This window comes from Chiloscyllium plagiosum, unplaced genomic scaffold, assembly GCF_037043375.1.
Source record: "Chiloscyllium plagiosum isolate Xiang-an unplaced genomic scaffold, Cpla_swu_hap1 HiC_scaffold_4, whole genome shotgun sequence".
In the NCBI taxonomy this organism is placed as follows: Eukaryota; Metazoa; Chordata; class Chondrichthyes; order Orectolobiformes; family Hemiscylliidae; genus Chiloscyllium; species Chiloscyllium plagiosum.
Window position 1 is genome coordinate 140919943 of NW_028270142.1, and position 288358 is coordinate 141208300.

At 41.9% G+C, this 288358-nt stretch overlaps 3 protein-coding genes across 4 annotated transcripts; 2 read left to right on the forward strand and 1 right to left on the reverse strand.

The window, feature by feature from the left end:
• The first annotated feature begins 4339 nt into the window (after positions 1–4339).
• On the forward strand, positions 4340–152672 carry trappc8 (trafficking protein particle complex subunit 8). 2 transcript variants are annotated; one of them, XM_043687639.2, is made up of 31 exons: positions 4340–4619; positions 9753–9947; positions 36616–36699; positions 53603–53692; positions 59299–59473; positions 61558–61711; positions 62580–62676; positions 70597–70850; positions 80071–80186; positions 80875–81025; positions 89976–90076; positions 93285–93390; positions 99943–100074; positions 102773–102997; positions 106483–106591; positions 108455–108649; positions 109365–109525; positions 110820–110885; positions 115963–116092; positions 117467–117595; positions 118412–118566; positions 121092–121534; positions 124825–124975; positions 127891–127987; positions 129808–129876; positions 129993–130051; positions 133275–133451; positions 138026–138127; positions 140649–140794; positions 143459–143548; positions 151682–152672. In XM_043687639.2, the coding sequence occupies exons 1-31, from the start codon at positions 4463–4465 to the stop codon at positions 151914–151916; spliced, it is 4551 nt and encodes a 1516-aa protein (XP_043543574.1). In that variant the 5' UTR covers positions 4340–4462; the 3' UTR covers positions 151917–152672. The 2 variants fall into 2 exon arrangements, with proteins under 2 accessions (XP_043543574.1, XP_043543575.1); XM_043687640.2 differs by lacking the exon at positions 36616–36699.
• Positions 152673–192981: 40309 nt separating this feature from the next.
• b4galt6 (beta-1,4-galactosyltransferase 6) lies at positions 192982–259751 on the forward strand. The gene is made up of 9 exons (XM_043687638.2): positions 192982–193619; positions 237759–237878; positions 241412–241525; positions 242710–242834; positions 243999–244115; positions 246672–246859; positions 248895–249017; positions 253838–253939; positions 259146–259751. Exons 1-9 carry the CDS (start codon positions 193511–193513, stop codon positions 259291–259293), a joined length of 1146 nt encoding a protein of 381 aa, XP_043543573.1. The 5' UTR covers positions 192982–193510; the 3' UTR covers positions 259294–259751.
• Positions 259752–267100: 7349 nt separating this feature from the next.
• Positions 267101–279998, reverse strand: ttr (transthyretin (prealbumin, amyloidosis type I)). The gene is made up of 4 exons (XM_043689380.2): positions 279877–279998; positions 276264–276400; positions 273683–273818; positions 267101–267439 (listed from the first exon to the last, which is right to left on the reverse strand). Exons 1-4 carry the CDS (start codon positions 279934–279936, stop codon positions 267335–267337), a joined length of 438 nt encoding a protein of 145 aa, XP_043545315.1. The 5' UTR covers positions 279937–279998; the 3' UTR covers positions 267101–267334.
• Positions 279999–288358: the final 8360 nt, after the last annotated feature.

The following is a 288358-nucleotide window of genomic DNA, read 5'->3' on the forward strand; positions in this document are numbered from 1 at the left end:
AATCAAATACACTAAAAAGTTGTATAAGTCACGATATCACAGCGCCTAAAATAATGTTAGAAGTAATAAATAAGGAAAAACAGAAATAAAATTTCATCACAGTTCAATTTACAACTCTTGGGTTCAGAGTATACTGGAAAACTGGGCCAAAACTGCAATGCAGTGCAAAGCCGAGATTGAACCGCCACATGAGACTAATCCTCCATGCCGGACCAGACCTCCACGCCGGGACTAGTCCTCCACGCTGGGACTAGAATTCCATGCTGGGACTAGACCTCCATGCCGGGACTGGACCTCCATGCCGGGACTGGACCATTAGAAGATCCAGAAGTTGCCTCCTAAGCCAGGATGAGAGCACCAAGACAAGACGAGACCTCTGTATTGGGATTTGACCTTCATGCCGGGCTACTGAAATACCTGGAAGCCGCCGAAGACCTATACGATGGGACAAGACTGGACAAGAAAGCCATTCCAGGCTGAAATCACTGCTCTTGCCCTGGACAGGACACACGGGGAGACCACCCAGCCAGGCACCTAGCCTATACCACTATTCCAAGCCATTGGAAGCCACCTCGTTGCTGGGCCTGGCTGGAAGAAGATGCCTTCCGCTGTGCTCACCAAGTGATAACAGCACCCTCTAAGGCAATTAAGAACATTTGCCTTAGCATCAGTGAATCGGTGCAAACAGGATACCTAGTGATAACATTCACAGTTGTTCCCTTGTGAAATTAATCAGTGTTTGATTCTGTCCCTGAAACGAAACTCGGTACTATCAAAAGCCTTGAAGTTGATGGTCAGGTCCTGTCAATTATAATGGATTCTTAAAACCCTTGCAAGCTGGGCAGACGCTGTTACAAGACCCTGACTTGAGAGTTCAAAAGGACATTAGAGAGAGAGAGAGAAACCATTACAGTACTGAGGCTGCTGAAGCCAGCAGAAAGTTAACTCTTAGTGCTTACCTGCTATGGATTGAACTTAATTGCATTTTTGAGACTTTATGATGATGTTGAGAAGCCATTACCAGTTATTAAACACAAACTCCTCAAGAGGTGATATTGATGAAGTTTTAACTTACTTTCCGTTCTTGCAGACCACTCTGCAGACCTTACAGACTGCCCCACTGTCAATTCTAACTAATCAGAGCTTATGTCTTATTTGAATTTGAATCACAACCCTGAAAAGAAAGCATGTTTAATTCAAAGACTAATTAATCAGTTTAAATGCAACCTTACGGTAATATCTCAGCCTTAGAATCAGAATGATTCAGTGCTTATAAAGCAAGAGACTGCTCCTAGCTTAGAAATTATTCTAGGCCGAACATTAAAGAGATTCTGACCATTTTATGGTCAAATGTTTGCCCTCCTTGCTAAGAAGTCATTTTGTAAAACAGTTGTATTTAACATGTGAGCTGTGCAAGGTTACCTTATGAACTCTCCAATTAGCTCAGACTGGTACCTCTTTATGGTAGGAGTTTATCTTGCTAGCAAGCACCTACTTGGCTTGGTATGTTTTTCCCACCTGATGAATGGCTTAGGGCCTGTAGGAGTGATTAGTCAAGCTTACACAGACCTGTGTAAGCTTGACTAATCACTCCTTACGAATTGTTGTCTTTCATTGTAATCTGTCTAATTAAGAACATACAATGTTTTTGTGAACTGGTACCCTACTCTCCTAGGCTATTAGAACCTAGTTAGTTTGGTTTATAGGTATCAGTGTTATGTTGTAACAGTGATGCTATTGGTAAATAAAGGAGGTGACTAAAATTAAACTAATCTGTCTGTAAGAGGTTTTTCATTTCAGACTTCCAAAGAGTATGATCTCGGGGACAAACCAAAAGAGGCTTACGGGTCCGAGTCCAGAAGAGATTCCCTGGGCCGTCTCAAATCTGTAGTTTAACACCTTGCAGATGAGGACAACTCTCTCCCACTCTCAGGGTGAATCTGCAAGTGGCTGCATAGACCAATGCGGCTATTGCAGGCTCTATTACACTTGGGCCAGGTGGTGGTCATGGGAAGGGGTGGGTGGGGGATGAGTGTGACAGTGCACTACATTTGCTGTTTTCGCCTGGTTTCCAGTTTTTCCTGACTGCAAGAATCCAGGTGCTAAATGACTTCATGGATGCTTTTCTTCCACCTTGGACAGTCTTGGGCCAGTGATTCCCAGGTGTCTGTGGGAATGTCTCACTTCGCCAGTAAGGCCTTGAGGGTATCCCTGAAGTGTTTCCTCTGCCCACCTGAGGCTCGCCTGCCATTTCAAAGCTAGAAGTAGAGTGCCTGCTTGGGGAGTCTTGTGTCAGTCATATGGACAACGTGGCCAGCCCATTGCAGGTAGGTGGGGGGGGGGGGGGGGGGGGTGTCAGTGCCTTGATGCTGGGGATGTTAGCCTGGTCGAGGATGGTGGTATTGGTGCCTGAAACATCGATTTTCGTGCTCCTTGGATGCTGCCTGACCTGCTGTGCTTTTCCAGCACCACTCTAATCTAGACTCTGCTCTCTAGCATCTGCAGTCCTCACTATTGCCTAGCTGTATTGGTGTATCTTCCCAGCAGATTTACAGGATCTTGCGCAGGTAGATTTGGTGGTACTGCTCCAGTGCCCTTAGGGATTTGCTTTAGACGTCTCATGGCTATGTAGGAGAGCCAAAATCACCACAGCTCTGTAAAGCATGACCTTGGTGTCAGGTATGATGTTGTTGTTCTCAAACACCCTTTTCCTTAAGTGGCTGAAGTCTGCGCTAGCACACTGGAGGTGATGCTGGATCTCTTCATTAATAACTGCTTTGGCTGATAGGACAACTTCTGAGGCATTGGAAGTGGTTAATGTTCTCTAGGGCCTCCATGTGGACCTTGAAGATTAGGGGTTTGTGCCACAATGCAGGCCAGTTTGGTGGATGACCTTCATCTTGCGGATGTTCAGGGTGAGAACCATGCTCTCATATACCTCTGTGAAGATACTGGCAATGATCTGGAGCATGTCCTCTGAGATTGCACACACAAGTGTCATCTGCGTACTGCAGCTTGATGACACTGGTTGGGGTGACTCTGGTTTAGGCTTGAAGTCAGCGCAGGTTGAATAATTTCCCACAGGTTCTGTAAGTTAGCTCCACTCCAACTGGGAGCTTGTCGGCAGTGAGGTGAACCATTGCGAAGTAGATTGAGAACAGTGTTGGAGTAATGACACAGCCCTGCTTGACACGGGTCCAAATAGGAAATGGGTCAGTGATGGAGCCATTTATCTTTATCATGACTTCCATGTCAACACGGAGCAGGTGAAGGATGTTGTCAAACTTCATGATATAACCAAAATGACAGGGATGCTCCATAATGCTTCCCAATCAATGGTGTCAAAGGCATTTGTAAGGTCAAAGGTGGCCATGTTCAGGGGATGGCTCTACATTTCTTCTGCAACTGCTGCATGTCCTTTGTGCCCCTTCATGGCCAGAGGCCACACTGTGACTCCAGGAGGAGTCCACAGGAGATGGTTGAGGAGGACCTTGGTGGAAAAAAAAGTAAAGTGGATGCACTAGACAAACTCCTGTCTCGTGGGCTAAGTAGCCTATATGTTGTCCTGCTACTCAGCCACCATCGTGAATGAAGCAGTTTTTGGAAATATTTTAATCGTTATCTGTTTTTTAAGACCATAAGACATAGGAGCTGAAATTAGGCCATTCAGCCCATCAAGTCTGCTCTGTCATTCAATCATTACTAAGTTTCTTATACCCATTCTCCCGCTTTCTCCCTGTAACACTTAGAGTCATAGAGATGTACTTGATCCTTTTACTTGTTAATATATTGAATCGTCAATTGGATCACCCCTCAACCTTCTAAATTCTAGAGAAACCAGGTGAATTAGGATAACAACTCCTCTTACAATCTGACAGACACTCAATACAACAGCTGGGAATCCTGGAAGCAGTGCGCAGACGCAGGCGAAGGGGCTGGACCAAGGGTGGACCCTTGGCGATGATTGACATTCGGGTCGATTGGTCGAAGTGCGCAGACGCGTCAACACAGGAGTGAAGAGACGTGTCGCCACGTGAGGGCGGGTCCTGGAACGTGATTGACAAGACAGCGGCTGCAAGAGTACGCATGCGCTTTCCTGTGGCGGCTGGGAAGGCGGTGCATCGCATGAGGGCGACCCCCGGAAAGTGATTGACAGGACGGCGATGACCAGTGTACGCAGGCGCGTTCCCGAACGAGGCGGGAAGACGTGACGCTGCGTGAGGGCGAGCCCTAGAAAGTGATTGACAGGATGGCGTACTGGGCGGAGTGGGCAAGCTCTCAGCCCGTCGTGAGGGGGTGGGGCAGAGGGCAGCTGTCACGTGACGCGGCGTCGGGAAGGCAGGGAGACTGTGTCCAACATGGCGGCGCTTGGCCTGTCCTCCTTCCCCTGAAGGGAATCGGTTGTCGTCTCGCCGATATAGAGCAAGGGGAGGGGAGCGCCCGGTCCCTGAGGGTTCCGGGGATGGCTCAGTGCGTGCAGAGCGTCCAGGAGTTCATCCAGGACACCTTCGTGCCCATGGTGGCCGTGCTGTGCAGTGAGGCCGCCGAGAGCTCGACGCGGAAAAACAACCTGAGTTTCGCCGAGCTGGTCAGGCCTTTCTGCCGCCTCACCTCTGAAGGTGGGTTTACCGGGCGGGTTGGATGGAGCCAGTGACAGTGAGTTAGGAAGAGGCCTTTTCCCAGGGCTTGTAGGTATCTAGTTATTCCCTTCCCCTGTTGTCAGATCCCCGGGCTCTGCCTCCCTCACTCTCCGTTACCATCAACTGTCTCTGGGCTTCATTCAGCACCTTTCACCCCACACTCCCCAACTTCCACTCAGTCGCTGAAGGTTTATTTACCTTTCCGTGACTGTCACCGACCGGCCACACTAAATAAACGTTTCCGTTCTCCGCGTTTCCCTGCAATGCCTGCTGCTGAAAGTCCTGGGAATGCTCAACAGGTCTGGCATCAGAGAGGGAGGAAGCGTTAATATGTTTCACTGCGATGGCATTTCACCAGAGCAGGGGGAAAAAAAGTTATCCATGTCATGGATTTGTAGCAGGGGACATAGGCTGCGCTGTACTTTCACTCTTTAGGTTAGAAAGCTTTGGAAGCCTGCTGAGTAAACAACCGATCAGCTTTTCAGCTGACTCGAGTAAATTTTGTTCTGTACGGAGGTCCAATGGCGACTCTTGCATTATACTTCAAATTCAAACACTCCTCTAATAAACTCGGGACTGAAGCTGACCAGGCCATCTTGTTGCTTGTATCGTGTACGCTTTAGTCCTATGTATTGTAGTTGAATCGATTTATACTTGAAAAGAGTGCATTGTGGTGCAGTTGTATGTAGAGTGGAAGCTTCTGTTTTGCAGGTATCATTGTTGCTGAGAGAAACAAAATTGGGGAGGATATATAATGTTTTGTTATAGTGTATTGGTACTTGATATAAAATAATCATGAGTTTCAAACTTCTCCCAATGAGGAAGTGGCTGCTGTGTGCATAAATAACAGTTCATGTTTTTGCTTTTGTTAATAGGGATGTGTTTGTCAGAAATACTTCATTTGGGGTGATAACTGGAGTGGGGCAAGAACAGAATCCTTAATTTTAATTTAGTAAATAATACTCGTCGTGCATTGAGTTCAATAGGTTTACAAATTCACCAGTCATATGTTGAACAGATTGGTGTATGAAACTGTCTTTGTTGCCATACTGAGTTTCATGTCACAGTTTTGATGTAGGTGATTATCTTGATGCCTAAGTGTAACATGTAGCAGATGTGTGTCCTGGCGTTGATGTTTGTGTTAATGAATTCACTGGGAAGAAGTAATGTGCATCAGTTGCATTATACTGATATTTACAAGTGCTTGGAAACACCCTGCGTCCAGTGTCCATCTTGACATGGGGATTTATAATTTCAGGAGGAGGCAGTCTACTCTGCTTTTCAGTAAGATCATTGTTAATCTGATTTCAAATCCTCTTTGCTCCCTGCCTCCCATAACCCATTGACTCCCTTGTCCAAAAAGGATTTGTCTAAGTAAGCCTGGACTTAATTCACTGACCATACTTGTTTATTAATTCACTGACCATACTTGTTTATTAATTCACTGACCATACTTGTTTATTAATTCACTGACCATACTTGTTTATTAATTCACTGACCATACTTGTTTATTAATTCACTGACCATACCTGTTTATTAATTCACTGACCATACCTGTTTATTAATTCACTGACCATACTTGTTTATTAATTCACAAGATGTGGGTGTTGCTGGCTAATCCTGCAGTTTATTATCCATCCCAGATAGTCTTTGAGAATGTGGCGATGAGCTGCATTTTTAACCTTTGCAGTCCATTTGGTGGTGGTGCACCTGTAGCTCTGTTAGGAAGTTCTAGGGTTTTGACCCAGCAAAAGTAAATATATTCCCATTTCTTTGTAAGTTGGGTTGATTGGCTTGGAGAGGTACTTGGTGTTGTTTGTGTTCCCATGTACCTGCTGCCCTAGTCCATAATGGTCTTGGATTTGGAAGATACTGTTTAAGGAACTATGATTTGCTGCAGTGCATTGTGTAGATGCTACATACTGCTTTTGAAGGAAATGAATGTTCGAGATGGTGGATGATGTACCAATCAAACAGGACTGCATTATCCTGGATGGTGTCTACCTTTGAGTGTTGGATCTTCATTTATGCAGCAACTAGAAAACATTCTGTTGTACTCCTGCCCTATATTTGTAGATGGTGGGTAGGCTTTAGAGAATTAGCTGAGTTACTTGATGCAAAATTTCCAGCCTCTGGCCTGCTGTTGTAGCCAGAATATTTGTTTCTGGTCAATAACCTCTAGGCCGTTTTCTGAGCAAGTGATTATTGCAGACTATAAACCGATTTGAGAGAAAAGAATTTTCCTGTTTCCTTCTTTAAAGTCCTCATTCTAAATTGTTTCCCCTAGTTCTAGTCTCCCTGACGAGTGAACCTCCTTCTGATATCCACCCTGTCAAGTCCCATCAGGATCTTGTTTGCTTCAATAATATAACCACCAGTTTCTTATTGGTTAATGAGATTTTATTGATTGCTTATCTGTCGTTCAGGCGAAGGTGGTGGTACATTGTCTGTTAACTGAGTGGCTGGCTGGGCAATTTTAGAATACAGTTGAAAGTCAGCCACATTGTTTGAGACATATCTAAGCTAGAATAGGTCAAGACAGCAGGTTTTCTTAGTTGAATAACAGTAATGAAGCAGATCTATTTTTATAATCTGCAAGCTTCATGTACATGATAACTGAAACTAACTTTTTATTCCAGATTAAGTAAATTTAAGTTTAAATTCTATCAGCCAATGTGGTATTTAAATCTGTCTTTGAATCATTAATCTTGACCTCTGGACTACTAGTCCAGTGACATTATTGCAATGCTACTATCCCCCATCATCATGCTTTCATCATTGCTGAGTCAATCTTGAAGACTCCCTTCATAACAGCACTTAATGTATGTACACTGTGTTCTTCAGGACTTCCTGAAGGCAGGTCACCATCACTTTCTAAAGCATTATGTGCTGACCACGCTTGCAATGTCCCATTAATAAATGAAAAAAATGGCAGGCAATGCTCAGTCTTATGAATTATAAATAGATCTAATGAACAAATGCATAAATTTTGCAGAATTTTCCACTTTCATTAATTTATTCTTGCATTTAGTTCTCAAGTTTCAGGATCCTAATGGCCTAATATGCAACTATAAATTTTGAAACCTATCATAAGGCGCAAGCTATTTGATTTGAATATTGTCAGCTGTGCAATCTTTGTATATGTTAGGTACACGTTTCTGTAATGTATGTTTTTGTTTGCCTTGAAGAATCTACTATTATATTTAGAAAAACACGAACTTAAATGCTTTCTTAACTCATTTTGCTTACCAGTCCAGATTGCCCAGGAATTGTGCACAACTGTGCCCTTTTTGCATCCCCTTTAAAATTGTGCCATGTGTTTGCTCTCCAAGTTCTTCTTCCTAAAACAACATAACCGTGTCTTAAATGTAGAAAGTTAAATGGATGATCTGGAACTATAGATATGCACTTGGACTTTCCACAATGCGTTGACCATGTTTCCCACAGTTACGTGTTTTTTGCTTAAAATCCTGGACTTTTTTCAACTTTTGAAGGCTACTTGTACAGCTGTCCATTCCATCTCTGGGTGGTGTGAGGGGAAAAAAAACTAGATAGTCTAAACAGTTGTGAAAATTAAATTTTTTTCACATTTAGAATTTCTCTAATTCTTACAAGCATCGATCATGACAGTTACATTCCATGCTTGACTTTCTTTGACACTTAATCTTCCTTGATGCATGATTCATTCAGTTTTTTTTTGTTAGACTGACTCTTGTTCTCCTGTTCATTCTTATCTATGTTAATAGTCATGATATCATTTCTAGCTGCACATAGTAGAAATTGCTTGGTTTAATTTATACAATGCAGGAATACAACATGCTACTGTCTGGAGTTTGTGCATTCTCCCGGTGTCTGTGTGGGTTTCCTCTGGGTGCTCTGGTTTCCTCCCATAGTCCAAAGATGTGCAGGTTAGGTGGATTGCTAAATTGCCCATAGTATCCAGGGATGTGCAAGCTAGGTGAAGTAGCCAGGGGAAATGCAGGTAATAGGTTTAAGGTGGCAGGGAGGGACTGGGTGGGATGATCTTCAGTCGATTGATGTGACTCAATCAGCCAAATGATTTGTTTCCATACTCTGGGGATTCCATAATTCTACAATACTGATGCATATTATTAACTTTACAGCAAACATACACCATTTTTTTTTAACTTTAGGCCCAATGCTGCTTATACATCAGTGGTTGGATGCCAACGTTCTCTGTAGTCTTGGAAAGAGGTGTCCTCCACATTGTCCAGTATCCAGCACTAAACCAATATAATAGAAACTGATTGGTTATTGTCACTATCGCTATTTATAGGAGCTTATGGTGCTTTGGCAAGTTGATTATTCTTTTACCTGCATTGCAACAATGCCTGCGCTTTTAAGATTGTTTAATTGGCTGTCAGATTGTCTTGTACAACTGTCCTGAAGAATGCAATTATAAATATCTTTGAAAGGCAGAAGCTTTATAAATTAAATGGCACAATGTTTGAAGGGGATACATGTGCAGAGACTTGGGTGTTCCCACACAAATCTTTGAAGATGGTAAGACATGTTGAGAAAACTATTTTGAAAAGCATGAGGAGTCCTAGGCTTCTCCATGTACAGGCATGGAGCACCAGATGCAGGAAGCTGTCCTAGCTTGTTGTAAATCCTTAGTGTGTACTGACTTATGAGAATCGTGGGTACTAATAGGTTCATCACCTTTGAGTGGGGATGATTATACTGAGATTTAATCTTCAAAATGAAAAGTTTAAGTACAGAAGGCGCACCTATTTTCAATGATTGAAAGGTCAGGCACTTCAGTTTTTATATGGAATGCACTGCTTGAAAGGTGGCAAAGGCAGGTTTAATTGTAATGTTCAGAAAGGAATTGGAGAAATACTTGGAAAGATTGTGTAAAGTGGAGTGAGCTTGTACCATTATTCTCTCAAAGAATAATTAGCTGAACGTCCTTTAGTAATGATGGGGTCTCACGTGTCCATCTGCTTTGTGTATGAGACTTTTATTTCTGTGTACTCCAGGTAGGTATATAATCAGCATGTAATTGGAACATGCAATGTCAGGCTACAGTGAGCAGAATGTTGCTTTCATCTGTTTAGTGAATTTTTGCTGTTTTTCCTTTCTGCCTAGTTCATATGCGAGATCCTAACAACCAGAGCCATGTTATTAAAAACCTGAGGATCAATGTTACCGGAATTGTTACCCAGCCGCCACAACAGACTGCCATTCGGAAATTGTTAAGTGAGGTGGTTTCTGCCAGTCAACCTGCAGAAGGATTGGTTGCTAATGTGATTACAGCAGGAGATTATGATCTCAATATCAGTGGTAAGCCCTCTGTTTCATGTTTACTAATTACTTTTGCCTGTGAAAGACACCAAGTTGTGGAAGGTAATTAAAGTTTAGATTTAGTTCTTAAGAGTTGGAAATTCAAACAAACTTGATTAGCTGAGTTTTCCTTATGTTTTTCAGTGTCTGTATTTATGAATTTGAGTTGCAATTAGAGTGTAAGTTTGCAATCACTAAGATAGTTTGGGTCCTGAAATTGGGTGGGCATTCTCTGTAGTAGTACTCAGCAACTGTAAAGGGATTTGTAATAAATGTACTTTGTATAAATGCTTCTGCTAAGTTTTGTCATTGATCAGACTAAAATGCAAAGTGGATGATTCATTAAGCTTGTCCTATCCATCCTGTTTAAGGTTGATTGAAATAGCCATGAAATTATTTTAGTGTTTGCTTCAGGTAAAAAAATTGAGGAGCAAGCTAACCCGTGAGAGAAGATTCAGATAGTAGTGACTTCTATTGGTTGGAAAAGGGGCAGGCCTTCACTGACCACTCCTCACCATACCTCTGGAGTGCCTTATTTTGGGTCACCTGGGACAGAGGTGGTGGTGAGTGAATCAGTGGGCCGCCTTGTTCACTTGATTCCAGGCCCACCCAAGGTGGTTGTCTGAAGGCCCAGGTTGGCCCTTTTTTTTAGATGAGAATCCATTTGAACATTGGGGCACAGACAGCCTCGCACCTTCAATGCATTATCTAAGCTGACATGTACCTATTGTTAAAGTTCACTTGAGAATGTAACTTTAAGGAAGTTTTGGCATTTACATATGGAAGAACTGAAGCCAGCATGGTCATTTTAAAAGATGAGACACTTAACAAACAATCCAGGTCTTTTTAAATATATAATTTCAGTTACATCACTCTGTAAACTTTTGTTCTAAATTCTGTGTCCTATGATCTTATACTCCACAGCCACCAGATGAAGGAGCAGCGCTCAAAAAGCTAGTGCTTCCAAATAAACTTGGACTATAACCTGGTGTTGTGATTTTTAACTTTGTCCACCCCAGTCCAACACCAGGACCTCCAAATCCTGGTTGGAAGTGGTTCTTTGGAGATGATCACTGTGGCTTGGCTCTGGATAAGGAGCATGTAGGTCCTGTTGTAAATCTCGAGGCTGTACCCAATTGGTTAGACTAACTCAAACCTTTGGATGATCAGGACAATATGAATGAGTGCGATGCTTCCTTTTGTTCTGTTTCTGGTTTGCTTGACTATGTCACTACATTGATCTGGTGTAGCTTTATTATGGACACCATAGAAGTCAGGAATAGAGAAATCCAAAAAGACTGCTATCCAGGAAGAGTTGTGAAGAACAAGATCTGTGTGAGGCAAGAGTTTCTTTACCAGAGCACCATGGCACATTAGAATTTGTTTGGGGTTTAACACAGTGCATTGCACAGAGATATTATAATCAACTTTTTCAGTCATAAAATACCTGTCCAATATGTAGGGATTAGGACTGTGCATCGTTGTATAGTACCAGTGATTTGATAAATTCATTCTTGTACTGGATATTTTATTTTTCCTAGTATGTTACAGAACATAACCGTTATAAGAGTATGCCCGAAAGTAGGTTAGCAGTCGGCATCAGAAAGTTTGCCGACTGTACGTTTCCTCCTGAAGGAATGACGTCCCATTTCAAGCAACTTCATTCTTGCCTCCAATCTCTTGTCTCTGTGCTTTTTAAAAACATCGTCGTCCTACAGAGTTGCTCTGAAAATGATTAAACTTACCAAGGACTAAAATCCTAAAAGCTGGGAGAGATTCTGGAAAGATGTTGCCACAGAGATCAACCTCTTTATTGAATGAATTGAGCAGTTATAGCGCTAAGGGAAAAATGGTATGACTGGTTTATACTTGTCTAATTACTGTATTTTGTTTCCTGGCCATATAACTGAATAGAAGAATTATTTTAAATTGTTATGAATCAATATAGCACCCTGTCACAAAATCTTATTTTTATAATTGATGTGTCTTGCTCAGGATAGTTCCTACAGTGTCAAGTCAAAATGTATGATGTCTGACCTACAGACAATATTAGCATACTGTATATCCACAACGATGCTAGTGATCTTGCAGGTGGATCTTCTCATTCTGGTAGTTTTGTCTTTATAAGGTTGTGGATCTTTGTGACCGGAATACAGAACGTTTATGTTTATGTTTGTGTTTGGAATAGGATCCAAGGTGGTGCTGCTAGTTGGTCTTGATCCTTTTTTGATTAGTTAATATGACCATATGTATGTTGATCAAAATTTGTGTTTATTGGCCACAAACCTTTCGGTTGTCACAATTTGTTGGTTTTTGCCATTGTAAATTTGTGTCTGATTTTCAAGTTTAATTTTATGAAGAAATAAAACAGCCCAGTATGAAATAACCCATTGTTTGTTTGGGAGAGAATGTCTGTAAACTTCCCTGAACTGAAAATTCCTAACCTTTGGAAATGTCATTTTCATAAAAATTGCAAGATTATTTTGCAACTGTGGAATTTTTTTTTTTGATTTCAAATACAATACTTAAAATTAAATGAAGGTAACTGTTCTGTTTGATGGCCCAGACTTAGTTGTCAGTGGTAAAGCAGTAGTGCTCCCCATTGATTTTAAAACAGGTCTGAAGATCTGATCACTGTGATGCAGACTTTCATTTTCACAGCAGTAGTTTAAACCGGCCAAATAAAGATGTAGAGCAGCAGAGATGGCAGGGTGAGCAGACCAGGAAGCGCCAAATCCCTTCATTATTTAAATTTTGAAATGTTAAAATTATCTTGATTTTAATTATAATCAATTAAAATAAAGTTTTAAAATTTCACATGTTTCTTTAATCACAATGGAAAAACTTAACATTCCACAAGTAGAAAATTAGCTTTTTGGGGTTATTGAACATGTTTAGTAATTAATTATGAAGTGTTTATGCAGTTTAAAAATACAGTTGCATTTTCTTTCAACATAATGTACTATTTTCAGGAGTTGTAAAAGCAAGACTAGCCACAGAAGAGTTGACTTTCTCACCAGTTGAGTGGGTTATAGTCTGTGGATGCCACAAAATTGTACCCATGTGAGAACGGCAAAATCACTGATAGCAATATTTGGACCTCCACATTACTCTACATGTGTGCACTTCCAAAGGTGCTGTCAGATCCAATGAAGTGTGCTGAAGGTTCATAAAGAATTTTGCTTGTAAGTTTTAGAAGTGCAGAAATTCTGTAGTATTCAATTGGATTTGCATTTCTATATTGTGCTGAGATAATTTTTACATTTTTGAGTTCTAAGTCGTGGCAACGTGTCTGGAAATGGTGTTTTGAGCACTAAGGCCCACTGGCGCTCCGTGTTGAGGGCTTGAGGCACTGTTTTATTTGTGTGGCATGTGACTGGAGGAGTGGCAGGGGTGGTGTCTTGTGTGCATGACTGTAATGTAAAACCTGGTATAAAGGCAGGACCGTTCCCTTGTTCAGAGAGCCTCCTTTGACGCTCCGCAGGCATCTTGAAGAGTATTAAGTGATCCTCCAAAAGCTTGTACTTGCTAAAATAAATCGTAGTTGTTCACAGAAATTGGCATATTGCAGTTGCATCAAGTGTGTAAGAATCTCAAGAAGGGAACCTCAGATTTGGCGACGAGAGTGGGATTCCAACATGTATGGAGATCCTAGGCAGACTAAGTGATTACCTGCATGACAATAATTTGAGATGGATGGGCCCACTCGGTGAGATTTATCTTGATCTCTCTTACGAACCTATCGTCGACCCCTCTGGACTCTGTAATGATGGAATCTCATTGAGGTAACTTGCGCACTTGTACGCCAATGAGTTTGTCGCATGGAGGTTAGAGTCCCCCTGGAATTTGGAGGTTAGAGTCCTCGAATAACAAGGTTTGAGCCCTGGTACATAAGATAAAGCATAACAGCTATGTCTGTCTTAATCACCCTGCCTTAGACCAGTTGTTAAGAGGGGAAATCCGCCACGCGCGGGTCAGGACCCTAAAGTGGGTGTGGAGACTGAGGACACTGAACTAGGATATAGTGATAAGTTAGAAAATTGAGACTTAAAAAATGGGGCAGAAGTGGAATAAGTCGGGTGTCAGAACCCGTTTGCATCAGTTATACCAGGGTGACTCCCAAAATGAGAAATGGTTCAGGTGCCCGTCAGGATGTTTTAAGTTTAAAAAAATTGGGCAATGAAATTTGGCTTAGGGGAAACTTAGGACATAAAAGTTTAAAAGCAGAGGAGACAATTTGGAAATGTAATGCAGAGGCTAAAGTGAAGGCTTTAATGTCTGCGTGGAGAAAGACTGCTGTGGAAAGGATGAATAAATGTAAACAGGCCAGCTGGGAGAATAATGCACGCCAAAGAGGGATTAGAGTGTGTGATTGTGAAGGAAACCCAAAGTCTTTGGAGGTGCAGAAGAATCTGTGTCAGGCTTGATATAAGTAGAGATGAAAACAGGAAAAATTGAGCAAGGAGAGGCAAAATAAGAAATCAGGTATGAAATACCAAGCCAGACAATTAAGTGGGAATAAAATGGAGGTACCTCCTGACATATCTGGTCTGCCAATAATGTTTCAAAATAATGACTAGCAATGGTCACAATACAGATTTCTGACCTCCTCAGGGACACCTATTCACTATATGTCCTAAATCTCCTCAAAGCCATCCTCCTCCAGAAGCAATTGTGCCATAATCAAATGTGCTGCCCATGTAATGGATGGTATGGACATCAGCAATGGCAATTCCAGAGCTGATTGAGCTACCAAAGACGCGGCAACAGCTCGCAATTCTGTTGTCCTCTGTGAACTGGTTGGTGCTAAATCGATCACCTGCCTCCAACAACGAGCATACCAAGCATTGTTACTGTGCAGCATTTACAAAGGGGCCCCTCTGACCCAGAAAAACGGATGTGGAAGATGCGTGGGTGTTCAAGTTCTGCGTCAAAAGGCCTCTAGATCACTCCAGTTTGCCAAGTGTGTATGCCTGATGCTTTGCTATGTTACCAGTGCTTATTGACTATCTTCATACTGATACCCACCTTGGCAAGGAGGGAAAGAGAGAGGAAATGCAAAGATACTTTCAGCAGGTAACATCGTCTCTAAAGTTTCTCCATTCACAGATAAAGCATTCCTTTGGCCTACTGCCTGCACCTCCACAACCTGGTCCAAGTCCCACTCCACTTACCCAGCTCCCTGGAAATGTTATCCATTGTGCACTCAGTGCCAAGTCACATTCCTGGGAACCTTGCTCACTGCCTCTGATAGACAATTGATCCCAGAACGTATCGCTTTGTTGCATTTGACAGCAAAATCGGAGCAGAAGCAGCAAAGAATGCATTAAATGGCATTTAATTTGAACTCAAAAATCCTTGTGCACTCCAGTTGGAATTTGTAAATGCGAATGAAGATAGCCAAAAGCAAACTGATGGCTACACCTAACCCCACAAACATGCGCCCTGCCTTGGGAGCACACTTCATTACACAAGACCCCTATGACCTTGCAGAAACAGCACTGATCTCTGCATCTCCAGAGGCCTGGGCTCCCTATCCACTGTACCCAAAAGCACTGACCCCTGCCATTCCACCTACTGTGTTCACCTACTGTGCTGCTGCACTTCATGCTTTGATACGCTGGTATCCTCCATCTGAGGCATCTCCAAGGATGCAAGTCTTGTCAGTTTAAAGTATTTAACTGCCCTTATCCAAGAATTCAGATTTCTCCATGGAGTGATACGCAGGACAGACTGGATTTTGTTTTCCGGTTGGACTTTACTGAAGGAGATTTTGAATAACTGGCTTGTTTCCACTCAATTTGGAGGGGGTATAGTGGTCATTAAGGACTAGATTTAAAAACTTTACTGGTGAACACTTTTTTTTCCACGTGGGAGTATCCTGGGGATTCTATTTACGGTGTGGACTAGTAATACTTGTTATCATCGTATGTTGTGTGTCAATAACTTGCTTATATACTGGCTGTCAGATTCTTATGAATAAGCTGGTAGCACCTTTTTCAGCCCCATTTAGTTGGTTATCAAGGAATGATAAAAGAAAGGAATGAGATGTTAAAGGGTTAATTTGTTCTGCTGACTTGTAAGAGATTGGATGTCCCAGGGAGTGTTTTTCTGTCTTGATCACCTTATGTTGTTTTTTGTGTGGCATGTGACGATAGAACATAGAACATAGAAGAATACAGCGCAGTACAGGCCCTTCGGCCCTCGATGTTGCGCCGATCCAAGCCCACCTAACCTACACTAGCCCACTATCCTCCATATGCCTATCCAATGCCCGCTTAAATGCCCATAATGAGGGAGAGTCCACCACTGCTACTGGCAGTGCATTCCATGAACTCATGACTCGCTGAGTAAAGAACCTACCCCTAACATCTGTCCTATACCTACCCCCCCCCCCCCCCCCCCCCCCTTAATTTAAAGCTATGCCCCCTTTTAATAGCTGACTCCATACGTGGAAAAAGATTCTCACTGTCGACCCTATCTAAACCCCTAATCATCTTGTACACCTCTATCAAGTCACCCCTAAACCTTCTTTTCTCCAATGAAAACAACCCCAAGTGCCTCAGCCTTTCCTCATACGATCTTTCTACCATACCAGGCAACATCCTGGTAAACCTCCTCTGCACCCGTTCCAGTACCTCCACATCCTTCCTATAGTATGGCGACCAAAACTGCACACAATACTCCAGATGCAGCCGCACCAGAGTCTTATACAACTGCAACATGACCTCAGTACTTCGGAACTCAATTCCTCTACCAATAAAAGCCAGTACGCCATATGCCTTCTTCACCGCACTATTTACCTGGGTGGCAACTTTCAAAGATCTGTGTACATGGACACCAAGATCCCTCTGCTCATCCACACTACCAAGTATCCGACCGTTAGCCCAGTACCCCATCTTTTTATTACTCTTACCAAAGTGAATCACCTCACACTTAGCTACATTGAACTCCATTTGCCACCTTTCTGCCCAGTTCTGCAGCTTATCTATATCCTGCTGTAACCTGCCACATCCTTCCTCAGTGTCTACAACTCCTCCGACTTTCGTATCATCCGCAAACTTGCTCACCCAACCTTCTAACCCCTCCTCCAGGTCATTTATAAAAATGACAAACAGCAATGGTCCCAAAACAGATCCTTGCGGAACACCGCTAGTGTCGGCACTCCAAGATGAACCTTTGCCATCAACTACTACCCTCTGTCTTCTTCCAGCCAGCCAACTCCTAATCCAAACCTCCAACTCACCCCCGTATTTTTTGCAGTAGTTCTACCATGGGGAACCTTATCAAACGCCTTACTAAAATCCATATACACCACATCTACTGCTTTCCCCTCGTCCACCTCCTTAGTCACCTTCTCAAAGAATTCAATAAGGTTTGTGAGGCACGACCTGCCCTTCACAAAACCATGCTGACTATCCTTGATTACATTATTCCTATCCAGATGTTCATAAATCCTATCCCTTACAATTCTCTCTAAGATTTTGCCCACAACAGAAGTGAGACTCACCGGCCTATAGTTACTCGGGTTATCCCTACTCCCCTTCTTGAACAAGGGAACCACATTTGCTAGCCTCCGATTTTCTGGCACTACTCCTGTAGACAACGAGGACATAAAAATCAAGGCCAATGGCTCTGCCATCTCCTCCCTTGCTTCCTAGAGAATCCTAGGATAAATGCCATCAGGCCCAGGGGACTTATCTATTTTCACCCTTTCCAGAATTTCCAACACCTCTTCTCTACATACCTCAAAGCCATCCATTCTACTTAATTGTGACTCAGTACTCCCATTGACAACAATGTCCTGTTCCTGATTGAATACTGACGAAAAGTATTCATTCAGTGTCTCCCCAATCTCTTCAGCCTCCACACGCAACTTCCCACTACTATCCTTGACTGGACCTATTCCTACCCTAGTCATTCTTTTATTCCTGACATACCTATAGAAAGCCTTAGGGTTTTCCCTAATCCTACCAACTAAGGACCTTTCATGTCCCCTCCTTGCTGCTCTTAGCTCTCTCTTCAGGTCCTTCCTGGCTACCTTATAACTCTCAATCGCCCCAATTGAACCTTCACGCCTCATCTTTACATAGGCCACCCTCTTCCATTTAACAAGGGATTCCAATTCCTTATTAAACCACGGCTCCCTCACACGACCCTTTCCTCCCTGCCTGACGGGCACATACTTATCAAGGACACTCAATAGTTGCTCCTTGAACAAGCTCCACATATCAATTACACCCTTGCCTTGAAGCTTACTTTTCCAGGCCACACATCCTAAGTCATGCCTCACAGCATCATAATTTCCCTGCCCCCATCTATAACTCTTGCCCTGTTGTGCACACTTATCCCTCTCCATCACTAGAGTAAAGGTCACCGAATTGTGGTCACTGTCCCCAAAGTGCTCACCTACCTCTAATTCTAACACCTGGCCTGGTTCATTACCCAGAACCAAATCCAGTATGGCCTCACCTCTTGTTGGCCTATCTACATATTGTGTCAGGAAACCCTCCTGCACACATTGGACAAATACTGACCCATCTAATGAACTTGAGCTATAGCTTTCCCAATTAATATCAGGAAAGTTAAAGTCCCCCATAACAACCACCCTATTACTTTCACTCTTCTCTTGAATCATCCTCGCAATCCTTTCTTCTACGTTTCTAGGACTATTAGGAGGCCTGTAAAAAAACTCCTAACAGGGTGAGCTCACCTTTCCTATTCCTAACCTCAGCCCAAACTACCTCAGATGGCGAGTATTCATCCATCGTCCTTTCCACAGCTGTAATACTATCTTTGACAAGCAATGCCACACCTCCCCCTCTTTTACCCCCACCTCTGACCCTACTAAAACATTTAAACCCTGGAACCTGCAACAGCCAATCCTGTCCCTGTTCTACCCATGTCTCCGTAATAGCCACAACATCGAAGTCCCAGGTACCAACCCACGCTGCAAGTTCACCTACCTTATTTCGTATACTTCTTGCATTGAAGTATACACACTTCAAACCACTTTCCTGTTTACAGGCACCCTCCTTTGAAATTGATGCCATGTTCCTAACCTCCCTACACTCCAGGTCCTGCACCCTAAAGCTACAGTTTGGGTTCCCATGCCCCTGCAGAGTTAGTTTAAACCCCCCCCAAGAGCACTAGCAAACCTCCCACCAAGGATACTGGTGCCCCTCAGGTTCAGGTGTAGACCATCCTGTTTATAGAGGAGTGCAAGGGGGTGGTGTCTTGCGTGCATGACTGACTGTGATGTAAAACCCTGTATAAAGGGAGGACGGCTCCCTTGTTCAGAGAGTCTTACTTGACACGCTCTGTAAGCAACAGTTATGATCCTCCAAAAGCTTGTACTTGCTGAAACAAATCCTGGCTGCTTACAGAAATTGTCATATAGCAGTTGCATCAAGTGTGTAAGAATCTCAAGAAGGGAACCTCACAGATGGGATAGGAGGTAATGTACAAGCAGGGATTAATGGTCGGTTAACAAAAAAGTAGGGCTAACTGGGTCATTCTCACATTGGCTTGTGGGGGTACTGCAAGGATCTGTATTTGGGGCCCAACCTGTTCACAATCGATGTCCATGATTTGAACGTGGGGACAAAATGTGATATTTTCAAATTTTGATACAAAGCTGTGTTGGAATAAATGTTGAGATGTTTTGGGAGGATTTTGAGTGAGATGGCAAGAACATGGCAGTTGAGAATATAATGTGGAAAAATGTGAAGTCATCTACTTGGAGAAACTGATGTGCAGTGTGTTTCAATGGTAAGAGGTTGGAAAGTGTAGCTGTATCAAGAGGCTGAAGTGTCTTTGTGATCAGTGAAGTCTAAGATACAGGTGCGGCAAGCTTTTGGGAAAGCTAATGGAATGTTGTGTTATTGCAAGAGGATTGGAGTACATATATAGTGAAATCTTTCATTTTATATGAACTTAGTCTGCACCTGAAATACTTTGAACAGTTTGGTCACCTTATCTCATGAAAGGTTTTTATTGCCAGAGAGGGAGTGCAGCAAAGCCTTTCCAGACCCTGGATTAGTGGCAATATGCTTATTTGGTGTCTATTCTGAGGAGGTTTGAAGGTCTCATTGAAACTTAAAGGGATACACAAGTCAGATGCAGCTGAGAGGCTTCCTTGTTTGGGGAATAGTACATTGGCAGGCACTTGTTTACTGTGGTGTCACCAATTCTATTCACAAGTAGCAAAGAAAATACATTTTTGTTTTGATGACCATGAATGCTGACTGTTCACCATTTATTGTATTGCAAAATTTTAGTTATGCTTGTGAATCTGGAAATGTAGAACCCTGGTCTGGTGGTCCAGAGAGCAGTTCAAATCCCACCATACCAGCTGGGAAATTTAAATCCCGTAATTGCTTACTCTGGAATCAACTATCACTTATAATATTGGAGACAGTGAAACTTCTGGATTGTCGGGGGAATAAAAGCATCTAGTTCTTTAATATCTTTTGGAAGGTAAACTTGCAGCACTTGTCGAGCCTATGTGTACCGCCAGATCTGCAGTTACATGGTCGATTCGTAACTCCTGTGAAGCCATTCAGTTCTCTAATGGTCAGTCGGTGTTGTGCTCTGAAATAAAACAAGACATCCAATGCAAGTAAATGCAGATATAAAAAGCTTTCAAGTCAGTCTGAACAAGTAGTGCAATCAGCATAAATTCTGAGAGCACTTTGGTCATGGAAAAACAGAGTTGAGGATTCAGATTTTTGTTAGAACTGGATGTTTTTAAAGACTTCACTCATGCTTACCTTCCACTGGTCCATCATTAGATTAGATTACTTACAATGTGGAAACAGGCCCTTCGGCCCAACAAGTCCACACCGACCCGCCGAAGCGCAACCCACCCATACCCCTACATATACCCCTTTTTACCTAACACTACGGACAATTTAATACGGCCAATTCACCTGACCTGCACATCTTTGGACTGTGGGAGGAAACCGGAGCACCCGGAGGAAACCCACGCAGACACGGGGAGAACGTGCAAACTCCACACAGTCAGTCGCTTGAGTCGGGAATTGAACCCGGGTCTCTGGCGCTGTGAGGCAGCAGTGCTAACCACTGTGCCACCGTGCCGCCCTGACTTCCTTTTTCTTCCTTGACTCTGCTTTTGACTCTTGGGGTGTGAGGCTTGTTAACCATCCAACCTCTCTTTGTTCTGCTCAAAAGCCAGTAACCAAAATGATTAGCTACATTCATCTCTCGACAAATGCCGTGAGACTTAATTTCCAATGAGTAGTCTATTTTCAAACATGAGATCTGTTTTAAAAATATAGAATTTTAGTGGGGCATGTTGAAATCTCAGCAGAGACTGAGCTATTTCAAGCTGTTATTTATGATACACCAATTGACAGTGATTCTGTTAACTGTATTCATAATTAATGTGTTTTATTCATCTGTGGGATTTGGGCACCTCTACACCACTTATTAATAAACCTGAATTGCTGAGCGGGCAGTTAAGAGTCAACCACATGACTGTGGATTTAGAGTCAAGTGTTTGCATGACCAGATAGGGAAGAAAATCTGCCATCCTTAAGGACATAGGCGGCATGGTGGCTCAGTGCTTAGCACTGCTGCCTCAAAGCACCAGGGATCCAGGTTTGATTCCAGCCTCTGGTGCCTGTGTGGAGTTTGCACATTCCCCCGTGTCTGCGTGGGTTTCCTCCCACAGTCCAAAGATGTGCAGGTCAGGTGAATTGGCCATGCTAAATTGCCCATAGTGTTAGGTGCATTCGTCAGAGGGAAATGTGTCTTGGTGGATTACTCTTCGGAGGGTCGATGTAAACTTGTTGAGCCGAAGGGCCTGTTTCCACACTGTAGGGAATCTAATCTTAAAAAAAACATTTTAGGAACTAGACTCATTTTTAATGACAATTGCAGTGATTGAAGTTGCTGTGCGAGCTTTGTATATTTCAGTTTTTCTAAAATTGTATAGAAATTTCACTTATGGTGGAATTCCATTAAAATTTGAATAATATTATTAAAAAAGTTAATTTTAATTTGGTGCAATCGTGATAGTGCCTCAATCGTTTGCTCTTTTCTGACTGTACTTGAATTAGGAAATTGTTAAACCTCTGTTTTACTAGACTGTGGAGACAGCTGATGTTGCAGGAGCTTGTCATTTGGAAGTAGCCAGAGAGCGGTTTATCAAAAATGCAGATTTGGTGACCGTTTCTTTGGTTGGAAACTGAACAATCGATGTAAGTCCACTGAATATTTTGTGCGCAGCATTGGAGTGTTTAGTACTAAACCTGATGTGGTTTGTGGTTAAGTATATTCACTCAAGTTTGCAGTTTGTTTGAACAGTACATATGACAACAAACGTAAAGCCTATTGATTTTCTATGGGCTATGTTAGTCAGAAGTTTGCCAAGCTCCATTTCTGAAGAGTCATTTGAGGATCAAAAATTAAATGGTTCAGTCATTACAAACATAGTGAGTAACAGAACAGGAATTTAGTATCAAAAGCTAGCTTTCTGTTTTGCAGTTCTGTTTTTGTGAAACTGCATTATTGGGCTGTTTTTCGGTTGTTTCATTTTCAGTCAAGGAAGTTTTTGAAATTGGTTTTTAGTTGTCAATTTTTGACTGTCTAATTTCTCTTTAAAAATTATAATTTCAATGATCATGTGGAAGGAAGTGCCACATTCTGACCATTCCATATGCAAATAAGTTTCTAATCTCTCCTTTGATTTTTTTTTTAGATTTGTTTTAAAATTGATTGACTTAAATTTATGCCCTCCCGGTCATGTAGCCTTACAAGATGGAATCAATATTTATGTCATCAGTTCTATCAGTTGTCTCAGCTCCATCTTCTCGCAGGGGAAGGGGATATCCTAATGCTATTATTGCTAGATTATTAATCCAGAAACTCCGCAAAGGGCTTTGAATCCCACCACAGCAGATAGTCATACAGCATGGAAACCAGACCCTTTGGTCCAATTCATCTGCACTGACACTTCGTATTTATCCAGATGCCTTTTAAATGCTGTAATTGTACCAGCCTCCACCACTTCCTCTGGCAGCTCATTCCATACACGCACCACCCTTTGTTTGAAGTTGTCCCTTAGCTCCCTTTTTAAATCTTTCCCCTCTCACCTTAAACCTATGCCCTCTAGTTTTGGACTCTCCTATCCTGGGGGGAAAAAACCTTGACTATTCACTAATAAACTTCTTCAAGGCCACCCTGTGACGCTCCAGGGAAAAAAGCCCCAATCTATTAAGCCTGTCCCTATAACTCGAACCTCCAATCCCGACAATATCCTTGTAAATCTTTTCTGTATCTCAAGTTTAACAAAAAACCTCCTACAGCAGGCTGATCAGAATTGTAGCTGAAAATGTGTTGCTGGAAAAGCGCAGCAGGTCAGGCAGCATCCAAGGAGCAGGAGAATTGACGTTTCGGGCATGAGCCCTACTTCAGGAATGAGGAAAGTGTGCCAAGCAGGCTAAGATAAAAGGTAGGGAGGAGGGACTTGGGGGAGGGGCGTTGGAAATGCGATAGGTGGAAGGAGGTTAAGGTGAGGGTGATAGACTGGAGTGGGGGTGGGGGCAGAGAGGTCAGGAAGAAGATTGCAGGTTAGGAAGGTGGTGCTGTGTTCGAGGGTTGGGACTGAGACAAGGGGGGAGGGGAAATGGGGAAACTGGAGAAATCTGAGTTCATCCCTTGTGGTTGGAGGGTTCCTAGTCCCCAAGTCCCCCCTCCTACCTTTTATCTTCGCCTGCTTGGCACACTTTCCTCATTCCTGAAGAAGGGCTCATGCCCGAAACGTCGATTCTCCTGCTCCTTGGATGCTGCCTGACCTGCTGCTCTTTACCAGCAACACATTTTCAGCTCTGATCTCCAGCATTTGTAGTCCTCATTTTTTCCTGATCAGAATTGTAAACAGTATCCCAAAGGTGGCCTCACCAATGTCCAATACTAAATGTTCTTGGATTTAAATTAAATGGAAAAAAAGTTTGGAATTGAGAATCTGCTGATGACCATGGGACCATTATCAGAAAAACTCATCTGGTTCCCTAATATTCTTCAGGGAAAGACATCTGACATCCTCAGCTTGTCTGGCCTACATGTGACTCCAGAAGCTCAACAATGTGGTTGAATCTCAATTACCCTCTGAAATGGTAATAACAAAGCATTAAGGTGTACCAACTGCAACAAAGCAATGGAACTGGGAGGATAACATGGCCTCGACCTAGGCAACTGAAAAGACAACTGCAGAAACAGCCCTGTCGATCCTGCAAAGCACTCTTTACTAATGTTTGGGGGCTTGTGCCAAAATTTGGAGAGCTGACACACTTACTAGTCAAGCAAAAGCCTGAAGTTGTACAGAAGGTATGGTTCCACAGGTATGCCCGTCTCAGGCACCACCACCATCTCTGGATATGTCCTGTCACACTGACAGGATACACCCAGCAGGTCCCCTAGCCTTTACAGTGGTATACAGTCAGGAAGGCGTTTCCTTGGGAGTCCTCAACTTGATTCTAGACTCCATGAAGTCTCATAGCTTCAGGTTAAACATAGTCAAGAAAATGTCTTGCTGATTATCACTTACTGCTCTCCCTCAGCTGATAAATCAGCTCCTCTTCATTGAATGACATTTCGAGAAGCACTGAGGGTTGCAGGGGCACCAAATGTACTCTGGGTGGAAGATTTCAATGTCTTTCACTAAGTGGCTCAGCAGCAGTACTATTCATCGAGCTGGTTGGGCCCTTAAGGGCATAGCTGCTAGACTGGGTCTGTGGCTGGTGAGGGAATGACATATTTGATCATCTTACCAACTGCCAATTGCAGAAGCATCTGTCCATGACATTATCAATAAGAGTCAACACTGCTTGTGAAGATGAAGTCCTACCTTCACGTTGTACCACACAATAAAATGGCAGGTGTTCTCAATCATTTCTAAATGGCTCAGACGAAAACTAATCCAGCAACTCAATCCTGGGCATCCATGAGGTGCGGGGGGCCGTCAACAGCAGCAGAATTGTACTCCAGCACAAACTGCAACCTCATGGCTCAGCATATCTTCCACTCGACCACTGCCTTCAAGCCAGGGAATCCACCCTGGCTCAATGGAGAGTGCAGGAGGACAGGCCAGGGCGAGCACCAAGCATACCTGAAAATGAGGTGTCAACCTGGTGAACCTAACAATCCAGACTATGTATGTGCCAAACAGCATATGCAGCAAGTGATCGATCTCACAAACAGCAGATCATATCTAAGCTCTGCAGCCCTGCTACATCCAGTGTGAATGATGGTGTACAATTAAACAATTCATTGGATGATCCATCTCTGACTCTTCCATTGGTGCCCAGCATTACAAATGGCAGTCTTCAGCCAATCTGATTTGCTCCACATGATATCAAGGAACAGAGGGAGGCACTGGATACTGTAAAGGCTAGGGGATCTGACAACATTCCAGCTATAGTGATAACGACTTGTGCTCCAGGGCGGCACGGTGGCACAGTGGTTAGCACTGCTGCCTCACGGCGCCAGAGACCCGGGTTCAATTCCCACCTCAGGCGACTGAATGTGTGGAGTTTGCACGTTCTTCCCGTGTCTGTGTGGGTTTCCTCCGGGTGCTCCGGTTTCCTCCCACCATCCAAAAGATGTGCAGGGTCAGGTGAATTGGCCATACTAAATTGCCCGTAGTGTTAGGTAAGGGGTAAATGTAGGGGTATGGGTGGGTTTCGCTTCGGCGGGTCGGTGTGGACTTGTTGGGCCGAAGAGCCTGTTTCCACACTGTAATAAAAATTTTTTGGGCGGCACAGTGGTTAGCACTGCTGCCTCATGGCGCCAGAGACCTGGGTTCAATTCCCGCCTCAGGCGACTGACTGACCTGTGTGGAGTTTGCACGTTCTCCCCGTGTCTGTGTGGGTTTCCTCCGGGTGCTCCGGCTTCCTCCCACAGTCCAAAGATGTGCAGGTCAGGTGAATTGGCCATGCTAAATTGCCCGTAGTGTTAGGTAAGGAGTAAAGGTAGGGGTATGGGTGGGTTGCGCTTCGGCGGGTCGGTGTGGACTTGTTGGGCCGAAGGGCCTGTTTCCACACTGTAAATAATCTAATCTAATCTAATATGCCACTCCCCTAATGATATCTACCTGACAATGAGAAAAATTGCCTAGGTATGTCCTGTACGTAAAATCCAACCCAGCCAATTACTGCTACATCAGTGGACTCTTGGTCATTAGTAAAGCGATGGAAATGGTCATTTGTAGTGCTACCAAGCAACAGTTGCTCAGCAATATCCTGTTTAGTGACAGTCAGTTTGCCTTTCATTCTCCTGATCTCATTACAGCCTTAACTGTTCAAACATTGACAAAAAAGTTGAATTCCAGAGATGAACTAAAATGACAGCTCTTGACGTTAAGCCTGCACTTGACTGTGTGGGGCACCAAGGAGCCGTAGCAAAACTGGAATCACTAGATATCAGGGAACAAACTGTTTGGAGTCATACCTGGCACATAAGTTGGTCATGGTTGTTCATCTCTGCTCCATGGTATCTCTGCATGGCTTCCTTAAGGTAGTGAACCAGCCCCAACAATCTTCAGCTGCTTCATCTGATCTTATGATGGAGGGATGGTAATTGATGTTTGATTCACTGGACAATGTTCAGATATGGACAGCATCATGACCCATCAGTTACTGATGCTGTCCATATTTAAATGCAGCATGATCTGGATAATATCCAGGTTTGGGTTGACAAGTGGTGAATGACATTTGATTCACAAATGCCAGGCTATGATCATTACCAATAAGAGGCCATCTAACTGTCACTTCTTGCCATTCAGTGGTGCTACTATCACTGTGTCCCCCACTATCAGCATTCTTGAGGTTGTCTTTGACCAACTCAACTGGACCTGCCATGTAAACACAGTGGCTACAAGAGCAGGTCAGAGGCTTAAATATTGCAGCAAGTAAGTCACCATCTGACTACCCAAAGCCTGTCCACCAACTACAAGGCACAAGTCTAGCCTATGATGGAATACTCCCCATTTGCCTGGATGGGTCGAGCTGCAACAGTACTGAAGAAGCTTGACATCATCCGGGGGAAAAAGTGGCTTGACTGGCTCTGCATCCAGAAACATCCACTCTGTCCACCACTGACGTTTAGTGGCAACAGTGTCGAAACGATGCACTGCAGAAATTTATTCAAGATTCTCAGACAGCATTATGCAAGTTTCATCTAGAAGGACAAGGGCAGCAGTTATATGAGAACACCACCACTTGCAAGTTCTCCTCAAAGACACTCACCATCCTGACTTGGAAAATATTGCTATTCTTTCATTGTCACTGGATCAAAATCCTGAAATTCTGTCCCATTAGAGCATTGTAGGCCAGCCCACAGCAGGTGGGCTGCAGCAGTTCCTGAGCGCAGCTCACCACCACCACCATAAGGGCAACCAGGTGTGAAGTATTGTGTTGTAGGTATCTTTACTAACTAGTTTACCAGCTCTCATGGTATTACTGAATATAGCGAACTGGTGAGTGAGTTAGGAAAAATATCTCTAGCACATGATAACTCTCATAGGGGTGGGCAGTTAATGCTCACTAGCCAGTGATATCCAGATGTCGCAAATGAGTTTTTAGATAAAAGCCCTGAATTTTATCCAAGCTGATGCCCTGATCATTTATTATTTTTGTGCAAATGGCCTTTTTATCAGCCTTGACTATTGAGTTTCTCCCTTGGGTGTGGCAGTGAACACATTTCAGGAGGCCCTTATTTTCTGTTGAGTTTGAGGAAATCCTGATGTTGGGAAAAATGCTATATCAGTAAACTTGTTTTTACACTTGGGTAGGGGAAATTCTAATTTTAAGTTCTGCACATTTGTAACAGTTATAAGTTGTAGAGTAAGTGTAAGAAAAGATATTTTTATAACCTTTGCAGCAAAGTGTCAGTATGAACCTACAAATTAGGAGTAGGTCACTCCATTTGATCCAGCTCTACCTTCATAAAGTGAATGGTAATCTGATTACTCCACATTCCTGCCTACTAACTTTTCACCCGGTGTTCAGGATGTATCTGCCAACTTCGTCTTTTAAACATTCAAGGAGATTGTTAACGCAGACAAAAATGCTGCTCATCCCTTTCTTAAATAGGTGACTCCTCTTTAAAAAGTGATTCCCATTCCACAATCTCTGACAGGGCAAATTTTTTGCAAGCATCTTTCAGGATTCCTCTGGGCTGTGTTTTTCAACCAAGTCACCTCTCAACCTCTGCAGGTGCAAGTAGAGAGTGTGGTGCTTGAAAAGCACAGCAGGTCAGGCAATATCCAAGGAGCAGGAGAATCGATGTTTCGGGCATAAGCCATTCATTAGCCCTTCCTGATGAAGGGGTCTTGCCCAAAATATTGGTTCTCCTGCTCCTAGGATGCTGCCTTTTCCAGCATCACACTCTCTACTCTGATCTCCAGCATCTGCAGTCCTCACTTTTTCCAAAGGTACAAGTCTAGACTGTACAAATCTTCCTTAAGAAAAGTTACCCCTTCAAAGGATTAGAGCTGAAAATGTGTTGCTGGAAAAGTGCAGCAGGCCAGGCAGCATCCAAGGAGCAGGAGAATTGCGTTTCGGGCATGAGTCCTTCAGGAATCCTGAAGAAGGGCTCATGCCCGAAACGCGATTCTCCTGTTCCTTGGATGCTGCCTGACCTGCTGCGCTTTTCCAGAACACATTTTCAGCTCTGATCTCCAGCATCTGCAGACCTCACTTTCTCCTTCAAAGGATTAATCTGGTATACCTTCTTTCAATTTCCAGTACAGTTGCATCCTTCTGTTTTAAGCAAGGAGACCAATACTGTACTCTAGATGTTGTTTCACCAATGCATTGTATAACTAAAATGGAACCTTCCTACTTTTGTATTTGATTGCCCTCAATGATTACATTCAATTAGCAGTCCTAAATACTCGCTGTATCTGAGGGCTGATCTTGTGCAGTTCATGCACTAGGGCACCCTGATCCCTGTGCATCTAAGCTGTGTTGTGTCTCACCATTTAGAAGATCTTGGACCATAAGATGTCTGAGCAGATGTAGGTCATTCATAGAATCTGTTCTACCATTCAATGATATCCTAGCTGATTTGATGATTTTCAACTCTACTTTCCTGCCTCCCCATAACCCTTGATTCCCCTTGCTGATTAAAAATCTATTGCAGCCTTGTATATATGTAACAGAGTCTACAGCCCTCTGGTAAAGAATTACACCAATTTATTACCCTCAGGAAATTCCTGCTTATCTTTCTTAAATTGTGGTCATATCATCTGAGCTTTTGTCTTCTGACTCTAAACTTTCCCGTAGGAGTAAACAACTTATTGACATCTATTCTCAAAGGAGAAAGTGAGGACTGCAGATGCTGGAGATCAGAGCTGAAAATGTTGCTGGAAAAGCGCAGCAGGTCAGGCAGCATCCAAGGAGCAGGAGAATCCTTCAGGAATCCTGAAGAAGGGCTCATGCCCGAAACGTCGATTCTCCTGCTCCCTGGATGCTGTCTGACCTGCTGTGCTTTTCCAGCAACACATTTTCAGATCTATTCTCAAATCCTCTAACAATGTGAGGTGTTTCAATAAAGTTTACTGTATTTTTAACTCCAACAGCACAAGGCCAACCAGCTCAACCTCTTCCCCCTTGAACAAAAATCCCTTATACCTCTCCAAAAGGAGAAAAGAAAACCCATTTGGAATTGTTGTTGAACAGAGTTTTACAGAACTCTGACAATGTAGGTATGGACTAGCACCAACACCAATGTACCTTGGATAAGGAGACCAAAGTTGTTAATTGCATTCCAGGTGTGGTCTGACCTGGATCTTGTGTAATTTTAATAAGACCTCCCTATTTCTATACTGTTAATTTTCAGAAGAACAGTCATTTGCCTTCCCTATGAGCTGCTAAACTCGACCTGCCTATATGCCTCTCTTGATTGTCATTCTCATGACTTGCCTTCACACCTATTTGTGTCACTTGTAAACTTTGTCGTCGTGTATTTACGTTCATCAGTATGTATTGTAAATGATTGTGACTCTTACACTGATCCCTGTGGTGTTCCACAGGTTGCAAGTTGCCATCCTGAAATGCCCCCTTATCCCAGTTCTGTCTTTTATTAGGTAATCAATGTTAATATATTACCTCCAATACTAAGTAGCCTTTTGTCATCAAACATCTTTTGGATTTCCAATACATTATAACTGCTAGTTTGGCTTTATCCTGCTTGTTACATTTTCTCTGAATAATAACTGTTAACTAATAATCAAAATGTGATCTCCCCTTCATGAAGTCATGTTGACTCTGCTCAGTTTATATTTTGTATTTCTAAGTGCTTTACTATTACATCCTTCATAATGTAGCCAAGCCTTTTTCCCTTGATTGATGTTAAGCTTACAGGCCTAAGCTAGCTGTTTCCTTTTCAGAATAAATGTCACATTATCAACTTTTTAATCCATTGCGACTTTTCAAGAAGATTTCTACCATTAAATCCATTATCTCTGTAGGTATCATTTTTAAAGACTGCTAATGCATTGCTAGTTCAGGCATCTTTTAGTCTGGTTATTCTTCTGGTTTACCTCTAATCTTTATCACATGTCTTTCTGTAAATTTAATGCTATCCTTACCATCCCTGGCTAACCATAGTTGACTATCCCCTTTTTAGAATCCACCTTCCTCATGGAAATGTATCTTTGCTGTGAGCCATGAACTTTTTTTTCAAATGTCTCTTATTGTTCCTCAACTGTTCTTTTTCTGCTAAACTCCTTTCCTAGCCCAACCAGCCAACTCTACCTTCATTCCTTTTTAATTACTTTTATTTAAGTTCAGTGCAGTTGTTTCTGACCCAAATTTCTCAGTATCAAACTGCAAAATTCTACCATGTTACGGTGGCTATTCCCTGCGAGATCTTTTTACTTTGACATTTTTAAACCTGCCTCATTACATATCACCAGGTCCCAAACAGTGAGATCCCTGGCTGGATCTGCATCACGTTGATCTAGAAAAATGTCCTGACTACACTTGAGTTCTTATGACATCTGCCAATCTTTCTATCCCAAAATGCATGAAAATAAATCAGCCCTAACTAATGTATTGCTTTAGTTACATAATTCAGACAGAAAACAACGTAGATTGTTCTGAGGCAAGAGACCTCTGCTCCCACCCGTAGTAATCTCTCAGGTTGATTAGAAAGGATTATCTCGACTGGAGAGGAATATTTGTATTCTGGAGGTGTTAGCACAATGCATTTTCTCATGTATGTTCATCAGCTGATCTTGTATGTTAATTCTTCATTGGTAAGGGGATGAAGGGTTGCAGGATGAAGGCAGGAGAATGGGATTGAGAAATATCAGCCATCGCTGAATGGCTAATTCTACTCCTATGTCTTATGCTGTATAGCGACTAAGCTGTGTGGTGAGCAGGATTGATGGTGTGTGGAGAGGTAATGCCATGTTTGTATAAATTTATTTTACTTTAAAAATGTTTAATTTAGTATTGTGAAGTTTTTCAAATTACTTTCTATAATGTTTCAATTTCTAAGCTACTTCTGATATAGCATTTACAATAGGTTAATGTAATTCACTTAAAGTTTTACAAATTCAGTTTTCAGGAGCAGAGCTATAACTCTAGATGGAAATTTAGTGTTACTTCTCGGCTAATTTTCTGTAGTGCTGTTTTAAAATGTTTTTAGGTAAATATGTGGGAGCCAGACCAGATCATCATTCATATCATTGAACACAATGCTTTAAAGCAATTGTGGACATAGCTCTCCTAGTTTGCTTTTCTGTTTGTCCACGCCTTCAAATTCCTCCCTCAAATTACTGTTTGTAAGTGAAAACACTTGTTATGCCTTTGTCATCTGAGATCATCACCTAAGAGTAGAGTAATGCTTAGGTTTATTTATCTGTACAAGTTAGTACAGAATGTCATGTGACTGTTACTGAGTTACTTGAGATGGGATGAGGGATGTTGTGGTATCGAATGTTGGAAGATTTGAAGTTGTTGTTTGGTCATGAGGCAAAGCTCATGCTTTGAGATTTTGACAGCTGGGACTTGTGGAAAATCTAATGCTTCAGGTTCCTTGCCTGTTGAAGTGACTTTGAAAATGAAATGAGGAAGCGAAATACCATACATTGCATAATGCCAAAGGAGAAGTTTCCAGGCATTAATTTTTCAGTAACTTGCAGTTGTGAACGAAGAAATCCAAGGCGGTACAGATAGGTTCAGGCAATTCAGCCCATTGAGGTCTGCCTTTTTTACTTGATCTGTACCTCAACTCTGTTTACGTGGCATTTTAAGAATTCCTTGAAGTTCTTGCTGATCAAAAGTACTTCTCGTCATCTGTCATACAAATTTTCAGTTGATGCAGAATTCACAGCTATTTTAAGAGAAGTGGGAAGAGTCTACATTTTAGCAAAAAATGGAAATTGCTTGGGGACTGGCTGTGCGCCCTGGTTAGAGACAATGGATTTTGGCTAGAGGTTCTGGAAAATGGAACTGATGCACTGGATATTCTGAAATCATTCAGTGGGTACGGGGCAGGAATGCAAAAAAGGGCAGGACTTGAAGTGCGGGAGTGATACCTCAGATCATAGATTATACAATCCCTACAGTGTGGAAGCAGGCCACGCAGCCCATCGAGTAACACTGACCCTCTGAAGCGCATCATATCCAGTTTTACTCTATACCTGTAATCTTGTATTTCCCATGGCTAATTTTTCTAACCTGCACTTCCCTGGACACTATGGGCAATTTCCCATGGCTAATCCATCTAATATATACACCTTTTGGAGGAAACTCATGCAGATATGTGGTAAATGTGCAAACACCACACAGATGGTCGCTCAAAGGTGGAATCAAACTCAGGTCCCTGGTGCTGTGAACTGTCCTGCTTTGGAGTTAAGTCGAGGACAAGGGTTTTAAATTTGGCTAGCGCTTCACTGAAGGTAGGACTGGCGGTGGTGCAGTGTGGACTAGTCTTGGTTTTGGATAGTTTGGGAATAACTTAGACTTTGAGATTGGAATGGGATTGGTGCAGGCGGTAGAGATGAGCAACCTTGATTGAGCTGAGATTTATAGCTGAGCTGTGTCATTTATTTACACATTCAAGTTTGAGTTCCTTTCTCAGGGCTGACTCAATGGCCAAATCAATTGTGTTGGGTTAGTACCTTTGGGCAACTCACTCACTTGTCAGTGAGGTACAGAAAATTTGCAGATTCTTCAAGGCTGCTTGAGCAACCCTGATGCTGTTTCAAACAATTTACTAAGGGATATAGCAAGCCTTTAGCATTGATGCCACAAACTAATGGGCTACCAATGAAAGACCATGCTTAAGAGAAGTGAAGCAAAGAAGACAGTGCATTCCATTTGGGGAATGAAGTCTGCACAGGTTTCACCACCTGGCTCTGTTCCATATTTGCATCATCCAAGGAAAGGACTATTGCTTGAGAATTGGATTCTGAATGAGTAACTCCATGTTGTCACATGGGGAATTGAATACCAGTTCAGTAATTACAGGATAATTTTAAGATGTAGCTCCAACAAAAAGTTAAAACTGTTCATTGTCTGCCTTTTGCTAAGGAAATTGCTGGGACTCTTTGACCTAAATAATGTCTAATTGTCATTTGGGCACTCGATGCAAAACTTCATTAGTGGCTACAGTTTATTAAAATTCCATAATTTGGAACAAAGACAATTCTGGAAATTCTGAAATGAAAAATCAAAAGCTGGCGACACATTGTTATGAAACAGGGTAACCCCTCCTACCCCCCCCAGCTAATTTAAACCTGCGACATATGATTTAACCTGTGATGTAATCCATTAAAATTAGAGACCAAGAACTAACCCACAGGTCACTATTTAAAGTAAAAATTAACAACATTATTTTCTCAACTTTTTAAAAAAAAGTCTAAAGAATTTACAACTCCTTTATCTAACCTTTCTTTTATTTTCACTTCTATAATACTGGTTCGATAAAACCCTGATTAAGATTTACCAAAAAATTCAAATTTCAAAACCAGCCAACTGTCGAATCTTCTTTGTATCTTCCTCTGTCTTTTCTTCTTCTCCAAGGTTTTTGTTTCACAGATTGTTGATGGATAAATGTACCTTTTTAAGAGAGCTATTCCAAAAGTAGTCTGGATACGTTGGTGGCTTGGCAGTTCTCCCCCACCTGTTCAGTTTTTCCTGGTCTTGTACCCCAAAGCATCGGATCGTTTTATTGTTTTTAATAGTGTTAAAATATTAAATTCAAACTTGATTGGAATTTGGTATCTTGGGGCATAATTTTAAACTGGCCGAATTTGAATTTGCTTTTGTCTCGAAGCAATCTAGGCACTGCTGGCTGCTGATCCAAATGCTACATTGTAAATTTTTCAGTACTGTGCTTCTCTAAGTCCCTGCTAACTTTCAACTCTCAAGGGCTGAGGGGCTCATTCCTGATGAAGAGCTTATGTTCGAAACATCAATTCTCCCGCTCCTCAGATGCTGCCTGACCGGCTGTACTACTTCAGCACCATACTGTTCGACTTAGATACTTTATGGTCTAATCTGAACAATCCTTAAGAGAATTGTACGCAGAAAATATTCCAACCTTTGTTCTACGATCAGGAAAATCTCAGGAAAAAGTGTCAGTTCATGTGCTGATTTTCTTTTCTCTTGGTTCAATTTTAAAAGAAATTAGTTCAGATTTACATGTTATAAAAGATTAATGTTTGAGGATTCCCTGTTATCATTTACCAAAAAAAAACTAGAGATGGTCATTTGAAATTGCCACTTATCTATGACACTGCTTCCCATAACCTGGTTGCTGTGCAGGAGACCAGTCGTGTCTGCACCTGCACTTCACCCAGTGCTATTCTTCCTGTCCACTGGCCCCTGCCCCAAAGTCTGTCATCTTCCTTTCTTTAATAATTTAACTCTGTGCAGGTAACACGTGTAGATCTAAATTATTTGCTGCAATAAAAAAACATGTTTCCTTTGCTTTTTCCAAAATGTAAAATTTCTGGCCCCTCAGTCTTGAGCGTTCCACTGATAGAGAAAAAAAAATTGTCGGTCTGGTTTCTGTCTCGGTCAGTCGGTAGGTCTGTAATTGTAAGAGGCGTTGTTGAGGCCCTGGAATATTATGCAGTTTTGGTCATGTTTCCTGAGAAAGGATGCTCTTGCTATAGAGGGAGTGCAGCAAAGACTTAGCAGATTAGTTCTGCCATTCCAGGAATCAATATATGAGAAGAGGTTGAGTCTGTTAGGATTATATTCACTTCATTTTAGGAGAATGAAGGAAGGGGCGATCTCATACGAACCTATGAGTCTAACTGGTTAACTTCAGGAAGGAAGACCCTGAAGGTGGGGGTGTCCAGATCAGTAATTGTAGCTTGAGGATAAGAGATAAGCCTCTTTAGGACTCTAATAAGTGAGCCTATGGAAATCACTACCACAAAATCTGAGGTCAAAGTGTTGTTTTCAAGGAGGAGGTATTTATGGATCTTGTGACAGAAGTGATCAAAGGATATAAAGGAGTTTGGGGTTCAGGCATTGAGCTCCATGATCAGTCATGATTGAATTGTGGAGCAGGCTCGAGAGATTGAGTGGTCTACTCCTGCTCCTACCTATGTCATAGCCATTCCTTAACTCTAGAATGATTGTGAAACTTTTCTGCACTCTTTCTAGTCCATTCAAATGCTAAAGTGTTGTGCTCAGAACTGACTGCAGTACTCCAATTGAGGTTTAACTAATGTTTTATACAGGTTCCACGTGACCCCCTTGCTCTTGTACTCTATGCTGCTATTAATAAAACCAAATGTACAGTCTGCTTTGTTTACCAGCCTGACTCTGTCCCGCTGCTTTCAGTGACTTGTGTACATTGTGGCTTTATCCAAAGTAGATGTGGTAAAATCATAAGGACATTATCAGCTGGTACATTTATGTGAGCATGATATTCTTGACCATGACAATCAGAATGATATGCTCAAGTTAGTCCCAGTTTGCTACATTGGGACCTAACAGTGAAATCTCCTCCTTTTAGAAGCACTATAGTGACTTGTGTTGTCTCAGCCCTGGCTCACTTGTAGAGTACAATTTGTTTGCTGTGTTTCCTACATTTCAATATTGAATAAAAATACTTCACAGTTCCCTGTGGACATATAAGACTTGCATTTATATAGTGCCTTTCAGACCTGTCCTATGCAAACATTTGCAAATCCCACTGATGCTAAGTGTGAGGTTAAATTAAACTTTCATGCTGAAGACAGACTGGACAAATGCCTTTTACCACCAGATGTTGAGACATTAAACTGTAATGCTGTCAAGTATGAAACCACTGTTGTTATTCAGTCAGTACCTCTAATTTTCATGAGTGAGATTGAAAAGCATGCTTTGACTTCATTCACTTCAAATATCAGCATTTGATGAGCTATTCAAAATAGTCTTACTGACATAATTTAAGTGACACCTTTGTAATTGCCTGTGGCAAATCAGCGCCCTGTGGGATTAGTTGAGTTTGTATACTGTGATTTATCTTGTGAATCAGTATACATAAAAAAAAATGCGAGTCTTTATCCTTTTTTTTTAAAAGCTACATTGTTTTAGGACTCCTTTTTAGTATTAGACATTCTATACTTAGATGAGAAGATCTTTAACTCAGTAATAAGTCATTAATACCATGTTCTGTTTTCCATCAGATCGCTCAGTTAAAGCTAGTGTTCCATGGTACAGTAATTGGAAAGACACTTTGACGCATCTCAGTTCGTCCAAGTTCCATGCAGGTATTTCATCAGTTGGTGTGGGGTTAACAGTTCGCACTTTTCTCCACTTTCCATCTCTTAGTTTTTAAACACTTCCTCTGTAAAGCTGTCTGACTTTTCCAATTCACTTCTGTTTTTGATCTATTCCACTTTCTGTATTGATTTCAGAGGCCGTATAGGTTTGTGGTGAAAGGGGAAAGTGAGATGTTATTTTATATTTGGATTTTAAGAAGGCATTTGCTAAGTTACCATACATTAGCAATGCATTTGCTAAGCTACCAAACATTAGGCTCCTTAAGAGTCCATCGTGTTGAAGGTAGTACATTAGCAGAGATAGAGAATTGGCTTCCTAACAATATAGTTAGAATAAGATGGGACTATTTTCAGGATGGTGACCTTTGTGATTAGTGATGTGCCACAGGACTCAGTGCTGTTTATTTACAAATAATTTTACAATATCTATTAATGCTATGATTAAGGAAATTGAGTGTTCTGTAGTCAGGTTTGCAGATGACACCAAAAATATGTGGGAAGGCAACAATGGTCTGTAGAGGGATATAGACTTGTCAAGTGAGTGGGCAAAAACCTGATAGATGGATTATAATGTGGAGAAATGGTTATGCACTTGGCCAGGAAGAATAGAGCAGTTGAGTGTTATTTAAATGGAGAAAGAGACTGCAGAATGGTACTGAATGGAGGGATTTGAGAGTCTTAATCTATTAATCACCAAAGCTAGTATTCACGTTCAGTGGGTAATAGGAAAGACAAATGAAATGTTGGCCTTTCACTCAAAAGGGATGAAGTATAAAAAGACTGATTTGATAAAACTATACAAGAAACAAGTCAGACCGCAGCTGCAATACTGTGAATAGTTTGGAGAGCTAATATAAACAAAGTTCGCTCAGCTGATATCCGGTATGGAAGGACTGTCTTATGAGAAGTTAGTAGATTAAGTGTGACCTCGTTGTAATATAGATGAATGAGAGGCAACTTTGAAACATACAAGATTCCTGGTGGAATTGACAGGCTCTTTGCAGAAAAGTTGTTTTCCCTGTGGGTGGGCCTCTAGGGACAGAAGGTGTAATCTCAGAACAAGGCTTGCACGTGAGAGGAGGAGGAATTTCTTGAGGGTAGTAAATCTATAGAATTCTTTATCACAGAAGCTTGTTGCAACTAGATTATTTAAATATATTCGAGGTTGAAACACAAATTTTTAATCTGCACTGCAATCTAAGGTTGTAAGGAACAGGCAAAACAAGAGTTGAGGATTATCCGCTCAGTCGTAATCTCATTTGAATGTTGGCACAGACTCTTAGAGACAAGCTAATGAGATTTAAGTGAAATGTTTGTGGAGAAATAACAATTTGATATTTTGGCTTGTCAGTTTGCATCTGGTTCAGCTATTTATTTTTAAGGCTGGAGTAATTTTAGTTTGGACATAATTAAATCACACCTCCCTTATGTCACGAGCAGAGTAACCCTGAACCCCAGTTTAATGTTCTGGTGATACAGATTTGAATCCCACCAGTGGAGATGGTCGTGTTAATTCAATAAAATGGTAGCCTATTGGCAATCATCGACAATTGTTGTTAAAAACCTATCTGGTTCACAGTTGTCTTTTAGGGAAGGAAATCGGTCATTCTTGCCTGGTCTGACCTCCATGTGACTCCAGGCCCACAGCAATATGACTGGTTCTTAATTGCCCTCCGGGCAGTTACTTGTGTGAAACATGTTGGCCAAGCCAGTGATGCCCACATCCTATGATCAATTTTAACAAGTGTCTGAGAGAATCTAAATTTTAATGACATTGAAATCAGCAATGGGTTCTGTCAGATGCTCCATTTTAAAAAAAAATGATATTTTTCTGTTCCTTGCTTTAGTTCTTTTGCTGCAACCTTCTAATAGTTTTAAGCTGCTAAGTACACTCTACGTTGACTTGAATGTTTTGTGCTGACAATGTCCAGAGTATCTGTATAATAGCTCATTTTAAAATAAGTGTCCGGCTTGTTTATTCTAAAATGTTGAATCTTCTCTGGAGATAAGCTTTTAATGCAAAATCGAATTGTAGGAAAAAAATTGACAAGACAAACCAGTTAAAAACTTGAAACAAATGACAATGTTTGGTGCAATGCGAATTATCTTGGAGATGATTAATTTGCCACATTTATTAATGGTCACTGGATCAGTTGGTTCAAGAATGTATTATTTAGGAGCATGAGTAACCCATTTCAGACCTCTGAGACTGCTTCCCTATTGAATAAGGTTATGGCTGCTCTGTTAACACTGCATTCCAGCCTACTTCTGACAACCTTGCATCCATCTGCTTACGAAGAATCCATCTACCACTATCTTAAAAAAAATTCAAGTACTATGCTTTCACTGCCTTTTGAGGAATAGAGTTCCAAAGTCTCATGATCCTCAAAAAATTGTCCTTATTTTTTAAAAAAAAAAACCTTGATCTAGTGAAAACGGAACTGCAGATGCTAGTGATCTCCTAGCTCTAGGTCATAAGAGAAAGCATCCTCTCCCCACCCACTCTGTGAAGACTGTTCAGGGTATTTCATGTTTCAATCAAGATGCCTGTTAATCTTCTAAATTCAAACTGGTGGAAGCCTAGCGTGTCCAACCCTTCCTCATGAGGGAACCCAAACATTCCAGATATTAATCTAATAATTTTTTTCCAAACTGCATCGAATGCATTTTATTCCCTAAATAAGACCAACATTGCATGCAGTGCTCTGTTTTTTGTCTTCAATGGCCTATGTAACCTCCTTGCTTTGATAATTAAACTGGATGTGGATGCTGGAGACTTGAAATAAAAACAAACTACTGGAAAAACTGAGCAGGGCTGGCAGTATCTGTGGAGAAAGGGGAAAAACACGTCAACGGTTCAAGTCTGATATGACTCTTTTTAAGAACATTGGCTTTTTTTTTTGTAAAGGTAAAATTGCCTAGTAGCCTCATTCCTTCTTTGTAACTTATTTTTTACTCCATTTTTTCATGAGCAAATTTATCAACCGTACCTTTAGCCTCTTCATCAAAGTAATTGATATAATCGTTATAAATTTACAAAAAACGTTCAGACTCCAGCACTGATCTGTGTAACAAGCATCTTGCCAATCAGAAGTCAAGCTATTTATGCCTACTCTAGCTAGTTAACTGGGTACAGGCCATACCATTAATTTTATTGTAGCAATGAAAACCAGTTTAGCTTCTCATCTAAAAGGTTACATCTGTCAGTACAACTGTCCTCCACTCGGTACTTGAACTATCCAACTAGATGATGTGCATTGTGATGTTTGCGCTAACGTATGTTCAATGAATCAATTTTTCTGATCAGTGATATGGCTGAATAAGATGTTTCTTATGCTAAAGCTTTTGCTTTTACAAATGTAAAGCAACTAGGTTCAATGTAGCAAGTTGTTTTCCTTTGTTAAGCAAACAGCACATTGATAAATGTTCCCCGATCACAAAGTGTTATTGGGAGTAACTTACAGAAGTGCATTGACCATTGTACTGTTTTGACACTGCATTTATGTGCTAGAGAGCCACTGAAGCAGAATTTTGAAATCAATGTCTTTGTACTTCGTACTTTTGATCTCGAGCTCTGTGTGATACTATACCATAGCTTCTGAATTATCACTGTGTGGTTTCTTGGGATTTCTTTCCTGAAGGTTTGGATTTTTCTTTTGCGTGTGCGTTATGTACAGTTCTTGGTGTCAAGATGAAAAACACAAACTTGTATCAAGGCTTTTGGTCACAATCCACTGTTGGAAGTTGCTATTTCTTGCACGCTGAATAGTTGTTTGGGGTATGAGTGATAAAGAATCAGAAGTCCTTGTATTAGACATGGGAGAACACCAGCTCCTCTGATTAATCTTTAAATTCACACTGATTAGTCTTATATTAAACAGAACAGAACTTGACATTTTATTAATTGTATGATTTTTGGCTTAGAATGTTTCCATAGATTAGTCACAGTCTTAGAGCTGATAACCTAATACAGTTGGTTGAGGAATGTCACATTTTGGAGATCCAAAAGCGTAACGTCCTTATGAACTTTGGTCTTAAAGTTTATTTGGTGTGCATCTGGATCTTAACTCTGTTTTCAGTAAGTCTGGTAACATTTGGTCTTGCTGTTTTCATCTTCAGTTGCAGTGATTATTTTTGAATTCTAGCCATATGGTTCCAGCAGTACTGTCTTGTTTGCAATCTGTTCCACAGTTATTATCTAACCTGCAGTGTTCTTGTCTATCTGTCTCATTCTTCATTGTATCATTTGTGTGCAAATGCTACTAATTTTTTTTAAAAAGAAAGAAAGATAGTTTAGCTTCATTGTTTTGTTGAAAACAGTTGAAATTGGGTCATGTTGGGTAGTATGTTGTTGACTGATCTTCCAATCTGAATAAAACACTGATTTAGGCCACAGTTACAATATTGTATGCACTTCTGGAGTCCACATCTATAGGAGGAATGTGGGAGCACTGGAGAGGGTGCAGAGGAGATTTACCAAGATGTAGTTTTATATATCAACATGCTATAGTTTGCATTTTACATAAGTTGATTTTCCTGATGGTATGATACCTGGGTTTACATGCTTGTGTACAGTTTTACTTTTCATCTGTACTGTACAAGTTTGTTGAACCTAGAGTGCCTTTGAGAGTTCACTTTTTTGTACCTTTTTTTCATGAAGTTGAAAGCAACCGTAGTAAAGTAAGCTGTCAAGTTGTAACATTCAATCTCTATGCAGTGTCTGCACACTTCAGAAACTGATTAAAGGTTCAAGGAGCAGATTCATTTGCAAGTAACATGTTGATTTTTAAAAGCTACCTTTATTCTATCCTAGCCTATTAAAATGTGGTGGGAGAGGGAAATATCTGTCTATAAAGACAGCTTGAGAACTTGAACCTGGGAGCAAAAAACAAGGTTAATGCCCGTTTCATAATGCAGGGCCATTTGAAAAACACTTCTTTGCATTCAGGATTTTGCCTCTGATGGAAACCGTTCCTTTTTGAAATATTTTTATCTAGTTGCGCAATAGCTATAAAGAGGAAGCATAAGGTAAAGACATAAGTATGGTCTCCTGGCTTTTCGCGTATTAAATGGTTTTCACTTTCTGCTTGGATGATCCAGTAGTCAAACTAATTTTTTAACATAAAGTTTACTGTACTAGATTATGTAAGTTTTAACTTTGTGTTCAGTAACACCTAGAAGAGACTTTAAGATGAATAGTGTATGTACTTAGTAGTTCCTGTAGTAAACTAGCTCTCCTCTTGAGGATTATGAAAAGGATACCATAAAGGTGTTGTGCAATATTTCAGTTATGTTTACAACATGTCACAGATACACTTTAAAAATAGTGCTGGCAGCATCTGTGGAGACAGAGTTAACCTTTCAGGTTCGATATAACTCTTCAGATCTGAAGAGGTTAGAAAAATGGTGTGTTTATGTTTTAGACAGGAGGACAAAGAGCAAGTGAAACAGATTTGTTAATTCGTTAAAGAATTCTCATAAATTTGTCAGTCACAATGTCGTTCATGACGTCATGCTGATTTTGTTTGACCAGAGTGCTACAGGAGTTTGAGCTGTGCCACCTGGCCGGCCAGCATTGATAGCCCATCCATATTTGCCCTTGAGAAGCTGGTGGTGAGCTATGTTTTTGAATTGCTGCAGTCCACTTGCTGTGGTTTGACCCACAATGCCGATAGGAAGGGAAATTCCTGATGAAGGGCTTTTGCCCGAAATGTCCATTTTCCTCCTCTGATGCTGCCTGACCTGCTGTGCTTTTCCAGCACGCTCTCAACTCTGATCTCCAGCATCTGCAGTCCTCACTTTAGCTTCGGGAATTTCAGGATTTGACCCAACGACTAGGAAGAAATGGTGGTATATTTCCAAGTCAGGGTGGGGAGTGGCTTGGAGGGGAACTTCTAGGTGGTGGTGTTGCCCAAGTACCTGCTGCCCTTATCCTTCTAGATGGAAGTAGTTGTGGGTTTGGAAGATGCTGTCGAAACATCTTTGAATTTCTGCAGTGCATCTTGTAGTTACCATACACTGCTGCTACTGAGTCCCGATGGTAGAGGCAATGAATGTTTGTAGATGTGGTGTCAATCAAGCAGGTTGCTATGCCCTGGATGGTGTCAAGCTTCTTGTGTTGTTGGAGCTGCACCCATCCAGGCAAGTGGCGAGTATTCCATCACACTCCTGACCTGTGCCTTGTAAGGGTGGACAGGCATTCGGGTGTCAGGAGGGGAATTAATTGCTGTAATGTCCTGACCCTCTGACCTGCTATTGTAGCCATTGTGTTTGTGGTGAGTCCAGTTGAGTTTCTGGTTATTGGTAACCCCAAGGATGTTTACAGTGAGGGATTCCGTGACGGTAATACTGTTGAATGTCAAGGGGCGGTGGTGAGTGTGTCTCTTGTTGGTGATGGGCATTGTCTGGCACTTGTGGCACAGCTGTTACTTGCCACTTGTTGGCCCAAGCCTGTATATTGTCCAGATCTTGCATTTAATCACGGACTGCTTCAGTATCTGAGGAGTCACAAATGGTGCTGAACACTGTGCAATCATCAGCGAACATTCCCACTTCTGACCTTGAGACAGAGGGAAGGTCATTGATGAAGCAGCTGACAATTGTTGGGCCTAGGACACTACCTGAGGCACTCTTGCAGAGATGTCCTGGAGATGAGATGATTGACCCTTCACAACCACAGCCATCTTGCTTTGTGTCAGGTATGACTCTAACCAGTGGTGTGTTTGCCCCCTGACACCCATTGGTTCTAGTTTTGCCAAGGCTCCTTGATGCCATATTTGGTCAAATGTGGCCTTGGTGTCAAGGGCTGTCACACTCACCTCATTTCTGGAATGAAGTTCTTTTGTTCATGTTTGGACCAAGACTGTAATGAGGTCAGGAGCTGAGTGATCCTGGCAAAACCCAAACAGGGCGTCACTGAGCAGGTTGTTGCTGAGCAGGTGCTGCTTGATAGCACTGTTGATGACACCTTCCATCACTTTACTGATGGAGAGTAGGCTGGGTGGTAATTGGCCAGGTTGGATTTGTTCTGCTTTCTGTGTACAGGACACACCTGGGCAATTTTCCACGTGTTGTAACTACACTGGAAGAGTTTGTCTAGGGGAGTGGCAAGTTCTGGAGCACGTTTTCAGTACTATTGCTGGAATGTTATCAGGGCCCATTGAGTTTGCAGTATCTAGTGCCTCCAGCCATTTCTTGATATCTCGTGGAGTGAATTGAATTGGCTGAAGACTGATAATCTGTGATGCTGGGGACCACTGGAGAAATCTGAGATGGATCATCCACTTGGCACTTTTGATTGATGCAAATGTATCAGCCTTATCTCATGGATGCCCAGTCTTGAGCTGCTAGATCGGTTTGAAGTCTTTCCTATTTAGCATAGTGGTAGTGCCACACAACATGATGGAGGTTATTCTCAACATGAAGGCAGGACGACTTCTCCACAAGGACACTGCAGTGGTCAATTTTACCTATACTGTCATGGACAGATGCTTCTACAGCTGACAGATTGGTAAGGATGAGGTCAAGTATGTCTTATCCTCTTGGTTCTTTCACCATCTGCTGCAGACCCAGTCTAGCAGTTATGTCCTTTAGGACCCAACCAGCTCGATCAGTAATGCTGCTGTCGAGCCACTTTTGGTAGTGGACGTTGCAGTCCCCCTCCCAGAGTACATTTTGCGGCCTTGCCACCCTCGATGCTTCCTCCAAGTGTTTCTCAACATGGAGTACTGGTTCAACAGTTGAACATAGAATGCTACAGCGCAGTGCAGGCCCTTTGGCCCTTGATGGTTTCACAGGTTGGTGCAATGATCTGAAGCCCATCTAACCTACACTATTCCACTCGTATCATATCCCTATCCAATGATCATTTAAATGCCCTTAAAGTTGGCACGTCTACTACTATTGCAGGCAGTGCATTCCATGCCCCTACTACTGAGTAATGAAACTACCTCTGACATCTGTCCTATATCTATCACCCCTCAATTTAAAGCTATGTCCCCTCGTGCTAGCCATTGCCATCGGAGGAAAATGACTCTCACTGTCCAACCTATCTAACCCTCTGATTATCTTACATATCTCAATTAAGTCGCCTCTCGACCTCCTTCTCTCTCACAAAAACAGCCTCCAGTCCCTCGCCCTTTCCTAGTAAGACCTTTCCTCCATTCCAGGTGAAATCCTTGTAAATCTCCTCTGAACCCTTTCCAAAGCTTCCACATCATTCCTATAATGCAGGGACCAGAACTGTATGCAATACTCCAAATGTGGCCGCACCAGACTTTTGTACGGCTGCAGCATGACCTCATGGTTCTGAAACTCTATCCTTCTACCAATAAAAGCTAACACACTGTATGCCGCCTTAACAAACCTATCAACTTTGGTGGCAACTTTCAAGAATCTATGTACCTGGACACCGATATCTCTCTGCTCATCTACACTGCCAAGATCTTGCCTTTTAGCCCAGTACTCTGCATTCTTGTTACTCCTATCAAAGTGAATCACCTCGCACTTTGTTGTGGAAGGAAAACGGTACATGGTAACCAATAAGAGGTTTCCTTGCCTGAGTTTTAACATGAAGCCATGAGACTTCATGGGGTCTGGAGTCGATGTCAAGGACTCCCAGGGCAACTCCCTCCTGACTGTATCCCACTGTGTCGCCACCTCAGCTGGGTCTGTCCTGCTGGTGGGACAGGGTATATCTAGGGATGGTAATGGTGGCATCTGGGGTGTTATCTGTAAGGTATGATTCTGTAACAATGATTGTCAGGCTGTTGCTTGACTAGTCTGTGAGACAGCTCTCTCAATTTCGGCACTCGCCCCCAGATGTTGGTAAGAAGGACTTTGCATGGTCGACAGGACTGTTTCTGTTTTTACCGTTGTCTTTTCTGGTTCCAAGGTCGATGCCGAGTGGCCCGTCCGGTTTCATTTCTTTGTGACTTTCTAGCGATTGATACAACTGAGTGGCTTGCTCTGCCATTTCAGAGGGCAGTTGAGAGTCCACCACGTTGCTGTGGGCCTGGAGTTGCATGTAGGTCAGAGCAGGTAAGGATGGCCGGTTTCCTTCCCTGAAGGACATTAGTGAACCAGATGGGTGAAAATGTAAATATACTCTTGCCAAGTTTACAGATGACAAAAAATATGTGGAAGGGCAAATCATAGGGAAGGTACAGTCAAAAGGGGTATAGACAGTGAGAGTGGGAAAAATTAGGTTATGTGCTTTGACAGGAAGAATTGTCAAGCTCCATATTAGTTAAGTTGACCGCAGAAAGCAACAGCACAAAGGGATTTTTATGATCCTTGAATCATAAAAGGTTAGCATCCAGATTTAGTAATTGGAGGGAAAATGGACTGTTGAGCTTTTATTTGGAATTGAATGAACTACAAAATAACAAAGTCTTTTTAAATGTGAAGGATTAGTCAGGCCACACCTGGAAAATTGTGAACAATTTTGATCTTCTTCCCAAAGGAAATATGCTATTATTGAATTCAGTCCAGAGAAGATTCACTTGGTTAGTCCCAGTTATGGAGGGGCTGTCTTATGAGGAGAGGTTGGACCTGTATACCCTGGAGTTTAGAAGAATGAGAGGTGACATAATTGGAAATGGATGACTCTTGGGGCTTGACAGGGAGATATGGAGTAGTTGTTTCCTCAAAATCCAGGGCAAGAGGACATTGCCTCAGAATAAGGGCCTGTCTGTTTATGACAAGATGAGGGAGATTTCCTTCCAAGGGCCAAGAATTCTATGGATATCTTTTCTTGCAGAAGACTGCCAAGGCTTGGCCTTGAGAATGAAAATCCTGAAAAATCTCCCAATCAGAGTCTTGTAATCATTAAGCTAATGCCATCAGAGCTAGACTGTCTCTAACCTCTTTCACAAAGAATTTCAATAAAACACTGGAAGTGTAACCAGGTTGGGGATAGGCTTGGAAAGATACTGATGGACATGGTAACCAAGTAGTTAATCGAATGCTTGATTACAAAGAAAAACTTTATTTTTAGTAAAATTACTTTGATTAGAAATTGAAGAAAACTACTAAAGTAAGTTGCTAATAAGATTCTCTGTACAAATGAGAGAATTTGGTGTTCAAAAACTTTGATTTATTGTCACTTGCATTTTACATTAAATAATAGCTTAAAATTAAAGTGAACAGATAAATTGAAACAGGGTCTACCCTTGGTCTACCACCTCTGCCAAGAGACCTGAGTCAGCCCACTAGCAACACTGTGCTACAATCCCCCCTCCATCTGGCTGACGCTGCTTTCTTGAGTCCACTGTTGGCGCTGCTGTCTCTGATCGCTGCAGGAGCCTTGTCACTGCTGCCAGCCTTGAACACCAGGAAGATGACCTTGCTGCTGCTGCTGCCTCACCTTGCAGGGATGTGTCGTGTCCACCCGCCAGGAGGCAGCCGCCTCTCCGCATATCCGCCGTCACTGCCATGCTGATACTGCCAACTGACCTGCCAAGGAGCAGAAAAATGAAAGGACTAGAAACAGAGCTGAAGTTAAAAGGGAAGTAAGTGTGCAGGAGCGGGTGAGCCCCGGGCAAGGTCCTGCCACCCCATTACCATCTTGGAACCAAGGGGCAAGCTGTCCACATTGGAGCGGTGGGCTATATTTTGCAGTGGTTTTAATGGCGAAGTTATCAGTCTTCACTATTTTTCCGTTAAACTAACACAACCTTGTATTTCTGCATGTAAGAACTCCAAATTTTCTAATATACCTCTTCAGAGTTGTTATTATGCTCTTCTGGAGCAGATGCAAATTAAACATGGGTCTCCTGCAATGAATGAGAAATCTAAGTTGATGAGAGCTGTTAATCTCACTGTAAAATTTGTTAAAGTTGCACTCTTTATACCACAACTGATTTATAGTTTCATGGTCATCCTTAATGAGACTAATTTTCTATTCGCAATGTATTAAAATTTAAACTCCTCCAGCTGCTATGTTGGAATTACCCTCGGACTCTTGGTATGAGACCAGTGACATTGCTATGTTACTGTCTCACTGATGTACAAAATCCTGCAAAGTTCATAGTAATTATGAAGTATCCCCTTTGGCCAAGAAATGTTCATATTTTATTTGTTGAATGTCAAAAATAGTGGCTACAAGAGCAGGTCAGAGGATAGGAATACTGCGGTGAGTAACTCTCCTCCTGACTCCTGAACCTGTCCACCATCTATAAGGCACAAATCAGGAGTGTGATGGAATAATTCTCATTTGCCTGGATGAATGCAGCCCCAAAAACGCTCAGGAAGCTTTACCCTATCCAGGTCAAAGCAGCCTGTTTGATTGGCACTACACCCAAAAGCATCCATTCCCTCCACTGACGCTCAGTTGCAGCACTGTGTACTATCTACAAGGTGCACTGCAGAAATTCAAAGATTCTCAGACAGCACCTTCCAAACCCTCGACTATTTTCATCTAGCAGCACGGGCAGTAGATATCCCTCAGCGTTGTCAAAATCCTGGAATTCCCTCCCTCATAGACAGCAAGTGGACTGCAGCGGTTCCAGAAGGTTCCACTGCCACCTTCTCAAGGGCAACTGGGGATGGGCAATAAACACAAGTCAGTCAGCGATGCCTACATCCCACAAAATGAATAAATAAATCATAAACATTTCGATTATGATGTCTTTTGATGATTACTCTATTGGCTAAGAGTTTGGGTTCTAAAGTGGAGCTACAATGGTTTTTAGTTTTAGGTTTGTGAATTTGTTTTTAAGAATAAATGTCGAAGTCATTTTGGATGTCAGTTTAAAAAATTGTAACGTTTTCAATAAATCATTATTATTTCAGCTAAATGGATAGCATACTATCTAGGAAGAGAATCACTACAGTGTTTGTGACTTGTGTTTCCTAACCCAGAGGGAAAGGAGACTGGTAGTGAGTTCATTCAGACATAAACCGTATCTGTCAAAGAGAAGGATCCTTGATGATAGAAGGACTGTTATGACCACGCCAAGCCTTGAGGCTCTCCAGGAGAAGAATGCTGAAGTTGTTATTTAGAAATCCAGAAACAAGACTTTTTAAGTGTCTGAGTGGAAGAGCTCCTAAAAGTTTTTTGAGTTGAATTTAAAGAACATAAGTAGTACTTAAGCTGAGTTAGCTTAAGAGTTTGCAAAAGAGACATTAAAAAGCAAAAGCATTGGGGTGGTGTTCGGGGTTTGGGGGGAGGATGCAGACATATGCAGTGAAGAAGTAGGTTATAGCGATGTCGAAAGTTGAAAGCTTCATCATGGAGGGAAGATTCAGGTTTGGTAGTCTGTAATGTTGTGGCAAAAGGATTGAATCATTGTGATATTTGTAGGAAGACTGTTTCAAATAGTTTTATTGTGTCATCAACATTTACATGTTTTGTGTAATCAACATTTAAATTTTGGAAAAGTATGTTGGCATCTTGTAACTGTTCAGTGACTGATCTCCGCAGAAAACAAAAGTTTTTTGGTCTATCCAGCCAGGTCTCTCTCATCCAGTCCTATCAGCTGAGATCATAACATTACACTTAGTATAAAAATTTATATTTCTTTTGCATAATCCAATCAGCAATTTATTCCCTTGTCTGAAATCCAAAACTAGATATGATAGATCCTTGCTGTCCTTGTAACTACTTGGTTTCTTTGTGTGTACTTTGTGGTGAGTTGCTCACAACCCTGTTACTGGATGCCTGGACATCACTGACTTGGTGCCAGGTTTTTAATTTCCTGATGGACAAAGGAAAATGCAACACACATGTCTACATGTTTGTGACAACTTGCTTTTAAAGTCAGCAGCAAGCACATTTCAATGCTAATGGCAAAATCCAGACCAATGTAATTATGCTGTCAACATTCCCTTTTGACGTAATAGACTGGGAAATATTACTTCCAGAAGTTGATGGGTGTAATTCTGGAGTATTTGTACAAATCTAGTCAATCCAGGAATTTACTTGGATATGAAATTTGTTTCCTGAGGACCTTGCAAGTTTGAGAGTCTGAAGAGAATTTTTGTTTTTCTGGTGATTAGTTAGACCATGCCAAATCATGACTTCCTGTTTGAACGGCGTTCTCCAAATGAGAGTTATCCAATACAAAATAGCTAAGTACTCCATGTCAAAAACAAGTTAAAGGAGCACTGTGACTATAGCAACTGACGTGGTTCATGTACTCTGAAATATCACATTGCTTATTATTCATGCAATGTTGAGACTGAAAAATGAAGTCACTGAATGCTATTTTATGCTCTGACTCATTCAGTGGTGACAGTTATTTTTTTGATTTTGTATTGAACAACATGTATGTTATTTAAAATGTAAAATTCCCTTTCATATAAAATTGTTTCTTGCAGAGTGATGACAAGGGATGTGAATTGCAGTGTTTTGAAGTTTGTTGGTGACACCAAAATTGGTGGCACAGTAGACTGTGAAGAAGGTTTTCTAAGATTCCAAAGGGATCTTGATCAATTGGGTGAATAGGCTGAAAAATGGCAGACAGAACTCAATCTGGATAAGTGTGAGCTATTGCATTTTGGTACAACAAACCAGGTTAGGGCTTCATACAGTTAATGATAGGGCCTTGGGTAGTGGTCGAACAGAGGGACCTCTGGGTGCAGGTACATAATTCTTTAAAGTTTGCATCACGTATAGACAAGGTAGTTAAAAAGGCGTTTGACACACTTGCCTTCATTGCTCAGTCCTTTTGAGTATAGAAGTCAGGAAGTCATGCTGAGGTTGTACAGGATGGTTGCCCAGTTATAGGAAGGATATTATGAAGCTGGAGAAGGTTCAGACAAGATTATACCAGGACGTTGCCAAGTATAGAAGGCTTAAGTCTTAAAGAAAAGCTGGGACTTTTTCATTGGAGCTTAGGAGGTTGAGACGACCTGATAGAAGTTTATAAAATAATGAGAGATTAAAGGTAGTTAAGGGTAGTTGTCTTTTCCCTGGGATGGGGGATTTTAAAGACTAGAGGACACATTTTTAAGGTGAGAGGAGAGAGATTTTAAAGATCCTTTTAACGAGGCAAATGTTTTGTTTAGAGGGTAGTTTGCGTGTGGAATGAACTTTTTTATGAGTAAGTGTTAGATTTGGGTACAATTACAACATTTTAAAAGACATTTGGGTAGGAAAATAATTAGGAAACATTTTGGAGGGATACAAGCTAGCAGCAGGCAGGAGTAGTTTAGTTTGGGATTATGTTCAGCATGGACTGCTTGGATAAAAGGACTTGTTTCTGAGCTGTATGACTTTATTTGGGTACCAAGAAAAACAAATGAACAGGTACAATAAGCTCTGTAAGATCTTGTAAACAGCAAAGAGAATGATTTAATACATTTCCTAGCAATGTCCTTCAGCATCACTTCTGTCTTCACTTTCAATGTCTTAGTCAACTGATGAGGTTGCAAGTGTTGCCCATCGAGGAATCTACAACCACCGGATGTGATTCTTGTCATCACTATCTTTCCCTGATAGACAGTTCTTTTCTCAATGAACTCCAAGAAGAAATTCAGAGCATTTTTTTGTGAGCTACTTTGATTGCTGAGTTTGCTGAACAGCACAGCTGTAGGTTTGGATCTTTTTGGTCAACTGAATCTTGTGGCCCCTCATGCAACCTTTTTTATCCAATGTTGTAAAAGTTCAATTTAGTAGCTTATCCAGTTACTTAATCTAAGTCATGTGATTTCTTTGCGATATTGTCTTTATCCATTTTTGAAATGTTTGAAACACCGAATTGAAAATCAAACACCCATCTCCCTTAGTTCCCTTAGTGGGCGGCACGGTGGCTCAGTGGTTAGCACTGCTGCCTCACAGCGCCAGAAACCCGGGTTCAATTCCTGCCTCAGGTGACTGTCTGTGTGGAGTTTGCACATTCTCCCCGTGTCTGTGTGGGTTTCCTCCGGGTGCTCCGGTTTCCTCCCACAGTCCAAAGATGTGCAGGTCAGGTGAATTGGCCACGCTAAATTGCCCGTAGTGTTAGGTAAGGGGTAGATGTAGGGGTATGGGTGGGTTGCGCTTTGGCGGAGTGGTGTGGACTTGTTGGGCCGAAGGGCCTGTTTCCACACTGTAAGTAAGTAATCTAATCTAATGTGCTATAAAGCTTTGTAAATGCATCTGAAGTGAGGGCCTGATCTGGCACTGGAGAGAAGCATTGTTTGTACACTTCAATGGAATGTAAATGGGTTGAACGCAAGAATGGATTCTTGCCCCAAGTTTACAAAGGAGTCAAAATCACTTGAAATGCTGAAAGACTAGGATTTCAATGTCTGCAACATAAATGACTGGGAGTTCACACGCAGTGAGCTCTGCTGGGCAGAAACATTCAAGCTCCTTCTAGATTAAACAGATCTGTCTGGCTCATCTCATCAGGCAGTAAGTACTACATGAACGCTGGCGTATGGTGCTAAGGGCCAACAGTAGCAAATGATAGGAATTCTCAAATTAGATAAAATGAGGAACCCAGTGTTTACAGTTTGCAGTCAGACCTTTTGTGAATTTATTTGTGCAATATTGGAACTATGTGGGTTTGTCACCTGTTGTGGGAGGTGCAATCCTATTTCTTCTAATTCCTCTTCACTGCATCTTACTCATTGGTAAAAATCTATCAATGTTATATTTAAACTAAACACAAAAAGGACCTATGATGCTCTGATTAGCTTGCCAGCACTTTGCTACTGAGACCCTTGTGTTAATTATGGATGACTTGAGGTTGCCTCATTTGTGGAACTGTACCACTATAAGCATGCTCCAAACAATATTACTATATTAGTGTCCTGATTTAGTGACATGACAACTATGATTTTTAAAAAGTCTTGTTAAAGAACCTTGTCTTGACTGTTTATGGTGCTAATTGTACTATAATCAAATTCTGTATTTCTTGCAAGATGTACAAGTCTCGGAGAAACGAGAGGACAAAATATTGGAATTATGCTATGTATTGAAATAATAGTATAATTTTTTTTGTCTTAATGGGGCCGACAGCATTGGAATACCTGTCTGAATTATTTTCACTGATTGTATAATTATTAGAAGTATACAGTATGTTGCTAAGTTCAGGTTTTATTTTCATAGGAAATCTCCCAACCTGCGTTTGCTCTAATATTTCCTGCTATTTCATGGACATCTGAGCAATCGCTTCTGAAACTGCAAATGTGTACAGAGCCTGAGTGACCATGCTGCTTAAAGGGAACATTGATCCCAATGTGTGTAGCTCTATAACCATCCCAGCATTCAGACTCTAATCAACCTTTTGCTTCTCATGCTTCCCTCATTTCATTCACCCTTTCTTTAGCCTTACCTTGGCCTCCAAGTTAAGGAATTCGCTTCCTAAACCCATTGGTCTTGTTGCTCTTTAAGAGGTTCCTTTAAAATCTAAAATCTTTGGGCTTTTGGCTACATCTTAAATTTTGTCCAAAAACATTTTGAAGCACTTTGGACAGTTTAAACATATTAAAAAGGCTTGTTGCGTTAACCAGTTTCGCCTCCATTTTCAGATACATTTAACTGATCATTTTTGGTTTGAGTGAATAATTATTTAAGCTTCACTCCTTGGGATAAAGCACTTATGTGTTTGGTTTTTTTAAATTTAAGCTTTTTTTTTCTAATCAACCAATTCAGTGTTATAGCACCCCTGGAGCAGGTAGGACTTGAAACTGGGCCTCTTGGTCCAGGGGTAGGGAACTCTACCTCTACATCACAGGAGCCCCACCTCTGTGTTTTATGGAGCACAAGATAAGTGTCTTCACCTGTGAAGAAACTATTAATACTTTTCCTATATAGGAATGAGTGATAGAACATAATACTTCAGCTTGTTGCCACAAATTGTGAAGTATATTTCCTAGTGGTTATCCTTTTTTGTCAACATGTTTAAAATGGTTAATTTTTATTCATGGATGTCTTTTCTTAATTTCTGTACTCTTCTAGCTACCACTCCCTGGTTTGAGGCCTACAGAGAATGCTTCTTTCAATCCATGTCTCCCTCCGATCACGAGTTTCTACACCACTATTTGGCATGTATCCTTTTTCTGGATTATAAATGGGTTGGATATGCATATTTCTACAAGGTAAAATACATTGTTGCTACAAATAGAGGATACTAGAGGTTTTATTGCACAAGTGACTGTGTGGAGTTTGCACATTCTCCCCGTGTCTGCGTGGGTTTTCTCCAGGTGCCCAGGTTTCCTCCCACAGTCCAAAGATGTGTAGGTCAGGTGAATTGGCCGTGCTAAATTGCCCGTAGTGTTAGGTGAAGGGGTAAATGTAGGGGTATGGGTGGGTTGCGCTTCGGCGGGTTGGAAAAATTTGTGGGTGACACAGTGGTTAGCAGCGCCTCACAGCACCAGAGACCCAGGTTCAATTCAGGCGACTGAATGTGTGGAGTTTGCACATTCTCCCCGTGTCTGTGTGGGTTTCCTCCCACAGTCCAAAGATGTGCAGGTCAGGTGAATTGGCTATACTAAATTGCCTGTAGTGTTAGGTGAAGGGGTATAGGTGGGTTGGGCTTCGGCGGGTCGGTGTGGACTTGTTGGGCCGAAGGGCCTGTTTCCACACTAAGTAATCTTAAAAAAAAAACATGAAGGGTAGATGTATCCATGTAACATTTGAGATGTATAAAATCCTGAATCAGTGGGTAGATGTGGAAAGGGTGTTTTCTCTTATGGGAGAATCTAGAACTGGCCAAAAATCAATGGTTACCCAGTTAAAACCAATTGGGCTAATTATTTCTTTTGAAGATCAGTTATCTCTGATACTCTCTTCCTGAAAAGGTGGTGGGAAGCAAAGTCTGAATATTTTTTCAGGCAGAGGGAATTTTTAAACAAAGCTTCTCAGGATAGGAGGATTTGAGGTTGCAGTCAGCTCAATCATTATTGAAGGCTTGAATAAGCTTTTCAGGCTGAATTGCCTCCCCTTCCTTCCTTCCTCGTGTATGTTGGTATCATTGAGAGTAATCAATAAAAGGGTAGCACATTTTGCACGAAGATAAATTGTTTCTATCTGCCATCTTTAACCTAGTCAGATTCCCAAAGACACTTCATAAGCATTTAACAAACTAAATTTTGCACTAAGCCACCTCAGTGTGTCAGGTGTTGTTTGGTCAAAGGTTTGATCAGAGGAAGCGGTATGATACTGGAAAAGTCAGATCCCAAAGTGAAATCTGGCTTGATGGATTTCTTTTGATTTTTAACTAATTGCTCTCTCATTAAAACAAATATGCAACATTTTACATGTGGTTCAAGCAAATGAAATGACAATAGAATAAGCCAAACTACATTAAATTTTAATAACTTTGAAGTGCACAGTAAAAATACAATTCCATAAATCCAATTCGTAGTGTTTTAGAGAAAGCTTAATGGAGCGCCTCTCCTTTTTTATAATCTCAAAGCTTAAATTTTGTCAGCTTCAAATAATCCCTGTGGAGTTTTAACCTGAACACTTCTGGTCTGGAGCTGTTACTGAACCCCTTAAGCCAAGATAATTTTTTAAAATAAATCAAACTATCAAAGTTTGAGAGAAGATTTGTAGCTCGGGTGCTCGTTGTTGTGGTTCTGTTCGCCGAGCTGGGAATTTGTGTTGCAGACGTTTCGTCCCCTGTCTGGGTGACATCCTCAGTGCTTGGGAGCCTCCTGTGAAGCGCTTCTGTGATCTTTCCTCTGGCATTTGTAGTGGTTTGAATCTGTTGCCTCCGTTTGTCAGTTCTAGCTGTCCGTTGCAATGGCCAGTATATTGGGTCCAGATCGATGGTGCTTATTGATTGAATCTGTGGATGAGTGATCCACACTCATCCACACATTCAATCAATAAGCACATCAATCTGGACCCAATATACCGGCCATTGCAACGGACAGCTAGAACTGACAAACGGAGGCAACAGATTCAAACCACTACAAATGCCAGAGGAAAGATCACAGAAGCGCTTCACAGGAGGCTCCCAAGCACTGAGGATGTCACCCAGACAGGGGACGAAACGTCTGCAACACAAATTCCCAACTCGGCGAACAGAACCACAACAAATCAAGCTATCCTCTACTTTCTCAGACACAATTGTTTAACATGTCTATCTTCAGTTGAGAACTTCGTAGAACCTTCAAACTGAAACTGAGAAATTTCTATCCCAGCTGTGAATATTTCCTCCCACTTTTCTTGAAATCTAGAATCTTCTATCAGAAAACTTAATGTACTTTGCTAGTACTTGATTTGCTTGTAAACTCTCCCAATGCGCACAGAAATCCATTAGATCTTGCTTCTCTCAAACTGTTTCAAAGTAAATTGCCATGACTGTAAAAATACAAGTCAATCATTAAACCCCTTTATATGTCACTGATTCAAAATTTCAAGATCCAAGCTTTCAAAAATAAATTTCAAAATATAGATAAATCTCTCATCCTATGTCTTACTATGTAAAGGATGAAAAAGTCAAGGAGTGATTTAGGCGGGGGTTCTGGAGCTTTGGGTCTGTTTAAGTGAAAGCTTAGCTGCTTCCGGCAGAGCACTTCAATTCTGGAACACAGTTGAAGCCAATATTGGAAGGCGCAGCAGTCTGTCAAGTTATAGAACTAAAGGAGGTGACATGCATCTGGGTGAAGTCTAACATTGAGATGTTATTGAACTGGAAGCTAATGTACATGAGGGAAGGCCTGGTGATAGATGAGTGGGTGTTACATGAGTCAGGGTAAGTAATGGAACCCAAGTTGTGGCTGAGCACAAGTTTATGACCGGTGGGAATGGCAAGCATTGGAATAATCAGGTCTACAGGTAACAATGACATGGTGAGGATCTCGAGCAGATGAGTAGGGAGGAATTGGAAGATGTTGCAGAATTGCAAGTAGACAATCTCATCAATGGCACTGATGGTTGGAAGCTCACTGCAGGATCAGAAGCTGTTTGTATGGCTAAAGAGAATGTGAATGGACCTTGCTGATAAGTCGCTGAAGGTTAGCATTCGGGTGCAGCAAGGCTGATGGAATGTTGTCCTTTGTTGCAAGCAGATTTGAAAACCGGAGTATGAGATCTTCAGTTCAGATGCTGGTTAGACTGCACCTGGAGTAGTGTGCTCTTTTGGTTTCCTTATCTCGGAAAGAGCCATTTAAGGGAGTGCAACAGAGGTTCACCAGACCTGGCCCTGGATGGTGGGACTGAACCATGTGGAGAGATTGGGCAAAACTGGTCTATATTCTCTCAAGTTCCAAAAAAATGAATCTTACTGAAACGACAAAATAAACAGGCTAAATGTAATTAAGATGTACGTTTGTTACTTTTTTAAAAAAAAAATGGTTGGCACAGTGGTTAGCACTGCTGCCTCACAGCGTCAGAGACCCGGGTTCAATTCCCACCTCAGGCGACTGTCTGTGTGAAGTTTGTACATTCTCCCAGTGTCTGCGTGGGTTTCCTCCGGGTGTTCCGGTTTCCCCCCCTCGGTCCAAAAAGGTGCAAGTTAAGTGAATTGGCCATGCTAAATTGCCCGTAGTGTTAGGTGAAGGGGTAAATTTAGGGGAATGGGTCTGGGTGGGTTGCGCTTCGGTGGGTTGGTGTGGACTTGTTGGGCCAAAGGGCCTGTTTCCACACGAAGTAATCTAATCTAATGTTACACCTAGTTAGTGAGTGTGGAATAATGAGACACCATTTCAAAATAAGGGGAATGCTACTCTGGCCTGAATTAAGGGTGACGGGGAAAGGGCAGGAAAGAGGACATGTTTAGATCAGCCATGATCGCATTGGATGATGGAACAGGCTTGATGGGCCAAATGGCCTATTCCTGTTCCTATTGATAATGTTTTAGGGTCTTGACTGCAACTCAGGTGTTTGTTCCTGCTCTGCTTAAAAGTAACACTCCCTCACTCGCTTTTTTAAAAAAAAAGTTAAATGGTTCAAACTTTTAATTTTCAACTTAGATATTCTCAATAGGTATCTACTTTTAACTCAATGTTGATTCACTTGCTGCAGTCATTAGGTCAAGGATTCAAGTATGAAATTGCCAAATTATTATTAAAACCCATCTGATGCACTTCTGGGAAGGAAATGTACTAAATCTGGCTCATGTGCTTCAGACTTGCAGCAATGTGTTTGACTCTTGGCTGTCGTTTTGAAATGTCCAGCAAGTCACTCAATTATGCAGAAGGCAGCATACCCATCACCACCCAAAGGCCATTAATGATGCCAGCATTTGTCGTGATGCTCACATCTCAATTAATAAAAGTTTTCAGGTGCACTGAATCTCTGGCATAGCTAGTTGATACTTAATGGCTTATTCAAATGACTTATGCACATTTGTCTTAAAACCTGAGCTTAATTTCTGTGATCATTCCAAATTATTGTGCGATTAAGGTAAAACGGTTGTGAAACTGTTTAAAGATGTCTGAACAGAAGTTTTACTTCAACATTTTGTTTCAGCTTATTTTAGTGCATTTTTGCAGTTCATATGGAAGGATTCTTGTTTTTGGAATGGGTCGGGGGGTGGGGAAGAAGTTAAGATCTGGCTTTAATTCATATACTTAGTCAATTTTAAGAAATAGTATTGCAAGAATTAATTTGGCATAAATGTTCAAATAATGTTTCTGTAAAATAATTTTAGCCAGACAATTTTTAGATTTGGTATTTTCTTCTGGAAAGGGATGGGCAACAAATGCTGGCCCAGCCAGTGTTACTCAAACTCTATGAATGAATTTTTAAAAAATATCTGGTATAATTGTTTAAATGAGACAAGTTGGATATTGACATGCCCAGAGGTTTAATTTGATTTAAATGTATATCGACTGGTGGTGTCATTTAGCCACTTTGATGTGCATGGAACAGTCATTGATGTACATTGAACTCAAATTACACATTGTATGTAATCACTGACATTTTGATCTAAGTCAAAGGGACAACAGCATTTACTGTATATACCATCTTCCACTAACTCCGTATCCTAAAATGTGGGATACTTATGATCAAGGACAGTAGTATATGCAACAGCCACTGTGTGCTGCAACCTCCCACAAGCAGCGTGTGATGTCCAAATTTCCTCAACTGTGATGTTGGGTGAGGATACATATTGGCCAGAATATCAAAGAGACCTCTCTGCTGTTTAAAATAATAAAGTTGTTTTCATCCTTTTTAAATGCAGTTTTAAGTGCAGCACAACTGTCAGTCTAGATTTGATGCTCAAGTCACTGGTGTGAGACTTGAACACTTAATGTTCTCAATTAATCATGAGTAGTGGATTTCAACTATTGCTGATGGCAAATCTCTTGAAGAAATCTGTCTGCTGTGATGCTCAGACTTTGGGGTGAATTCATTAGCTTCCTCCTTCATGCGAGACTTGCATGTTGGCTGAAGTAATTCCCTCTACTTGGGATGCTAAGACCTACAAAATACAGAGTGGAATAAGACCTTTCTTTCATGTGATGCAAGCTTTACTTTATTGTAAATATGGCATGACTACATTGTCACTGCAGAAAGGCTGAGGGACAAATTTCCAAGCTCAAGATACAAATCTTGTTTCAGAGAAGAATTGGTGGTCTTGAATGATCAAATATTAATTCCATGTTTTTCCCCAAGAGTTAAGTCAAGGTGGTTCATTAGTTCGTTGCATTCAGGAAATTGGGCTGAAATTGTTTGTGTTTTCCTTAATGTTCTTTAAGGCATGCTTGTAGCCTCATCAAGGGACTCTGACCCAGTGGACCAGTTTTTGAAATTATCACAAGAGCAACATCGTATTCAACACAGCAGTGACTACTCCTACCCAAAGTGGTTCATTCCAAATACGCTAAAATATTATGTTTTGTTACATGATGTTAGTGAAGGGGAGGAGCAAAGGTAAGTTTTGTTATATATGATCTTGGGTCAGCATTTAAAATATTAAAAGTTGCCTTCGAATGCTAGATTCTGGTAGTACATCTTCAAACAAAGTAGTAGTTGGAGTCAGTTTACATTTAATTGCCTTATCTGAAATGTGGTCTACATCTGGAATGGGCTATATACACTGAGAAAATTGCACCCAGTGCTCAAATGGCAGAAAAGACAATATCAGACCATTTTGATAGAACAATTCTTAGTACAATAGTTTCTTAAAGCTCTAACTGCAAAGATCATTTTCAACAGTTAAAGCACAGCCCCGTCAGTAAGGATAGTTAGAAAATATCTGTGCTCAGCCTTTCTGTATTGGTTCCCTTTCCCCATTGAAATGGTACTAATAGCAGTGGGTCAATAGTGAAAAGTGTGTATACAGATGCACAATCTTTTATCCAAAATGCTCGGGACCAGCTGGTTTTCGGAATTCAGAATTTTTCAAATTTCAGAATAAGTGACAGTTTGGTGAAATTTTTAAAAATCTTACCAAACAGTAGATACACTGAGTGTGTCCTGAGGGCCCTGAAACAGAATTGAGGCCTGCCAGTGCTGGGCCACGCCCCCCACACCTTGCATCTGAGTGACATGCATCAAGTGGGCGTGGAGCTGGATGAACTGTTTGTACGCCAAACAACCTTGTTAATGAGAAAAAAAAACTTATCAAAAAGCCTTCGGATTTCAGATAAAAGGTTGTCTACCTGCATTTGGTTTCATTGTGATGTGGTACTGGAAGATTCTTGAAAGAATGCTTGCCTGTTGGCAGTTCTTGTATTTTTAAAAAATAAATGCTTCACAGTTAGAAACACGCAGCACACTACCCTTATGTATAGTAACTCATTCTAAGAAAATAAATTTTTGCTTCTCCCACTCTTATCTGGTGTTTCACTTTTATAGGCTGGTTTGAGAGACCTTTTGGTATCGAAGAGATTTGAGACATTAGGTACTGTCTATTCTTGTGTGATGCTGGGTTACCTATCAGGGACCATTATCCTTGGTAGTTTAAATGGCTGACTTTTTTTTCTCCTCTTCCTATGCATGTTGAGCATTACTGGCACTAACCTTTAAGACACTGAGCAAAGTATTTTCTCCAATGGAAGAAAGATGTAAGGTCACAAAGTTGGCAAGTTACTAATCAAGTGCTTTAAACCAGATGTGCAAGAGCTTACATTTCAAAAATAAATGAGAAAAATATTTCTTATTTCCAATTGTAATTGATCTCCTAATTGAAGGAGCTCAGTTGGAGAGGTTCTGGAGGAAATGTCACAATTAATTATTTCTGTTGGACATCTGCATCATCAGAACCAGGCTTGAGGGATTAAATACTGAAAATGTGTCGCTGGAAAAGCGCAGCAGGCCAGGCAGCATCCAAGGAGCAGGAGAATTGACGTTTCGGGCATGAGCCCTTCTTCAGGCTCATGCCCGAAATGTCGATTCTCCTGTTCCTTGGATGCTGCCTGACCTGCTGCGCTTTTCCAGCAACACATTTTCAGCTCTGATCTCCAGCATCTGCAGTCCTCACTTTCTCCTTGAGGGATTAAATACCCTACTCCTTTTGGATAATTGTGCCTAAGGAGTGCATATCTGTTATCTCACAACACTAGGTTATAGTCCAACAGGTTTAATTGGAAGCACTAGCTTTCGGAGCGCTGATCCTTCATCAGGTTATTGCAACCACCTGATGAAGGAGCAGTGCTCCAAAAGCTTGTGCTTCCAATTAAACCTGTTGGACTATAACGTGGTGTTGTGATTTTTTAACTTCGTACACCCCAGTCCAATACCGGCATCTCCAAGTCATATGTTATTGGCGTTATAGTACCTGCCATTGTCTGTCTATTGTCAAATCTTTTCATGGTTTTTTTTCCCAATCCACTCCTAGCCACCTCTAGCCTCAACCTCCTAGTTTCCTTTGCCTGGATTTAAGACTCTAGTTTCAGAAATTGTTGCACTTAAACATGTTTAATACTTGATTTCACATTTTCATTTTTTATTTCACTATTTGCTTAATTACTTTGACTTTAACTCATTATCTTGGATTCTAATTTACCCTGCAGAGCTGAATCTGTTTATGAAGAAATGAAACAGAGGTATGGGTCACAGGGGTGCTATTTGCTGAAATTTAATTCTCGGCTACCATCAAGTGGAACAGATGAGCAGATCCCTGATCCTTGGAGTCAGTATTTGAATCGAAATAATTTGCAAAACCAGGTATGTACATTTGTAAAGACTGATTTAGGGCAGTTGAATTCACTTCATACCTGGTGAACCTTTGTTTTTGGCCAATAAAGCAGTCAGTTTTATTCCAGTGAATTCCCATGAATAACCGTGAAAGTCACCAGCTAATATGGTGAAGTGACAAATGTTGGTGAGAGCAGTTGAAGACTTCCATGCTGCTGAGGTAGAATGGAGAAATGTTTTAACATTTTATGTAAATGACAACATTTCAATACACCCTTTCTAGCAGTGAGGTTGGTTTTAAAGGGTGTACTATTGTTTTGTTTTTAATACACTAATATGCATTGACTCCTTTTAAACATTTTCCAACTTCATTGTATGCTTACCAGATCAGCTGGTTTGTGATGGAAGAAGGACGACAACAGTGTTGGTTCAATTCCTGCACTGCCTGAGGTTACCATGAAGGACTGTCCTCCTTTAACCTCTCCCCTCACCTGAGGTTTGGTGACCCTCAGATTAAACTATTATTGGTTGTCGCTTTCTAATGAGACAACAGCACTATCGTCTGGTAGGACGACCGTGACTTTTTAAAACTTTCTAAACTGGTTTATGTAGGTCCAGATGTTGGATGCGCAATGATCTACTCCAGAGTAAAATCCCACCTTGTATTGTCCTTGTGGCCCTAAGTGAAATTGCTGTTTTATTCTACTGATTCCAAACCATTTAAAGCTAAACTGAAGTAGCAATGTTTTAATCAATCGAGAGAACCTTCATCCCATCCGTTTTGAGCCAGATCCTGGCATCCCTGAGCTGCACCTTTCTAAGAATATGCCCAATTTTTAATGTCTTGGATTTTAATTTCAAATTGGAAATGTTTTGAATTTGTCTCATCACTTTGAAGGAAATCTGTGAAGATGGTTTTGTTCCGCTTGTCAACAAGAATAAAGAAAACAGCACCAATGCACTAGAGCTGGATGGATTGGACAGTTCGATCAATGGTAAACTCATTCAAAGAAATACAAGATGGGTGTCTGTTTTGTGACTCTTATACCATTGTGTTTCCTCTTTACGACAGCAAGTGAGGGTCAAAATGTACAAATTAGGAACATGATTAGGCAACTCAGCTCCTTGAGCTGGCTTTGCTCTGTCCTTATTTATAATCAGGACTGATGCTTGGAAGTTGCATTCAATGTTCATTTCAAGAAAAACTTAAGCTAGGCGGTAAAGGCAGGAAAACAGTGTGAAGTAACAGTGCTCGTGAGAGTTGGCGCAGAGGTGATGGGGCTGAATTGCCCCGCCTGCTCAATAATAATTCTGTGCTTTGAAGAACTAATTGTATTTTGTCCCACTTAGACAAAGGAGGATGAGAAAATGATTAAACCTGCTCAAAATTATCATACCACCTCATGCTATTTAATCATGGGAAATAGCAGAAGGAGGCTCATGTGAAACAAAAACAGTGCCATGGACCTGTTGGACCAAAGGACCCTGTCTGTTTCATGTGAATACTATAACAATGTAGGTGGAGAAATTATTTTCACTACTTCATATGGCAATAACAAAAGGGTTAAACTTAAGATAATCAAAAGGTGAGCACAGGAGGCTTTTTCAAGTTTTATGGACGGTTTAGAACATAGAATGCAACCTCCCCCAAAAAAAACATTGACAGGTGTATCTGTAATTAGGAAGTAGATTGGTATTAGAGGCGTGCAGGAGATAATTGAATAGGGGTTTTAATGGAGCCAGTTAAAGTACAGTGCTTTTGCAGTCAACATCATTTTAGGCGATGTACAAAAAGCAATGCACAGTCCATTAGCGTAAGTGTGTTGGTGAATGTACCACAACATTAAGTCAAGTAGCAACTTTGATATAACCACCAATACTGGGTCAATGTCCAGGAAGAATCTGATTTCAGAGTCAGCTGACAATCACAAACAACTCGTGCCGTGCTGTTATTTTAGTCCATTGATTAGATTACTGTGTTGTACTTGTGGCTATCCAGTGTCCTGCAGTCATTTGAGAAAACCTTTCTCAAAGCTTAAAAGTATAAATATAAGATGATTCAAAGACGAGGGTTGCCCAAAATGTAGTTGCAAAAAATTCCTTTTAAGTGGAAATCCTGTTACATGATGACCAGTGATTTATTTTCTCAACATAGCTACTACTGAAACAAAACTAAAAGCTGTTTATGTGCTCGAAATTAACAGAATTTGCGCATCTCAAATTCTTAATGATGTGTTAATCCAGAGCGAGCCAACATTTTTTTCTCTTCAAATAAAACCAAACCAGCAATTTTTGGCTTGTAGCTCATTGACCCTTTTGAACCATTGATGTTCTATTTTCAGAAAGAGGTTTTATAAGCACTATCATTGAACATGTTAATATTATCTTCCTATTGTCTTCCCGAGTTATTGTCTACTTCAGTAAACTAACCACTATTTACAGGATTTGGAGCTGTCGGTGTTGGACCGGGGTGTACAAAGTTAAAAATCACACATCAGGTTATAGTCCAACAGGTTTAATTGGAAGCACACTAGCTTTCAGAGTGTCGCTCCTTCATCAGGTGATAGTGAGACACTACCACCTGATGAAGGAGCGATGCTCCGAAAGCTAGTGTGCTTCCAATTAAACCTGTTGAACTATAACCTGGTGATGTGATTTTTAACTATTTACAGGTTTAAATATGCAAAATGCCTTTGGATTAAAGATCATTTGGATGGGTGACTGGAATAAAGGCCTAAAGTAATTTATAAAGGAAAAAGATTTTTTCTGTACAAAGCAACAATGCTTTGTATTTTTACAACCTATCTTGAATATACTAAAATATTTAAACATGCTTTCCTCCTCCTTCCCCACACTATTTTGAATCCATGGAATTCTCTACCCCAGAGAGCTGGAAACTCTATTGGTTACTATACTCAAGACAGAGATTATTAGATAGTTAGGATAGTATGTGAAAATGGCATTGTGATTGAATTAGATTTGTTTGATCTTAAATAATGGGCATGCTTAAAATAATACAAACTTAGAACTTTTGCAGCATGGCAAGAGGCCCATCGTTTCTGCACCGGTCATAGTTGTACAGCATGGAAACAGACCGTTTGGTCCAACCTGTCCATGCCGAACCAGATATCCTAAATTAATCTTGGTCCATTGGCCAGCATTTGGCCCATCTCTCTCTCTAAAACCCTTCCTATTCAGATGCCTTTTAAATTTTGTAATTATACCAGCCTTTATCACTTCCTCCAGCAGCTCATTGAGCGCGCAAACTAAAGAATTTGAGATGAGCAGATTCTGTTCATCTTAAGCACATATACAGTTTGAGAATAAGCTCTTAGGTTTTTGTGTTTCAGTAGTAGCTACATTGAGAAGAGCCAAATCTGGCGTTGACACTGGTCATCTCTGGAAAAAGTTGCCCCTTATGTCCCTTGTAAATCTTTACCCTCTCACCTTAAACCTAAGCCCTCTATTTTTGGAAATCCCCATGCTAGCGAAAAGATCTTGGTTGTTCACCCTATCCATGCCCTTCATGATTTTATAAACCCTGATAAGTCACCCTTCAACCTCCGCTCAAGGGAAAATGGTTCCAGCCTATTCAGCCTCAGACCCTCCAACCTTGGCAGCATTCTTGCAAATCTTTTCTGTGCCCTTTCAAGCTTCACAACATCCTTCCTATAGCAGGGAAACCAGGATTGCACACAATATTTTAAAGTGGCGTAACCAATGCCCCTGTGCAACATGACCTCCCAACTTCTCTACTCAATGCACTGACCAATAAAAGTTAAAATATCAAATGTCAACTTCACTATCCTGTGTACCTTCAATTCCACTTTCAACTGTGAACCTACCCTCCAAGGTCTCTGTATTTAGCAATGCTCCCCAAGACCTTACCATTAAGTGTATAAGTCCTGCCCTGATTTTGTTGCCAAAATGCAAAGCCACCTATTTCAATTAAACTCCATTTGCCATTTCTCAGCCCATTGACCCATCTGATCAAGGTCCCAATGTTCTGAGGTAACCTCCTTTGTTGTCCACTATGCGTCCGATTTTGGTGTCATCAGTCTATTCTAATCCCATTTACTTGGCCTCTAGGTTTGATATGGTGTTTCAAGTGCTAACCTGAATTATTATTAAATATCTGAATGCTTGCTGCCTCTGCCATCCTTTCAGGCAGTGTTCCGGATGTCCACAAATTTCCTCAAATCCCCTCTCATTTGGCTTTAAAATTGTCCTCTTGATCATTGCCCACTTGACTGACAGGAGATGTTTCTCCCTAATTACTCTTGTCTGTAGTCTTCAGTTTTCTACGCTTCAATCGATCCCCCAGATTCTCTGCTCAAAGGAAAACAATCTCCTCCTAATTAACCTCCCTTCATAGTTGAGTTGTTTCCAGGTCAAGCACTACGCTGGTGAATCTCTTCTGCACACAGTCTAGTTCAGTTAGGTCCTTTAATGTCTCCTGAGGGACTGAATGCCTTGCTGATATTCCTGTTTTCTGCAAAAGCAAAATGCTGTAGATAGAGGAAATCTGAAATAAATTTGAGAAATCCAGGTCTGGCAGCATCTGTGAAAAGAAACTGAATATTTTGAGGCCAGTATGACTGTCCTGGGCATAGTTTCTTGACATCATTTGGCCTCTAATGTTATGGGGAAAAGGCAACCATAATCCTGTTGAATGATGATACATATTTGAGGGGCCGAATAGCCGCCTCCTACTTCATTTTTTTTAAGGGTCTTAAAGTATTCCAGCAGGTGACCAGCTAACTATTATAGTTTTAGCACGACTTTCCTATTTTGTATTTCAAACTGTTGAAATAAAAGCCGACATTCCATTAGACTTCTGTTACCTCCTGAACTTGTAAGCTAGCTGCGTGATTCACGTATGAGGCCACCCCCAATCCCTTTGTGCTGCAGCTTGATGCAGTATTTCTCAATTTGCATAATATTCAGTTCCTCCACCTTCCTGCCAAAGTGCATGACTGCAATTTCCCTTCCCACGTGGTTAAAAATGCCCTCCAACGCATCTCGTCCACATCCCGCACCTCTGCCCTCAGACCCCACCCCTCCAACCGTAACAAGGACAGATACCCCTGGTGCTCACCTTCCACCCTACAAACCTCCGCATAAGCCAAATCATCTGCCGACATTTCAACCACCTCCAAAAAGACCCCACCACCAGGGATATATTTCCCTCCCCACCCCTTTCCGCCTTCCGCAAAGACCGTTTTTCCCTCCGTGACTACCTGGTCAGGTCCACCCCCCCCCCCCCCCCCACGACCCACCCTCCCATCCTGGCACTTTCCCCTGCCACCGCCGGAACTGTAAAACCTGTGCCCACACCACCTCCCTCACCTCTATCCAAGGCCCTAAAGGAGCCTTCCACATCCATCAAAGTTTTACCTGCACATCCACCAATATCATTTATTGTATCTGTTGCTCCCGATGCGGTCTCCTCTACATTGGGGAGACTGTGCGCATCCTAGCAGAGCGCTTTAGGGAACATCTCCGAGACACCCGCACCAATCAACCAAACCGCCCCGTGGCCCAACATTTCAACTCCCCCTCCCACTCTGCCGAGGACATGGAGGTCCTGGGCCTCCTTCACCGCCGCTCCCTCACCACCAGACGCCTCATCTTCCGCCTCGGAACACTTCAACCCCAGGGCATCAATGTGGACTTCAACAGCTTCCTCATTTCCCCTTCCCCCACCTCATCCTAGTTTCAAACTTCCAGCTCCGCACTGTCCCCTTGACTTGACCGACCTGCCTAGCTCCTTTTGCACCTATCCACTCCACCCTCTCCTCCCTGACCTATCACCTTCATCTCCTCCCCCACTCACCCATTGTACTCTATGCTACTCTCTCCCCACCCCCACCCTCCCCTAGCTTATCTCTCCACGCTTCAGGCTCTCTGCCTTTATTCCTGATGAAGGGCTTTTGCCCGAAACGTCGATTTCGCTGCTCGTTGGATGCTACCTGAATTGCTGTGCTCTTCCAGCACCACTGATCTAGAATCTGGTTTCCAGCATCTGCAGTTATTGTTTTTACCTCTCGTTTTCCTATATTGTATTAAATATGCCAAGGTTTTTGTTCACTCAACATGTCTGTCCTTCTGTGAGCTGTCATGCTCACCACTTACCTTTCCACTTGTGCTATCACAGACTTGGCAAGTGTATGTTTGCTTCCCTCATCATAGTCAGTAATTGTGGGCTTTGCACTGATATCTGTGATATTCCATTAATTACAGATTGCTATCCACCTTTGTCCTAAATGTCTTCTATTAGTTAGCTAATCTTCTAAGTATGCTAATGTCCTACCACACGCTCTTAAGTAGCCTAACACACCTTTATTGAAGGCCTTTTTGAAATTGTGTTCCATACTTATTGTGATAATCATAGTATGAATGATTTCCAGGGAGCAGATTGCATGAAATGTATACAAGAAGAGCTTATCAACATGTAGATGGTCCTACATGGGACAATGCAGTGTTGGACCTACTTTAGGAATAAAGCCAGATGTTGGAGGTGACAGTGGAGGAGCATTTAGTGATAGTGATCAAAACACTTTTAAATTTGTTATTGAAAGGGAGAAAGATGGCCTGCAAAACAGGTTTTGGATTGGGGTAGGTTGATTGTATTAGAATAAGGCAGGATCTGGTCAAAATAACAGTAAACAGCTACTTGAGGGTAAATCCACAGCAGAACAGTGGGAGGTGCCCAAAAACTAATGGGGTGGAGTACAGGCCTCACCCGTTCCCTTTAGGATGAAATGTAGGAGCATCAAGCTGAGAGAAGCATGGATGCCTAGTAATATTTAAGACTGGATAAAATCGAGACATACAGCCACTACAAAGGGAGTAAAACAATGGAGGCCTTAAAGCAATATAGGAAGGGGGAAATCTTAGAAAAGTAATTAGAGCAAAGGAGGGATATGAAGAAACACTGGTGGGCAAGATTAGAGTCACATGACACTGCAAGGCTATCAAGAGGAAGAGAATGAGGGAAGGAGCAGGGCCAGTTGCGGACCAAGGACTAAATGTGAGAAGTCAGAGGACATTGTTAAAGTGCTAAATGAGTACTCTGAATGGAAGGGCACTCGGAAACTGAGGGGAGAGGCTTATCCACAGATCCCTAAACATGACCGGACAAGTTATTAGGGTAGTTAAGGCATACAGGATGCTTGCCAATCATTGAGGCATAGATTAGAAGAGCAGGGTGATTGTTAGCACCTACAGAACATTGGGCTGCAGCTGGAATACTGTGTGCAGTTCTTGTTACTATAGGATGGATGTGATTGCACTGGAGGGAGTGAAAAGGAGATTCACTAGTATATTTCTTGAGATGAAGCATCTCAGCTATGAAGGGGAGCTGGATATGCTCAGGTTGTTTTCTTTGGAGCAGGGATGGTTGGGGTGGGGAGATGATAGTGAACAGAAAGCAGTTGTTCTCTTCGTTGAAGGGACAGTAAAGAGGGGGTGTAATTTCAAGGTGAAAGGTAAAGGTTTAGAGGAGATTTGAGGAAGAACTTTCTCACCCAGAGTGTTGTGGAAATCAGGAATGCACTGCTTTGGAGGGTAGTTGAGATGGTGACTTCAAGCCTTTAAACATTGAACCCTTGAGTCATAACATTAAAGGCTCAGCGCCTGGTGCTGGAAAGTGGGACTAGTGTCGATAGTATTGTAATTTTTTTAATACAGACTTGATGGGCCTAAGGACCTTTTCTGTGATTTCAGAGGTGTATTCCATCTTCTGGTTCCCTTTTATTTATCCTGCTTGATACCACCTTACATTCTGTCAGATTTGTCAGGCATGATTTCCCCTTCATGAAGACATGCTGACTCCACATTTCTGAAATTACTTAAAATTCTGAAAAAGCACTATTATACTCAATGTTTAGCATATCTGGCCTATATGCCTGTGTTTCTTTTCCTGCCTTTTTCAATAAGATTTACGTTGGCACTTTTCCAGTCCTGTAGGACCTTTCCAAATCTTGAGTTTCTGTGATTACTACCAGTGCATCCAGTACCTTTGTGGTTCTTTGCTTCAGTCTCCTGTTTGGTCCAAGGGATCTTTTGGCCTTTACCCCCATTAGTTTCCTTAGTACTGTTTCTCGTTGTTTGTTGTATTTATTTCCTTTCCTCATTTTGCCCTCTTAGTTTTTTTTTGGAATACTTTAATGTCTTTGTAAAGATTGGCTATCATCTAATCTTTCACAGTAAGAGGTTTCCCATTTAAAGTAGTGAGGAATTTCTTGAGGGTCATGAATCTGTAGATTTTAAAACTGCAGCTAGCTGTCCAGTCCACATTATCAACATGTATTGCAAACCATAGCAAGAGAGTTGGAGTACAGAGGCAGGGATGTCTTGCTGCAGTTGTGCAGGGTCTTGGTGAAGACACACCTAGAGCATTGTGTGCAGTTTTGGTCTCTTTTATCTGAGAAAGGATATTTTGTCTATGAGAGAGCAACAAAGGTTTAGCAGACTGCTTCCTGGGGTGGAAGGATTGATGTATGAGGAAAGATTGAATTGGTTAGGATTATATTCATTAGAATTTAAAAGTATAAAGGGGGGAATTTTAATAAAATGGCTGCACATTTTAAAAAAGAAATGATGTTCCTGACGACCACTGTAGAGCCGGTCTAACGACATGGTATCGTCCATTTAGGACTGAGATGAGGAGATTCGTTACCCAAAAAGTTGAGCCTGTGAAATGTCTGCCATAGAAAGTAGTTGAGGCCAATAGGAGATTGATCCCTTGAGGCCCAAGAGGTATATCTGTCTCTGGGTACAGGAGGAAAGTGGAAGCTGGGTACTGAGTTGGATGATCAGCCATGATTATATTAAATGGTAAAACAGGTTTCAAGGGCTGAGTGGCCTACTCTTTTCTATGTTTCTAACTGCTCTTCCTTTTTTTTTAACAGATGGAATTCCAAACGACTTTAAATCCCATCTATTTCAAGAAGATGGTCCTGTGAAGTTGGGGGGACTTGATGGTCCAAACCGACCAAAGTCTGTTGAGATGGTGAATGATTCAATCAAACAAAACACCTTGACTGCTCATGGACTCAGTTTAACACTCACTGATCATGATCGAATTAGACAGTTCATTCAGGAGTTCACATTTCGGGGATTGCTGCCACACATAGAAAAGACAATACGACAACTAAATGATCAGGTGTGGCTATTCTTTTATGTGTATATTTCTTTAATCATTCACTGCAACTGTTCAAATGATCAGTTACCCATGTCATGAACTGATGATTAAATATTGCAGAATCATAATCACAGTACTTCAAAAGTACTTTGTCTTCTATAAAGCACTTTAGAGTGGCCGGAGATCAAGTAAAGTGCTATATGAGTTTCTTATTGAAAATGGTAAAAACTGTTTACTTTTGTACACAAAAATGCTGATCAGTTAGGACCTGAAGAAAAGATGGGGCGAACATTTCATGTGCCTTTTTGTTTGAGATAAACAATCTCAAAAATGCTGTTGGTTTGTTTCTTCTATTTGCATAATTATCACAAAAAGGTAAAACTGAGTTGAATGTTTACAAATCACAACGATGAGCTTGTCTGCCTTGTAAATCAAATGTAGCATTCTTGAAACCAGTTTTGTGCAAAATGAGGCACATAACGCAGAGCCTATCCACATAACAGAGCTGACTATTCCTTTCAGCTTCATTGGCTTAGCTGAGAGTTTAATTTCATGAACTTTCAATACTTTGCAGAGAAATGCAGGTTTCCGTACTTGATCATTTTAATGTGTGGTGAAAAATTTTTGTTTGAAGAATGTTCAGTGCTGAAAATTGTGCATGGAAAGTCTTGTAGTAATAACTTCCTGTCACTGGGTGGTGCAAAAGTCCTGTGCTGCTCAGGATTGCTTCATGAAGTTTAGTCGGAGTCAAGCTCTGCACAATTAGAAAACCCAAAATTCAAGGAATATGTTGATTGCCAACATCATGATTAGCTGTAGGCCACTTGAAACATAGGCCTCTCTCTCTCCCCTAGAATGACAGTCATTTATACAAGCTGATGTGTACCACCTAAGTAGCAAGACAACGAAACAACAGGCTTCCATACAGTGCTAAACATTAAACAAAGCTGTTACTTTAATTTTATTTGGCACAAGCATGCTACATGGGCCATTCAACCGCTTGAGCCTACTCTGCTATTGAGTTAGATCATTGATCTGTTTCTTGCCTCTGGAGTTGTCAATGACGTGCAGACAATGAAACTAGGTTTTGTATTAAGGTAAAGAATTATTTTCAACCTCTGATTTAAATCTTATTTTCGAGGTGCAAAATTAATACAAAAGTATCCCTGGCCAGTGTTGTAGGGTCATACTTTGCAGAAATAGACGCCTCAGTCCAACTTGTTCATGTTGACCAAATTTCCCAAACTAAACTAGTCCCACTTGGTTGTGTTTGGCTCATATTCCTCAAAGCCTTTCCCATTCATGTACCTGTCCAAACGTCTCTCAAATGTTGTAACTGTAATGTCTCTATCACTTTTTTAAATAGCTGATTCCACACGCAAACTTCTGTGTGAAAAAGTTGCCCTTTAAATTTGTCTCCTCTCACCTTTAAAATTATGCTCCCTAATTTTGAATTTGCCTACCATCGGGGGAGGCTGCCATGATTTGATATGCATTTGTATATACACAACAAAATATTTGTAAGCTTCAGTTTTTAATGCTGATCATTTCTGACCTGTTGTGTTAAGTGAAGCTGCTACTTTAATATAAAAAAGCTTTGAATTCACTCATGAGTAATAAGCTTTATTCCAGATTCAAAGTTTGGGTGAAGATTTGTAGCTCGGGTGCTTGTTGTTGTGGTTCTGTTCGCCGAGCTGGAAATTTTTGTTGCAAACGTTTCGTCCACTGTCTAGGTGACATCCTCAGTGCTTGGGAGCCTCCTGTGAAGCGCTTCTGTGGTGTTTCCTCCGGCATTTATAGTGGCCTGTCCCTGCCGCTTCCGGTTGTCAGTTTCAGCTGTCCGCTGTAGTGGCCGGTATATTGGGTCCAGGTCGTTGTGTTTGTTGATGGAGTTTGTGGATGAGTGCCATGCTTCTAGGAATTCCCTGGCTGTTTTTTGTTTGGCTTGCCCTATAATGGTAGTGTTGTCCCAGTCGAATTCATGTTGCTTGTCGTCTGCGTGTTTGGCTACTAAGGATAGCTGGTTGTGGCGTTTCGTGGCTAGTTGATGTTCATGGATGCGGATCGTTAGCTGTCTTCCTGTTTGTCCTATATAGTGTTTTGTGCAGTCCTTGCATGGGATTTTGTACACTACATTAGTTTTGCTCATGCTGGGTATCGGGTCCTTCGTTCTGGTGAGTTGTCTGAGGGTGGCTGTTGGTTTGTGTGCTGTTATGAGTCCTAGTGGTCGCAGTAGTCTGGCTGTCAGTTATGAAATGCTCCTGATGTATGGTAGTGTGGCTAGTCCTTTGGGTTGCGGCATGTCCTTGTTCCGTTGTCTTTCTCTTAGGCATCTGTTGATGAAATTGCGAGGATATCCGTTTTTGGCGAATACCTTGTACAGGTGTTCCTCTTCCGCTTTTTGCAGTTCTGGTGTACTGCAGTGTGTTGTGGCCCTTTTGAATAGTGTCTTGATGCAACTTCGTTTGTGTGTGTTGGGTTGGTTGCTTTCGTAGTTCAGGACTTGGTCTGTGTGTGTGGCTTTCCTGTATACCTTTGTGGTGAATTCTCCGTTAGGTGTTCTCTGTACCATCATGTCTAGGAATGGGAGTTGGTTATCCTTTTCTTCTCTCGTGAATCGGATTCCTGTGATGATCCGGTGTGTTTTCTCTATTGTGTTTTTAATGATTACAAAGGTGTCATCAACATATCTGACCCAGAGTTTGGGTTGAATTTGTGGTAAGACTGTTTGTTCTTACCTTTGCATTACTGCTTCTGCTATGAGTCCAGAGATCAGTGAGCCCATGGGTGTTCCGTTGATTTGTTCGTATATCTGGTTGTTGAATGTGAAGTGTGTTGTGAGGCACAAGTCCAGTAGTTTAAGTATGCCGTCTTTGTTGATGGCTTCAACGTCCTGTTGTCTGTTCAGCAGGTTAGCTATTGTTTCTCTGGCTAGGGCTTTGTCAATAGAGGTGAACAGTGCCGTTACATCGAATGAGACCAATAGTTTCTTCCTTGTCTATGTGTATATTTCTGATGTCCAAGAATTCCTGTGTTGATTGTGTAGATTGTCTGGATCCGCTGATCAGGTGTTTCAGTTTCTGCTGTAGTTCTTTAGCCAGTTTGTGTGATGGTGTCCCTGGTAGTGATACTATGGGTCTGAGTGGGATGTCTGGTTTGTGCACTTTAGGTAGTCCATAGAACCTGGGGGTGTTGTTGCTTTCAGGTTTCATTCTTTGTAGGTCCGACCTAGTTATCTGTCCATTTTTTTTTTGTAGATTCCTCAGTGTGTTATTTATCCTATTGGTGAGCTGTGGGGTGGGGTCCAACTCCCTCTTTTGGTAGGTGTTGGTATCTGCAAGTAGTTGTTGTGCTTTTTGGGTGTATTCTGCTTTGTCCAGGATGACCGTCATTCTGCCTTTGTCTGTTGGTAGTATGATTATGTTCTTATCGTTTCTTAGTGATTTTAGTGCTTCCCTCTCCTTGGTGTTGAGGTTATGTGTTTGTCTTTTCCTTGTTATCAGAGGTATGATACTTTGCCTCACTTTTTGTTGTGTCTCTTCTGTCAGTCCATTGTTCCTGAGTGTGCATTCTAGTGCTGCTAGGAAGTCTGCTGTCTTGGCGTCCCTGTGGTTGTAGTTGAGTCCCTTGGCCAGTATTGTTCTTTCCGTGTCTGTGAGCTGTCTGTGGGAGAGGTTTTTAACCCAGGTGTGTGTTGTGTCCTCTTTGTTGTGTGTTAGTTTGGCCATTTTTTCTTTTAGTGCCGTTTTTTTGCGGTGTGTAGTCCTGTTCTGTTCTATGGTGACGGCCTGTTCTATGGTCTGGGTCCATTCCTGATTAGTGGTTTTCGAAATTAACGACTTTTGGCGCGCAATTTCTTGTGTGTATTTGTGAAGTCTGTTGTGAGCGTCTGTAATCATTACCTGGATCATCCTGAGTCCGTTCTGTCTGGCTGTGTCCCTGTGGGTTGTTGACTGGTGGTCTGTATCTGACACTTGGTGGAAGGATTCGATTCTTTCGGCATTCATGCAGGAACCGGAGTTGTTCGTATGTGGCGCTTAGGCGGTTAGCGCAGGATTCCCATTTCCTGGCTTGTCTTAGTGTCTCTCGCCCGTAAGTTTGGGTGAAGATTTGGAGCTCGGGTGCTCGTTGTTATGGTTTTGTTCGCCGAGCTAGAAATTTTTGTTGCAAACGTTTCGTCCCCTGTCTAGGTGACATTCCAGATTGCTAGGCGAGTGAAATTGGAGCAGGGTTCAAGCCTGAGCAACTTAGCCATCACTGCAGGTTTTCAAACTGGCAGCTGAATCTGTTCTTTCGTGCATAATTCATGCATCATCAGAATAGTGAGTTCTAAGTACACTACCTTCCTTTTAGGACCAGTATAAAGCAGCTGCCCTTTATGGGACTAATGCTTAGTTAGACATTCTGGTTAATACGATCTTTGTTTGCTCTAGTACAAATGCGGATTACTCTCAGCAATGATTCGCCACTGCTCTCGCTCACTCCCACAGCTAAAGTAACCTGGGGCTTTTCTTTCTGGTCTGTCCCAATCAGCCACTGGAAAGTGGGAGTAGGCAGTTTTGTTGACTGAGAATGTGCCAAATGGCTTCATTCAGTGTTGTAAATTTTGTTTCCGTGTAAGTTACCTGCGGATGGGTAGGGACTAGTTCTGAAGTTGCTGTAATGAAATGTCATCTTTTTGTCTTAGTTTCTACCTGACACAATTTTTTAGTTTTGTCCAAAATATAAGTATATAATAAATAGCACTGTAGCTTCATAATTCTGTACCATTTCTGTAACTGTATCTACTCTCGGACAAAGTATAATTTGGCACTTATTCACATAATATAATTTGTGCTGCTGCTGTTTTGCGCGCGCACAGCTAAAACTGCAAGAATTGGGTTTTTGAGTCTTGAGTTGGAGTCTGTTGTAAGGTAAAAGGTTCAACTCCTTTGGGGTCTTAAGTAGATTATCTAGATATTTCTTTCAGTGCTACAGTGACTATCAAATGCGTTGTATGTTGGATAAACATTAATCCAAGTGCCTGTCTGCATTCTCAGGTAAATAGGAAAGTTCTTAAGACACTTGTTATTTTGAAGAGCAGAGAAGTTTTCCTCCATGATGTCCCCATTAATATTTATACTCAACTAACTGCAAGAAGCCTCAACGGTCTGGCAGCATCTACATAGAATATAGAACCTTACAGCGCAGTACAGTTCTTTTGGCCTTTAATGTTGCACTGACCTGTGAAATTAATCTGATGCCCATCTAACCAACACTGTTCCCTTATTATCCATATGTATGTCCAATGCCCTTAACGTCAACGAGTTGCAGTCAGGTCATTCCACGCTTCTCCTAGAGTAAAGAAACTACTCCTGATGTCTGTCCTCAATCTATCACCCTTCAATTTAAAGCAATGTCACCTCATGTCAGCCTTCAGCATCTGAGGAAAAAGTCTTTCATTGTCCACCCTATCGAGCCTTCTGATTATCTTCTACATCTTGATTAAGTCACCATTCCATCTTCTGTCCAATGAAAACCGCCTCCGTTCCCTCAGCCTTTCCTCAAAGACTTTACTTCCATACCAGGCAATATCCTAGTAGATCTCTTCTGAACCATTTCCAAAGCTTCCACATCCTTCCTATAATGCAGTGACCAATACTCCAGGTGCAGCCATACCAATGTCTTGTACAGCTGAAGCATGACCTCGTGGCTGTGAAACTCAATTCCCCTACCAATAAATGCCAGCACACCATATGCCTCCTTAACAAGCCTATCAACCTGGGTGGCAACTTTCAATGATTTATGCACCTGGATACAGAGATCTCTGTTCATCTACACCGCAAAAACTTTATTAGCCCAGTACTCTGCATACACATTATTTCTTCCAAAATGAACTATCTCACGTTTTTTCGCATTAAACTCCATTTGCCACTTCTCAGCCCAGCTCTGCATCTTATCTGTAACCCACAACATCCTTCAGCACTATCCCCAATTCTGCCAACCTTAGTGTTATCCGCAAATTTACTAACCCATCCTTTGACGCCCACCTCCAGATCATTTATAAAAATGACAGACAGACAGCAGTGGCTCCAGAACAGATCCTGCGGCACACCATTAGAAACTGAGCTCCAGGATGAACATTTCCCATCAACCACAACCCTCTATCATCTTTCAGCTCACCAATTTCTGATCCAAACCCCTAAATCACCTTCAATCCCGAAACTCCATATTTTGTGCAATAACTCACTGTGTGGAACCTTATCAAACCCCTTACTGAAGTCCATATACACCACATCAACCACTTTACCTTCATCCACCAGTTTTGTCACCTATTCAATGATTAGTTAGGCATGACCTACCCTTCACAAAACTGTGTTGACTATCCCTAATCAAATTATTCTTTTCCAGATGATAAATCCTATCTCGTAACCTTTTCCAACACGTTACCCACTGGCCTATAATTACCAGAGTTGACCTGACTCCCCTCCTTAAACAAGGGAACAACATTTGCTATCCTCCAGTCTTCTAGCAGTACTCCTGTTGACAACGATGACCAAGATCAAAGGCTCTACAATCTCCTCCTTGGCTTCCCAGAGAATCCCATCCGGCCCAGGGGTCTTACTAATTTTCAGATCTTCCAAAATTGCTAAAACCTCCTCTTTGTCAACTGCAATCCCATCTAATCTGTATTCTCCAATGTGAATACTGACTAAAAATATTCACTAATTGCTTCTCCTATGTCCTCAGATTCCATACGCAACTTCCCATTGCTGTCTTTGGCCTTAATCTTACTCTCGTCATTCTTTTATTCCTGATCTATCTATAGAATGCCTTATAGTTTTCCTTGATCCTATCTGCCAGCAACTTCTCATGTCCCCTCCTGGCTCTTAGCTGTCTCTTTAGATCTTTTCAGGCTAACTTATAACACTCAAGCCCTCTGAGCCATCACACCTCATCCTCACAAGCCTTCATTTTTCTCTTGACGAGAGCTTCAACTTCTTTAGTAAACCATGGTTCCCTTGACAACTACCTTCCTGGCTGATAAGTATATACTTATCAAGCACCTGCAATGTTGGTTCCTTGAATAAGCTCCACATTTCAGGTTCATCCATCCCCTGTAGTTTCCTTCCCCATCCTATGCATCCTAAATTTTGCCTAATCGTATCATAATTGCCTTTCCTCCGGTTATACCTCTCCCTGTGGTTTATGCCTATCCCTGCCCATTGCTATTGTAAACATAACCGAATTGTGGTCACTATCACCAAAGTGCTCACCGGATTCATTCCTCAGTACCAAATCTAATATGGCATCTCCCCTTGTTGGCCTGTCTACGTACTGTCAGAAAACCGTCCTGTCAGAAAACCGTCCTGCGCATATTGAACAAAAGCTGACCTTACTCCCAGTCAAGATTGGGGCAGTTAATGCCCCCATAACAACTACCCTGTTACATGTTCTTATCAAAAACAATCTTTGCTATCATGTCCTCTACATCCCTGGAACAATTTGTGGAGGCCTTTTGAAAACTCCCAACAGGGTGACCACTCCTTTTCCTGTTTCTAACCTTAGCCCAAACTACCTCAGTGAATGAGTCCTCAAATGTTACCTCAGCTGCTGTAATGTTATCCTTGGTGCATTCCCACCTCCGCCTCTTTTACCATCTTCTCTGCTCTTACCGAAACATCTAAATCACAGAATCTGCAACAACAATTCCTATCCCCCCTCTAGCCATGTCTCTGAAATGGCCACAAAATCGTAATTCCAGGGACCAACCCATGCTATGAGTTCACCCTCCTTATTCTGGATGCTCCTAGCGTTGAAGTCACACACTTCAAATCAATATCCTGGATGCTGGTGACCTCTCGCGACTTTGTAAACCTATCCCTGACCTCACTACCCTCAACCTCCTGTACACTGGAACTACAATTCAGGTTACCCCCCGCTGCATTAGTTTAACCCCCCCAATGCCGCTTGCCGAAGAGCATTCGCAAACCTCCCGCCCAGAATATTGGTGCCCCTCTGGTTCAGGTGAAGACCATCCTGTTTATAGAGATCCTACCTTCCCCAGAAAGAGCTCCAATTATCCAAGAATCCAAAACCCCCTCTCCTGCGCCATCCCTGCAGCAATGTGTTCACTCCACTCTTTCCCTGTTCCTAGCACGTGGCACGGGCAACAAACCCTCGATGATAACTGTTTCTTCCAGCTCTAAGCTTCTATCCTAGCTCCCTGAATTTCTGCCTTAGATCCCCACCTTTCTGCCTATCTATGTTGTTGCTGCCTATGTGGACCACGACTTGGGGCTGCTCCCCCTCCCCCTCAAGGATCCTGAAAACACTATCTGAGACATCACAAACCCTGGCACCTGGGAGGCAACACACCAATCATAAGTCTCTCTCATTGCCACAAAACCACCTAACTATGGAGTCCCCAAAGACTAAAGCTCTGCTCCTCTTCCCCTTCCCTTCTGAGCAACAGGGACAGATTCTGCACCAGAAACTTGTGCCCCACTGGTTGCCATTGGTGAGTCGTTCACCCCCCCCCCCCCCCCCAACAGTATCCAAAATGGTATACTTGCTGAGGGGAACCACCACAGGAGATCCCTGCACTGCCTGCCGATTCCCTTTCCTACCACTGACGGTAACCCATCTACCTTCGTACAGCTGTGGAGTAACTACCTCCCTGTAACTCCTCTCAATCACCCCCTCCGCCTCCCGAATGATCTGCAGTTCATCCAGCTCCAACAGTCGAGACATTGATGCCTCCATTTATTTTGAGACCCATTTATTTTAATTTGTTTGTGTTATGACATAGTGTCCTAAAAGGGTCGCTTATGGGCTGTCTGAATGATACCTTCTCAACTGCATGGCCACGTGCAGATTTGAGGATTCATTGATTAAAGGACTGATTTGGACAGGGGTGTACAAAGTTAAAAATCACACAGCACCAGGTTATAGTCCAACAGGTTTAATTGGAAGCACACTAGCTTTCAGAGCGATGTACCTGATGAAGGAGCGTCGCTCTGAAAGCTAGTGTGCTTCCAATTAAACCTGTTGGACTATAACCTGGTGTTGTGATTTTTAACTTTGATTAAAGGACACATTTTTAGCTTTGTCACATCATCCTACAATGATTTGTTTATAAAACTTTTGCCTTTTCAATTGTAGAGGCCTAGACTGATGCCTTACTCATGTTGTGAATTGTTCAAACAGTCCATCTTTTCGAAATCTTCTGATGTGCAAATCTTCTGATTTGTTTCTGCAGCTTGTATCCAGAAAAGGTCTCAGCCGCTCTTTATTCACTGCTACAAAGAAATGGTTCAGTGGGAGTAAGGTGCCAGAGAAAACCTTGAATGAACTTAAAAATGCCAGCAGTATATTGTAAGTATTTTGGGCTGAAATTCTTGGTTGGAATTTAAAAAAAAGACTACAGACTAATTAATTTCCTAAATTCAAAACTTTATAATGAAAGGAAGTGTTTACCATTGGCCTTGTATGGCTTTGTTTTGAGGTACTGTTGTAGAAAATATTTTGATAAAGATTAGCAATGAGGAGTTAAAATGTGAAGGAAACCAAAGAGAGGCTGGAGACCTACGTTAGTCCAAGAAATTGAAAGTTCACAGCCTTGAATTGAGGTTGAGGGGAGGAAATGAAAATGAAAAGTCTGAGATTGGAAGGACTTTTCCATCTTGAGAAAAAAGTACAACCAGATTTGCAAAGATTGGTTTAATTTGTGAGTTGAACCTTTCCACTGATGATTTGTTCAAAATTAGATAAATTGTGCGCCAAGGCGATAAATAATAAATATTATAGGCTTAAGTTCATTCTATTTGTGGAAGAGTTCTTAAGTGCTAACCATATAATCTGTTTTTTGGGTGTGTTTGAGTATATTGGTTTGGTTCTGAATCAAAAGTGAGTCACATGCTTGGGTGATGAGTCCATGAAGAAATGCTTCAAACTGGTGTACCTGTGGAGCACTGAAATTGCCAGGTCTGAATTTGGCACTTGCAACAGTCTAGGGTACAGGGATTTAGTTGCTGACTTTGCATTCTGCTTTGATGATCTTCAGGTATCCACCAGAAGCTCCAGAGCTGCAGATAAGAAAAATGGCCGATCTGTGTTTCTTGGTCCAACACTATGACCTGGCTTACAGCTGCTACCATACAGCAAAGAAGGACTTTCTCAACGATCAAGCAATGTTATATGCTGCAGGGGCATTGGTTAGTTCTTAATTACCCTCATTATCGAGCCAATAGGTTGGGCGATTACACCAAAAATGCAGGGTAACTGAATGTTTGAGAACATGTACAGTGTTTTGAAAATTACATTGGTACCTCCATTCTAATACTCCTATTGATTTTAAGGAGTGCGTCTGTATCTGTGCCCCTCTCGCCTTTGCCACAGTTTCTCCTCTTCCTTACCTCGGCCCAGCTCCCAACCCCCAAAAGGGAAAAATAAGTCCCTGTGTAGCAAATACTTTCAGTAAACTCTTCTATTTCCCTCTTTTAAACGAAAGTTACAGCTAAAGCTGCTCAGTGGGTTTAAACAACAGTGTCATGTTAATTATTCTGTGGAGGTGCTGCTGTTGGACTGGGGTGGACAAAGTTTAAAAATCTCTCAATACCAGGTTATAGTCCAACAGGTTTATTTGCAAGTACTAGCTTTCGGAGCACTCTCCTTCAGGCAGCTGTGGTGTAGGGTCATAAGACTACAAATTTGGAGCAGCTCTCCGAAAGCTAGTACTTCCAAATAAACCTGTTGGACTATAACCTGGTGTTGTGTGATTTTTAACTATGTTAATTATTGGCAGATTTCTCTGTGGGATTGAGCAGATGTATTTTTCATGTTTACAACTGAAATTTCCTCTAGCTTGAAGCCATAAGCAACAAATCAATGTATGTTGTCGACTGTGTGATGCTGGAAAAGCACAGCAGGTCAGGCAGCATCCAAGGAATTCCTGATGAAGGGCTTATGCCCGAAACGTCGATTCTCCTCTTTGGGTGCTGCCTGACCTTATCTTTTCTAGCACCACACTCTCGATTTTGATCTCCAGCATCTGCAGTCCTCACTTTCTTCAAATCAGTGAATGTACAAAAACCAAATCCCAGCCATGACTATAAATTGCTTAATTTTCCACAAGGAGAGCTGAACCATCTGAGTTATGGCAATCTACTGCTTAGATAAAGGCCCATTGTGTCCACACTGATCAAAAGTAACGACCTAACTATTCTAGGCATATTTTCCAGTGCTTGACCATCAACTTTGTGTATGCCTTGATGTTGTAAGTGCACATTTAAATACTGCTTAAGATGTTATGAGGGTCCCCACCTCCCTTACAGGGAGCTCCTGATTCCCACCACCCTGAGTGAAAAGGTTTCTCATCCCATCTCCTTTAAACCTTCTTGATGTTCAGTGGCATTATTTGTAGTACACCAGTTAACATGGACTGGACCAGGTATATAAATAGTCTGGGAATTCTGCAATGGTAGTTTGCTTCCTGCTTCCCAGTGCCTGTGCTCCAGCTAAAAGGTGCAAGTTAGAAGTATGAAAGAAAATTGTTATCTAGCCTAGAAGAGTGCAGCTGAAATCTCAAGAAGCTGTACACCATCCAGTATTAAACCCATATCCACAAATATTCACACCCTTCACCACTGACGCACAGTAGCAGCAGTGTGAACCGCAGTAACTCATCGCCAGCACCTCTCAAATCCGTGACCCCTAGCATCTGGAATGAAAAGGGCAACTGATGCATGGGAACATGACCTGAAAGTTTCCTTCCAAACCCCACGCTGTCTTGACTTGAAAATATGTTACCGTTCCTTCAATATTGCTGGGTCAAAATCCTGAAACTTTGTTCTGGATGGCATTATTCGTGCACCCCAGAAACTGCAGGGATTCAACTCCTCCTCATCTCAAGCAAATGAGAATGGGTGTTAATACTGGCCTGACTAACACTGCACATGTCTCACAAAAGTGTTTTAAAAAGTGCATAGTGAGACACATTTGCCTGTTTGATGTCACTTTGAAAGAATTTCACTATAACATGTAAAGAATTATGGAATCGGAGAGAGCACAGCTTTTTTTGAAAATGCATTGAAGTAGTGTCATATCTCTGTAATCCTTCAGATATTTTTCAGGTTATCTTTAGAAAGTTACTGTTGAATTGATTGCCATGTATTGGACCTTCCATATCTTTACTGTGATTCTAGAAATAGCAAAGATGCACCCACTCCTGTTTTTAGGTCAAACCTCACCTGAATGAACACTTAATCAATAGTAAAAATGTTTTACTACCTTAAGACAAAAGTTGCTTAAGGTTCTTGTATTTCTACAATACCTTTCGTTCTGAAATGAGGTACTTATTCTGCAGTCTTGTGCTCAAAAGAAAATTTCTGAATTCAAATTCTCTATCTCTGTTGAATTTATAATCTATTAATTCTCTTTGATTATCCTCCCTTCAAAAAGATGAAAACTGAGTAGAAGCTGTTTCCTCATTAATTCGCTTAATTTGGTAATCCTCATTCAGTAATCAACCTTGGACAATTTCTAGATGCCAATACTTTTATTCTATTCAAGGTTTGTGTGAAGATTTGTAGCTCAGGTGCCAGTTGCTGTGATTGTGGGTATGTTCACCAAACTGAGAAGTTGATTTGCAGACATTTCGTCCCTTGCCTAGATGACAAGAGACAGTACCACTGCGTTTCACAGGAGGCCCCAAAGCACTGAACATGTCATGTAGACAGGGGACGAAATTTCTGCAAATTATCTTCCCAGCTTAGCGAACATACCCACATCTTTTATCTTCTAGTCTGGAGCTTAATCTGGAGTCACTAGTTCAATTGTGACTTTACTTGGCTGAGTTACCCTTCTGATTATGTTGAGGCTGTGGCTATGCAAACAGTGAAGTGCAGTTTTAACAAAGCCCTTGGTTTATTTTGCTGTTGTCTTGAACACACCGTTCATTATCTACATACATGGTTCCTTTTTCCACATGTACAGAGGAACCTCGATTATCCGAATACCAGTTGTCTGAATTTCAGAATATCTGAAGATGATCTCAAGGTCCTGATTTAAAGACATTACATCAACGAGGTGTTACCAACAATGATCGCGTCTTTTGTTTAGTGATTAAAAGTGAAATGCTGCCGAGAACATTCCTGTACATTTGATGGGAGCCCAGGCACTGTCTCCAAATGACTGACCACCTGCCCTCCCCCTCTCTCTCCACACTTTCCCTGGAGTTCTACACAGGGGTGTACCCTAATCCCCCCTTCCCTAGATAATTTCTCCAGCATTGTTGTGCACAGGGCAGAGTGGGAACTTGTCAAAAGGTTGGGTGTGTGTGTGTGCACGCGTGCGGCTGCATATGTGTGTGCTATTTTGAGACTCACCCCCTCCCAAAGGTAGCAGCAATCTTGCTGTAGGTGTCCAGTCCGGCTGCTTTCTCCATTACTTCATTTTGTTCTGGAGTCCCATTGGGGAAAAGAGATGAGGCATCTGGCCACTTCACTCAATCTGCTGTCTGGAAACATGCGAGGTGTGCTGCTGTCTCGGCTCCTGAAAGGGGAGCAGACATAGCAAGTGCTCCCCCCTCTCAATCCCATTGAAGTGAAGCAGTGGCAGGGAGAGGCTTCAGCAATGCTGCAAGTCCCTTACATACAAGTGAGTCTGCTCAGAAACAAACGCTGAGACAGAGAGGGAGCAAGGCAGGCCGAGGAAGGAAAAAGGAAACTTCAGAAAACTGAGTCCTAGAGAAGAGGCATGGAATCAGTTATCCGAATAATCAATTATCCGAATGAAGTGCTGCCTACCCATCTCGCTCGGATAATCGAGGTTCCTCTGTATAACATTTTTATCAGTGGTTTAAACTGTTGGCATTATTTAGCATTAATGACTTATTTTTGAACTACTTCAGTATTTTGCTCTCCTTTTCATCTATTTACATTACTTTGATTTTCTTAACTCATCTCCCTGAGCCCATCTGAATTGGCTAACTGCAGTCCTTATCTCAAACTCCTTTTTATCTTTGATGTACTGCTCACTGAGATTTCAGGAGTATTTATAAAAACAGAAAAAGTCAATTCAGAAATAAAAATACCAAAACCAATCTCAGTGGAGGGCATGACTTTAGCAAAATCAGGAACAATTTATTTAGTGGTGGTACAATTATGCAGTTACTCAAAGATTTCAACAACTTGCGTTTGTGTTTTAGGATGCCAGAGACGAATAGAAACAAATGGAGTTAAAAGAATAACTAACAACTTAAATGTTTAAAGGAAAAAGTGGAGTGAGGTTAGATCAGCTCAAGAGGAAGTTGGGGAGTAAGAGACTGTAAGATATGGCATTAAAAGCAAAATTATTAAAGCAAGTGAAATATAGAGGAAAGCCAGAAAATAGTCAGGTTTTCAAAATAGTTGCATTGATTTGGCTCCAGTGAAGGACTTTTTATTTGTTCACGAGATGTGGCTTCAGTGGCTGTCAACATTTATTGCCTATCCCTAATTACTCAGGTAGTTGAGAGTCAACCATGTTGCCATGGGTCTGGAATCACATGTAGGTCAGACGAGGTAAGGATTGCAGGGCAGTAGTGAACCAAATGGGTTTTTCCAGCAATCAACATGGATTCATTGCCATCATTAGACCGTTAATTCCAGATTTTTATTGAATTCGCATTCTTCTATCTACCATTGCAGGATTTGAATTGTGTCCCCAGAAAATTGCCTGGGTCTCTGGATTAATAGTCCAGCAATAATACAACTAGGCTATCACCTCCAAGTCTGATGTCTCCTCAAATCTTTGAGATCTGTGTTTAACTGAAGTTGTCCTTTAGCTCTTATTCAGCCAGATGTCTTGAGGTTGCATTGGGCAATCTTGTAAATGTTTGTGTATCGTGAAAACTTGTAATTTGAGGAAAACCCTCCAGAGGGTGGTAGTTCTCCAATTATTTCAGTTCTTTCGTTTTATAAAACTAATCTGTGGAGGTCAAACCAAGAGCTTCTAAAGCGGTAGAGTAAACTCTATTGTCTAGTCATCGTCAATATGCTGCCTCTTTTTCTGCAGATAGTTATCCAGTTCCCTGTGACAAACCATAATTGAATCTTCCTCCACCACAACCTCCGGTTGTGCAGTCTAGATCTTAACCATTCGTTGTTTTTAGGAAACTTTCCTCCTTTTCAATATTAATTCTCCAGTCAGTCACCTTTTGGTTTGAGACTTTTGGTTCTCAACCCTTCACTAAAGGGTGCAGTTTCTCTTTATTTAGAGCCCTCACAATTTTGGTGACTTATTAATTTTCTCTGCTTAAATAAGAGTAACCTCCAGCTTTTCCAAGAAACCATGCTGGTATGTTGTTTCTGCTCCCTCTATAGTACTTCTGTACAGTCTAGTCTGCAGTCACATTTACCTTCTGCCAACTCACCACTTCCCATAAAATGAAACAAAAGCACATCACAATGGAATTTGCCTCTTTTGAAAAGATAATTCTCAATGAAGCCTGTTGTCTTTGGTTGTAAAACCTAAGAAACATGTAAATAGTGTTTTAGTACTGTACTGTTATATAGGAGAGAGCTTGAACAGTGTATGAGAATAAACACAAGTGCATCTTCTGGGTTTTATTCTATGTTGGGTTCATTGCACAGAACTTCAAATTATAGAATCCCTCCAGTGTGGAAGCAAGCCATTCGGCCCTGTTTATCTGAAGACCATCCTACCCAGATCTTGCCACCCCCTCCACTCTATCTCTAGATCTACTATGACTAATCCATCTAACCTGCATCTCTGGTTTGTGGGAGGAAACTGAAGCAGACACTGGGATAATGTGGGGTTTGCACAGCCAGCTGGGAGTGAAATTGACGTTTCCTGTTGCTGTGAGGCAGTGGTATAAATAACCTGCCAATTTGTAATTATAACTCTGGATAAAACCACTTAAAGGTGTTTGCAATAAAAAAAACTTAGTGAACTCAAAACACCTTTCAACAATTAAGAAAATTATACAATAAAAGCAGACCAGCAAAGCCGTAACTTTGTCTCGTCTGCCCGCTTATCTGTTCAGTCATTGCAGTTAGCTTGGAAGTACAACTATGCAGTCTGATATTCCCATTCAACTCTGAAGTCATTTAGACTCAACATGAGCTTACTGTCTGTCCATGAATGCTGTGATCTCCAGCACTTGTTTTCAGTATAGATTCCAGCATCTGCAGTAATTTTCTCCCCTCATTTGTGATTGGTATGGAAACAGGATTCTGCTGGTTTGAGTACTCCCCAATCTCTGTCTGGGTCAGTAGCCAGATGACTGTATAACTCTGTTCCACAGGTTCTTTTATATTTTTTTTCTATTCAACCCAAGCCTCCCAACTTCTCACAAGTTGACTGACCAGGTTAGTTTTGCAACTCTGTCCTGTCTCCATGTGCCTTGACGTGTGAGCTCTCACCTTCTGAAACTCTGATGTTTGCCTCGTCCCTTACTTTCCACTTGATACGTCTGCTCCTCCCTCCAATTCATCCTTGCTACACAATATGTGGGACATTCCAACTAGCTGCATCACTGCATTTTAGATGGAACGTGGGGACTTGTAATCTGAGGAGTGGAAGCAGTAAAATGTGAGACGCAGGCAGTCACCTGAGGGTGGAACCAGGTACCTGGCATTGAGGCAGCAGTGCTAACCACAGCCACAGTGCCATCCGTACCTCTCTGCAAATGACTCTTGTGGAGAATAGCAATCTAGTTGTAACTAGCTGGCTGTCTGAAGCTAATTTGGATGAGAGCATCTCAGAGGAAATCATTTCTGTTATATCTACCTGTGCTAGCTTTTATTTTTGATTACCTTTTCCTGCACCTCGTGGTTTGCATCACCTTTTGTGCTGAAGTCACTGAGCATGTTTAGCTTGTCTAACTTTGATACTGCAGCCCTCAACGAATACACTTTTCCCTTTGCTTCATAAGTTAATAGTGCCCATGCAAGTAGTAGGTCTTCTGGTGTACATAAAGTATATTGTCCATTGTCGTGCAGGGAGAGTTTAAGGATCATCAACCAAGAAGTAACGCTTGTGGGATGGCAGGTAACTTACTGATACAAGTATTCCAAATAGCAAAGCCTGCACCAGCTTTATACTCTCCAAAGAACATGTAGCTGACCTTGATTTTCCTTGAGGTCATTCTCATTGCATCTTAGAATCACTGCAGTATGGAAGCAGACCAATTGTCCCATTGAGTCCACACCGATACTCTGAAGAGCATCCCACCCAGACCTACTCCCCCTACCCTATCCCTGTAATTCTGTATTTGCAATGGCTAACCCCCACAGCCTGCCCATCCCTGCATACCAGTGGCAATTTAGCATGGCCAGTCCACTTAACCTCCACATCTTTGGACTGTGGGAGGAAACTGGGGTACCTGGAAGAAACCCATGCAGACACTGGGAGAATGTGTTTAACTCCATGCAGACAGTCACCTGAGGGTGGAATTGAACCCGGGTCTCTGGCACCATGAGGCAGCAATGTTAACCACAGCCACTGTGCAACCCATACTACTTGGTTAGATGATTCTTGCTGAGGGTGATAATCTAGATGTTGTTACTAGCTGGCTGTCTAATGCTAAGGATATCAGATCTGCCGACTGTGGTATGCTCTAGGAGGACATACAGAATCCATGTGCCAGTGGTGACAAATGTCACCCTTGCTTTGATTTTTGAGATTGACTTGTGTCTGTGCTCTTGTGATCCTTACCAGGAAGATGAAAGAAACCATTTCTCGCTCTTAGTCACTTGTGGGTGCTGCCTAGTTCCACATCCTCCAATAAAAATGTTTGTGTGGCTTGATGGGCTAGGCACAGGTTCCTGGCTATAGCTCCCAATGAAACCACGCCGCCTGCTATGTTGCTTGCCCATTACCACTGGGCATGTGATAAATAGATAATTGATAATACTGTAGAAAAGTGATCAACTTGTGTGTGAATTAGATTAGAGTGAAGGCACGTTGCATATAGTTAGTCTCACTTGCTGACCTATTTTGGTCTTGCAGTAAGGCTAATTGAGATTGCTGGTTACCCACTATATCCAGATCCAACACCAATGTGTCAGTCAAGCTGTGTGTTTCGTAACGTCAATGCTGACCCATCTTCAAAACCATTGGCTGTTAAATTGCTGTCATCTGACCGCACGTGATGGGGGTGAATGACCTCTTTCCTGGATAGATCATTCTGACAAAGTTAGTATATGCACTTCAGTGAATTGAATCTGTCTTGCGTGGATGCCTTTTTTGAATATCCACTTTAATCTTGTAACCACGAGCAATTTACCATTTGAAGTTCTGGCATTTTGTCATTAATTATAGTTTTGCCCTTCCTTAGAGAACTCTGAATAGAAAGACGAACAATTTAGTGGTCATAAATTATTCAAGGCAGTACATTTTAACATGGTCATTATTTTGAATATTGCTGAAAAATATTTTTGATTTGCACTCAGAACATTTGCAAAGGAGAATAACATTTTGTTGTATAAAATGAGTGGTAATTCATTGGCAAGGTAGAATTGTTGTCTTGGAGAATGCTCCGGTTAGATGACTGTTAACGACTACACTCTTATGGTTGTATGATACTCTCTCTTTATGCCACATGATCTATCTGTGCTTGGGCTGTATCAAACAGTATAACCTTTTGACTGTTTGTGACAGGCAAAATACTGACTGTATCCAACTATCCTAAGCTTACAAGCCAGACCAGTGTGCAATATTATGATTCCGAGAAGGGGTGGGATTGTCAAGTAATTGTGTGCTCAGAATCATTGTGTTAACTCATTCACAATAATTGGGCTCATGCTGTGATACGCTTGTGTATACAGGAAGCTCCACATTAGTAAACACAATTGTATTCTTTGCAGAAATGAAAAACACGTATACGTTGTGCCAGGTTTCTGGTGAACCTTCCTGATGATTGTAAATGAAAATCTTGAACTGTCTTTCTCAACATTACAACCAAACAACTGTAATTTTCATCCTCTTTCCTAAATAATATTGATATTTCATGAGATTTTTATTGCATATGTTTGCTCCATTTCAATGTATATAGGATACTACTTCAAGACTAAATAAACTATATATTATAAAGTTGCACTGTCAAAATGCTGTATGTTATACTTGAATAATGCTTCCTTTTTTGTAAAAATTTTATCAAAGGAAATGGCAGCAGCATCCGTTTTTCTTCAGCCAGGAGCACAGAGGCAGTATCCCAGCCATTACATGGAAACAGCTATTCAGACGTACAAGGATCTCTGCAAGTATGTGCCATTTTCATCATTTGGGAATTAACACAAGTTGAGAAGGGACTAGAATTTCTAACACTGTTGTTGTTTGAGGCTGTTTTGAGGTTAGGAGCCAGTTTTGAGTTTGGTGTGAAGCCCTTGATTTGGGAGAGTGGGAGGAGGAGTTGGTAGCTTAATCGAGCAAGTGTCAAAGTGGACTGATCATGTAGAATGGGACTTAATTCATAACGCAACAATTACTCAACTCTGTGCAAAATGATGACCGTAAAGCAGATGATTTTAAGGTTTAAGGATTCTTTTGAGGTTTGACTTGTCATGTATTGAGAAAATGATGTAATTATAGACGGTTTTGTTTTCTCATGCTTGAAATATTGTGAAGTTCAAGGGGCAATGAATTTTTCAGATAGTTGTGAATGGTTATTGATATAACCCAAGGATATTCGTGCACACAAGTGCTGAAAAGATAATAATGGAGCCCATGTAGTTAAGATCTGAGGTTATATAGGTTCAGTGCCAATGGAAGGATATTGAATCTATGAAGGATGTAGAACAGATACATGCTAGCTTCCTCCTTATGGAAAGCAACATAAAAATTGTTCATTCTGTTTTTTTCTTGACTTTGAATCAGTACTAAGTTTCCTGACTTTTATTTGTGCACAGCCCAATGTGAAACTGAGAGGCTTCAATCAGAAAGATTCCATCTTTAATTCCAAGTCTTTGGTTAGGTTAGTTGTTTAACTGTATGATGTTGTAGTGACCTCCATGTTCCTGGACTAATGAAAAACCAGTTGGGGTTGCTGCTCTTGAACTCTCCATTGACCCTTTGTCTGAACTAGGTGTCAATGTTGGATTATTTTGGGATTTGTTGATGTCAGTGTGTACCCCACTCCTTATTAAATGCCCTGTTTGCAGAGGGTCTTGTTTGACATTAATTGATTGGAATGAAGATTGGAAAAAAATCAGTAAGGTCATTTGAATTTTACCATGCATCAATCATTTGGACTGATAGAAAATGTTAGCATTTTTTAAAAAACGTTGCATTTATTCATTAGAGAAGGGGTAAGACTTTAGTTTCCAATTTTAGAAAACCATACAGGATATTGCTACATACATGTGAACCCAAATTCAATCACTTATTTGGGTATAAAATGTTCAAAATCAATGCATGGAAAGTCTTTGTAGCTAGCAGATTAACTAATATATTTAAATTCACGTGAACTTTTAGTAGACTGGATACAGCTAGAATTAAGGCAAGTAAGGTTGTGCTTGGAGTGCCAGTATTGTATTTTTAACCGAATGAACTGCAGATGCAGGTAACCATAAAGATAGAAATTGCTGAAAAAGTTCAGCATGTCTGGCAGCATCTGTGGAGAGAAATCAGAGTTAACGTTTGGGTAGAGTGACCCTTCATCAGAACTTCTGAGCAATGTGCTGACCTTTACCAGCAATTTGTTTTTTGGTTTTCAATTCTTAACAGTTGACTGCATTTGAATTTTTACAGTAGTTTCCACTAGCTTTAAGCACTTAGCCCTATCCACTGTTCCCATCTTTCTTTTGTCCTACCTAATGTGTATTTCAAGCTTCCCCTTTGAAGCTAGGTAGCAATGACACTGAGTCAACAGGCTCATCAGCTCTTCCTATGCCTGCCTTCTGAACTCCTCTGCAAGTGCAAACAGTTTCTCTGCATCCAACTCTCTTTGTAATTTTAAAAAAATGTTCTGTTGGTCTCCCTTTTTCCTCCAAATAAAGAAACTCATCCGGGTCAATCTTTTTGTCATGTCATGTTCTTGTAAATCTTCCCTGTATTTTCCCAGTGCTTTGATACTATTTGCAGGATGTGTGATACAACAAGTGTGATCTAACCAAGATTCTATTTCAGTTTAAAAGTGTCATCTTTTATATTCTGTAACTTCAGTCATTTTGTGATACAAACAAAGATGGGCTAATTCTTCTTGGAGCTGAGAAGGTTAAGAGGTGATCTTACTGAGGTGTTCAAAATTATGAACAATTTTGACAGGGTAAAGAAGGATTACCTGTTTTCAGTGGCTGGTGTGCAAGTAACTAGGGGTCGCAATTTCAAGTTTGTCAGACAAAGAACGAGGCTTGATGAGAAATGTTACTGACTTGTTAGGATTTGGAATGATGTGCCTGGAAGAATGTTGGAAGCAGATTCTGTGCGTTTCAAAAGAGTTAGACATACATTTGAAAGTTTATCAATTTGAAAATAGAGGATTATGGAGATAGAACTGGACTAGCTGGGACAGACACAAGGAGCCAAATGGTCTCCTGTATGTTGACTTCTCTGAATCTGTGCATTTATTATCAACTTGTCTTGCTAATTTTAACAATATGTAATTATTTTGTCTTCCAAGGAATATGTAACCATTATTCTTCCTGCCAAACTGACTCGGCAGCACACCACTTGCAAATTTCTGCTAAACCTGAGATCACGCTTGATTCCTACCCCCTATGCAGTAATCATTTTTCTAATTCATTCTGTTTCCTGCCCTTTTTCTTCCCATTTTTCCTTTGTCCTGAATTTTTGCTTAAATATTTGAAGGCAATTTGAGAGGGCTTTGTCGAAGCATTGAGATACACCAGAAGAAATGAATTACAGCAAAATGTGAGCTGAGTCTAAGCAAAATGTGAATTTTTACAGAGGGCCATTGCATCCAGCCTTGTCCTTCCCCCAAATATCAAATCTTATGATAATGCTAAGAGGGTACAGAGCAGATTCTTGGTTTATTTTTGAGAATATATTTTAACACTTGATGTTGAAAATTTAATGTCAATCAAGTTCATGTTGGTGTTGCGTTTAACACTGAGGATGAGTACAGTGTGGGATACAGCTTGTCTGTAAAGATTCATTTTTCAACACCAGTAAATGTTAGTTTAGTATCTGGTATGGTGCAGCTGGATGCAGATTCAATCTGAGTTGCTGAAATTAATTTGGCAGATGATTTTGGTAGAACGACCGTGCTTTGACTATGCTGGCTCAACAGCTTTACTTTGGTTCTGTCGCAAGTGTCATACGTAAGACATTATCAGTGGACAATTGGGCTGAGATCCTCTGTCTTGTTCATCTGATTAGAGTTGCTTATCAACCTTGTTACCACTTGGTGAAATCCAGCAGTTGCTGTAAGCCACAAGAAATTTAATATTTTGTTTTGGTTAATTAAATGTTACTTGGAATTTATTTTTTTTGAAATTTATTCCATCTTAGGAACTTGGTACTTGCTGAAAGGTGTACTTTGCTAAGTGCAGAAATTTTAAAAAGTCAAGCCAAATATTCAGAAGCTGCAACACTCCTTATCCGGATGACAAGTGAGGTAGGAGAAGTTCGAAAATTCCTTGAATTTGGAGTTTGATCATTTGGCTTTGCACTTAAGTTTTGTATAATCTGAAAATGGAATTTTTCACAATTTCATAAATGGAGTGAAAATGTTTTATAAAATTTATTTCCTCTAATTTATATATCATTTATTATTAATGAGTCATTGCCTATATAGTTGATGCAATAGTATGTGGGAAAATAAGGCAAGTGACCTGTTGGTAACATGGTGTATGAATTTTCCACATATGCCATTTTTGTGCATTACTGCAGCATAAATCAAGTGTAAGATTTTGGATTATAATTTAAAGAACATTGAATCATTCAGTACCATTTAAGGTTTTCATTCAGCTTCAGTGTGCTTTGGTCTCAATCCATTGGGGGCATAATGCTTTTGGTTGTTTTTCTCAGGTTATCTGAAGTCTCATGTCAACTTGTGTAAAAGTTTCTTGCCTTGGGAGTTTGAGTACTTTTCATAGTCTACTACTGATACTTTGGTTATTTTGGCTGATATTTGCCACTCGGGCTTTCATCAGTGGAATGAGGTTTGAAAGCTGAGTCTGAGTACCCTTCCCAATGAATTCAATGAATAGCATAACCAGAAGGTGGCTGTTCAATTCTTTGAAGAGCAATTTAGTTTGTTCCACTCACCCACTGATTGAGCTTTGTTTTTTTTTCATTGTGTCTCATCACTGCATGGTTATTGTTTGAACAAAAGGCAAACTGAATATGATTTGACTCCCTGGAAAATTAAGCTGACCTTATCATTTCGGAGTTGTGTGTTACTGGAAAAGCGCAGCAGGTCAGGCAGCATCTGAGAAGCAGCAGAATTGACGTTTCGGGCCAGAGCCCTCCTTCAGGCCCTTCCTGAAGGAGGGCTCCAGTTTCAGTTCTTAGTTTGTGTTAATGAATCAACATTTTGGATTCTGATTTTGAAATGTTTCTGTACTCCCAGAAAGCCTTAGTGTTTAATTTTCATAATTAAGTTTGAAAGTACAGTACATTGGATTGGCTCAGGCTTGGAGGGCCGAAGAGAATGTTCCTGGGCTGTAAATTTTCTTCCTTTGAAAGAATGCCGATACCTGGTTTGTTTTATTTTTGAAGAAGTGAATAAAAGGACAATGTATTTATTTTAATACATTTCTTGGTACCTATCTAAACATAATTGCTTGCTGACTGAAGATCCTTTCCCTGGGTTTATATCCCAGGCTGTTAGTAGTTTCTGCTTTGGAGATTTTGGCATTCTCAGTGACCACTCTGTTGCTCCCTGCTCAGTTCTCCTCTTTCTTAAAAGAAGCCCTCTTGTTGTGAATCCAGCATAAACCCGATTGTGCTCTTGAAGAGGGACTGGAAGCCTGCTCAATGCTGTTGGCTGAACAAGATGAGTACAGAGATTCCAGAGGGGAAGAATTTGAGCTTGGTGATGCCTACCCCATACATGGCAGACCACCAACCAATATTGAACTCCACTTGGAAGTTCGGAGGATGGAAAGGGCACAGAATTTACGCTAAGTGGAGACTTTGTAGCATCACTGCCAATCAAGCTAGACAAGTGACATAGCTGCTAGACAAGTGACATAGCTGCTAGACTGGATCAGTAGAAGGTTCTGAGCAAACAGAAGTGGAAACTACATGATCTTATCCTCACCGATCTGCCTTTTGTAAATATCCATGGCCATTATTGGTGGGAGTGACCACTGTGCAGTCGTTGTGAAGACAAGGTCCTGTCTTTGCTTTGAGAATCTTTTGTGCAGTGTTGCGTGGTACTATCACTGTGCTAAATGGGTCAGACTTTGTACAGATCTCCCAACTCAAAGATGGGCATACATTCAGCACTATGGGCATTTGCAGCTGAATTGTCTTCAATTAAAATCTTATCTCTTGCCAAACGCCAGCTCGCAGATACCTCCTCCTACTGCCCCCTTGACCATGACGCCACCCCCCACCACCAAACCATCATCTCCCAGACCGTCCATAACCTCATCACCTCGGGGGATCTCCCATCCACCGCCTCCAACCTCTTGGTCCCACAACCCCGCACCGCCCACTTCTACCTCCTGCCCAAAATCCACAAACCTGACTGCCCTGGCCGACCCATTGTCTCCGCCTGCTCCTGCCCCACCGAACTCATCTCCGCATTCCTTGACACCGTCCTGTCCCCCTTAGTCCAAGAACTCCCCACCTACGTTCGGGACACCACCCATGCCCTCCACCTCCTCCATGATTTTCGCTTCCCCGGTCCCCAACACCTTATTTTCACCATGGACATCTAGTCCCTGTACACCTCCATCCCCTATCACGAAGGACTCAAAGCCCTCCGCTTCTTTCTTTCCCGCCGTACCGACCAGTACCCTTCCACTGACACCCTCCTTCGACTGACTGAACTGGTCCTCACCCTGAACAACTTCTCTTTCCAATCCTCCCACTTCCTCCAAACGAAAGGAGTAGCCATGGGCACCCACATGGGCCCCAGCTATGTCTGCCTCTTGGTAGGATATGTGGAACAATCCATCTTCCGCAACTACACTGGCCCCACCCCCCACCTTTTCCTCCGCTACATCGATGACTGTATCGGCGCCGCCTCGTGCTCCCACGAGGAGGTTGAACAGTTCATCCACTTCACCATCACCTTCCACCCCACCTCAAATTCACCTGGACAGTCTCAGATTCCTCTCTCCCCTTCCTCAAACTTTCTATTTCTATCTCAGGCGACCGAATCAACACTGACATCTACTACAAACCGACCGACTCCCACAGCTACCTGGACTACACCTCCTCCCATCCTGCCCCCTGTAAAAACGCCATCCCATTCTCCCAATTCCTTCGACTCCACCGCATCTGCTCCCAGGAGGACCAATTCCAAAAACGCACAACCCAGATGGCCTCCTTCTTCAAGGACCGCAATTTCCCCCCCGACGTGGTCGACGATGCCCTCCACCGCATCTCTTCCACTTCCCGCTCCTCCGCCCTTGAACCCCGCCCCTCCAACCGCCACCAGGACAGAACCCCACTGGTCCTCACCTACCACCCCACCAATCTCCATGTACAGCGCATCATCCGCCGTAATTTCCGCCACCTCCAAACGGACCCCACCACCAAGGATATATTTCCCTCCCCTCCCCTATCAGCATTCCGTAAAGACCACTCCCTCCATGACTCCCTCGTCAGATCCACACCCCCCACCAACCCAACCTCCACTCCCGGCACCTTCCCCTGCAACCGCAGGAGGTGCAAGACTTGCGCCCACACCTCCCCCCTCACCTCCCTCCAAGGCCCCAAAGGAAACTTCCATATCCGCCACAGATTCACCTGCACCTCCACACACATTATCTATTGCATCCTCTGCACCCGATGTGGCCTCCTCTATATTGGGGAGACAGGCCGGCTACTTGCGGAGCGTTTCAGAGAACACCTCTGGGACACCCGGACCAACCAACCCAACCACCCTGTGGCTCAACATTTCAATTCCTCCTCCCACTCCACGAAGGATATGCAGGTCTTTGGACTCCTCCATCGTCAGACCACAACAAAACGACGGTTGGAGGAAGAACGCCTCATCTTCCGCCTAGGAACCCTCCAACCCCAAGGGATGAACTCGGATTTCACCAGTTTCCTCATTTTCCATCCCCCCACCCTGTCTCAGTCAAATCCATCGAATTCAGCACCGCCTTCCTAACCTGCAATCTTCTTCCCGACCTCTCCGCCCCCACCCCAGTCTGGCCTATCACCCTCACCTTGACCTCTTTCCACCTATCACATTTCCGACGCCCCTCCCCCAAGTCCCTCCTCCCTACCTTTTATCTTAGCCTGCTGGACAAACTTTCCTCATTCCTGAAGAAAGGCTTATTCCCGAAACGTCGATTCTCCTGTTCCCTGGATGCTGCCTGGCCTGCTGCGCTTTTCCAGCAACACATTTTCAGCTCTTGCATATCTCAACTCTACCATTACCATCAAGCCAGCCGATCAGTGCTACTCAGTGACAGGTGCTGGAGGACATATCAGGCGTAACCAGGCGTTATTAAAAATGACTGGTTGAAATTGCAATATAGGGCTGTTTCTTGCTAGAGAATGGGCATAGCAGTAGATAGGGCTAAGTAATCATTCAGCCAGTAGATTAGAACTAAGCTCTGCTGTCCTGTCAGATCTGGTTATGAATGGTGGTGGCAACAGGAGAACGAAGCTCCACAAATATCATCATCAATGATGGGCATTTTTACAAAAGATGAGACTGAAGTATTTGCATCCATGTTCAACCAGAAGTGTCAATTGGATAACTCATCTGTCTTTTACCTGATGTCTGAAGTGTTATAGATGCTAGTCTTCAGTCCGTTTAATTCATGCCAAGTAACATAAATGGCTGAAGACACTGGATATTGCAAAGGCTGTGGACCACGATAACATTTTGGCAAAAACAATCAAGACTTGCATTGCACAATTGGCTGTGCTCCTAACCGAGATGTTTGAGTGCAGCTTCATTGGCCACAACGTGAAAAATTGTTGAAAAAGAATTTGGTTGACATAAAGCAAAACATGACCAACAATGCTAATAACAGCCTATCAGTTTACTTTTGATTGTCACAAAAGTGACAGAATGGATCATTATTCCACAGCAAGTGCATGGCTAATCTGTTCACTGATACTAGGTTTGGGTTTTGCCAGGGCTAAGTTACACTTAAGCTAAATTGTTCCTCACCTAATTACAACCTTGGTCCAAACATTAATGAAACAGCAGCAATTTCAGAGGTGACTTCAGAATGATTGCCCTTGATATCAAGGCAGTGTTTGACAAGTATGGCATCAAGGAACCCGAGCAAAATGAGTCATTGGAATCTGGGAATGGGAATATCTCTGCTGGTTGGAGTCAGACGGAGAACAAATGAAGGTGTCAGAGGTCAACCGTCTCCATGCAAAGACATTGCCTTGAGGAACTCCTACAGTATTTTAGCCCCAAGCATGTTCAATAACCAACCTTCTATCATGAAGTCAGAAGCAGGAATTTTTGCTGGAAATGTATCATTTTCACTTCAGTGTCACTGGGTTAAAATTCTGTAATCTGTTGCTTACAGCTGTGTTGATGGACCTACATGTTATGGATGTCAGTGGTTCAAGAAAGCACGCTAACCTTCTACAAGACAGTTAGAGAGGGGCAATACAAATATCTGAACTGAGAGCAGAAGTAGCAATTCCATGTCAAACAGGATCTTATAAAATTTCATCAAATTAATCCTTGATCCCCTAAATTCTAGGGAAAACTCGCCCAACCTGCCCAATATTTCCAATAATGCTGCTTATTTAAGATATCAATCTAGTAAGCATCCTCTGATATGTCTGAACTGCATTTACTTTCTTGCACAGTCCAAAACGCACGTACTTTCAAGATGTGGTCTCATTTGTAGACTGTTTAACAAACATAAAGTTGTAACTTATGTTCAGTTCTTCTAAGGAGAATGGCATTTCATGAGCTGCCTTAATCGCTGGCTTTACTTGCATGCTATTTTTGTGTCTCTCACGCTAGAGCACCTTCATCCATCTGTTCCTTGGAAATCTGCACATCCCAGAATAAAGTGTCTAGATAAAGCCCCACCTTCCTCAAATAGCACTGCTGCTTCACAGCGCCAGAGACCTGGGTTCAATTCCCGCCTCAGGCGACTGACTGTGTGGAGTTTGCACATTCTCCCCGTGTCTGCGTGGGTTTCCTCCGGGTGCTCCGGTTTCCTCCCACAGTCCAAAGATGTGCAGGTCAGGTGAATTGGCCATGCTAAATTGTCCGTAGTGTTAGGTAAGGGGTAAATGTAGGGGTCTGGGTGGGTTGCGCTTCGGTGGGTCGGTGTGGACTTGTTGGGCCGAAGGGCCTGTTTCCACACTGTAAAGTAATCTAATCTAATCTAATACAAAAAATCCACTGCTGCCACCACGTACCTGTGCTTGCAGCTCAATGTCTGAGCTGATATTCCTGCAGCTACAGAGTTCAAATGTACTTTTACAATTGATACAGCTTTCACTGCCAACGAGCTAATGACACCCACATCCATGAGCAAGCAACAAAAAAATTCTGATGAACTTTATATGGCTGAGCAGAGGCTGTTGGAGCACTTTGATCAAGCAAAGGTTCACCAGATCAACCACTGATTTGCTTTTCAATCCAAGTCTGTTGGTTTATCACTTCCAGAGAATATTTTGATTTTGAAGTAATTGCTTGGTGAACAGACAGCTCAAATTGGTCACAAGAGCTATGGGCATGAGATTTCCACTCATGTGACTTGAGCAAAAGAGAAAAGGATAGTGATTTAAAGATTTATCCTTATGGAATTTCTTCTCTAATTCGCTGTTCTTTTCATTTTATGGTGAACATTCAAAATATGCTTATTGCTCAAGTGCCTTCTCAGAATTATTGAATATAGTTACTTAGTTCTCAGCCTTTGTGTTTGTATTGAAACTAAATTGACGAGGGGGTGTTCCAATCACACATTTATTTCAACACAAAGTCTAATTTAACCAATTTGTAGTGACATGAAAGACTCATGCCTTACTTTTTGAAAAAAAAATGCAGGATTCAGACCTCCGAAGTGCTCTTTTACTGGAACAAGCTGCCCACTGCTTCATCAACATGCGAACTCCTATGGTTCGCAAGTTTGCTTTTCATATGATTCTGGCTGGGCATCGGTTTGCCAAAGCAGATCAGGTAAGCATGGCACTTGAATAGTGCATTTAATTAACTTGCTGTACTGGTTATGTGCTAATGTATTTAGCAGGTTAACTCTGCTTGGCTGTTTCATGGCCTTTAAGTTGTCACGTTATTTTGAAGCCCTGTTATTCAGGTTTCCAAGACACTTTTTGGGAACATTTTTTGGGACTGAATCTTTGCTCAAGTTAAAAATTTGAGTGAATACATTTATTACCATGAAGTTTCCTGAGTAAATTGTCCTTTTTAATATTATTTCATTGATGTTTAGCTGTGTCATCTGTGAATCTTTACAAGATACAATGAAGAAAGTAGTTTGTAGAATCAAGATCTTGCCCATAACTTGGATATCACATTTCTCAATTTGGAGGATTTGGTAAATAAATGTCCCATGCTGGGGTGATCACCCGAGCCCCACTGAAGCTACATGAATTTTAAATGTTTCACAGTTACTTTGAGTAGTGTTAATAATTTGTCATGAGTTAGTAACAAAATTATATTGGCAGATGGCTACCAGCAAGCTAATGAAAGGATCTAGAATTAAAAGCATCTGTTTTATAACCTGAGAATAAAAACATGGGGAAGAAGTGTCTTCGTTGTCTTGTTTTGGTATAAGTTCAGCCGGCCTTTCCTGTGTTCTGGAAGTATTTCCCAGGTGCCAGAGAGCCACCGAGTCAGGCCCTTCTCATCAACGTATCCATGTCAACCAAGTAGTCTTACTTACCTGCATTTGGCCCATGTCCCTCTAAACCTTTCCTATTCGTGGACCTATCCAAATAGCTTTTAAATGTTGTAACTATACCTGCAACTACGACTTCCTCTGGCAGTTCATTCCACACATGAACCATCATCTATGCAAAAACATTAACCTTTTATAGGGAATTGGTGTCACTGGCTTGGCCAGCACTTGTTGCCCAGCCCTAATTACACTATCAAGAGTTGCTATGACCTGCCTTGAATCAATTCCATTACCCTGTCTCCTGCCTTTTCCCTATATCCTTGCACGCCACTTCTATGCAAATAATCATCCAGTGCCCACATGAACCTGCCTTCTCATTTCCATAACTTAACTATTTATGTGGAAAAATGTTGCCTCACTCTTACTTCATTTGCACATCACTTTATATCTGCTCCATCTCTTTGTTCTTTTATGGGTGGGAACACCTTCTCCCTTTCTACTCTATCCAGCCATAAGGTCTGAATATTGATATTGTGATGTTTATACCTTGAACAGCAAATGTTTGACTTGAATAATACCAGCTTGTTACCTGTTCTGAATCTAAATGATCCAAGTCAGATTGCTGATAAATTGAAAATTTGGTTATCCTTGACTGTGGCCACCTCCATTCCAGACCAGTATGGAATAAGGTAAACTTTGCAGGCCTAATGATCTCTGACAGTAACTAACTACTGTGTCTAATTGGGGAAGAATTATAGTGAGATGTAATTATAGCCAAACTCTGAGCAGATCTACCCGATTGAGCTTTAGCAAAGGGTGCAATCACAAAGGCACATTCAACTTGCCACTTTTGTAGATCATCCACAAAGTACAATTTTTTAGGTTTCTTTAGTGGAGGCATTTTTACTATTAATATTTGGAGTCCGCATACAAAAGTGATTTCATATCTAAGTAGAACAGTTGTTACAATTGCTTTTATTTAGCTAACCACCATGTCTGTTGCTTTCATTCCTGAGGCAACTTGACTTGGATGTCAAAAAGATCTTTCCTCTGGGTGAATCTATAAGGGTTGCCTATTTAAGATAGATGAGGAAAAATATTTTGAGGGTTGTGTCTTTGAAGTTTCCTTCTCCAAAAGGCAGTAGATTTAGAATCACATTCTCCCCATGTCTGCGTGGGTTTCCTCCGGGTGCTCCGGTTTCCTTCCACAATCCAAAGATGTGCAGGTTAGGTGAATTGGCCATGCTAAATTGCCTATAGTGTTGGGTGAAGGGGTAAATGTAGGGGAATGGGTCTGGGTGGGTTGCTCTTCGGAGGATCGGTGTGGACTTGTTAGGCCGAAGGGTCTGTTTCCACACTAAGTAATCTGATCTTTGGGTATTTTTAAGGCTGAGGTAACTTCTTGGTGACCATCGAGATGAAAGATAATCAAGATATGCAGCAATGTAGCGTTGAGGTTAAAAACGGGTCAGCCATGATCTTCTTGAATAGTGGAGCAGGCTTGGCCTAGTACTGTTTGTTGTTCATATGCTTGTATGTTGAGAATTGAAGTACACAATGTAGAAGGATGTCCTGTATATAAGTGAGCCACTTAAATATTGGAGACTAGTGTATGTCGTTTTTAAAAAATATCTCCTGGTTAGTAGAAGATAAAAGTTGCAATTGTCTTACCAGAACATAGGGCTGCTGCTGCTCTCATTAGAGAGAGATGACTGGTGGTGGTTTAATCTGAGGGCTACCATGCCTCTGGCAAGAGGAGAAGTTGAGAGGGAGGGTCCTTCAAGGTAACCTCAGCAGGTGCAGGACACGTCGGCATCACGCTGCATTACAAGCCAGCTGTTCAGCCAACTTAACTAAGTGAACCTCTCCAAAGGTATTTACATAATGGGCAGAGCACCAATAAATTCAAAATCCTGACAATTACACATTGAAACCGCCATGCCATAATTGAATCTCCAGGAGACTTGTTCTGCTTTCTCAAATTCGAGTCTGAGTCAAATTGATTTTGTTTTGTTACAGCGAAAGCATGCCTTGCGGTGTTACAGTCAAGCCATGCAAGTTTACAAAGGCAAGGGATGGAGTCTGGCAGAGGATCATATTAACTTCACAATTGGGCGCCAGTCCTTTACCCTTCGACAGCTTGACAACGCAGTGTCAGCCTTCAGGCATATTCTGATCAATGACAGTAAGCAAACAGCTGCTCAGCAGGAAGCTTTCCTTAGGGAGTATCTGTATGTTTACAAGGTAAGAAAAATTGGGGTATAACAAGTAGACCAAGTTTTCCTAATTTATTTTGCTTGTGTTAGTAGCCAACCGTTGAATTCCTGACTTGCAGTGCTATTTGTAATGACTTATTTAAGTGTATTCCTCAGTGCCTTTGTTTTCTACCCCATTCACTTGTTTTCTAAGATGTGGCGGTGCTGGTGTTGGACTGGGTTGAGCAAGGTCAAAAATCACACGATGCCAGGTTATAATCCAACAGCTTTATTTGAAAACACTAGATTTTTGGAGCGTTCTGAAAGCTGGTGTTTTTGAATAAACTATAAGCTGGTGTGGTGATTTTTCACCTTGTTTTCTAAAGAACAGGTGATGTAGTTCTCTTATGTCTGTGGTTCATCGCTGCATCACTGCCTCATCTGCAGTTTGGTTTGTATTGTGTTCTCTTCTACAATGTTGCTTTCTTTCTCAATGCAATTTCTAACTTTAAATTCTTGATATCTTCTTCTTGTAATCACTGGAGCTATATAATTTGATACTTATACTTCCACTTTTAAAATTTAGATCTATTGGTCGTACCAGAATTGGTAGGCTATTCCCTGTGTTTTCTGCTTAATTTGATTTGCCAGACAGACATGCATTCTGGACATATTCAGAGCTTGTACTTATGGTGTGCACTGTAGTTATGAAGGATTGTTTATGTTCATATTTTCATACTGAAGCAGCATTTGATATTTCTCTCTCATTTCAATGAGATGTTAAACTGAGGCCTCTTGTGCAGTCTTGGGGAGATATACAAATTTCCAAGAAGTTTGAGGAGCAGTGGGTTGATTCTCCTTGGTGACTTGATCGATATCTATCTATCTTTCTACCTACCTACCAACTAATATCATTTTTAAAAAAGTTAGCTAGCAGAGAACAATTAAAACACACATGATACAATTTCACATTCAGTTTGAGACCGAAACTTCTGTCATAAACTAAAATCAAGACACTGTAAGGTAATGAAGGCAGAGATGGCTAAAGTTGAATTGAAAACCAGGCAAGAGGTAATCTAGAGTAGGAGTGACGCACATTTCTGGCGATACTCCCAAACACAGATGTTTGAGAGAGACACTAGAAGAAGGATGTGATATTCATGGCTAACTAAAAGTTAAATTAGTATCACATTAAAGGATAAAATGTACAATGCTTAAAGTTACTGGTAAATCAGAATATTGGAATTTTTTTTGAAGCATCCAAGGATTACTAAAAATGATAGCGAGAAGACTAGTGAGAAAATAACAAAGCTTCTACCTTACACAGTAGGAAAGCGAGCAGCAGAAGTGTTGGCTCCTTCAAATGGAGCTGGAATGGGAATAGGAAACAAGCATTTTGTATTTATCTTCAGAGAAGATGTACAAGTACCCAAGAATAGAGGAGTGAGGGGCAAAAAGGGAGGAATAATCACTCAGAGTTAGAAAAATGCTGGGGCTGAAGGATATGAGGACTGAAGTCCCTGAATCTGCTGGCCGACATGGTGGGTCTGAAAGGAAGTACTGCAGAGATTTTTGGATGCACTGGTTAAAATCTTCCAAATTTCTGAGATACTGGAAAGATCCCAGTAGTTTAGAAAACTCTGCATTTAACATTATTATTCAGGGGAAGAAGGGAGATAGGAAGTGAGAAGCATAGGCCAGTTAGACTAGCATCTGCCTTTAGGGGAATGCTCGCATCTCTTAAGGAAATGGCAGTTGGATAAAGTCATAAATTTGTCAGTGACAGCAAGGATTTGTCCAATGGTATTCGTGTCTGTCAAGTTTTGAATTCTTTTGCAGATGTAACAAGCAGAGTGGATGAAGAAAAAAACGTGCAGGGATTTGGATTTCCAATAGCCATGGAAATTTGGCATTTATTGTGAAAAGAATAGAGTATAAAAGTTAGGAAGTTTTGCTGCAATTGAACAAAGCATTAGTGACACTGCACCTGGAGTGTTGCATGCAGTTTTCAGATCCTGTCTTCAGAGAGACCTGGAAAATTTCTCTCAACAGCTGTGATTTGCTCCCTTACTCCTCAGGATGTATTCCCAGATAGGTTGCTATCTGGGGTTGGCAACTTCTCCACCTGGAGTCCTGCCAGACTTTTGAGCATCTCCTTTATCTCTCACTATACTACTCAGTTGCTCAACACCCATGTTTTCAACTGGGCCATTGCTACTATTTTTTATTAAGTTGAAGACAGAATCAAAGTGCTCAATTAGTACTAAATGAAAACCCAAAAGAACTGTGGATACTGTTAAGTCAACAACAAAAAAATTGCTGGAAAAGCTCAGCAGGTCTGGGCAACATCTGTGAAGAGAAATCAGTTAACATTTTGGGTATGGTGATCCTCCCTTCTGAGGAATTATGATCACAATTTCCCAAATTCTCCCTCATTCTGTTTTCCACTGGGCCTGCCCCATTTCCCAGGATCAGATCCAGCACCAGATCCTCTAGTAGGACTGGAAATGTACTGTTCCAGAAAGTTCCCCTACATGCTTTGTACAAAGTTTTCCTCTTCCCTGCCCCACACTTTTTTTTCCCCAGTCAGCCCAAGGGGAATTGAAATTGTCAACCATCTCAATTCTACTTGTCCCGCAGATTTCCATAATCTGCCTAGAAATGCTCTCTTCTATTTCCTTCCCATTATTTTGGGGATCTGTAATAAATACCTAACCAGGTCACTGCTATTTTTTGTTTTGCACCTCCAATGGATTCTAATTGTGTTCTAATGCATCTCATTCAAGAACTATGATTCTATCTTTGACCAAGATTGCTACACCATTTCCTTTGCCCATTCTGCTTCCACTAAAAAGCCTTATAACTTGGGATGTTAAGTATCTCTGAAGGATATGTCTTTTATAGAACTATGTTTTTATTTCCTAAGAAAGTTATTCTTCAGAGTGCAAAAATCTAGCAATCTCAATCATTTTAGTGCCTTTATGGGAAGACATTACTCTTCATCTCAGACCAAAGTGAGTGACTCCTTCACCCAAAGTTGTTCTCCAGAAAACAGTACCTCAGCGTCTGTTCTCCTGACATTCTCTTCAGTACCTGTGTTTCAATGAGATCACTGTTCTTAGAGTTCGTACGTGTATTCTGTTCAATCTCTCATTGTAGCACATTCCTTTCATTTTAGCAATTGATTTGGCTAACTGATGATGTACTGAACCTTTGAACTTTTAAGAAAAATAATGTGCGTTGCTGAAGTGTTCTCTACTGTTGCATGGAGTGAATGCAAAAGAAATAACTTGCAGCTAGGTTGTTTGTTAGCCTCAGGGCATCCAAGTGTTCTGCAGCCTCTGAGGCACTTTTGAAGGCTACTTACTGTAATAAATTGAATAATGAGAAGAATAAAAGTTAATGGTATAAAAATAGTCAAGTATGGTGGGCCTAGAGAAGTGAACAAATTGCTAAGCAGTATTAAAGTTTCTGAAACTTGAGTTACTTTTAATAGATTTCATCAGACTGAATTTTTTTCTCTTTACGTTTTAGAGTGTGAATCAGTTGTCACCTGATGGTCCTTTACCCCAGCTTCCTTTACCCTGTATTAAAAGCTCAGCAACTCGGGTATTTTTTGGACATGACAGGCGACCTTCTGAAGGTTAGTTGTTTATTTGTTAGTTTGTCTTTTTTAAATAGGGATAAAAGATGCAAACGTATGAACAAAATAGAAGAATAAGCTCCTCTGTCCTTTGAGCCTGTTCCATCATTTGATAAGATCGTGGCTGATCTGATTTTAATCTACGTTCCTGCATACACTCTATAATCTTTCATCTCCTTGGTAATCAAGACTGTCCATCATTGCCTTAAAATTACTTGGAGATTCTGCAAATGCTGCCTTTTTGAGGAAGTGAATTCCAAAGGCACTCAACCATCTGAGAGGAATTTTGTTTTCTCATCTCTGTCATGAATGCCTCCCCCAACACCACGACCATTTTAGTTCTAGATTCTCCTGCAAGAGGAAGCGTCGTTTCTATATCTAGCTGGTCAAGTTTCCTCAGGATCTTCTGTTTCAGTTGAATAATCTCTGACTTTAAGGGCCAGACCATTCAAGCCTAACCTGTCTAGTATCTCATATTAGCAATCTATTCATTCCTGGTGTTAGTCTAGTAAACCTTTTGGAACTCCTTCCAACGCATTAACATCCTTCCAACAAGACAAGCAGGATTTCCTTTGATTCATTCTGGAATTCAGAGTGGTAGATTATTTTATTTTACCTATCTTGCAGTCCTGAATTTATGTAACTTGTATGCTGGATCGTTTTGAGGCAGTGAAAAGCAGCCACTCTGCTGTGAGCACGTTATATTTTGGCCTGATGAAAGAGGTTGATCAGTAGCTTTCCTTCTCCAGAGACCTCGAGTGAACTAGATGACTTTTACTGACAATCCAATAGCTTTTTGGTCACATTTTAGTGGTAACCAACTTTTTATTTACTCTTTTAAAAACTTCTGAATTTGAATTGAGTACTTGGATTTGAACTTGTCTTCTCAGTATTAAAAAACTTTGTCTCTGATTTACTAGTTCAGTAACACAGCCATCTTGATAAGTCTAATCAAATTGTGTTTAACTTTTATTTACGTAGAGATTGTTTTTCCTCCTTCACACTTGACCCATGTTCGACACCTGCTTTTATTGCCTGTGTCTAGGTGCCCTTGTGAAGTTGGTGGGTTGCTGCCTTGAACCACTGCAGTCCATGTGCTGTTGGTGACCCACAATGCTGTTAGGGAGGGCCAGGATTTTGACTCATAACACTGAAGAAACAGTGATACATTTTCAAGGCAGGATGGGGGACTTGGAGGGGTGGTGGTCCCACGTATTTGCTGCTGTCCTTTTAGATAGTAGTGGCCATGGATTTGGAAGGTGCTGTCTAAGGAATCTTGTGAAACTTTGCAGTGCATCTTATAGATAGTACAGATTGGTACAGAGTGTTGGTGGTGGAAGGAGTAAATGTTTATTGATATGGTGCCCCTTAAGTGCTTCCAAATAAACCTTTTGGCTATAACCTGTTGTGATTTTTTTAACCTCAAGTGGGTAGCATTATTCTGAATAGTGTCTCACTTTGGTCAACTTGTTTGTTCCGTAATGAAGCTATTAACTGTAATTTGGAGGAACATAGCATCCCCCATTCACCTGCGAGTCCTCCAAATCTATCTTGTACCATTTTTCACTGAGGCAATGGCAAAAAAATTGAAATGGGGAAGGAGGGATTTTTTTTTTAAGACGATTACAAATTCTCTCATTAATTTTTGGGAGTTGTAGCTCGAGACAAAATTGAAGCCATATTACGACACCTACTTTTTTTTAATTTAACACATAGATCAAAGTGGGCGGCAAATTATGTAAGTGTGTTTCAAGGAGATTTTGCCCTTGTTTATCATTTCCTTTTTTCCATAGCAGTGAATTTACTGCTCCACAAAGGAATCCTATTAATTAATTAATTGCATATTTAACTTATTTCTAATAGGAGAAAAGCAAGCGGCCACCCATGTCAGTTTAGATCAGGAATATGAGCGTGAAGCCTCTCAGCAATGGAAAGAGCTTGAGGAGCAAGTAGTAGCTGTGGTGAATAAAGGAGCAATACCACTGAATTTTCAGCCAACTCAGTACTGCCTGAACAACCAGACAGACAACCTGCGATTTCCTGTGACTGTTGTGGAAGGTAAATCAATCTCAATTAATTCTTCTAGAAGGACGCTTATGTGTTGAATGTAAATTTTTGACCAATTAATGCAAGATTTAAACTTTTCTAGCTAGTAGATCCTAAATTAAAACCTACTGGACATAATCCTGTTCACTTATTTCAATTAACTTGACCCTATCTATTATCTTAATGCGTTGGCAGTATTTGTTGGAGATCTGGAATGTATTTGTGCCCTTGCCAACTTTTATCCTGAAACATGATTAAATATGAATTATTGGCTTATTTATTTCATTACGGTTTGTGCCATATTCCTGTGTACATTGCCCGCTAAGTTTACTCTGTTACACTGAAGCGTAAGCATTGTTGCAAAGTGTTTTTAATGTGAGGTCAGAGAATGCACTGCAGTTTGTTTTTGACCAAGATTCTGTATTTTCTTGATATAGGAGGGCATTCTCCTTCCAGGTGTTTATCGCCCTTTCTTGATGCTCGTTTTAGAAATGCAGTCTCAAGCTGTAGACTGTCTGAGCCAAAGCCTCAAAGTTTCCTGTCAGTATTGACAGAAATGGAATTTCTTAAACTCTAATTTCTCCTTGCATTAATTAGGGTTTATTGGTTTCTTTAGCCCATCATTCACACTCACTTGATAGAACCTTGGACAAGTGGTTCCATTTGATAATCTTCCATAGTGCAATTTTTTTTGTCATTCTTAATGTGCTTTTATTTTTTCATGTAGAACCAGTCACAGTTGAAGTTGTCTTCAAAAATCCGTTGAAGGTACCTCTACTGTTAAAAGATCTCTCGTTGTTGTGGAAGTTTAATTTTAGAGATTTTAATAAAAGTCCAGAAGAAGAGGCAAGGGAGTCAATTAGCAACGAAAAAGATGGTCACCTCAAGGTAAGGAAGTATTTCTTGAATATATCTAGCTTTTCTTTCTGCTTGTGACTTATGTATGTGGATGGCTTGATGACTGTTGGATTAGCTTGATAAATTGATCATTCTCACTGGCCATATCTCAGATTTTTAAATCAGCTTGCACCTTTTAAGTGACTTAGCTGATGCCTTACAATAAGTATCTGCTGTACCACATTGTGGTGTGTTGCCCATATTCCTTTCTCCTCCTCCTACTTGACTGCTTAGTTTGAGGAGCGCCACTCCTCAAGAATGGGACAGGGTTTTCATTTTACTATTGAGTTGAGGTGGGGAATTCTAATCACTCTCAGACCTTGAGTGAGAGGGTTTCTTCGCATCTGACTGCTTAATCTCAGGATAAGGGTGCAGCATTGTATCCAAAGTTTTTAGAACTCTATCAAGCATGAGAAGTATCCTCTGATCATCTGTATTCATGCCCAGTAGGAGTTCCATATTTCAATATGATCTTTTTGTATTTTTATTGAAAGGAATCTAGTTCCTCTAATGCAGCCTGGTCTAGGACATCGTACAGTGTGGACTGTACGATCATATCTGTTCTTGTCTTGTTTAAGGTGCCATTGAGTAATGAAATGATATTGACTGTTCTTGTATTGATGCATTGTTTAATGTCATATACATAAAACATTTGTGTTTAAGTTACTTGATTTTTTAAATTTAATGGGGTCTGTTTAGGAAAGTATTTTTCCATACTTGAGTGATTTCCAGGGAATGGAGTTACTTTTTCAGTCCTTTTTAACCACAAAAGCCTTTTTTCACAGAATCTTCTTCCTTACATGTATTTCTTGTTTTAAATTTTGTCCACCTGTAGTTGCTGTTCATCTCTGCAAGTTTTGATAATTTAAATAATATTTCCCCAGCAGTAGTTGGCACATCACTCTTGTGGATAGTGAGGATTGCAGATGCTGGAAAGTCAGACTTTCTGAAGTCCTGATGAAAGGTCCCAACCTGAAACAGTAACTGCTCTGCTGCTTGACCCACTGCTTTTTCCAGCTCCATACTTTACCGACATATCTCTCGTGGACAATCGGTTATCGACTTGTAGTGCTATTTTTGTTTGAGCATGACCTTTCATGCATCTTATGCATCCGTAACATAGCTATTAAGTTGGAATAGGAATAACATGCCTGTTTTCAACTACGGTTGTGGCTTAATGCAAATCTTTCCTTTTGAATTCTTCTATATTTGGAGGATGAAAACTACCTGTCATAAGAAATATGCAATATTTATGAAATAAAATCTGCAATTTTCATGATTACAGACATCCTCCAGTATTGCCACAGACGTGATAAGTGAATTTCAAATAAATGGTGAAGAGACTAAAGTGGTGAGTGTGAGATTTATCTTGAAACTGAATGTGACCTTCATCTTATTTTGCAAATCGTGATTTTCATCTTAAGTTCTTCCCCCACTGCCTAGCAGGCATGAACTTGTTGAACAGCTGCATGTGTTCCATTTGCTTCTCTGGGTATCTCTCTTCTTTTTTTTTGTATTTTAATAATTCCATAAGGAGTAACACAACCTGATCCACAATAGCATTTCCATAAATGGGAATGCAGATGTAAATATGCTCCTGTCTGCCAGTTGTCATATCCCCTAACTGCAGAGGCTGAGATCATCTCATTCAACACAGAACAAGGATTGAAGCAGGACATGCACTTGGCTTATCCTTTGCATGCAATGTTGAGTGGACTTCCAAATGCACTTTAAATCCAAACTGCTCGTTTTTTGACATTGTTGAAAAGTGAGCAATTCAATTACGAAGTACTGATGAACAAAAATCATGCTTAGTGTAACAAATGATCATGGTTCAGTCAACATTGTGTAGTTCGCTCCCTGACAGTTTAAACATGCCATTCAGTGGCTGCTGCTTCACAGTTCAGCATGCAATCAAAAAAGATTTTGTCTGTGATATCTTGAGTAATTAGAACATGGTTTAAATTGCGTTTAAAAATGTTCAAGATGCATTTATCAGGGCATGCTTGGATGGAACAAGAATATTCAGCTTGAGTTCATAATCAGGAAGGAGAGCTACAGTTTTGAAGCAGGGTAGGTGCTTTGGATTGTTCCAACCTGGTTAAGATAAAATTAATGCTAATTTAGCCTAAATACTTTATTAGAGGTGAGACAAATTCATCACAATGAGTGGATCTGTCCTGGATGAATTAGATCGAAAGGTCGGCAGACCAAACTGTTGCAGAACAATGGCTTCCTGAAAGAAAATTAGAAAATAGGGCAAGGAGTAGGTCATTCAGTCCTTCGAGCTTGCTCTGCCATTCAATATGATTGTTTATGGCTGATCATCTGACTACCCTGTTCCTCACTTCTCCCCTTTGATCCTTCAGCCAAAAGAACTATATCTAACTCCTCCTTGAAAGTATTACATGTTTTGGCCAAGAACCAGAGAATCCCTCCATTGTTGAAATGGGCAATTCAGCCCATTAGGTCCACACCACACTATGGACACTGGTCAATTTAGCATGGCCAGTCCATCTAGCTCCAGCATCTTTGGACTGTGGAAGGAAGCCCCCACACACACAGGGATACTGTCTGTCTGTGTGGAGGTTGCACGGTCACCAGAAGGAGGAATTGAACCGGAGTCCCTGGTGTTGAGGCAGCAGTGCTAACCACTGAACCATCGTGCTGCCTCAACTGTTTTCTGTGGAAGAGAAAGCACAGGCTCACAACTGTCTGGGTGAAGAAATTTCTCCTTGTCTCAGACCCAAAAGGCCCCACCCTGTATCCTTATACTGTGACCCCTGGTTCTGGATTCTCCAGTCATTGGAAACATCCTTCTTCTCTTTACCCTTTCTATGCTCTCACCTCTCATTCTTTTTAACTTTTGAGTGAATGCTGTCCTAACTGATCCAGTCTCTCTTCATATTTCAGTCCCGTCATCTTAGCAATCCCTTTGGTGAATCCTTGATGCACTCCTTCCATAGCCAGAACTCCTATCCTGATAAGGAGGTCAAAACTGCACACAGTACTCCAGGGGTAGTCTCATCAAGATCCTATACCATTGCAGCAAACCTTGCTTACTCCACTTGCTTTGAAGTTCAACATAGCGTTGCCCCCTTCACTGCCTGCAGCACCTGTATGCTTGCTGTCAGTGATACCTAGGTCTCACTGCACCACTTTTTTGTTGAATCTATTACCATTCATATAATAATTACCAAGCAAAATTATCCATTTTGCTACCAAAATGGATAACCTTAACATTTATCCATCTGCTTCACCCTGCCTTATATTTATTTGCCTCGTCACTTTTTTCCAAATCACACTGAAGCATCTTTGCATCCTTCTCTCAGTTCACCCTTCCACCCAGTTTTGTCATCTGTAAACTTGGTGGTGTTATGTTTAGTTCCCTCATCTGAATTATTAACATTGTGAATAACTGAGGTCCAAGCACTGGTCCATGCGATGCCCTAGTAGTTACTGTCTGCGATACAGAAAGACCTTTTTTCCCCTGTTCGATCCAGTTCTCTATTCGTATCAGTACATTGTTCCATATCTCTAATTTTACACAGTCTCTCATATGGAACCTCATTGAAAGCCTTCTCAAAGTTCAAGTAAACCACATCCACTGGCTCCTTCCTTAACTCTACTAGTTAACATCCTCACAAAATTACAGTAACTTGTCAAGCATGATTTCCTTTTCCTCTTCATGAATCCACACCCTACCCTGTCCCTCTTTTCAGAGTGCTCTGTTACTGAAACCTTAATAGTAGACTCTAGATTTTTCCTCACTACTGATGCCAGGCTGACTAACCGACTGTCTGTAGTTTTCTTGTTCTTTATGTAGTGGACTTACATTAACTTCCCTCTGATCCATTAGATTATAGGAAGCAGAATTAGGCCATTCAGCCATTTAGGTCTACTTCACCATTTGAACATGGCTGATATGTTTCTCAACCCCATTCTCCTGTCTTCTCCCTGTCGCTCTTTATCCCCATACTGCACGTGGTACAGTGGCTCTGGTTAGCACTGCTGCCTCACAGCGCCAGGGATCTGGGTTCAATTCCCCCCTTAGGTGACTGTGCAAACTCCACGCAGACATTCTCCCCGTGTCTGCGTGGGTTTCCTCCGGTTGCTCCAGTTTCCCCCCTCAATCCAAACGTTGTGCAGTTCAGGTGAATTGGCCATGCTAAATTGCCCATAGTATCGGATGCATTAATCAGGGGTAAATATAGGGTGGGGGATTGGGTCCGGGTGGGTTACTATTCAGAGGGTCGGTGTGGTCTTGTTGGACCAAAGGGCCTCTTCCCATACTGTAGGGAATCTCGTCTAATCAATAACCTATCTATTGCTTTGTCTTTTGCATACTTTTTCTATTTCATGATTTATTTTCTTAACCCATGCTACTGCTGGGACGCCTGTACATAATTCCCACCAGGGACTTTTTTTCCTTTTGTGGCTACTCACTTCTACCCACAAAGATTCTACATATTCCAACTCTATCATTTCTTGCTTTTTGATTTGTTTTTGTTTCCTGCCAATAAGACATTCCTCTCCCTTCTGCACTTTCTATAGAATGCCTAACTTTGGATATTTAATTCTCAGCCCTGGTCATCTCATCAGATAAATGCCTGATGAAGGGTCAGATGTGGACTTGGCTTTAATGTCTTATTTGACAATGATGCCTTAATCCAGAGCATCCTCAGCTTGGCCTCTTGGGGGATCTTGAACACTGAACCTTCTGACTGATGATAGGAATATCACCACAATTCAAAGTTTATGCAAAGATTTGTACCTCGGGTGCTCATTGTTGTGGTTCTGTTCGCTGAGCTGGGAATTTGTGTTGCAGACGTTTCGTCCCTTGTCTAGGTGACATCCTCAGTGCCTGGGAGCCTGCAAGTGTCCTGCAAAGATTAGAACAAACAGTCTTACCGCAAATTCAACCCAAACTCTGGGTCAGGTATGTGGACGACACCTTTGTAATAATTAAAAACACACAAATAGAGAACACACACCGGATCATCAACGCCACACTCTCAGGAATCTGATTCATTAGAGAGCAAGAAAAGGATAACCAACTCCCATTCCTAGACGTGATGGTACAGAGAACACCAAACGGAGAATTCACCACAAAGGTATACAGGAAAGCCACACACACAGACCAAGTCCTGAACTACGAAAGCAACCACCAACACCCACGAAAGAAGTTGCATCAAGACACTGTTCAAAAGGGCCACAACACACCGCAGCACACCAGAACTGCAAAAAGAGGAAGAAGAACACCGATACAATATATTCGCCAAAAACTGATACCCTCACAATTTGATCAACAGATGCCTAAGGGAAAGACAACGGAACGAGGACATGCCACAACCCAAAGGACTAGCCACTTTACCATACATCAAGAACATTACTGAACTGACAGCCAGACTACTACGACCACTAGGACTCATAACAGCACACAAACCAATAGCAACTCACCAGGACAAGGGACCCGATACCCAGCATGAGCAAAACCAATGTAGTATACAAAATCCCATGCAAGGACTGCACAACACACTTAAAACAAACAGGAGGACACCTAACGATCCGCATCCATGAACACCAACTAGCCATGAAACGACACGACCAGCTCTCCTTAGTAGCCACACAGGCGGATGACAAGCAACATGAATTTGACTGGGACAACACTACACTGGGACAAGCCAAACAGAGAACAGCCAGGGAATTCCTAGAAGCATGGCACTCATCCACAGATTCAATCAACAAGCACATCGATCTGGACCCAATATACTGGCCACTGCAGCGGACAGCTGGAACTGACAACTGGAAGTGGCAGATTCAAACCACTATAAATGCCGGAGGAAAGATCACAGAAGTGCTTCACGGGAGGACCCCAAGCACTGAGGATGTCACCGAGACAGGGGACGAAACGTCTGCAACACATTCCCAGCTCGGCGAACAGAACCACAACAATATCACCACAATCATTGGCTGTCAAATTGAGTAATTGTACATAATACATTACCCTCCCCTCATTTATCTCTCCAGCCTTCAGGCACTCCGCCTGTATTCCTGATGAAGGGCTTTTGCCCGGAATGTCGATTTTACTGCTCCTCGGATGCTGCCTGAACTGCTGTGCTTTTCCAGCACCACTAATCCAGAATCTGGTTTCCAACATCTGTAGCCATTGTTTTTACATGATACATTATCAGTCAAGCAATATTACTCAAAACGCTGGTTTTAAAATAATTTTGATGAATACATTCATTTTAAACCAGGGCACTTGTTGATCTCCAGTAAAAACACTTTTCACAAATCTAGTATTTTATAAATGTTGTTTAAGCTTGGCACTGTATGCTGGTATTTTTGTCAATCTTTGAAAATGTTTTCAGTGTATAATAATCTTGTAAATAATATTTTTGAAAACTTGTGTTTTTGTGACTTAGGCAAGATTAAAACTGCTTCCTCATCAGACAGGAGAGTTGCACATTCTTGGTGTTGTATATAATCTCAGCACTGTACGATCATCTCCTACACAAGATGGAATGGACTACAGTCCTGGGATGCAGATAGCAGGTAAGAACATCTGCTTTTCTAGATATCTTATAGAATGGACTGCATTTTCTGAAGCATGGGTGGTATACTCTCATGAGACTTTTGGACTTGTACTCTCTTGTGTGTGACTCTGGTGGCCTGCATGCATGCAATTGGTGCACCTGGTGTCAGCAACCTCTGCCTATCTAATGAGTCTCTTTATACCATTTTTGATTGCATATCAGTGTATATGTTAAATATTCACATGTGCAATCAAACTCTTTTAAACATTTTTATTTTGCTTAGCCTTGTATTATTTTGGAGAATTGCTTACCATGGCACCGTAGCGGATAGATGTCTGAGAGATTTTCAGTGAATTATCTATTTAATGATAAATCAGAAAACTTGCTTTGAGAGCACACTACTTTTTTAGGGAAGGTACAGCGAATATTGGAAATCTGAAATAAAACCAGAAAATACTAAAAATACTCACCAGTAAGTGCCTATTAGCCCTTCAGTTTTGAAGTTTGTTACATCACAAAGGGGTAGAAGTGCCTGGAGTCTTGCTTCATTGAATAAGGTTTTGGTTTGACCACAACTCTGCAGAGTATAGTTTTAGTCACCTTTTTACATTGCTGTGGGTCTGGAGTCACATGTAGGCCAGCCCTGGTAGGAATGGCAGTTTCCTTCCCTATAAGACATTCGTGAACGAGATGGGTTTTTACAACCATCAGCAATTGGATTTCATGGTCATCATCTGACTCTTGATTTGAGATTGTTATTGATTTCAAATTCTAACATAGTGGGATTTGAACCCAAGTCCCAGAACATTTCATGAGGTTAATGGCTGGGACGAAATGATTGATTGTTCTCTGATGCAAGATTGAGTTGCCTAGGTCTGCATAGTCTGAATTTTGGTGGAATTTGAGGTGGTGTAATGGAAGCAAGAACTCATAAGGGACTTGACAGGGTAAATGTTTAGGGGACGTTTTCCCTTGCTGGTGAGTGTAGAAGGTGGATAACCATCTCAGAATAAGGCATTTGAGTATAAACTGATAGGTTTGTTCACTTGAATGGTTGTGAGCCTTTGGAATGTTACCCTGTAGAAAACTGGCTTCTTCAGTTATTAAATATAGTCAAGCTGCAATTGACAGTGTTTTGGTTAAAAAAGGATACAATGCATTTGAGAGTCCTATAGGAAGGAGGAGTTGGGAGCAGGTCTGCTATGGTTGTATTAAATGGCGGAAGGACTAACTGATCTATTCCTGCTTTTATTATTTCTAGCTGGTTGAATTTCTTTAGCTTGTAACATATTTTCTCTGTTCAATTGTGTATTTTTTAGCACTTCCTGTTTAAGTGTGTGAAGATTGTGTTGATTAGTTCTTGTCACTTTTCCTCTCTGTTATGTTTTTACAGGCAGTTACCTCAATGCCAGCAACCTCCACCCACCAAAGTCTGGAAGCAAACAGCAGACTTCTCACAATCTCCATCAGTCCAGCTCTTCAGATCAACTGGAATATTTTCATGGGCTAAGCTGGACAGAAGGTTAGTTGGGCTGGTGAGAAGTGGTGGTGGAGCAGCCATTGGACTAGTTTTTGGTCAATGTGCTGGACAAAAATAATTTGTCGTCTTGTTACAAGCCAACTCTAAAAACATGAAATGTGGCTTCCTATGTTAGACACCAAAATGTATCTAACTTTGTGTGTCAGTTGAAGGCAACTTCATAATTTGTTTGGGCTCTACATCTTAAATGTTGTAATTCTTTCCCATACATTGTAGTTCGTTCTTCAAATTCAAGATTGTTGAAGTTGAAAAAAATGATCAATTATGATTCAAATTGATGATCTGCCGAGCTTTTGCCCACTTGCTTAATCTGCCTATACTATCTGCAACTGCCATTTTATCAGTATGTATAGTAAATAATTGTAGCCCTTAATTAATACCTACAGGTCATCATCCTCAAAATACCTCCTTATCCCCACACTCTTCTGTTAACCAATAATTTACCCATGCTAACATGCTACCTCCAATACTCTCATTAAGTAGCTTTGTTTTATTTGGTGAGCCTATGGAATTCACTGCAAAAGAACGCAGTCGAGCCAAAAACACACTGATTTCAAGGAGGAGTTGAATATAGCACTTTGGGTTAAAGGGTTCAGAAGATATGGGGGTACAAAAATGGGAACAGACTATGGAGTTGGATGATCAGCCATGGTCATGTTGCATGCAGGGAATGGATCTGGGTGGGATTCTCTTCAGGTCAGTACAGAACTGCTGGGTCAAATGGCCTCTGTCTTGCTCTGTAGCAATTGAGAATCTATGACATAATTTTGCTCAAGCATCCATTTCCCTTTGATTTAGGCAAGACGCCTCATGGATTATCGGTAAGAGGACGGCAAGATTTGGAAATCCAGGGACCTAGGCTCAATAACACTAAAGAGGAGAAAACATCTGTTAAGTATGGATCAGATCGACGGCTCGATCCCATCATCACCGAAGCAATGCCTTTGTTGGAGGTAATACCCACTGTGACATGAATTGGCCCAGCCACTAGTATTGGTACTCCAGAAGCAAAGCATTAGTCTCCCCACTTTCTGGTAATAGGACTCTGATTAGATGATGAAATAAAAACAGGCATACAAATGTATTAGAATATTCAGTGCAGGTGTTCTTAATAGAAAAAATGCATAATTTGAGGAATGAATGCACATTCCAATGTTTACTGATTGGATATAATTTCCATTATTTGTGCATGTTTCAGAGTAGCTGTACTGATTGCCTAGTGAAAAAGCAGTGATAAGGCTGCACTTCAAGCCTCGCTGGTTGGTATTTAGAACAAAATTGGCAGCTTTGTGATGAATTCTTGGTGAATTGCCTGTTGCTGCGAGCGAAAGAGAAAGGGGAAAAATCTAGGATCTGTGTTTACACTAAAGTTCATATGACTTTGAACATTGAAAGCTCAAGCATGTCTCGTAAAATTCTAATATTTACTGTTTTGATTTCTTTGTACATTGTCAAATGTTGCAATGAATCTGGGAGAAGCCTGTCACAGGAAACTTTTGAGCATTGAGCCGTGAAATAGTTAAGTCTGAATTTGTTGAAGATTCTGGCAGTGTCTTTTGAAATTTAAATTATATTTTAAAAAATCAAATTTTAAAAAAAACAAGCTGAATGGTAATTATGTAACAGCCCTGTTGATTGATATAAAAACCCATGACATGTTCTTTTAGGAAAGAAATCTGTCCTTACCTGGTCTGGCCTACATGTGACTCCAGACCCACAGAAATGTGGCTTGCTCTTAACTCCACGCCGTTAGGGATAGATCGTAAAAGCTGGCCCAGCCTGTGTCACCTATATCCCATGAATGAATCATGAAAACGATACAGATGATGTATCCATGAGCCTTCAGTAACAATCACTCAACTTCAGAAAAAAGTCATTTGTATAACTAGAAAATTGAAGAGCAGCAATTTTGAACATCTGTTTTAATATCTGCACTGGGAATAATAGAAGTGTGACATTCAGATGGTTAAAATGGAGCTAATTTGTGCTGTGTCCTTCATATCTCTGGCTCAATAACACTCTGATCAGGTTGTCATCATATTATGGCTATTTTATATTGTCTCTGAAATTAGCTTTCTGCTACTATATTTTATTACTATCTTAATGCTTAAAAGACGTCTCTGTGGACATGGTTTATTTCATGTGCATACCCCAGCATGTTACAGCAAAGTCGTAAGAACTGAAGTTCAGCAAAAGTTGGCAGAGAATTGCCACCTGCATTCTAACTTGCAATGACACAAATTATGGAAAGGTATAAAATTTGACAAGCAATTTTGAAGCTGTGGAAAATTCAATATATTTAATAAGGTCTAATAAAATGAAGTTCAATCTTATACTTGCTCTCGAAATTGAGAGCAACTTTCCTGTGGGTGTAAAGATATTTGTGTAACTGCAGTACAGCAAATTTGTGAGCAAGGCTATCGCTCATGGAAGAAAAGGGAAAGAATATGGATGGGATATTGGATGACCAATAGGAAACTGGAGTTTACAGTTGTGCCTCCGGACTGGAGGGAAGTTTATGGTGGAGTTCCTCAGGCATCTGTATTGGAACCCCTGCTCATCTGATCTGGATTAATGATTTAGACTTTGGTGTTCATGGAGCAATTTCAAAATTTGAGTGATACAAAGCTTTAAAGCATTGTGAACCATGAGAAGGTAGTGTTGAACATAACAGATGTTGGAGGCAGATTTTGGAAATGTATAGAAGTAACAGGGTTGTTGTCATGAGTGACTTTAGCTTCCCTAATATTGATTGGAACCTCCTTAGCTTAAATAGTTTGGAGCAGTTTTTGTCAGGTGTATCCAGGAACTGTTCCTGATGCAATTTGTAGATCGGCCACCTAGAGGGAAGGCCATATTGGATTTGGTGCTTGGCAATGAACCCTGCTATGTGTCCAATCTTTTTGTGGGAGAGCATTTCTGTGATCGTGATCACAGCTATCTGATCTTCTCTATACTCATGCAGAGAGATAGGAGCATACAGTATAGGAAAGTATCTAATTGGGGAGAGGTGCTCAGAATTACCTGGACAGAGTAGGTGAGGAGAAATTGTTCCCATTAGAAGGAACACGAACAATTGAGCAGAGTTATGGTAGCTGACAAAAGCAGCAATGGAGACACAAGGGAAAACTGATGCAGTCATTGATTAGGATTTGGAGTGCATTGCCTAAATGTGTTGGAAGCAGGTTCAGATAAGACATTCTCAAGGGAATTAGATTATCTGAAAAGGAAGAAAGTGCAATGTAATGGGGAGAAGATTCCTTTTGTGTACTTAGTCCTGAAATAATAGGCTAAACTGCTACATTCCGTGCTGGCCTTATTGAGATTCTTCTAAGCCTTTTGATCGAAATGAAACGTTGCAGTTTTCATTAGGGTCATTCTTTATTTTCGTGGCGCGAACAGATAAACGATGTGTTACATCAACATCAGATTCAATTTTAAGGTTAATGTATCTTGATCGAATTTTTTCTGTGTGCAGGTATTTTTCATAAACTTTCCTACTGGACTGCTTTGTGGAGAGATAAGAAAAACGTATGTCGAATTTGTGAACGTAAGCAAGTGCCCTCTTACCAGATTGAAAGTTGTGTGCAAAGATCCTGATTTCTTTTCCTTTGGAAGCAAAACTGCTGCGTTGACGCCATTAAGTCCAACAGCTTCTGAAAACTGTAGCGCCTACAAGACTATTGTGACTGACTGTGCATGCATGTCTTCTGCTGTGACATCATCCGTTTCCCCTAAAGACTTTGGGATGGACACAGGGAATCCACTTTGGGTAACAGATGTGCCACTTCCTGACCCTGTGTTGTTGCCTGGGGCTTCTGTGCAGCTCCCTATGTGGTTGCGTGGACCAGATGAAGAAGGAGTTCATGAAATAAACTTTTTATTTTATTATGAAAGTACAAAACCACACTCAAAGCTGAGGTAGGTTTTTTAAGAAAGTGATAATTGGTTTGACTTGTTCGTCTTCGTGTCACATTTCACTTGTCAATCTGTGAGTAATGGAGTTTAAAAAGTCACTGTTTTTAGATGGAACGTGTGAAAATTTAATAACCCTGTTTTATTTCAGTACCCTGCCTCAGTGTTCAGTTCTCCTGACTTTTGGGAATGACTTTGCTGGTGCTTGTTTGCTTCCAGTTGATCCTTTTGTGTGCGAGTCTGAGTGATTTATCACGCGAGAGACATCACGGCCAATCAGGATCTTGTTCCTTTCTGAATGCGTTCACTGGCAAGTGACTTACACTGGGTGCCAGTCAGAGCCTGCAAGCTTAGTCTACCTTTCTTTGGCTCAGCACCTGTAGATTATATCAATCGTAGTGCACCCATGTCCACCTCGAAGTAATATTAGCTCACTCAGTTCATACTTTTTTTATTTTATGGGATGTGGTCATCCACTGGCCAGCATGTATTGCCCAGTGTACGGTAAAATTCTTGAACCACTGCAACCCTTGGAGTTTAGGGACACTTGTGGTGCTGTAATGAAATTTCCAAGATTTCAACTCCGCAATACTGAACGAATGGCGAGATGGTCAAAATGGTCTATGGCTTGGAGGGGAACTTGTGCTGTTCCAATACATTTGCTGCATCTTGTCCCTCTAGGCGGGTGTGGATTTGGGAGGCCATTTTGAAGGAGTCTTGGCAAATTTGAGGTGCATCTTGTGGATGGCACATACTTACCACAGTTTTGGTCATAGATGATAGTGCAAGTTGAAGGTGGTGAATGGGCTGCTTTGTCCTGGATGGTGCCCAGTTTCTTGTGTTATTGGAGTTACTCATCTAGGCAAGTGGGGGGCATTCCATCACATTCTTGACTTGTACCTTGAAGATGATGGACAAGGGGGCGATGGCAGGTGGGTGTGTCGGGGTCATAGCCTCTGACCTGATCTCATAGCCACAGTATTTGTGGTTCTACGGTTGCGTATCATGTCATTTGTTACCCAAGGATGTCATCAGTGAGAGGGTGGGGTATTCAAACTGAAATCACTCTTGACTTTGCCTTTTCTGACCTTTTTTATTTTGTTCAGTGTGCAAGTTATTCTTGCAATAGGTAAACTTACGGAGAGATTTTAGAAGTTTTCGTAACGGGTGTAATTTAACCTTCAGTGACATTGGGTTACTTGATGATTAAATTCTACTGTTGTTGGGAATAAACATTGCAGCCACTAGTTATCAGCAGTACAGAGCTTTGTCACTTTCGTAAGTAATATACTAGGGCAATTCTTTTTCAGCTATGACATACTGAGAATGTGTGATTTGCCAAAGAAACTTGCAAGGAAATTGAAATTTTTGAAATAAAATTCATTTGGAGACACCTTTGTATCTCTTGATGACTTGTGCATTTAGCCTGGTCACTGAGAATGTGAACTGATTGGCAGGTTCTCTGATCTGGAAGGAGAACAATGAATACTTGCCAGCTAAGGTAATAGAAACCTGTCAAACTGATGCATCATTATCTTTAACTAAAAAACATCTTTCAAGATCAAAAGAAAATTGACAGGTTGCACTTGAATACTGTGGAACACTGTCTTGGATAATCAGAATTTGCAAACATAAGATAAATGGAATTGCGCTGTGGGAGTCTGAAAGAAAATTTTGAAGCCAGCTGTAATTAGGGAGAGATATAGCTTATAGTTGTTTTGAAGGAAATTCTGGAGAAAAATTATGTATGTGATTATCAAGCCCACAGAAGCACCCAGTTATTCAGTTTAAACAGGAAACTGCAAATTGAAATTAAGATTTATTCACCAACTGGTTCCAAAGAATCCGGCTCTTTGCAAGCAGACATTTGGATTGGGTACTAAGCAGTTTGTGCCAGTGATTTTTCACAAACCTGGGTGCACGGTAATCCCCAGCAACTACCTGTGTCTCTCCCTGACTCTGTGATAGCAGAGTGTACTGTAGAATTAAACACAAGAAATAAATTCTCAATTATCTAGTTCAAGAACTCTGAACAAATCCTGCGTGTATTTCATAAGCCTAGTTTTAACAACACACTCAGTAGTGTGTCCAGTCTAGCCAATAAAGGAGACACTGCTGAATATTTTCTTGAGGATCAAGTGTTAGTAGAAAACATTTGGGGGAATAATGATGATTGCATCATAAGCATTAGTTTGGCTACAGAGAAGGCCCGGTAGGAATAATAAACTGGAGAAATGCCAACTTCAATCAAGTCACAATGGATCTGGCCCAGATAATTGGAATCCATAATTAACAGGAAAATGCATTGCTTTCTTTGAGAGTTTGACTACTGTCGAAGCACATCTCCACGAAGAGGAAAGGTTGGATACACAAATCGCGAGTTCCTCTGATGACTACTGCGATTGAGATAAAGCAGATAAAATGTGCTGCTTGAAGTATGTCAGGGGAATTGAAGAATTGCAGTCAACTTGTTGTTTAAGTGCAAGACACTGCTGTAAGGAGGGAATCAGCATGTCCTTCTGCATGAATCACAAAATCAGTGTGCATGTACAGCCAGTGACACACTTTATTGTAAGGCTGGTGCAGCATGTAACTGGGATATCTTGCAAGATGAATACAGGGCAATTGATGAGACTGCACTCTGTACTGTAGGCAGTTTTGATCTTTATTCAGGAATTGATTTACTTTAAATTGGAAGCAGTTCAGAGAACATAAGAATTAGGAGCAGGTGTAGGCCATTCAGTCCCTCAAGCATGCCCCACCATTCCATAAGATCTCACCCAGGTCTCAACTTACTATTTCAAAAATCTCTTTTTCCTACCCTTTTTAATACTTTGTGACCTAGCCTCCATAATTCTCAAAGTTCCTTTGCACCTCAGTTATTCTTCAACTATGTCTCCTATTCTAGATTCCCCTATTAGTGAAACTGAGCATCCGCCTTGCTGAACCCCCTCAGAATATTGTTTCAATAAGTTCAACCCTCGTTTTAATGAATTAAGTCCTAACCTGTTCAGTACTTTTTGATAAGTCAACCCTTCACCCCAGGAATCACCCTGGCGAACTCTTCTGAACTGCCTCCATTGCCAGTATGACCTGCCTTAAGTACCAAACATATACACAGTGCAGCCTCACCAGTATATGCTGATCTGAGATGAGTGCAGCATACACACCAAAATGGCCTATATCAGTGCTGTTTGTGCGCTTCGGTATTTTCCAAAACTGTACAAAGTTTTACTCCTCTATGGAGCAGTTTTCAAGTGTAAGTCCACTAATAAAACCAATCTCTGTTTTAACAGTCACCGAGTACTAAGACACACAGCGATAATATGCACCAGCCGTTCTCTAAGTGTGAAAGCGACAGCGTGTAGAAGTAATGTCCTGGAAGCTGAAGGGAAGAGTGACAGTGATAATCTGTTGGTATTTTTGGATGTAGCAAATATCAATACAGTAAGTTACTGAAATGTTGACATTAACAAAATCAATTGAAGAACTTTGGTCAATTTATTATAGGATAGCTTTTATCACAATACTTTTGTCACAAAACAGGACACAACTATTCCCAAAGAAAAATTAAACAAACTAATGTTACCTAGAGGATGAACTACCTACCGTAGCAAGAATGTTATTTTGTCCACTGGGGGGAATAAAGTGTATTCTTAACTGGTAATTTTGTTTGACATTTTATAAACTGCCTTAATTGATAATTGATTCAAATATAATAATTTTATGTAAAAAAATTTAATAACAGTTTTAAAGTTTTGAATTTTCTCCATGGCTGTAGTAATAAGTGAAGATTTCTGAAAAATTCCTGTATTTAAAGGAAGGGCGCTACATGCAGGAGACTTGCAGTGGTGGCACGGTGGCTCAGTGGTTAGCACTGCTACCTCAGCACCAGCGACCTGGGTTCGATTCCAACCTCTGGCAACTGTTTGTGTAGAGTTTGCACATTGTATCTGTGTAGGTTTCCTTTGGGTGCTCCTGTCTCCTCCCACAATCCAATGATATGCAGGTTAGGTGAATTGGCCATGCTAAATTGCCCATATGTTCAGGGATGTGTAGGTTAGATGCATTAGTCAGGGGTAAATGTAGATCAGTAGGTTTGGGGAATGGGTCTAGGTGGGTTACTCTTCGGAGGGTCGATGGACTTGTTGGGCTGAAAGGCCTGTTGCCACACTGTCGGTGTTCTAGTTCTAGAGAGATGTATAGAAAATTATCTGGCTAGAGTTAAAGAACGTTCATTTTGATCATTCAACACCAGGTTCTGTGGGTGGGCTTGTCGTTTGGAGGGTATGGTGGGTAAATCTGATCTTGTCTGTTTTGACAGGAATGATAGAAAAGTGGTATATTGTTTAAATGGATAGAGATTGGAGGATTGAAGTGAATCTGGTTATCCTGATACATATATCACAAAATGTTAGCATGCAGGTACAGCAGGTTATTAGGAAGGTCATGAGATGTAAGAGTTGAAGTGGGACATTCAGTCTGATGAGTTTTCTGCATATTCATGGCTGGCTGATCTGATAATCCTCAACTCTACTTTGCTGTCTTTCCCCTCTAATGCTGACTCCCTTACTAATTACAATTTTGCTTCTGGACCCAGCCTCAGCAACCTGTCTACAGGTTTACTGCATTCGGAAATTTCTCCATCTCATTTATAAATAAATGACTCCTTCCTCTGAGATTTGCCCTCTGTTCTTAGGATGTTACCCCTTGTAAGCGAGTCTTTCTCCACCCGCCTTTTAAGCCCCTTAAGAATCTTGTATGTTTTTGTAAGATTTCCTCCTCCTCCTAAACTCCTAAAATGAATACAGTTGAGAGTGTAGTGCTGGAAAAGCACAGCAGGTCAGGCAGCACCTGAGGAGCAGGAAAATCGAAGTTTTCAGGAAATTCCTGATGAAGAGCTTTTGCCCGAAACATCGATTTTTCCTACTCTTCAGATGCTGGCTGACCTGCTGTGCTTTTCCAGCACCACACTCTCTCCTCTAGTCTCCAGCATCTGCAATTCTTAGTTTCGCCTAGCTCCATGAGTACAGGCCCAACCTACTCTTATTCTTAAGAATATCCCTCCATACCCTGGATCAACCTAATGAACCTTCTCTGGGCATTCTCCATTGGCAGTGTATCTTAGCTGAGGTAAGAGACCCAAAATTGTTCAATTTTCTAGCTTTCCCTAGTTTTAGCAAGATCTGCCTATGTTATATTGCATTCCGTTTAAAATAAAGAGCAGCATTCCACTTGCCTTCTCTATTACCTGCTCAACTTGTATGCTATCTTTTTCTGATACATCATGAGGCCCTCCAGATCTCTTTGCCGCAACACTCTGCAATCTTTCCCCATAAAAATACACTCTGCTTTAATGTTGTTTTAATACAAAGAGAATGAAATAAAGAAGTGTGGATATACAAGGTCTTGGCCTAAGCACATCTGAAAGGGAACACCATCAAAATTCCAGCTAGCTGGTAGCTGCCAGTGACATAAATGAGCAAATACTGAACGTGTTCAGAACCTAACTCTGCAGATGTAAACATTGAGATTCCAGTGCAGAGCACTGCCACTAATTTGCCATCATGATCAATCTGCACAGAGTGCACTTGCATTGGACCTTCTAAAATGTGAACATTTCAATGGTTTTGGAAAGTGATTAATTTGCAGAAATTGGATGAGGTAGCCTCAAGTGATTTGAGTGGGTAAATGATTTCACATGGTGTTTGTGGCAAATTGTGATAACATCTGCCATGAAATCAAAATTACTTGTTTGGAGTAAAGTTATAAATTACTCTTCACAAAGTATAACGATGTAAATAGATCTGAGAAACCAAATTCATCACCACCACCATCTGCCATGTGCAGCACAAGTATATTTCCATCCCCATTCTTTTCTGAATAAACATGCATTTAACATCAGCTAGGTAAAAACAATGACTGCAGATGCTGGAAACCAGATTCTGGATTAGTGGTGCTGGAAGAGCACAGCAGTTCAGGCAGCATCCAAGGAGCTTCGAAATCGACGTTTCGGGCAAAAGCCCTTCATCAGGAATAAAGCAGCAATTCTCCTACATTCAGAATGAGTTCTCCGCAAAGCATTGTTTGCGCATTCATTGCTCCACCTAGTGGTGGTATTGCCCATAAATACAGACAGCCAAATAAAAACAGGAGCATTTTCTGCACCAACCAGTTTAGCAGACTATTCTAAAGGTGGGGGTGGTGTCCATAAACCTTCTGAACAATTCAAAAAAGTTTTCATGTTGCTCTTAAAAAAAAAAAACTCGCAAAAAGTTGTTAGAGCCGCACTGGCCACGCTGGCATTTTATTTTTCTTCAGGTGGTATGTGTGATGTATTAACAGAAACCTTAATCTTTCAGAGTGAAGCAGGTGTGAGAGAATTCCACATAATCCAGGTGTCCAGTGGTAGTGAACATTGGAAGCTGCAAAAATGTATAAATCCCACTGAAGATAAAGGTTGGCTTGCTCTTTTTCTGTTGTTCTTGTTTGCAATCTAATGTGACAGCAATAAATGTAGATGTCTGATCTCCTTGTACCTATATGTGCTCAAGTTAAAATATCCCATGTATATTGGCGAATGTGCGTAAGGATGGATCAAATTAGAGAGAATGTGCCATGTTTCATTGGGCAATTTTATAAATGTAGAGTCACGGATTATTGTTTAATTATCCTTCAGAAAACAGGTCTTTACACTTCAAAATGTTTATTAAGATTGAGAAGTTGGATATATCCAACTTCTCAATTTAATTTGATGTCTTTAATAAAAGAAAATCTCAAATGCACCATTTTAGCTAAATGTGATGTGCTGCGTATTGGAAAGGCAAATCAGGGCAGGACTTATACCCTTAATCGTAAGGTCTGGGGAGTGTTGCTGAACAAAGAGACCTTGGGGTACAAGTTCACAGTTCCTTGAAAATGGAGTTGCAGGTAGATAGGATAGTGAAGAAGGCATTTGGTATGCTTGCTTTATTGGTCAGTGCATTGAAATAGGAGTTGGGAGATCATTTTGCGACTGTACAGTACATTGGTTAGGCCGCCTTTAGAATGCTGTGCACAATTCTAATCTCCCTGCTAAGAGAAAGGGTTCAGAAAAGATTTACAAGAATATTACCAGGGTTTGGGGGTGTTTGTGCTATAGAGAGGCTGAATAGGCTGGGGTTATTTTCTCTGGAGTATTGGAGGTGGAAGACTGACATTATGGAGATTTATAAAATCATTAGGGTCATGATGGTGTAAATAGTTAAGGCCCTTTCCCCATGAGTGGTGGAGTCCAAACTAGAGGGCATGGGTTTAAGGTGAGCGGGGAAAGATTTGGAAGGAACCTAAGGGGCAATGTTTTCATGCAGAGGGTGGTGCATGTATGGAATGAGCTGCCAGAGGGAGTGGTGGAGGCTGGTACAATTACAACATTTAAAAGGCATGTGGATGGGTATACGAATAGGAAGGGTTTAGTAGGGATATGGGACTAGATTAGGTTAGGATATCTGGTTGGAGCAGACGAGTTGGACTGAAGGGTCTGTTTCTGTGCTCTCCATTTCTGACTCTAACAGGCACATCAATGCAGTTTGGGGAGACTGTGGCATGTTAAATCAGAGGCTCAGGCTGATGCTCTGGGCTTTAAATCCTGCCCAGTTGCTGATACTATTAATCAAATTTCAGTGCAAACTGGGTTATAAAACTACTTTCAGTAATGGTGATTATGAAAAGGGACGAAAGATTGATAATTCCCTTGGAATAAAGGGGTGCATTCTGGTATATTATAAATGGCTCCAAAGATAGTGGATACTGTGGTAATCTTTCAAGAATTCTGCTTCAGGTCAGAGGATTGGAAAACTGCCAATGTAACATCTTTTATTTAAGAAAGAAGGAAGGCAGAAAAAAAACACATAACCAAAGGCCAGTTAGCTGAATGTCTGTCTGTTGTGGAGATATTAGGGTTTTCTATGCAATAGAGCATTCAGAACATGATTAAGCTGACCTCAGCATGGCTACACAGAGGCAATTCTATCTGAGACATTTACTAGAACTCATTGGGTCAGTGACCAGCAATATAGATGAAAGGAAGGAATAGATGTAATATATTTCAAAATTGGATTGTCGTTTGAAAAGGATGGATGTGTAATCTTTGGGGATGAGGTGGGGCAATGCCACTTGGTAAACTGCACCTGCTGGGAGTCCGTGCTGACATGGTGAGCCGAATCACTGCCTCCTGTGCTTTTAAGAATTCCTTTTTACTCTTTTTGTGTAACTCTTCTCTTTGCATTTTTACATATCAGATGCAAAACTTGGAAGTCGGGAGAGGGCAAAACTCTGCTTTCGAGCAACAAGGTGTCAGAATTCAGAAGGTGAGGTCATAAAATCTGGATGTTTGCAGTCAGTAATTTTTTTCTAATAGTTTACCATTTAAAATGGTGACAGCAGTAAAATAAAGATGAATCGTTCAATTTTCTTGCTTTCTTAGCTACCTCATGTACAGAAGGAAAGTATATATTTGCGGATATCGTTCTGGGGAGTGAACAAGTGAGTAAGCTTAACTTCTTAACCACTCAATTTCAGTGCATTTCTTGCAACTGGCTTTCTGCTGTGCTCTTGATTTGCTGGGTTATTTCATTCTTTTGTGACTATTTAACATTGACAATTCTTCTGAAAAGGTGATGATGGAAGCAGTTGAAGCCCTGATTTTTGAGAAAAATTATAACTAGATAACTTCTGTGAGAATCAACCACATAATGTGCTGTGATCTTTAACCTGCAGCAGGCTTTGTTATTCTTTTTGACTTGGATATTGGTACTCTAATTTTCTAACTGGGTCTTGCAGCTCATTGCTGATGGTCTGCAGAGTTTTTAAGCTGAGTGAGTTTCAACAGAATCCAGCAAATGTATTTGGGATGACCCAGAATGCACTAGGTTCCTTGCTGTTATGTTAGCTGGGGTAAGGCGGGGTAATGTGGTCTACATTGTTCTGTTGGGTGTCTTAGTAAAATTCACTGGTTTGCCAGTAATGTTTGTAATTTCTCAATCATCCTAAAAGTTGTTTTCCACTTGTCCTGGTAGAAGTCATAAAGCCACACAACATGGAAACCGACCCTTTGATCCAACTCGTCAATGCTAACCAAGTTTTCCAAAACTAAACTAGTTCCACTTGCCTGCATTTGGCCCATGTCCCGCTAAACCTTTTCTATTTGTGTATCTATCTGATTATCTCTTAAATATTTATAACTGTTCCTGTATCTACTAGTTCCTCTGGCAGTTCATTCCACACGCAAACCACCCTCCGGTCCCTTTTTAATTTTTCTCCCCTCACCTTAAAAATATGCCCCCGATTTTGGACTCCAGCACTGTAGGGAAAAGACCTTTGCTATTCATATGTTCCCCCTCATGATTTTATCAACTCCACCTCCCACGCTGCAGTGGAAAAAAAAAAATCAAGCCTCTCCGTGTAACTCAAACCCTCCAGTCCTGGCAACATCTTGGTAAATATTTTCTGAACCCTCTTCTATTCCTGTAGCAGGGTGACCAAAACTGTACATAGTAATCCAAAAGTGGCCTCACCACCATCCTGTACAACCTCAATATTATGGGCCAACTCTTACACTCAATGGTCTGAGCACTGAAGACGAGTACTAAATGCCTTTGCAACCTCTCTGGAAGATCTTTTCCTGATTGTGCTTCCAAGTGTTGGTTATTCAAAGGCAGAAGATGAAAATGGATTGTCTGAGGTGCTAGAGAGCTCTAACGTGACTGAACCATTTCATAGTGGTGGGAAAGTTCAGCTGTTTTTAGCTTGAAATGAAGACGAAATGCAGTCTCTCACTGGTGATATTTTGACTTTAGATTAGATTAGATTACATTACATTACAGTGTGGAAACAGGCCCTTCGGCCCAACAAGTCCACACCGACCCGCCAAAGCGCAACCCACCCATACCCCTACATTTACCCCTTACCTAACACTACGGGCAATTTAGCATGGCCAATTCACCTAACCTGCACATCTTTGGACTGTGGGAGGAAACCGGAGAACCCGGAGGAAACCCACGCAGACACTGGAAGAACGTGCAAACTCCACACAGTCAGTCGCCTGAGGTGGGAATTGAACCCAAGTCTCTGGCGCTGTGAGGCAGCAGTGCCAACCACTGTGCCACCGTGCCACCCACAAAGTAGAGTATTTGATGTGAACATTCCCTTTTAACAGTTGCTTTTGCAATTAGAATGTAGTAGTGGATGATTCAGCTAATTCTCATGGATTCTGCTAGATTTTGTTGGCTATGTAGCCAACAGGCAATTTGACCCGAAGAATCAGTGCTGGGATTTGTTGAGTTTCATCCTGGCTTTGTTCCTTTTCCACTGTAATCCTCTGTTCCTTTCTCCCTCATATGCTTACCTAGCCTCCCCTTCAGTGCATCTATACTGTCTGCTTTATCCACTTCCTGGTATTGAGAGTTCCACCATTTTTTCTGTGTCAAGGTATGAAGGAAATGAGAGGAACAATGTACAAGTTTGTGAAAAAGCAGAATACCTTTTTCAGCAGGATTCTCTTTGGAGAGCCATTGCAAGCAAGATTGGCTGCATTCTGATCCTGTCACTTTCTTTGATTAATGGCCTCTAGTTTTGCACTTTCCCAAAAATGGGAACATTGTCTGCCCCCTCTGTCAAAACCTTGCACCATTTCCAAAATCTTTAATCTTCCCTCAGTCTTGTTGAAGAGAAAAATATCCACCCTGTTCATCTTTCCTTGATAGGTGCATCCTGACATTTGTTTCTTATTTGTTCATACGATGTGGCATCACTGGCAAGGCTGGCATTTATTGCTGATCCCTAAGCTACAAACTAATCCATGTGATTACCCTTGAACTGAGTGACTTGGTAGGGCCATTTCGGAGGACAGTTAAGAGTAAACCGCATTGCTATTGGTCTGGAGTCACATGTAAGCCAGACCAGGCTAGGATGGAAAATTTCCTTCACTAGAAGGCATTTGTGACATGGTCGCCTTGAGGCTAACTTTTTTTTTAATTCAAGTTTTTTTATTGAATTCAAATCCTACCATCTGACATGGTGAGATTTGAGTCCAGGTCCCCAGTTCTGAAGAAGGGTCACTGGACATGAAACTGCTTTTTGTCCTCAGACGCTGTCAGACCTGACTTTTTCTAGCATTTTGTTTTTGTTTCCTCAGAACATTAGCCTGGGACCCTAAGTGACATCACTTTATCGTAATTGGTGTCACCCTTGCAACTCTTGCGTTATTGTTCACCGTTTTCTTGAAGCAGTGAGAAAGACTACACTTTATAAGCTTATTTCATGTGGGGTGCAAATTGGAATGCTTTACACTTTGCTTGCATAACAAAGTTACTAATAATTCAGTTTTAGGATGTACATTGTAATTATAACAGTCAAGTTCTATACTGGGAGTTCTGATTCAGAATGAGTGAAACTGTTGGACAGGGCGTTAAAATTTACTAAAATACAAGCAAATGTTACAGACACTGAAAATCTAAACAAAAAGTACTGAGAATACTCAGGACTGGCAGCATCTTTGGATAGAGAAGCAATCTGTTTTGAATCACGTCTTGGATTCTTGGAGTCCCGTTATTGTCCTTTTGTTATGAAAAGCTCCAAGTATTTTGTCCTGGAAGCCTTTTGGTTCTTGTAGAAGGTAGTAGTTGAGCACAGGGCAATTGGCAGATTCAAGCTACAAACTAATCCATGTGATTGTATCATTGAGAGTTGGTTTTGCTTTGTGTTACAGATAATCAGTGCAACCACTCCATGTGCAGACTTTTTCTTTCAAAGTTGCTATGCTGCAAGATCTCGGAAGATGATACCACCGACAAGTATGGGGCCAGGGAGACCAAAAACTACTGATCTTGCCAAATTAGTGCAGATGTGTAGTGAGGTGGATCTCAATGTAATAGTATTATGGAAGGTTTGTATACTATTTTAAGCGTTTATGATGATGAGGTGCACATTAAAAGGTCATGCTGATATGGTGTATTTTTGAATAGTTACAGAATTCTTTTGCTTCAGAGAGAATATAAAAAACACTTGGTTTAATCACTTCCTAAATCAGTACAGTGATTTGAAAATGTTCTTGCTTCCCCTGTTATGGTATGTTAAATAATTGAAGTATTACAGAAATTCATAATGTACTCGAGTTGAACCAAAGAAATCAGTGTAAATGTATGGCAGTGAAGACGACCAGTTGGCCCATTGTGGCTGTGCTCAGTGTAGACTCCATTAATGTTTTGTATTAAGATCACAAATTGACTCAACGAGTTGTCCTCTCCAGCCAAATAGCTGTCGTCTTCCTTCCTATTGTCCTAAAAGTATGTGACACTTAGCTTTTCTTCACCATAGTCTTAATCTCATCCTCTTTCACTGAACATCTGATTAGAAATGTTCTCTGGTTGATTGAATTTTCAAGATGCAGTAATTCTCGATGATTACTTGCTGATTTGTTTTGATTTGATTTATTGTAGTCATGTGTACCTAAGTACAGTGCAAAGCTTTGTTTTAAGAGTAGTACAGAGCTGAAAAATGTGTTGCTGGAAAAGTGCAGCAGGTCAGGCAGCATCCAAGGAGCAGGAGAATCAACGTTTCGGGCATAAGCCATATTTGCCTTTGACTTGAGCTTTAAAGTGGGTCTTAACGGTGGAGAAATAAGAATCAAAAGAACTGTGGATGCTGTAAAACAGGAACAAAAGTTTCAGGTGTGATAGAAAGGGATGTAAACTGGGTGGAGGAGTTGCTTTATTGGTAAAGGTGTATCGCTCAGCTGTACTGAGGGAGGACACAGTCCAACCAGGGAAGGGGTTATACTGGACCTGGTTTTTGGGAAATGAGCCTGGCCATGTGAGTGAATATTCAGTGGGGGAGCATTTTGGCATTCGTGACCATAATACCATGGTTTTAAGAAAGGATAGGGATAATGGCAGTCCTAAGGTGAAGATATTAAATTGGGGGAAGGTGAACTACAAAAATATTAAACAGGAAAATTTTGATTGGATGTAGCTGTTTGAGGGTAAATCCACGTTGGACACGTGGGAGTCTTTTCAAACAGCAGTTGATACGAGTTCAGGAGTGGTATTCCTGTGAGAATTGGGGAAAGGTATGGCAAGTTACGTAAACCTTGGATGACCAGGGATGTTATGATCTTGGTCAAAAAGAAAAAGGAACCATCTGTAAGGCCTAGGAGGATGGGAACTGACCAAGCCCTTGAAATATCTAAGGAATTTAACTCTTGAAATATATAAGGAAAGTAGGAAGGAACTTAAGCAAGGAATTAGAAAGGCTAAAGGGGTCATGACAAGTCATTAGCAAAAGGATTAAGGCGAATTCCCAAGGCTTTTTTTACATGTTTTTTAAAAAAAAAAACAAGATTAGCCAAGGGAAAGGTTGGCCCACTCGAGGACAAAGGAGGGAATCTGTGTGTGGAGACAGGAGAGGAAGGTAAGGTCCTAAATGAACACTCAGTATTCACCAAAGAGAAGGAATTGGAGATGCGTGATCTCAGGGAAGGGACTGCCAAATGTTTAAGCCAAGTTGATATTTAAAAGGAAGAGATGTTGTGCGTCTTAAAAAGTATTAAGGTAGATAAATATCTGAATCCTGATAAGATCTGTTCCGTAATGTTAAAGGAGGCAAGAGAACAAATTGCTGGAGCATTGACAGACATCTTTGTATCCTCTTTGGCCACAAATGAGGTCCCAGAGGACTGGAGATTAGCCAATGTTGGCCCATTGTTTAAAAAGGGTAGCAGGAATGATCCAGGTTAATTACAAGCCCATGAACCTCATGTCAGTGGTCATGAAATTATTCGAAAAGATTCTTGAGGACAAGATGTATACGTATTTCGAAGAATCGTTTTGTGCAGGAGAGGTCATGCCTCACTAACTTAATCAAATTGTTTGAGCAAGTGATAAAGATTGAGGGAAAAGTGGTTGATGTTGCCTACATGGATTTCAGTGAAGCCTTTGACAAAGTCCTTCATGGCAAGCTGGTACAAAAGATGAAGTCATGTGGTACCAAGGGTGAGCTGGCAAGCTGGATACAAAATTGGCTTTGTCATAGGAGACAGGGTAACGGTGGAAGGATGTTTTTTGGAACGGAGGGCTGTGACTAGTGGTGATCAGTGCTCAGACCTATTATGGTCTGTATAAATGATTCGGAGGAAAATGTAGCTGGTCTAATTGGTATGTTTGCGGATGATACAAAGATTGGTGGAATTGCAGATAGTGAGGAGGCTTGTCAAAGCATACAGCAGGATATCGATCAGTTGGAGGTGTGGGCAGAAAAATGGCAGATGAGGTTCAATCCAGACAAATGTGAGGTGATGCATTTTGGAAGATCAAGTACAGGTGGAAATTGTTGTGAATGGTAGATCCCTATGTATATAGAGGGATCTGGGTGTGCAGGTCCACAGATCACTGAAGGTGGCAATGCAGGTAGATAAGGGAGTAAAAAAGGCTTTAGCATGCTTGGCTTCTTAGGAAGGGGCATTAAGTATAAGGATAGGCATCCTACGCTGCAGCTTTATAGAACTTTAGGCTACACTTGGATTATTGCATACATTTCTGGTCAACATCAGAAGGATGTGGATGCTTTGGAGAGGGTACAGAAAAGGTTTATCAAGATGTTGCCTGGTATCGGGGATTTTAGCAATGGAAAAAGGTTGGAGAGACTGGGTTTATTTTCATTGAAATGCAGGAGGTTGAGGGGTCACCTGATAAAGTTATAAGAGTGTGAATGGCATGGATAGAGTGGGAAGTATGAGGCTTTTTCCCAAGGTCAATTACTAGGGGACACCGGTTCAAGGTGTGAGGAGGGAAGTTTTGAGATGAGGTACCACACAAAGGGTGGTGAGTGCTTGGAACATACTGCCAGAGCTGGTGTTGGAAGCAGGCAAATAGCATTCAAGAAGCATCTGGACGAATACATGAATAGGATGGGAGTAAAGGAGTACAGATCCTGTAAATGAAGACAATTTTAATATGGAAGGGCAAAATATGTTGGCACAGGCTTGGAGGACCGAAAGACCTGTTGTACTTTTTTTTTTAAGATTAGATTCCCTACAGTATGGAAACAGGCCCTTTTGAACCAAGTCCACACCAACCCTCTAAAGAGTAACCCTTGCAGACCCATTTCCCTACCCTATATTTACCCCCTGACTAATGTATCTAACTAATGTGAATTAGCATAGCCAATTCACCTAACCATACATCTTTGGACTGTGGGAGGAAACCAGAGCACCTGGAGGAAACACAGACACGGGGACAATGTGCAAAATCTACACACAGTTGCCCGAGGTGGGAATCGAAGCTGGGTCCCTGGCGCTGAGAGGCAGCAGTGGTAACCACTGAGCCACCGTGGTTATGATGGGTAATCTCGTTCTGAGGTGTTAAGAGTATATGGTGCGTTGGCTTTCATTGGCTGGGGGATTGGGTTTAGAGCCGTGAAGTTACGTTACAACTCTGTAGAGTCCTGATTAGTCCACACTTGGAATAGTGTTCAATTCTGGTCGCCTCATTGTAGGAAAGATGGGTAAGCTGTACAGAGGATTAACTAGGATGCTGCCTGAACTGGAGGGTATTCTTTATGAAGAAAGGTTGAGGGAGCTAGGGTTTTTCTCATTGAAGTGAAGAAGGATGAAAGGTGACTTGATAGAGGTGTATAAGATGTTGAGAGGCGCCGAGTGGGTAGTCAGAGACTTTTTCCCAGGGCAGAAATGTTTATCACAAGGAGGCATAATTTTAAGTTGATTGGAGGAAAGTTTAGAGGACATGTCAGGGATAAGTTTTTTTTTGAGTGGTGCGTGTGTGGAATGCTCTGCCAACAGTTTTGGTAGAGTCAGATACATAGGGACTTTTAAGCAATTCTTGGATCAGCGCATGGAAGATAGAACAATGAAAGGTATGTAGGTTAGTCTGATCCTAGAGTAACATAAAAGGCTGGCACAATGTCAAGGGCCAAAGGGCCTGGCCTGTACTGTGCTGTACTGTTCTACGTTTGTTGCCATTGGACATTTGCCTGTTAGAAAATAGTGACCGTCTCAGAACAATGCCTCACAAAAATGAGGAAAACTGTAGTACCTGTATTTATTCACAGCCAGTGACTTAGTTTATATAGGTTTACTTGATCTATATGGAAATGGACAAATTTGCTGTGTATATTTAGATCCAGGGCATTGTAGGGGCTGAGGATGAGGTGGTTGTGGAAGCATGTACCTTTGTTAGTGTTTAGGGATCTACTACTTCATTAGCTTTAATGGCCATCTAGGTGCGGAATGTCTGTTTGTGATTAACTGAAAAATTGACCAGCCGTGATTAGGCTCTTTGTGTAAGGAGTAAGGGAGCAGCCAGCTTTATATGCAAACTGGTAGTCTTGTACCTGGTCTACTTTCTGTTAATGCACTATGAGGTAACAGTCTTTCACTGAACAATGGTGGAAGTTTCAGTGAAATATTTGTGGCATAGAAATTTATTTTCCCTTTTCTTGTTACAGGCATATGTTGTTGAGGACAACAAGCAGCTTATATTGGAAGGCCAGCTTCATGTTGCTTTGGAGTCGATTGGAAAAGAAGCCTGTTCGTTGCCTCAAGTACAGGTAATGCCTTTCTGACTTGACAACGCTGTTGTGCTTATGTGACGTCTTACAGCCTAGCTTGATCCAGTTCAGTCCATTTCATTCCATTGTAATCCATTCTGTTAGTGATAATGTTTCTCTATTTTGCTTCTGAAATTGATCTTAATCTAAATATGACTTGTGCTGGTATTTTCCTGGACCTGTGGACTGCAAATATTAAAAATGAACAACACCTTGCAGGTCATCTTAATTTATCCAAACAAAATGTTTTCCAGTCCCCATATTGTAACAACTCCTTGTTTGTATAAAATAATTCCATATGGCTTCTGCCATATATTGACAATTCTTTGTGAAGAATGATATTGTAATATCAGGCCTGTATTTACATTTCAATGAGTTTGAATCTGTCTCCTCTTGGATTTACTTTATATTAATAAGATTAATACAAGTTATTTTGTCTTCGTCACAAATATGTTGTAACGCACAACACTGCCATTTAGCCAATCATGTCTGCAAGTGCTTTCGGAATAAGCAAGTCTTCGTCTTGTAGGGGTCAGCAGGCCCTGGTGCTTTCTCCATGTCATTGCCTGTACCAATTACAAATGTAAGAAACATACAAAACTAGGAGCAAGAGTCAGCTATTCAGCTCTTCAGTCCTGCTCTGTCATTCAGTATGATCTCATCTATCTCACTGCCATATTCCTGCTTTCCCATCATACCTTTTAATATCTAAAAATGTGTCAATCTCTTTCTTGAATGTACTCCATGACCAGCTTTCACCGCCTCCTGTAGAAAAAAATTCCACAGATTGACCACGCTGTGAGTGGGAATGTTTCCTCCTCAGTCCTAAATGGTCTACCCTGTGTCCCCTGGTTCTAGACTCTGCAACCAGGGGAAACATCCTCCCTGCATCTAGTCTGTCCAGTCCGGTTGGAATTTTATACATTTCAATCCGATCCTTTCTGTCAGTCTAAACGCCAATGAATACAGGTCCAGTCGAACTAAAGTCTGCTCATAGGACAGTCCTACCATCTCTGGTATCAGCCCAATGAACCTCTGCACTCCCTCTGTGGTAAGTGCATCCTTTCTTAGATAAGGAGACCAAAACTGCAGACTGTACTCCGGTGCGGTCTCACCAATATCTACTGAATTCACATCATGTCATTGTGTTCATGTAAAGTGAAAGGTGGGACCAACAAATGAAAAGATCTCTGGATGTCAAGGGATGTATAGGATCGAAGAGATGAGAGAGAAAAAGAAACTTATTGTAGAAACTGAAGGCTGAAAACAGTAGATGCCTTAGTATAGCAAATTCAGGGGATTACTCAAACTTAGGAGAGCAAAGATGGGAAATTAGAAAAAATACTGCAGGTAACATCAAGAAAAATCTAAAGGTGTTTTACAAGTATACAGAGGAACCTTGATTATCTGGCATTTGATCATGTGAATATCAGATTATCCAGCAAAATCGCAAGGTCTCAATGCTTGTCTAAACTGTTATCTGGCATTCAATGCGGAATTCACTAACTAAACAAAAATGCTTCCCGTCCATGTCCTTCAGATAATCAAGGTTCCTCTATTAGAGGCAAACTAAGAACTAGGGAAAGAGTAGAACCACTAGGGACCCAAATGGCAATCTGTGTGGAGCTGGAAGATGTGGCTGGAAGGTGTGACGTTTTAAGTGAATGCTTTGCATCTATATTTTCTGTGGAGAAAGATCTTGAAATCAGGGAGGGAAACTGCAATGTATTTGAATAAATTCGCATTAAGAGAGAGGAATTATTGGTTTTAGGAGGCTTAAAAATGGATAAATCAAAGGCCCATGTACAATATATCTAAGGCTGTTGTGGGAGGTAAGGAGGGAAATTCCAGGGACTTGAACCTGAGTTTTTCAGTCATCCCTGGCCATTGGACAACAGCCAATAATAATGATATGAGAAGAGGCATCTTTAAGGCGTGAGTTTTTTTTTTCCATTCATGGAACATGGGTGTCACTGTCTAGACCAGCATTTATTGACTATCTCTAGTGCCCTAGAGAAAGTGGTGGTGAGTCACTGCCTTGGACCACTGCAGTCCATGTGCATTAGAATCTGGAATGCACTACCTAAATGAGTATGTGACTGGAGCTGATCTGATTCTGTAACTGTTTCTAGTAAAGATTAGAGTGACACTGGAAATGCACAGCAGGTCAGGCAGCATCCAAGGAGCAGGAAATTCGACGTTTCGGGCAGGAGCCCTTCATCAGGAATTCCTAATGATCATGATTCCTGATGGGCTCCTGCCCGAAACGTCGAATTTCCTGCTCCTGGGATGCTCCCTGACCTGTGCTTTTCCAGGACCACTCTAATCTAGACTCTAATCTCCAGCATCTGCAGTCCTCACTTTCACCTAACTGTTTCCAGTAACCATGCATTTAAAGGCATTGTATGAACTGCAGACATTTTCTGACCCTTGAGCAACGATTGCTATTGTGTTCAGTTTTGGGAAGAAATAAGTTATCTAGTTTGCATTTTTATTTTGGTCCCTATCTTGCATATTCCAGGAAGCACAGGAAATGGTTCTGTTGAAATTTGTGCGACCTGAACAGCCACAGCAACCTGCAAGACCGAGTATGGAACAGCTTTCCCACCTTATTAAGATCAGCTTGCATTACCCTGAATACTACGACCATCCCTTTCATCAAAAGAGGTTTGTAATTTGCTTTTTAAACATGTCTAATTGGAAATGTCTTGGCATGGAATTAACTATGCTTAAATATGCTTGAAGGGAAAGAATTAATTATATACTTCTATACTGAACATCATGGTAGATTGCGAATGTAAGATTGAAGGATTATTCCTCACAATAGCATACCAGTGTCATTTTCAGTTTCTTGAGTGAAACTTCTGTATTTTATGCACTATTGGGTTTTATGCTCCAACAGCATTATGCCAGGACCATCTTGGAGAGGAGTGTTAACTTTTAGCTAATTTCCAAACCAGCAGCCTCTTTTCACCCTGTCTGACCTGCTCCCTTTAGTCGCACATTGCCATGATCTCATGTGCCTATATTTTGTCGCTGAGCTTGATGCTATCTGATCAGCTGCTTCTGAAATCTCCATAAGACTCTGGTGCGGCCGCATCTGGAGTATTGTGTGCAGTTTTGGCCGCCATACTATAGGAAGGATGTGGATGCACTGGAACGGGTGCAGAGGAGGTTTACCAGGATCTTGCCTGGTATGGTAGGAAGATCGTATGAGGAAAGGCTGAGGCACTTGGGGCTGTTTCATTGGAGAAAAGAAGGTTTAGGGGTGACTTGATAGAGGTGTACAAGATGATAAGGGGTATAGATAGGGTTGACCATGAGAACCTTTTTCCACGTATGGAGTCAGCTATTACGAGGGGGCATAGCTTTAAATTAAGGGGTTGTAGGTATAGGACAGATGTTAGGGGTAGGTTCTTTACTCAGCAAGTCGTGAGTTCATGGAATGCCCTGCCAGTAGCAGTGGTGGACTCTCCCTCTTTATGGGCATTTAAACGGGCATTGGATAGGCATATGGAGGATAGTGGGCTAGTGTAGGTTAGGTGGGCTTGGATCGGCACAACATCGAGGGCCAAAGGGCCTGTACTGCGCTGTATTTTTCTATGTTCTATCCCTTCCCACCAAGCCTCTTTACAGATTCCCACTTGCCCCTGTCTCTCTTCTATATCTCACCTCCAAGTTTATCTTGACATTAAACCCACCCTGGTAAACTACTGACCATGTGACCCCTGACACTCATGGTTGCTGATATTTTAAATGGTTCAGTAGCCTTGGGTAGCATTCTCTTCCTCAGGATATCTCTTAACATTGCATTCTGTCTTCCTCTTCTCTTGCCAAACGAGCCCCACCTCCAATCTCCCTTTGCTTTTCATAGTCCCTGAGCATGTTGTCATGTCCCAGTTCTGTTTTTCAAATTCAGTGCTGGCCTTTTATGTTTCCACTTCTACCAGAGCACTGAAACATTAGTGTTTCCAGTGGCATACCTGTGAACACCGTGCACTATCTTTTTCTGTCCTTCTTGATTTGTATCTCTTCACATGGGCACTTACGCCATCCTCCTCCAGTGTCACTACTCCTCTGATCTTGATTATGCCCACTCTTACTGATCTAACTATGAAAAGGTATCAGCAATAACTTGTTTTATCTACCTCGTCCAACACCCAACCTTTAACTCTAGATCTGGATCTGTCCTTGGCTGTGATCTTTACTTCACTTACAGCTGTTGCTTGGTAACCTAATTAACAAAGGTAAGGCCAAGTTACTGCAACCCTGCAACTCCCTGACATCTCTGCAGTCCTCTGATTCTAGCCTCTGTGCACTTCCAGCTTTAATTACTCCAGCATTGGAGACTCCGGCCTTCAGTTGCTGTAGTTACAACTCCAGTCTTCTCCACCTCTCTAAAGTACCTACCTCCTCCAATCAAATCTTTCGTCTCCTAACATGTTGGGTGAATTAATTTCATACTTTGTTTCATAATATTCCTATGAAATGCTTTGGGCCCTCTTGCCACGCCAAAGGCACTATAAATTTTTGCTATAGGCTGATCTGCCTCCTCCACTCCTTAGATCTGACATAGCACTTCTTTCAGTCCTAAATGTCCCACAGTTTCTTCCACCTAAAGATGAGGAAGACTTAAAGCATTTTATTCTGAGATATTTTACCCGTACTCTTCTGATCCCCCTCATGCTCATCAGTTTACACGATCCAAGACTTGTGATCATGTTTAAATCACTTTGAGCCCTTCCTCTCCCTCATGCTAATGTTCTGAAACGCTACCTAATGGTATTATTGTTAGACTATTAATCCAGACAGCCAGATAATGTTATGGGGACCCAGGTTCAAGCCTCTGCCTTGGCAGGTGGTGGAATTTGAATTCGATAAAAGGCTGGAATTAACGTCTAAATGATTGTCGTCAGGAAAAACCCATCTGGTTCACTTGTTTCCTTCAAAGAAGGAAACCGCCATCCTTACCCGGTCTGGCCAGTGACTCCCACATCCAATGCATGACTTTTTTTTAAAAAAAATTGTTCAGCTCCAAATCTGGCCTAATCTTCTGTAAGTCTCTCCGTTCACATTCCTAATTTGTGATTGAACTCTGTGACCTGGAATTTCTTAGCTTTGTTTCTCTGTTGTGGTCCTTTTTAAATTGTCTTTTAAAATCAGTGTCTTTGAAGTGAAGTTGAGAAACTCAGTTGAGAAACATTAGAATTCTAGTATATGAGCTTCGTATTACGTTAAAGTTCCATTTTTGTGCTCGAAATATGTATATTTGTAGGTGCTGGGAATCCATTAACACATTTTTGTGATTTCATATTTTTCTCTGACCTGCAGTTTATGTTTAGTACCAGTTACTCTCGTTCTCTTTAACTGCTGTCAGATTGAAGTGGACATTATCATTGATCTTCGACACAAGGCCACAAGGTAAGACCATTTCTAAAACTTCTATGTTTCATTTTCAAACTGCTAATTCTAAATTAACTTAGGTATGCTTTGTTTTTGTTACTTCAGTGATTATTTTACTGGAATAAAGGCAAAATACTTCAGGTGCTAGAAATCTGAAATAAACATAGACAAAGCTGAATAAGCCAGTGGGTTTGGGAGCGTCCGTGGACCGAGAAACCATTAATGTTTTGAGTCCAGTATGAACATATGAAAGAGGAGTCATTCCAGAATTGAAATGTTAACCCTGATTCTTTAGCTACGGATCCTGCCAGAATTCAGAAATTCTGAATTTCTCCAGGGGCATGGATTGCAAGGAATGTGAATTCTGTTCTGTATAATCAAGTCTCATCATCTTATCAGACTGCTGTCTCATTATAAACCAAGCCAACTGGTGGTGGTTTAACCTGGGGCCACCATCCCTCAGATGAGGGGAGAGGTTGAGAAGAAGAGTCCTACATGGCAAACTCGGGCAGTGCACGAATTGAACCCTCACTTGTCAGTGTCACTGCTTCGCAAACCAACAATCCAGTCAAGTGAGCTAAACCAACCCCCTTTTGTATAATGTTGGAGTAATAATCTGGAGTTAGGAAGCTCCATCAGTAACGGTGATACTGCAGTTGGTTGGATTGGCATTAAAACCCAACTGGGTCACTAATGTCTCTTGGAGAAGAAAACTTTTATTCTGTGTTGAAACCTGTTTTTTAATTAAGAAATCTCTTTAATATGCTTCCATGTATTGCATGTGTTTTTCATTGCTGATGTGCATTCAGTGGCAACCTTCAAGTTTTAAGCAATTAAACCTGGCATTCATTGAAGCACTGAGTTCAAAAACTAACTGAGTTTTGCAAGTAAAAAGAGAAATTGCTGGAAAAACTCATCACGTCTGAAGCATCTTTGGAGAGAAAGCAGAGTTAAGTGTCCAGTGACTACTCTTCAAAACCGGTTTTACCTGGGAGAAGGTTGGTGTAGACCCTGGAAGAAAGTTAGGCACGGTGACTCAGTGGTTAGCACTGCCACCTCACAGCGTCACAGACCCGGGTCCGATTCAAGCCTTGGGAACATGTCTATCTGTGTGGAGTTTGCACAGTCCCCTGTGTCTGCATGGGTTTCCTTCCACAGTCTAAAGATGTACAGTTAAGTGGATTGGTGATGCTGAATTGCCATGGTGTTTGGGGATGTACAGCCTATGTGTATCAGCCATGGGAAATACAGGGTTACAAGGATAGGGTAGGGGGTGGGTCTGGATGGGATGCTCTTTGAAGGTTACTGTGGACTCGATGGGCCAAATGGCCTGCTTCCACAGTGTAGGGATTCTAGACCAATGTCAGCCTGGGAGAATGAATAGCTGCTAATGGGGACTGTTAGTGACTGCCAGTTTTGGATTGTTTGTGGTAGCAGGCCATGTGATGACAAGAGACAAGGCTTGGTGTGTGCAGGTTGGAGTAAGGAAATGGGTGAAGGTGCTCAGGCCCTACAATTATTGAACTCGGTATAGAGTTCAGAAGATTGTAATCTTCCCAAGCAGACTGAGAGGTTATTCCTCCAGTTTGTATTGAGCTTTGTTGGAGTGCTGTCGGAAGCCAGAGACGCACACGTTAGCCAGGCAATGAAGTGGTGTGTTGAAAAGGCAAGCAACCAGCGTCTGTCATTTTTGCAGACAGAACATGGGTCGCAAAGCAGTCGTCCAGTCTGCGCTCTGCTCCTCCAATGTAGAGGAGAGCACAGACCACAAGATTTGTCCGAGTGCACTCTGAATGCTGTTCCAGTGTTGGACAACAGTCCATCATAAATAAGCCTCCGGACAGCTGGCAGTTCCACTCAGTTATTCGAGGCTTTATCATCCATGATGCTATGCCTCATTATGCATGCACAGAATCATTATAATGCAGGAAGGGCCATTCAGCCAATCCAGTCTGTGCCAGCTCTCCAAATGAGCATTTCACCTATTTATCCTTTTCAGATAATGGTCTATTTCCCTTTTGAAAGCCTTGATTGAACCTGCCTGTCCTTACACTCAGGAAGTGGGTTCCTGATCTGAGCCACCCACTGCATGAAAATGGTTTCCTGTTCTCTCTTTCTTGAACTGGAGCAGGTTCTGCTGAGTTATGCTGTCCAGAACCCTCATGATTTTGAATACTTTTATCAAATCTTCTTGGAATCCCTAGTATGGAAACAGGCCCTTTGGCCCAACAAGTCCACACCAACCCTCTGAAGAGTATGCCAACCAAACCCAATCCCCATTACTTGACATTTACCCCTAATTAATGCACCTAACCTACACATCCCTGAACATTATGGGCAATTTAGTATGGCCAATTCACCTAACCTGCACGTCTTTGAACTGTGGGAGGAAACTGGAGCACCCGGAGGAAACCCACGCAGACACAGGAAGAATGTGCAAACTCCACACAAACAGTCACCCAAGATTAGATTAGATTTAGATTACATTACAGTGTGGAAACAGGCCCTTTGGCCCAACAAGTCCACACCGACCCGCCGAAGCGCAACTCACCCATACCCCTACATTTACCCCTTACCTAATACTACGGGCAATTTTAGAATGGCCAGTTAACCTGACCTGCTCATCTTTGGACTGTGGGAGGAAACCGGAGCACCCGGAGGAAACCCACACAGACACTGGGAGAACGTGCAAACTCCACACAGTCAGTCGCCTGAGGCGAGAATTGAACCTGGGTCTCCGGCGCTGTGAGGCAGCAGTGCTAACCACTGACCTACCATGCTGCCCCAAAATGGTTCCTAAGACTCCCTTTCTTTTGCCCTCTCACCTCTGCCTCGCTGACCACCCCCCTTTCGGAGGAGTCCTGTCTGAAACATGAGCCGCCACTCTCCACAGACAGGGCTCCTCCGTCTCACTCTACCCTATGTACCCTTACCCCGCACCCTACCTCACGCCAGCCTTCCTAATTCTAACTCCCTGACTACTCCCCGCTAACCCCTTCTCCTTCTAAGCGCCCTCTATCTCCCCTTTGGCTCTGCCTTGCCTCGAACTTGTCACTGACTGGGGTAGATTGCAGGTAAGATCTGACCAACTCCTTCCTAAGGAGAACAGTCTTAACTCTCCAGAGTTTTCACATCCTTCCTAAATGGTAGTAGCCAAAGCTAGACACCGAGTCAAAATTAGTAATTTCTGCAAGTGCATCAAAACTCTGTGCTCTTCTACTGCGTGCCCCTATGAGGAAAGTGTAAGGAATATGTGCTTTCTGAACTGTTCTTGAGTGGTCCTGTGACCTTCAATGACAAATATGCATGTGTATGCCAGGTCACTTTATTGCATATTGATGACTATTGAAGTGCTGCCTGACTCCCTTAAGCTTGGCTATGAATAGTCTGAAGCTTTCATCTTTGTCTGTTTTCATACATTAGTTGGATGTAACTTTTTTTAAAAAGCTAAATTCTGAAAGCACTAAGGTCTGGCAGCAGCCGTAGAGAGAATAGCAGTTAGTGTTTCGGGTCAATGGCCTTTCAGTGGAAAGGGAACAAGTGATTTAAGCAGCTGAAAGTGTGGGAGAACAGACGTGGGAAGATCTATGATTGAGTGGAAGCAGAACAGATCGAATGACAAGTTGGTGGAGATCAAAGGGAAATAACATTTAAACTTTTAAATTGGAAATATTTCATCAGGAGTATGTACATCAGTGATATCAGTACATGCATTTGCCAACTCTTTGTCATCATTGTTATGCAGTACTGATGTCAGTTTATGTGGGAGTAGTACTTCACACTTGTCTATGTTAATGTCACCTTGCTGTTCCGAGATATTTAGCAATTGGCTTCTTTGGTTTTTCCAAACTGCCTTTTTCTATTTTCAGTCTGCATGGAAATTTAAGTATTTTGCTATGCACTTCTAAATCCTGGTTATTCGTGTGAAATAGTTAAGTTCCTGGAACAAGATGCATTCCTCTTCAGCTTCAGACTTTGGGATCTCCTGAGGCAATGAAAGGTGGCCGAGAAATCAGCATTTCTCTTTCTACCTATTTATTTGGCATTTTCTAAAATCTAATTTCCCTGAAGCTTAAACAGATGTTGTCAGATATTTTTGCAAGGCAAGTGTGTCCATTCCCAAATTTGACTTCATCAGAAAAATTATTAGCAGCTTCTCTGAATCTCTTTCTGAATCGTTATTGTTCATTGCCTGCAGCTTTATCACAGTCAGTCCTTGCTAATGGGTCACATGTTACCTTATTGAAAGTAGATACCATGTTGGTGTGTTAGAGTCATAGAGATGTACAGCATGGAAACAGACCCTTCGGTCCAACCTGTTCATGCCGACCAGATATCCCAACCCAATCTAGTCCCACCTGCCAGCACCCGGCCCATATCCTTCCAAACCCTTCCTATTCATATACCCATCCAAATGCCTCTTAAATGTTGCAATTGTACCAGCCTCCACCACATCCTCTGGCAGCTCATTCCATACACGTACCACCCTCTGCGTGAAAATGTTGCCCCTTAGGTCTCTTTTATATCTTTCCCCTCACCCTAAACCTATGCCCTCTAGTTCTAGACTCCCCGACCCCAGGGAAAAGACTTTGTCTATTTATCCTATTTGTGCCCCTCATAATTTTGTAAACCTCTATAAGGTCACCCCTCAGCCTCCGACGCTCCAGGGAAAACAGCCCCAGCCTGTTCAGCCTCTCCCTAAAGCTCAAATCCTCCAACCCTGGCAACATCCTTGTAAAGGAGAAAGTGAGGACTGCAGATGCTGGAGATCAGAGCTGAAAATGTGTTGCTGGAAAAGTGCAGCAGGTCAGGCAGCATCCAAGGAACAGGGGAATCGACGTTTCGGGTATAAGCCCTTCTTCAGGAATGAGGAAAGTGGGTCCAGCAGGCTAAGATAAAAGATAGGGAGGAGGGACTTGGGGGAGGTGCGTTGGAAATGCGATAGGTGGAAGGAGGTCAAGGTGAGGGTGATAGGCCAGAGTGGGATGGGGGCGGAGAGGTCAGGAAGAAGATTGCAGGTTAGGAAGGCGGAGGGAAATATATCCCTGGTGGTGGGGTCCGTTTGGAGGTGGCGGAAATGACGGCGGATGATAAGCTGTATATGGAGGTTGATGGGCTGGTAGGTGAGGACCAGTGGGGTTCTGTCCTGGTGGCGGTTGGAAGGGCGGGGCTCAAGGGCGCAGATGCGGTGGAGACGAAGGAATTGGGAATATGGGATGGCGTTTTTACAGGGGGCAGGGTGGGAGGAGATGTAGTCTAGGTAGCTGTGGGAGTCGGTCGGTTTATAGTAAATGTCCGTGTTGATTCGGTCGCCCGAGATAGAAATGGAAAGGTCTAGGAAGGGGAGGGAGGAGTCTGAGACTGTCCAGGTGAATTTGAGGTCGGGGTGGAAGGTGTTGGTAAAGTGGATGAACTGTTCAACCTCCTCGTGGGAGCACGAGGCAGCGCCAATACAGTCATCGATGTAGCGGAGGAAAAGGTGGGGGGTGGTGCCAGTGTAGCTGCGGAAGATGGACTGTACCACATAGCCTACGAAGAGGCAGACATAGCTGGGGCTCATGCGGGTGCCCATGGCTACTCCTTTCGTTTGGAGGAAGTGGGAGGATTGGAAAGAGAAGTTGTTCAGGGTGAGGACCAGTTCAGTCAGTCGAAGGAGGGTGTCAGTTGAAGGGTACTGGTTAGTACGGCGGGAAAGGAAGAAGCGGAGGGCTTTGAGTCCTTCGTGATGGGGGATGGAGGTGTACAGGGACTAGATGTCCATGGTGAAAATAAGGCGTTGGGGACCGGGGAAGTGAAGGAGATGGAGGGCGTGGGTCGTGTCCCGAACGTAGGTGGGGAGTTCTTGGACTAAGGGGGACAGGACCGTGTCGAGGTATGCAGAGATGAGTTCAGTGGGGCAGGAGCAGGCTGAGACAATGGGTCGGCCGGGGCAGTCAGGTTTGTGGATTTTGGGCAGGAGGTAGAAGCGGGAGGTGCGGGGTTGTGGGTCTATGAGGTTGGAGGCGGTGGATGGGAGATCCCCTGAGGCAATGAGGTTATGGATGGTCTGGGAGATGATGGTTTGGTGGTGGGAGGTGGGTTCATGGTCACACACATCATTTATTGCATCCGCTGCACCCGATGTGGCCTCCTCTATATTGGGGAGACAGGCCGCCTACTTGCGGAACATTTCAGAGAACACCTCTGGGACACCCGGACCAACCAACCCAACCTCCCTGTGTCTCAACACTTCAACTCCCCCTCCCGCTCCACCAAGGACATGCAGGTCCTTGGACTCCTCCATCGCCAGACCATAGCAACACGACGGTTGGAGGAAGAGCGCCTCATCTTCCGCCTAGGAACCCTCCAACCACAAGGGATGAACTCAGATTTCTCCAGTTTCCTCATTTCCCCTCCCCCCCCCCCCCCCCCCACCTTGTCTCAGTCAAATCCCTCGAACTCAGCACCACCTTCCTAACCTGCAATCATCTTCTTGATCTCTCCGCCCCCACCCCACTCTGGCCCATCACCCTCACCTTGACCTCCTTCCACCTATCGCATTTCCCCTCCCCCAAGTCCCTCCTCCCTACCTTTTATCTTAGCCTGCTGGACACACTTTCCTCATCCCTGAAGAAGGGCTTCTGCCCGAAATGTCGATTCTCCTTTTCCCTGGATGCTGCCTGCCCTGCTGCGCTTTTCCAGCAACACATTTTCAGCCAACAGCCTTGTAAATCTTTTCTGAACCTTTTCAAGTTTCACAACATCTTTCCAATTGAAAGGAGACCAGAATTGCACGCAATATTCCAACAGTGGCCTAACCAATGTCCTGTACAGCCGCAACATGACCTCCCAACTCCTGTACTCAATACTCTGACCAATAAAGGAAAGCATACCAAACGCCGCCTTCACTATCCTATCTACCTGCAACTCCACTTTCAAGGAATTATGAACCTGCACTCCAAGGTCTCTTTGTTCAGCAACATTCCCTAGGACCTTACCATTAAGTGTATAAGTCCTGCTAAGGTTTGCTTTCCCAAAATGCAGCACCTCACATTTATCGGAATTAAACTCCATCTGCCACTTCTCAGCCTATTGGCCCATCTGGTCCAAATCCTGTTGTAATCTGAGGTAACCCTCTTCGCTGTCCACTACACCTCCAATTTTGGTGTCAACTGCAAACTTACTAACTGTACCTCTTATGCTCGCATCCAAATCATTTATGTAAATGACAAAAAGTAGAGGGCCCAGCACCTTGTGCTCTCAGCATAAAAGTACTTTTTTTTTTCCTGAATAGAGTTTTATCCCTGCAGATCATTTATTTTGCACTGGGTGAATCTGTATTTAGTGCAAAGTTTTTTAAAAAAAAAATTAGACTGATAGTTAAATTACGAATAAAATTGCAGTTGGGTTGCTCCAGTATGTTTTATCCAAAATTAATGGTGTTCATCGCCATTTGTTGAGAGTACAGAGTTAACACCTCCCCATTCGTGTTTTTGGCCCTCACCTTTTCCTTGTCATCTTTGAATCTCTACATATCCATCTGCATCATGGAAGACCCCTCTGTTTCTCCTTTGAGCAGAGGCACAAGCAGTTCCTCATCTACTGCTAACACTTTAAACCACATGGTTAAAGCTCTCCTCATATTAACCAGATTCCCCTCCAGGTCAGGTGTTTTACTATTGAAACCTGTATGGGTTATTTAGATTAGATTACAGTGTGGAAACAGACCCTTCGGCCCAACAAGTCCACACCGACCCGCAAAGCGAAACCCACCCATACACCTACATTTACCCCTTACCTAACACTACGGGCAATTTAGCATGGCCAATTCACCTGACCCTGCACATCTTTGGACTGTGGGAGGAAACCGGAGCACTCGGAGGAAACCCACGCAGACACGGGGAGAACGTGCAAACTCCACACAGTCAGTCGCCTGAGGCGGGAATTGAACCCGGGTCTCTGGCGCTGTGAGGCAGCAGTGCTAACCACTGTGCCACCGTGCCGCCCACCGTGCTCTGCCTGCCATTTTATGTGATGAGTGCAGCATTGTTCTTGCACTCCTTCCAGACATCTATCTCACATCTTTCTTTCCACTTAGTTTAGGAACAGGAATAACTCAAATGATTAGCAGATGAGATGTTAGCTGATCTGTGAATGTTTTCTTTCTCCTAGTCCAGAAATGTTGGAGGTCCATGGTTCATTCACTTGGCTTGGACAGACCCAGTACAAAATTCAGCTGAAGGGCCAGGAGGTTTACACTGTTCCATTGAAGGCTTGTTTTGTTCACGCTGGTGTATATAATCTTGGGACGCCCAGAGTCTTCGCCAGGCTTGCCGACCAGAATGTGCAGTGTGAAACCAGCCAACAGAACTCCACACCGGCCTTGATAATTATCAACAATATCTGAGGAACTGGCAGCACCTCATGTCCCTATCACCGTCAATCTCAGAAGGAATCATATGTACTGATTGCTTTCTTTTGTAGCTATTGTTGAAATTTCTTGCAGTTATACCCTGCACCCACCACAAATACAGAACTAGTATCTCAAAACTGTACAGAACAAATGGGTGGGGTGGGGGGTGGTTGAGGACTAAACCAGACCTAAAATTATTTTGTCTTTCACAATAAAAGGAATTCTGAACTTGATGTGCATATGTAAGATGATTTTTGAATATATTTATCATTCATCTCTGCTTAGACCTTTTTTAATGCAAATGTTGAATATAGGTGTGCAGGTTGGGCCATCTGTTAATGATGCAGTTTAAAACTGCTGTTACCTTTTCCAGCACATGGTTTGAATATCTGCAGTTGTCTGAAGGATATCGGTTGTAACTTTGGCTTTTTCTTTCTTCGGCCTTCATTTCTTACTAAATCAAAAGACCAGTGATCACTAACTGTGTAGTCTGTGGGAAAAGAGCATTAATGCATGAGCTAACTCCTCATTGGTAATTGTGCGAAAGCAGATCGTTTATGTTCACCCCTTTTAAGGTGTAAAATTAAACATTGCTTACACGAAATATTCCAATGCCCTATTGTTTTACATACTCATTTGTTTCCTCAATATTATCTCAGGTTTAGAAGATGGCGCTGAATAATGAAGCATACCTATTTTTGGTTTGATTGAATTCAATCCAATGTTTATTTCACAGCCACAGGGTTTTGAGTTGGACCCAGCTAGCTACATTATGATGGAACTTTGCAAATTTAATGTTATTTAATGTATCGACAGAATTAAAATGAACACAAATGTCTTTTCAAGAAATGATGTATTATATTTATAGCTAATGTCTGTAAATAGAATAAAACATAACCCATATATAATTGAGTTGTTTCTGTCTGTCACATGGAAGTGTTTTTTTTTCAAGTTTATTCATGGTGTATGTACCACTGGCTGGGACAGCATTTAATGTCCAGTTGTCCTTGAGAAGATGGTGGTGAACTGCCTTTTTGAATCACTTCGTGTGCTGTAGGTAAACCCAAAATGCCACCGGGGAGGGAGTTCCAAACTCTTTGACCCAGCAGCACTGAAGAAATAGTGATCTATTTCCAAGTCAGGAAATCCAAATGCCTTGAATGGAAGCTCTGCTTGATAATGGTCTTCCCATGTATCAGCTGCCCTCAGTAGTAGTTACCTTGAGGTTAGAAGTTACTATTTACCAAGCTGCAGTGTATCTTGTAATAAGTGACGGAGCTTGTGGATTGGTGGCATGGGCTGACTTGTCTTGGAATGTTTCAAACTGTTTTAGTATTTTTGGAGCTGCACTCTTTCTAGCAAGAAGAGAGTATTCCATCACACTCCTGACTTGTGCCTTGTACAGGCTGAGAGATACAGGAGGTGAGTTACTCACTGCAAATTTCCTAGCCTGTAACTTGCTGTAGCAAGTGCATTAATATATATAAATGGCTAATCCAATATCTGGTCAATGCTAACCCCAGGATTTTGGTAGTGGGGCATTCAGTAGCAACTGAATGTCAAAGGGTTACCATTGGGTTGTCTCTTATTAGAGATGGTCATTGCCTGGCACTTGTCATTCCAAACCTGGATGTTGTCCATTTGGACATGGCGTGTTTCAGTTTCTGAGGAACATTGTGCAGTCATCAGCAAACATCTGCACTTCTGACCTTATGATGGTGGAAAGGTCATTGATGAAACAGCTAAAGATGGTTGGGCTTAGGACAATACCCTGAGGAACATCTGCGGAGCTGTGCTGGAGCTGCGATAATGACCTCCGATAGCCATAACCACCTTCCTATGTGCCAGGTAGGGGACTCTAGCCTGCAGAAAGCTTTTTCCAACTCTCTTTGATTCCAGTTTTGCTCCGGCTCCTTGATGCCACACTGGGTTTGAGTCCAGCCTTGATGTCAAGGGCTGGCACTCTCCCCTCCCCTCTGGAATTAGCTCTTTGGTCCATGTTTGAACCAAAGCTGTAATGAGGTCAGGAGCTGAGTGGTCCTGGCAGAACCCAAACTGGGTGTCACTGAGTAGGTGCTGCTTGATGGCACTGTTGATGTATTTCGTTGCTCTACTGATGATGGAGAGTAGAATGGTGCAGTAATTGGAAGGGTTGGATTTGTCCTGCTTTTTGTCTCCAGGACATGAGCAGTCATCCACATCGAGTAGGTGTCAGTGTTGTGACAACTGGAACAGCTTGGCTAGAGGTGCCCCAAGCTCTGGAGCACAAGCCTTCAGCGCTGCTGGGATATTGTCAGGTCCCATAGTCTTTTTGTATCCAGTGCCTCCAACCATTCCTTGATATCACGTGGAGTGACTGCAGGTTGCTTGTGGCTGAAGATTGGAGTGAATTATTTGGCCTTATCGTTTGCACTGATATGCTGGGATCCCTCATCGTTGAGGCTGAGGATGTTTTTGGAGCCTGCTCCATGGAGTATAATTGTACCATTTAAATGGCAGAGCCTAGATCTGATTTATTGGTCATGGGATCACTCAGCTCTAATTTGTTGCTTTACAAGGTTGTTACATCTGTGCTGCTCCTTTCATGTTGTCCTGTCCTCTTTGAACCTAGGTTGATCCCCTTACTGCTCTGGTAGAGTTGGGGATTTGCCATGCCCTGAGGTTGCAGATTGTGTTGAAGTACTGACTTGGAGATGCTGGTGTTAGACTGGGGTGTACAAAGTTTAAAAAATCTCAACACCAGGTTGCAGTCCAACAGATTTAATTGGAAGCAGTAGCTTTCAGAGCGCTGCTCCTTCATCAGGTGGTTCAGGAGTGTCGCTCCGAAAGCTAGTGTTTCCAATTAAACCTGTTGGACTATAACCTGGTGTTGTGAGATTTTTAACTGTGTTGAAGTACAGCACTGTTGCTGATGGCCTTGTGGATGCTGAGTCTTGAGTTGCTGGATCTGTCTGAGTTTTTTCCTATTTATCATGGTGATTGTGCCACATAATGGAGGGTATTCTCAATTATGAAGACAGGAATGTCTCTATAAGGACTGTGTGGTGGTCACTCTTACATGGACAGATGTATCCACAACAATTGTTGCGGATGTGGTCAAGTTTTGTTCTTATTATAATTCCTAATCCATCAACATTTTTGTTTGCTGCTAAATCTTAAACATTAGTCATTCTGTGACCATGTTTTTCATTATCTTAAACTTTTTTTTAAATTATGGGATTTAAATCATGGGTAACATGCTCCTGTCTACTGCTCAGTCAAGATAAATGATCTTATGGTATTATTCTGAGGAAGGGACCGTGGAGCTGTCACCAAATATTCTGGTCAATATCTATCACCTTTTACATTATATGCAAAAACAAATATCTTGGTAATATAGGAGTGTGTCAAAACTGACTTGCATTTCCAACATCAGAACATGATACGGAGGTGCCGATGTTTGACTGGGACAGACCAAATTTAAAAATCACATGACCCCAGGTTACAGTCCAAGCTTTCAGAGCTCTGCTCCTCCTTCGGGTAACTAATGGGGTAGGATCATAGGACACAATTTATAGTAGTCACTTAGAATGGTTTGCAGGCTTTGATTAATTAATATGTAAATCCCAGAACTACTTCCAAGTCATTCCTGAGAGAACTTAAGGTAAGTTTATAAATTGTGTCCTATGATTTTGCCCTACTAGATCCCTAATGAAAGAGCAGAGTACTTCCAGATACACCATGTTATAGTCCAACAGGTGGTGGCTTTTAACTCAAATCAGAGCAGTGACTACACTTTAGAAGTACTCCATTGTCTGTAAATGATTTTGGAGTGTCCTGAGGTGATGAAAAGTGCAAGTTCTTCCTTTTTGTTTAACTGGGAGGGATTGAGGACTGCAGGTGCTGGAGATCAGAGTCAAAAAGTGAGGCGCTGGAAAAGCAAAGCCGATCAGGCAGGAATCGAGGAGCAGGAGAGTCGACATTTCGAGCATAAGCTGTTCAACGGGAACGTGTGATGAAGAGCACATTCCTGATGAAGAGCTTATGCTCAAAACGTCGACTCTCGTGCTCCTTGGATGCCGCCTGACCGGCTCTGCTTTTCCAGCACCACATTTATTGACACTGGCAAATTTAAGATTATTCTGTAAAAGTCTATCAAGTTTTAGCCTCCAGTGGATTTACAATGTTAACTGTGAGTATCTGCATGACCAGGGAGTGTGGAAGTGAAATTATGCTCCTACCGTGAGGGAACAGGATTGTCTAAACAAACTGGCTGCATTTATGTAGTGTCCTTATTGTCGTAAAATGACAAGATGCTTCACAGGAATGTTATCAGAAAAATTACTACACCAGATCAAAAGAGCATATTAGGGCAAGTGACCAGTAAAATTGGGTTGACGAGAGTGTCTTCGGCTAGAAAAGTGGAGAGGTTTGGGAATGGGGTGAGGAATTCAGAGCTTTGGTACTGGGAAGTTGGAGACTAATCATGGACCAAATAAAAGCATGGATGCAGAGATCTAAAGGGGGTTTAAGTTCAAGGAAGTTTTAAAGTCAGAAATCACATGACAACAGGTTGTGGTGCAACAGGTTTGTTTGAAATCACAAGCTTTCACAGCACTGCCCCTTTACCTGACGAAGGAGCAGCACTGTGAAAGCTTGTAATTTCAAATAAACATGTTGGACTATAACCTGCTATCATGTGGCTTCTGTCCTAAAACTTTCTTGAATAAGCTTTGAATATTGAACTTTTATGTACATTCAGAATTTAGATATTAACACTAATCCTAAAAGCTGTGGCATTGAGAATGCAACTGGCCCATTTTATATTTGGCTATTCCACTGTTTACCAAACGGCTTGACTGAGGAAAAGTCTGATGATTGAATTGCTGGTCAGTACAATTTTCCAGCAGCTTCATTTGAACGTATGAATCCTCTTGGTCACGGGATGTAGATGGCAGTGTGTTTATCGGCTGTGCTTCTCGTTCTGAGAGTAATTGGCTTTGGCTCACCCTGAAACTCTCTATTGCCAAATAAATGACAACCCAACAAGCAGGTGTCGAGGGATTTTGCTGAACATGTGCAAGTTGCAAGCAAATCAGTTAAGATTCAAAAAGTGTGGTTCTGGAAAAGCAAGCCAGTCAGGCAGCATTCCTGATTAAAGAGCATATGCTCAAAACGTTGAATCTCCTGCTCTGATGCTACCTGATTGTGGTGCTAGGAAAGCACAGCCACTTTTTGAATCTTAACTGATTTGCCTGCAACTTGTGCACATTCAGCAAAATCCGATCTACAGTGCTGTCTTTCTCCTGGCAAATCATTTTAGCCTATGTATTCCTTTGATGACAAACTTAAGGGGTTATATCAATCAAGGAACACAGAATCGGTTGCCCTATTCTTTGGAATTGATTTTTGACTTGATAATGGCTTTTAATAAGATGATGGGGCTTGTTAAGGACGATGTGGAGAAGGTATTTCCACTCTTGGAGAAAGTAAGAGCTAAGGACCATCAACATAAGACAATCACTCATCATTTCGATTGAGAATTCAGGAGACCCTTATTTAAGTACTACTGAGAAAAGACATTTGCCGTTAAAGCTTTTCGTCTTGCACTCAGCAGAACAGGGTAACAAGAATGTCAAGTCTGAGGGATTTATACTGCATAGGGTGCCAATTTGTTGGCAATTAGACTCTGCACTGCAGATATTCACCAAGGCTCCTTAGATAGCACCTTCCTAACCTATGATTGTTCCACCTAGAAGAACAGGGCAGCAGGCATTGTGATGGAGATTACACCAGGGAACAGTTAATTGCCAAGCCTTTGCTTAAACTCAAACCAGGCAAATTGGCATAGCTCCTTGAAAGTGGAGTCACCGGTAGATAGAATAGTGAAGAAAGTGGTATGCTTTCCTTTATTGGTCAAAGTATTGAGTACAGGAGTTGGGAGATCATGTTGCAGTTGTACAGGACATTGGTTTGGCCACTTTTGGAATATTGCGTGCAGTCCTGGTCTCCTTCCTATTGGAAAGGTGTTGTGAAACTTGAAAGGGTTCAGAAAAGATTTACAAGGATGTTGCCAGGGTTGGAGGATCTGAGCTACAGGGAGAGGCTGAACAGGCTGGGGGTGTTTTCCCTGGAGCATTAGAGGCTGAGGGGTGACCTTAGAGGTTTATAAAATTATGAAGGGCATGGATAGGGTAAACAGACAAGTTCTTTTCCCTGGGATGAGGGAGTCCAGAACTAGAGGGCATAGGTTTAGGGTGAGCGGGGAAAGATATAAAAGAGACCTAAGGGGCAACGTTTTCATGCAGAGGGTGGTACGTGTATGGGATGAGCTGTCAGAGGAAGTGGTGGAGGTTGGTACAATTACAACATTTAAAAGGTGTCTGGATGGGTATATGAATAGGAAGGGTTTGGAAGGATATGGGCTGGGTGCTGGCAGGTGGGACTAGATTAGGTTGGGATATCTGGTTAGCATGGACAAGTTGGACCGAAGGATCTGTTTTCATGCTGTACATCTCTCTGACTCCATGACTAATTGGTCAAGGCATTGCGGTAGGGAATGCCAGCCCTATTAGCTTTTGTTTGGCTGTAATAGTTACAATGTGTGGACTTGTTCCTTCTGTTTGCAAAGAACAGAGCTCTGCAAGTGAATATATGTAACTTCTGGCACACATCAATAAGTCAGATGACCAGTCAGACTAATAATTCTTTTGTGTAATTCTTCGCACAATTGAAATTGATTTGTAAGTACTGTCCAGTCATGAGATTACAACAAATGTCAAATACTGTTCTGAGTTTTCCAAGTACAGACTAAATTCTATGAAATATTTCATAAGACAGAAAGGATAGTTTTCTCTAGGAGAAAGAAAATTAAAAATTGCACCTCTAAGACTTTAAAATGAAACTTCCTGATTCTCTGCTAATTCATGATGTTATTCTGCAGTGAGTGAGTAATTCCCATTCATACTGCTATAACCTGATATTTGTGTCGTGTGGAAAGAACAAAGAATGTAATGTAGAGAATTTTTGTTTGTCTTTCTTCTGTGGAACTTTCAGCATTGTGAATGACACTTCAAACCTTCAGGCTTGCACTTCATAGAATTCGTCAACATGCAGTTTCCAAATAAAGATTATAGTTGTGTCAAAGAATTTATGCTAATAGTGTTTCATTATTTTCTTTTGGAAAATACACGATTGTATTTTAGTGGAAGGTTTTTAACCTTTCAAGGAGCAAAACACTTTAGTTTCGACACAGTTTTTATTTAGGATATATTTGAGTCACAGTGCCTATACTTTTCAGCAATGACTTCAGCAAAGCTCAAGGTACTTACAACCATCTGCCAAGGCTTGTTTAATCAGATCCTCATGTATCTCCTACAAACTAACACATTATCATTATAAAAATAAGAACTAGATGTAACTGTGTATCTTCTTAACCAATCAGATTGAAGGATTGAGAAGGATATGCTTGAATCTTCTCAATGTGTCAAATGAGGGACAGAAAGACAGAAAAACAGAAAAGGCTCCTCACTTCTGAAATATATTTTCAGAGCTGTGGAGGTTGCTTGGCAGTAACTAACACCATGTCATTACAAGGATACATGAGACTTACTCTTCTAATCTGTTGCCCAAAAGGTTACTCTCTGTATTCCATACAAGGAAATGGAAGAGTAGAGGCAGCCCATTGAGCCTCCTCTGCCATTCTGGGAGATCATGGCTGATCTGGATCCACTTTCCTGTCTTTTCACCATCACACTTGATTCCCCTCATAATTAAAAATCTATCTCAGCCCTGGATACACTTAACAACTCTGCTTCAATAGCTCTCTGCAGTAAAGAATCAACACGTTCACTACTGTCTGAAGAGCGATTTCTTCTCATCTCGGTCTTAAACACACAACCCCTTATTCTGAGATGACGCCCTCTGGTCATAGAGATGTACAGCATGGAAACACCCTTCGGTCCAACCCGTCCATGCCGACCAGATATCCCAACCCAATCTAGTCCCACCTGCCAGCACCTGGCCCATATCTCTCCAAACCCTTCCTATTCATATACCCATCCAAATGCCTCTTAAATGTTGCAATTGTACCAGTCTCCTCCACTTCCTCTGGCAGCTCATTCCATACACATACCACCCTCTGCATGAAAAAGTTGCCCCTTAGGTCTCTTTTATATCCCTCTCACCCTAAACCTATGCTGTATCGTTCTTGACTCCCCGATCCCAGGGAAAAGACCTCTTCTATTTACCCTATCCATGCCACTCATGATTTTATACAATCTTTATAAGGTCACCCCTCAGCCTCTGCACTCCAGGGAAAACAGCCCCAGCCTATTCAACCTCTCCCTATAGCTCAAATCCTCCAACCCTGGCAACGTCCTTGAAAATCTTTTCTGAACCCTTTCACGTTTCACAACATCCGATAGGAAGGAGACCAGAATTGCACACAATATTCCAAAAGTGGCCAAACCAATGTCCTGTACAGCCGCAACATGACCTCCCAACTCCTGTGCTCAATACTCTGACCAATAAAGGAAAGCATACCAAACGCCGCCTTCACTATCTTATCTACTGGTGACTCCACTTTCAAGGAGCTATAAACCTGCACTCCAAGGTCTCTGTTCAGCAACACTCTCTAGGACCTTACCATTATGTGTATAAGTCCTGCTAAGGTTTGCTTTGCCAAAATGCATCACCTCACATTTATCTGAATTCAACTCTATCTGCCACTCCTCAGCCCATTGGCGCATTGATTCAAGATCCCATTATAATCTGAGGTAACTTTTTTTGCTGTCCACTTTATCTCCAGTTTCAGTGTCATCTGCAAACTTGCTAGCTATACCTCTTAAGCTCACATCCGAATCATTCATATAAATGATGAAAAGCAGTGAACCCAGCACTGAAACTGTGACAATCCTCTGGTCACAGGCCTCCAGTCTGAAAAACAACCCTCCATCACTACCCTCTGTCAGTTTTGAGTCAGTTTTATATCCAAATGTCTAGTTCTCCTTGTATTCCAGGAGGTCTAACCTTGCTCACCAGTCTCCCATGGGGAACCTTGTCACACACCTTACTGAAATCCATATAGATTATGTCCACCACTCTGCCCTCATCAATCCTCTTTGTTACTTCTTCAAAAAATTCAATCAAGTTTGTAAGACCTGATTTCCCATGCACAAAGCCATGATGACTATCCCTAATCAGTCCTTGCCTTTTCAAATACATGTACATCCTATCCCTCAGGATTCCCTCCAACAACTTGCCCACTATCGAGGTCAGACTCACTGGTCTGTAGTTCCCTGGCTTGTCCTTACCACCCTTCTTAAACAGTGGCACCACGTTAGTCAACCTCCAATCTTCTGGCATCTCACCTGTGATTATTGATGATACAAATATCTCCGCAAGGGGCCCAGCAATCACTTCCCTAGCTTCCCACAGACTTCTAGGGTACCCCTGATCAGGTCCTGGAGATTTATCCACCTTTATGCGTTTCAAGACATCCAGCACTTCTTCCTCTGTAATACCAGCATTTTTCAAGATGTACCATCTATTTCCCCACATTCTATAACTTCCATATCCTTCTCCACAGTAAACACTGATGCTTCGTATCTTCCCCCATCTCCTGCAGCTCCACACAATGGCCGCCTTGCTGATCTTTGAGGGGCCCTATTCTCTCCCTAGTTACCCTTTTGAACCTAATGTATTTGTAAAAACCATTTGGATTCTCCTTAACTCAGCTTTTAAAAGCTATCTCATGTCCCCTTTTTGCCCTCCTGATTTCCCTCTTAAGTATACTCCTCCTTCCTTTATATGCTTCTAAGGATTCTCTTGATCTCTCCTGTCTGTACCTTACATAGGCTTCCTTCTTTTTCGTAACCAAACCCTCAATTTCTCTCATCATCTAGCATTTCCTATACCTACCAGCCTTTCCCTTCACCCTGACAGGAATATACTTTCTCTGTATTCTCGCTATCTCATTTCTGAAGGCTTCCTATTTTCCAGCCATCCCTTTACCTGCGAACATCTGCCCCCAATCCGTTTTGAAAGTTCTTGCCTAATACTGGCCCAAAAGTGTTCCCCCACTGACACTTCAGTCACCTGCCCTGCCTTATTTCCCAAGAGTAGGTCAAGTTTTGCACCTTCTCTAGTAGGTACATCCATATACGGAATCAGAAAATTTTATTGTATACACTTAACAAGTTCCTCTCCATCTAAATCCTTAACATATGGCAGTCCCAGTCTATGTTTGGAAAGTTAAAATCCCCTACCATAACCACCCTAATATTCGTCCAGATGACTGAGATTTCCTTTGTTTCTCAATTTCCTGCTGACTATTAGGGGGTTGATAGGTGATCATCCCTTTTTTTTATTAGATTCCCAACTGTATGGAAACAGGCCCTTTGGCTCAACAAGTTCACTCTGACCCTCTGAAGAGTAACCCACCCAGAGCCATTCCCCTACCCTGTATTTACCCTGAGGAATGCACCTAACGCTATGGGCAATTTAGCATGACCAATTCATCTAACCTGCACATCTTTGGACTGTGGGAGGAAACCGGAGCACCCGGAGTAAACCCACGCAGACACTAGGAGAATGTACAAACTCCACACAGACAGTCACCTGAGGCGGGAATTGAACCCGGGTCCCTGGTGCTGTGAGGCAGCAGTGCTAACCACTGAGCCACCATGCTGCTTTTTTTTAAAAAGTGAAGAGGAGGGCAGGGATCAGATTAGATTAGAGTCTCTACAATGTGGAAACAGGCCTTTCGGCCGACCATGTTCACACTGACCCACCCAGACTCATTTCCCTCTGACTAATGCACCTAACAATGTGGGCAATTTAGCATAGCCAATTCACCTAACCTACACATCTTTGGACTGTAGGAGGAAACTGGAGCACCCAGAGGAAACCCCCACAGACACCGGGAGAATGTGCAAATTCCACACAGACAATCGCCCAAGGCTGGAATCGATTTCTCCGTTCCACCCAAATAACTTGCCCGGATGTATTTCCGGGAATATCCTCCCTCAGCACAGCTGTCATGCTATCCCTTATCAAAAATGCCACTCCCCCTCCTCTCTTGCCTCCCTTTCTGTCCTTCCTCGAGTCTCTCACAAAGGAAGACAACCTTTCCACATCTCCCTTGTCAAGTCCCCTAACAATCTTTTTATCTTTCAATAAGTTCACTTCTCGTTCTTCTCTACTTCCAACAAATATAGGTCCAAGATACAAATAAGACAATCCCTCCAAACCAGGTATCAACCAAGTGAACTTTCTCCAGTCTACCTCCAATGCTAGAATATCTTTTGTTAGATCAGGGGCCTCAAACTGTTCACATTATTACAGTTATGGTCTCATGAGTGGCATGTATAGTTTTTGCAAAACCTCCTTACTTTTATACTCTATTCTGTTTGAAATAAAGGCCAAGATTCCATTTGCCTTCCAAATTACCAGCTGAACAAGTTTGCTCACTTTTTTTTATCCTTGAACAAAGATTAGGGGGAGGCAACAGCCTAGTGTATTATTGCTAGACGGTTAATCTTGAGATCCAGGTAACATTCCAGAAACCTGGATTTGAATCCTGCCATGGCAGATGGTGGAATTTGGATTTGATAACCATGAAACCATTTTGGATTGTTTGAAAATCCTACCTGGTTCACTAATGCCCTTTAGGGAAGGAAACTGCCATCCTTACCTGGTCTGTTCTACAAATGACTCCAGACCCACAGCAATGCCATAGTGGGATCTGAATCTATGTCCCCAGTGCATTAGTCTGGGTCTCTGGACAAATCACATAAGCACGAGGCCTCCATTGTTTCCAAGAATAGTTATGTTGTACTTACAAGATGTCAAATTATGCAGGAGTAAATCATTGTTTCTGAGTTGATTTGTTGAAATAACCATCAACTACTTCCACTCTCTCTGCTTTACTCTCGCAGCTTCATAAACATATCCTTTTGAAGTATTTATCTAATTCCCTTTTGAAAGATTCTGTTAAATATGCTTCCACCCCACACTTGGCAGCATGTTCCCCATCACAATACTGTACTTGACATCTTTCCATTTGTTCTTTGACAATTATCTTAGTTATGAATATGTTGTGTCGTTGAACACTAGTTTAAAATCTATTCACCCAAATGAAAGGAAAAATAGATGATTTGTGAAAATGTACATTACAAAAATTGTTAGTATTTTATTTAACTCCTCACCAATGTCACATGTATAGGTGGAATGTAAGACAGTCTTTAATATGCACTTCCAGGCCTATATGATGAACAAGGCAAAAGTGAGGACTGTAGATGCTGGAGGTCGGAGTCGAGATTAGAGTGGTGCTGGAAAAGCACAGCAGGTCAGGCAGCATCCAAGGAGCAGGAAAATCGACGTTTCGGGCAAAAGCCATTCATCAGGAATTATGATCATCAGGAATTCCTGATGAAGGGCTTATGCCCGAAATGTTGATTCTCCTGTTCCTTTGATGCTGCCTGACCTGCTGTGCTTTTCCAGCAACACATTTTTAAGCTCTGAAAGTAATCTGTGCCTGAACACTGGGCATGTTGGCTTTAGAGAGGTCACAGGTACTGGACTGTCTGCCCTTGACAATCTGTAATTTGTCCCTGAACTGAATGGCTTGCAAGGACATTTCAGAGGTCAGCTAAGCATTGGTCTGGAGTCACATGTCGGTTAACCAAGTAAGGTTGTTTTTTTCCCAAAAGGGCAGTAGTGACCATAATAAGTATTTATGACAGTGACTAATATTAGGCTGTTTTCTCATATCAGATTTTATTTAACTTCAAATTTTGCCAAATGTCAAAGGTAGGATTTGATTCCAGGGCCCCAAAACATTAGCATGACTCTAATAGTTCAGTGATATTATCACCAGGGGTGGCATGGTGGCTCAGTGGTTAGCACTGCTGCCTCACAAGGTTCAATTCCAGCCTTGGGTGACTGTGTGGAGTTTCTATCTCTTCAGTTTTACTCTCTGTGCCATCCCTTTTCCTAATTTGTCACTTTTCTGTCTCAGCTCTGTCCCAACTCTCTTTGTGATTCTGTATTCCCCCTCATCTCATCACCGCTTGGTTTTTAAATTTACCTTCTGGAGCATGATTTACTTTCACCCAGATCAATATATTTGTAATCTTTTCCCCAACAGTAAAAGAAAAATCACGAAACCTTCAATAAAACATGGCAATCTAAGTCTCGAAAGGATTGCTGGTTTCCTGGGTAGAACATTCTGTGATGGAGAATGTGAAAACAAAAGAGCTGACTCAAGGTCACATGGGTAGGTAGTAATGCAGTGGGAAAACAGCATTAGGGAATACAGCAAGTCTGTGTCAAGGCTGGTTGAGAAGCTTTGTTTGTGACTTTGTGACGGGCAGGGACACAAAAGCAACTGAATCCTTTATTTTATGTGAGACAGAGATGGTGAGAGATATCAAACAATCCTAATATTGTTTAAAGAAAGGTTGCTGGAACATCACTGGACAAATTGTAGAAAGAAATAGGAACTTTTATGTTGAGAGCGTACAAGTGGAAAGTACCAGGGTTTGTAGGGAGGGGAGGTTAAATTTGAAGTTTTGGAGAGATTGTGGGTTAAGAACAGTAGGAATTGGGTTAAGTGCATGGAGATTGACAGCATCAAGCAAATAGCAACCACTCAATCCCACTCTCAATTTAACTGTAGCTCATTCGGTAGCCAACAGGTAGCCTGGGTGTCAATTTTAATTGCTCCATTAAAGCAATTTAAAAGATCATTTATCTGTGGGCTCCTTGAAACACACAAGTTATTGAATATATGCAAGATGAAGTTGGACAGATTTTTGATTGACAAGAGTGTCAAGGGTTATGGGGGAGAGGGCTGGGGAGGGGGGTAGACTGGAAGGTGGAGTTATATTTGGATCAGCTATGATCTTAATTGAATGGTGGTGCAGACTCAAGGGGCTGAGTGGCCTCCTCCAGCACCTATAATCTTTTGTGTTCCATAGAATCCCTGCAGTGTGGGAATAGGCTATTCAGCCCAATTAATCCATACTGACCCTCTGAAAAACATCCCACTCAGACCCACCCCTCTACCCTATCCCTGTAACTATGCATTTCCTATGCTAACCCACCTAACCTATAGATCCCTGGACACAATGGGCAATTTTGCATGGCCAATCCACCCTAATCTGCACATCTTTGACTTATGGGAGGAAACCAGAGTATCTAGAGGAAACATGCACAGGCACAAGGAGAATGTGCAAACTCCACAACTCCACAGTCACCTGAGGCTGGAATTGAACCCGGATCTCTGGCACTGTGAGGCAGCAGTGCTAACCACTGAGCCACTGTGCTGCCCCAAACAGATTAGCCGATACGAAAACAATAAGTTCACCATGTGTAATCATCATGTTGGCAGAAGCCCTTTTCCCCTCTGCAAAGAGCGTGCAGTCTGCTGTCTCACTGCTGTGGCTGCACAGGATGGCCAAGTGGGAGTCTTTTTTCAGCAGAAACGCATGCACTTCATACTCACTGTGTTCTCTCAACTCCAAAGGACAAAATGCTTTACAACCAGATTACTGCTATATGTATTACCACAGGAGAGATGGTGGCATAATATCAGTGAAATAGTACTCTGGGGGAGTGGGACTATATACAGTCTGGATCTCGGGAGTGGCTGTATGTATGTTGTTTAAATTTGGAGAAGAAACAAGAACAGTGAATAGAACCCCGACAAATGATTCCAGAGAGGAACAGGAGTTGGATATGTTGGTCAAAGCTGCAATGATTGTTATTCATTATACACCCGTTATTGCAACATTTACCTAACTTCCAGCAGACCATCTTTCTGACAGACGTGTTCAAAGACCACTTCCCCCAAAGGAAAGCAGTTACACAAACACCTTTCATAACCACCCATAGCTCAGCATCGATTTATGCCTAACAGTTCATCACAGGTAAGAAAGACCATTTGGCAGGTAATTAAAGGGCATCATGGGGAAGAAGTGGAAAGATTAGAATATTTATGCCTTGACCAATCAGAGTCAACTTACCTGCTTGAATTTAAATAGAAGCTTGACAGTTAACTGTTCCCAGATGTATTCTCCATGTCAACTCCTCTACCAAGCAGAGCTAGTGACAGAAAGGCAATGATGAAATGGTAATGTCAGGAGACTTGCAACCCACAGGCCCAGGCTCAATGCCGGCAAAACCAAGGAACCCATTATTGACTTTCGGCCGGATGTTACTCATGCCCCCCTACTCATTAACAGCACAGAGGTGGAACGATGACCTGGGAGTGGTCATCCACAACAAGCTTTCTTTGACTCTTCATGTGGATGTACTGGTTACAAAGGCCCAACAATGTCTCTTCTACCTCAGGCAGCTGAGGGAATTTGGCATGACGGTGAATACCCTTTTGTAGGTACACCATCGAGAGCATTCTGCCTGGATGTATCACAACCTGGTATGGCAACTGTACCATTCAAGATTGGAAATGGTTACAGAACTTGGCCTGGACAATCACAAAGGCCAACCTCCCATCCATAGAATCCACCTACCAGGCCCACTGTCAAGGAAAGGCTGCCAGCATTCTCAAAGATCTATCCCACCCTGGCAATGTTTTTCTACAACCTCTACCATCGGGGAGAAGGTACAGAAGCCTGAACACACGCACCAGCCGGTTTCACAACAGTTTCTACCCTACTGTTGTTAGAATATTGAATGGCCTCACAAACTCTTAACGTTCGCCTGTACCTGTGTTTTGGTTTTTGCTGCTGTTTACCTATTATTTACTATCTATGCTACTTAACTCTGTGATCTGCCTGTATTGCTCGCAAGACAAAGCTTTTCACTGTGCCTCGGTACACGTGACAACAAATTCAATTCAATTCAATGTTCTGGGGTGATGAGCTCAAATCTCACCAAGGCAGGTGGTATTATTGAATTAAATAACAAACTGGCATAAAAATCCAGCCTAATGGCAACCATGCCACAGTTGTTTTTTATTAAAAATCCAGCAAGTTCACTAATGCCCTTTAGGGAAGAAAATTTGCCATCCTTTTCTGGTCTGGCCTTCATGGAACACCAGACCCACAGCAATGTGGTTGGTTCTTAATTGCTCTTTGGGCCATTAGGGATGGACAACAAATGCTTGTCTGGCCTCTGATGCCACATCCCATGGACAAATTTAACAAAGAAAAGTCCGTGCGCTTAACAATCAACCAGAACCCCTTCTCATGCAGAATAAACTGCTGGTCCTGTTATCTGTCCTGATGAGTGCAGCGTGAAAATTTTGATAGCATATCTTTACTCAGCAATGTTTTCTTTTACCAAGTGACCATTCAGTGTTTCAGTAGTTAGCCAGAAACTTAAATAGTTCATAGTATTGTGTTTTTCACCCATGTGCACATGCTTATACTGATACAAATCTTTATTCTTTCTCTTCCTAGCTATGCCATATAGCACCAGCAGCTTTGCTGAGACACACTCCTCATGCTTATCTCCTCTGTTGCTGGTCAAATGGTTGACTAGCTTTCACTGACAGGTTGATGCAGCCTCTTCCAGCTCCAGCATCAAATCAAGGAAAGTGTCTTGAACAAGAGATCCAACCTTTGAGTGTGGGCATTCCTTTCACTTCTGCTGCTTCCTTGAGCCTGCCCTCAGTCTGTGGAGCTCTTTTCCCCAGATAACATCGGAGTCAAGCTCATTGAATACTTTTAAGGTGGAATTGGAAAGATTCTTGATTGACAAGGGTGTCAAAGGAGAGTTGAGGCCACAGTCAGAAAGGGCTTATGCCCGAAACATTGACTCTGCTGCTCCTCGGATGTTGCCTGACCGGCTGTGCTTTTCCAGCACCACACTCTTTGACTCTGATCTTCCAGCATCTGCAGTGCCCACTTTCTCCACAGTCAGGTCAGCCTTAATCTTATCAAATGGTGGAGCAGGTGTGAGGGGTCAAAGCATTTGCTCCAATGACTGTATGGTATGTAGCTGCAGAATCTGACAAATGTCATGTTTGCAAAGTCCCTTTAAACAAAGCACGTGAAATCGACAGAGCAGGTGATCACCAGGACAACTCAAACTAATTTGCCCAGCAACGTGAAAATAATGGAAGAAAGAAGTGGCCACCACTGAACATTCCGCATCCATACCTAGCTTTCCTGTGTTCTATTTGACCCCCTTACCAATACTCACCATCTCCCACTTAAATCCAGCCCTGTAGCTCTAGCCATTGTGAATTCATTGATAGGCACTTCTGTGCAGTCACAAAAGGCAGTATTTTTCCACATAACCTTCATTTTATTGTTTTCACCTTATCCACTTAACCTGCCGCTTAGTGACTAAATAAATCAAAAATTTACCTATTTTAATTACCGTTTTACACCGCATTTATTTTGTATTGGTGTGGGTGGTTAAATATTACACTCTTAATTGGATGTAGTTTTGTTGACAATAAATTTAATGTTGCCCGAGTGCTTCTTATGAATGGTCAAAAAAATTGAAACAGTGAAAAAAAACCGATAATCACGCTGAAAGACAGAGGCAAATAAAGAAATACTGGGGCTGAATCAGATAACATAAGTGGAATAAGGGCATGAGGGTTAAAATGGAGGCATCACAGATTTACAGTCCTTCCTAGTCAGAGTTTATATTCTACATTACATGCCTAATGTGTATTTATCCAATCAATTTTCTAAGCAATGATAACAGAAGCAATGCACCAAATATCAATTGTTGAAAAATCTCACCTATCTCCGGCTACTAATCTGACTTGCCCTCCAATTGTGTGGTGCCAAAAGTATCTTTCATTCCTTTCCAATATGTTGTAGGTTTGCCTGATAAAACCTCAGTTGAAAAATGTGGTGCTGGAAAAACACAGCAGGCCAGGCAGCATCCGAGGAGCAGGAGAATCGACGTTTCAGGCATAAGCTCTTCTTCAGGAATGAGGCTGGTGTGCCAAGCGGGATGAAGAAGGGCTTATGCCCGAAACATTGATTCTCCTGCTCCTCCGATGCTGCCTGGCCTGCTGTGTTTTTCCAGCACCACATTTTTCAACTCTGGTCTCCAGCATCTGCAGTCCTCACTTTCTCCTGTTAAAACCTCAGCCCAATTTACCACAATCAGTTCACTTCCAATCCTTTTGAAGTTATCCTTACTTAAATTTAAAAACTTCATAATTCAGCAAACAAGTCCTGTTCTCCAAATTTACCATCAAATTCAATTATTTCACAATCATTATTTGAAAGATTTTCTCTTACCATTAGGTTGGTAACTCATCCTGGTTCAATAATCATCTGGTCCAGTCTTCTCCCCTGATGGTTCACATGGATTTTGGATGGGCTGGACTATTAATGTCATAGATACACAATTTATGATGTTGTGTGGCACAGGTTTGATGCAGTAGTGTAATTTCTAGACTATCACTTTCATACGTTGACTTTGTTTCAGAAAATCAGCCTCAATACATTCGAGAACAGGCCCTTCAAAACCCTGTGATTCCCTGGTGTGGTCAAGAGACAAGAATTTCAAGTTATGAATTCTTAAGGAAGCAATAGCAGCTATAGGAGAATGGACTGATCTCTGGCAGCTACAAGACCCCTTTTAATCCACGCATTTTTACTATCAGTAGAAGTTGCCTAACAGACTGTTTTTTGAGGCCTGGTTACTGCTGTAAGAAACATCTTATTTTAAGAGTAGAAACCCTGCCTTTACATCAATTCAATTCCAGCAAAGAACGAAACATTCTCTACTTGAGAATTGAAGTCACTTTCCAAACAAGAGTCTGCTTAACGGGTTTCCTAAACCCCCCATTTTCTCCAAGAGTTGCAAAGTCTGAGGCATTAGAATTTGTGGGGAGATGGTGGTATAATGGTAATGTCATATGCATAGTAATCCAGACTCACCCCGCCGTCTGCCTCATCCAAAAAGAACATTGTGCTATGATGAGAGTTAGAATGCAACCAAGGGCAGGTGGATAAAAATTTGGAAGAAAGTCTAATTGTGATTATGTAATTATTAGTATTTTTTAAAACAACATCTGGACCTTTAGGATAAAAAATCTGGTATAATTATCTGATCTGCCCTACATGTGACTCCAGAGCCACAGTAATGTAGTTGACTCTTAATGTTAACAATTAAGCATGGGAAATAAATGCTGACCTAGCCAGTGACAGCCACATCCTATCAACAAGTAAATGTGTATATAAAAATGGAAAAGGTTTCAGGAAACATTGTTATGGAAATTTGTTGCCTTTATGACTTGGGCGGCACGGTGGCACAGTGGTTAGCACTGCTGCCTCACAGCGCCAGAGACCCGGGTTCAATTCCTGCCTCAGGCGACTGACTGTGTGGAGTTTGCACGTTCTCCCTGTGTCTGCGTGGGTTTCCTCCGGGTGCTCCGGTTTCCTCCCACAGTCCAAAGATGTGCAGGGCCAGGTGAATTGGCCATACTAAATTGCCCGTAGTGTTAGGTAAGGGGTAAATGTAGGGGTATGGATGGGTTGCGCTTCGGCGGGTCGGTGTGGACTTGTTGGGCTGAAGGGCCTGTTTCCACACTGTAATGTAATCTATTCTAATGTAATCTAATCTATTCTAGTTGATGGGTGGCTGGCTTTCTACACACTACCCTCTTGTGCATTTGAGGTCATTCCAAAATTCTGCTGCCTATGTCCTTCCTTGTCCCTATCCCTGTTCGTCCATCACCCCGGTCCTTACTAATTTAAACCTGATTCCTGACTTTAAAATTGATATCCTTTCTGTGCCATTTGCTGCACCCCTCAAACTCTGGCCTTTTGAGCGGAACAGTATTTTTATTGTTCCACCAGGGCTGCCTGGGCCCTGGCCTGTGGAATTCCCTCCCTAAATATTTCTGCCTCGGAATCGCTTTCACCTTTTAAAGCACTATTTGAAATTTATCTCTGACAAAATTCTTTGTCACCAGCCCTAATGTAGCTCAGTGTCAAATTTTGCTTTATAATGCTTCTGTGAAATGCTTTGTGACATTTTATTACATTAAAGGTTCTATATAAATAGTGGAAATGGTGGTATGGCTTCTCACAGTCAATGTGAAGATTAAATTCTTCCATCATAACCATATTGTTCTGTTACATTCTTCCCTCGTCTCCATGTTTATATATTCTCCTGACTAAAATATTACTGTCAGGGGATCTGTAGATATTTCCCATCTATCTCTTTTATGTTTCTTACTTTCACGAATAATTTTTATTTCCTGTTCATCCTTCATAAAATTCTGTTTTTCTACTCCTGGAGCCATGTCCTTTATCTCTATCAATAATTCCTCTTTCCCAGTTTTTCTGTCTTTTCAATGAGACCTGTGTATTCTTGGCTCAAGATTTCAGCATGCAGTCTCCAAACATTTTCAAACTGGGCCAAGTGTGTACTTTAAAATTTGCCTTAAAGCTCCAATGTGAATATTTATCAGTCATATGCAACTGGTGGTTCTGCTATTACTGAAGAGGAGATTAGAGTGCAGGAACCTACAACATTGAATCCCTACATAGGTTTCCCCAGAGTTCCATAGAGACAAATGGTTTAGGATGATCCTGCTTTGTTAACAATCTCCATTAATAAAGAGGTATATGGTCTGAAACTGCAGGCTACCAATAATTATGTGGGAGAATGGAGTGTCAGAGAGGGTGCCAGTGAGGCTTGCAGAGGTCCTGCCAATCTTAACAGTGGGATATGGTTACCACCGTGTAGCTCTGTCACAATCCGATCAGCCAACACGGAGTGTGTTGGAGCGAACCCAAGCTGGAAGGAGGCCAGAGCCGAGGAATCTTCGGAACTGTTCTCTGCCAATTGGTGACCAGATAGAAGAGATCAGTGAAGATCATCAGTTGAATGAGTGTCACTGGGGAGAGAGAGAGTGGCCTTCAGATTGGGGTTCAAAGGATGCGGTGGGGGGGAGGGGCATGCAACCTCAGGTGTGGAGGGGTAGGGTTGAACTCAAACTGAGGCTGCAGGAAGAATCAATTGAGTGGGAGGTTTTGCTGCAGCTCTATAAAGCCCTGGTGAGACCACACTTGGAATATTGTGTCCAGTTCTGGTTCCCTCAACATAGGAAGGATGGAGATCTTCAGAGAGGGTGCAGAGGAGAACACAGGAAAGCTAGGATTGTAGAGCTTGTCTTATGAAGAGATGTTGAGTGAGCTAGGGCTTTTCACACTTGAGAGAAGGAGGAGGAGAAGTGACTTGATAAGGTGTACAAGATAATGCGAGGCATAGAAAGATAGCCAGAGACTTTTCCCCAGTGCAGAAACTGCTGTCTTGAGGGGTCATAATTTTAAATTGATTAGAGAATGGTATAGGGGATATGTCAGAGGTAGGTTCTTTACACAGAGAGTGGTGGGTGCATGGAATGCACTGTTAGCAGTGGTTGTAGACTCAGAGACATAGGGACATTTAAGCAACTGCTGGACAAGCACATGGACGGACGTAAATTGAGGGGTGTGTAAGTTGGGTTGATCTTAGATTAAGATAAATGCTCGGCACAACATTGTGGGCTGAAGGGCATGTACTGTGCTGTACTGTTCTATGTTCTATTGCAATTAGGACTGAATGGGAAGGGGAAATCAGCAATTGGGAGGTGGGGTAGGTCTGCATATGGGGCTGGAAGCTATGGGATTGCAGCAAAATGATGTGGAGTGTTGAAGAGCAATTGGATAACTTCTGATTGGGCTCCCAGTTGCACTGTAGGAATGCAGGAACCCAATTTCAATATGTTCACATGTGGCTGATTCCAGAGCAGGGCACTCAGTGCCTCAAATTTCACTTCTGGGCTTGTATGCAACAAGTCAGGGATTTCAGTTTTTCATCCAGCTCCCATTTGGAGGTTAATATCAAGGCCAAGGTATCTTAACAGAGCCAACCTCCTGTTCTTTTCTCTCGCTGTAAGGTTGGTCTCAGCCACAGCATGTGATTGCTGCCATGAGTAGGGCAAAGGTGCCAGGTTCAAAATTGTATCCGCTGCTCCCGATGCGGGCTCCTCTACATTGGGGAGACTGGACGCCTCCTCGCAGAGCGCTTCAGGGAACATCTCCGGGACACCCGCACCAATCAACCACACCGCCCCATGGCCCAACATTTCAACTCCCCCCTCCCACTCTGCCGAGGACATGGAGGTCCTGGGCCTCCTCCACCGCCGCTCCCTCACCACCTGATGCCTGGAGGAAGAACGCATCATCTTCCGCCTCGGGACACTTCAACCCCAGGACATCAATGTGGACTTCACCAATTTCCTCATTTCCCCTCCCCCCACCTCACCCCAGCTCCAACCTTCCAGCTGAGCACTGTCCCCATGTCCTGTCCTACCTGCCAATCTTCCTTCCCACCTATCCACTCCACCCTCCTCTCTGACCTATCATCTCTATCCCCATCCCCATTCACCTATTGTACTCTTTGCTACCTTCTCTCCCCCCACCCCCCCCCCCCCCCCACCATTTATCTCTCCACGCTTCCTGCCACTATTCCTGATGAAGGGCTTTTGCCCGGAACGTCGATTTTCCTGCTCCTCAGATGCTGCCTGACCTGCTGTGCTTTTCCAGCATCACTCTGATCTAAACTCTGGTTTCCAGCATCTGCAGTCCTCACTTTTTTTGAGGTTCAAAATCCACCCCAGCTAGATTGAGATCGAAGTCTGTGAAGCAACCTTATCAATCTAACTTTGACCAGCTGCAAATGGAGTCTGAGTTGCTTTGGCAACATACACTTTTAAAAGCACATTGCAATGTGGAGCTTTGGTGAACCAGGAATCTCTCTTGATCTTATCACTGGTCATGTTGCAAGGATTTTCAAGTTGATTCTCAATATGTTTGCCAGTGTTACAAATGCACCTTCCTCTAGCACCAAGCCCTGGAATAGGATTGAACCTCAAACTTCTGGCTTGGCTCAGAAGCAGGATGCTGCTTGCTGTACCCTGAAGAAGGGCCTGTGCCCGAAACGTCGAATCCCCTGTTCCCTGGATGCTGCCTGACCTGCTGTGCTGTTCCAGCAATAAAGTTTCAACCACACTACCTAGTCAACTGGCATACATCCACATAACAATTTAATCACCTTTCTCTGCATTAAAACCTGGAGGTCCTTGCTATTAAATAATATCCAGAATTATTCAAGATTGAGCTACGGTTGCGTTCTATATACCTTGCCACACAACCCCAAATTCAAAATTTCCCTTTTAGTTACTGCTAATATTGACAGAGGTGTAATAAAACACTCACTTATTCAAAGGATTTCTGTCCGTGATGAGAAAACTAGGAGCTTCAAGGGAAGGGAAAGTTGTTCCTTACCCTTCTACACTATCCCCTGCCATCTGTCACTAACTTAATCAGAATCTCCAGTTCATTTTAGTTGCCTCTTGCAGTTCATTTCCAAAACTGTATTAATTAGGGCCTAAGCTATATTGCATTCAAATGTGCAATTTCAGTGGGACTAGATTGGGTTGGGATATCTGGTCGGCATGGATGAGTTGGACCGAAGGGTCTGTTTCCATGCTGTATATCTCTATGACTTGACTCTATAAGTGCCTAATACCTTATGACACTCGGCTGAATTCAAGGCGATTACAGAAATGGTTCCACACTTGTAGCAATGGTAGACCAAAAATGTTTAATATTTTGCTCTAAAATATTGGAACATGTTATAGGTAAGCACAGAGGTGCTGAGAGTTGCACCAGTCCTACTATGTGGACAGACATAACATCAGCTGAATTTAAAGGAACTCACATGATTAAACTTTCCACATTTGTTCCGAGTATTATTAATTTTAAATTAGTGTAAATACATTCTTAATAGGAAATTATGAGACCACAAGAGAGTCAGCTATTATTCCAGATACGAGCTGAAAATGTGTTGCTGGAAAAGCGCAGCAGATCAGGCAGCATCCAAGGAGCAGGAGAATCGACGTTTCGGGCATGAGCCCTTCTTCAGGTATTATTCCAGATAATTTGAGTCATTAAGCATTATGGAAACAATACACAGGTACAACAGGATAAATCAAATTTGCTTGTGCCGAGTCATTGCATAAGGTATGTGTGGTGGCCCCGCAGGTTAAATCATCACCAGTCGCTTCTCCCTAATAAGAGAGCAGCCCCTATGGTAAGACTCTGGTGACACAATAACAACAACAACAACAAAAAGTATGTAGCTAGGTTGGAGTGAATAGAAAGATCAGCTGTTATCTAACTAAAAGGCATAATAGGCTTGAGGGGCTGAGTGGCTTACATATGTTGATATGCAATTGTCTATTTACACATACAATGAGCTAGCGCCTCCGTGCTGGCCCACATGATTCACCCGGACCAGTCCTACACGGTCCCGGGCCGGAGGATACACGATAACGTCCACCTGGTCCGGGACCTGATCCATTTCTGTCGACGGGCTGGTCTGCCGAGCGCCTTCCTGTCTCTCGACCAGGAGAAGGCGTTCGACAGGGTCGATCACGAGTTCCTGCTCGGGACTCTGCGGGCATTCGGGTTCGGGACGCGGTTCGTCGCCCGGATCCGACTTTTGTACGCCGCCGCAGAGTGTCTGGTTAAAGTTAACGGGTCCCTGACGGCGCCCCTTCGCTTCGGGAGAGGAGTGCGTCAAGGCTGCCCCCTGTCCGACCAGCTGTATTCCCTGTGCGTGGAGCCTTTCCTGCGCCTCTTGCGGAGGAGGTTGTCGGGGCTGGTTCTGCGCGGCGCGGGCACGGGGGTGGTCCTCTCGGCCTACGCCGACGACGTGCTCCTCACTTTCACCAACCCGGCTGACCTGCGGAGGATGCGCGAGTGCCAGGCCGTGTACTCGGCGGCGTCTTCCGCCAGGATCAACTGGGCCAAATGTTCCGGACTACTGGTCGGCCTGTGGCGGGTGGACTCTCTGCCGGAGGAGTTACGGGGGTTCAGCTGGAGTACCACCCATCTCCTCTACCTGGGGGTCTACCTCAGCCCGGCTGAGGAATCCTGGCCGGCCAACTGGCAGGAGCTGGAGGCCAAAGTCTCGGCTCGCCTAGGCCGCTGGACAGGACTGCTCCGAGTGCTATCTTACAGGAGTCGAGTGCTGGTCATAAACCAGCTGGTGGCCGCCATGCTGTGGTACCGGCTGGTCACTTTGGTCCCTCCTCCTGGCTTTGTCGCTGACATCCAGAGAACATTGGTCGATTTCCTCTGGGACAAAAAGATGCACTGGGTCGCCGTGCAGGTTCTGAGTCTCCCTATTGAGGAGGGCGGTCAGTCGCTGGTGTGCGTCCGCACCCAGGTCGCGACGTTCCACCTTCAGAGCTTGCGGCGATACCTTTACGTCGAGCCTCCTCCTAGGTGGTGCGCCCTGGCGACGTATTTTTTCCGCCAGGTGCATAACCTCAACTACGACACGCAGCTCCTGTTCGTCGACCGTGACGGTTTGGAGGTCGCCCTCAAGACGCTGCCTGTCTTTTACCAGGACCTGATCACTCTCTGGAACATGGTCGAATCGCGTCGCGCCTACCCTCCGGCTGGAGTAGCGGCTGTCGTCAGGGAGCCGTTGCTCAGGAATCCGCACCTCCGTACTCGCGGGTTCGAGTGGCTGTCGGAGGGGAGGGCCGCGGCGGCGAGGGTGACCAGGGTCGTGGACATGCTGGGTGCCAGGGGCCTGGGCTGGACGCTGCCGCAGGACATAGCAGGCAGGGCAGCGGTAGACGTCCCGTACGTGGCCACCGCCATCCAACGCCTTAAAACGGCGGTGCTCGGACCCGACGTAGTGCACCAGTTGGAGGGCGCTCAGGTGTGCGGTGGGATCCCATCCGCGCTCACCCCAGCCCGGACGGAATTTCACATTGGCCCCAAGGTCCCGTACTTCCCGCGGGAGCCTGTGCCTCACAACCTGAGCCGCCTCCGAAATTTTAACTTTGTTTTGTTTAGGGATGTAAAAAGAAGAACCCTGTATAGACTGCTGCTGCACACCGTCCACCTCTTCTCCCTCATCCACCGTCCGGACACGCCTTGGCGTGCCCATTTGCCACCGGGCGGTGGGGATCCCCAGTGGAGGGCTCTCTACGCGGGAGTCCTCCCCCTTTCTCTCGGGGATCTGGGGTGGAGGGTGCTGCACGCAGCAGTCCCCTGCAACCGCAGATTGCGGTGGTTCACGGACTCCCAGCCCAACTGCTTGTTCTGTGGCGCTGTGGAGTCCGTGGACCATGTATATATTGGGTGTGGGCGTTTGTACTCCCTTTTTGATTTCCTGAAAAACCTCCTCCTCTGTTTTTGGCTGCACTTCAGTCCCACGCTCCTGATCTTTGGGCACCCGGTACGGAGGAAGGAGGACAGGTCTGAAGACCTCCTCGTGGGTCTGCTCCTGGGCCTGGCCAAACTGGCCATCAACAGGTCGAGGCAGCGGGCCGTGGAGGGGGTCGTTAGGGCCAACTGTCTGCCCCTCTTCCGCGGTTACGTTAGAGCCCGGGTGTCCTTGGAAAAGGAGCACGCAGTGTCGACCAACACCCTGGAGTTGTTCAGGGAGAGGTGGGCGCCGCAGGGAGTGGAGTGCATCATTTCTCCCTCCAATTCTATTTTGATTTAGTCCCTACCCTCCCCTTCACTGTTTTGATCACACAGCACTGCCCTTTGATGTGAAGGGCAGTGTTTGTCACTGGCCACCCGGGTGTTTTCCTATCTTCCTGGTGGTGGACATTGAATAAAGATTCGTGCACTTTGTCTTCCACTGTGTCTCACACCTGCACACACACACCATGGGTGCTGGGTATAAAATAAACACTACCGCACTTAGGTGGTAGTGTGGGGGTTAAAAAATAGAAAAAAATAAACAAAAAAAAGAAAAAAGGAGGAATGTTCCTGCAAAAATAAAAATAGACTGCTGCTGCACACCGTCCACCTCTTCTCCCTCATCCACCGTCCGGACACGCCTTGGCATGCCCATTTGCCACCGGGCGGTGGGGATCCCCAGTGGAGGGCTCTCTACGCGGGAGTCCTCCCCCTTTCTCTCGGGGATCTGGGGTGGAGGGTGCTGCACGCAGCAGTCCCCTGCAACCGCAGACTGCGGTGGTTCACGGACTCCCAGCCCAACTGCTTGTTCTGTGGCGCTGTGGAGTCCGTGGACCATGTATATATTGGGTGTGGGCGTTTGTACTCCCTTTTTGATTTCCTGAAAAACCTCCTCCTCTGTTTTTGGCTGCACTTCAGTCCCACGCTCCTGATCTTTGGGCACCCGGTACGGAGGAAGGAGGACAGGTCTGAAGACCTCCTCGTGGGTCTGCTCCTGGGCCTGGCCAAACTGGCCATCAACAGGTCGAGGCAGCGGGCCGTGGAGGGGGTCGTTAGGGCCAACTGTCTGCCCCTCTTCCGCGGTTACGTTAGAGCCCGGGTGTCCTTGGAAAAGGAGCACGCGGTGTCGACCAACACCCTGGAGTTGTTCAGGGAGAGGTGGGCGCCGCAGGGAGTGGAGTGCATCATTTCTCCCTCCAATTCTATTTTGATTTAGTCCCTACCCTCCCCTTCACTGTTTTGATCACACAGCACTGCCCTTTGATGTGAAGGGCAGTGTTTGTCACTGGCCACCCGGGTGTTTTCCTATCTTCCTGGTGGTGGACATTGAATAAAGATTCGTGCACTTTGTCTTCCACTGTGTCTCACACCTGCACACACACACCATGGGTGCTGGGTATAAAATAAACACTACCGCACTTAGGTGGTAGTGTGGGGGTTAAAAAATAGAAAAAAATAAACAAAAAAAAGAAAAAAGGAGGAATGTTCCTGCAAAAATAAAAATAGACTGCTGCTGCACACCGTCCACCTCTTCTCCCTCATCCACCGTCCGGACACGCCTTGGCATGCCCATTTGCCACCGGGCGGTGGGGATCCCCAGTGGAGGGCTCTCTACGCGGGAGTCCTCCCCCTTTCTCTCGGGGATCTGGGGTGGAGGGTGCTGCACGCAGCAGTCCCCTGCAACCGCAGATTGCGGTGGTTCACGGACTCCCAGCCCAACTGCTTGGTCTGTGGCGCTGTGGAGTCCGTGGACCATGTATATATTGGGTGTGGGCGTTTGTACTCCCTTTTTGATTTCCTTAAAAACCTTCTCCTCTGTTTTTGGCTGCACTTCAGTCCCACGCTCCTGATCTTTGGGCACCCGGTACGGAGGAGGGAGGGCAGGTCTGAAGACCTCCTCGTGGGTCTGCTCCTGGGCCTGGCCAAACTGGCCATCAACAGGTCGAGGCAGCGGGCCGTGGAGGGGGTCGTTAGGGCCGACTGCCTGCCCCTCTTCCACGGTTACGTTAGAGCCCAGGTGTCCTTGGAGAAGGAGCACGCGGTGTCGACCAACACCCTGGAGTTGTTCAGGGAGAGGTGGGCGCCGCAGGGAGTGGAGTGCATCATTTCTCCCTTCAATTCTATTTTGATTTAGTCCCTACCCTCCCCTTCACTGTTTTGATCACACAGCACTGCCCCTTGATGTGAAGGGCAGTGTTTGTCACTGGCCACCCGGGTGTTTTCCTATCTTCCTGGTGGTGGAAATTGAATAAAGATTCGTGCACTTTGTGTCTTTCACTGTGTCGCACACCTGCCCACACACACACCATGGATGCTGGGGATAAAATAAGCACTACTGCACTTAGGTGGTAGTGTGGGGTTAAATTATTTTAAAAAAAAATAAAAAGAGAGAAAAAAAAATAACCAGGAGTGTCCCATTTGCCAATAAAAAAAAATAAACAGGAGAGGAGGGCAGGTCTGAAGACCTCCTCGTGGGTCTGCTCCTGGGCCTGGCCAAACTGGCCATTAACAGGTCCAGGCAGCGGGCCGTGGAGGGGGTCGTTAGGGCCGACTGCCTAAAAAAAAAACAAAAAGAAAAAGAAAAAAAAAACAATGAGCTAGCACCCTTTGGTGCTGTGTAACTTGCAAGAAAACTAGTGTCAGAGTTTAAATAAGATTGTCCAGTGATTTCGAATATGCATAATAGCAAACTTTACTTCTTATAATTAATGTTGTAGCCTTGGAGTTAATTCATTACTCGTACTTAGAAAGTTTCAAATGGAAGCATTTGTTTGTGCTTTATTTTAGAAATTGAGGAACATTCCAACTCTGGTTTAATGAACGTTTTTAATTAGTAGAATATCAGTTCCTGGAATAGCATGCAGCTTTAAAAAATGATTACATTTTCTTGCTCATTCAGTCATTTTTTCCCTTGTTATCTGACACTATGCAGCACTCATTAACAGGCCTGAAAGATTAGCCATTTTAAGGCATCTGCCAATTGCACTTGTTATAAGATAGCACACAAGTGACAAAGGTCGAATCAGGTTAATTTTCCATCTCGTACAGCAAGGAAACGTTTCATCTCTATTTGATACCTCTCTTTGGCAGCCAGTTTCAAAACAGGAACTCCCCTGGTGGGGAATCTGTAGTATACAACCACATTCTAGCATGCTATTGCTTCTGAAATATTTATAACACATGCACCAGGTTGTTTCTTTTTTCCACTTGTACCATCTCTTTCAGCCAAGATCCTTAATCAATCAAATAAACACTACCTGCCCAAGCTGGCTATTATTCAACTTAACACAAGTTAATGGGACTGAACAATCTTAAAAATATTCTGCCATTAAGATATTTTAGGGATGAAAAATGTATAACATCTGTAAAATATTGATGACAGGAAAATGGAGCAGAATTATTTCTATTGTGCCTTTTGAATACATAATTAATATGGCAAGCTTTCCCTCAGCAACCTGCAATCAGGAAGCAAAGGATACATTTTCCATTGGGTTTGAAGCTTAAATATGGACTAGCAGAGAGTAAGATTGGATCAAACGTTCACTTTGTGTCTTATTTCAAGTATAAAAAGATTGAAATGCAATGAGAAAGAAAAAAACATGCCTCTAAATATTTGGGCATGACTTATATTAAAAGTACTGTACAACGAGCTTGTAAAGAAGACTCAAATTCATATAATATGTACTACAATCTTAAGACTCACTGAAGAGCTTTAAATACGTGGAAACAGAAATTAGCATCAGAAATCAGCTGGTCAGCCCATTCAGCCTGTTCCACCATTCAATATGATCATTGCTCAACCACAATACTCCTGCTTTCCCTATTTGCCTTGACATCGAGAGAAACATAGAAGAAAAGACAATATGAAGCTGTTAAGAAAGGAGATGCAGGATACTGACCGGCTACAATGAAGGAGTGATGATATAATGGAGCTTGGAGGTGGTACTGTTCCTGCACATCTGCTCCTTCTAGATGATTTAGATTTATTTATTTAATATATCGTCAGTTGTATGTAGGTAGTGAAATGTGGATAATGTCACTACATTCACACACCATCTTGGATTACAGGATAAGTTACTGAATAAATTGTATAAATGGCAAAATACTGAACAAATTAACACTAAATTGATATTATTAAAACTGGAACAGCTTCAACCGTTCATCTTGCCCTTTCCATAGACTTTACCCTATCTGTTCCTTCAGTCATCACCATCCAACATTGTTTCTGCCACCTAGGCAGCTTGCCCCTTTTCTGCAGTCGCTTCCACGTCCCCCGGCTCCGAGCTGGAAATGGTCACACTGTGCAGGTCCCGACCTCCTCCAAATCTGGGCATTGACTGATGGGTCCTGGCTCGTCTTCCGATGCCACCTGAGATGGAGAGGGGATGGAGATACACGGGGTGCCAGCCTCCCGCAGGAGGTCTTCCCAGGGCAACCAAAACAAAAAATAACGTTACTGAACTAGAAAGACAATGATGAAGTCACGTGGATGTGGCAGAACCTTCTGTATGAGCCACAAGCAGCTGAGATCCACAATCAGAAACCAAACACTGCTGTCCCTATTGCCGCCATCTTGGAAGTCTTGGAATAGGCCACAGTTTGGGAGATACTGTTGGAGAGCCTTGGTGAGTTATTGCAGACGGTACATAATGCACGTGGTAAGGGAGTGACAGGTGAAGGTGGTGAACGGACTTGTTCTTTGATATTAAGCTTTTACAGTGTTGTTGGGAGCTGCACTCAACTAACTGAGAGTGTTTGTGGTGTAGTGGTATTGTGCTGGTAATGCAGATGCCTGTTAGTTTCCTGAGGACAGGGGTTCAAATCCCATCCTGGCCCTGTCCCCCTGGATAACCCCTCCAGTCATTCCGTCCCTGACCCCTGGATAACCCCCTCCGGTCACTCCAGCCCTGTCCCCCTGGATAACTCCTCGAGTCACTCTGGCCCTGTCCCCCTGGATAACCCCCTCCGGTCACTCCGGCCCTGTCCCCCTGGATAACCCCCTCCGGTCATTCCGGCCCTGTCCCCCTGGATAACCCCCTCCGGTCACTCCGGCCCCGTCCCCCTGGATAACCCCTGCGGTCACTCCGGCCATGTCCCCCTGGATTGCCCTCTCCGGTCACTTCGGCCCTGTCCCCCTGGATAACTCTCTCCGGTCACTCTGGGCCTGTCCCCCTGGATAACCCTCTGTGGTCATTCCGGCCCTGTCTCCCTGGATAACCCCCATCCGGTCACTCCGGCCCTATCCCCCTGGATAACCCCCTCCAATCACTCCGGCCCTGTCCCCCTGGATAACCCCCTCCGGTCACTCCGGCCCTGTCCCCCTGGATAACCCTCTCCGGCCCTGTCCCCCTGGCTAACCCTCTCCGGTCACTCCGGCCCTGTCCCCCTGGATAACCCCCTCCGGTCACTCCGGCCCTGTCTCCCTGGATAACCCCCTCCGGTCACTCCGGCCCTGTCCCCCTGGATAACCCCTTCCGGTCACTCCGGCCCTGTCCCCCTGGATAACCCCCTCCGGTCACTCCGGCCCTGTCCCCCTGGATAACCCCCTCCGGTCACTCCGGCCCTGTCCCCCTGTATAACCCCCTCTGGTCACTCCGGCCCTGTCCCCCTGGATAACCCCCTCCGGTCACTCCGGCCCTGTCCCCCTGTATAACCCCCTCTGGTCACTCCGGCCCTGTCCCCCTGTATAACCCCCTCTGGTCACTCCAGCCCTTTACTCTTGCATTCAATAAATCACACTACGTCATTCATTCAATGATTAAACTTCATTCATTGAAACACAGTTCAGTTACGGTAACTCTATGAATTATCACTGATTGTTTTCTTTAAAATAATCTAGTTCATTCATGTCCTTCACCTCATTTGGCCTACATGTTACTCTGGACTGTCCTCTGAAATAGCCCATCAGCCACTCCATTCAATACCTATCAGGGATGGGCAACAAGACAGGGCACATGTCAACAAGGTCTGCTACTCAAACTACTGGAGCCAAAAAATAATTACTGAATGAATTATTTTTGTAGTATATTCACTATTTAAGGTAGAAAACCAACTGTGCAAAGCAGCATCCAAAGAAACAATGTGATAATAATCAGCTGTTTTTCTGACAAAACAGAAACTGGGTTGATCTCCACCATTCTTTTTTAAAATAATGTCTGTAACTACTTACATGCACTGGACGGGGGGAGAAAAAGACTATGGCTTGATGTCTCATCTGACACCTTGGGTACTGCAACACTCCCTCAGTATTTCATCAGAGCAGCAGCCTAGATTTTCTTCATAAAATTGTCTGGCACCAGGAAATGGTACCTTTGAATCACCAAGCATTGGTGCATCATTAACATTTCATGTCTGGGGATGGGAGGTGTTGGTAATGGGGATACTGATGCCACATTCTTTTAATTAAACTCTTTCCACAAGCTTTGACTGAGTATGCACCAAAGGACCCTTGGACACCTGGAATTGGATTTTTTCATATATCTGGCTGCTGAATGTGAAGTGCGTCATCAAGCAGAGGTCCAGTAGTTTGAGTAGCAGACCTTGTTGACATGTTCCCTGTCTTGTCATCTGTTCTGGTTGTCCAGGAAGTTGGTTATTGTCTCTTTGTAGCTATACACACAGATGTCAAGGATCATAAATTCAACTGGGACAACAAACCAATAATAGGACAAGCCAAACAGAGGACAGCCAGAGAAATTCTCAAAGCATGGCACTCATCCATTGAGTCCATCAATAAACACATTGACCTAGACCCAGTATACTGACCACTGCAATGAACAAACTGGAACTGGCAAGCGGAAACAGCGGGAACGAAACCAAATAAATTCTAACCAACACTGTACAGCAACGCTTCACAGTGACTTCCCAGCTTGGCAAACATACCCACAACTGCAAACACCTTTATTTTTAAACTGACAAAAACTTATTGATTAAGTTGTTTTCTTGAGTCTACTCTGGTGATAAGAAAATGTGGAAACATGAAGGGAATATGGGCATTTTTAATTGATATTTTCCATCGCAGTCAAGCCAAAGTACATCTTTCACACATCTCCACACTGAAGCCATTCAGTCACTTTCCTCTACACTTAACTAACTTGTACATTGTCCCTTTCTCTAAGTTGGTGATCATCACAAAACTCCACTGTTTAAGTTAATATTCACTAGGCTATTGAATGCAAAAACATCAAATTAAAAATCCTGGCCAAGTGGGTGATCCATCAGCCTAATCATTCAGCCACTCCACAGCCAATACAGCATGCCTGCATTGTGTACAAAACTGCTTGAGAAAATGATGGTAAGTCTCCTGTAATGGAGTGGCTTGCACAGCCATTTCAAAAAGTAGTTAACAGTCACGCACATTGCTGCAGTCCGGGGTCACACATGGGTAAGATGAGAGAAGAATGGCACATTTCCTCACCAGACAGACATTAATAAACCTCAGATGGGTTTTATTAGAACCCAATATTAGATAATCATTATTAATGAAGCTAGAAAGTTATTCCAGATTTATTATTTCATTGAATTTAAATTCTCCAGTTGCCATGGTCAAACATGCATGCACTTACCCAGAGCAATAGGCCAGGGTTCTGGATCATTATCCTGGTAACATTAGCACTATGCTGCTATGCACATTAAAGTCCCAAAGATTTCTTCAGCACTGCCATACAAAAGGAAAAAAGTAGCAGGCATATAGGAGTGTCATCACCTTAAAGCCATGTCACCACCCCTTCACTGTCGTTGAATCAAAAGCCTGTAATTCCTGAGCTAAAATCACTGTGGGATGTACTTACACCTCAGAGAAATCTGAATCAAACCCAAACTGATATTAAGAAATCAGGAATTCCAATCCCTCTATACTTCTATTCCTCATTAAGATGGTCTGAGTGTCCTCAGCTTTCTCCTTGAAATAAAGCTCACCAGGTCTCCATCCAACATCCTCCTCCTCTGGTTGGCTAAACTTGTTCTTATGTTTGATGAGAGGAGAATGGCACATTTCCTCACCGGACAGACATTAATAAACCTCAGATGGGGTTTATAAGAATCCAATATTAGATAATCATTATTAATGAAACTACAAAGTTATTCCAGATTTATTATTTCATTGAATTTAAATTCTCCAGTTGCCATGGTCACATATGCATGCATTTCATGTTTTTGCATTCAATAGCCTAGTAATTATTAACTTACATAGTAGAGTTTTGCGATAAACACCAAATTAGAGAAGGAGACAATGTACAGGTCTCCTTAAAAGACATGCATTTTGCCCAAATAAAAAAAGATTACTGTGCATCCACATGGGTTCCAACACTGCCTGTCTATTTGTGGGATACATGTCTTCAAATGTCTCTCTCCCTTCAAGTTCTCTGTCCCCATTCAAGAGACTTATCAAGGCTCCTCTGGCCAGAATCTTCCAAAACCACAACTACTAATATCTAGAAGGACAAGACCAGGACAGACAGAGAAACATCACCAGCTACAAGTCCCAGCCAAAGTCACACAACATCCTAATATGCAAATATAGTGATATTCCTTAATGGTCAGTGGGTTAAAATTGTAGGTGAGAGGCCTCCTGCAATATTCACTATAAATCTAATGACTCATCTACCTTGATTACAGTTCCTCACTCTGCTTCCTATATTAATACATTCCATTCTCACTGCTTCTTCATCTTTCACTACCTTCAGAGTGCTGTCATCACCAAACACATTTTTCTTCCTCCTCACTTTCAGCATGCTGAAGAGGCCATTCCCTCTATTACATTCTTCAATGCATGTCTCTTTCCCTTAAACTTCACTCAGCAGCACAGTGGGATATTTTATGTCCTTAAGGGGTCAGACAGAGTTTCAGTTTAATGCCTCATCTGAAAGACAACACTATGGAAAATGAAGCACTGTGGGAATTGATCTACATTTTAATACCTGGAGTGGGATTTGAATTGGAACTTTCTGATCCATTTGATTAGTCTTTTACAGCACATACATCTTTTTTGTAAGATTTACTACCTATGTTGAAGAACTGGTTTTCAGACTGGAGGTCTGTGATCAATGATGTGCCACAAGGATTGGTGCTGGATACACTGCTTTGTTCATTTATATAAATAGTAGGAGCAATGGTTAGTGAGTTTGTAGCTGACGCCAAAATTGCATGGTATAGTGGCCAGTGAAGAAAGTTATCTCAGAATACAACAGGACCTTAATCAGATGGACTGAGAAATGGTAGATGGAGTTTAACTTAGATAAGTGTGAGGCATTGCATTTTGGTTAGGCAAATCAGGGCAGCACATGTACACTTAATGGTAAGGTCATGGGGAATACTGCCAAAACAAAGAGATCTTGGGGTGCAGGTCCCCAGTTCTTTAAAAGTGGAGTCACAGGTAGAGAGGGTGGTGAAGAACACATTTGGTACACTTGCTTATATTGGTCAGAGCATTGAGTATAGGAGTTGGGAGGTCATGTTACAGCTGCACAGGCCATTGGTTCAGCTACTTTTTGAATACAGCATGCAATTCTGGTCTCACTGCTACAGAAAATATGTTGCTAAACTTGAAAGGGCTCAGAAAAGATTTCCAAGGATGTTGTCAGGTTTGGAGGCTTTGAGAAAAAGGGAGAGGCTGGATAGACTGGAGCTGAGGGGTGACCTTATAGAGGTTTATAAAAGTATGAAGGCCTTTTCTCCAGAGTAGGAGAGTCCAAAACTAAAGGGACTCAGGTTTAGGGTGAGAGGGGAAAGATTTAAAAAGGAACCAAGGGGCAACTTTTTCACACAGAGGATGGTGCATGTATATAATGAGCTGCCAGAGGAAGTGGTAGAGGCTGGTACAATTACAATATTTAAAAGGCATCTGGGTAGGTACATGAATAGGAAGGGTTTGGAGGGATACGTGCTCAAGTACTGGCAATGATTATCTGGTCGGCATAGACAAGTGGGACAGTGCTGCACATCTTTATGACTCTAAAAAAAGTTGAAAAGGAACAAAGAAAAATCACAGGTCTCACTTATTTTTCACCCCCCCGACTTTAAAAGAACCGTTGCCACACGTTACACCAGAATCTTGTATTGCCAAGAATGATACTCCTCTTTCCAAAGATGGCGACACAGTGGCCAATTGCCTAAACGCATTTCCTTTTTGGAAGACGCACGTGCAAGCCCAGGCCTCTGGACCCCCCCCCCCCCCCCCCGCCCCTCCACTTTGGCATCAGACGTTGTATCGTGAGAGCGGGACCACCTTGACGTCACCGCGATAGGCACACGTTGGGGGGACAGAGACCACGATGTAACCGCTGAGTTCCGTACCTATAGGGAGGGCCTCAACCAGGACCTTGGGTTCATGTCACACTATAAATGACCAGCATTGCACTATACACGCTCGTACACACTCCCACATGCATCCTCTCAGTCTTGACACACACATATACACTCTCTCACACCGTCACAAGCCCCCACCCCAGACACACACACAAACCCACATACACATATTCGTTTATGGGGTGAATTTGTACTTGCAGAGTTACATTGTACTTTGCTCAAAAGCTGCATGAATCCATGTAAAACTCTGTTAACTCACTTTTTAGATTAGGATTAGTCTAAACATTATGGCACAGACAACAGAACAAAGGGGGCTAACACCTTCAACATTTTATCTGGCTAACACCAATTGTTACAGCTAACTTGAAAAAGTAACTTTTTAAAAAACGTTTTGTGATTTACATATGAAAGAAGTGAAACTATCATGGTCATTCTAACAGATGAGAGACTTAACAAACAATCAAGGTATTTTTCAATGTATAATTTCAGTTACATCACACTGTAAACGTTTGCTATAAATTCTGTGTCTTACAATTGTGTCCTCCACAACCACCTGATGAAGGAACGGCGCTCCGAAAGCTAGTGCTTCCAATTAAACCTGTTGGACTATGATCTGGAGATGCCGGTGTTGGACTGGGGTGTACAAGGTTAAAAAAATCACACAACACCAGGTTATAGTCCCACAGGTTTAATTGGAAGCACACTAGCTTTCGGAGCGATGCTCCTTCATCAGGTGGCAGTGGAGGGCTCAATCCTAACACACAGAATTTAAGCAAAACTTTACAGTGTGATGTAACTGAAATTATACATTGGAAAATTGATTGTTAAGTCTTTCATCTGTTAGAATACAGTGATAGTTTCACTTCTTTCATGTGTAAATCACAAAACTTTTTTTAGAAAAGTTGCATTCTCGGGTGAGCTGTTAACAATGGGTGATAGCTTGACAATATGTTGAAGGTATTGGCCCCCTGTGTTCTCTGTCTATGCCATGATGTTTAGATTGATTCGAATCTAAAAAGTGAGATAACGGAGTTCTACATGAATGCATGCAGTTTTTGAGCAAAGTAAAATGTAACCCTGAAAGTACAAATTCACCCCGCAAAATATATGTGTGCATGTGGGTCTTTGTCTGTGTGTGTGTGTCTGTCTGGGTTGGGGGTTGTGAGTGTGAGAAAGTGTATGTGTGTGTAGTGAGTGCAGACGGTCTTAAGTCTGTGAGGGTGTGCATGTGTGAGTGTAGGAGTGTGTGTGTGTGTCTGTGTGCACGTCTGTGTGTATGTGTGTCCGTGTGTATAGGAGTGCCTGTGTGTGTGTGAGAGTGTGTGTGTGGGAGTATCTGTGTGTGTGTGTATAGTACAATGGTGGTCACCTGTAATGTGACATGAACCCAAGGTCCCGGTTGAGGCCCTCCCTATGGGTACCAAACTTAGCTATCAGCCTCTGCTCTTCCACTTTTCTCTGCTGCCTGTCCCGAAGTCCACCTTGGAGGATGGTCACCCGAAGGTCCGAGGCTGAATGTCATGGACCACTGAAGTGTTCCCCAACTGGGAGGGAACATTCCTGTCTGTTGATTGTTGTGCGGTGCCCATTCATCCGTTGTCATAGCCTTTGCTCGGTTTCCCCAATGTACCATGCCTCCGGGCATCCTTGCCTGCAGCATATAAGATAGACAATGTTGGCCGAGTCACATAAGTATCTGCCATGTACAAGGTGGGAGGTGTCCCCACGCGTAATGGTGGTATCTATGTCCACACTCTGACACGTCTTGCAGTGCCTACTGTGACAGGGTTGTATGGAGTTGTCCTGAGAGCCAGGCAGCTTGTTCAGTATTTCCCAGAAACTGAAAAATTACGCCATGTTCTTCGTGACCTGCAAAACATTATCAGTGAGGATGAGCACCTCGCCAAGACCTTCCCAACATCTTCACTACTTGCCTTTAAACAACCGCCAAACCTCAAACAGATCGTTGTTCGTAGCAAGCTGCCCGGCTCTCAGGACAACTCCATACAACCCTGTCACGGTGGGCACTGGAAGACGTGTCAGAGTGTGGACATACATACCACCATTACACGTGGGGACACCTCCCACCTTGTACATGGCAGGTACTCATGTGACTCAACCAACGTTGTCTATCTTATATGCTGCAGGCAAGGATGCCCGGAGGCATGGTACATTGAGGAAACCGAGCAAAGGCTACGACAACGGATGAATGGGCACCGCTCAACAATCAATAGACAGGAGTGTTCCCTTCTAGTTGGGGAACACTTCAGTGGTTCAGGACATTCAGCCTCGGACCTTCAGGTGACCATCCTCCAAGGTGGACTTTGGGACAGGCAGCAGAGAAAAGTGGAAGAGCAGAGGCTGATAGCTAAGTTTGGTACCCATAGGGAGGGCCTCAACCGGGACCTTGGGTTCATGTCACATTACAGGTGACCACCATTGCACTATACACACACACAGATACTCCTACACACACATATACTCTCTCACACACACAGGCACTCCTATACACACATACACAGACGCGCGCACAGACTCCCACTCTCACATGCACCCTCTCCCAGACTTAAGAGCCTCTGCACTCACTACACACACATACACTTTCTCACACTCGCAACCCCCAACCCAGATAGACACACACAGACAAAGACCCCCATGCACACATATATTTTGTGGGGTGAATTTGTACTTGTAGGGTTACATTGTACTTTGCTTAAAAACTGCATGCATTCATGTAGCACAAAAACTGCATGAATCTATGCAAAACTCCATTATCTCACTTTTTAGATTAGAATCAAGCTAAAAACATGGCATAGACAGAGAACACAGGGGGCCAACACCTTCAACATATTGTCTAGTCATCACCATTGTTAACAGCTAACCCGAGAATGCAACTTTTTAAAAAAAGATTTTGTGATTTTTGAAGAATTAGATTAGATTAGATTAGATTACTTACAGTGTGGAAACAGGCCCTTCGGCCCAACAAGTCCACACCGACCCGCCGAAGCGCAACCCACCCATACCCCTACATGTACCCCTTACCTAACACTACGGGCAATTTAGCATGGCCAATTCACCTAACCTGCACATCTTTGGACTGTGGGAGGAAACCGGAGCACCCGGAGGAAACCCACGCAGACACGGGGAGAACGTGCAAACTCCACACAGTCAGTCGCCTGAGGTGGGAATTGAACCCGGGTCTCTGGCGCTGTGAGGCAGCAGTGAAAGAAGTGAAACTATCACGGTATTCTAACTGATGAAAGGCTAAACAGACAATCAATTTTTCAATGTATAATTTCAGTTACATCACACTGTAAAGTTTTGCCATAAATTCTGTGTGTTAGGATTGGTGTTTGTCGAGGTTCGTCCCGAGCAGCGCCGTGACGCGGGACTCCGTGCTCTACGGCCTGTTCCCAGGGACGCACGCCGAGACGAACATCAACTGTGCCTGGAGGATCATCAACTCGGTGAAGGACGCTCTCTGGGCGGTCAGAAACCTGCTGATCTTCCAGCTGAAGGAGTTGACCCCGACTGAGTGTTGCAGACTGGCACATTCCAAGGTCCAGGACTACGTGTTGAGGGACATGCTGAAGCTTGGGGGCAGCTGCCGCCAAGGCGCGGTGGGGAAAGACCACCGTGTAACGTCTGCCTGCCTAAAGAAGAACAGGGGGCCCGCGCAGTCATTTGGGCTCTGCTGACGCCCTCAGCTAAAAATGTAATCGTACAGACCTGTAAATAGGAATGATTACTCTGTTTTCGGTATGCAAACAAATGGAATGTTTACGTATGTATGGCAGGCTGAAAATGTGTTGCTGGAAAAGCGCAGCAGGTCAGGCAGCATCCAAGGAGCAGGAGAATCGACGTTTCAGGCATGAGCCCTTCTTCAGGCATGTCCAGTTGTACAGATCATCAAAGTATTTTATGAATAAAGTATATTTTTGAAATAAAGAAAGTGTTAGGATTGAGCCCTCCACTACCACCTGATGAAGGAGCATCGCTCCGAAAGCTAGTGCTTCCAATTAAACCTGTTAGACTATAACCTGGTGTTGTGTGGTGTTTAACTTTTTCCACCTCAGTGCAATGCCGCCAAATCATGACGGACGGGACTGCAGCGCCTTTGGGTCCGAGCGTTTTCCTCCACGCCCCCTCCCCAGTCTTTACGTCACCACGTTCGGCCCCACGGACTCGCACCACGCCCCACCCTCCTACCAGCGAGCCTGCGCGCGCCGCTCCATTCAAAACCCAACCGAAAACCAACGGCTTCCGACGTCAGCACGCGCCCGGCGAGGAGGGTTGAGGACGGGGGGGGGGGACGGTGGAGGGCGGGCTCGCGATTGCTCTGTGAGATCATTGGCTCATCCGATCGCCAGGGCGACCAGCTTCCTCCGCCCCGCCTCCTTTGTCCTGCACCCCGCCCCCTCACTCTCTCGGTCTTTACCTCCTCCTCCTCCTCCTCCTCCTCCTACCGCCGCCGCCCCTCCCCCATCCCACCCACACCCCATCCCCCACCATCTCCACTCCACCCTTTGAACACACACACACAACACATCACATCCAACCACCCCTTTAACCACACCACGACCACAAGGAAAGAGCGGAAGAGGAAGTGTTTTTTTTAAACCTACCGCCACCCCGAATCCCACAAAAAAAAATCCTCGATGGTTGTACATTGGAAAAGGGGTTGATTTTTTTTATAGGGGGGAGGGTAGGGGGGGAATATTTCCAGTGAATCTTCCCCCCCCTCCCCAACCCACCTCCACCATTGCCTGACTGACTTGAGAGTAGAAGCAGGATGGAGATCCTGCTGTCTCTTGCGGACAGTTCGCATTTTCTGCATTTTTAACTCTTTCCCCCAGCCTGCCCACTTTTTATTTCACGGTGCATGTATTTATTTTGATGTAACAGAAATTCTACAAAAGAGCACCTTCCTACTTCTCCATCTTTTTTTTTAAAAAACCCAATTTGATTGTTTTGAGGGAGTGGAGGGGTAAAGGAGGATTTATTTTTAGTTTATGCCCCTCGTCTTACTACTCCCCCCCCCCCCCCCCCCAACTGAGAACCAAAATAGTCATCAGGATGTTGAAGAGAGTCTTGCGGATTTCCAACCGTTCCTTCTTCGCCTTCATCTTCTTCTTCTCCCTGTCTTCATCATGCTTGTACTTTATCTATGTGGCACCTGGAATAGGTAAGAGATTGAGTTGAAATGTTTATGAGCTGATTGGGAAGCAGGTGTTAGCTGTCCTGTTTCCCCTCGATTATATTTGCTCATTTTTTAAAAAAAAAATCCATGCTGAGTTATTTCTATCCTACAAGGCAATTGAGAGTGGAAGTTAACCCTGAAATTTTGCTGCATAAAACCCCGAAAGAACCGCGGAAGCTGTAAATCAGAAATTTTGCTGCATGCTTGTTATAATAATTACTAATAGTTGATTTTCACTGAACGTCCTCGGTTGCCGTTTTGTTGCCAGTTTCGTGTTACTCTGCAATTCATCATGCTTGCAATCCCGTATAGAGTACATGGTTGGTGTTGAAGGTTGCTAAATGTTGCGCTGTATTATAGGGGAAACACATGATTTTATTTGTATCCAGCTGCGACATGAAATTGTTTGCAGAAATTGTGGCGATTCTTAATGATTGAAGACCAGGACAAACTCACCTGTAAACAGCAATGAATCGACATGACAGTTTTTGACTCTTTGTTGTATTACCTTTTTATTTTCGGTATTCTTATTAATCTGTCGGGAGAATTGTCAAATGCTGAGCATGTATTTTGATTATACATGACCAGTTTTTATGTGTAGGTTAGTTTATTTTAAGTTCGAGCAGCTTTGCTATGTTATCACTGCAGGTTTTGTGCTTCACTGAGTATTAAAATTTTACAAAATTCTTCTTCACAATGACTATCACTGCTTCCAATTGGCATTGCAAGTGAGCCTGATGTATTTCAAAATGGCACTTTTGATTTATGCTCATACTGCAGTATATACACCTTTTTGTGTATCTAGAATCATAGAACAGTTACATCACAGAAGGAAGCCATTTGGCCCATTGTAAACTGTATTAACACTCTGCAAGTGCAACTCAGTTAGTTCCACATCTTCACAGCTACCCATGATTTTCTCTCCATAACCCTGCAATTCGTTTCCATTTCTGTAATTGTCTAATTCCCCTTTGAAAGCCACAATTAAATCTGCCTTTGGCAGATACCTTGCTTCTGTCATGGTCACCACAACTCTTGCTTGTCATTCAGCTAATTTGTTAGATTAGATTAGATTAGTTACAGTGTGGAAACAGGCCCTTCGGCCCAACAAGTCCACACCGCCCCGCCGAAGCGCAACCCACCCATACCCCTACATTTACCCCTTACCTAACACTACGGGCAATTTGGCAGGGCCAATTCACCTGACCTGCACATCTTTGGACTGTGGGAGGAAACCGGAGCACCCGGAGGAAACCCACGCAGACACGGGGAGAATGTGCAAACTCCACACAGTCAGTCGCCTGAGTCGGGAATTGAACCAGGATCTCTGGCGCTGTGAGGCAGCAGTGCTAACCACTGTGCCACCGTGCCGCCGTGCCGCCGGTGAACACACCGTATTTGTGTTCTACTGTCACATTTATTCTAAGTCTACCTTTGTTCATAAGTCTGTGTGGCATTGTATCAAGTGCCTTTTGGGAGTCCACATACAAACAGGATTACTCTCAAACTCTGTTAGATCACTTAAAAAAAAAACTGAAGCAAATTTATTTCAGCATGATTTGCCTTTAACAGGTCTGTGCTGGTTTTCTTTAATTAGTATGCTTTGTTCAAGTGTATTAATCTAGGATCATATTGTCACTTCTCAAAATCTTTCCAGTGAATATGGTTAAAGTGACTAGCCTTTAAATGCAGGGCTTATTGGTAGCCCCTTCCTTTTTCATGGGCTCTGTGTTGCTGACATGGTTGATCTGTATTGCTCATCCTTAGCTATGCTTGAGAAGGTGGTGGTGAACTGCCTCCTTGAACCACTGCAGTACATTTGGTGTGTAATGTTAGAATACTGTTAGAAACAAAGTTCCAAGATTTTAACCCTTTTGATACTAAAAGAGCAGCAATATATTTCCAAGTTAGGATAGTGAGTAGTTTGGAGGGGAACTTGCAAGTGGTGGTGTTCCCATGTATTTGCTGTACTTGACCATCTATATCGTAGAGATAGTGGATTTGGAAGGTAGCTAGTGTTTCTGCAGTTGCCACGCTTAATTTTCTCTGAATCCCTAAATGCATTGGATTTGGTATTGGTGATTTGCGTCTCCCTCCCACATGACTTCTTTATACACACTTCTCTAACAGAAAAGGTTGAACATGATGTTGTCTGGTTTTGAGGGTATTAACTAACTATGAGGAGAAATTGGACAAACTTGGTTTGTTTTCATTTCAACATCGAAGGCTGAAGGGTGACCTCATAGAGATTTCCAAATTGAGGTGCAAGGATAGAATGGATATTTGGAATCTTTTTCCCAGGGTAGTAATGTCAATTAGTAGTTGAAATACATTTAAGTTAAAAAGGGGAAGGTTTGAAGGAGATGGGAGGCAGGTTCCTTTACACTGAGAGTGGTAAGTGCCTGGAATGTACTGCCAGAGGAGGAGATAGAAGCAGAGTCAATAGCAACATTTAAGAGACATCTTAACATATACATGAATAGGTGGATACAGACCACATAGAGGCAAAAGGTTCTTAAATTTAGAAATGTGTCCTGTGTCAACACAGGTTTGGTGGGCTGAACAGTTTGTTCCTGTGCTATCTGTTCTTTGTTGTAACTTGTCTGTGGGACTGGGAGTAATCCAGGGGTAATACTTGCCGATTCCATTATGAACGCACTAAACTTTGCCCGAAAATGTCATTTCCCCACTCTCCTTCCTGGACGGTTGTTACTGTTATGGACTATGACAGCTGTTTTTTTTTTACTTGTAAACTGCTCAGCCCTTAACTTTGGTTCTACAGAGGCAGTCATCAAGTGGAAAATGGCCAACTTATTGCTATGACAGAAATGAGGTACTATTGTGGTAATGTGTTTACAGCTTAGAGGAGAGTGTGCAAATTTGGACTCTGGTGTTCCCACTTTATAAAGTAGGACTGACTTGCACTTCAAAAACAGAATAATTTTTTTCTTCAATTAATTTGTTTCTATACATTTTAATATTTTTGAATATGTTAATATAGTCTTGCCATTTTCCAAACACCTTATCTCATTCTAATGCACTACTAAACTGTACTGCAGAAACAAGTGGTCTGCATCATAGTCATCTCAAGAATATGTATTTTCACTAAGAGTGACTAATTTGGATGAGTAACTTGTGTGATTTGTCCAATAGTTTTAAATGTTTTAAAAATTATTCACTTTATTGAGAAAAGAAAATGATCTGAGGCTTTTTTATACAATTCAGGTCCGAGGACTAGGCTGGAGTATGGACCTTGAGTATGCAACTGTATTTAAAACTTTGACTCACTATGGAGTTTCAAAGTGCAAAGATAAATAGAGGTGAAACACACCTTCATGGCATATTAACTGGGATTCAGTGATGGCACTCAATATTTGAGTCAGTTTATGACTTTAAATCTAGACAGACAATCAATACCATACTAAGAGAGTACAGTATTGTCAGAGAAATCAGATTTTGGATGAGCCATTGTACATAGTCTGCTTTTTCAGATCAGTGTGAAAATCCCATGGTCCTTTTCAAAAGAGTAAGTGATTTTTTTTCTCCCTACACCTAGACTCACATTTATGCCTCAACTGTCATTATTAAACACACATTATGTGGTCATGATCTGTTTGGGGTATCTTGCTGTACGTAAAATGGCTGTTGTTTTCCTACATTATGATAGTGACCACACTTCAAAAGTAAACCACTGGCTGTAAAATGCTTTTGGATGTCCTGAGATTATCAAAGGAAGGTATGGGTACAGCGTGGAGGAATTTACAAGGTGGTTGCCAGAAATGTGATGGTTTTGGATATCGAGGAATTTGTACCTTTGTTCTTCATGGGAACAAACTTTGTTCAGGATGACCAAGACATATCTTTAAAATTATGAATGTTTTTGATGTAGTGGATACAGGGAATATTTCTACTTGTTTGTCAGACCATACTGGAGATATCAATGTAAGATATTCAACAAGAAATCCAGTTGAAATTTAGGAGCTACTTACAACAAAGAATAATGCTCATGTGGGATTTACTATGACAGAACATGGTTGAATGTATTTACGGGCAAGCTAGATGAGCATGAGAGAGAGATGGGAAAACGAGGTTATGATGTTTTTAGACAGGAAAAAAATGGGAAGGTTTTAAGTGGAGCTGAGCAGGTTGGACTGAATGGCCTGTTCCGATACAGGATATTTTATGAAATAAATGCAGATTCATTCTTTTCATTTTAGCTGCTGCAACAAACAATATGGAGAAAAAATCCTTGATCATGCCAGTTTCCAAAAGTTTCAATATTAGAAATGATAATCAATAATTTTTTTCTTTGAAGGAGGCCATTAACTGCTGCTGCAGCAGAACCTCTTAAAGCTCAGTTGAGACTGTTATATTTTTATGGATATGTTTCTGACTGTTCACAACTTAATTTAAACAACCTATGAATTTCCAAGTATTTATTCCATAGTTATCCATGCATTTTGCATATCTAAGCGATTGCCATTCCAATTGCTCGTCGGGTTGAAATGTTAATATTTTGCGATGACTCCTAATTGGGATGTGTTGAAGAATCTTGTCTGAAGTATTATCCCATCTTCTATTTTAAATGCTGCCTGAGTCATTGTGTTGGTCCAGCATTATCTAAATTTATTTTGGATTACGTGCCTCTGTTATGCTTTGGTTAAACTCTGGTATGGTTGTCTAACTTAAAAACAGCTCAGTAACTTGAATCTTATAACTGCCACATTGTATATCAATGTTCTCTTGAACTTGAATGTATCTAAGATTCCAATGTTTCAAATATACTGCCTTAACAAGACCTACTAACATTGTTAAAAAAATTTTTTCTATTTGCAATATTGCTGCGGGTGTCCCAATGCCTTCACGATTCTTTTTGATGATAACTCTTGATCTAGATACATTTTGTTTCTTCGGCATTTACCAATGGAGGCTCAAAGCCTAAACATGTTTTCACTTTTTTGAAGCTGATTCTCTTAGTTCTAACTTGCTGAATGGCCTATTCAATTCGAGAACATTGCTTTAACAGTTCTTGGATTCTTTAAATCCATGCATAATCTCGAAAATATAAGTTCTGTGATGTTCAGAGCATAATTGAACCTGTATTTTAATCATTGAAATGAGTAAACGTGCATGTAAATCCAGCTTGCCTCTGAATTTTGGGGGAACATTGATTTTTCTTTTTTCTGTTCTGTAAAATTTAAACCAGCTGATATTATTTTGAAAGGCATGAACAAAACCCAACTTCTCTGTTGTTTTGTCATAAACAACAGCCTTCAAACTCCTGCTTCTAAATTTTGTCATGTAATGTTTTATATCAAATGCAAGGGACTCATAGGTTTCTTTCTTTCTGAAACCTTTGCAATCTACTTACCAGCTATTATGGGGAGGTAGTGGTAATGTACTAGGACATGGGTTGAAATCCTACTATGGTGGATGGTGAAACTTGATTTTGACAAAAAATCTGGAATTAAAAGCTACCATAATTTCTAATCGCTAATGTCCTTCATGGAAGAAAAAGTGTCTGTCTTACCTGACCTGACCTGCATGTGACCCCATGCCCTTAGCAATGTAGTCAGCTCTTAACTGCACTCTTAAATGGCCTAACAAGTCACTTAGTTTTAGCACACCAGTACAGAGTCAAAGGACTGAAACTAGATAGGTCACCCAAGCACTGGAAATGACAGTAGTGAACACAGACCCTGCAAAGACCTTCCTACCTCAGGGCTTGCGCTATGTTTGGGAGAGCTGTCCCGCAAACTGATTGGGCTGTTGCTCAACATTGTCTGAAATGTATGATTTGGTAGGAATGACTATAACACCACCATTACTATCTTCAATAATGTCCAGACTCACCAGATGCCAGCAATTTTTTGCCCTGGGTGTTCTCAAAATTGTCTTTGATTCTCATTAAGTCTAATGATATCAGGCTGTGGGTAAGGAAGACTCATATTGATTATCACTTGCTGTTTCCTCTGGTTGATGAATCGGTACACTTCTACATTGAAGATAGAGATGCTGAAGATGGAAAGGGTGCAGTATGTACTCTGGGTGGGGATTTCAAAGTCTATCAGCAAGAGTAGCTCAGTATCACCACTAGTGACTGAGCCGGTCAAGTCCTAAAATACATTATTGCTAGACTGGAGCTACAGTAGGTGGTGAGGGAACCATTAAGAGACAAAAATCTACTTGACTGTATGATCCCCAATCTCTCTGTCACAGATGTATCCATCTGAGGCTGCATCGATAGGAGTGACCACCTCCTTCTAGAAATGTAGTCCTGCCTTCACATTGAGATTTGTGGTACTGCCAAAAGGAGCAGACTTTGAACAGATCTGTCATCCAGTCATCAGCAGAGTTGTATTTAGCCACAATCTGCAACCTTGTGGGCCTGTTATTTCCCTCACTCTAATGTCAAACCAGGAAATCAACCCTGGTTCACTGAAGAGTGAAGGAGGGTATGTCAGGACAGACCAGACATACAGGTATCCCCGCTTTTCAAACATTCACTTTATGCAACTTCATGTTTACGAAAGACCTACATTAGTACCTGTTTTTGCGAATCTGAAGATGATTTTTGCTTTTACAAAAAATGGCGATACTCTTTCCCATTTAAATAATGCATCTTCGCTTTACGCCATTTCCGGCTTCTGAAAGGTTTCCTGGGATCACTCTAGTTTCGGATAGTGGGGGCTACTAGTGAAGCTACACACACTTGCATGACAAAAACAAATGCAACATGCAATAGACAGGATTAAGCATTCTCACAACCAATGGATCAGATCTAAACTCTGCAGTCCTGCTACATCCAGTCATGAATGATGGTGGGCAATTAAACCAATCCCCAGCACTGGATGCTGCACAGATATCCCCAATTTCTATGATGAGAGAATGCAGTACATCAGTGCAAAAGAAAAGGCTGAGGTAATTGCATCCATCTGCAAAGCATTTTGAGTGGATGATGCATTTTACCTCTTTCTGTGATTCCCAGCATCACTGTCGACTTCAGCCAACGTGATTTACTCAAGAGACAGCTGAAATCACTGGATACTACAAACATTCCTGACAACATTCCATCATTATTAGCAAAGACTTGTTCTCCATAACTAGCTGCATCTTTAGCCAATCTATTCCAGAAAAGCTGCAACACAGGCATTTATATAATGATGTACAAATTTGCCCAGATATGTACTGTCTACAAAAATCAAGATGAACTTGGCCAATCACCAATATAACGGTCTAGTCTTTATCATTAGTAAAGTGATGAAAAAGATCATCGATATTCCTATCAAGCAGCATTTACAAATGAATGACCTGATCAGTGATGCTCAGTTTGTGAATACCAAAGTTATTTAGCTCATTTACCTCAATATAGCATGGGTTTACATGTGGACTAATGAACTGAGACAACAACTGATTGCCCTGACAGTGTGGTATCAAAGAGTCCTAGCAAAGCTGGAGTCAATGGGAATTGCTGATTGAAGTTATTCCAAGCACAAAAGAAGGTAGTTGTGATTGTTGGAGGTCAGTCATCTTATGGACATGCCTGGAGAAGTTCCTGATGGTAGTGTCCTCATCACAAACATCTTCAACTGCTTCATCAGTACCTTCCTCCATCAGGTGAGAACTAGGATGTTCATTGATGATTGCACAATGTTCAGCACCATTTTTGACACTTCATACTTGTTTGATAGCCAGGCAATGACCATTTTCCAAAGAAAGGATGTAACCATCAACTCTCAACATTCATTGGCATTATCTCTGAATACCCCACTATGACATCTTGGGTTACAAAATAAATAGAAGTAAGTTAGTGAGGTTTCTTTTTGACAGTACATTCCAAACCTGCAACCTCTTCTACCTTAAAAGGCAAGAGCACCTACAAGTTCTCGTCCTCCAAATCTCCAACCATCCTGACTTGGAGCAATATTATGTCTCTTTGCTATTTCGAGTCAAAATTCTGAAATTCTTTTCCTACCAGCAGCATTGTTGGTGTTCCCACACCTCAAAAGCCACAGCAATTGAAGGAGGCAGATTACTGCATCATTAGGGATAGACAATAAACACTGGCTTATCCAGCAATACTCTTACTCCACAAATGGATCACTTTCTAAAAAGCGCTGCACTTTTCATGTATTCAGTTATTTGTGGTTCCGAGTTCCCCTCTGTTTTTGGCTGCCTGACCAATCCTGTATTTGAGCCCTCACCAAACGTTGTATTTATCCCCATCCTGGCCACCTCCAGATACCTAATTCTGTTCCATTGTCAATGGCTTAACCATCAATGTTTGGCTCAGTGTTCACTGACTATTGCTTTTAACAAGTTCACTATTTGCCTCTTCAGCTTTTTACTCCTACTTCATTCCAACTTATGGTTTCTCTTTCAAATTTCTAAAGTATGTTATTGGTACTCAACCTCTTTTGCATCTTCCCTATTGTTGGCTGTTTCAGTATTTTCCATCTATGCTATCACAATAGTTCCAAGTTACTGTAATCATGGTCACCAGTAATGCTGTGTAATTAGATACTACGTCCCCCACTTACTTTGTGTCTGTCTGTGTTGGTTGGGGGAGTGGGTGGCAGTGAAGAGTATATTTGTTTAATACAGTATTTCAGATGCAAGTTTAACTGATCCATCAACCCTGGATTGGAGGAAAGGAGGGTCATTTGGTAAAGTCCACTCTTTTGCTTTCTAGCTTCCCTTTAATTTTCCTATTTTTCAAATGACTATTTAATTCAATTTATAAGAGAATGTATGGACACTTCACTTTGTTGAAATAATTTGAAAATCTACTCATCTCAGTATCATCTTTCTAACATTTGATTATTTCTAGCCTTTGATCTGTGTCCTTTCATCACTGTTTCAAGTGCCCAGCAGAGAAATTCTGTTGTTATCATAATAGGGTTTAGAAACCCACAGGGAAAATCCTAACCACTGTCTGTTTCCATTATGCAGTGTGTTGCCTTGTGTTGAAGAGCTGAAATCTGACTCTGAATCAGAGGAAGATGGTGACTTGGACACTTAGCTAGGAGGCAGTCACATCCCTCAAGTGAAGTATTTTAGATGTGATCCATGGATGAGGACATATTCTAAGTGAGGAGATCCAAATATAGCAATGAAGGAGCCTTGACAAATGCCAAACTGCATTAGGTTTTTGTGGACGAGTCATAGAGTCATAGATATGTATAGCATGGAAACAAACCCTTCAGTCCATCTTGTCCATGCCAACTAGATATCCCAACCCAATCTAGTCCCACCTGCCAGCACCCGGCCCATATCCCTCCAAACCCTTCCTATTCATATACCCATCCAGATGCCTCTTAAATGTTGCAATTGTACCAGCCTCCACCACTTCCTCTGGCAGCTCATACCATACACGTACCACCCTCTGTGTGAAAAAGTTGCCCCTTAGGTCTCTTTTATATCTTTCCTCTCTCACCCTAAACCTATGGCCTCTAGTTCTGGACATCCCCACCCAGGGAAAAGACTTTGTCTATTTATCCTATCCATGCCCCTCCTGATTTTATAAACCTCTATAAGGTCATCCCTCAGCCTCCGATGCTCCAGGGAAAACAGCGCTAGCCTATTCAACATCTCCCTGTAGCTCAAATTCTCCAACCCTGGCAAAATCCTTGTAAGTCTTTTCTGAACCCTTTCAAGTTTCACAACATCTTTCCGATAGGAAGGAGACTAGAATTGCACGCAATATTCCAATAGTGGCCTCACCAATGTCCTGTACCCGCAACATGACCTCCCAACTCCTGTACTCTATACTCTGACCGATAAAAGAAAGCATACCAAACAGCACCTTCACTATCCTATCTATCTGTGACTCCACTTTCAAGGAGCAAAGAACTTGCACTCCAAGATCTCTTTGTTCAGCAACTCTCCCTAGGACCTTGTATAAGTCCTGCTAAGATTTGCTTTCCCAAAATCCATCACCTCACATTTATCTAAATTAAACTCCATCTGCCACTTCTCAGCCCATTGGCCCATCTGATCAAGATCCTGTTGTAATTTGAGATAACCTTCTTCGCTGTCTACTACACATCCAATTTGGTGTCATCTGCTAACTTACTTACTAACCCTCTTATGCTCTCATCCAAATCATTTATATAAATTATGAAAAGTAGTGGACCCAGCACCAATCCTCGTGGCACTCCACTGGTCACAGGCCTCCAGTCTGAAAAACAACCCTCCACCACCATCACTCTCTGTCTTCTACCTTTAAGCTAGTTCTATATCCAAATGACTAGTTCTCCCTGTATTCCATGAGATCTGACTTTGATAACCAGTCTCCCATGGGGAACCTTGACGAACGCCTTATTGAAGTCCATATAGATCACATCCACCATCCTGCTCTCACCAATCCTCTTTGCTACCTCTTCAAAAAATTGAAAGCCATGTTGACTATCCCTAATCAGTCCTTGCCTTTCCAAATACATGTACATCCTGTCCCTCAGGATTCCCTCCAACAATTTGTCCACCATCAACGTTAGGCTCACTGGTCTGTAGTTCCCTGGCTTGTCCTTACCACCTTACTGAAAGAGTGGTACCACGTTAGCCAACCTCCAGTCTTCTGGCACCTCACCTGTGACTATCGATAATACAAATATCTAGCAAGTGGCCCAGCAATCATTTGAGGAGAAAGTGAGGTCTGCAGATGCTGGAGATCAGAGCTGAAAATGTGTTGCTGGAACAGCACAGCAGGTCAGGCAGCATCCAGGGAACAGGAGAATCGACGTTTCGGGCATAAGCTTCTGCCCGAAACGTCGATTCTCCTGTTCCCTGGATTCCTGAAGAAGGGCTTATGCCTGAAACGTCGATTCTCCTGTTCCCTGGATGCTGCCTGACCTGCTGCGCTGTTCCAGCAACACATTTTCAGCCCAGCAATCATTTCCCTAGCTTCTCACAGAGTTCTTGGGTTCACCTGATCAGGTCCTGGGGATTTATCCACTTTTATGTGTTTCAAGAGGTTAAAAGTCAGACAATACCAGGTTATAGTCAAACAGATTAATTTGAAGTCACCAAGCTTTTGGAGCATTGGCCCTTCAAGTAAAATGAGAGAAAAGTTTATAGGCAGAGAGATTTAAAAGATTAGACAAATGGTATGAGTGGAGTATCGGTTGGCCGAATAATAGGTCTCTGCAGGTATTCAAGAGTGTCAGATAGTTTGAATAAAGTGTCAACAGCTGAATAACAAACAAAAGGATGACCTATAATCTGATTGCATGAGGCAGAGAAATAATTAACAAAATATTAAAAAAGATGGTGTGCTGGAGACAAGCCAAATGACCGGAATAACATAATAGATATAAGAGTCTCATGCCAATGGTCGAACCAAAATTACAAGTAGTCCAAAACTATACAAACTAATTATGGTAGAGAGAACACAACAATTTGTCAAGGTGATGGTGTCAAAACAGGACAGTAAGGAAGATTTTACAGATACAAAACAGTGTGGTGGGGTCACGTAACCTAAGATCACAGTTGAGGATGCCTTCATGAGTACGGTACTTAGCTATCAGTTTCTGTTCAGCGATTCTGCATTATTGTATATCTCGGAGGCTGACTTGGTGAATGCTTACCCGAAGATCGGAGGCTGAATGTCCTTGACTATTGAAATGTTCCCCAACTGGGAGGGAACATTTCTGTCTGGTGATTGTTGCATGGTCTGACACATTCTGACACTCGCTGTTGGTCTCCTGTAGAGACCTATTATTCAGCCTGTAGGCAATCTACTTGTATGATCTCTTGATCTCTCTGCCTATCAATTCTGTGCCTGTGTGCTTCTCTCTCACTACACCTGATGAAGAGGCAACACTCCAAAAACTTGTGATTTCAAATAAACCTGTTGGACTATAACCTGTTGTCATCTGACTTCTGATCCTGTCTCCCCCAGTCCAACACCGGCACCTCCACTTTTGTGGATGAGAGCAAGGGATGTAGTGACAATGAGCAAACTAACCACAGCACCAAGGTACTGAGAGTTCTGTTTGGAGGGGTTGCAGAGGGCGCAAAAGGGAAATTATAAGGGAGAATATTGTTAGGAGTATAAATGCTGCCCTCTGCAGCTGAGGATATAAATCCAAAGGGTGTGAAAGTGCCCTTTCGGTTAGAGAGGATTTTGGAGTATGAGGGAAAGAATCCTGTTATTGTGATCAATGTCCATCCCAATGATAATGTAGGTAAGGCTTGGAAAGTGTGTCCGCAAGTTTTGAGAAGATTTATAGCTCAGGTTGAGGTTCTGGGTGTAGGTTTGCTTGCTGAGCTGGAAGGCATTTTCAGAAGTTTCGTCATCATACTAGGTAACATCTTCAGTGACCCTCTGGACGAAGCACTGCTCGTGTTTCCTGCTTTCTGTTTATATGCTTGTTTGGGTTTCCTTGGGTTGGTGACATAATTCCCTGTGGTGATGTCATTTTCAAGGGGTGGTAAATGGGGTCCAAGTCAATGTGCTTGTTGATAGAGTTCCCTTGGAATGCCATGCTTCTAGGAATTCTCGTGCGTACCTCTGTTTGGCTTGTCCTAGGATGGATGTGTTGTCCCAGTCGAGATGGTGTCCTTCCTTATCTGTATGTAAGGACAAGAGTGTGCCCGCTATGGGCATGTAATAAGCTAAGGGCTAAATTGAAAGGCAAAAGATTAAAGGTAAGTCTTTTGAGCAGCTTGACATGAGGTAAATAAATCAGAGACTTGAATGTCTGACTCCAGATTGATGATGGAGCCATGGTTTTCAATTCATAGGGTAACAACTAATCAGCTGTCCCTTGATTTGAGTTTGTTGTTCACTAAGGGATTTTTGTATGACTGAACAGACTATTTCTCAACCCAGAGATCTTTGGCCACATGGGGAAGGACTTTTTAAATTATTCTTTCATGCGATATGGATGTTGGCTAGGTTAGGATATATTGTTCATTTCTAATTATTCGTGAGCAGACTTCTGCAGTCTGTGGTTTCATGCACCCACATAGAAATTAGGAACGGAGCTCCAGGACGTTCATCCAGTGACAGTAAAAGAACGGCAATTAATTTCCAAGTCAGGATATTGTGTGGGTTGGGGGGGAATCTTGCAGGCAATGGCATTCCTTTGTATCTGCTACCATTGTCTTTCTGAGAGGTGTGTAAGAAAGGTAATGTTGCAAGAACCTTGGTGAGACGCTGCAGCGCTTCTTGTAGAGGACACACACTGATCCAGTGAGCATCAGTGTTGGAGGGAAGGTGTATATGTTTGATTTGATCCATTATTACCACATGTACCAAGATACAGTGAAAAGTATTATTTTGTGTGCAAACCGGACAGATCGTATCTTATGTAAATGTATCAGAGTAATAGAACAGAATGCAGAATACAATGTTACAGTAACAGAGAAGTTGTAGACAAAAATCAATTCTAGTATACCAGAGGTCCATTGGTAAGTCTGGTAACAGTGGGAAAGAAGCTGTTGGTGGGTGTTTTTAAACTTTTATATCTTCTGCCCAATGAAAGAGAATGGAAGAGAATATAACAGAGGTGGGAAGGGTCTTAGATTATGTTGGCTACTTTCCTGAGGCAGTGGGAAGAATAGATGGAGTCAATTGAAGGAATACTGGTCTGCGTGATGGACTGGGCTGCATCCACAACTCTCTATAATTTCTTGTGGTCTTGGGTGGAGCGGTTATAGAGAAATACAGCACAGAAACTGATCCTTCAGTCCGACTCGTCTAGACCAACCAGATATCTGAAATTATCTCGTCCCATTTGCCAGCACTTGGCCCATATCCCTCTCACCATTCCTTTTCAAGTACCCATCCAAATGCCTTTTACATGTTGTAATTGTATCAGTCTCCACTACTTCCTCTGGCAGCTCATTCCATATACACATCATCCTTTGCATGAAAACGTTGCCCCTTAGGTCCCTTTTAAATCTTTCCTCTCTCACTCTAAACCTATCCTGTGTAGTTCTGGATTCCCCCCAACACCAGGAAAAAGACCTTGCCTACTTACCCTATCCATGCTTCTCATGAGAGCGGGCCTGGGGAGGGGCTAGAGGTAGAGAGGAATCGATCGAGAGAGGATGGGGACAGAGGGAGGGAGAGTGTCAGAAGGGCAGACAGAGGGAGGGAGGAAGGGGGAGTGAGAGGGACAGGCAGTGAGGCAGGGAAGCGGAGAGAGAGGGGGGCTGATCGAGGGAGGCAGAGAATGTGGGACATAGAGATAGGAAGGGAGACAGGGAGACAGAGGGACAGAGAGACAAATGGAAGGAGGGATAGTGGGACAGACTGAGGGAAGTGGGGAGTAGAGAGGGATGGGAAGGGGGCAGGGGGGTCAGACAGGGTAAGTGGGGGGGGGGATAGAGAGAGACAGAGGTGGGGAGAGAGAAAGGCAGACACAAGGAGAGGAAGAGAGAGGGTTCGACAGTACAAGGGAGGGAGAGAGAAAGGGAGGGACAGACGGAGGGAGAGAGAAGAACAGACAAGGAGTGGAGGGAGAGAGATGGAGGGAGGGGGGTGTTGGGGGGGGGGAGAGAGAGAGAGAGATGGGGACAGACACGGTGAGAGACAGAGACAGAATTCCAGAGGAGAGAAGAGGGATAGACAGACAGGAAAGAAAAACTGGTGGGAGAAAGAGAGAGACAGGGGGAGGATTCCACTCTAATAACTGTTCAGATCTCTGCCCCCTCACTCTCGTGCTCAGACCAAATCTGTCCCAAGGGAGAGTGAGATGGATAGAGAGACACAGGCAGACTGAGACTGAAAAACCCAGCGAGAGAGAACAACGGAATAGAGAGGCACAGGCATACAGAGACTGACCCCAGAGAGAGAAAGAGAGGCATGCAGAGAGAGAACAAAATTTGGAGAGACAGCGAGAGGCAGAGATCTTTACCTCCCAGGGTAAGGAACAGTGCAGGACAGTGTCAGAAAGAGAGAAAAACAGGGATGGATAGAGGGGAGTAGAAAGACCCGATAGAGAGATGGAAGAATAGACGAGGGAGAAAGAAACAGGGACACGGAGTCTGAAAGCCGGAGTGGGGAGAGAGAGGACAGACAGAGACAGAAACAGCCAGGGAGCGAGCCGGAGAGAGTAGGGACAAAGATCCCAGGCAGAGAGACAGCAAAGAAAGGCCAAGGGGAACAGATGGGGAGAGAGATTTTTAAAAAATCCCATGGGGATAGAAAGAGAGAAGAGGGAGAAATCCCATTGAGAACAAGCAAAAGGGCAGAGAGAGAGAGAGAGGGGTAAGAAACGCCGAGAGAGAGAGAGAGAACGGTTAAGGACAGAGAGAGGGGAAGAGACAGAAGGACAGAGAAATTGAGGGAGGGATGAGCAAACAGAGAAATACCATAGAGAGTGAGTGATGGGAGGTGAGAATGTAAATAGAATGATCCTCAGGCAGGAACAGCAAGATCCCATAGGGCAGCAAGAGGGAGAGTAGAAGGTGTGGGGAGAGGTGAATGGAGATGGTTGGATATTGGAAAGACTGAATGATGAAACAGTTCCTTTAAAAACCTGGGGAGGGGTTGAGAGTCAGGGGGAGAGATGCGAGGAGGTGAGTGGGGGGGGGGGAGACGTGAAGGATATGGGGGAGATGGGATTTCTCAAAAGCTGAGAGGAACAGACAGCTGGGAATATGGAGGCAGAAAGAGAGGGGAAGGCAGTGAAATCTGTGGGATCAGACTGTGCAACAGTCCCCTTGTGGTGCAAACCCCAGAGACTGCCCGAGCCTCTCAATTCTTTACCTGTGAATGTGTAATGAACAAGGAGATGGGATGATTTATTATAATACCCCCCCACCCCGTCTGAGGATTCCTCATGGCAGAACGATTTATTTCTTTTTGTCTCTGCATCATCCTGGGTTTCAGCTCCCGAATTAAATTTCCTCAGGGGTGGGAGAGGGGAGAGAACGAGGCAGAAGTGAAATTTATGAAAAATAATTTTTAAAAAAAGCACCAAAAGAATAGCAAGATCTCACTGCTGGCCTGAATCTCCTCAAGCTGACACTTACCCCTAGCAGCACAACCTCTGATATTAAACCCAGAGAACAGAACAGAAAGGTGTCTAAATCTGCCTCAGGAGCATCCCAGTGTTTCTGTTTGATGGGAAGGGAGGAGAGAGATACTCATTCCAGAGGCTGGAATTCAACCCCCCACTCTCCTCGTCTCAGTTGTGTGTCTCCCTCTGTCTATGTCTAAGCTTCAGTCTGTCAGTCCCTCCCATCAGGAGGGAGTCAGAAATTGATCAAATCAAAGCCAAGATATTTTAAAATATGTAAAAGAGAAAAAAAAACAAGAACCCATCACTGCCTGACTTCCAAAAATCTCCCCGATTTATCAGCACTTCCCAGTTGACATACTAAGCTGTGATGCATCTGGATAGGATGCTTTCTATGGTACATTTATGGAAATTGGTAAGAGTCATTGCAGACATGCCAGTTTTGTTGGCCTTCTGAGGAACTGGTTGCTGTGCTTTCTTGATTGTAACATCGACACAGATGGACTAGGACAGGTTGGTGATATTTCCTGCTAGGAACTTGAAGCTCTTGACAATCTCCACTTCAACACCATTGATCCTGACAGGGGTGTGTCCTCCATTTTGCTCCTGAAGTCGATGACCAGCTTCACTTTGCTGACATTGAGAGGCAGATTGTCATCTTAAGCTCTTTATCTCTTTGCTTCCCTGTGGCACCAAAAAGTGGGCTACCTTGTGATGTCAAGCTTCTTGAGTGAGGCTGCATGATTTGCAACAGAGACAGTTGACTTCCAACAACCACAATCACTTTGCTTTTGTACTAGGTATGCCTGTAACCAGTGAAGGGCTTTCCCTCAGTCCCCATTGTTCAGGCTCCTTGAGGCCATGTTTTCTCAGATGCAGCTTTGATGTCACCAGCAGTCGCTCTCCCCTCACCTTGTCATCCAGTTCTTTTGTCCCTATTTGAACAGTGGCTGTCATGATGTCAGGACCTGAATGGCCTTGGTGAAACTGAAACTTCGCATCCGTGAGCAGATTATAGCTGAGCTAATGCTTCTTGATAACATCGTCAACAACATGTTCCATAACTTTGCTTAGTGAGATTCGAGTAATGGTGCACTGACGTTGGGTTGGACTTGCCCTGCTTTTCATGGACAGGACATAGCTGAGCAATTTTCTACCATATTGGGTAGATGTTAGTGGCGTAGTTGTACTGGAACAACATGGCTAGAGGCCAGTTCTCGAGCAGGAGTCTGTAGTACTATTGCTGGAATGTTGTCAGGGCACATAGTCTTTGCAGTACCCAGTGTTTTCAGACATTTCTTTCACCTTTGCCTTATAGTTGATTCAAAACCTGATGTAACTGATGAGCATGTGATTACTATTCTGAATGAAAATCTGCCAACGGTCTCCATAACCCTTTGTTCAGTTTGGGGACCTTTTAGTCATTGCCTGCGTGATCTTGATAAGTTGGTGGTCAGATGGCACAATGGCTGAGGTGACCTTGCCACTACAGCCATCATCTGTCTTTGCAGCCAATAAAATGCATGTTTGGGTAATGATAACCAGAATATATCAGGAAGTTGTAAAGCATGCAAACAGAACAGTATGTGAGGAAATAAGGCCAGATTAAGGAAAAATGCTAAAAAGGCAGAATTGAAGGCGTTTTATCTTGAATGTGTGCAGTATTTGGCATGAGCTGTTTGTAACACAAATAAGAGTAAGTTGGAATGATGTGATAGCTTTCCAACTTGACACTGGGTTATAGTCCAACAGGTTTATTTGAGACCACAAGCTTTCAGAGCCCTACCAGGCAGCTAGTAAGAGAGAATAGCTGTTGGAGAGACATTATTTCAAGGTGATCAAGGCTAGAAACTGGACCTTCAAAGGAATTTGACTCTTTAAAAGGACATGATAAAGGGAGAGGGTGGCTCTGGATGGTCAGCTCAGTCGAGGGAAATGATCTAGTCTGACTCTCTTTTTTTTTTTAATTAGTGCCAATCTCTGCCTTTATCCTAAATTGTATCCACTGCCCTCTTGAAGTAGAGTGCAAGTTTATAGGGACCCTAAAAATAGCTACACTTCAAGGCAAATTATAGATCAAGAAATAATGGGGACTCTCAGAAAAGCATTTCAATAATTATGGATAATTTTGGACTTGAATTTGAATTGAGCTAGTCTTGATCATAGTGTATTCTGAACACTTTCTAAGAGCTATATGATGACAGACCAACCAGGGGACAGGCTATTTTGGATGTAACGTGCAAGCATTAACCATGTTGTAGTAAAGAATCGTCTGGTGATCATAGCATTACTGAATTTCACTTTGTTTGAAACTGAGAAGTGTGGGAATGCTATTAGTGTCTTAAATATAGACCATCGCAAAGCAATGAAGACAAACGTTGGTCAATGTGGCCTGGAAAAAATGTTAAAAAGTAAAATGGTAGCAAACTCATATCAGGCATTAAGGAGGTATTTGATAACGCTCAACAAACCGTATAGAGAAATAATGTATCGATTTGATAAACATGTGGTTAACTAAGGATGCTAAACTCAGTAAGAAAATGAAAGGAGTTTTGTATAATACTGCTGAGATTAGTAGCCCAAAAAAATTGGGAACGTTGCTGGTTTCTGTAAAGGGTGATTATTGAGGAAAAAACAGACAATAAGAGTTTCTGTAAGTTCATATGAAATAGCTAAAGTAAAAGTTGGCCTTTTTAAAAGATGAGACTGGTAATTTAATATTGGGTAACAAGCAATTGACGGAGATTTAGAACAAGTATTCTACATTTATTTTCATTGTAAAAGGTACTAGTAGCATCCCAATAACAGTAGATAAGGGAAGGAGGAACATAAAACAATCACAAGCACTGAAGTAAGCTTCTGGGACTGAAAACTGATGAGTCACCTGGACTTGATGATCTGCATCATAGGTTATGAAAGAAGTGCCTGCAGAGATTTTAAATGCATTGTTGTCATATTCTAAAATTCTCGAGATTCTGGAAATATTCAATGCATTGCAAAATTACAAATGTTAAGAGAAACAGAAAGGAAGTTATTAGTCATTTAGGGGAAATTACTGGGATTTATTCTTTATGGGTGGCAGAACATTCAGAAAATCAAAAAACAGTCCAGAGTAAATGTAGTTTTATGAAAGGAAAATTGTTTGACAAATATGTTATGATGTAATAAGTAAAAGTGAACGAAGGAAGGGACATCACAATCCGTTTTGTATTTGCATTTCCAAAACACATTTAACAAGGTATCATCCTCGAGGCCAAACCGCAAGGCAAGGGCTCATGTTACGAATAATATGTCAATGTGAATGGAAGACTACCTAGAAATTGATGTTTGGGATAAGTAGTTCATTTCCAAGTTGGAAATTATAATTGGTAGAGGCCACATGGAACACTCACACCTCAACTATTTTCAGTCAATATTAATGAGATGAAAGTAGAATATATCATTTGGCTGCAATAAAAGGATGGGAAAGCCAGTTGAGAAGGATGTAAGCTAAGTAAGTGGGCAAAAGTGCATTAGATGGACTTAGTGTGGGGTTATCCATTTGAGTAGGAGAAATAGAAAAACCAAATAAGTGATGGACGACTTCAAAGTTTGTGCGAAGATTTGTAGCTCGGGTGCTCGTTGTTGTGGTTCTGTTCGCCGAGCTGGGAATTTGTGTTGCAGACGTTTCGTCCCCTGTCTAGGTGACATCCTCAGTGCTTGGGAGCCTCCTGTGAAGCGCTTCTGTGATCTTTCCTCCGGCATTTGTAGTGGTTTGAATCTGCCGCTTCTGGTTGTCAGTTCCAGCTGTCTGTTGCAGTGGTCGGTATATTGGGTCCAGATCGATGTGCTTATTGATTGAATCTGTGGATGAGTGCCATGCCTCTAGGAATTCCCTGGCTGTTCTCTGTTTGACATGGCATGGTACTCATCCACAGATTCAATCAATAAGCACATCTATTCTGGACCCAATATACCGACCACTGCAACAGACAGCTGGAACTGACAATCGGAAGCGGCAGAAACAGAAGCAAAGTGCTTGAAGAAACTCAGCAGGTCTGGCAGCATTTGTGGAGAGACAAACACAGTTAATGTTCCAAGTTCAGTCGAACTCCAAAGAATCATACTGGACTCAGATTAACTGGGTCTTTTGACACAAAGGCAAAAGTGAGGACTGCAGATGCTGGAAACCAGAGTTTAGATCAGAGTGGTGCTGGAAAAGCACGGGTCAGGCAGCATCCGAGGAGCAGGACAATCGACGTTTCGGGCAAAAGCCCTTCATCTGAGTCCAGTATGATTCTTTGGAGTTCGACTGAACTTGTAACATTAACTGTGTTTGTCTCTCCACAAATGTTGCCAGACCTGCTGAGTTTCTATAGCATTTTGTATTTTTATTTCAAATTTCTAGCATCTGCAGTACTTAGCTTGTGTTAAAAATGGATGTTCTTGTTAGAAATGTAAAAGACATTGGTGAAACCACACCTAGAGTACCATGAACGATTGAGGTTTCTTCAGTTATGGAGAGATATAACTGCAATGAAGACCATTCAAGCAAGGTATGGTGGGTTGATTTGTGGGATGAGGGTTTTGGTTTCTTTGTTTTTCACAGGATCTGGGCATCTTCGGCCAGGCTGACATTTGGTGTTGATCCCTTGAACTGAATAGCTTGCTAGGCTGTTTCAGAGCACAGTTAAGAGTCAATTACATTGCTGTGTGTCTGGAATCAAATGTGGCAAGACTGGGTAAGGACAGCCGAATTCGTCCCAAAAGGATGTTTGTAAACCAGGTGGACTTTATGACGATGATGACAGTTGTCCTGGTCATTATTTCCTAGGTTAGCTTTATATTCCACATTGTCTTATGTAAGATTGAGCAGGTTTGGCCTTCTCTCACTGGAACTCAGAAGAATGAGGGGTGACCTTATTGAAATATATAAGATCCTGAGGGGGCTGTGCAAATTGTTGAGATTTTTTCACATCATGGGCAAATGTGCATGTAATTATTTGTAAATATATTTGCCAACCAAGATAATGAACAAAAGCTGTCCAATTACTTTTAAAAAAAATGCTTTATTGACTCAAGAAAAAACAAGAATTCAAGAATGAACTGATGAAAGAAGCAAATAGTTGTGCAGGATTTCTAATTTTAAGCTGCAGTTGTATTTAAAGAAGAGATTGATGCAGATTAGTTGGGAGCCTGAAAAGTGGATTTTTATGGATTGGAAATAAGGCTGAAGCATATGCCACAGATAGGATGTGACAAGAATATTGAAGAATTTTGAGGCCAAGATTGGTGTATAAAGGACAGGGAGCCTGTGTAGGTCACCTGACGAAGGGGTGCTACGTGAATAGGACTTGGTACAGGAAAGGATAAACAGTGGGTTTTCAGGCTGTTTGTAGTTTATAAAGGGTGAAAGAACAGCAAAGTGAATAGTGGATGAACCCAAGACTGAAAGTAACACGACAGTCTAAATATCTTGCATTTTATGTGAGTGCTGTTTTGATTTGTACTCTGAAAGCACCCCAAAGTGTTCAGTAGAGAAATAAGTAGATAAGAAAGGCCACAAAGTCAAAGATGCTAGATGTCCGTAGTTTAAAAAGATTGTGGTTTTAAACTTGGTTTTAAGAGGAGTGGAAGGCTGAGATGCTGGTGGCAGAAAGTGCAGTCACTGGTACTGAGGGGAGGCTTATGTATAAGAAGCCACTGTCAAAAGTGGAGAGTTCTTATTTGGTAGATGGTAATTTCAAAGGGTTTTTATTTTGGGGAGATGTGGGGTTTGGTGTCTGTGGTGCTGGAGGCAAAGGAAGAAGCAAGAGAGGGGCCAGATGACAACAGGATTTCAACAAGACTTTCGGCATTTTTGTGAATTGGGGAATTAATATAAGAACGCTGAATGAACAAGCATTAGTACCAGGCTCGGATAAACTGAAGTTTGCACAGCACAGAGGATGTAAGACTGACCAGAGCAGCAATTTGGAATTTTCTATGTGAAATTCAGAGTTGAGAGCTGAAACCAGACATTGTTTTGGAGGTGGAAGAATGTGGTCTTGTGAGAGATATTATGAGAAATTAAGGTTTCAAACTGTTTCTCTTTGCTTCAGTCAGACGTCGGTTTAGAGCCAGTGCCAAGGGCCCAGAGTTTTGTCCTGGTGGCCTAGGATGGCAGCATAAACTTTGCTGATATTGAGTTGGAAAAAGATGTGGCTCATCCATGATGCAGTGTCAAATAAGTATTTTTGACAGCATGATAGCAATGAAGAAATTGGGACAAGCAGTAGCAGAGATTTTGCTATTTCATATGTGTGAAAGTTCTTGCTGAGATTATGGCCAAAAGGATGGCATTTAAGTAAGCATTAGGAGGCAACTTTAGATTCTTCAGAGATCCTAGAAGTGGATGCATAAGGAAGCTGATGAAATGGAAAGCATTATTGAAAATGTGCTTGCTATATTCAGATAAAATGGGAGCATATAACGTAGTCCAGTTGGTAAAGAGAGAGATGTTGGAGTTTGCTGCCAAGCCTATCTACATTTAGTGTTGTGGATCTGATGAGGGAAAACATATATTTAAAGATGTTATCAATGTTAGGTATTGAAATTTATTGGGTGTCCTTGGGCCTAACTTCATGTTTTTTGTTTGAAGATCAAAAGTATGTTTAACTTTGATTTGAATAACAATACTTTTATACTTGGGGTTTATAGGAATTACATTTAGGATTTCAACAAATGTTTTGCTTTACAATCTTGCCACATGCAAAAGGTCAATGTTGCCATTGTCTGTGGCTTTAATTCCTTCCATTTTAAGTTTTAAAAGTAATTTTCCTTTTAAAAGCTTTTGAGGATTCTTTGTTTTGAGTAGGAGATTCTGTATCCTAAAAATCCTCTAAAACAAATAATTCCATCTTCACCCTTTTTGTCTTATAACTTATGCTGTCTCATCGCTAATTCTTGAGCCTTTCATCATTTTGTATAGTCTAAACGATCTCTCCTAACCTTCACTACTGTAATAAAAGGAGTTCCTGTCTCTAATCTCAAAATAACTAAAGCTTTAATCAGAATCTAAAACTAGAAGTGCTGTTATCCCAAGTGTGGTCTATACAGTGATTTCTGTAGATTAAGTATTAAGCCTTCAATTTTGTACTCAATAAGCTTATTTATAAAATGGAATCTTTTTAGCAGCTTAACCAATTTAGCTTGCCAATTTAGAAAACGTTGTATTTCTCTGAACATGAAGTGCTCTTCATGGTTAACCACACATTCAAATTTTGATCAAATGCAAATTTTGTACATCATAGGAAGTAGGATCAGAGCAACGTCTATTTCTATAATGGTATAATCATAATAGTTAATCGAGTCTGATGTTTTGGTTGCTGACCAGAGAACCTGAAAGAAAATGGTCCAAACATTCTAGAAAGATATGCAGTCAAATTTATTCCCACTCTCTTGAGGTTAGCACTGATGATCACTAAACTATTTGTGCCTGATGACACAAGCTAATTATGATTCTGATTAATGAACCAGGTCACATTCAATATAACAGAGCTGTCAAAGTCACATTAGGAGGCACATTGTTGCAAAGTAATATATCCTGTGGGAGTTAATTCATTCTTTCCTTATATTAGCATAGAAATCTACCGGCAGCTTTGTTCTTTTCACTATTACTGATCTCTACATTAAGATGGGAAGGAAGATTAGCACCTAATATTTGAGTATAAATGAATGATGTATAACTTGCCCCTTAATGAGCTACTTGGTATGGTCACTAAATAGGAAATTAGGCCGTGTGGCTAGTTCAGAAGTCTGGCTGTTGGTGATGGTATGAAATGGGTAGCCGTAGTCCTTGCAGAATAACCTACAGACTGTCTTTTTAAACTTTGCCAAAAGTGTCTGACTGTTGACCCAGCTTGAAAAGCAGTGCTGAAGTTTCCATATTCCTATGGGAATTAATGTCTTTGGGAATAGTAATGAGAAACTTGAAAAAGGATTTATAAAGTCTGTGTTTAAATCATAACTTTTGCTCAAGGCCAATTAACTGCAATAATATCTAATGCTTTCCATCTGAGTCTACAAAATGCAAGTTTTAGGGATTGCCAACTGTGAACTTCTGACAGAATTCATTCAAGGGGTAATTAATGTATGGATGTGTGCTCAGGAAGGAGAGTAATTTGTAAGGTTCATTCTGTCTGTAAACTGAGCTTGCTGGACAAATTACTTTGTTAATACTAAATGAGAGTAAGGTTTAACATTATCATCATTGAACCAAACCCCCCAAAACACACACCAAATATTTTTTTTACGGCAGCAGAAAGTTATGACTGATGCCTTTTTAACTAATTGTGTGATTTTTCTGTTTAATGTTAACATTAAGCTCATGAATGGCTATGAACATGTGGCTTTCAAGTGGATCTGTAAATAAAACTCCTCAATATCTTATAACAAAGAAGTTAAACTCTTAAAAAGCTATGGAAGAACCTGACAGGAGCCTAGTGGTCAAAACTTTTCTTGTTGCTACTCCTCAAATCCAGGATGCGTAAACAGACTTGAATAAAGATCTACCATTTTATGCAGCATGAGAAGAGGGTGCTGATTGATTGGGTATTGAGATATATCATTAACATTTACCGATGACCTTAATTCTCAGATCAGGTAGGTAGATTGAATATCAAGGTGTTGCCAGGAGTTGCAACACAGTTTGGTTATCTCTGTGATCCTCCTTTTTTTTCTTTGGAAAAGGTGCAGTGTACGTACAAATTCCTGCATAAAGCAAGGTCTTGAGTATTTATGCATGCAGCTTCTAGCACATACAAATGAATCACAATGTGGGTCTGGATGATGTTCTTAAATTTATTTCCAGTCTAATTCTCGAACAGTCCAGATAATTTGTTTGTCTCTTTATTTTTTTTTATTGGCTTGCAGTCAGAGTCAGTTTGTTTCTTGGGTCCTTGGTTTTGCTTGTTCTGTATTCCTGTATTTCTTGTCCTGTATTCCTGTATTCAGGCTTTTGCCTGAAACATCAATTTTCCTGCCCCTCAGATGCTGCCTGAACTGCTGTGCTTTTCCAGCACCAGTCTAATCCAGAATCTGGTTTCCAGCATCTGCAGTCATTGTTTTTACCCTTGGTTTTGATGAGTGCAAGGGAAAGGTTCAATTTCTAATCTTCTATTATTAATGTTTAAGTTTTGTGCTACTAAATGTTATGGGTAAACTTGAGGATTCCTACTCCTTGTAGATTTGTTTGAAGGCTGTAGTTGTGTTCCAGTCATACTTAAGTTCTGCAGTGAAGTTATTGGCTGAAGAAAGCTTCTCAATGTGATACTACTGTTATGCTCAAGTATTATATAATCCCAGTGACCAATACTCTGTTAAGTATTTGGGAAATATCCTTTGTGACAACTTCCTTTGCACGAGCTGCGAGATTGATAATCTAAATGCTTAGTGTGTGTTCTGTATTGGTTGATGCAACACTGTTTGGTAAACCCAGATTTAAGGTATCATTCACTCTTTGTCATTAACTGCGGCATAAACTTAATTGCTTCCTATAGGAGGAGTTAAATTGGGTATTAAAAATGGATCTATTGCCCTTGTAATAAATATTATCTTCAAAATTTCAAAGAAAATTGTAAATTATGGTAAGGGGTTTATGGCAAGGACTTGAATCTCCTATGATTTCAGGGAGCATTGATAAGATTGAATTAACCGTTTCAAAGATATAATTTATTCTTGTAAAAGCTGAAAGAACTGCGGATGCTGTAAATTAGAAACAAAAACCGAAATTGCTGGGAAAGTTCAGTATCTGTGGAGAGAAATTAGAGTTAACATTTAAAGTTGAGTGACCCTTCCTCAGTTAACTCTGATTTCTCTCCAGAGGTGCTGCTATACCTGCTAAGCTTTACCAGCAATTTCTATCTCTGACTTATATTTATGCCACACAAGTAATTCACAAAGCAAGTAAAGATAGCGGTGTGAATTAAATTCCAGATGAAAAGTGAAGATTAAAATGTGCAATCACGCTGTGGGGTTAACAATATGTTGATATGCTGTGTGAGCTAGATGTTGACTGCTAAAATAAGCAGTCAGTTAGAATCAAATTCTTGCTATTGCCACATACTTAAAAATTATGACGTGATCTCTTTCAAAAGAAAGTTTGCTTCATCCACCCTGGCTTCCATTTCTTTTCTACCGCACACTTCCAAAGGTTAAAGCACAGCCAGACTCATTAAACTAATGTAAATGTAAAATTGCTCACAAGTAGAATACAGTTGTATCGTGTGAATGAATAACTACGGTTACAGAAAGAACTGAGTAAATAATTAAAGCGAAGAATTGTGGATGCTGGAGGTCTGAAACTGACATCTGACACAGATGCTGCCAGACTACTGAGTTTCTACAGTGGTTTCTGTTTTTGTTCTAGAACTTGCAGTGGTAGCTAGTCTAGCAAGAGCTGAAGCAATTAACCTGGAAATCTTTTGAGTTAGTTTAAGTTAAACCAAGAGAAAGCCATGCATGAGGTAAAGAGTTAGCTTTTTTAAAATAGGAAGCAGTTATCCAGACAACATTTCGAGCAAAAGCCCAATGAAGATCACTAAAGATTTTTTAAAAAGTGTGAAGGGCCTGAAGGCTTTCAAAAAATGTAGTTGAGTGCTATAAGGAAGGAAAAGATTTGACTTAGACAAGGTATGTGATTTCCAAACTAAGTAGTAAAGCTTTAAGAGTAATAATCTCTGGATTGTTACCTGAGCCACATGCAAATTGGTTTAGGGTAAACAAGGTTAGAGCAATGAATGTGTGCTTGAAAGACTGGTGTGAGATGTGGGTTCCAGTTCGTGGGGCACTGGCACCAATACTGAGGAATATGCGATCTGTATAGGTGGGATAATCTGTACCCAAGTCATAGTGGAACCAGTATTCATTTGAACTGTGTAACTGGGAATGTAGAATGGGATTTTAACTAAACAGTCAGGGCAAGAGTCCAAATTTGAGAAGTTGTCGTGAATCAGAGGAAGGAATTAATGTGTGAAATGATAATCAGACCATGACAGGAAGGGATCGAGAATGCAGATATAACTGTAAATAACAGATATAATTAGAGATTATTGTTACTCATTCAAGGGAATACAGAGTGTTGCTGCCTAGGCCAACATTTATTGCCCATTCCTAGTTAGGTAGAGGGCAGTTGAGAGCCAACCAGATTGGGGGTCTGGAATGATATGTCAGCCAGACAGACAAGGTAAGATTAGCAATTTCCTCCTCTAAAGGCCATAAGTGAAGCAGATAGTTGTTTTTCCTGAGAATTGATAACAATTTCTTTGTCATAGAGTTGCAAGTTAGCCAGGAAAGACCTAAAGAGAGTTAAGAAGAGCCAGGAGGGGATATGAGAAGTCGTTGGCAGATAGGATCAAGGAAAACCCTAAACGTATATCAATAATGACTAGAGAAAGATTAGGGCCAATCAAGGATAGTAGTGGAAAGTTGTGCACGGTGTCTGATGAGATAGGAGAAGCGCTATGTGAATATTTTTCATCAGTATTCACACTGTGGAAAAAGACAATGTTGTTGAGGAGAATACTGAGATACAGGCTACTAGATTAGATAGAGATTCACAAGGAAGAGTTGTTAGCAATTCTGGAAAGTGTGAAAATAGATAACAACTCCCCTCGGCCAGATGGGATTTATCCTAGGATTCTCTGGGAAGCCAGGGAGGAGATTGCAGAGCCTTTGGCTTTGATCTTTATGTCGTCATTATCTATAGGAATAGTGCCCGAAGATGGAAGATAGCAAATGTCCCTTGTTAGAACATAGAACATAGAACAATACAGCACAGAACAGGCCCTTCGGCCCACGATGTTGTGCCGAACATTTGTCCTAGCTTAAGCACCCATCCGTGTACCTATCCAATTGCTACTTAAAGGTCACCAAAGATTCTGACTCTACCACTCCCACAGGCAGCGCATTCCATGCCCCCACCACTCTGGGTAAAGAACCCACCCCTGACATCTCCCCTATACCTTCCACCCTTCACCTTAAATTTATGTCCCCTTGTAACACTCTGTTGTACCCGGGGAAAAAGTTTCTGACACTCTACTCTATCTATTCCTCTGATCATTTTATAAACCTCTATCAAGTCACCCCTCATCCTTCGCCGTTCCAACGAGAAAAGGCCTAGCACTCTCAACCTATCCTCGTACGACCTATTCTCCATTCCAGGCAACATCCTGGTAAATCTTCTCTGCACCCTCTCCAAAGCTTCCACATCTTTCCTAAAGTGAGGCGACCAGAACTGCACACAGTACTCCAAATGTGGCCTAACCAAAGTCCTGTACAGTTGTAACATCACTTCACGACTCTTGAATTCAATCCCTCTGCTAATGAACGCTAATATACCATAGGCCTTCTTACAAGCTCTATCCACCTGAGTGGCAACTTTCAAAGACCTATGAACATAGACCCCAAGATCCCTCTGTTCCTCCACCTCACTAAGAACCCTACCATTAACCCTGTATTCCACATTCTTATTTGTCTTTCCAAAATGGACAACCTCACACTTGGCAGGGTTGAACTCCATCTGCCACTCCTCAGCCCAGCTCTGCATCATATCTAAGTGCCTTTGCAGCCGACAAGAGCCCTCCTCACTATCCACAACTCCACCAATCTTCGTATCATCTGCAAATTTACTGACCCACCCTTCGACTCCCTCATCCAAGTCATTAATAAAAATTATAAACAGCAGAGGACCCAGAACTGATCACTGCGGAACTCCACTTGTAACTGGGCTCCAGGCTGAATATTTACCATCTACCACCACTCTCTGACTTCGACCGGTTAGCCAGTTTTCTATCCAATTGGCCAAATTTCCCTCTATCCCATGCCTCCTGACTTTCCGTAATAAGCCTACCATAGGGAACCTTATCAAATGCCTTACTAAAATCCATGTATACTACATCCACTGCTCTACCCTCATCCACATGCTTGGTCACCTCCTCAAAGAATTCAATCAGACTTGTAAGGCAAGAACTACCCTTCACAAATCTGTGCTGGCTGTCCCTAATCAAGCAGTGTCTTTCCAGATACTCATAAATCCTATCTCTCAGTACCCTTTCCATTACTTCATTGTTCAAGAAGGGTAGTAGAGACTATCCTGGTAATTGTAGACCAGTGAGCCTTACTTTGCTTGTGGGTAAAGTGTTGGAAAAGGTTAACAGAGATAGGATTTATAATCATCTAGAGAGGAATAAGTTGATTAGGGGTAGTCAACATGGTTTTGTGAAGGGTAGGTCATGCCTCACAAACCTTATTGGGTTCTTTGAGATGGTGACCAAACAGATGGATGAGGGTAGAGCAGTTGATGTGTCTATATAGATTTCAATAAGCCGTTTGAAAAGGTTACCCACATTACGCTATTGCACAAAACATGGAGGTGTGGGATTGAGGGTGATTTAGCGGTTTGGATCAGAAATTGGCTAACTGTAAGAAGATGGAGGGTGGTGGTTGATAGGAAATGTTCATCCTGGAGTTCAGTTACCGTGGTGTACTGCAAGGATCTGTTTTGGGGCCATTGCTATTTTCATTTTTAGAAATGACCTTGCGAGGGTGTAGAAGGATGGGTTAGTAGATTTATGGATGATACTAAGGTTAGTGGAATTGTGGATAGTGATGAAGAATGTTGCAGGTTACAGAGGGCTGAGAGGTAGCAAATGGAGTTTAATGTGGAAAAGTGTGAGGTGACTTTTTAAGTGTGTACAAGAAAATTTTCTGATGCAGTATGTGGATATACCGACAAAGAAGATGCAAAACTTGACCTACTTTTGGGAAATAAGGCAGGGCAGGTGACTGAGGTGTCTGTGGGGGAGCACTTGGGGGCCAGTGACCATAATTCTATTAAATTTAAAATAGTGATGGAAAAGGATAGACCAGATCTAAAAGTTGAAGTTCTAAATTGGAGAAAAGCCAATTTTGACGGTATTGGGCAAGAAGTTTCAAAAGCTGATTGGGGGCAGATGTTCGCAGGTAAAGGGTGGCTGGAAAATGAGAAGCCATCAAAACTGAGGTAATGAGAGTCCACAGACAGTATATTCTTGTTAGGGTGAAAGGAAAGGCTGGTAGATATAGGGAATGCTGGATGACTAAAGAAGTTGAGGGTTGGGTTAAGGAGGAGGAGGAAGCATATGTCAGGTATAGACAAGTTAGATCGAGTGAATCCTTAGAGTATAAAGGATAAAGTATAAGTACGAGTATACTTAAGAAGGAAATCAGGAGGGCAAAAAGGGGACGTGAGATAGCTTTGGCAAATAGAATTAAGGAGAAGGTTTTTACAAATATATCAAGAACAAAAGGGTAACAGAGAGCGAATAGGGCTCCTCAAAAATGAACAAGGTGGCCTTTGTGTGGAGCAGCAGGAGATGAGATATTAAACAAATGCTTTGCATCAGTATTTACTGTGGAGAAGGACATGAAAGATATAGAATGTAGGGAAGTAGATGGTGACATCTTGAAAAATGTCCATATTACAGAGGAGGAAGTGTTGGAACGGTTAAAGGTGGATAAATCCCCAGGACCTTTATTCAGGTGTATTCAAGAACTCTGTGGGAAGCTAAGGAAGTGATTGCTGGGACCCTTGCTGAGATATTTGATTCGCCGATAGTCACAGGTGAGGTGCGAGAAGATTGGAAGTTGGATAACGTGGTGCCACTCTTTCAGTAAGGTGGTAAGGACAAGCCAGGGAACTATAGATCGGTGGAGCCTGACCTCGGTGATGGACAAGTTGTTGGAGGGAATCCTGAGGGACAGGGTGTACATGTATTTGGAAAGGCAAGGACAGATGAGGGATAGTCAACATGGTTTTGTGCATGGGAAATCATGTCTTACAAACTTGATTGAATTTTTTGAAGTAACAAAGAGGATTGACGATGGCAGAGCGGTAGATGTGATCTATATGGACTTCAGTAAGGCATTTGACAAGGTTCCCCATGAGAAACTGGTTAGCAAGGTTACGTCTTGTGGAATACAGGAAGAACTAGCCATTTGGATATAGAACTGGCTCGAAGGTAGAAGACTGGCTGGTGCTGGAGGGTTGTTTTTCAGACTGGAGGCCTATGACCAGTGGAGTGCCGCAAGGATCAGTGCTGGGTCCACTTGGTTTCATCAATTACATAAATGATTTGGATGTGAGCATAAGAGGTACAGTTAGTAAGTTTGCAGATGACACCAAAATTGGAGGTACAGTGGACAGCGAAGAAGATTACATCAGATTACAACAGGATCTTGACCAGATGGACCAATGGGCTGCGGAGTGGCAGATGGAGTTTAATTTAGATAAATGTGAGGTGCTGCATTTTGGGAAAACAAATCTTAGCAGGACTTATACAATGAATGGTCAGGTCCTAGGGAGTGTTCCTGAACAAAGTGACCTTGGAGTGCAGGTTCATAACTCCTTGAAAGTGGAGTCGCAGGTAGATAAGATAAAGCACTTGGTATGCTTTCCTTTATTAGTCAGAGCATTGAGTACAGGAAGTGGCAGGTCATGTTGCAGCTGTACAGGACATACGTTAGGCTACTGTTAGAATATTGCATGCAATTCTGGTCTCCTTACTATCGAAAGGATGTTGTGAAATTTGAAAGGGTTCAGAAAAGATTTACAAGGATGGTGCCAGGGTTGGAGGATTTAAGCTATAGGGAGAGGTCGAATAGGTTAGGGCTGTTTTCTCTGGAGCATTGGAGGCAGAAGGGTGACCTTTATACAGGTTTACAAAATCATGAGGGCATGGATAGGATAAATAGACAAAGTCTTTTCCCTGGGAACTGGAAGGCATAGGAAGTAGGTTTCCTTGCTGAGCTGGAAGGTTCACTTTCAGATGTTTTGTCACCGTACAAGGTAACATCTTTCAGTGAGCCTCCGGACGAAGCACTGCTGATGATTCCTGCTTTTTATTTATATGTTTGTGTTTCTTTGGGTTGATTGTCATTTTCTGTGGTGACATCATTTCCTACGGTGATTTCTTGTTTTTCTCCGGGGATGGTAAAAGAGATCTGAGTCAATGTGTTTGTTGATAGAGTTCAGGTTGAAATATCATGCTTCTATGAATTCCTGTGCAAAAAACAAACAAACATATAAATAGAAAGCAGGAAGCACCAGCAGTGCTTCATTTGGAGGCTCACTGAAGATGTTACCCTAGTATGGTGAGGAAACATCTGAAAATGAATCTTCCAGCTCACCTACATCCAGCGAGCAGACCTACATCCAGAAACTCAACCTGAGCTACAAATCTTCTCAAAACTCACTGGAGAGCATAGATTTAGGGTGAGAGGGGAAAGATATAAAAGAGACGTAAGGCGCAGTTTTTTTCACAGAGGGTAGTATGTGTACGTAATGAGCTGCCAGAGAAAGTGGTGGAGACTGGTACAATTACAACATTTAAAAGGCATCTGGATGGGTATATGAATAGGAAGGGATTGGAGGGATATGGGTCAAGTGCTGGCAGGTGGGACTAGATTGGATTGCGATATTTGGATGGCATGGGTGAGTTGGACAGATGGGTCTGTTTCCATGCTATACATCTCTGTGACTCTGAGGGCATAGATGGATGGGTTAGTAAATTTGCAGATGACGATAGGTCAGTAGAGTTAAGGATAGCGCTGAAGGATATTACAAGTTACAGAGGGACATAGATAAGCTATAGAACTGGGCTAAGAGGTGGCAAATGGAATTTAATGTGGAAAAGTGTGAAGTGATTCACTTTGGAAGGAATAAAAAGGAGTACTGGGCTAATGGTAAGATTCTTAGTAGTGTAGATGAGCAGAAAGATCTAGGTGTCCATGTACATATGTCCCTGAACGTTGCCACCCAGTTTGATAGGGTTGTTAAGGTGTGTTAGCTTTTATTGGTAGAGGGATTGAGTTTCGGAGCCATGAGGTCATGCAACAGCTGTACAAAACTCTGGTGCAGCCGCACATGGAGTATTGCGTACAGTTCTGATCACAGCATTATCAGAAGGATGTGGAATCTTTGGAAAGGGTTCAGAGGAGATTTACAAGAATATTGCCTGGTATGGAGGGAAGGCCTTACAAGGAAAGGCTGAGGGATTTGAGGTGGTTTTCATTAGAGAGAAGAAGTTTGAGAGGTGACTTGAGACATACAAGATAACCAGAGGGTTCGATAAGGTAGAGAATGAGAGCTTTTTTCTTCCGATGGAGATGGCTAGCACGAGGGGACAAAGCTTTAAATTGAGGGGTGATAGATATAGGACAGATGTCAGAGGTAGTTTCGTTACTCATTGTAGTAGGGGTGTGGAACATACTGCCTGCAACAGTAGTAGACTCACCAACTTTAAGGCCATTTAAATGATCATTGAATAAACATATGGATGAAAATGGGATAGATATGCTTCAGATGGGTCAGCACAACAATGAGGGCCAGAGGGCTTCTAATGCGCTGTAATGTTCTATGTCATCCATGATTAATCTTTTGGATTAATTCCATTTCTTTATTGAATTAAAATTCCATAATTTGCCATGGTGGGATTTGAGCACAATATTACCTGGGTCTCTGGTTTAGTAGTATCGTGATAATACCACTACAGAAGCAAGTGTGATGAAATCTGGGAACTTTCAGGGGTATGTGATTTTTCCAAGGACCAGACAGGAAGAAAAATATCATGGGGCAAGATGGAATACGTACATTACCAAGAAATGATCTTCAATTGGAGTATTTTAATCCATGAGAGGAGAGGAGGTAAGAAATAGATAAGGAAAGACAACACTAGTTATACAGTAGGGCAGAGAATAAATCAAGAGGCAATGAGAGCATGTAACAAAGCCACTGCATTCATTAGGGTGACCTTAATCTTAATGTAAATTGGGATAGTCAGATTGGTAGAAGTCGTCAGAAGGAAGCATGTCTGAATGTAGCCCAAATCATTTGATTCACCCGGGCAACTGGTCCCAGCACGGTTCAGCACACCCTCCACACCTGCTCCCTTTTACCGCAGTGCCAGTACCCCATGAACAGAAATCCATTCTACACACACCAATCTTTGAGCCACTCATTTAATTCCTTGACTTTATTTATTCTATGCCAATTTGGTCATGATTTCGGTAGTAATTAATACCTTGGCGGTTCTGCTTTTTAATTTGAACTCCTGACTGTTCAAAGTCTTTCAGCAAAATCTCCTTTCTAGTCCTACCAAAAATATTCTGAAAATTGAACTTCAAATTTTGTGGTTGGTACTAATGTGGATGCCGACAACTAGATTCTCCCTCCTCCCCCTCCTAGGCCAATCCCAAGGAGATGTCCCTTGTCCTGGAATTGGACAGGCAGCACAACCTTTGGAGCTCCTGCTCAAAGCTGTAGAGAACAGTATTTATCCCCCTAATTATATTGACCCTAACCCGCATTCCTCTATTTTCTCCACTTGAATGGCTCCTTCTACCAAGTGGCTGTGGTTAGTTTGTTCATTCTCCCTGCACACCCCACTCTTGACTGCATTGCTTGGAAGAACTTTGTAGCTGTTGGACACCTGCAAGGGCTGAGGATCCTCAATTTTAAACCCTACAGTCCTCTTACCTCCCTTACCTGCAGTTAATGCCCTCCTTTCCCTGATCATGAACTGATTCTGAAATACCTCACTTCAGGCTAGCAATGCCTCCATGGAGCAGAGTAAAGTTCACTGAGGTGGTGCAATGTCTGCAGCTCAAAGTCCAGCTCCTTAGATTCAAAGTTCCTCGAGCTTCAGACACTTGCTATAAATATGGAGAGAAATCAGAGTTAACATTTTGGGTTCAGAACAGAAGAAAGGTCACTGGACTCAATATTAACTCTGATTTCTTGCCACAGATGCTGCTAGACCTGAGATTTTCCAACAATTTCTGTTTTTGTTTCAGATTTCCAGCACCCACAATTGTTTTGTTTTTTTTTCTTACTATAGATATGTTTGTTCGGGATCACATTAATGTGCAGCAACTTCCACAAGTTGCAGGATAGTGCAGCATTTTTGTTTAACTCTCAAATATTTGAAGTTCAATTTTCAGAATATTTCACGTACGTTAATTTTTGTTTAGATCTGGGACTTTTGCAGTTGAAGATGATAGCGTATTGCTTGTTTAACATGTTTTTATATGTATGTATGGAACATGAAGTCATAACTCTATCAGCACTTGCAGGCGGACATAAAAATTCTATTTTAGAAAGAGCGGACTTCTTCCTGATTTATCCCTGAACTAATGTTTTATTGCTTAATTAAATCATCTAGTTTTCTCATTGGTGTTTTTGAACCTTGCTATGCATAACTTAGGCCATTGAACATTATAGTAGTATTTACATCTCAAAAGTGTTTAATTGTGGAGTGCTTTAGGATATCCTGTGGTTGTGACAGGTGCCATAGAAAGTTTTATAGCCCAGAAGGAGACCATTGTGCCTATGTGCCTATACTGGCTCTGCACAGAGCAAACTAGACTGTCCCAGTGCAGACCTGCACCTGCTTTAAATCTGTCCATCTCACCCAAATTTAGTATCATCTTAACAATTGGACCAACTTGCATTTCTCATTCTAGATTACTAATGCTGCCATTACTCCTAGAATTAGTTCCCGCTGGATCTTTTGAAATATTCCCTGATGTGACAGCTTGGCTCAGTGGGGTATCATTCATCTTTGTCTGACTTCTACAGCCTTTTCCTTATCCAGGTGCTCTTGGAGAAGGAGTGCATGGTTTGCACTGGTATGAGTGGGTCTGCCTGCTTGCAGTGGACAACATATATTGTTGAAATATGAAGTAGAGTTGCACAGTAGATAATTTTATTTTTATAACTGAATATAACAAGAATATCAATGTTGATCTTAACTGTATTTATCATTATTTTACCATGTGGTGGTCTTGTAAATCATATAAAAAACACTTTTGAAGTAATTATACCATTCCGTGTGCCCTATATGTGGCAATGAAAAAGTTGCAACAGTTTAGCTGGTTTTGAGCAATTATTGTTTTGGAATCTGAAAGGTGATGGTGAGGCTCAACATTGAAGGTTCACTGGACCTGAAATGTTAACTCTACTTTCTCTCCACAAACGCTGCCAAACTGATGAGCTGAAATGTGCATCAGCCATGATTGAATGGCGGAGTGGACTCGATGGGCCGAATGGCCTTACTTCCACTCCTATGTCTTATGGTCTTATGGTTGAGTTTCTCCAGAAATTTGTTTTTGTTGGGCTCAGCAATCATTTTATAGCTTCTTTTAAAACACTAAGAAAAACATGTATTTTGGTTATATTGACAGTAGCAATCTGGTCTTTTAAAAGCAAATGAAAACTTGAGTTACATATGATTTGGAGATGCCAGTGTTGGACTGGGGTGTGCAAAGTTAAAAATCACACAACACCAGGTTATAGTCCAACAGGTTTAGTTGGAAACACTAGCTTTCAAAGTGCAGTTCCTTCATCAGGTGGTTGTGGAGTCGACAACCACCTGATGAAGGAGCAGCACTCCGAAAGCTAGTGTTTCCAATTAAATCTGTTGGACTATAACCTGATGTTGTGATTTTTTAACGGACTTGCATATGTTTTGGTTGATAGCTTTGCCAGAATATGCTATTGTACCTACAGCTAAAGAACCAATATTGCTTTTTGATTTGAAGATTTGAATTTCAATTTGGAATGTAGAGTTGAATCACCTCATTTAAATTGTGTAGTTGAAAAGTAGTACATTTTGAGGGTTGCTTACTGAACCAGAATACTGGGCATGCTGGAAACCTGAAATAAAAACCAAGTGCTTGAATATCCTGAAAATCTGTCAGCACCTGTGAAGGGAGCAACAGACTTTGTGTTTGAGTTGATTACCTTTCGGCAGAACAGTTAAAAATTTCAAGTGTAGCAAGCTTTATGAAAGTGCAGAGATGTTTTGGGGAATAAGAAAAATAAATATATGATTAGACCATCAGATTTTGGAGCAGAGATAGGCCATTTGGTCTATTGAATCTGCTTTGCCATTCTCTGAGATCATGTCTGATCTCATTGTCCTCAATTCCACTTTACTGCATTTTCCCGATAGCCCTTGATTCTTTTGCCAATTAAAATCAGATTATCCGAGTGCTGACTGTATGACTCTATGAACATACTTAATGGCCCAACCTCAAACGTCTCTTCCACAGATTCACTACCAACTGAGGAGATATTGTTGCTTATCTCTAAATGTGCAACCCTTTAAGGGATTATTCCCTCTGGCCCTAGCCTTTCTCCAAGGGAAAACAACTTCTCAGGATCTACCCTATTAACTTCCCTAAGAATCTTTCGTGATTCTATAAAGTTACTTCTCATTCTTCATAACTCCCATGAGTACAAGCCCAACCTACTCAACCTTTCCTCATAAAGTCTGTCCATACCTAGGATCAACCAGGGTACCCTTTCTTTCTGTGCTGCATCCAATGCTAAATAGCTTTGGTTAGATAAAGGGCCCAAGTATTTCAGGTGTGATCTGAACCAGCGACATTGGGAGAAAATAGTGATTATAGTTTCAAGTAAGGATGGTGTGTTATGGTTCCTTTGCTTCCAAGGGAAAGGATGATTGAGAAATTGACTGGGTGTCATAGAGGAACCAGTGATTGTGGAATGATGGGAATATTAATCGACTCCTGGTCCTTCCAGCCTGGCAAGTCTGCTCTGCTATTTAGTACATCTGGTTGAACACTTCAACATGAACAGCTTTCCCATAACCCATTATACCATTGCTAAACAGCAATCTATCATTCTCTACCTTAAACATACTGAAACATTGGACTTTCTTAGTCCCGTCTGATGGAGAATTTCAAAGGTTTATGACTTGGAGTTTTGTTTTTAAGTTATCCTCCTCTCTTTATTTGAAATTATGCTTCCTGGTTCTAGACTCCCTGGTCTGGCGAAACATCTGCCTGCATCTATCCTACCTATCCCTTTTAATTTCTTATCTATTTATTCTTTAAAATTTGAAAGAATGCAGGTTGAGTTTGCCAACTCTGTTCATAGGACATAGAAACTAGGAGCAGGAATATGTCATTTGACTCTTCAAATCTGCTCTACCAATGAATATGATCATGGCTGATCCTCTATCTCAATGCCATATTCTCACTTTCTCTCCATACATACCCTTGATGCTTTTAAAATATAACAATATATCTGTCAGTGACTCCACGATCTCTTGTGGTAGAATTCCATAAGATCGCTACACATTTAGTGAAGACATTTTTCCTAATCTCAGTCCTAGATGGTCTAACCTGTACCTTGAGACAGTGTCCCATGGTTCTAGTCTCTCCCAACCAGGAAAACATTCTCCCTGCCTCTGGTCTGTTCAGCCCTATTAAAATTCTATATGTTTCAATCCAATCGCCTCTTGTCCTTCTACATTCTAGTGAATACAGGCATAGTTGAGCCAATCTGTCCTCTTAAGACAGTGCTACCATCCCTTATTCCAACATTCCCAAGAATTGATCTGGTAAACCAGTATTGCCGTCCTTTTATGGCAATAATATTTTTTGGCACACTACATATACTACTCCATGTGCAGTCTAACAGATCTTGTGCAATTGAAGCGAGATGTCACTATTTGTGTACTCAAGTCTTCTTACAATAAAGGCTAACATGCAATTTGCCTTGATTAATAGATCGTCGCACCTACCTGTTAGTTTTCAAGGTCCCTTTGTGTGTCTGCACCTTTCAACTCTGAACATCTATTCCTCCTACCAAAGTGGATAACCTCACATTCTTTCCATATTATATTCCATCTGCCATATTACTGCCTACTCACTAAGTCTGTTCAAATCCTCCTAAAGTTGCTTTTCATTCGCAGGATGTTCTTGCTTAGCTTTGTACCATCTGCAAATTTGGAAATGTTACGTTTGGTTCCCACGACCAAAACAGCTGAGTCTCGAGCACTAACCTCTGTGGTGCACCTATAGTCCCAGCCTGGCAATGTGCAACTGACCTATTTATTCCTTTTGATTTCTGCAAGTTAGCCAATCCTTACTCCATGCCAGTATGTTACCACCTACCCCTTGTGCTTTAGTTTTGCTAACCTACCATCTGTAGGGATCATATCAAAAGCCTTATGAAAATCCAAGTATATTATGTCCACCAAGGTGACAGTGGGAAAGCCTTTCATTATTTTACAGAGGGGAAAAATAGTAAAATATACAGGTGATAACATAATCATGCATTCAAGTGTCCTTTTATTTATCTGATACTTTACAATAGATTCTCGTGTTTTCTTTCTTATTCCTTTCTTAAGTAGTTGTGGTGACATTTGCTGGTTTCCAATCTATAGAAATAAATTCACAATCTCTGTAATTTTGGAAGATGATCACTAAACATCAACTGTCTCTGTGTCCACCTCCTTCAACACTCTAGGGTGAGGAATATCAGGTCTCAGGATCTTATCAGCTTTCAATCCCACGTGTCTGCGTGGCTTTTCTCTGGGTGCTTCGGTTTCCTCCCACACTCCAAAGATGTGCAGGTTAGGTGAATTGGCCATGCTAAATTGCCCATAGTGTTTGATGCATTAGTCAGAGGGAAATGGGTCTGGGTGGGTTACTCTTTGGACTTGTTGGGTCGAAGGGCCTGTTTCCACATCGTAGGGACTCTAATCTAATCTTCCCACATTACAAAAAAGTAAAAGTGAAACCATTTCACTCTTGCTAATGTCCTTAAATTCTTGGACAATTGGACCTCTAATTCTGGGAGATTTTTTGTCATCCTTTTGTGAAAGCAGACACAAAGTAATCATTTAGCTTCTCTGCTTTTTCCCCATTATAAATTCTCCTGATTCTGTTAATAAAGGATTGGTGTTCATCTTAGCCAAATCTTTTCTTTCCACATAAGAAGCTTTTACAGTTCAATTTTTAATTTGCTTGTTTGCTTTCATATTATAATTTCTGTTTCCTTATTAGTTTTTTTGTTTACCTTTGCTGTATTCTAAAATGTCTCTCCTTAGATTTACTATTACTTCTGATAAACTTGAACTTCTTTAAAAGATCTGATAATATCCTTTGATCTGTTGGCATCTACTGACCTTTTGAGATTTTGCACATTTTGAAGGAATGTTTAATTTTTCAACTTATTCATGGGAAGTGGGCATCGGTGACAGCATTGCATTTATTCCCCATCCTTAGTTGCACTTGAGCAGATAATGGTGAGCTGTCTTCTTGAGCTGCTGCTGTCTATTTGGAATTAGTAGATCCACAGTGACTTACAGAAACCAGTTCGAAGATTTTTGAGCCAGCAACATTGAAAGAAAATGGTGTATTTCTAAGTCAGAATGGTGAGTTGGTTTGGAAGGAAACTTTGCAAGTGGTGTGTTCCCATTTATCTGCTGCCCTTGTCCTCTAGTTGGTAGAGGTCATGAGTTTGGAAAGTGCTGTCTAAGGAATTTCAAGAAGGGTGATATTTGATATTGCTGCCAAGTACCATTTACTGAATGACAATAAATTGTAGGTGTAATTAAGCACTGCTGGTCCAACTGTGCTTGTTTTGGCTCTTTAGTTAACTGTTTCTTTGCTTAATGCCTCAATTGTTCAAAAACAATTCTGACTGCATATGAATATTTTTACAGTTTAAAATTTATGCAGGTTACTGCTTTGAATTATAACATAAAAATTAAAAAATAGAGTGCCTACAAAACACGGCAGCTCCATTCCACCTCTGGTACGTATGCAAAGGTTGATTTGAGGTTGAGAAGATAAATTGTGCTTTACGTTACAGCCCTCAATAACAAATTAAGATTTGGAAAAGTTTCTTCTACAATCACTTTTATATGCATTTTAATTCTGTTTTTTCTTGAATTTAAAGAATAAACAGAGCCATGATCTTTATTAGAAACAAATCTTTGCGAAACATATTTGTGCCATTTCTGCCACTCCCACTCTCCCCAGTCTCAACATTCTGTTAAGCCATCTTCATCTGATTACCTCAGCCTATTTCTTAAAATGCTATATTTCCTACTAACTGTAATACTCTCATTCTGAAATGCATCAAATCACCATCTGTGATCATTGTATTGAGTGCATAGTGCATCACCATTACAGTTTCGTATGAATGGTTGCCAGCTCTCCCCTAAGCCATTTGACTTCACTTGTGTGAATGCAGAATACAGGGTTAAAGGCAGGATTCTTGGCAGTCTGGAGGAACAGAGGGTTCTTGGGATTCATGTCCATAGATCCCTCAAAGTTGCCACCCAGGCTGATAGGGTTGTTAAGAAGGCATTTGGTGTGTTGGCGTTTATTAACAGGGTTTGAAATTAAGAGCAGTGAGGTTATGCTGCAGCTCTATAGAGTCCTGGTTAGACCACACTTGGAATATTGTGTTCAGTTCTGGTTGCCTCATTATAGGAAAGATGCGAAAGCTTTGGAGATGGTGCAGAGGACATTTACCAGGATGCTGCCTGGACTGGAGGGCATGTCTTATGAAGAAACGTTGAGGGAGCTAGGGCTTTTCTCATTGGAGCAAAGGAGGAAGAGAGGTGACTTGATAGAGTTGTACAAGATGTTGAGAAGCATAGAGTGGAAAGCCAGAGTCTTTTTCAAATGGGAGAACGTCTGTCACGAGGGGGCATAATTTTAAGGTGATTGGAGGAAGGTTTAGGGGAGATAGGTACTTTACTCAGAGAGTGGTGGGTGAATGGAATGCACTGCCAGCAGTGGTAGTAAAGTCAGGTACATTAGGGACATTTAAGTAACTCTTGGATAGGCACATGGAAGTTAGTAAAATGAAGGGAATGTAGGTTAGTTTGATCTTCGAGTAGGATCGAAATCAGGCACAACATCGAGGGCCGAAGGACCTGTACTGTGTTGTACTGTTCTATGTAACCATCTCTCTTCTCAACCAAGTTAATTATTTTGTCCTATCCTGAAATGCTAATTGTTTGCTGGACTCCTCATTTTGTTTTTGGATTTTTACAAGACCTTTTTTCACTGCAGATAAAACAAGCTTTTTGCCAGTTATGATGGTTTAGGATATACTCCTATGCAAGTGGACCGAAACTAATGAAGATTTAATAACATTTGTTCTTTGGTTTAAGATGAGCAATGTTATCAAGTCACACTACACTTGACCATTTGGAGAACGATCTCATTCCATACCAGGTTGAAGGGAATCAATTGCAGTGTAGCAGGATCATATAGTTGTCAGAAAAAGGTTATGGCTGAGCTGGATGGGTTGAAATGGCTTTGTATTTGAGGTTAAGGGTGGAGTTTAACTCTCTGTCTGCCTGAGAAAATGTCTTCAAAGAAGGTTAATTACTTTGTTTGAGATTTACTATAAATGTCCAGAACATTTTTTTTCAAGGATTCCTCAAAGTAACAATGAGGTAATGGAATAACTTTACCACTAATTGCATTATGAATAAAGCAAAGGATCAGCTGATAACTTTTGTTTAGATGTTGTCTTCTAATTACTTCCCAGGCTGTTAATCAGGAATGAGAAAATGGAAAGGCCAATATTGTGATTTTTAAGAATAATCTTTAAGACCTAGGTTATTTTCTAATCAACCTGTTCAGCATAGTTGTTAGGTGCCTCTAGAGCAGGTTGGACTTGAACCCAGGCCACCTGGCTCAGCTAGGGTTTATTCTGCTTCTACATTTTGTGATCTTAAATGCTGAGTGCATTGAGTTAGAACATAGATCAGGCATGATCTTATTGTAGAACAGCCTCAAGGGGCTGAATGACCATGGCTGGCTGTTCCTTTGCCCTTATTTCATCTACATATAAAACGCTTGAATTTGTGATGCTGTCTTATTCAGTAAATTAGCTTCTGCAAGGGTAAGTGTAAGAAAATAAAATGCAGTTTTAAAATTTTTGCATGGGATCTGGATGCTACTGGCAAGACTATTATATTATAGTCTTTGAAGGTGGTTTGCTCCTTCAAGTTCAAGCACAGGTGGGACTTGAATGCATACCATCTGGACTAGAGGAAGGGATATTACCACTGTGCCACAAGACCCCTGATGTATTTTGCTTTTATATTTGATTTGGCAAATCTCGATGATAAATAGGATTAAAAAGTAGTTAACAATATCATACTAGGATACAACATTTCACTAAATTGAGAGAAATTTGGAAGATTGTAGAAAATAATTAGGGCATCCAAGTGTGAAGTTTAGGTAATGCAACAATGAAGTAGCCTTTTTTTTTGTCACTTTTTGATATTAAAAATCTGATAAAATTATAAGTTTAATTACAGTGATGAACAAATTGGTCACAATTTCATTTTTATTATACCACTGGTGATTTTTGTTTCCGGCATGATGATGCCCTTGGAAGATTTGCATCTTTTGTTATTGCTCATTCATTTAGTTGCAAATTGACAGTGCTTCTATTTGTTAACGATTGTTGCAAGTGATCACCTTTTGTTCATCAGTTTTCTGGGTTTTTTTTTTAAATTATTACAATTTCATCTGGTGCTTCATTTTCCATTGCCATTTTTGTTTCCTTCCACTTATTGAGGGAAACTAATGTAGTTTAGAACAATGGAAATTGATAGCCAAAGCAAAGATATTGCTGGAGAGCTGGACTTTGTTGAAACAAAAGTCTTTTTTTTACTGGTGATCTTTTCTTATATTAATGTATCGATTTTATTACCTGTGAAGCCAGACTTAAAGCTAGCTATGAAACCTAGACAGCAGGTCAGCCAACAACAAACTTGTGAAAAACCATCAACTTGAACAAGTAATTTTGTTTTTTCCACAGGTGATGCCAGTATCTTTTGTAATGGGTTTGCTTTCTCTTGACGTCTGTTTCTCTTTCTTTGTGTTTAAAGTTTTTTTTGTGTGGCATGTGTTGGAGTCATTTATAAATAACTTAGTTCTTTGTGCATTTACTTGAAAATTAGTACCAGTTGGTCTGGCCCAACTAAAATAAGTGTCTGGGACAGTTCCAAACTGTTGGGGAGGGGGAAAAATCCTTGCAATAATTAAACTTTGAGGGCATTCATATTTTTAACCAATGCAAAACATTTTTCAGGGCAAAACCATTGAAGTTTTAACAGCTTTATATTGATCCGTTAGGTAAAATCAAGATTGGAACATCCATATTGAGTGAAGCAATAAACAGATCACTTTTTCAAATAATATAGATATTGGGTGACTGTTGCACAACTTCTTCCAGTGACTTATTTGAATGTAGGTACCAAAAAAGGTTGATTTAATTGGTTTAACTATGCCATCCTTGTTTCAGCAAATACCTACCTCTTCATGATGCAAGCTCAAGGCAAGATGTTGAGGGACAACGTGCGAACAATAGGCATTTTGATTCGAGACCGCTACACCAAAAGGAATAACACTCTTAATGGCACAGGTAGGCCATCTTTATCACAGTAGTCTAGTTTTCTAAAAAAAAGTTCACTTCGATTCATCTGGTAGAGGGATCATTGTTTTCCATAATAGCTATTATTACAGAGAGTTTTTGATCCGAGACCTGTATAAGCTCCCAAAAATGACAGCCAGCAGTAAAATAAGGATGAACCCTTCTTCAGAGATCCAAATAACTTGCATAGTGAAATATATGCAAGAGGAACTTTGGAACCTGGGTCCTTTTGCTAATTGCAAGTTATAGATAGCCTCCATACATCAGAGCTTTTACAGCTTCAATAAACTGGATTCAGGCTGTTGCAAAGCTGTTGCCTGAGCCGTGATCATCTTGTGAGCTTATTTTATGGGTCAGTGGGCAATAACATTGGGTTTCTGTGAATTGGTGACCTCTAGTATCCCTAGTGGCAGAGAAGCTACCCTATCTCTGGATTTGAGTGCTTCTGGTAGGGTTATTTCTCTGCCCTTGTGGATTCAGATAAGCACTTCCTTATTAAACTGGGTAAGTTTCCAAAACAAACCGTAATTAGAACACCTTCAAAAAAGGTGTTAACTATCTGTCCTTAAGATTTCTGTAATCTGCATGTTTCAGTGCACTTGTAATGAACCCTAAAGTAAGGTATACCTTTTTTAAAAAAAAAAAATTCACTCCGGCAGGTGAGATCTGAGTAGGATCAAACAACAGACTGCACTTGAATGTGAGCTTTTTTCACTCTGATGGTGCTGAGTGGTCATCTGTGTGGCATTCTGTTGTTTTTGAACATTCAATTGGTCAGTACCCTATCTTGTTAGTCTACAATGGCTTACACTTAGTTTCAGTCAGTAAGATGTCCAACTTGCGTGGAATCCCATTACAGTGGGAACAAAGTTTCCAAACCAAACTATTGAGAATTCCACTCATGAGTAAAGTTCTTCTTTGCCTGGTGTAGAGAGTACATTTATGGAACCAGTAAGAGAGTGGCAGTACTACTGAACAAGAAGTCACCGCTGTGTCATAACACCGGCATTCCGAGTAACACCTCCATCTCCACCTCCAAAGCAGTCATTTTTTTTAAAGATCTTATGACATGTGGTCGTTGCTGGCTACGTCAGCATTTATTACCCATCCCTAATTGCTCAAAAGTCCTTTCAGAATGAACTCCAAAGTTGTGGGTCTGGAGTCACATACAGGCCATTCCAGGTAAGTGAAATAACTATAGAGGCTGGTATTCCATCAGCAAGTAGAGGGTCCTCGACACTGGTCCACTCCCTCAGACTCCGTGTCAGAATGTCTGATGCTCCTCTTTTTATCTGTCAGCCAGGGCTCTGTCTGGCTGTTATTCCGGTCCAGTCAGGAACTTGTATTCTGAAAGGTGCACCTGGCTGACCTCGTTACCATAAAGACAGCAAATTTCCTTACCTCAAGGACATTTGTGAACTGTTTTCATGGTCATCATTCGATAAGTAATTCCAGATTTTTATTGAATTGAAATTCTACAAGCTGCCTTGGCAGGATTCGAATCCGAGTCCCCAGAAGAACATTGCCTGGGTTTCTGGATTAACAGCCTAATCATAACACCTCTGCTTTACCCAGTCAGAAACTTTAGGAGCTTCATGGAAATATCAAAATTGCAGAGCAACAACATGTACACAGGACTGCTGCTTGATTTTAACCAGTATATTCTTTGCTGCTTATCAGCATGTAGCAGTATGAAAACTCCCTTTACTTACTTGACAAAAACTATATTACTCATTTCTAGCATTAGCTTGCGTGTTTATTGAATCATAGGAATTTGGGGCACTGAAGGAAGCTATTTTGTCCATTGCATTTTTATCCACCCTTTTTCTGGAGCAATCTTACTGGATCATATGCTTTGCATCTATCTCTGAATCTCTCTTTCAATAATTTATCTTTATTTTCCCTTAAAAGGTTGAAGGGCCCATGCCTCAACTAGTTCAAAATTCAACAACTCTACGTAAAGAATACCTTCTCACTCATTGTGACTTTTAAAATTTATGATTTGCTTTTGCCCTATCAAAAGCCTTTCTAATTTTATAAACATTTAGTCAGTCAGTAGGCCTGGGTTCTGTAGAGCGCAGCAGGTCAGGCAGCATCTGTGGAGCAGGCAAATCGACGTTTTGGGAAAAAGCCCTTTATTAGGAATAGGCTGTATTCCTGATGAAGGACTTTTGCCCGGAACGTCGATTTTCCTGCCCCACGGATGCTGCCTGACCTGCTGTGCTTTTCCAGCACCACTCTAATCTAAACTCTGGTTTCCAGCATCTGCAATCCTCACTTTTGCCCTGGATTCTGTAGAACTAATTGGAGAATAAATTCAGCACAAACTTGTCTCCCTGCCCAGTCTCTAATGAGCCAAACTGACTGGTTAATGGTTAACACTACTCTGATGAAATTGCAGACCTATAAAGCTCTGAAATTCAATTGCCATAGAAATTTGACTAGCTTTAAACCTCTGCTATTTATCACAAACCAAACCCAGCACTCAAAAAAAAACAGTACATCCCCTTGGACAGTGCTCTTTTTCATACTGAAATTGATTCCTAGTTGGAGACTTTTTTTAAAAGAGAGCTCCAGACACAAGGTAATTGATGATCAGAAGTTTCAACTTTGTGGATGATTTCTGTGGAGTCAGCTACATCAGGACGTCGACATGGTCTTGATAGGCAACTCTTCTCTACACTGCTGCAACCGCAATCATCATGTTGGAAGACCTGGTTCCTTCTTTCAGGTTAATGACCCTTTCAAAGATCAGTGATCTGAAACATTAATTCAGTTTCTCTCTCCACGAAGATTCTTAAAATATTGAACTCGGGTGCTCATAGATAAAGTAAATGCAAGTTCGTGCCATTGTACCTACAACTGTACTGATGAAAGGGAACTCAAAAGTATTGCAGTTCTGAACCAGAAAGGGATTCAATTTAACAATTTAGCAACAATGAAATTTAACTACTTAACAACACCAGAGCCCCTCCAGAAATGAAGCGTATTCTGCACTGCACTGAAGGCTTGACTCTATTCAAAACCTAGGCTGCAACTTCTACCTGCAATCTCCTCTTATAAATAGGAACGCTACCAGTGAACCAAGTTTGAGGGGGTTAGATGGGGTAGCCTTGGAATAGGTCAGATAAAGCGTATTTCGAAAAGCAGTATTCTCTTCCAGTCCTGACCTACTGCAATTTATGAAATGTCTATCGTTACCAGTTTTCTATGAGTGTGTGCCCTGGCATGTTATGGAAAACAGACATTCTTGGAAGGCAGAATTGAATGTTTTCAGCTGTAAATTTGCTGAAATGTGTAATTCTAAGCAAAACAGATGCCTCAAAAGGAAAGTGAGGGCTTCAGCAAGGGAATAAAGCATGTAGTGTGCAAAGCAGCAAATGCCTGTTGTTTTAATCTACTTTGTAAAACAAAATTAAATCTATTAACTATCCTTGGTGTAAACAAAATACTAAATAAATGGGATGTAGTACAAAGTGAACGTTTGGCTGCATTATTTGACCACTGATCATTTTCCCCTCTAGATTATCTTGAAGGGTACAATTCAAGTGAATACCTTGGTCAGAGTGGAACCTACCTTCCGGAAGATTTCACATATTCTCCTGGTTTGCCCTGTCCAGAGAAACTACCTTCTATGAGTAAGTAATTTAAATAAACTTGTCAATGAATAAACTTGCAACTTCATCTTTTTTTGTTTTCTTTATTCTTTGATGGGATGTAGGTATTGCTAAACAGTATTGATAACCTTATTTAAGGAAGGATGTTAAAGTGTTGGAAGCAGTTTCAAGAACGAGTCTTCTAGGGAAAAGTTGGATGTGCTAAGTTGAATCTGCTGAAGTTTAGAAGAGTAAGAGGTGACTTGATTGAAATATCTAAGTTCTTGTGTGGTCTTGACTGGGTGAATGTGGGGAAGATGCTCCCTCTTGTGGGGGAATCTGAGTTACTGTTTTTAAAAAAAAAAATTGGCATTGTTCATTAAAGCAGATGATGCAATGAGTGTTAGGAACTCTGCTTTCAACACTTTTTCAGAAAGAGAGTCATTTGAATACTTTTAATGCTGAGATAGATAGATTCATGCTAAGGGTGTGAAAAGTTATTGGGGATAAGATGGAATGTGGGTTTAAGGTTACAATCTGATCAGCCATGGTCTTGTTGAATGGTGGATCAGTTTGGAGGGACTGAAGGGCCTAATCCTGCTCCATGTTTATGCATGCTGTCATAATTCAGACACTCAATTTAAAATGACGACAACTTGGTAATCCTATTGAGCCTTCAATGTATTGACTTGTCTCAAAATTTGGCATTGAGCTATACAAAGAGATATTGGGACAAAAGACAAAGCTTGGTAGGAAGGATTGTTTGAAGGGCAGCCTTACAAAGGAGAGGATGGTAGAGTTTTAGAGAAGTCGTTAAAGTTGTAGGACCTTGTTAGATGTCGGCATGGTTATCAACAGTAGCATGATTTAAAATTGAGGCTTGGGAGGCCAGAATTTGGGAGCATGCATTGACCTTGGACAGTTGAGAGTCTGGAAGAGATGGAGATAGAGAGTGGGTGACGACGTCCTGGGATTAGAAATAGGCCAGGTAAAATTGGAGGGTATGGACTTGCAATATGAATTGAGAATATCAAAATAATACATGGCAGGGGGAATGGTTCTAGGGAGCTGTCAAAATAGTTTCTGTATAAATGCCAAATTAGAGTGGAACTCTTTTAAGAATCAAATGTTTGATAAAGAAAATTTCAGCCCCCTGTTTCTTTTGTCTAAGATGCACAATACTTCCGTGTTTTATTTTTTAAAACTCTCTATTTTTATTTAACCAGAGGGGTTTATTGATGTTAACATGAGTGAAATCAGCATGGAAGAAATCCAGCGTTTATTTTCACAAGATTTAGAAATCCAATATGGAGGCCACTGGAAGCCAAAGGATTGTAAACCCCGCTGGAAGGTGAGGCACTAAATTGTCATAACCTACAGTTTAATTCACCGAAAATACAAAGTAAAATAGTCTGTTTAAAAGGAAAACTAATATTACTTCTGGTCTAATAGTTGCTCGAAAGCTAGTGAGAACACTGTTCACTCCCTGCCCTCTTGTATGGCAACACCACTGTGATTTCAAGTCCTAGCGGGTTAGGAGGAATTTTATGGCATCATGAATTGAACATAGAGAGAGTTTGCTTTTAAAAATTGAATGAAAATTAAATAGCTTAAAAGAAAGGAATTGCAGCAAATAGGTTTTTTTTCCTAATAATGGCCAGTTCATCATCTTTACACTCTTGATTTGAAATTTTAAAAAATAGTTGGGTCGGAAATGAGACGCTCTTGATTGACCAAATTTCTATGCAACTGTATCTCAGAGGAAATGCTGGCACTACTGGCATTATGAAGTAAAGTTACCATCGTTCTATCTGACCATGGGGCTGCTCTCTCTTTAGAAGCTATGACTTGTGGTATAACCTGAGGAGAGGGGATCACTTGATAAGGAGAATCCCCCTGGTGTGGAAATTGAATCCATGCTGCGTTGCAAACAGCTACCCAGCCAACTGAGCTAACCATCCCCTCAGTTTAAAGAGGAAAGATCTTCAGCTCAAGTGGTAATTATTGGAGGCAATGGGAGTGCTAGATGAGTCCAATGAGCGAATATATTGCACATCTAACCATATTTGGGGCGGCAGTGGTTAGCACGCTGTCTCACTGCTCCAGGGTCCAGGGATTGATTCCAGCCTCTAGTGACTGTCTGTGTGAAGTTTGCACATTCTCCCCGTGTCTGTGTAGATTTCCTCCGGGTGCTCCAGGTTTCCTCTCACAGTACAAAGATGTGCAGGTTAGGTGCATTGGCTGTGCTAAATTGCCCATATGTTCAGGGATGTGTAGGTGAGGTTCATTAGTCGGGGGTAAATATAATAGGGTAAGGAGTAGGTCTGGGTGGGTTACGCTTCAGAGGGTCAGTGAGGATTTGTTGGGCTGAAGAGCCTGTTTCCACTCTGTAGGGATTCTATGATTCTAAATAGAGTTTCGCAGCAATTCCAATTGCGTCAGAGAACCATAGCATTTTAGGATAATGCTTCTTTGATTGCAAGATAACAATGACAAGATTATTTATATTTTATAGGTGGCAATTCTTATTCCATTCCGCAACAGGCATGAACATCTCCCAATTTTGTTTCGGCATTTGATTCCAATGCTTCAACGACAACATGTGCAGTTTGGCTTCTATGTCATTGAACAGGTAAAACCTTTTGACAGGAAACCAACTGAGCCCCTAGCAGCATGCTTCGTTTAGAAAAAGTAAACATTAGACTGCCATTTACTGGAGAACTGTGGTCCCTGTGGCCTTTACCCCCAGGTAAATAGTCAGTAAATATTCCCACTCTGGACGGCTGTCTCACATATATAATGGTTAATTGGCTGTTAATTGACCTGGCGTAGGACTTGTGTGCTTCAGAAGAAAGGAAGATCTGCCTCAGAGACCTGCCAAATAATTGGAGACTGGCAGCCTCCGGTGCCAGCAATTCCATCCAAATAGTCAATGCTCGTACCCCAGTGAGGCCTGCAGGAAGCTGGGAGTGGAGGTTAGTCTAGTGGTCATACCATGATAAGGGCGTCGAGTACATCAAGGGTGGTAAAGGTGGGTGAGTGAGGTATACTGGTCAAATTAGACACAAGTCTGTTACGGTGAGAGGGACACTTTGGTTGTTTTGGCCTAAAGGTTGGCTGAGTGCCAAACCTTCTCATAACCAACTCCCCAACCCACTGATAAAATTCTAGTGTGGGTTAGGATGGGCATATGGGCAGTGAGGTTGGCTCTCCCTAGGTTTTAGATGACTGCATGCCAGTGGGGGAGTCTTAAATCCAGCTCAGGTTGTCAAGTTGTGGCATTTGGAATTAATTGGGAGCACAGTGATTGTGTTATAGCTGGGCAATCAAGATCCTTGGTTAATGAGTGTGAGAGTGGCCCCAGTGAGCCCACTTTGGCAGCTGGGGAGGTTGAATTCATTTCATTTAAATCAACATTTAAAAAATCATCATTGACAACAAACCATCAGACTTGGCTTAGCAAGTCACACTATTGTATCAAAAACTGCTTCTGCAGTGGTCCAAGAAAGTGGCTTATGGTCACCACCTCAAGAACAATGATGAATGGTCATTAGATGCTTGCCTTGCCAAAGATGTCCATGTCCGAAGAAGGAAGAAATGATTGTTCTATATTAGCCTGTTGATCACTCTGAAGGTGACCTACCTGAATGGTTTCTAGAATATTGTCAGACACCTGGGCATACTTTGCATGTTGCTGTCAAATACATGCCATGAGACATTGGCATTGGAAGGGAGAAAAGATGGGCAGAAAGGGTTTTAAATTAAATGTTTTTTCACTGGTTAAGTCTGGATTGCTTACTTAGTACAGATATAATCACTAGATGGCACTAAATAACAAAACTCTAAGTATGTTGATGATTGTATAGCTGGCCAGTGTAGTTTCCTTTTGCTTATCTGACTGGACACCCCACTTATCTTAACCTTGGTTGATTTTTGACCATTTATAAAATACTATCACTGATGTTAAAAGTTTTAGTACTCCTAAGCATGTTTTTTTTTTTCTCCAGTTGATTTTACACTTTCCTCCTGAAGACACCAACTTCCCTCTCCTTATGGTAGGGGCAGTCACAACTTCTAATTGCCACATTCTAACAAATTGTCCTTACCAGTTGACTGTCCAATATTAATATTCTCTCCACTCTGTAACTTCTCCCTGCAGCCCTATAACCCATTGTTCCTTTGATGCTGACCTGATATGCATCACACATCCTTTCATCCCATTTTTGTGCTGCCTTCAGTTGCTTTGTTTCTGTTCTGTAAATTCTTCCTGTGAAGCTGGTGGCATTTGTCTTCTCCTTTAAGACCTTCTTTAAAATTGAGTCTTCGGCCTAGTTTTTTTGTGTACCCCTCATAATCAATCCTCCTTTGGCTTCTTTTTATGTTTTCACGACTGCCTCTTCTAAGGCTAAACACTGTAGCACATTTTACCTTAGTCAAAGTGGCTATATAATTTTTTTGTGCTAAGCACACTCATCATCCTATTAAGTCTTGCCTGGCTTTGATTTTATTTCTTCTTGCGGAGCTCTCAGATGAATATTGATCAATGATGTTCAGAATACCTGTGGTTTCCAAGGTATCCAATGTCTCTGAAGGCTCTGAAAGCCTTGAACTACCCATTGAGACCCTCCTGAAAGTAATTCAACATTAACATCCTTTATCACACCAATACTCAATATCTCATTGGTACTCCTTTGATACAATTGTCAGGATAAAATTCTGCAATTATTTTGAGCATTCATGAGATGTGTACAATGCCAGCATTTATGACTCATCCTTACTTGCTCCTGATGGTAGTGGTGAGTTGCTGCCTTGAACTGCTGTTGTCCATTTGATACAGGTACATTCTGCTATTATGAAGGGAGCGCTAGGATTTTGACAATGACAATGAAGGCATTATAGGTCTAAGTGTGAATAGTGATTGACTTGGAGGGGACCTTGCAGATGGTGTTCCCGTGCAACTAATGCCCTTGTCCTTCTGGTTGGCAGAGATCACTGGTTTGGAAGGTGCTCCCAAGCGAATCTTGAGTTGCGTCTACAATTTGCACTGCAGCATCTTTATTGGCTGCCACGTTTTCCATGATATTACTGTCCAGAACTTTGAAACATCTTATGCTCATGTAAACAACAAATGAAGTTGTTATAGAAATACAAGTCTTTCAAGTCTTTTTTTCCTCTTTCCCCACCCTAGGCTGGTAACTATCCTTTCAATCGTGCAATGCTATTTAACGTTGGTTTTATGGAGGCTATGAAGGATTTAGATTGGGACTGTCTCATTTTCCATGATGTTGATCACATTCCAGAAAGTGATCGCAACTACTATGGATGTGGGCAGATGCCACGGCATTTTGCATCAAAGCTGGACAAGTACATGTACCTGTAAGTATCTGGTGCACTTTTTTTATTTGTCTTGATAGTACAAAATCTGAAATTGTTTTTGGTGAGGGGATGGGGGGGCAAAAAGTGATTGAATAACCTCTCACATTGCAAGCACGAAATTGGAAGGAAAACTGTGTCACAGTTGTTAAGTGGTAGTGGTATGGTTACAGTGTCACTGGACTAGTAATTTAAAACCCCAAGCTAATGTAGATGTGGGTTCGAATCCAGCATTGCAGATAGTAAAACTTGAACTGAATGAAAATCTGGAACTAAAAGCTAATCCAACGGTGTCCGTGTAACTACTGTGAATTGATCAAAAAGAAAGCATCTTGGTTCACTGATGTCTATTTAGACAGGGTAAATGCAGGAAAGACATTCCTGATTACCTGGGATTCCAGAACCAGGGGTCACAGTCTATGATTATGGAGTAGGCCATTTAGGACCAGGATGAAAAATGTCTGCACCCAGAGAGTGGCGAGCATGTGGAATTCTCTGCCACAGAAAGCAGTGGAGGCCAAAACATTGAAATATTTTCAAGAAAGAGTTAGTTCTTGAGGCTCAAGGAATCAGTGTGTGGGGAGAAAACAGGAACAGACACTAAGTTGAATTAATAGCTGTGACCATGTTAAATAGCTGAGTAGGCTTGAAGGGCTGAATGGCCTACTTCCCTTATTTTCTGTGTTTCTATGATCAAGAAAGATCCTTAAGGTAAGGAAAACTGCTATCCTTCCTTGGTCTGGCCAATGTGACTCCTGACCCTCAGCAATGTGGTTAATTTGTAACTACCCTCTGAAATACTTCTAGCAATTCAAAGCTACACTGATCAGAGGGCAATTAAGGATGGGCAATAAATGCTGGCATAGCCAGTGATGCTAACATCTTATGAATGAGTAAAACGAAAGTTGTACTTTACATCATTCTCTCAAATAAAAAGATAAATTTCGTTCATTCTGCATTCCACAACCTACTGGGTCTTGTCAAAAACAAAGGTCTGTAACCTGTGATTATTTGTGTCGTTGCCTGATCAGGATAGCTTGCTGTGACTTAGAGTTACATAGAAATTGTGGCACAGCAGCAGGTCACTCAATCTAATTAATTCTATGCCAATCTTTATTCTCCACATCTTCTCCATGTATATCTAAGCCCATCAGCATATCTTCTCCCTAGCCATCCCTTAAATGTGGCCACTGCGTTGATCATCAATAACTTTATAAACGCTTTCATCATTCAGAGAACATGAATGATTAACAGAGAATGCTGAAGGAACTCAGCAGGCCTGGTAGCATCAAAGGGAATGTTTTGAGTCCAATATGACTTGACTTCAGAACTGAACTCTTGAAAAAGAACACAACAGTTATAAAAGTTTGGTTCTGAAGAAGAGTCATACAGACCCAAAACATTAATTCTATTTCTCTTTCCCAGATACTGCCAGACCTGCTGAGTTTCTCCAGCATTCTATATATTTCCAGCAACTGCAGTGTTTTGCTTCTATTAACAATAATATTAATTCAGAATCTTTTTCTGTTGCTGCATGTTTTAAAAATTGAATAATTTTCATAATCTTTTGTAAATAAGCTGAAACAAAACTACTATGTTTGCTTTTCTTCTAACAAATGGCTGTTTCTTTGTTCTGTATGTTTTATGTTCTGGTTAACATATTTACTTCGAACTTAGAACTGAGAACAGTACTGCACAGAACAGGCCCTTTGGCCCGCGATATTTTATCCTACTCTAACATCAATTTAACCTACATTTTACAATTACCCATGTGGCTATCCAAGGGTTGCTAAATGTCTGCAATGTATCTGACTCCATTACCACTGCTGGCAGTGCATTCCATGCACTCACCACCCTCTGTGTATAGAACCAACCTTTGGCATCTTGAATATCTATCTTAATGCATTAACAAATCACTGGGGTGAGTTCTCTCTTTCTATTTTCTTTTGGTGTCTTTTTGTTTAAAATTCCATACCTTGCAGTCCTTGGATGATTGTCTCTCTTTTTTTTAATCATTACCTCCCACCCCATTTTCTAGTCTGCCATACAATGAGTTCTTCGGTGGAGTCAGTGGTCTAACAGTGGAGCAGTTCAGGAAAATCAATGGTTTTCCCAATGCCTTCTGGGGATGGGGTGGAGAGGATGATGACCTGTGGCGCAGGTAAGAATTGTTCATAAGTACAGATTTAAAGCTGGAGATTGTGGCTCAAAGCTGAGCTGACTTTTTCTGTTAAATATCTTACATTTTGGTGCATTCATATACCAGAGAGGAAAGCTATTTGAATTGGAGACTGGATAATTAAATAGCACTCAGATGCAGTGCTCACAATCAGCTGCAAAAGTTAGAGGGAATTATTTAAACACTGTTCTCTCTCAATTAATGTGGCTCATTTTTTCTACCTTAAATGTTATGCTGCGAATTGGAGATTCTGGAATATTTCTTCTGAAACAGAAATGACTTAAGAGAGGATTGAGTAGAGTTTTTAAGTTGTAAATGGTTTTTGACTCTTCTGCCTTTGGGATTGATCTCCTTCTATCTAATTCTGTCTAGACTTACCATGAGTTTGAGCACATATATCAAATCTTCTCTGAAACTCTAAGGCAAATAAGGCCAGAAGTGTACACCATGTGTACGATCTTTTGATCTCTCTGCCTATAAATTCTGTGCTTTTCTTCGCTTCACTTGATGGAGGAGCAGTGCCCCGAAAGCTTGTGATTTCAAATAAACCTGTTGGACGATAACCTGGTGTTATGTGACTTTTGACCTTGTCCATCCCAGTCCAGCATGGGCACCTGCACACTAAGGAGAACAGACTCTATTTAATTGATTTACCCATACAACTGAAGTCTCGTCATCTCAGGAACGCTGTTTGTAAATTTTCTCTACACCCTGATTAAGACCTTCACAGATGTTAGAAGATAGGAGGCAATGTAGATACATCTGAATAATAAGAACCATGGTACCACCATAGTGGTCTTGTACAGGATAGCAAATATAATTTGTAGCTATGTTGAATCTTTTCATATCTCAGCGGGTGGAAAGGAGGATGTTGGCGTCTGTGTTTTAGGGCTGTCTTAGGACCAGATTATTATTAGGTTTGCCCTCTTAGATTTGGAATGGTGTGCACTCTACCATCAAAGAAATGTTTTGAAGAGTGATATAGAATGGAGGAATGGCTGACATTTCACCTGCCAGATTCAGAGCACAGTGAAAGTGAACCCCACATATTGCAGCTTATAAACTGACTCCCTTTCTTTCACTCCCCCACAGTCCTGATTTTATGTATACATGGTGTATAAGATGGTGTATAAAATCTCCAAAGATTCACCCAGATTCCTTTTGAAAAGCACCTTTGAAACCTACAATTACTCCCATCTAGAAGATCAACAGCAGCAGATACACAGGAACCACCAGCCCCTATGAGTTCCCCTCCAAGCCACTCACCATCCTGAATGGTTTGGAAATATGTCATCATTCCTTCAGTGTCACTGGGTCAAAATCCTGGAACTCCCTCCCGAACAGCATTGTGGGTTAACGTACCACATGTGGACTGTCCTGTTTCAAGAAGGCACCTCTTTGCCACGTGGCCAGCAATGCCCACCTCCCATGAGATGATTCTTTAAAAAAAAAATAAATTTACCCCCCCTCCCCCAGCTTTCAATCATGACTTGGTAGTTATCTTCAATGTTTCACCCCACAGGCTGGTGTTTTTAACCGACTAGTACCTTAGAATTATGTGTAACAATTCAAGTGCATGATATGTAATGTATTGCCTGGGAGCATAAGACACACCCACACAGTACAGACCTCGTGTCAGACTTTTTAAAATCAACCTGCTCAGAGTTGTTATTATGCAATTCTGAAGCAGGAGGAACGTGAAAAACCTTGGTGAATAAGTCAACTCCTGTTTTTAATTTTTTTGAGGCTTCACCGGCCACTGTCATGTCAACATTTTTGGTAGTAGGGAAAAAGTTAAAAAGATTAATGCCCAAGGATTGAGCTAGGTGAGATGGTTGAGGGGGGAGTGGAGTGAAATGGAGGATGAGTTGTGCTCTCATTCTGCAGTAGATAAATACTAGTGCTCCAATAACAACAGCTTGCATTTACATAGAGTCCATAACACAACAAGCTCACAGGTGTATTAGCAAACAAAATTCAAAATTGAGCACACGATCTAGTAGCAAAGGTATCCAAATGTTTGATCAAACATTTCGAGAGAGAGAGAGAGAGTTTGGCAAGTTCAAGGAGGGAAAACCTGAGTTTTTAGACAGCTGAAGGTATGGCCACTGATAGTGATAAAAATTGGTGAGGTGCAAGAGACCAAATTGGGAGCACAGATTTCTCTGAGGATTATAAGGATCAAGATCATAGAGGGATTTGAAAATGAGGATTTTAGAAGTGAGTTGTTGTTGGGATGAGAGCTAATGTAGCCCAACAATGATGGGTGAACAGAACTTAGTTGAGTTAGGATCCAGGCAGTAGATTGTTGGGTGAGCTCAAGTTTAAGGAAGGTGAGCGGTTGGCCAGGGAAGCACTGGAATGGTTGAGTTGATAGGTAGCAAAGGCATGAATGAGATTTTCAGCAATAGCTGAACTGATGGTGGAGAAGAATCATGTGTTGGCTTTTTTGGCAATGCAAAGAAGTTTGGATCCTGACAGTACACTAAGATTGTGACTAGGAGACTTAGAGGAGAGTAGTAAAAGGGGAGCAGAGTGAGATGTTGGACTTATTCAAAAAAAGGCTCAAAATAGGAAAAGAGGAAATTGAAATACAAGCACTATTATGATGTTATCGAGTATATTAATTGGGATGCAGGCAGTAAGTGAACCTTTTTCTCCAACATTGACTTTTGCTTTGTTTAATCACACTCAAGACATAGCTTTTCAATGTTAGGTAACTAGTCATCGAGTTATACAGCACAGAAACAGACCCTTCAGTCCGACTCATCCGTGTCCAACCAGGGATCCTAACCTGACCTCTTCCCATTTGCCAGCATTTGGCCCATATCTCTCTCAACCCTTCCTACTCATGTACCCAGATGCCTTTTTAAATATTGTACCAGCTTCCACCACTTCCTCTGGCAGCTCATACCACATACCACTTCTGTGTGAAAATGACCCCCCCCACATCTTTCCCCTCTCACCTTAAGCATATGCCCTCCAGTTTTGGGCACCCTACCCTCAGAAAAAGACCCAAGACCTTGGCTATGCCCCCAATCCATGCCCCTCATGATTTAATAAATCTCTAAGGTCACCCCTCAGCCTCCGACACTCCAGGGAAAAATAGCCCCAACCTATTCAGTCTCTCCCTATAGCTCAACTCTCCAACCCTGGCAACATCTTTGTAAATATTTTTCTGAACCCTTTCAAGTTTCACAACATCTTTCCGATAGGAAGGAGAGCATAACTGAATACAGCAATCTAAAAGTTGCCTAACCAATGTCCTGAGCTGCAACTTAACATTCCAAACTCTATACTCAATGCACTGACCAATGAAGGCAAGTGTGTGTCCCTCCTGTTCCCCAGGATTCCCTCCAACAACTTACCCACTACTGATGTCATGCATTTTCCTTACCACTTTTCTTAAATAATGGGGCCACATTAGCCAGTTTCCAAACTTCTGGCATCTCGTGTGTCTATCAATGATACAAAATACCTCAGCAATCTCTTCCTTAGCTTTCCACAAAGTTCTGGGATGCACCTGATCACATCCCAGGGATTTATCCACCTTTATGCCTTTTAAGATGTCCAGCACCTTCTCTTCTGTAATATGTCTACTTGAAAAGTGTCCATCACAAGAATATGTCATTATTTACTTCCCCAAATTCTCTAGCTTCCATTTCTCATCATGTGGCTCATTCTTCATGCTGGACCCAGTGTAATAATATACATATGACCCATTATCTGCAGTCAAAAGGAATATAACCATTTTGAGTTTCCTGGCAGTACAGGGGGCTTCTAATTCCTTAGAGTACTCCCCCCACCCTCCCCCCTCCCCCCTCCCCAAAAAAAAACTGTAGCAACACCTCAGCAAATCAGCATCCTTTTTTTCTCAAAGCATAAACACTGCTGTGATCATTTGAAGTTTTGAATTCCTGTATTTGTCCTGATGGGTCAAAGATGCACAGATTCAGCAACGTGTCTCTTTTCAGTGAAATTGGTTCTGTATTACAAGATGCCTGTTTGAATTTAAATTCCCTAGCTGCCACAGAAGAATTTGAACTCATCTTATTCATCCAAGATTCTGAATATCTAATCTTGTCACAGTAATATTAAGCTTAATGTATCTCACATACTATATTTTGTATGCATGTTTACTGAGCTCACAGCCGTTACTTTTCCAAGGCCCTGCATTGTGTTAATCATTTTAACTTGCTCAGTTATGACTTACAGACATCAAATCCACTGCATTGCAGTTCTAACTTCCTATGATGTAGTCCTTATTCTGTCCAGACATGACCTTTCATTACAGATCTCATCACAGAGAAACTAACCTCCAATAAAATTGTGCCTATTCATTACAAATTACTAAGTAAAAACCGAAAGAACTGCAGATGCTGTAAATCAGAAGCAAAAGCAGGAGTTTCTGGAAAGCTCAGCAGGTCTGGCAGCATTTTTGAAGAGAAATCAGTTAACATTTCGGGTCCAGTAAGTCTTCCTCTGAAGGGTCACTGGACCCGAGACGTTAATTCTGATTCCATTCACAGATGCTGCCAGACCAGCTGAGCTTTTCCAGTAACTTCTGTTTTTGCATTAGAAGTTACTGATAGCTAACCATTGACTTTAGCAATATGTTATGAAATCTGTTCATAGTTAATGAAAAATGATTATGCACATTTTAATTTTTTAGTTGTGTTTTTAATATATAAATCTCAATTAATTTTGCCATTAAATCCACTAAGTGCACTAATAGAATATATTCCATGAAGTTTAAGGAAAATTGGCTGACTTACTAATCCTCTTTTTCATTCACGTTGCAGAGTTTCCTTTGCAGGATATAATGTGACAAGGCCAGAAGGAGACCTGGGAAAATACAAATCGATCCCTCATCATCATCGAGGGGAGGTGCAGTTTCTCGGCAGGTAAGTGGTCAACCTTGCTGCATGTTTTCAAAGTGTACTGGACACTTGTTAGAAAATACCCTTTACCTTTTTGTTTTCTCAATTCTGTAAGTGATTTGAAAGCCTAAGTTTTGAGGACATTTCAAGTACTTTTGAAAATGCATTGCTTGGACATCCATTTGTGCTTGAAACTATAAATGATTGGAGACTTGAAATGCTTAATAGATCATCTTACTACTCCTCTTCTGAAATCTGGGTTTGATTCCACCCTAGTCACATAGCATCACAGTTGTTCTCTGTGCTGACTAAAAGGATCCTGACTGGATTCTAAAATTCATAGTCACATGGACAAATGCAGGTTGATTAAAGAAAGCTAGCATGGATTTCTTAAGGGAAGATCATTTTATTTATTAACTTGCCAGGGTTATCTGAGGGGATGACAAAGCTGGCTGATTATATCAGTGTTGTTGGTTTGTACATGAACTGCCAGATGGTACAGTGCTATGTAACAGATATGAGGAAAATTAGAACTCATGAATAAAAAGGACAGCAGTGACGTGAATGCAAAATTGGCTAAAGCTGAGTTTCAGAAAACAGCGAGTAATTGTTAATGGATGTTTTTCAGGCTGGGAAATGTTTGTACTAGTTCTCCAGTGATCAGTATTGGGGACCATGCTTTTCCTGATGTGTACTAATTACCTAGACCTTGGTGTACTGGGTACACTTTCAAAACTTGTGGATGATGTAAAACTTGGAAGTATTGTAAACCGAGAGGAAGCCAGTATAGAACTCAAAAGAATATGACTAGTTGGTGGGTTGGGCAATTAAGTGGGACATGAGCATTGTATTATGAACCCAACTGATGGTAATGCTACACAGTTCAAATCCCAGAAAGAAACTCAACTTGATGGATCATATCTTTTTTAATCATTTAGTTAACTAATATGGTGGTTCGTCATCGAAACATATTCAAACAATGCTGCAGATTTTCTTTAACAGCAGGAGTTTATTGTACAAGAGAAGATTTTTTTTACAAAAACAATTTATCTTAGCAAAGTTTAACGCACACAGCAAAACAAAGTTTTAAGCCTGTTTCCTGACTCTGTCAGTTACAGAGACTCTCATCCAGAATTATTACACCCCTGTCTCAACTCTTCAGGGTTCTTCTTAAATGATTCTTGAAAGATTCTTTGCCATCAGCTGTGGACAACATTCAATAAGACCTTTCCAAATCTGCTAACAAGACCTCGTTCTCAAATGTTTGCTGAGGTAATAATATCCCGCTAACTGCCCTGAATGATCCCTTCTAGCAGATAAATTAAACTTACTTCAAACTCATCATTGATTCTCCGAATTAAACAAAACTTGTTTGTAAGCCAGTTTGCAACAAAGAGGATTTCAGTCTCAGAGATTATGCTACATTAAAATGCTCATTGGGGGATTTAATCTTTCTCTTCATTATTCTTTGGCATCACTCCCAAAGACAGCACTTATTGCCGGTCCATAATTACGTATGAACTGAGTGGCCTGTTCAGTCACCTCAGAGGGCAGTTAAGAATCACCCTATTGCTGGAGTCATGTGTAAGCCAGGCCAGGTAAGGCCAGGCCCCCATCTCAGAATTATGATATGGAAGGAGGCCATTTGGGCCATCATTTCTGTACTACCTCTCCAAATGATCACGATAACTTCGTCCTATTCTTCTTTTCTGATAATCTTGCACATTGTTTCAAACATTCATCTAAAGTCCCCTCTTTCAATGGAATACTGGGGGGGTGGTAATATCACTGTAATCTGGAGTCCCAGACTTGTGTCCTGGGATATGGGTACATACCCCACCATGGCAGCTGATCAAATTCAAATTTAAATTTAATTACTACGTTTGAATTTGAAAGCTAGTCTCAGTAGTGTTGACCATTACTGTTGTTAAATGTCATGAAAACCCATCTATTTCATCAACATCCTATAGGGAAGGAAATCTTTGTCCTTAACTGGTCTGAATCTGGGTGTACAGCAATGTGGTTGACTCAAAACTGCCCTCTGGAATGGCCCCAGCAAGTTCAAAGGCAATTTGAGATGAGCAACCTGACTAGCAATACCCACGTTCCATGAAAGAATAAAGGGGGGGATAAAAGGCAAAATGTACCCAACTCCTCCGATCTATCATTCTGCCCTCATTCCTGGAGCCAACTTTGTGAACCTATTCTGCGCTCCATCTAATGTGTTCGCATCTGTCTTCCGAGTTGTACATGATTCTGCGCCTCAGGCCAAACCTGTATCTTATAAATGATCAGCCGAATCTCCTTGCTCTTTTTTCAATCTGTGCTCCTGTTAGTGAAGCCTAGGATACTCTATGCTTTAACTGTTCTCTCCACCTGTAATTACTTATGCATATTTACACCAAATCTCTCTGCTGCTGACCCCCTGTTTGAGTAGTATGCTTTATTTTCTTCTGTATCTCCACTTTCTCTGTACCAAAATACATCTACATTGCACTCCATCCGACACCTATTTGTCCACTCCATCAAATTGCCGGTGTCTCTTTGCGTTCTACACAGTCCTTTTTCATTGGGTTTACTGTGTTTCTCAGTTCTGTATAATTCATTGCCTTTGAAATTGTGTCCAGTACGCACAGATCTAAATCATTAAAATATATCAGGACAAGCAAGGATTCCAGTATTGCTTTGTTCCACAATTCGCTTTTCCCATCCCCTCTCCAAAAAAATTCCTTCAAAACTTCCTCCAATTCAAAAAAATATCTGTTAACCATTGCTCCCCACTTCCTATTACTCAGCCAATTTTGTATCCATGCTACCACTGTCCCTTTGATTCCATTAGTACTAATATGGTTCACAAGTCTGTTGTGTCGCACTGTCAAACATTTTGAAAGTCTGTGTCCACTACATCAGATGCATTAGTCTCCTCAATCCTCTGTTATCTCTTTAAACATTTCTAGTACGTTAATTGAGCATAATTTTACCTTCAGAATTCTGGATCACCTTAACTAACCCATGTTGTCCATTTATTCTATGCTAAAAGATCACTTCTTATAAGAACTACCATTGAGGCTAACTAATTGCTGGCCTAAATGTGACACAATTTTTTTTTCAGCAATTCTCAATCCTCTGATACCAGCTGAGTCTGAGACAGCATGAAAAATTATGGTTAATACTTTTGCAAGTTCCACACTCCATCCTTTTAATATCCTTGGATGCATCTCATCCAGTCTTGGTTCCTTGTTAGCATTGAGTGCAGGCAATCTAATCCTATAGCTAATCTTTAACCATTTTGAGCCCTACTAGCATCAGAGCTTGTTCCTTTGTCTTAGTATTGTCTACCTCTTTGCTTGGGTATTATTTACCTCTTTGGTGAAGACAGATGCAAAGGCAAACTGGTGGCATTGGGTAATGTCTCTGAAATGGCTATTCTGGAGCTTCAGGCTCATGTTCTGGGCACATGGGTTTGAATTCCCTCATGGTAGCTGGTGAAATTTGAATTCCATTAAAATAGCACCTAGTGAAAACCTCCAGAAGGAACTCAGCCCCAGCTGTGTTCAAATCCAATCACCAACCCTCCACCCACCCAAAACAAACTAGTGCTCTCTTCAACATACTGCCAGTCATACATTAGTCTATTGTATCCTCTTTATTTCTGCACTCATTAACAATCCAACAATTACTGTGTTTGACATTCTGCTTGCCAATTTATAACCTAGCTCCCTGAACTCTGACTGCGACTACGTACCCCTTCCTGTCCATGTCGTCAGTGCCTCTGGCTGATCACACACTCCCAGAATAATGTCCTGCAGTCATTCTGTGGCTTCCTCAACCCTGGAACCAGGGAGACAGTGTAACATCTGAGAGTCTCCTCTTTCACAATAAAAATACCTATTTCCTCCTTACCTAGCAACTACCCCATCTCTTCTGTTCTACTCTTCAGTATAGCTGAAGTATCTAAGGTGTCATGGGCTTGGCTATTGCTGCTCTCCTCTCGGGCCATTGCTCTCACCAGTATCTCAAATGGAAAACCCATTTTAGCGAGCTAAATTGTCACAAGGACTCCTGCTACCTTCCTGGTTCTCTTGGACTGCCTGGCGGTCAACCATTATCTATTTGCCCAGATATCCATATCCAGAGGTCAGACCACTTCCTGAAATGTGTTAATGAGTCTAGCCGCTGCTGACATTGCTCCCCTTTCCCCTGGTTGAGGATGAGAAGAGTTTTGGGGGAGGAGGACAGGATATAGGGAAGATGGCGACTGTGTAGCTGAGAGACACATGTTACGTTTGGGGATGTGGCAGAGACTGATTGACGGGGCGATCCCACTCCCTTGTGGTATCGTGGCCACCGTTCCTTTGCTGAGGTTGCCCTACTATGCCCAGTGACTGCTGGAATCTAGTATAGAAGGTGATGTGGGGATCAGAAGGAATGGGCTCATCACCACCTCCTGGAAGGGCCTCTCCCCGGGTCAGTAAGACAGCAGGAATGGGCTAGGTAGAAAGGCAAGGATTGCTGAGGATACATTGTCACAAGTGGAAGCTTCTGTTGGTCTCCTCCAACCTCCCCAAATCCTGGTTAGTTCTTCTATTTGTGCCATCTTGAAAACTAGCTATGCTGCTTCTGCCACTTAATAATTCCATCGAGGGCCTCTTTGCATGTGTGTTCTCATTACACCACCTAGAGGTGCTGAGTACAGCATTCACAGCTTTAATAGAGATGCTTAGAGGCTTTGACAGGATGCCATGGAGGAAGTTTTTCAACTCTTTGGAAAGGCAGTAATTCAAGTTAAAATAAACACAGGAAAAATGAGTGCATTTTTAAAAAGATTTCTGCAAATTATGGAAGCTTTCAATAGGGAATTGGAAATTTGCAAGTCTGTTGGGAAAAAATATGGCAAGGATTAATCTTTTGAAAGAACCGGTGTCAGTAAGGTAAAGGTGAAATCACCTGGTCCCATAGGGCTGCCCTGTCATTGGAGAGCGACGCTGATGATAGTTTAACCTGAAGGTGAGGTTGAGCAGGTAGGACCTTTATGGGAACCTCAGCCAGTGCAGAAATTGAATGCACATTGTTAGTGTCACTCTCCATCACAAGCTAGCCATCCAACCAACTGAGCTAAACTAATGTGGACCAAATTGTTTGTTTCTTTGTTGTGTGATTCTGATACTTGTACCCCAGGTTGGATTACTGCACTACGTTTTTGATCATTCCAATGTTTTTTTTTCCACAGATATAAATTATTGAGGTATTCTAAAGAACGTCAGCCCCTGGATGGGTTGAATAACCTAAAGTATGCTCCAAATATAACTCTGCACTTTTTGTACAAAAATATAACAGTGAACCTAACACCAGAGTTGGCTCCTGTAATTGAAGGTTAAAGAGGATGGGACCATCTGACATTTTAATGGCTTTTCTGGAGCATTGTGGATTTCAGAACATTTTTGTTTAATGGCAGTTCAGTGAAGGACTTTAAGGGTCTTGAGGAACAGCCAAACTACCGCAGCTGTGGATGATTTAATGACGGCTTGAGTCCTGAATTTTGAACAGCTGATTGTACCTGCATGTCTTAGTAGCGTTTGCTAATGAATTCACCCTGCATTTTGCAAAACAACATGCCATCATTCTGAAATCAAGAGGTTTACAGCAGGACTACTCTGACTGACTATTAAGTCCTTGCGTTATTGTCTTAGCTTTCTCGTCGTGATCAGCTGTTCTTGTATAAAGGTGTTAAAGCCAATAGAATTTCCATTTATATGTATTGCATAACATTGTATTTTTAGCTAAAATGAAGGCTTGAAATAATGCTGTGGATTTGTAAATATACTGTAAAATTGTGCACTTTGCCACTCCTTTTTTATACCATTAAACTAATGCATTTGTGTGATGTTCCTTTTAAAAAGGAGATATATATATATATATGTGTGTGTGTGTGTGTAACTTGGCATGTAAGAACAAAATGTATATAGTCTTTAAGACGCATCATTTAATTTCCTTACTGAACAATGGGAAGATTGCAATATATTGGTTGCTGTTAGCTAAAACCATACCTTGTTACAGTAGGATTCTACACTGCCAAGTCACTTCACCTTCTGGTTTTGATTTGAAAAATACTTTTTTTGTTCTTAAAGTAAAATGAGTTTAGCTTTGGATTATCTTCTGATGTGTGGTATAGTGCTATCTGATTCATTTATGTGTTTGGGGAAGGAAAGCTTCAAACCAAGATGTGAGGGTAGTTAGGAAGGAAACAGGAGTGGGGTAGGTATTTGCTTTTAAAAGAATTGAAGATAAGCCACAAGCCTAAACCAAATTTCCTCTTGTAGGGTTGTGCTGTCTTAGTTGCTGAGGAGATGGTGCAAAGTTATTGATGGTTCTCATTACAAAACCAACTTTCTTGCCACACTGTTCTGACTGGCTGACCATCTTTTATCGTTCCCCTACATGTTGAGAGATATGGTGTTTATGCACTTGCTGTATTTGGGAAGTGAAACATTGTTTTCTATAATATTTTCACGGTGGAGGTGGGTGGGGAGGACCGCAAGCATTCTAAAATTAATACGAGTGTGCTAACATTATTTTCTTAAAAATAACATGCGGTCAGTGACTGGATATATGTTTAAGAACAAAATTCCATGAATTGCTGAATACATGCCAGTACTATTCAAATAATGGAATGATTCTGTGCAAATAGCTTCCTTTCAGATAATGTCCCATTCCTTTAAGCTGGGATTTGTTGACTCTGTCTATGAGAACCTGCCTTTTACTTTTGGTTTAACCTGATGGAAATTGATACAACTGATGGTCTCTACCATTAAGGGAAGGGCAACATGCATTCCCCTTCAAAATCTTAAAATAATCTGTTTTCTCATTTTGTCTGTTCAAAATGTATGGATTCTTTGAAGACCCCGAGAAACATTTTTCGTTACTGACCTGTGAATTAGTGCAGCAGCTCTTCAGCTGTGGATGAGCCTGGTATTGTTTGTTTTCATTGTATATTTGCAATTCTTTTCTATGTAACTTGTCAAAATTGTCATTAATTCACTCTTTAGAACCTTGCCCTATGCTTTTTGTTCAGGGTTTATACTTTTGTCAACTGTGCTTGAATACACTTAGAGAGTGGAAACCATGCAAAATGGTTCCAAAAATGTCATAAGTAGTCAAAAAGAGTTGATTGTTTGATTGATTATAAAATTCAATGTTGATGAAGAAATGCAGGTGCTTCATGAGTACTAGAAGAAAATAAATCCACAGGGGCTTCAAAAATGTAAGAGCAAACTTTCTTACTGTAAGGCTGGATGTTTTACTGTAGACAGTACTAGCTAAGGGCGCAGAACACACAGCTCCTGTCACTAGTGACTATATCATTCAGACTTTGGTTTGTCTGCCAGTTGCTGATAACTTAATTCAGTTTATTTCTAATCACCTAACCTAATACTGGATAGAAAGAAGGCTTAAATCATCAAGCGAAAAGGATAAGAACTGTAGTATGGTGACAAAAGATGTACTCATAAATCTTATGCTTATTATAATCAAGTTCACGTCATACAGAATTAGAAGTTGCAAGATTGTCTTTAAAGAATGGAAATATAACTGGCAAGATGTTGTTTTAGCTGATGCTGTCTCTTTGTAGAGCTGAATGGACATAACGTTTGATGCTTATCCTCCTAACTGGTACATGGTATGAAGGTATCTGAGCGGAGCCTTTAGAGTTTTGGAGGAGGGGATGTGCTGTGAATAAAAAAAAATTGATTTCTTTTTCCATCTCATTTAAAGATTGTTAAGTCGAGACTGAAGATTAAATATTCGGGGACTTCTTGCCCTCTGTAATCCACAGTCTGATTTTGTAGAAGTTAAGATACCAATCATCAAGTAATTATTAAACAATAGTTATGTCAAATCCAGTTCCAGCCCTTTCTTTTAAAAAAAACTATTTGACATACTCCCTTGTTTGGCTTCTAAGTGACATCTATCACCTAGCTAAACATTATTACGATTCTCTGGTAGGGAAACTTATTTTAAAGAAGACTGCATTCTAAAACTTTGTTTTGTTTAAAGGTTTGAGGTAAAGGAGCTTAAGTTTCATCCCTTAGTTTGTAGTTTTCTTTAATCTTAATGTGAGTTGTTAAGATTTTCTAATAATCTCTTAAGGTAAAAACAATGACTGCAGATGCTGAAAACCAGATTCTGGATTAGTGGTGCTGGAAGAGCACAGCAGTTCAGGCAGCATCCGAGTCTCGGATGCTGCCTGAACTGCTGTGCTCTTCCAGCACCACTAATCCTGAAGATAATAATCTCTTAACCCCATTAAGGTGGTGTATGTGTATGCGGTCTGCATTTTTTTTTTGAGTATCTTGGATGATTTTATTTCTCAGTATTAACTGAACAGATTGTGCACTTTAATGTTTGTCTATACATGTTTTATATAAAAAATGTCTATGTATTGGATTCTAAATTGAAAGGGAAGAAACTGCATTTGCAGTTAGTGAAAGCAGGTAGTAGTGGCAGCAATAATTAAGGGTTTAGCTCAAATTCCAATGACCATTTGCTGAGTTGCCAATCATATGACAGTACAATTACAGGTTCTTTACACCATTCAAAATACAGTATAAAGCCAGTTCAAAGGCAAAATAATTTATTATAGCATGCTGCAGGAAGAATTAAAAGGCATGCAAAATTGTAAAAATCACAGTTACCTGTGATGAATTATTTCTAAGAATCTCTGTTGTCTTGTGGGTGTGTTGATAATATTTGTATGTTTTGTATCATTCTTTTATGAAAATAAACAATACCAGCACTGAAAGGCCTTGTGTTGAATTTTCTATGTAATTTCTAGGGTTAAAAGTTGCTACATTACTGGACTAGTAGCAGGGATTGGTTAGCTCAGTTGGCTGGAGCGGTGGTTACAATATACAGTGAAGCCAACATTGAGTTCAATTCCCACACTGCCCGAGATTACCATGGAGGTGCTCCTTTGTCAAGCTCTTTTGAATTTCAAAGGAGCGTAGGTAAGTTATGATTACCGTTGCTTTAAACTCCCCACCAGTCATTCTGCTCTCTAATCGAGTCTGATGGGAACATGGCAACTTTACCTATCAGTAATGCAGAGCCTTGGAGTTGTGATTCAGATGTAGAAGTTCAAAATCTAACAGCATTGGGAGCGTTTGAATTCAGCTAATTAGGGAGTGCTTTTTTAAAAAAAAAACGTAAAATGAATAACTGACAGACTAACCAGTTTGCTGTAAAGGGCTGGCAGCATCCAATGTGGAAAGAGAAACAAGGGTCTTTAAAAGACTCCTAAGAAAGGTCACTAGACTTGAAATGTTCACTTCTGCTTTCTCTCAACAGATACTGCCAGACCTGGTGAGTTCTTCGGCAATTTCTGTTTTTGTTTCAGATTTTCAGGTACTCTCCAGCATTATTTGTTTTATTTCATTGCCTTAAAGGTCCATCTGGTTATTATCTTGCTCTAGAAAAGATTGTGTGGGGTCAAAAATAGTATTAGACTGCTGATTGGACCTCTCTAACTTCAAATAATGTTGATCTTACTAATGTTGATCTTGCTTTGTTCACCACCTGTGCAGCCATAATGCCTTGCTCTGTCTAAACACCCCATGTGTCCTTGTTTGCTATAATCTGCCTGTATTGTTTGCAAAACAAAGCTTTTCGCTGTACTTGGGTGTGTGTGACTACAATAAGTCAAATCAAAATCAAGTAATTCCAGACCAATCAGCTTAACTTTGACAGTGAGGTAACTTCTAGAAACAATAATTCAGGATAGAATTAATACTCACTTGGACAAATACAAGCATGAATTTCTTGAGAGAAAATCATGTTTAAGTAACTTACTGAAGTTCTTTTGAAGAGGTAATGGAAAGAGAGCTGGTGAGGATAATGCTGGTGATGAACTTCCAAAGGCATTTGGTACAGTGCCATGCAATAGCCTTTTGAGAAGTTCTAACTCATGGAATTGAAGAGACACTAGCAATGTGGATGTAAAATTGGCTGAGTAGTAGGAAACAGGGTAATGGATATTTTTCAAGCTGGTGAAAAGCTTGAAGTAGAGCTTAAAGTCCCTATGGGCACCATTAAGTTTTGTGATTAATATAAATGATGTAGATCTTAGAGTGTAGCGGGCAACGTAGATTTTCAGAAGAGCATAGGCAAGTTGGTGAAGTGGACATACAGATGATCATTGCAGAGAAGTGCGAGGTGATCCATTTTGGATAAAAGAGCGTGACGAAGAACTGGCAAAAGATAATTTATTACTGTGTATGGATGCCTGGTTCTCACCCAATTATAGTTAGAATGTCACCCTCAATGGCTTCTCTTCCACTGTTACCTCCTGACTTCAAGACTTATCCTGGGCCTGTCCTGTTGTTGTCTGCTATCGATCAGTAATGTGATCTGAACACACTCTGTTTCATCTACGTTGTTGACCACTAGGTCCATATCACCATGACCTCTCTCTCAACTCCTCCCTCTCTGTCTTCCTCTTAGCAAAGTGCTTGCATAATCTGATATTAATTGAGTAGATGTTCCTCCTAGTTAACTAGAGGGAACAACAAAGCTACTGATTTCTATGCTGACTGTTCCCTAGCTACTGGCTCTATTTCTTAGCAACTGTCTGAAGCTAAACTAGATCAAATTTTTAATGAATGCTGTCCTATATGACCCCAATGTGAATTTATGAACACATATAGGCACCATCAATAAGACTGCATATCTATACCTCTATTTCGGACTCCCTGCCATCTCTAAGTCCAAGGATACTGGGTAGGCCATTTAAGACTGAGATGAGGAGAAATGTCTTAATCCAGAGTGGGGACCCTGTGGAATTCTCTGCCACAGAAAACAGTTGAGGCCAAAACGTTGAATGTTTTCAAGAAGGAATTAGGTATAGTTCTTAGGGCTGAAGGGATCAAAGGGTATGGGGAGAAGGTAGAAACAAGGTATTAAGTTGGATGATCAGCCATGATCATATTGAAGGGCCAAATGGCCTACTACTCCTATTTATTTCTATATCTCAGCTAATCAGCTGCTGAAGCATTTATCTATAAAACTATGTATGTACACAAGAAATAAGAAAAGCTAATAGTGTTATCATTTTTATTGAGAGGGGAATTGAATTTAATTGAGAAAGTTATGCTTCAATTATACTGATTACAGGTGAGACCATTTGAAATACTCTTACTGGTCACCTTGTTAAGGAAGGATATAAATGTCTTGGTTTACCAGACTAATACCTGCAATGGGTGTATTTTCACATGAGGAAAGGTTGGACTGGATAATCTTGTATCTGTTGGAGTTTGGAAGACTGAGAGATGACAATTGAAATGTATAAAATCCTGGGGGATCTTGACAGGATGATTGTGGAGAAGAAATTTCCTCTTGAAGAAGAATCTAGAAGCTGGGGTTACTATTTAAAGGGGTCACCCATTTAAAACATGAGGTGAAATGTTTTTCTCCCTGACAGTTAGTCTTTTGAATTCTTGTAAAGGTGGTGGATGAAGAGCCCTGAAACATGTAAAGCAAAGGTGGAGAGATTATTGTTAAACAAGATGGGGGGGGAGGGTGGTGGTGGGAACGCAGTAGAAGTTTCTCAGAAGTAGGTGGAAATGTGGATTTGAGTTTACAATCAGATCAGTAATGATCCTACTGAATGGCAGAATAGGCTTGTTTAGTACTAAGTGGCTGACTGTGTTCCTCAGTCATATGTTGTCCTCTTGTCTTTTACCTTTGCAATCCATCACTCTTGCACTCTGTGCATCTTAAATGTGAAGGCATGCAAAGCTCTGTTCATATTCCTACTTGCACCAATGGGATTAATTTATAGTGCTCATAGTGCTCTCTAAATTTGCATTCGTCTAATTCTGACCTCTTGAGCATCCTTGATGATTTGCTTCACCTTTGGTGACTGTGCATCCTCTAAGCCCTGAAATTCACTTGAATGCTTCTCCTTTTTAAAAATGTTCCTTAAAATATTTTGAGTATTCACCATAACACATCCTTACATGGTTCACAGTCATGCTTTACTTCAGTGAAGCAACTTTGGGCATTATTTATTTTGTTAGAACTGTTGTACAAGTTGTTATTCTGGGTTGAAAAATGCTATTTGTGTGCTGTTATGCATTTGATGTCCTTTAGGAGAGGAAGTCTGCCATGCTTACCTGGTCTGGCCTACATGTGACTTGAGATCCACAACAAAAGTGCTCGATTCTTAACTGCTCTCTGATATGTCCTAATTCAACAGTCTTCAGTACAATGGAAATTAAGGGTGTACAACACGTTTTGGTCTGCTACTGACAGACATATCCCATGAAGTAAAGAAGAAAAATACAAATATACGTAAAACCAGCAGTAAGTCCCTCAAGCCCGCTCCACCATTCAATAATGTTATAGCTGATTTGGTTATGGCCTCAACTGTATGTGCCCACCTACACCTGGCAATCATTGACTTTCCTGTTAGCCAATATCAGCCCTGATCTTATTGAATGGTGGAACAGGCTCAAGAGGCCAAATGATCATCTTCTAATGTCTATGTTCATGTGTAAACAATGTTCCACTTTGCCCTTTAAAAATATTAAATGTCCTGCGTCCATGGCCAATTATTTCTAGTGGTGCAAACACAGCTGTATTCATTACATTATATTACTGATTAGATTAGATTACTTACAGTGTGGAAACAGGCCCTTCGACCCAACAAGTCCACACTGACCCGCTGAAGTGCACCCAACCAGACCCATTCCCCTACATTTACCCCTGCACCTAGCACTACAGGCAATTTAGCATGGTCAATTCACCTAACCTGCACATTTTTGGACTGTGGGAGGAAACCGGAGCACCCGGAGGAAACCCGTGCAGACACTGGGAGAATGTGCAAACTCCACACAGACAGTTGCCTGAGGCGGGAATAAGGGATTTCCCGTTTCAGACTGAGAGGAGGAAGAGTTTCTTCTCTGAGGGGAGTGAATCTGTAGAATTCTTTAGATAGAGGTTCTTTAGATTTGAGATAGACAAGATTTTTAATCAGGAAGGGAACCGAGGGTTATAGGGCAAAGACAGGAAAGTGGAGTTGAGGATTATTAGATCAGTTGTAATCTCATTGAATGGCCTACTTCTGCTTCTATGGTCCTAAGAGCACATATTCTTTAATTTATAAAGTTGCTGATGTAAGTGAGGCAGTTAAAGCACAATAAATGTGTAATTTTATTAACAATAGATAACATTTTAGCTCGGAAGATGTACTTTTATTGTGCAGTTTCTCAATCAAAAATAATTAAGAGCTACAACAATCATAGTTTAAATATTTGGCAATGATTCACCAACAAAATTTTGACCACTTGTTAAATAGTTTGTAGTTTCCTTCCTTGCGACTTGCCATTTTGATCTGAAGTCGGGGTGTGCGGAAATGGTTCTGTTGGTCTAATGTGGGTTTCTGATCATTCCCGTGGTGGAATAGGAGTAAGGACTCAGCAGAAGTGCAAGAGTGTAGTGTTGATGAGTGGATTCATCTACACGGAAAATCACCTGAAACGAGAGAAGGAAAAAATAATCTCAGAGCCATAAGAAATTGGGACAGGAGTAGGCCGTTTGGCTCCACTCTTTCCTGCACCAATCAATAGGATCATGGCTGATCTGGCAACCATTTTCCCATCATTTCCCTGTAACCCTTGATTCCTCAACTGATCAAGAAACTATCTAACTCAACCTTGAATATACACAAGGTCTTGCTCCCCACAGCTCCCTGTGGCAATGAGTTCTAAGGACACTCAACCCATAAAAGATGAAATTTTTCCTTAGTCTTAACTTGGCGTCTGTTTATTCTGAGACTATGCTCTCTGGACCTAGACTTTCCTACGAGTAGAATCATCTTCTCAGCATTTACCTTGTCCAGCTCACTTAAGAATCCTATATGTAGCAAGGAGATTACCTCTTATTCTTCTGAACTTCATTAAGTAGAGCCCTGAAGCCTTAACTCCTCTTCCATACCCGTCACACGTTCACCTGCACCTCCACACACATCATTTACTGCATCCGCTGCACCTAATGTGGTCTCCTCTACATTGGGGAGACAGGCCGCCTACTTGCGGAACGTTTCAGAGAACACCTCTCGGACACCCGCACCAACCAACCCAACCGCCCCGTGGCTGAACACTTTAACTCCCCCTCCCACTCCACCAAGGACATGTAGGTCCTTGGCCTCCTCCATCGCCACATGGCAACATGACGCCTGGAGGAAGAGCGCCTCATCTTCCGCCTAGGAACCCTCCAACCACAAGGGATGAATGCAGATTTCTCCAGATTCCTCATTCCTTCCCCCCCCCACCCCCCCCACCTTATCTCAGTCCCAACCCTCGGATTCAGCACCACCTTCTTGACCTACAATCTTCTTCCCAACCTCTCTGCCCCCACCCCCTCTCTGCCTATCACCCTCACTTTAACCTCCTTCCACCTATCGCATTCCCAACGCCCCTCCCCCTTGTCCCTCCACCCTACCTTTTATCTTAGCCTGTTTGGCACACCTTCCTCATCCCTGAAGAAGGGCTTATGTCTGAAATGGCAATTCTCCTGCTCCTGGGATGCTGCCTGACCTGCTGCGCTTTTCCAGCAACACATTTTTCAGCTCTGATCTCCAGCAGTCCTCACTTTCATCCAGCCTTGACTGACTGACTGTGACTGTATGGAGTTTGCAGTTTCTCCCTGTATCTGCTTAGGTTTCCTCCCACAGTCCAAAGATGGTAGGTGATTTGGCCATAGGAAATGCCAGGATATGGGAATAGGGCAGGGGTTGGGTTTCGGTGGGATCCTCTTTGGAAGGTCGGTGTGAACTCAATGGACCAAATGGCATGCTTCCACACTTTAGGGATTCTATGATCATAATTCACAAGGAATACCAACGTGTGAACATTTTACATTCAATGAAAAGAATGTTGCTTAGTTGGCAAGAGGGCTCTTTTTTTAATAGGTCCTAAGCCATTTGTTCACCATGCCAGCTTGATGCTGAAATAGAGCAATACAAAGCCATCTTGCGAGCCAATGGCTTCGCTAACCAGAATATTTCTCAATTTATTGCGCAAACTCATGAATGGGGAAAAGGCTACAATGTTGAGTCCTGAACATTACCCAGTCGAGATTACCCGGGCTCGATGAGGTGTTCCTGAAAGTTGAACAATTGGTGTTTCACTATATTGCTGTGCAGTAGCATCGCGAGCAGTGTTCCTCACTAACCAGATGCTGGTGTCAAGCTGAAAAGCAGTTCTGCCGCTAACACAAATGAGCAATGTGCCACATGTGCATTTCAGAGTTTGTGTGATGCTGGGAACGTAGGCAATATATTGCAAAAACTCTGTAAACACAATGTTTCGCTTGACTGCAAAAGTTGAAACACAATGTTCAACATCAGATGCAAATTGGACAGCATTTAATAAATATTCCTCTTTGTGCTACAAACTATGCTGACAGTCAATTTAGGATTGCCAGTCAGATTGACAGTGGGGTGCTTGTGTGTAGAAGAATCCAGGTATGAGTACACAGTGCTCTACTCTTTGAGGACAGAAAGAACACTTGTACACATTGTGCCTGTTTCAACTCAACGCAATAGATGAAAGCCATTTGCTGGGTCATTCCTCAAAGCATTGACCAATCAGAATCAACATGCCTGTTTAAGTTATGGTTTATGCATGAAATGAGCAATTAGCAGGGTACACTAGCCTGATTCTGGGTTTGATGGGACCTTTTAGTTAGGAGAGGTTGGGCCTATGCGCTTTGGAGTTTAGAAGAATGAGGGGAGACATTATTGAATCAATAAGAATCTTAGAAGATTTGATAGGGCAAATGCGGAAAGGTTGTTTCCCCTTGTGGGAAAGTCTAGGACCAGAGGGCAGTCACATTTCAAGGCAGAGATTAGGAAGAACCAATGGAATTCTTTCCCGCAGAGGGCTGTCGAGGCTGGGTCATTAAGTATTTTTAAGGCTGAGACAGACTGATTTTTAATCAGGAAGGGGAATCAAGGGTAATGGGGAAAAGGCAGGAAAGTGGTGTTGAGGTTTATCAGATCAGCCATGATCTCATTGAATGACAACAAATTAACTGGGCTGAATGGCCTATTTCTGCTTCTAGGTCTTGTCTTCAGATGATAATAGAATGCTGGCAGTGTTACAGTAAAGAGAAGCCAGCAGGGATTGAGAAATTTGGTGAGATAGATATCATGAAGTAATTGAAACAGTTGGCTGTTCTCTTGATAAAATGTCACCCTGGTAAGAATGGGATATGTCCAAGGTTACTGAGGTCAGTAAAGGTAAAGATTCTTGAATCCGTGGCTATAATCTTTCCATCCTTATAGAGGAATGCAGTTTAATGTTACAGTCAGTTTAAGAAAGGGCGAGTTCATAAAGCTCTTCTTAAAAAAGAAACAGGCAGGATCTTTGGCTTTAGAAGGAATATGAAGCCTGATAGAAATAGCAAACCTTTATAAAACACAGCTTAAGCCTCAGTCAAAGAATCACTGGGCTCAATACTTCAGAATGCATCACAATATCTTGGAGGCAGTAAAGGGGAGCTGACCAGGGATGTCAGTTCTAAGAGGGTTATAGAAGGCGAGCATTGCTCTTCTTAGAGCAGGGAGAGTTAGTAAAGGTGTTTTTGATCGATTAGTGGGATGGGTGGAAGAATACACCTTCTGCCTGGAAGAGGGTGAATAACTAGAGGGCACATAGAGTCATAGAGATCTACAGCATGGAAACAGACCCTTCGGTCCAACCAGTCCATGCCGACCAGATATCCCAATCCAATCTAGTCCCACCTGCCTGCACCCAGCCCATATCCCTCCAAACCCTTCCTATTCATGGATTAAAGAAATTTAGCAAACGTCAGTGGAGAGAGTGTAAGAATTATTTTTAAATGTGGTAAGAATTGAAGGTGTGTGCTGCCTGAAAGGAAAGCTACGATTGGGCCTAAGGAAGGTGGATATATTTTTAAAAAGGTGGGTAGGACATGCAAGGCTGTGGGGAAAGAGCTGGGAGAGCATGGATAATCAGTTCGATCTTCCACGATTGGGTGAATGCCCTCCTGTATGATTTTGCAAAACTGCTCATTTCAGTTAACTTCGTGTCTCTTGTGATTCCTGATGAAGGGCTTTTGCCCGAAACGTCAGTTTTACTGCTCCTCGGATGCTGCCTGAACTGCTGTGCTCTTCCAGCACCACTAATCCAGAATCTGGTTTCCAGCATCTGCAGTCATTGTTTTTACCCCGTTTTGAGTTATAGCTGATCAGTAATCTGCTTTGACCATTGACTGTTTCCCTAATGGACCTCAATGCTGTTTGTCACTGCCTGAACACTGGTTGCTCTTAATATCATTTTCCCATGGCGGATAGGTGGAATTAAGAATTCAGACTAGCAGTTTGACAGAATAGATTGCACAAAAGTGATGTTTTGCTTGAGATTGCAAGAATGCTAATCAGTCTGAAGTTCTTGCCTTCATTCTTTCTTGTCCACACTAGAACAAGGTGAAGGGGGGGGGGAGGTGATAAATCAGCACTTACCCCAGAATGGTAATGGCCGCTATGTTCCCCAACTTGATCAAAACCAACGGTCAATCCTTAATTGCACATAACTTCAACAAAATGCATGACTGTTCCACAAATTCTCAAATCAGTTAAGCATTTGACCCTTGAATGATGAGATCAGGAAAGGATACCCCAGTCTTAAAAAGAGAAGTCTGTGGGGGTGACATCATATTTAAAATGGTATTAATTTAAAATGGTAAACGCAGAGGATAACTCCTCTTGTGTGAAAGAGAGTAACTAGAGGCCATTAATGTAAGATCATCAGTAAGAAACTCATTGGGAATGCAGACGAAATTCTACGTGGCGACAACGTGCTACCTCGGTGAGTCGTAGTAATGGATAGTTTAGACATAGTTTTTGGTGAAGCTAAGCAGCAGGGGAAAGAGGTTGGAATGGCAGACTTTGCTAGATGGGTGCTGAACTCTGGGAGGAAGTTCAGGTGAAGCTGAAACTACAGATCATGCGTGCTGATTGGCAAACATGTGCCTGAACGGCTTGGGACTGTTCTTTGTGGCAGAAAGATGACAGACACAAAGGTGGGTGCAGGGACACACAAGGTTGAGGATGGAGGAGGCAGCAGAAGGTCTTGGACAGGCTATGAGAGTGGCAGATGGGATAAGTCGAGGAATGTGGGATTATGCACTTTGATAGGAAGTATAGAAGTGTAGATTATTTTCTAAATTTGCAAAGACTTCGGAAATCTGAGGCACAAAGGGAGTCCTAATTCAAGGTTCATTTGGTAGTTAGGAAGGCAAATGCAATGTTAGCATTCATTTCAAGAGGGTTAGAATACAAAAGCAGAGATGTACTGCTGAGGCTTACAAGGCTCTGGTCAGACTGCATTTGGCATATTGTGAGCAGTTATGGGCCCTGTATCTATGGAAGGATGTGCTGGCCTTGGAGGGGGTCCAGAGGAAATTTGCAAGAATGATCCCAGGGATGAAGGGCTTGGCATATGAGGAGAGTTTGAAGACTTTGGATCTGTAATCAATGAAGTTTAGAAGAATGAGGGGAGATGTTGGTGAAACTTACAGAATACTGAGAGGCTTGGATAGAGTAGACATAGTGATGATGTTTTACTAGTAGGAGAGATTAGGATCTGAGGGCACAGCCCCAGAGTGAAGGCACAACCTTTAGAACTGAGATGAGGCACGATTCCTTCATCCAGAGGGAGGTGAATCTGTGGAACTCATTGCTGCAGAAGGCTGTGGAGGCCAAGGCATTGGGGGGTATTTCAAGAACAAAGCATAGAGACAACCCCCTCGGCCTACCAAGACGCCACCTTACTAAACCAAAAACCTCTTTCCTCTACACGGTGTGTATCCTTCTATTCCCTATTTATTTATGTATCTGTCACAATCCACGTCTTAAATTTTAGCATTGTATCTGCCTCCACTACCACCTCTTGCAACCTATTCCAGGCACTTACCACACTCTGGACTACACTTGAGCTACAAATCTTCTCAAATTGCAAGCCCTCTGTGGTTTTTTTAACAAAAAAATCTTTCCCCTCACATTTCCTTTAAACGTACCCCTTTTACCTTAAACCTATGTCCCCCGTCTGTATAGGAGGCAATTTTTAAGAGAGTTTGCATTTAACAGAGTCACATGTCAATGGTCTGTAATTGTTTATCTGGAGTTAGTTAGAATCTATATATTTGTCATAAATAGACTGTCTGTCCAGAGTTTGCACATTCTCCCTGTGTCTGCGTGGTTTTCCTCCAGGTGCTCCGTTTTCCTCCCACAGTCCAAAAGATGTGCAGGTTAGGGTGGGTTGGAAATTGCCCCATAGTGTCCAGGAATGTGCAGGTTCGGTGGGTTAGCCATGGGAAATGCAGGGTTATAGGGATAGGGTTGGGGGTTGGTGTTAATGGGTCTGGGTGGAATGCTCTTTGAAGGGTGATAGTCTTACAGCAAGGCAACAGATCCTTTGGTCCAACCAGTCCATGACAAACATAATCCCAAACTAAACTAATTCTACCTGCCTGTTCCTGGCCTATAATCCCTCCAAACCTTTCCTATTCATGTATTTATCCAAATGACTTTTAAACATTCATTCATTTGGCCCACATCGTAGGGATTCTATAGTTCCATGTTGACTATGGACAGATGGGAGTTTGATTTCCAGTGCATTATTCAGTGCGATGTAATACTTAAAATAACTCTTGTTCATTATTTTAACAATCAATGTAAGTGGGACTCACATTAACGCATTCATGAAAAGGGGTGTATCCCAAGTTCCTCCAATAATCAGCGGTGTTGAAGTGAATCTTGTACATTCCTGGAATAAAATCTGCCTCAGTGATCAGATTATGGACTTCTCCATTAATTCCTGTAACTCTATTTAAAAAAAAAACACAATTGGACTGTAATTTTAGCAATTTAACAATTATATTAACAAGTGAAGTGTAAATTATGTATAAGCCAGCTCAATGCTGAGGGTAAATCAAAGGTTTGCCTTGATGTTTAAATAAGTTTTTCAATAGATATGGATCAACTATGAGCACAATTTAATGAACAGGGGGACAGACGGGAGGGGCAGAATGACCACTTCTTTGTTCCTATGTCAGTTCAGTTCAATCTGATTTCAGAATTGTGTAAAACAGTTACACACAACGTGTAAATTGGCAAAAGGTATCTCAATAAATTACTTGGCCTGACTTTCTGCCAATTGCTGATAGTTTTAGTTGTTGAGTCAGTGCCTTTCATGGATCAGTGAAATGGGATCAGTATTCCCAGTGGTGGACAGTGCTCTTGGAATTTTACATTCATCTGAGAAGGGAGGCCAGTGGGGATATATTTGGTTTAACATTGCGTTCCAAAAGACAGCACCTCTGACAGTGTAGTGCTCTTTCAGTACTGCATGGGGTGCATCAGCCTTGCTTTTGTGTTCAATGTCCATGGATGGGACAAACAGCCACTCCCTCTACCACTGACACTCAATAGCAGCAGTGTGTGTTATTGATAAGATGCGCTGCAGAAATTCACCAAAGATCCTTAAACAGCACTATCCAAACCCACGGCCACTTCCACCTAGAAGGACAAAGGCAGTAGATACTTGGGAACACTACTCCCAATGTCAGTAGTTTTCAAAGTCAGGGCTGCTCTCAACATTTATGCCATTACCTCCCTTAAGCTTACACTGTGAGCTTATGTTACCTCAGCTGGAGATATGATGATGCCACCTTTGTAAGAGCTGGCTAGCACCTTCATTTTGTGATAAACCCGGAGGGTCACTGTCCTGCTCCTCATTGTGAGGGCTACAAATTGTTAGTGAAGTCAACTTCTGCTTCGTTAGACCTGACAGTGTATACGCTACACTTGCAGCTCTCCAGCTTGATGGCTTCTCATAGCTTTCTAATCAGTCAGTTCAGAAATTTTATTACATCCCTCTGGAGCAGGTGGCGCTTGGACTGATGCATCACATTACCTCTTTGCCACAGGAGACCAAGTTTGGCTACTTGGTATAATTAAAAATACACATTCGAGAAAGGTTGAGAAGTAGCCTGGATGATTGATATCCAGTGGTACCATATCTGCCACATCCAATATCCTCCTGCAGTGTGTACCATCTACAAGATACACTGCAGAAAAAGACAGCAATTCCAAATCTGTGGCCTCATCCATCTAGAAGGACAGGAGCAGGAGATGAATGAAAACACCCACCACTTGCTCATTCCCATCCTGGTCTCACACCATCCCGAATTTATTTTTCATTTGTGGGATGTGGGTGTTGCTGGCTGGGTCAACATTTATTACCTGTCCCTAGTTGCCCCTTGAGAAGGTGGGGGTGAGCTGTCTTCTTGAACTGCTGCAGTCCATGTTCTGTAGGTAGACCCACAATGTCCTTAGGTAGGGAATTCCAGGATTTTGCCCACTGACCCTGAAGGAACGGAGATATATTTCCAAGTCAGGATGGGCAGTGGCTTGGAGGGGAACTTGGAAATGGTCGTGTTCCTGTGTATCTGTTGCCCTTGTCCTTCTAGATGAAAGTGTTTGTGGGGTTAGGTGGTGCTGTCTGAGTATCTTTGGTGAATGTTTGCAGTCAATCTTGTTGTTAATACACATTTCTGATACTGAGCATTGATGGTGGAAGGAGTGGATGTTTGTGGCTGTGGTGCCAATCAAGCGGGCTGCTTTGTCCTCGATACTGTCAAGCTTCACCCATCCAGGCAAGTAAGGAGTATTCCATTACACTCCTGTCTTGTGCCTTGTAGATGGTGGACAGGCTTTGGGGAGTCAGGAGATGAGTTAATCGCCACAGTATTCCTAGCCTCGAACCTGCTGTTGTAGCCGCTGTGTTTATTTGGCAAGTCCAATTTAGTTTCTGGTCAATGGTAGCCCTAGGATGTTGATAGAGGGGGACATGATTTGGAGATGCCGGTGTTGGACTGAAGTATACAAAGTTAGAAATCACACAACACCAGGTTATAGTCCAATAGGCTTATTTGGAAGCACCAACTTTTGGAGTGCAGCTCCTTCCACAACCACCAGCTGAAGGAGCAGCGCTCCAAAAGCTAGTGCTTCCAAATAAACCTGTTGAGCTATAACCTGATAGTGGGGGATACAGTGACAGTAACACCATTGAATGTCAAGAGACAGTGGTTAGATTATCTCATTGGTAATAGTTATTGCCTCGCATTTGTGTGGTACAGATGCTGGTGGAATTATATTGCCCTTCCTTCTGTGCTGCTGGGTCCAAGTCCTGGAATTCTCCTCCCACGTTGTGGGTGTGTCCAGATGAGGAAGAGTTTGGAAACCCTTCATCCATATTCGTGTACCCACCCGGTGTTAAACTGGTGCCAACTGAGGTCTGCATTTCGTCGGTAAATTTGCATATGAAGGTTTGCTGCTGGGGTTCCATTGACCGCGTTAAGCACTTTGATGTTGATGGGGCAGTTGGCGTCACTACCACTGTGGTCCTGAGGTGGACAGAAAGAAAGATCATAGTTGAGGCAAAGAGGCAAGATGAAAAATCAAACCCATTCATTTAACACATCCATAAGCTATCATTTCAGGTTTTTTTTAAAAGATTAGATTCCCTACGGTGTGGATACAGGCCCTTCAGCCCAACTAGTCCACACTGACCCTCCGAAGAGTAACCCACCCAGAGCCGTTTCCCTCTGACTAATGCACCTAACACTGTGGGCAATTTAGCATGGACAATCCACCTGACCTGCACATCTTCGGACTGTCGGAGGAAACCCACACAGACACTGGGAGAATGTGCAAACTCCACACAGTCAGTCGCCCGAGACTAGAATCGAACCTGGAACCCTGGTGCTATGAGGCAGCAGTGCTGACCACTATGCCACCCTAGTGCAATGATTAACAAAAAAACTTGATTTTACCCTGCCCTGAAACATTTTAAAACAATGCTGCAGGGGATGGTGCCATATGCATGGTAAGATGTTGGGGATATTTCGCTTTAAATTGTCTTTACCCAGAAGATGACTGCTTTTTAGAAAACAGTAAAATGAAAACAAGCGTAGACCATTTGGCCCTGCTCCTCTATTCAACATTATCATGGTTGATCATCCAACTCAGTCCCCTGTTCCTGCTTTCTCCCCCATACCCTTTGACCCCTCTAGCCCCAAAAACCAAATCTGGGAAATGTAGAAATTTGGACATTGCTGAATAAAATACACACCGTCGAATATTTTAATTTAATATTTTAATTTTATTCTCATTAGGACAAGATGCCAGAATTTTGACAAATTTCATTTTACATTGTTGTTCCCTTTGTGATGTGCTATTCTTGCATTTGTAACTTTCTGCAGAAATATTCACATTCTGTACTGAGTAACAACTTTGGGACTGAGAGGAGGCCTTTCAGCTTGTTGCACTGTGCAGTTAGATCATAGCCATCGGTAATTTAACTGCATCTACCTGCACAATCTCATGTGGCAATGATTTTACTGATTTATCACTAGCTAGACCAACAGTTAGTGCTTGTCCACAACTGTCATTGAGAAGGTGGTGGTGAGCTGTCTCACTGAAATGAGAGGATTGTCACAACGATTCAAAGGGTAGTTAGGAGGGGTGACCTTATAGAGATTTATAAAATCATGAGGGTCATCGATAGGGTGAATAGTCAAGGTCTTTTCCCTGGTGTGGGGTGCCCAAAGTTAGGGGGCATAGGTTTAAGGTGAGAGGGGAAAGATTTAAGATGGACCTAAAGGGCAACAGTTTCATGCAAAGGGTGGTGTGTGCATGGAATGAGTTGCCAGTGGAAGTGGTGGAGGCTACAGCATTTAAAAGGCAGCTACGTGGGGATATGAAGAGAAAGGGTTTAGAGGGATATGGCAAATGGGACTAGATTAATGTAGGATATCTCGTTGGCATAGACGAGTTGGACCAAAGGGTCTGTTTCTGTGCTGTACATCCGTATGACTCTGGATGAGTTGGACTGAAGGGTCTGATTCCATGCTGTACATCTCTATGACTCTATGGCTCTGACAGCTAATCAAAATCTGGAGTCACATGTAGGTCAGACTGGGTAAGCACAGCAGATATCCTTCCCAAAGGGCAAAAGGGAACCACATGAGGCTTGTCTTTGTCACTGTTATTCAGACTAACTTTTCATTCCAGATTTGATAACCTGAATTTAAATCTTGCCAGCAGTTTGATCCCCATGTCTCTAGATTGCTAGCCCAATGACATTATCAATGCTGCTAAGAAGGAGCAAGAGTGGCCATTAGCTGGGTTGTTCTTTCAGAGAGCCAGCATGGACACAATGGCTGAATGGCCTCCCTCTGTGCTGTAGCTATTGCGTCTCTAGGATGCACCAATGAGATTACTGCTCTTTGTGGATCAATAAGAAGAACAAGTGAGCTGGGCGTGAGCCATATAGAAGGTGACTGCTGTATTCCTTGTATTAATGCATAACTACATTTCAAAAGTGGGTTGCACGGTGCTTTGGCATACCCTTTGGTTGTATAAGAAATTATTGTCTAACTTTGATTCCCTCAAACAGATCACAGGTAGACAGGGTGGTTTAGAAGGTGTTTAGCATGCTTACCTTCATTGCTCAGACCCTTGAGTATAGGAGCTGGGATATCATATTGAGGTTGTACAGGACATTGAGACCACTTTTGGAGTACTGATTACAGTTCTGATCACCCTGCTATAGGAAAGATATTATTACATTGAAGAGGGTTACCAGGATATTGGTAGGACTGGAGAGTTTGAGTTCAAAGGACAGGCTGGAACTTTTTTCATTGGAGTGTAGGAGGGTGAGGGGGTGACCTTTATAGAAGTTTATAAAACTATGAGGGGTACAGATAAGGTGAATAGCCAAGGTCCTTTCTCTCGGACAGAGGAGTTCAAAACAGAGGGAGACATATTTTTAAAGTGAGAGAAGAAAGATTTGAAAAGGACCCGAGAGGCAACTTTTTCACACACAGGGTGGCTCATATGTGGAATGAAGTGGGAGTTTCACTTATAAAATTTAAATGATATTTGGATTTAAATGAATAGAAAGGGTTTAGAGGGATACAGGCCAATAACAGGCAGTTGGTATTAGTTCAGTCTAGGAAACTTGGTCGGCATGAACTAATTGGACCAAAGAGTCTGTTTCCTTGCTGTCTGATTCTCTGATTCTAAGTTTCTGAGTGTTAGTGTTTGGGAGATGAATTTTGAGAGTCATTATCAAAAGCAGCAAGGAAACAATTGCATTTCTTTAGCATCTTTCACGACCTTCAGATGTTGCAAATGGAGCAACTCATTTAGGTAGAGTAAGCTCCCACAACACAATAAAATCACCAGATAAGGGCACTGCTTGATACTGGCCACTCGGGTGTTTCCTTTCTTCCTGTTGGTAGAAATTTGAATAAAGACTCTGTGTCTCTAACACCTGCACATACGCAACATGGGTGCTGGGGAAAAAATAAGCACTACCGCAGTTAGGCGGTGGGGGGGAATAAAATCATCAGATAGTGGTCCCATTCCTGCTCTTTCAATAATGTCAAGTCCACTCAGAGTTGTACTGAAAGTGAGAATGTTCAACTCTTTGGAGTGAGACATGAATCCACAATCTTTGTGGCTCGGGAATAAGAGTTCGAAATGCTGTGGCACTTTGAGTCATAAGAGATGTACAGCATGGAAGCTACCCTGCAGTCCAACTCGTCCATGCCCACCAGATGTCCTAACCTAACCTCGTATCACTTGCCAGCACTTGGCCCATATCCCTCCAAACCCTTCCTATTTCGTCTGAGAGTGACTGCATTTAGCTGTTACCCTCTGGAGCTGACCCATACCAGCACAGTTTTATTTTCTGCTTATTCCAACCTGTACATATTGTACAACAATTGTTTGCCTCCTACAATCTGAAGTGAGGTGAAAGCGAGTTCATAAGGATACTGCAGTGCTAGTTTTGGTTACCATTATAAACACTTACCACTGATTCTCCTTTGTAGAAGGCAGCCAGGCAGATGATGAGGCTCAATATGAAACGCATGTTGCCTGCTCTCAAAGCTGATGTCGAGATGAAAGGATTTACAAGATGGGGATATTTTATAGATCAGCCTCGTGAAGGTCACCAGGTCCCTGACCTACAAACCACTGACTCAGATTATTGGCTTAGTAAACAACGAGAGAATCAGTAACTTGTAGAATAAAGGAATTTATTCAAAATTCAGCAAAAGCCACCCCTTACTCCACCAAACTCAATTTCTGACTTTTAAAAAGGCATCAATTAATCAAAGTGAGATTCCTGTGAAAACCCATCGCTTTTTATTCACTTTGTTGGTGTTAAAATGTTTTGAACAATGTTTCCCACAGACTTGTGATTTTCTTCTCCAGCTAAGTCTTTTTAAAATGTCAGGATGTCTGAAACCTCCCACATTCACCCCCTATATCACCTAGAAATGACAAGGGCAGCAGGTGTGTGGGGGGGACCACCTCCTGCCAGTTCCTGAACGACTGCAGTCCATGTGCTGTGGATAGACCCACAATGCCCTTAGGGAAGGAATTCTGGGATTGTGACCCAGTGCAATCGAAGTAGTGGCAATACATTTCCAAGTCAGGATGGTGATTGGCTTGGAGGGGAACTTGTAGGGGGTGGTGTTCCTATGTATCTGCTGCCCTTGTCCTTCTAGATGGAAATTATCTTGGTTTGGAAAATGCCATCTAAAGAACCTTGGAGAAATTCTGGAGTGCATAGAGTTATGCAGCATGTAAACAGACCCTCTAGTCCAACCAGTCCATGCTGACCCAAACTAATCCCAAACTAAACTCGTCCCACCTGCCTGCATTTGACCCATATCCCTCCAAACATTTCTTATTCATGTACTTATCCAAATGTCTTTTAAATGTTGTAACTGTGCCCACATCCACCATTTCCCCTGGAAGTTCATTCCACACACGAGCCCCTCTCTGTGTAAAACAATTGCCCCTAATGTCCTTTTTAAATCTTTATCCTCTCACTTAAAAAATATGGTCTTGAAACACCATTATCCCCTCCAGACTGATCTCAAATCTCTCTGACATTGGTATTGGCTCTGCCCTTTGTAACTGGATCCTCAGCTTTCTTACCCACAGACCACAATCAGTGAGGATGGGTGACTGCACCCCCACCACAATAACACTCAATGCTAGAGCCCCCTTAGATATGTTCTCAGCCCCCTACTGTACTCCCTGTACACCCAGGCAAACACCATCTATAAGCTGATGAGGCCACCATAATTTGACAGATATCTAACAATGGCGAGTCAAAATTCAGGAGATAGAGGGCATGGTGATGTGGTTCAATGAGAGCACCCTCTTTCTCAATATCGGCAAAACTAAAGAACTATCATTGACTTCAGGAAGAAAGGAGGAGAATATGCTCCCATCTACATCAACGGAGCAGAAGTTGAAGGGGGAGAGCATCCTTGGAGTGACGATAACTGACAATCTGTCTTGGACTTCCAACGTAGATACAAAAGTCAAGAAAGTGCAGCAATGCTGCTTCTTCCTCAGGTGGCTCAGGATATTTGACATGTCCATAAGGCAGGTTAGACCAAGGAGAGCCAATGGATGTTAGTTACCTGGACTTCAAGAAGACTTTGACAAAGTGCTGCACAGGAGGCTACTGAGTAAGCTAAGGGCCCATGGCGTTAGAGGCAAGGTGCTAGCATGGATAGAACTTTGGCTGTTTGGCAGAAAGCAGAGAGCGGGGATAAAAGGGTCCTTCTCAGAATGGCAGCCTGTGATAAGTGGTGTTCTGCAAGAGTCAGTTTTGGGACCACAACTTTATCCATTAACGATCTAGACGAAGGAACTGAGGGCATTTGCAGATAAGCAAATGGCTAAGTTTGTAGATGATACAAAGGTAGGTAGAGGGACAGGTAGCATTGAGAGATTGGAGAGGCTGCAGAAGATATGGACAGGTTAGGAGAGTGGGCAAAGAAGTGGCAGATGGAGTACAACGTGAGGAAGTGTGAGGTCATGCACTTTGGTCGGAAGAATGGGGCATGAACTATTTTCTAAATGGGCAGAAAATTCAGAAATCTCAAGTGTAAAGAGACTTGGGAGTTCTAGTCCAGGATTCTCTCAAGGTAAACTTGCAGTTTGAGTCAGTAGTTAGGAAGGCAAATGCAGTGCTGGCATTTATTTTGAGAGGACTAGAATATAAAAGCAGGGATGTACTTCTGAGACTCCATAAGGATCTGGTCAGACTACATGTGGAGTATTGTGCACAGTTTTGGGCCCAGTATCTCAGGAAGGATGGACTGGCGTTGAAGCGTGTTAAGAGGAGGTTCATGAGAATGGTCCCAGGAATGAAAAACTTAACATATCAGGAACGTTTGAGGACTTTGGGTCTATACTCAATGGAGTTTAGAAGGATAGGGGGAATCTAATTGAAACTTACAGAATACTGAATGGCCTGGCGTGGATGTTGGGAAGATTTCCATTGGTAGGAGAGACTAGAACCTGAGGACATAGCCTTAGAGTAAAGAGAAAACCTTTTAGAATGGAGATAGGGAGAAGTGTCTTCATCCAGAGAGTGGGGAATCTATGGAATTAATTGCTACATAAAGCTGTGGAGGCCAAGTCATTGAGTATATTTAAGATGGAGATAGATAGTTTCTTCAGTTTCAAGGGGATCAAGGGTTATGAGGGAAAAGTGGGAGAGTGGGGTTGAGAAACTCATCAGCCATGATTGAATGGCAGAGCAAATTCAATGGGATGAATGGCCTAATTTTTGCTCCTATGTCTTATGGATCCTCACCAACCTTTACAGATGCACCATTGAGAGTATACTGTCTGGGTGCTATGACAATTGCTCAGTCCTGACCATCACGGAGCCAACCTTCCATCCATGTGCTCCATTTACACGGCTCTCTGCCGCAGAAAGGCTGCCAGCATCATCAAAGACCCCTCCCACCCCAGTAACAACCTCTTACAACCCCTTCCATCAGGCTCAAGATACAGAAGCTTGAACACACGCACCTGCAGGTTCAGGAACAGTTTCTTCCCGGTCTGTTATTAGACTGATGGATGGACTCTCTAACCTCCGATAATGCTGACCTTGCTAATGTTGATCTTACCAATGTCCTGTGTAATGTAACCTGATTGTCTCTGTCTAAGTCTCTTTGATCTGTACATCCTTGCTTACTCTGATCTGCCTGTGCTGCTCGTAAACAAAGCTTTTCACTGTACTTCGGTACATGTGACAATAAATCAATCAATCAATCAATCAATCATTTAATCAAATCCCCCATCTTAGGGAGAAGACACATGCCATTCACCTTATCTATACCCCTCATGATTTTATAAACCTCTATAAGGTGACCTCTCAATCTCCTACGCTCCAGGGAACAAAGTTTCAGCTAATCGAGCCTCTCCTTATAACTCAAATCCCCATTCCCAACAACATCTGGTAAATTGGTTAGGTGAATTAGTCATGCTAAATTGCCCATAGTGTTTAGGGATGTGTAGGTTGGGTGCATTAGTCAGTAGTAAATGTAGATTATTGGGGTAGGAGAATGGGTCTGGGTGGGTTATTCTTTGGAGGGTCGGTGTGGATTTGTCGGGCCAAATGGCCTGTTTCCACATCATAGGAATTCTATTGTAAAATTCTTCTGGATCCTCTCCAGTTTAATGATATCCTTTTTATAACAGGACAACCACAGCTGGGCACACTATTCCAGAAGCAGCCTCACCAAAGTTCTGTACAACCTCAACATAACATCCCAACTCCTGTATTCAGATGTCCGAGCAATGAAGCATGCTAAATGCTTTCTTCACTGCCTTATCTACATTGATGCAAACTTGAAAGAATTATAAAGCTAAAAATCACACAACACCAAGTTATAGTCCAACAGGTTTAATTGGAAGCACTAGCTTTTGGAGCACTGCTCCTTCATCAGTATAACCTGGTGTTATGTGATTTTTAACTTGGTACATCCCAGGCCAACACCGATATCTCCAAATCTTGAAAGACTTATGTACTTGAACACCTAAGTCTCTCTGTTCCACAACACTTCTCAAGGCCCTACTTTTAATTATATATGATTCGGATACCTGATGAAGGAGCGTCGCTCCGAAAGCTAGTGTGCTTCCAATTAAACCTGTTGGACTATAACCTGGTGTTGTGTGATTTTTAACTTTAATTATATATGTCTTGTCTTTGTTTACAAAGAACAAAGAGCAAAGAAAATTTACAGCCCAGGAACAGGCCCTTCTGCCCCCTAAGCCTCAGCCGATCCAAATCCACTGTCTAAACCTGTCGGTCAATTCCTAAGCATCTGTATCCCTCTGCTCCCCACCTAATCATGCATCTGTCCAGACACATCTTAAATTAACCTACCATGCCTGCCTCTACCACCTCTGCTGGCAACGCATTCCAAACGCCCACCACCCTCTGTGTGAAGTACTTGCTGTGTGTATCCCCCTGAAACTTTCCACCTCTCACCTTGAAAGCGTGACCTCTCGTTATTGAATCCTTCACCCTGGGGAAAAAGCTTGTCTCTATCCACCCTGTCTATACCCTTCATGATTTTGTAAACTTCAATCAGGTCCACCCTCAATCTCCTTTTTTCTAATGAAAATAAACCTAACCTACTCAGCCTTTCTTCATAGCTAGCACCTTCCATACCAGGCAACATCCTCGTAAACCTTCTCTTCACCCTCTCCAAAGCGTCCACATCCTTTTGGTAATGTGGCGACCAGAACTGTACACCGTATTCTAAATGCGGCCAAACCAATGTCCTGTACAAGTTTAACATGACCTGCCAGCTCTTATACTCAATACCCCGTCCAATGAAGGCAAGCATACCATATGCCTTCTTGACCACTCTATCCACCTGTGCAGCAATCTTCAGGGTACAATGGACCTGCACTCCCAGATCTCTCTGCTCATCAATGTTTCCCAAGGCTCTTCCGTTCATTGTATAATTCACTCTAGAATTAGTCTTGCCTAAATGCATCACCTCACATTTGTCTGGATCGAAATCCATCTGTCACTTTTCCACCCAACTCTCCAGTCTATCTATATCCTCCTGTATCCTTTGACAGTGCCTTATGCTTTCTGCTACTCCTCCAATCTTCGTGTCATTTGCAAACTGGCTGATCATACCAACAGTGCCCTCTTCCAGATCATTTATGTATATTACAAACAACAGTGGACCCAACACTGACCCCTGCGGAACACCGCTGGTCACCTTACTGCATTTCGAGAAACTCCCTCCAACTACTACTCTCTGTCTCCTGTTGCTCAACCAGTTCTTTATCCAGGTAGCTAGAACACCCTGCACACCATGTGACTTCACTTTCTCCATTAGTCTACCATGGGGAACCTTATCAAATGCCTTACTAAAGTCCATGTATATGACATCAACAGCCCTTCCTTCATCTAACAACTTGGTCACTTACTCGAAGAACTCTATTAAGTTGGTAAGGCACGATCTCCCCCGCACAAAACCATGTTGCCTATCACTGATAAGCCCATTCTTTTCTAAATATAAATAGATTCTATCCCTCAGTACCCTCTCCAGCAACTTTCCCACCACTGACGTCAGGCTCAGTGGTCTGTAGTTACCCGGAATATCCCTACTACCTTCTTGTACAGGGGGACAACATGAGCAACCTTCCAGTCCTCTAGCACCTCACCTATATTTAAGGACGTCACAAAGATATCTGTCAGGGCCCCAGTTGTTTCCTCTTTCCCCCAGCCTCCCTCAGCAACCTGGGATAGATCCCCTCCGGTCCTGGGGATTTGTCCGCCTTAATAACCTCTAGCCTACCCAACACATCTTCCCTACTTATGTCAACGTGATCCAGACTAATCAAACTTCTATCTCTAATCTCAACATTCATCATGTTCCTCTCCTCAGTGAGCACTGATGCAAAGTAATCATTCAGAATCTCACCCATTCTCTCAGGTTTGACACACAGCCTTCCTTCATTATCCTTTAGTGAACCAATCCTTTCTCTAGTTATCTGCTTGCTTGCTTATATAAGAATAAAATGCTTTGGGATTCTCCTTAATTCTGCTTGCTAGGGCTATTTCATGACCCCTTATAGCCGCTTGATTCCTTGTTTAAGACTTATCCTACTCTTCCGATATTCCTCTGTTAGCTGCCTAGACCTTATGTGTGCTTCCCTTTCATCTTGTTTTACCACAGTATAATACATCGAATTTATCCAAATTAAACGCCATTTGTCACTCTTCAGAGCAGATGATATACTCAGCATTCTCTGAGCATAAGTAACATGAGTCTTTGAAGTGGTGCTTGAAATTCATTCTAACTGCTTTTTCACCGTGATAAATTAGCATTGTTTACCTTTATTAGAAAATCTAGAGGAGGCTACATTTCAGTTATAGAGTCATAGAGATCTACAGCACAAGAAAGACCCTTCTACCCATTCCATCTGCACCTGTCTAATCCCATTAGCCAGCACCAGCTTACCCAGGGCATTGATAAGACCAAGTGAGAGTACTTTCCACAGTTTTGGTCATCTTATTTTAAGAAGGATGGAAATGTGTTATAAACAATTCAGTGAAAGTTGAACAGACTGATACTTGGAAATGGGTGGGTTGCTTCATGAGGAAAGGTTGAACAGGCTAGACTTGTATTCATTGGAGTTCAGAACCCTGAGGGGTCTTCACAGGGTTGATGTGAAGAGGATGTTTCCCCTTGTGACTGAGTTTAGAGCTAGCGGTCACTGTTTCAAAATAAGAGATCGTCTATTTAAGACATGAAGAGTGAGATTTCATCTTAGCTGATGGTGAATCTTTGGAACTCTTTCTCAAAATCAGTGGAGGCAGAGTCTTTGAAGATTACTAAGGCAAAGGTAGATAGATTCTTGGTAAGCAAGGGAGAGCAGGTATGGGTGAAAGGTTATCTGGAACATAGTGTCATGAGGTCAGCCATGATCCTGTTGAATGGTGGATCGGGCTTGAGGGGCTGAATGGCCTACTCCTGCTCCTCATTTGTATTTTTGAATGTAAGGTCTTTTCCCAGGGTCAGTCATATGCTCAAGGTGAGAGGGGAAGATTGAAAAGGGACCCAAGGGCAACCTTTTCACGCAGAGGGTGGTGCGTGTATTTAATGAGCTGCCAGAGGAAGTGGTGGAGGCTGATGTAATTACAACACTTAAAAAGGCATCTGGATAGGTACATGAATAGGTACACCAGATTATAGGGATATGGGTCAAGTGCTGGCAAATGGGACTAGATTAATTTGGGATATCTGTTCAATATGGACAAGTTAGATTGAAGGGTCTGTTTCCGTGCTGTACATCTCTAGGATTCTATGTATAAGTTCCCATCAAATGCTGCTGGACTTTTAATAGTATTGTTTTTAAGAGTTTATAGAGAGTTCTCTGTTAGGCCAGTATTTTATAAATATTTTATATGACAATATTGGTATCTGCTTGACTTGCATTTTGATAAAACCAATGATTGCACGTGCATTTATAAAAGTCTTTTCAGGTCAATATGTGATTGCCCAGTTCTCCCTGTTCCTGCATCCACCAGCAAAGTGTGAAATACTGTTCATATTGTCTTGGTTCCAAGTAGAATATTTCACTCTGTTGTACTTTTCACCTGCCAAGGCTGTGCCCTTTACACAAACCTGTCTGTGACCTCCTGAAACTTGTTAGTGTCCTCTTCATTTTTAAATACTATTGCGGTTTTTTTTCCCCAATCGACAAACTTCGAAATGTGGTATGAACATCCAGGCCTAGGTCATTGATACGTTTCAAACGAGTGTCCACCCACAGTTCAGTCTGCAGGCCAGACACTCACTAATCTCCCCTTTCATGTACATATTGGCAGTATTAGTCTTCAATCATATTTCTTGCTATCACAGGTCTATGACAGGTCTATATAGCTTTGTCAAGACCTTTTAAAGAACAATTTAGAAGTGGTTTGGCCACTGTTGGAATATTGTGTGCAATTCTGGTCTCCTTCCTATTGGAAAGATGTTGTGAAACTTGAAAGGGTTCAGAAAAGATTTACAAGGATGTTGCCAGGGTTGGAGGATTTGAGCTATAGGGAGAGGCTGAACAGGCTGGGGCTGTTTTCCCTGGAGCGTTGGAGGCTGAGGGGTGACCTGATAGTGTTTTATAAAATCATGAGGGGCATAGATAGGATAAATAGACAAGGTCTTTTCCCTGGGGTGGGGAGATCAGAACTAGAGGGCATAGGTTTAGGGTGACAGGGGAAAGATATAAAAGAGATCTAAAGGGTAACTTTTTCACACAGAGGGTGGTACGTGTATGGAATGAGCTGCCAAGGGAAATGGTGGAGGCTGGTACAATTGCAACATTTAAAAGGCATCTGGATGGGTATATGAATAGGAAGGGTTTGGCGGGATATGGGCCAAGTGCTGGCAGGTGGGACCAGATTGGGTTGGGATATCTGGTTGGCACGGTCAGGTTGGACTAAAGGG

Bases quoted from the DNA above. Each gene is read 5' to 3' on its own strand.
- trappc8 (XM_043687639.2), top strand. From the start codon at position 4,463: ATGGCTCAGTGCGTGCAGAGCGTCCAGGAGTTCATCCAGGACACCTTC. The intron at 4,620-9,752 runs GTGGGTTTACCG...CTTTCTGCCTAG, and splicing joins CTGCCGCCTCACCTCTGAAG to TTCATATGCGAGATCCTAAC. The intron at 102,998-106,482 runs GTAAGAAAAATT...TTTACGTTTTAG, and splicing joins AGTATCTGTATGTTTACAAG to AGTGTGAATCAGTTGTCACC.
- b4galt6 (XM_043687638.2), top strand. From the start codon at position 193,511: ATGTTGAAGAGAGTCTTGCGGATTTCCAACCGTTCCTTCTTCGCCTTC. The intron at 242,835-243,998 runs GTGAGGCACTAA...TATATTTTATAG, and splicing joins ATTGTAAACCCCGCTGGAAG to GTGGCAATTCTTATTCCATT. The intron at 249,018-253,837 runs GTAAGAATTGTT...TTCACGTTGCAG, and splicing joins GATGATGACCTGTGGCGCAG to AGTTTCCTTTGCAGGATATA.
- ttr (XM_043689380.2), bottom strand. From the start codon at position 279,936: ATGCGTTTCATATTGAGCCTCATCATCTGCCTGGCTGCCTTCTACAAA. The intron at 276,401-279,876 runs GTAAGTGTTTAT...TGTCCACCTCAG, and splicing joins TCTACAAAGGAGAATCAGTG to GACCACAGTGGTAGTGACGC. The intron at 273,819-276,263 runs GTGGGTACACGA...TTTTTTAAATAG, and splicing joins TGGCACCAGTTTAACACCGG to AGTTACAGGAATTAATGGAG.